General features: G+C 40.7%; 2 protein-coding genes across 4 annotated transcripts in view; one reads left to right on the forward strand and one right to left on the reverse strand.

Moving 5' to 3' along the window:
* Window positions 1-210: 210 nt before the first annotated feature.
* LOC126336917 (fatty-acid amide hydrolase 2) lies at window positions 211-144,605 on the reverse strand. 3 transcript variants are annotated; one of them, XM_050001056.1, is made up of 11 exons: window positions 144,083-144,605; window positions 118,556-118,741; window positions 104,433-104,652; window positions 102,755-102,972; window positions 81,624-81,735; window positions 69,662-69,816; window positions 62,619-62,762; window positions 44,882-44,980; window positions 22,899-23,066; window positions 22,631-22,813; window positions 211-3,523 (listed from the first exon to the last, which is right to left on the reverse strand). In XM_050001056.1, the coding sequence occupies exons 1-11, from the start codon at window positions 144,104-144,106 to the stop codon at window positions 3,425-3,427; spliced, it is 1,608 nt and encodes a 535-aa protein (XP_049857013.1). In that variant the 5' UTR covers window positions 144,107-144,605; the 3' UTR covers window positions 211-3,424. The 3 variants fall into 3 exon arrangements, with proteins under 3 accessions (XP_049857013.1, XP_049857015.1, XP_049857016.1); XM_050001058.1 differs by lacking the exon at window positions 144,083-144,605 and adding an exon at window positions 119,881-120,148; XM_050001059.1 differs by lacking the exon at window positions 118,556-118,741 and having other exon boundaries at window positions 144,083-144,356.
* Window positions 144,606-168,872: 24,267 nt separating this feature from the next.
* LOC126336918 (chloride intracellular channel exc-4) overlaps window positions 168,873-288,358 on the forward strand; it is a 151,344-nt gene continuing 31,858 nt past the window's right edge. The window contains exon 1 of the mRNA XM_050001060.1: window positions 168,873-169,686. Coding sequence (XP_049857017.1) covers window positions 169,618-169,686 — 69 coding nt within the window. The 5' untranslated portion in view covers window positions 168,873-169,617. The remainder of the gene's footprint in view (window positions 169,687-288,358) is intronic.

Here is a 288,358-nt window from a genome sequence, read left to right on the forward strand (position 1 = left end):
AAAAACTATTTTTCCCTTCCATGTGTTTCAACAATGCATCACTACCCAAACAAGTGCACAACAGAAAGCTATGGAGGTCAGAAAGTTTGCCTTCCCTAGTTTACACTCTGACTCACAAGCAGATAGGCAGATAAGTTTGCTAAGATAAGTGTTACAAAAATATCTCTCTTTTCTTATTGTCCTGCACAAAAATAATGCAAACTCTTCAGAAAAAGTCCAACAGTATTTTTAATGACAGTTCTAGAACAATAATTACAGTTTCTGGGTGACTTAAAAACAACATGGAGGGTGTGCACTGTCACTTAAGCACAACATTCATTTCATTCGACAAGGTATAAATAACAGACATTTATCTAATATTAAGATACTCATTGCACCTAATTTTATGTTTTTCAAAATAACATGTTCATCATATTCGACAACAATATAAAAGTTCACTGTGAACTTGCAGAGTTACAATCATATCCCATGACTTCTCATTTCAAATGAACATGGAAACAAACAGCATTTTAAAATGGAAAAGGTGGAGACAGTTGTTAAGGTCTAATTTTGGCTGAAAGAAATAGAGCAAAGATCTAAAGACCTTCGACAGACATCTTTAACTCATTTCACATAAGTTGTCAACTAGTGAATCATAATCAAAATTGTACAGTTCTCCAGATATCTTTCCCCTTAAGGTATACAATGTTGCAGTTCCACAGGACTGAAGAGTGTCATGAAACCTTAAATACAAACAGTTGTTATAGGCTTTCAAAAAATAAAAAAAACTTTCGTGTCATTTCTAAGGGCAGAGTTGTGGCATTCTCTTTAATCAGATCTGGTCACAGAATCAAAGTATCATAAAAATTATTCCATACGGCATCACAAAAGGAAAAAAAAGTATGTGAATCAAATTCATTATGCGAGTCTTACAGTTATAATTATAACTGTATCTTTCAAACAAACACTTCAACACTGGCAAAAAAAAGCATCACTGCCCAATTCTTTGAATTTCTTAACTGGAAAGGACATAGTGCTTATGGTAATTGGCATGTTCAATTTTCTTTAAATAGCACATTAGGAATTAACAAACAAGTTGAGACATCATCACAAAAAATTGCAAACTTTTTTCCAGTTTCATATTTCATGATGAAGGACATGCTTGAGCCATATTTCTTCTCACCTGTTACTGAAATACACGAGTCTTTCACATTTACACTTTTCTTAACTAGAGTGAATCAAAAAGCATATTTTTTAAAGCATTAACTTAGAACCCAACTGAATGCTCTTCAACAATGATCAGCATTTAGATCTTGGCAGAAATGGACAACCCCTCACAAACAATCTTAAGTTCAATTAACAGAAATGAGACTTCCTAGCTCAGGATCCTTACCAGTGCAATCCTAAATGTTAGGGAACTAATGCTTACATCTATAGCTAGTGGCAAATGTTTCCTGTACCTCTTCTCCAAATTTCACAAGTCAGTTGCAGATAATAACAGCATGAACCCAAATATGAACTCAAATTTAGGAACAAACTTGATCTTTGGGTAATATGAACTAGAACAAACTCTCTCAGACTTCAGAAAGTACATAGCATGTAAATATACCATAAACTGGCACACAAAGAACAGATCAGTCTAACCGTAAAACTTTTTTGTGCATACCTTTGGCACTTAAGTAACATATAGCAATACATAACCAGTACAGAAAATTGTACAACACAAAAAGAGGAAGAAACTTACACAGTGCCAGGTTTGCAGGTAGACAGTAATTTAAAAGAAATGAAGAATGAGAGGAGAAATCAGAAGAATGCTGACAATGATACACCTTTTACCAGACTGAGGAAGCGGCATTAATTAAAGGAAAATGGATTACAGATTCAACAACAGACAAGTACGGGGCAATGCAAAATCAAACAAAGGAGCAACTTACCAAGAAGCTGAGAGGCAAGCAGAAGGCACTTACATAACACAAGTCAATATCTGACATAATACTGCCACTTAAAGGCCTATGAAGTTTATAAGAGATAACATTGTAATATGATCTGGAGGCAACGCTGTTGTTCATGACAAACACACACAGCATCAGCAGCACTTGAGACCACAATGAGAGAGTCTAAATAATTCTACAGGATTTGAAGAAATATTCTATGGCAGGAATCAGGAACAACATTGGTCATGTGGCATTGTATGGAATGTAATTCACCAAGATTGTGACACTGTTTAAAAAATAGAAGTTAAGAAAAGTAACAAAATTAACTAACTGGAGAGAGGGGGAAAAAAACTTAATTAAGAACTCAAGAGAACATAAGGAATAAACACAGATAAAATAGATTGACAATCACCAGTCAGTCCCAGAATAACCTATTATAGTTGCATTTAATAGCTATTAAACTCCTTTGTACAGATTTAAAATGTGGGTACAAGCACAATGTGATAACAGAGGGAACTGTCATGAAAAATCTGTAAACCACACCAACTAATGGTCTGAGCCAAATATTGCTCAGAAACACAGTTGTGAGATGATCGACCACATGAAAATAACAAGACGACACAGAGATGTTCCAAGGGCAATATGTAAATGAAACAAAGACAAAATAAACCATAAGAGATAAACTAAAAAATTAAGTATGGATACTGTAGGAATGTAACCAGACAAACAATAATATAGGACCACATGAAAAATGACACACCAAACACACTACATTTGGTTACAAATTGGTTGTGGCAACTGCTTTGCCGTCATAAATAATGGTAATTTTGTTTACAAACAAATAACACGTTCAAAATCTGTGCTATTCAATTTCACTCCAGAATAAATCACTAGGTACACAAAATTTCATGTTTTATTTTGATTATATGTAAGCAAAGCCATCGTGAATGCACAGCACTTCATAGAGCTGCCTTTGAAGGAAACAAGTCTATGCATATACTACCTTAAAGTACTGATGGTGAAGGCGGAGCACACATGCACTCGTGGACCTGCCCATAGAGTACACTGATCCTACACAGGATATCCACCCACTTTTCCTACAGTTCAATTTCTGTAAGAGGCACCTTGGTGAAGTGGAGGTGAAATGGAGCCCCATAATGACTAAGAATGTTGGTGTCTGTGCATATGAATGAGGGAATGGATTGTGCTCCATGAGGCTGAGCAAGCCCTTGCTGAAACCGCATCCGAGGGAAGACCTTGTTGAAAAACTCCTCACAAGATGATTCACGTGCAGTTGATAGTCCACAAAAAGGGCTGTGACAGCAGTGAGCACGAGCACGGGATGCAGTTCCTCAAGTACATGCAGCATATCAACCATACAGACTATAAATATATATATTATTTTAAAGCTTAAAAATTCAGCCATGAAAAAGTACCACAAATATTCCACTCACATTAAATTATGTAATGTGTATTACCAACCACCAATGAATGAACAATTTGGCAAGTCCTTACACAGCAATTGATGGTGGAACCCAGCCACCAAATGCCTTTTCCAACTCATTTGCAACAGCTATTGTCAGGTGATCTTGATTCATTCCACCAATTACCTAATTAAACAATTAGATAAATGTTAAAGTAGTTCCATGTGAACACAAAAAAACATTAAAGTTAAATATTTAATAGCATTAGGCTACAAAACAATTATTTTCCTTCATCCGATGTAGTATACAAAAGTATTTTCTAATATTGGTAGAAAAAGAAAGCCAGCATATTTTGATACATAGAAAGGAAGGTATTACAGTTATAAATAATCAAAACAAGAAATACAACATGAAAAATTAATAACTTTCTGAATTTTCCATTTGCACAGAGAATTAAGTATGAAGGATAGGTTTTAATAGAAAGTCTGCTGACGCCTTGTGTTGTTAGGAATGCACTGTAAATGTATAGAGAATGTTTTATTCCAATAAAAGTTAAGTAAAAGGTGGTAGGACTTTTAACTTATGTTACAGAAAGGACTAGAAACGTATCCAGTGTGAATGCTGTAACTGATGGTTTCACTAAAACTGTTGCAAAAATAGACATTTAAAATTGGTAACTGTGGGCTACTAGTGGTTGTGTAATCCCTGTGTAATGGAAATATGTGAAAAAAGTATGTAAACATTATCAGAGATGAGGTTCAACAATGCAAGTGTTGCAAAATGATATTGAAGTGTTAAAAATGAAATGTGCTGCTTTAGAACACAGATGCAAAATTCTGTGGAATAGTAATAATTCAAAAGTTGACAAAAATGGTAGTACACTACTTACAGCTTTCTACACATATTGAAAATGTACCAATAAAAAGTTTGCATCTGAGAATTAAGAAGACAGCACTGCTGAGTTGAAAGTCACAGGCAAAAGTGGACACTCAAAAACAGATACAAAATCTGCAAAGAACAGTTCTGCAGCAACACTGTACCAAGTGCATCATGGAACAAAAGTCAAAAATTCAGAGACAGTGTCATGCTTTTAATGTTTCAAACTTTGTATCAAACTCTGCTACAGAAACTATGAGTGTCTCAACTATTGTTAAGCCAGGAGAGAAATTCAAAAACATGATGAGACAAAAGAATAGTTCGTCAGGTAGCCTCCGACTTCCGCTTGCTGTGAAGAATGTTGTGTAACTGGGTACTAGGATATCCCAGTGGTTATTTATCCTTATAGCAAATTCCTCATTCGTCACCACTATACAGAATGACTTCCAATAGTGATGTAACATTGAGAGAGCCCAATGCCAATCTCATAGATCACTCTCCCTTTGTAGTGTGAATTCGACTCCGACATGTAATCAGCAAGCGGAAACATATTACTGTTGCTCTCCATCAAGGGAAAGTAGAAGGCACCATAGGCAGAGTTTAATAGGTCTACACTGAAAGCAAGCCAGACAGAAATCTCAACATTCAACAGTTGGCACCTAGATCATAATGAAGACTAGCTGAGACAGTAAAAGAGGGAAATATTTGTATGAGGTATGGATATGTGAGAAGGAAGCATCAGATTCATAAAGCAAACACACTGTTTTGGAGCCTGTTTAATGACAATTCTTATAATATTAACAGTCTATCAGTGTGATTGTATATTGGCTGCTGCACATACACAAAGTGTGATGAATTGACAAAATCTCGATGAATTAATGACAGTTTTGACAATACTGCTAAAATAACATACAAGCACTTGAAAGAAAGCCATTGAGGAGCACTTTCATTTGATTTTAGCATCTGTCCCATTCATGTCCACACAGTCTCCAGAGGCCAAAGATAGGGCCTATTTAGTATAAATGATTATGAAATATATATAAAAACAAAGGTGCTGTAACTTACCAAACGAGAAAGCGTTGTTATGCTGATAGAGACAATAAAAATCACACACAAATTTCAAGCTTTTGCAACGCAAGGTTGCTTTATCAGGAAAGAGGGAATAGAGGGAAAGACGAAAGGATTTGGGTTTTAAGGGAGAGGGTAAGGAGTCATTCCAACATTCCAATCCCGGGAGCGGAAAGACTTACCTTAGGGGGGAAAAAAGGACAGGCATACACTCGTGCACGCACGCACACCCACACGCACGCACGCACGCACATGCATGCACACATCCATCCACACATGTACAGACACAGGCAGACACATGTAAATGCATGGATATATGTGTGTGTGTGTGTGTGTGTGTGTGTGTACGCGCACACACGAGAGAGTGTATGCCTGTCCTTTTTCCCCCCCCTAAGGTAAGTTTTTCCACTCCCGGAATTGGAATGACTCCTTACCCTCTCCCTTAAAACCCAAATCCTTTGGTCTTTCCCTCTTTCCTGATGAACCAACCTTGGATTGTGAAAGCTTGAAATTTGTGTGTGTATTTTTCATTGTCTCTATCAACATACCAAGGCTTTCTCGTTTGGTAAGTTACAGCATCTTTGTTTTTATATATATTTTTCCCATGTGGAATGTTTCCTTCTATTATATTCATATGATTATGGAATATAATTTATGTATCACCTTAAAAACAAGCAACAACATGTAGGCATAGCACAGATTTAAAATAAGATATTGTAATATTTTTGTTTTTCAGTGTTTTGAGTGAATTCTGCATTACTGCAAATTTAATAATCAAACAATTATAATAAACCAAATTTGGCATATGATATGCAAAAAGTAGTTCCATCAACGAAACCAGCAGACAAAACCAGTATTGATTAATGTGACTCACTTATTCATTATATTGTTACTGTACTTTTTCAGCTTTATGAGTATCAGTTGGGATTTTGTGAGGATTTTCACTGTAAAATCAAAATAAACATACCATTCTGATCAGCACATTAGCACATGTCTCACATGCTATTACCAAATTTCTACATTAATTATATTAAACAATTACTTTTGTACTAACATGAGGTAAGATGAGTTCATTAATGTGTGAAGTAGTGGGGGAGTGCTTTAGTAATAGATTATGAGAGGGCAGAACAGAACGCCCACGTGATCTGCAACATGGAGAGAGAATCATGTCTGGTGTTAGTCAAACCAAGAATATTTTACCCTACCTGTTGGAATTGGATTTATTTAAATAATGGTGATTTTTTGATAATGGTGTTGAGTATGAACAGTGACAGAGTAGGAACTAAACTAAAGCATTCTCAAGTCATCATGTGCGGATTGATTCATGCCACTTGTGACATAATTGAGCCTAATGCACCTTATGAACTCTCCAATACCAATGGGTATTGATAATTTCATTTGTAAGATAACCTCTTGAAAAACTATTTGCTTAAAAATGCCATATTTCAAATATGTTGTTTACTATTTATGTGATCAGAGTAATTTTGAAGTTACTTAACTTGAAATTATATGAATCATATTTGCACTAATTTTTTTCACTCAGATTATATACCAGTTAATCAAAATAATGTAAATGACAAACTCTTTGGCCTACAAATGTCATTGTTGTTCTCTCTCTTGCACTTGGGAGGAAAAGCAGCTATAGAAAGAAGTGTTGTGAAGTTAATTGAGAGAGATGTTTCTGGGGAGACCTATCAAGAGTTCTGTAGCTAATGGAAATGGAATGAGTGTTTGGCATCATTGGCTGGGAGGCCCCTTAAGGGGCAGGTCCGGCCACCTTGGTTCAGGTCTTATTACATTCGATGCCACATTGGGAGACCTGCAAGCCGGGGATAACATGATGATGAAGCAACATGATGATGAAGCAACACAACACCCAGTCCCTGAGCGGAGAGAATCCCCGACCCAGCCAGGAATCGAACCAAGGGCCGTAGGACGGCAATCCGTCACACTGACCACTCAGCTATGAGAGCACATAGAAACACTTATACACAACAATACAGTTGTTCTTTATACGGAGTGTCCCATTTCTCTTGACCACCCAAAAAAATGTTTGTTCAGATGCAAATTACAAAACGTTTCAAGCAAATGTTCTTTAGCCATCAGGGGACATCAATCAGCATGATTGCCTTCATTGTAGCTTTGTTTTTTTTACAAATATATGAACAGCGGTATGACCTTTTTAAATGGCACCCCGTTTTTTTTATTCGGTAATTCATTTTCTCTCCTAAAAACCTATTAAAAATGTGTCACAGTGTAGCATTCAGTGAAACACAACGTTATTAATTACACAACACAACTTTGACATTGACACTCCCAGCAGTGCAGGTACTCGGGGTAATAGAACACATCCATGTGCTGACGTTGACAGAGGACAAATGTAAACAAAAGTACAATGCACACCCATCATTCCATCAACCATCGTCAGATGAAGAGCTGTGTGAGTAAAATGTACACCAACAAAGAGAAGGTACAAATGCTGTTCATCTATGGGGAATGTAAGTTAGCAGAACAGTAACTGCAATACTGTTTTCTTATGTATGGGTACACTTAGTACAGTAGTTTAGTTCTTTTAAATACTGTTGTGTAGAGTAGGCAGACAGTAAAGGCTGTCCTTCATACAAACTGCATCGACATAATGTTTCTTTTATTGTTGTTGTTGAAGGTAGGTGAAATGCTACACAGGCAGCGCAACTGAACAGAGAGCGATATCCTGACAAGGACCCACATTCCCAATGGATGTTTTCTCGTCTTGTTGCGACGCTTCAGGAAACGGAAAGTTTCAACCCACGAAAACACAACTGTCATAGCACTCGCACAGACGAAGCTGCCGAAGTTACTGTTTTAGCTTCCATTGCTATAAATCCACATGTGAGCACACAGCACCTTGAACACAAGATTGGCATTCCTGAAACATGTGTACATCCTGAATTGGATCAGAATGATTTCCAGAATCATACAGTTCTGGGCACAGCAGCAAATCCTCACCAACCCGAACTACTTCTCCAATGTTCTATTTACCGATGAATGTTCATTCTCAAACAAAGGACAGGTAAATACAAGGAACATGCATTACTGGTCCAGCAACAACCCACGATGGCTTAGGCAGGTGGAACATCAGCATCAATGGAGAGTTAACGTCTGTTGTGGGATGCTTGGTATTACAATTATTGGCCCTTATTTCATCAATGGCAGTCTACACAGCACAGTGAATGCAAACTTCCTCAGACAAATTCTTCCCCCTATTCTGGATGAAGTGCCGCTAAGAACCAGAATACTTATGTGGTATCAACACAATTGATTTTCAATACCTAATGCCTTGAGTGTACAGCGTGTTCTGAATCGAAGGTATCCTGGCAGATGGATTGGTCGAGGAGGAATAGTTATTTGGCCTGCTAGGTCTCCTGATTTAAATAATCTAGACTTTTTTCTTTGTGGGTACATGAAAGACATTACCTATCACGATATTCCAGCAACTCCAGAGGACATGCAGGAAAGTATCGTGCTTGCTTGTAACTCTCTTCGGCAGGCAACACTGGAAGCAGTAAATAATTCTTTCTTTCAATGGTGCACCAGTGTATTAGTGTCCAGGGTCATCACTCTAAACACATTTGCATGTTCTACTCCTGGGCAATGGCACAGGAGAGTCAAAGTCAATTTTGTGTTTTTACTTGGTTTTCATTTGTTTTCTGACAACTCCGGCCCGTGGACGAGTTTGTGAGCCTGGTCTCAAAGTCAGTGTTGTGTTATGTAATTAATAACGTTGTGTTTTAGTGAATGGTGCATTGTGATACATTTTTGAATAGGTCTTTAGGAGAGGAAATGAATCACCAAATAAAGAATATCTTTGTAGAGAAACAAAGCTACAATGAAAGCAATCATGCTGATTGATGTCTCCCTGACAGCTATAGAACATATGCATGAAACATTTTGTAATTTGCATCTGGACAAACAGTTATTTAGGGTGGTCAAGATAAATGGCACACCCTGTATAGCATTTCACTACATTGCCTTTTTCAAATTGTGATAATTTTTCGATTTACAGCCACAATGTATCATTACACAGCTAATATTGATCCTCTGTTTATTTTCTTACCTGACCAATAGTGATACTCTGCTTACTTCTCCCTTCAAGTGGCTCTGCTGTATTTTGCATGTATCATCACTTTATTTACTGTGTTAGGATTTTATTGTTTTCCAATTTCTTAGCAAATTGAAATTTTGTTTCTATTTTGTTTGTTTCAACTAACTGCTGAATTATAAGCATATTTTCTGCATGTGAATTATAAAGACTGTATTTTCATTGTACATAATTAATTCATTATTCTTTTAAATATAGTCGTTGCTTTTTAGGAAAAAATGTAATGAAAGCTTTTGAAGTTGGAGAATAGTACTGACAAAAAGAGAAAAAAAAGTCTGTCATGCTGGAGACCAAATGAGAAGTTTTACTTTGCAGGGACCAGACAAGAAGTTTTATACTGCATAGAAGTTGGTAAAAAAATTGTTAACATTTGCAATTGAATGGCAGTGGTGAAGACCACTGTTCATAGTATTTGGGACAGAAAAGAAGAAACCAAAACACATTCAAATGTTTCAAAATTAACTTGCTGAAAAAGCACCATAATGACAAAAGCAGAAACGTTATTCGATACATGGACTGAAGACAATAACCACCAAAGGATACCAGTGAGACAAAGGACTAGCCAAGAAACGGCAAAGTATTTTTGAACAAATTAAAATTATTTGTAAATCAGTTGGCTGAGAATTCTAAAATACAGCATAAAGGAAAAAACAATTATTGTTTTGTAGTTGATGCAGTCAAACAAACCAGACAGTCCTGGAAAATTTCTTCGTACAGGGAAAACTTGAGACTACCACACCCAAGAAGGAGAAAATGATGATGATGCCAGTGTAAAAGCCAGCTAAGTAGAAAATTCACAATTTATCACAGTGGGAATGCCTTTCACTTTCAATCAAAAAGATGAACATCCTTGCAGTGGATAAATTATAACAGACAGATATTCAAAACTTCCAAGTGCGTGTTAAATTTGGTGGCAACATCCATGATCAAGTATCATATGAAGAAATTATTAATCATGGATGTGTATTTTTCAGATAGCCTAATACAAGAGATTTAAAACAGATGCAAAATTCAACATTGTGGAGACTGGACTGGGAACCAAACAAAATCTTGATAAATAGAAATGCACAACAAAGTGGTGTAACTGGGCCTACAAAAGCACCTTACATGATAGTTAAATATCATGTTTTCATTTTTCTACTTTAATTGTTTCATCAGCGTAGAAAACACTGACAGAAATTATCTGAGTTGCGACTCTTCTTTTGTGTGTGAAAAACAATTTTAGACTACCATAATTATTAAAATTTTGAAAACGTCATTAAAAGAGAAAGGTTGTTCAGGTCAGGGCTTATCTGAAAGGGACGATTCAGTACTTGGACTAAATCAGAGTATTGAAAACTTGATGGTTTCAATAAATAAGCTACTGTTAGAGCAATTTATGAGGGATACGGCAAAGTTGTAGTCAAAAATAGTAAGACTGCAAGACAGTTAGATGGCTAGAAACAATAATGCTTTAAAAAGTGAGTTAAAAATGATTTACAAAATCAAACTGCTGAAAACAGTGACATTCTAGGAAAGTAAAGTTATATAAAAAACAATCAATTTTCCAAAAGTAGTGATGCTCTAAACAGTGTTTTAAAAAAATTTAGAAAAACTAATTTCTGAATAAGCAATCAAATTACTGAAACAAAGAGTCAGATTCCAAAAAGCAGTCAAGTTTTAAAAATGATTTAGCACAAAACAGCTATAAGATCAAAACTGAGTTAGAGAATTGAATTTCTGAAAACTGTGATTTTATTAAACTGGAGTTAGGGAATGAGATTCTGACACTGAGCGAAGAGCTAAGTAATCAAATTCTTGCAGTAAAACAAACCAAGCCACTTACAATGCAAATGTAAACTTAAAAATTGAAACATTAGATGAAAGAGTCACCATTACAGAAATGAGAGTTACAATGGTTGAGCAAAGAGTAACTTACTAGGATGTTGACTTGTGACAAATTCCAAATGTACAACATAAGTTATGTAATAAAGTTGAATATGTTAACAATAGTTGTGAATAAAATTTATGTTATTTAAATGGAAAGGTTATTAGAGTTAGGAAGGCCATTTGTGAAATGGACAGTAAATGTAAGAATAGTGTATCAACTATTGAGAATAATTTTCTTAATGTTCAAAATCAATTACATGATTTCAATGAAGAGGTTGCTGTAAAAACCTTTTTGGTAGAGTTTGCGATGTCTTGCCCAACATGCATGTGAAAAGTTTTACTGGAACTGGTAGTTTGGAATCTTTTTATTTCAAAACAATTTCAGACCTAACATCCCTGATAATCTCAAAATTAAAATTGTGAAAATGTTTTTTGGATGGGGAAGCATTACCTTTACAAATCAGACTTGTACACATGGTTTAACATACCAAGGTTTTGATAAAATTTCCCTTAATAAAATTTGGTCAAAATCTGAACAAGCTGGAAATAAGAAGGATTTCCTCAATGGCCCAAGTTACAGGGAACACAATGTGGGCACGAAAGAATTTTATAAGAACTTACTAGTGACACTTTGTCAATTTGAACCAACCTTTTGACAAATTGACACAAACTGATGCACTGAAGTGTAGGTTACCTGAAATTTTTCACTGGGGTTGGTGTATGGGATCAGATGAATGAGTTGAACTATTTCTAAAATATGTAGACAAGTTGGACAGAGCTTTGGAGAGAAATAACAGACAGGATTTTGAACAAAGACATTTCATTTCATACAGGGACACTGGAATGGGACTTGGGGAAGTAAGAATTAGCATGGAAGAAATTAGGGGAATAATTACAGGCATCATCAAGAAAGTAACCAACAAGAGATGTAATAACAGAGGAAGACAATATAACAGGGAACGTGAAAGAGGCAATAGAAACTGGAATCTTAATCAGCATCCATTTAAGCATTTCTCACATAGCGAGAGAACTAATGAGCAGGAAAATTAATGGTCAGTTCACTGGAGTTTCACAATCCAAGAACAAGGAATAATAATTGTCATACATAAACAAATAATTGTGGCAGATATTTAAACAAGAATAGTCGCTGTGACAGCAGAAGTGTAAGCACTTAAGAGTACCAGGTTAATACAATTATAGTGCATCAAGAGCTTTGGAGAAATTTTTGGCAAAATGGGGTTAAAGAACAAAGTGAAGTAGAAACTAAAAATTCTAATTATGAACTGCAGGAAGGGTGTGTAGACAATTTTGACAATACGGATATGGGACAATTTTTTAGAGAGTGTGGTGATAACTTAAATATTTATGAGATCTTTTCTGAAAGTGAATTGGTGGTGGAGCATAAGCAGAGTGATAAAAATATGGTAGATGAGGATATAGTTGTTACTTGTCATGTAAGGGACGTTTGTAATGGGGGAAAGATTAAGATTAATGAAATAAATCAGAATGAACAAGTAGATTATTTTGTTGGAGGAGGAAGATGCTGCTTCTGAGTTTTCCATTAAGTTGTCGAAGGAAAATCAAATGTAAATGAATTTTAATTATCATTTGTAAAAGTCAAGTGATGTTCAGAATCTAGCCAATAAAGGTATATGAAACAAATTCGTTAGTAAGTTGTCTGATCAGTCTTTAATTCTAGATCCTAAAGTTAGTAATAATAGATTTGTGTACAAAGTTGTATACATGTTGGGGAAGGACCATTTAATGACTCAATTTCGAAAAAATAGCAGTTTTGTGGAAAAGTCTTTATCCAGATTGGTGGAAAGAAAATTGTAATGAAATTTATGAATCATGTATGAGAAAGGCAGGGGTGAATAAAGATTTGATATTGTTTTTTGCTGACTTGTGTAATAACCATAACAGCGTAAGTGGTAGTTTCCTTCTGGTTTAGATATTAACTGGATGAAGAAGATAAGTGACCTCAACAGAGGAAAGAAGAAAGGTATTCACATTGGTATCGATATATAATTCAGTGAAGCTATGGTTTCTAGATGAAGGCATCAATGCAGTGACAAGTGATGAAGTAAAAAACCCATTTTGCTTATGTAAAAATAGGTAACTGGGAAGAAAAAACTTAACTTTATTCAAGCAGGTGAATTTTTGAAATATCAGAAGCTCTGAGTAATGAAATTGGACAAATAAGAACTATATTGATATTCCAGTAGTAGGAATTACGATTAGAGGGGCCACTGGTAGACATAGCAAGGTAGCAAGAAAGGAAAAATTACTGACATTCAGAACTGAAGTTGTAGAAATTGAACAGTGTTGTTTGATAATACCACAACTAAGTGAGGATTTTATTTCAGGAATGGACCAGTTACATAAGTTAATGTGCATTGAAAATACAAGGAGAAAAAATTTTGTATGGCAGATAACAAGGGGAATAAAATTCCAATGAATAGCACAACAGAAGGAAAAGAAGATGCTTATAAAAAAATCAAAAGAGGGAACTCATTTAGTAGAAGATACTTCAAAGATTGGACATTGAAGAGAGTTAACAAAAACTATTGCAGAAAAACTGAAGGGCTGAATGATGATCAAAAGAATGAGCTAGAATGTTTGTTAAAGGAATATGATGATGTATGCAGTAACATACTAGGTATTGTAAACAATTTTGAATGATACTAAAACTGAAACCTCAAAAGCCATTTTTATAAAGCAATATAATGTATGAACTGCAATAAGACCAGCTGTTGAAAAGGAGTTGCAAAAGGTGGAAATGTCTGGTACAGAATGAAATAATTTTACTGTTACCCATCACTCTTTACTTATTTTCAGAAGGCATTTCAAAGATTTGAAGTTCCATCAGGTGGATTTGTGTGTATTAAATTGGTAGTATGTGTGGTGTTGCAGGACTGGGGTAACCTGTGGGATTGTCTAGTAGAGAAAAACAAAACATATTTTTAGAACATGACATAGTTTTGTGAAGGTTGTTGATTAAATACTGAAAGAAAATGTAAATTTGAAAGTAAAATAATTAATAAAATACCTCCTTTGGTTACAGACTCCTTTCTCTATGTACTAAGTTGCTCACATATTTAGATTTAACTTCTGGATTTCTTCAGTTTCCACTTGTTCCAGTGTCTAGGAAGTAAAACTCATTTTTGTACAATAGTAAATGATGTTAGTATTCTGTTGTGCCCTTTGGTTTAAATGTTTCTGTGGAAGAGTCCATCACAGTATTAGATCATGTCCTAGGTCTGGAACTATATCCTAAATTAACCATACATGCTGATTGCATTTTACTTTGCAGCCAGTGTAGCCATGAGAAGACATGAGAATTATTTATTACTACGAGAAGTGTTTAATTGGAATTTCTAGGAGTAAAATTGAAATCAGAAAAATGTAAATTTGTGGTTAACGTATTAAAATTCTGAGGGCACCCCATTACAGGAAAGGGTATATTGCCAGATTCTGACCAACTTAAAGCAAGCAGTGAGTTTCCAATACCTAATAATAAGGAACACAATAAGCCTTCCTTGGGCACAAGTAGATAACATAGAAAATACATTAGCAGTCAAATTGTGTATGCACCATGTTTGTGTAGCTTGTTGAAAAAGAACTCTGTATATGGGTCCAATAGTGTCAAGAAGCTTTTGATTCTATAAAAGATGCTGTATGCACCTGTAACATTTTGTATAGACCACACTTATCCTACCTATTTGTTTATCTTGTGATGCTAGTGTTTAAGATTTTGGTAAACATTTATTTCAAATAAAAACTGTGAATGGAGAAATAAATGATAGACAATAGCTTTAGCTAAGAGGATGCTACAAAAATGTAAGAGAATTTACACTGTAAAGAACTACGTGCTGTACATTCGGCCTTCACTAAATTTTAAAAATCATCTGTCAGGACATAAGACAATTGTGTATTCAGACCACCATAGTAGGTTACGCAGATGAGCCATGTTCCTAAACAATTTGACTATGTTATGGCATCTGAATATCTTCATGTAGATGCACTGTCTCCATTGCTTGTAGGAGTAAATTAAAGTTATATTGAGGAGAAAGACAGAAGGTCCAAGAAGTGTATTTGAAAGGGATTAAAGATGAAAAGGTAATTAGGGCCATCTGTAATGGTGTTCTAAAAACCAGTATCATGGTGATAAGTGAATATTAGTGAAGAGTTATTTTGGTAAAAAGGATTGTGACAAAGTTAATACATATTACAAAATACACAAGGGAATTTATAAGAACAAATTTAGATTCAGACCATTGGAAATTGTGCTGGCCAGAGTAGTACACCGATAATCTTATTATGTACACTCATGAATGGACATTTTGGTGCTCAAAAATGTGTAAGAAACTGTAAGAAAATAGGTTTCCATCTGTGAAAGATGTCAACAAGTACAGGTAAGTAACAGAACTTGTCAAGGATAAATGGAGAACACATTTCCACAGAAATCTATGGGTCTAGTGCCACTGTTTTGTATAGACAAGAGCAAAGGGGGAGGGAAGGAGGAGAAGGGGTAGACATACTTTCAAAATACATCAAATTATATCTTATTATAAAGGCAACACAAAGCACTGATTTTGAAAATAGAAAGAGACTATTACACGTCAGTAAACCTGAAGTGATAATGTCTCAAAATCGTGGAAGTCATTTAATGAAAGATCAGGAATAAAACACATTTAATATCTGCTTATCATACAATCACTAACCCTGTGAAGAGGTACATGAAAGAAATTGGTAGGCTGTCCAGACTTACTACAGTCCCAAACACCCATCTTGAATTGAACACTTAGCCAGTTTCGAAGATGTGATGAACAGTTTACAACATTCATCCACAGATTTTTCACTACATTAAATACTATCTTATGAATAAGCAGCTTATCTTATCAATGAACTCATTGAATTTTCAGAGTGTAACCCCTCTTCAGTACAGGAAAGAGAATATACTGTAAAAGAATGCATCAAAAAACAAGGTGACAAATGAAGAAAGACACAATGCTAGGATTAAAGTGACATAGTTGAAAGTAAGAGACATGGTTTTTGTTAAGAAAAGAAATAAAGAGAGATCTAAACTGATGACAGTCGAGTTCACACTCACATAGTTTACATAGGTCCATTTTAGATACTAGAAAATCCACAACCCAATGCATACAGGTTAACTTATCGGAAATCTAGAAAGTTGCTTGGATTAAGGAATGTTACTGAACTGAAACCATATATTCAGAGTGATTAAAGAGTTGTTTAATACATAAACTTAGGCTGCCGATTTTACTATCCATCTAAAGAAAAGTTTTCAATATTTGAGACAATTTATTAAAATCTCATTAATATCTGCTTGTTTGTACAACTGTGTTAGTAGAGTCCCACTCATAATGTTTGTATGTGAAATTCTAGAGGGGCAGTGAGAGGTAATTTAACCTAATGCATATTATGAACTTTCCAGTACCAACTGGTATCACTAATTTCATTTACAATACTACCTCATATAAACTGTGTAAAACATTTTATGTGATCAGAATAATTTTGAAGTTATTTAACATAAAAACCATGTAAATCTTTATCAAACAAATTTTGTTAAATTTACACAAACAATATGTTTCTGCTTATTTAAATAATGTCTTTGCCAGTGATGTAAATGATTTAAACTCTGGCCTACAAATGTAATTGTTGAGCTCTCTCTCAGCACTTGTAGAAAGGATTTTTATGATGATGTTCCTTGAAATGGTCAGACAAGTCTCTTTGCAAATGTAATGAACAGTTAGAATTTTGTAGCTCACGTGAGCATATGTGTATTATTAACATGGAAGTTGACTGTTATTTGAACTAGTTGTCTGAGAACTCAATAGTGTCACACCCCAAAGAAGAAGAAAATGAAACCAGCGTAAAAACTAGCTAAGTACAAAATTCACAATTTATCAAAGTGGGCATACATTTCAATTTCACTCAAAAGTGATGAACTTCCATTCAGTGGAGATGTCATAACAGTTTGATATTCATTATTGAAAGGTACACACTGCAGATTACATCTATGGGGAATTCAAATAAACATAATAAAACCAAGTTATTCACAGTACATCAATTTCATCAGAGGACTACATAATTTCAGCCATTGCAACTGTTAATACTTCAAGTTCAGAGACATAATATTACACATTTGTGTAACACAGTCCAAAGTTTTCGTGCAGATCACACATTGCCCCAACACTCAATGCACGAAAGTATAGCAGGTCACGATAAGTTAGAGAATATGGAAACTCACCAACAGTGAAATTCACATGAGTAGAAATGAGAACAAAAGAATGATTGTCTAGGGATGTCAAAATGTCTGACAAAGAGAGTTGCAGGTATTAGATGATCAGTAGTATGTTCCCTTAAATAGTGTATAAGAAACTAATGCCTAGCTTCATTTTGGTAATCTCATACATTTCATCTGCCCCCCCCCCCCCCCCCCGCCTCATCCACCCATCTTGAATATGTGCAAAACTTAAATTGTTGATGCTCTAATCTTCAGTTCCAACACTGGTTTGATGCAGCTCTCCCCACTACACTACCTACACCCCTCCGAAACTGCTTACTCATCCCTTGGTCTTCCCCTACAATTTTTACTTCCCACACTTCCACTCATTGTCAAACTGATGATTCCTTGATGCCTCAGGATGTGGCCTATCAACCACTCCCTTCTTTTTGTCAATCTGTGTTATATATTTTGGAAGCAAAGTTGCCACTCACCATATAGCAGAGATGCTGAGTACAGACATGCACAACAAAAAGACTGTCAGAAATAGGGCTTTCGGCCAGAACCCTGTCCGACTCCAATCTTAACCATTGCACTTTCACACCTTTCGACTCTTTATCACTGCAGTCTAGTTTCTGTACAAAGCTTTATTTACTTGTGACAGTCTCTATTTATTTGTGACTGTTCTTTTGTTGTGCCTATCTGTGACCCAGCATCTCCAATATATGGTGAGTGGCAAATTTCCTTTTCATAATTATTGTTACATTCTATCCTGGGTTTTCCATTGTGCTATATTTTTCTTTTTTCCCCCATTTTGACTCAGTACCTCCTTATTAGTTATTTGATGTATCCAATGGATCATCATGTTTCTTGCCTGAACTCCTTATTGTCAATGTTTCACATCCATACAAGGCTACACTCCAGACAAACACCTTCAAAAAATACTTCTGAACACAAACTGGAATTAGGTGTTAACAAATTCCTCTTTTTCAAAAATGTTTTTCCTGCTGGTGCCAATCTGCATCTTAGATATTGGCAATCACAATTACTTTGCTTTGCAAATGGCAAAACTTACCTGCTACTTTTAGTGTCTCATTTTCTAATTTAATTCCTTCAACATTACCGGATTTAATTTGACTAAATTCATTTTCTCTTGTTATACTCTTGCTGCAGTTCACTGAATAACCTATTTCCAAAACACTGTCCATCCCTTTCAACTGCTCTTACAAGTCCTTTGCTGTCTCTGACAGAATTACAAAGTCCTCAGGAAACCTCATAGTTTTCATTTCTTACCCCTAAACTTTTATTCCCTTTCCAAAATACACCTTGGTTGATTTTACAGGTTGCTCAATGTACAGACTGAATAAGTGGAGACAGGCTACAACCCTGTCCGACTCCAATCTTAACCCTTCGAATCTTATCACTGCAGTCTAGTTTCTGTACGAAGTATAAATAATATTTTATCCATGCTACCTCCAGACTTTCAAAGAGTGTATCCCAGTAAACACATCTTTAATTTATATTTAGGAAAAGTCATTGGTTCAGAATGCCTCGCATATTCCAGCATTTCTCCAAAATCCGGACTGATCTTCTGTGAGCTTGGTTTTTCTCAGCTCTGCATTCATTCTGTGAATAACCCAAGTCAGTTTTTTGCCAGCATGACATATTAAACTGGTAGTTCAATAATATTCACATCCGTCAGTACCTGTCTTCTTTGGTACTTAAATAATTACATCTTTTTGAAATCTGAAGATATTTTGCTGTCTTACGTTTGCACACCAGATGGAACAGTTTTGCATGGCTGACTCTTCCTAGGATTTCAATAATTCTGAGGGACTGCTGTCTATTCTAGTTGCCTTGTTTTGACTTAGGTCATTAAGTGCTCTGCCACATTCTTCTCATAGTATACTATCTCTCCCCTCATCTTCTGCTTTCTCTTCCCTCACCACAATATTGCCTTCAAGTTAATTTCCCTTGTATGGTCCTTCTATACATCCATTTCACCTTTCAGCTTGGCCTTCTCTGCTTAGTTCTGGATTGCAAGCTGAGCTCTTGACATTCATGGTATAATGACCCACATAGATCACACCCGAGATCCGGGTGCTAGAACGTAAGGTGTGCCATGTAAGTCGGCAGATGTAGCCAGAAGTTTGACAGGCTTCAGAGGCTGCCACTTGTTGATGCATGTACAGCCTCTTGTGTGTGCTCTCTACTGGCTTGCTGACAGCTTTCAGAGATTTGCCTGGCCAGCTCCAACTGAGTTACATTTTTACCTCTGCATGTGTGTTATTGCACAGTTACTGTGAGATATTCCATAACTAGTATACTCATTATAAGTTGTTTTCTAGATTAAATAAAGTTGTGCCAGTCATTGTGTGATGTTCTCTTGTAGGATTAGAATACACACAGCTAATTCTTTTTTTCTTCAAAGATCTATACAATTTCCCTTAAACTATGAACTATAAATTTTTAGTATACATCAATGCAAGTTTTTTTCCATATTATTATTTTTAATTAATGTTCCACCACAAACGAAAATTAGAGCTACTGTTTAAACCAGTAACATAACGCTCCCTTTGTAATATGACTCACTGTCAGATTTGTTGGAGAATTAATAACCACAAAAAGTTGGAGGAATGGTACACACTATATAGTTTCAACAAAAGTGATGCAACTGATGACCAACGAAATGCAGATAAGTTTCCTTTTTGAGATTCTTGTTGAACATATCATTAACAATGATGTCATTGGTGACAAGGAAAGGAAAGGAATGAATCTTAACATAACCATCATAGCAGGACACCTACAATTATAAAGATGTACTCTACTCGTAAGCCCACAACGAAAGATGAAAGATTTGTTCATAAGCACACAATGATAGACTATAACGTAATATACCATCATCTAAATGTGGTAAGGCAGTAAGGGCAAAACTTACATATTCCTACCTCGAGCAGGTTGTTAAACAAATAACATTACTTGCTGCTTCTAGATACATTTCTAAAACTAGGCAACACAAATAGACACACTGTTAGTGAACATAAGCAATGCTTTATGCTAAAATCAGTACCACTAGTTTTTGTATATTGAATGCAACTAAGAATGTTTTCACAGTTTGAGTCAGTTGCAAAACACTAATAATAAATCTGCTGCATATCTCCTAAACATTAGCACTGTTTACACCTTGTTTCATAGACTCATGGTATCAAGTTTCACCAAGATCAAATCTCAGAGGTCATAAATTAAATTTTAGATGACTGTGGTACTGGAAAGAGCTTTCAAAGAGGATTTCAGTGAAATAGCATTCGGAACTTGATCAAACAGTAATAAGATAACAGCACCACAAACAGTTGTCAGGTGATCATCAGAAGCAGTCCCACAAATAAATCAACTCTACTGTACTAAATTTAAACAAATATATAACCCACATACAATTTGTGCATTTATTTCATCTAAATTTATCACAGCACAGGACTCTGCACGCTGCATTTATTTCATTTGATCACAGCACAGGACTGTGATATGCAGTATCTCTCACATGTGTGTGTGTCTTTGGTGCTTCCTTGTAGACCCCCCCCCCCCCCCCCACACACACACACAGTCCAGAGGAATTTCTAGTGAACATGCAGGCAATATTGTTTATTCTACTCAACCATCAATCAGTGACCACATTTTCTGTTCAGATGGTCTCTGGGATGTTTTCAAATAACTGCAGCATTGACTCTGTCAGAAATTGTAGATACTTGCAGTCCCACCAATGAAACAGGGACTAATGATGCAATTTCTGAAAAGCCCATACCACACTTTGACAGACCAAGGTGGCTGTTTATACACCACTCTCAGCCAGCATGGATTTTCAGCTGACCATTTGTGCACAGTGTGAATATTCATTTTTCCATGGTTTTTGTTAACAATGCTTTACCTATCTAAAAAATCTTGCATAGAAACACTGCACCACTTTTCAGTTTTTGTAGACACCAACTCTGAAATTCATTGCCACAAAACTGCTGACAGAGTGAAACATGGGGAGGATAAATGCACTAGAAAGTAGTATAACACTCCTTTGGCTGATCGTATTTGCACATTCAGCATGCCTTGTAGTGGCATGTGGATTGTAGATTCCTACTAGTTAACTGTTAGCTCCATTTCCCTCACCAGTCACTGTTCTTTTTCTTTGATTCATTTTATTCTTCACATTTGTAGTTTCCTCAAACTTTTTACTTACTTTTTTATTTTTATAATGATTGCAAAGACAGATCCTAAGGATTTGTTTTGATACGAATATCCTTCAGCAAACAACACAGCTGTTCAACAAGTTTGGCAATATTTGACTTACACAAAAACCATATCCACTTTTCTGACTGTTGCATACATTGTGAAAAACTGAATAGCTTCACAAGCAAGTTGTCTGATCATTACTACAGCAGAGTACAGACTGATGGGCTTTATGCACATAGGGAAACAGCAATTTTATTCATGAACCACAATGTGGACTTCAGCAGATAAAGTGATGTGCACAACATTCTGGAATAATATGAGTGTTCCACACCTGGGTTACCTCAGACCTACAAATCATCAATTTAACTGCTACCGCACAGCCGGCAGTTTCAGTTGCCACAATTCGACCAGAGAGCATGACCACCTTTCACTTGGGACACACCAATGCTACCCACAGACACTGCAGTACACTGTGAAATTATGTTGGGCTGCTATATCCTGAGCACTCTGAGCACCAAGTTTTCTGACCTCAGTCGACTTTGCAAGAACAAAGGTGGTATCATCTTTCTTAAAACAAAAGTCATCAGCCATTGGCGAAATGTGTAGAAACTGCCATTCTGATAACAAAGTAGTTATAACACTCAGAAGGAACATTTTCTTTTAGATCAGAGAGTTGCGGCAACAATGCTGCTACTGTATGAAGTATTTGTGTTGTCCTTCTGTCCATAGCAGCTTCCATAAAATGAAAAAGGAGATACTGTTGCTAGCACAAAGTGTCCATAAATTCACACTTTTTATGATATTATTAGAAAGAAAATACATGCAACAAAATTTTAGAAGGTATATTAGATGTTCCTAAAGTTTTTCATACCTGAATTCCAATGGGTAATCCACCTTTGCTAAGACCAAGTGGACAATGTGTAGCAGGAAATCCCAGCATGTTTATTATTCCAGTGTAAGCAAAATTGAAAGGTTTGACGAGAGGTTCTAAGTGGTAGGGTGCTGGAGTAGGATGTGTTGGATAAAAAAGTACTCCATTGTTTCCCAGCATATCCTGAAAAATGTGAATTTGTATAGTTAGAAAAGACAATTAAGTTCTGTATGATGTAGTGAAAGTTATTTAGCACATTTCCTCTTACCTGGAACTCTTGGTGTAACTGATCACACAAATCACACAAATGTACATATTCTGGGGTACCCGGCTGCACCCCAAGTTTTTCAGTTAGGGCTGTTGCTAAAGCAATAAATGTGTGGTTAGAGAATCCAAGAAACCATTTAACTAACTCCCACCATAAAGTTATAGAACCCTGCAAAGAGAAATTTATAGACAAATTTGAAGTTCCTACCACTTAAAATGAACTCAAACAGTAATACAAATTAACACCATTACAGAGTCGGTTATTCTAACTCTATCCACGAGTATTGGAAAACTGTTCGTTTACCGGACACACAGTTTTTGATATAAGTGGTCACAGAACATAAAGCCAAATAAATTGCTCAGCACAGTAAAGAGAGTGGGTCTAGTACAACACATGTACAATTCTACAGTCAGTTTACCAGAGGTACAGCTTTTGATATAAGTTGTCACAGAATCGAGTGCCAACTAATATTGCTCAGCACAGTAAAGATGAGTGGATCTGATACAATAAATGTACAATTCTACACATGTCATATAAAAGAACTTACTCCCTACTAGCAAAGGTTTATCATAGATTGCTAGGGCAACAAAATATTCCAAGCAGCCTGTGACAGGATCGGAGTAGGTGGTCTGGGCAGCTGGATTGGCAGGTTGGCCCGCCACAGGAATATGATCCCTGTCATCTGGAGTTGAAAGTGGGAGTGGACCACGATGTGTAGGATCAGTGGAAAACAGACCACCACATTATGGGCTGGGGAGAGGGGGGGGGGGGGAGGTGGCAGGATCTAGGGTATGATGTCCCTCATTTCAGGACAGAATGAAAGATAAACAAAGTTTTGATGAAGGATATGATTTAGTTGTTCCAGTCCAAGGTGATACAGGACGATTCCCGTGTGAGTGAGTGTGTGTGTGTGTGTGTGTGTGTGTGGGGGGGGGGGGGGGGGGGATATTGCATGGAAAATCTGTTTGTGGACTAGGTTTGAGGTGTACTGGCTGACTGTGGAGGCCTTCGTAAAGCCTTCAGCATATTGAGCAAGGGAGCTCTGTTCACTGCAGATGTCATCCACAGATGGCTACACTGTATGGGAAGAATTTATTGCCGTGGGAAGGATGGAAGATTTCAAAAATGCAGGTGCTGTTGGTGCTCAGTGGAGTTAATGTGGACAGATATATGGATGGGGCCATCAGAGAGGAGGAGGTCAACATTGAGGAAGGTGCGAAGAGGAGGACCAGATGAAGCAGATGGGAGAAAAGATGTTGAGGTTGTTGAAATAATATAGATAGGGTGTCCAGGTCATGAAAAAATCATCAATGAAACTGAACCAGACAAGGGATGGGGAGTTTTGGGAGGTTAGGAAAGCTTCCTTTAGAAAGCCAATAAATAGCTTGGCATAGGAAGGTGTGACGCGGGTGCTCACAGCTTCATCACTGATTTGTTTGTGTACCTTCCCTTCTAAGGCAAAGTAACTGTAGGTCACGGTAAGGTACTCAGTTGCACAAGGAATGAGGTGGTGGGTTTGGAGTCTGAAGGATGCAGGGCAGGTAGTATTCGATAGTATCACGGTCATGGGCATGAAGATGTTGGTGTATAGGGAAGTGGCATTAACTGTAACTAGTAGGGATCCAGGAGATAGAGAGATCAGGATGGTGAAAAGTTAGTGAAGGAAGTGATTAGTATCTTCAGTGAGCAAGGCTAGGTTTAAGGCAGTTGGCAGGAAGTGACTGTCAACAAGAGCGGAAATTCTATCAGTGGTAGCACAACAGCCAGCTATGATGGGGCATCCAGGACGCCTGGGTTTGTAGATTTTAGGGAGCATGTAGAAGGTGGGTGTGCAACATGTTGTTGGGGTTAGGAGGGAGATGGACTCAGGGGAGAGGTTCTGGGAAGTGCCTATGGATTTCAGTGGGGATTGGAGGTTATGATGGATTTCTGAGATGAGACCACTAAGGCAAAGCTTGTAGGTGGAAGAGGCAAACAGTTGACAGAAGCCTTCCATCAGGTAGTCTCTGTGATTCATCATGAAAATGGTGAAGACCTTGTGTGCAGGCAAGACGATTAGATCAAGACCTGTTTTGTGGTTGTGTGTGTCTGTCCTTCCTTCTGCTGAAAGGTTAGTGTTATCAGGAAAGGATCTAGTGAAGGTGATGATGCCTTGGAGGTAAGGAATTCCTGGAAGGTGACCAGGGAGTGGTTAGGTGGGAGGGTTATGGCTGGATGGTGGTATAAAACGGGACTGAGGATTTTGGTGGCAAGATTAACAACAGGGTTCTGGGTTTTGGGGGTTGTTGGGAGGGAGTTTTGGAGGATTTAGTAACTTTCCGGCAGAAGAATGACAGCCATACACAACTAGAAAACAGATCTTCTCCTAATCATTCTCCCCACTGTCATGATGAGTCGCAGTAACTACCTGACAAAAGACCTCCACCAACTGCCTGATTCCGCCACCTACAAGCTTCATCAGAGCAATTTCATCCAAGAAGTCCAACATAACCTCCCTACTGATCTACATAGGCACTTCCCAGAACCTCCTTCCTGAGACCATCTCCTCCCTCACCCCAACAATATCCCACACACTCACCTCCTACATGCTCCCTAAAATCCAAAAACCCAACATCTTGGACGCTCCATTACCCTAAAACTAGCTTCGCACATCGAAGACACTAACTACTTACTTCACTAACTTTCTACCATAATCCCTCCACTTCCTGTATTCCCAATGATCACTGCTGATGTCACTTCCCTAAACACCGATATCCCTAATGCCCATGGCCTTGCTGCTATTGAACATTACATCCTTCAGAGTCCAAACCTTCCACCTCGTTACTTACACCTTACCAACTATATCCTGACCCACAACTACTACTCCTTTGAATGTAGAAAAGCAAATCTGTGGTGCAACCATGAGCACCCACATGGCACCTTCCAATGCCTATTTGTCTATGGGTCATCTAGTGGAAACCTTGATAACCTTCCAAAACTCCCACTCCCTTATCTGCTTCAGGTTCACTGACGATGTCTTCATGATCTGGAGTTTGAGATAAGATGCCCTACCCAAATTTCTTCTCAACCTCAACACTTTCTGTCCCATCCACTTCACCTGGCCCTTCTCTGCCCAAAGGGCCAACTTCCTTGACAAAGACCTCCACCTCTCAGATGGCTTCATCCCTACCTCCATCCACATTAAACCCAGTAATCACCTAGCACCTGCATTTTGGCACTAAAAAATCTCTCCCAAAGAACCTAGCCACCTGTGGAAAACGTACCTGCAGAGAGAGGAAATACCTTGTCAAGTACGCGAACGGTCTCATGGATGCCTTCACATACAGGCAATACCACCCAAACTTAGCTCACAAAAGACTTCCTGTGTCATATCCTCAAATGCCACCAGGATAACCTACAAAGGACTGCTCTGCTCATCACCCTATATCACGCTGGACTAAAACAACTGAATCATACATTTCACCAAAAGATCCTTCTCATTCCTCGTAAGGTGGTGATCCATTGCCCAACCAACACAACATCCTGGTTCATCCCTGTACCATTCCCACTCCCAACCCCAGGATACAGGGATCATATCCTGTGGTAGAGTAAGGTGTAAGACCTGCCCCGCCCAGACAACCAGCATCTCCTCCTCCTCCCGTCCTGTCACAGTCTTATATCCTACCCTTATCAGAGGCCAGACCACCTGTGGAAGAAGCCAAATCATATACCAACTCTGCTGAAAATACTGCACATCATTTTATGTCGACAACTACCACCCAACTGTTAACCAGGATGAACAGTGACCGTCAAATTGTTGCCAAGATCAGAGTTGCCCACCCGCTTAGGACTTGAGACAGGGCAAGAGAATCTCTGTAAAACAAAACTGGGATTCTACACTGACTTGCTGAATTTCACGTTATCAACTCTTTCGGTTGCATCTCAAAGTCTTGATGCCTATTTCTATGTCTTCCATATGGGAGCCTGTGCAATAGTCAAATGACGATATGTCTGTACGAGTCTTATGCTTGAATTATTCTTTAAATGCGAAATTAAAAGTTTCAGCTTTCCTTTCGCTGTCTTCTACTGCCACGCCACACTGGTAGACAACTGATTAAATACAAAATCTCTGCTTGCTTCCTGAGCATTTTATTTTTTTTAAATTTTGTTATTAAACAATGGTGGGTCCTTCCTGTCTTGAATCCCCTTACTTGGCACATTTTTCTCTACAGCATGATTTTAAATCAGTTTAAACTTTACCCATAATTCCTCTAAGTCCGTCATTCTGGAACTAAATTATGTCCACTCATTTCTACGCAAAATATCAAAAAATTATTATCTGCCCTTTCAGCATAAAAACTCTCCTAGACTTCTTGATGGTTTTATTAACTTGGCACTGTGATATCATAATGAACGTTAATCCCTGTCTCTATACTGATACTGTCAATAACCTCTTTGTAGTTTTTAACTGCATGTGGGTTGTAGAGTTAGTTGGTCAAGTCAGTTTTAGGAAGATATGTTCTGAATTACTTCACAAGATTGTCCATACCATCTGCATTGAACCTATAGATATTTCAGTTTCTACTCGGTATGCTGAAGTCACTTCAGAGTAATGTTGCATCATTGGCATGCTTTCACGCTACTGGGTGTACACTTTCTTTGAGTGATTGTACAACTGTTACGTGAAATAGGGCAGCTGGTACAAACATTCGATGATTAACTTCAGTTCACTTAGGCCAATTACTCATGTCCAGATAACTTTGCAGTCAAGACTCAATTACAAACTGGATGGATCATTGGTGGTGACATTAGCCACAATTTGAAGATGACTGCACATAGCATCCATGATAGCCGCTACCTGGATGAGGCCTCCTGGCAGACATACTGAGCAAACATTAGATTTCTTTCCAGCCCAGGACCGCTTCTTTCCCTGATGTGCCCAATACTGGAGCTCTTGGTAACTAGCAAACACTGGGGTGAAAGCGTGGGGTCAGACAGACAGTGCCCCCATTAGCTCCCCACCTGTGACACAAACAGGTTAATTGGAGGTGGCATATTCCTGAGAGTACAAAAGGAATGAACTGCATTTTTACAAAATTTGAAGCTGGCCCACTTGTGCCAAACCAGTCAGTAACTTTCACATAAACATCATTTACTATTTTCTCTGTTCATGCTTCTTTGCTTGGCTTCATAATAATGGTTGTACAATAAAGAACGGCACTGTGCTATTGTTCGAATCGTGAGACTTGAATTGTAATTCCTCGCCACAAAGATTAGTGGCATCCCTCAAAGAGCCTAGGGTGACTTCCTGAATCCTGTCTCATAAATAAAAACTAAACCAAGCATGTGCTGAACTGTGTATTCCACAAAAACTTAACTTTTCTAACCGAGTATAATGACTGACATACGTCAATAAGCCAAAGAATGGTGATATTTTGCCCTATAAATATTTTATTGTGTGTTCAATAACTGTGTAGAGAGCTGCCTCAGTAGAACGACCTTACAAAATCCAAACTGTGATTCGCTAATTATCTCATTATTACATGTGTGGGTGACAGCTGCTGAGTACATTACCTTACAAACATTTTTTGAAAATAATGTATGGAGTGACAGAATTAGGACAGTAGTTACTGATATCTATGGAGTCACCCTGTATGTAGAGAGGCCTACCCATATAATATTTACTATCTTTGTGAATCAGTCAGAATTAATTATGCATCACACAAGTGACTATGAACATTACATATTATAGGGCCACAACTATTTAAAGTCTTATTATTGGCAATATTATCTAATTTTACTTTTCAAAGTCATGACGACCTTTGTTATTTCAGATAGGAATGTGATATGAATTATTATTTCGCTAAATGTACTCTAATACACTTCTTCCGTGTACCATTTACTGCATCTTCTGAACTATTTGCACCAATTTTTTCATCTATTTTTAAAAAGTAATTAATAAAAAGTCTGATATAAATTAACTGTCTTTTGCAATGCCCTTATTCTCTTTAACAGATATAATTTGTTTCCTGTTGCTTCCTTTCTGGTATCTCTATTTTAACAATATTCCACATTGATTTGACTATATTGTTTCATCTGTCAATTGCAGACAGCATGTGTGTACCCCTGAATATTTAAGAAGAAACTTTTCTTAATGTGTTACAGTAATGTTTACAATATGAATGTATTTCTGGACCATTACTAGTTCTGCCTATTCTATGCATGTCTCCCCTTCGTTGTGAAGATACTCCGATACCTGCAGCGAGCAAAAGTTAAATTTAATGGCTTTCCAGTATTGGATTTAATTATTGTTTTATGAAAACTACTTTCAAAAAGGGATAGGGACTTACTATTTTGAAAAATGTTGAATTTAAAACTAGCACTAAGCTAATCGTAAATTTCACTCCAGTCAACATTTTGTTTGACTATCTCAAAAACCATCAGTTGTTTTGTCATTCATCAGACTCAGTCTCACTGTTTCAGTGTTTCTGAACTGTACAATGTGTAATGTGACTAACTGTCCATCGTTATCTGACAAACCATTAGCTCCAGAATACAGCATGAATATCTGTGCCCTCCTCTTGCTCTACGAATGTATTATCTATAAGAGTATTAATATCTTGAGAAACTAAGTGAGACTAATTTGTGACATAATAAATTACAAGTGTCTATCAGCACCTCTAAACCCTATTCCTGTCACAGTCTTCCAAAAATTTACGTTAAAATCACTATAAATTAATAACACCGTCCTTCTGTCTGACAGAACAAAAATTTCACCATCACTCAGTGATGGGAACCAGTACACCATAAGATGCAAGATGTCGGGATCAGCTTTCTAGAACAGGTCTCAACAGAATAGATCTACACTGCGCACAAAATGGCTACACGAGTGCAGGGGCTGTGTGAAAAATCCTGGGCAGTTTTTAAGATTAGAGGTTTACAAAGAAATAAAAAAGGTGAAATACAGAATTAAATTAGACCTAGGAAACATCAGTTTCATAGTTGTAAATAATCATAGCTGTGTTGGGAAAGAACCAGAGATCCAAGCAGACACAGAAAGCGTTGTGGCATAAACTATCATAAATACTGAAAGTTAGTTAAAGCCAGAGATAAGTTCAGGTGAAATTTTTACCAAGGGCTAACGATGTTCAGAGAGGACAGACTAAATGCAGTTAGTGGTGGCATGTTTGATGCTGTGAGAAATAGTTTATCTTGTAGTGAAATTGAAATAGGTAGTTGCTATGAGTAAATACGGGTAGAAATTATACTAAACAACTGGAATAAACTAATAACTGGTTAAACAACACAAAAGGGATGTTACTACTCACCATACTGAGTCACAGGCAGGCACAATGAAGTAGATTGCTAAATCTACTGTGAAGTTTTGAAGATAAGAGAGGAGGTTCTGGAAGAAGTCACGTTCTAAGGGCAGGTTGTGAGTCATGTTTGGCTAACTTAGTCGGTAGAGCATTTTCTTGTGAAACCCAAAGGTCTCAAGTTAAAGTCTGGTCCAGCACACAGTTTTCATCTGTGAGAAGTTTCAACATAATTCAAGCTTACTGAGTGTCACACTAGATGCAAGACAGTATTCAAGACTTTTTAGGAGACAGAATACAATGTTCTTAAACAGATTAAATTATTGCATGTAGAAGTAACTTCGGGCATACCCAAAACGAATGTTACAAGACAGTTACTGTTCATGACAATGATAAATCACGAGCGAAAGCTCAGTGGGCTATTCATGGATGATGCTGTTGTACATACAGTTGCAACACCAGAATATTTTAGCAAAATATGGAAATACATGTTGAGGTTTGACAGTAAAGGAACTGTCAGTTGACCCTAAACATAAATAAATGTAACATATTGCACATAAATTGGTGAATCACCAAAAACTGTAGATCAATCACCAAAAACTGTAACAACTATAATTTATTTAGGAGTATGTATATGGGCAAAACTAATCATTAAAACTAACAGATTTCAGACTGAGATGCACTGGACAAATCTAAAAGAAACGACATTTACTCATGAAAGAGGTTGCTGACAAAACCCGTGGCCAATTCATAAATACTGCTCATCAATCTCCTTACAAAATAAGATTAACAGAGTACATAGAGAAAATCCCAAAGAAGTATGGGACATTTTGTCAAAGGTTCACTTAGTAAACATGAGATCATCTGATTTGCTCATCATACTCCAGTGATAAGATACTACAAGAGTGTTATTGTGCATTACATTGAGGTTAACTGTTAAAATTCTTAGTGTGTACATTCCAAGAAGAGCCAGGAAACTTACTATTTCTCCCCTGCCCATCTTATGACACAGCCATGATAGGAAATCAGAGAAATTTGAGTTCTTGCAGGGGTTTGCTGCCTGTCATATTCTTCCCACACACAATTTGTGAATGGAATATGAAAAGGGGAAGATGAGAAAAGGTAATGTGGTAGTGGGGATTTGCAATGCCAAAACTCCGTCGGCAACACATGAAGATGGCTTATGAAGCACAGATATAGGTGAAATCCACTTCTCCTCAAAAGTGGAAGCAGGGAATTATTTAATGTGATGGCAGGGTTTTAGGCATTTAATATACTTTCAATGGTCAGAATATCAGAGAGTGTACTGAAAATTTGAGAAAAGCAAGAAATAGTTTTCAAGATGCAAACATCCTCCATCAGCCACAGCATAGAAAGGTATGAGGGAAAGTCAATTATTATCTGCAAAGTAGTTATAAAATGTTATTGTAATCAAATAGGAAACTTACAAGAACATCATTTTTCGACATAGTCTTCTTGCATTTCAACGCACTTGGTCGATCGTCGTTCAAGCTTCCTGATTCCCTCATAAAAGAAGGTTCTCAGTTGAGCTGCAAGCCAGGAATGCACCGCATCTTTCACTGCTTTGTCCGAAGCAAATGCCTGTTTGAGTGGACCAAATAAGTGATAGTCAGAAGGGGCAAGATCGGGACTATATGGAGGGTGATCCAGTACTTCAAATTTGACTTTCTGGAGCGTTTCAGCAGTGTAGGCAGCAGTATGTGGACGGGCATTGACATGCAACAACACAGCAATCCTCAGTGTTTGCTTTGAATTGCAGGCTTTAGCCTGGCAATAACCATCTCACTGTAACATACACTGTTATTGCTGTGCCCCTTTACCCATAGTGTTCCAGTACTGAACCTTGTGCGTCCCAAAAGCCGTAAGCATCCATTTTCCTGCGGATGAATGGGTCTTGAACTTTTTCTTGCATGGCAAATTTGTTTCCATTCTATAATCTGCCATTTACTCTCCGGCTTGTAATGATGGATCCATGTTTTGTCACCAGTAATGATCCTGTCTAAGAAGTTGTCCCCTTCATTACCATAGCGATCCAAATGTTTTGTGCAGATGTCCAAGAGCATTTGTTTATGCAACTGTGTGAGTTGTTTTGGGACTCATCTTGCACAAACTTTATGAAACCCAGGTCTGTTGTGGATGATTTCGTAGGCAGAACTGTGACTAATTTGCAGACGATGCGCCACTTTGTCAATAGTTAATAGTCTAAGAGATCATTTCACATGAACGCTCAATGGTTCCTTCATTTGTGGTGGTAAACTGTCGTCTAGCTCCTTCATCATGCGTAACACTTGTACAACCATTTTGACATTTTTCAATCCATTCGGAGACACTCTGTTGTGGCAAAACACTGTTCCTGTACTGTACTGAAAGTCTTCGATGAATTTCGGCCCCTGATACGCCTTCCAACCACAAAAAATGGATCACTGAATGTTGCTCTTCTTTGGAGCAAATAGAAAGCAGAGCAGAAATGATGAGCAGCGCAGCAGTGAAACTAACCTAGAAGCTTGAAAATTGCAAAGATATAACAACAAATAAAAAAAGCATGTGTCATCAATGTAAAATGACAATACTACCAAAATAAACAAAAATACAACTAAATTGTGGGTAATAATTGACTTACCCTCGTACAAGACATTGGGATGAAACTAAATTCTGTCCAGTGCCAAGGAAACTGGTTAAGAACATTGATAACAACGTTAGCTTCCATATTCACAGATAGGTATTTTGTATGGACTCAGCTTGGACTTTTATAGCTTACACGACAGTAGTTTGCAGTATATGTATGATATTTCATTAACACTTATTAACAATAGGGATGTAATTCTCCTCACTGCAAATTCTGGTCTATACTTTTTGCAGTGGCTGTAAGAAGGCACCTGTAACATCTCCGATCCCAAATACCGTCTTCAGAAAGTGGAATACAAAATTCCTACTAAAATCTTCCAAAGTACAATCAACACTGTGATCAAAGAGATTTACAAATTAAGAAGTGATATTCTGAATGATATATGACATTTGCCATGTGTTTGAAGAACTTTCAAATACCTTATAATCATTGATATGATAGGATCATTAACAAATGAGCAACATAGAAAAGCAGCAACACAATTTTGTGACAGCAGTTATCAAGTGATAAATTAAGGTAATACCAAAAAGTACCGAAATTCAGTTCTTTCCATATGACATCCATGCAAATCTACATCTAATGTCCTTAAGAGTTAATGGGAGGCCATAGTCCTGAAGTATGTATTCAATTTAGTGTTAAATAAGTTATGATTAAATTCTGAGTTATTTTTTGAGGTATGAATAGTCTGTTTGCAAAAACAGCCATTATTCAGCAATTTTTTTCAATTTAGTAGTAGACACTGCAAGTGCTACTGACTCGGATGGTCATACCTAACACAATGTATTAACAAAGTCTTAACTATAGTTGTTCCATACTGCACTGAAGTGGATGAAATTAGTATGCATTCTGATTTGAAAAAAAAAAAAAAAAAAAAAAAGCAAGTGAGGATCTTTATTTCCAACTAGCAAGGAAATAATACTAGTGATATTTCCAGATGGAATCATGCTAGATGATCTGACTTATTCTAAGCAGATATGGCAACATATTTTTTCCTTCCACTCCAGTGTGTATCTGTGCACCATCTCCAAAGATCAAAGATGAGTTATTCATTTTCCATTCTAATGCAGACCCGCATTTCTTTAACCTGTCGATCAAGTACAAGTCATAGATATTATCTCACTTGCCAGTTACGAGTCTAGATTCTGAACTGTTTTCAAAGTTGAATGAGTATCCGTTTGGGTGATGTGCTACCTTCCTGACAGAGGCTTCTAGAGTAGTCACCAGATACACCAAGTGATTAAACAAAAAGTCTGCAGATCTTCCAAGACGTTGGATCAAGGTTACTGAGATACAAAGGAAATGGGTTACTGAGATGCAGAGGGAAAAAATAAAGGACTTTATGGAGTAATTTATCCAAAAGCAAAAGAAACTAGCATATTAAGATTACTTTTGAAACAAAAATAAAAATCAACATTAACTAGTAATGACAAACATTCAGTTTTGAGAACATTTTCATAGTTATATGTATACTCATGGGATTTCATTTAGGATCACAAATAAGAAGCTCAATACTCATGCTTGTAGCATTAAAATGATGATTTTACTATCAATACATTAACTTGAGGTGCAGTAACAATCAACAACATGCACTGCAATGACAGCTTTGTCAAAATGATAAGCAGCCCCTATGACGATAACTACTGTAAATTAAACTGATTTAGAAAACTATATTTCCACTTGGTGCAATATCACATATTCTACATTAAGAGAAAGGAAACTAGGATGTCATCTTCCTGTTTAATTATGTGCTTCGTGGCATGACATGTGTGAACGCGCACGCCCACGCCCACGCCCACGCCCACTCGCGCACGCCCACACCCATGCGCGCACGCGCACACACGAGCACACACACACTTGCAAGCATGCACAGCTTGAAAACTTTGAGAGATTATCTGATCCTTGTACTTGCAGTTAAGCAGTAATCTATCATCTTATTGTCTAAACCATAAATTAAGATAAAGAATGGGGATTGATATCAAAAGCACTATATAAAAAATTGTCACAGTTCTGTTAGGTTTCCAGAGAGTACACAATGCAACACAAAAATAAAAGTCTCAATATTTCCATTAACATAATTTTTCAGTATATTGTCAAAATTAGTACACAGTAAACTCGGCCCATTTGACATTCAGATTTAAGTTTTTCATTGCCTCCTGTATCAGTTAAATTTAAGCACCTGTTTTCTTCTCCAGCCTTCTTCTACCTGACTTTGTGCTTCACATCTTATAACCTCATTGTTGATGGAGTGTTAAACCTTTACCTTCCTTCCAATAGCCCTGAAGTCAACAAAAACAGCAGTGTTCAAATGCCAACATATACATAGTATCCTAGCACGTCAACTCTCCGCTTTCTTACTCACCAAGATTAAGATAATTTGTTCAAAGCAAAAATTAAAATCATTGCCTGCATTTCAAAGCAGTCAGAATGTCATATACAAATTCTCAGCAGTTATTATTCCAAAGGTTAAATTAAATACAAGTACTGAGCATGTCAGTCAACCTATTACTTTGGTATATCCTCCATAACAAAATACTTCACCCTAAATCCCTAGTAACTGTTAAATTATACAGAGAAAAATATCATTGCAAGCTGAGCTTAAGAATATTCCAGCACATGAAAGCCAAGTCCACAGGTAAGCAAAAAAATAATACAAATCTGTACATACACTCTGCATTACTTCTGCTATAAACCGTAAATGTCATAAAAAAACCCTTTATTTGTAGCACCTTATCATGTGCTTGTCTCATGTGGAATTGCTACCACAGAGATATTTTGCTGCATACTGTCACTATCAATACCTTTATTATTTCCTGTAAATTAAGAGTGTAATACTAGTCAGTGTCAAGATTGTAGTCAGCGTCAAGATTGTATCTTTTTCTTTTGCTTGATAGGTTTTCTTTTGCTTATGAGCCCTGGATGTGTGTTGACATTTTCATTAAAAAAAGACAGAAAATTTTGGAGAAGAACAGCCTACTCCTGTCTACAAATCATCATTTGTAATATCGTAACATCAATCAGCTAACTAAAAGAAATAAGAAAGCCACATACAATAACATCAAGCTAAGCACACAATCACTGCATGAAAACAGTATCAACATAGTAAGGAGAAAACAGTTACAGCATCACTCTTTATGAAAGAAACAAAAATGTAAACACATTTACTGAGAGGCAAGCTGACACACAGCAAGTTAATTTACCTTTAACGTAAAATCAGCTGATAACAGAGAAAAGGAAAGTGCACAGGTGGTTTTCAAAATAATGGGAAATGAATCAATACAATATGAAAGTGTAAGGTACCCATCTCTGTTCAAGCGGCACCAGCTATGCAGAGTGTGCGTTTGTTCATTATATTGCGACCTTCTAAATATAAGTGTGTCACTTATTCAGCTTTGTGCATTTTTGCAGTATAATCCTTAATTTCTTGTGTGTTTGTATATTTACAAGCAATATGCTCAATTTATGCAATCAAGAATACAGATTTCAACCACCTGCAGGTGGTGATTGGTATCCAGGATGTGTGCCACTTTGGATCAGAAGAGATTCTCTCTGGTTTCCAGTGGCTATCCATAATGGTAAAGACAGTCAGTCTCGCTTGTAAGATGAAAGCAGAGCTCACTATCTGGAGGATTACTGACAGGACCGATTTACACCTTTTGTACAGAGCTGAGTGGAGGGTCTGAATCAGATGATCAAGCAGTTTTGAAACCGAGTACACTGTAAATTCCTTGACTTGGTTTCGTACAATGCAAGATGTCGGGATCACCTTTCTAGAACAGGTCTCAACAGAATAGATCTACACTGCGCACAAAATGGCTACATGAGTGCAGGGGCTGTGTGAAAAATCCTGGGCAGTTTTTAAGATTAGAGGTTTACAAAGAAATAAAAAAAGGTGAAATACAGAATTAAACTAGACCTAGGAAACATCAGTTTTTAATAGTTGTAAATAATCATAGCTGTGTTGGGAAAGAACCAGAGATCCAAGCAGACACAGAAAGCGTTGTGGCATAAACTATCATAAATACTGAAAGTTAGTTAAAGCCAGAGATAAGTTCAGGTGAAATTTTTACCAAGGGCTAACGATGTTCAGAGAGGACAGACTAAATGCAGTTAGTGGTGGCATGTTTGATGCTGTGAGAAATAGTTTATCTTGTAGTGAAATTGAAATAGGTAGTTGCTATGAGTAAATATGGGTAGAAATTATACTAAACAACTGGAATAAACTAATAACTGGTTAAACAACACAAAAGGGATGTTACTACTCACCACACTGAGTCACAGGCTGGCACAATGAAGTAGATTGCTAAACATTTAAGCTTTTGGACAAAAAAAGTGCTCCTCCTAATATAGAAAACACACACATTCACACAAACACTACTCTTAGTCATATGGGTACTGTCACCCAGCACTGGGTTGACTGCAGACTGTAATGGCATCTGATGTGAGCAGCAATTTATTAGGAAGTATAGTGGGGGAGAGGTGGCAGCATGGGGCAGGGAAGAGGAGGAATAGCAGGGGAGGACGGAGGATGATGTGCTGCCTGTAGAAGCATGCAGGGATGTGGTGGGGTCTGAATGGGTTGCTAGGTGCGCAGCAGGGAGGCTGTGCAAGAGGGGAGGGGGCAGGGGAGGGAGAGGGGTAATTGGAGAGGGGCGAGAAAAGAAGTAAATTAGATGTGATGGTGGGATAGAAGGCATTTATACTGCTGGAATGGGAGCAGGGAAGAGCATAGGTAGGTAGATGAAAGTAACCGGCAGAAGATGAGGCCTGAGGAGGTTAAGGGAAAAAAGAATGTGTTCTAGGGAGAGTTCACACCTGCACAATTCAATGAATCCGGATGGTGCAGGCGGTGAAACAGTGATTTATGTGAAGGACATCACGTTGGGCAGCACATTCAGCAACTGGGTGGTCCTGTGTTTTTTGGCCGCAGTCTGGTGGTGACAATTCATGGAAGCAGCCAGCTTGTTAGCTGTCATGCCCACACAAAAAGCGGCACAGTGATTGCAGCTTAGTTTGTAGATCACATGGCTGGTTTCACATGTAGCCCAGCCTTTGATGGAACAGAAGAAGTTTTTGACAGGATTGAAATAGCTGGTAGTGGGAGAATGTATGTATCTAGGCCTGCTGCAGAAATATGAGCTATAAGGCACGGGGTTGGGATCAGGGATGGAGTAGGAATGGACAAGAGATTACATTGGTTTGATGGGCAGCCACTGTAGGAGTGGTGGGGATGATAGTGGAAAGGATATTCCTCATTTCAGTGCATGACATAAGATGGCCAAATTCCTGTTGAATAATGTGATTCAGTTCCTCCAGTCCACCTCTATGTGGTGAGTAGCAATCTATTCTTATCACATTGTTTGTTATTCCATCACAGACTTTCCACTGATTAATAATTACTTCAATTTACTGTCCCCTGTGTTAAATGATATAGTTGCTAAAAGATTAAAGAAAAATTTCAAATAGGACCTAACTCATACAATTATACTTAGTGGAGACTTCAAGCTACCCTCAGTATGCTAGAAAAAAAAAAAAAAAAAAAGAAAAAAAAACCAATTATTCTGAGCAATTAGTTCAAGAGCCCATATGAAGACTAAATAATTGCTATAACATACTAGACTTCTTAGTGACAAACAATGCTGGTAAATAAAGTGTGTTACGTTCCATACTGGAATCAGTAACCACAAGGCCATTGTAGTTAAGATTGAATACTGCAACATCCAAAGCCACCAAAAAGAAAGAAAAAATATATCTATTTAAAGAGGCAGATAAAATTCGGTTGATGCCTTCTTGAAGTGCGGTATCCATTCCTTCCTCACTAACTAGGCTAAGTGTCAACTAAACTGGCTTAAATTTACAGAAATAGTGTTGATGGCAACTGAGAGTTTTATGCCACAAAAATTAATAATAGATGGAACAGATCCCCCATGGCACAGAAAACATGTCTGGATAATGTTAGAGAAACAATGAAAAAAGTATGCCTGGCTACAGTTTATAGATACTCTGAACATAATGCATACTTCAAAGTAAGGTGTGTTACATAGTTTCCACAAAAAATACCTCTGTTTGGAAATCTAGCAGAAAATCAAAAGAGATTCTTGTCATATCTAAAGTATACCAGCAGCAAGACACAGTCAATATCTTCACTGTGTGATACCAATGGAAATTTTACTGATAACAGCACCATTAAAGTGGGTTTCATGGAGTTGAGAAGGAAAAACTTTTTTTTTTAATTTTTTTAATATTGTCAACAGTGCTTGAAAATGTTAAAATTTTTTTTACTTTAAGATCTAATAAAATCAGTGCTTTTTTTATATAGAAGGCTGTAGATTGTAGTGTTATAAAGGTGAAATTACATTGTTTGTATTGGAAGCATTGTTGAAAAAAGTATCGTATCATTTCATAGTATAAACATGCATCGTATGTGGAAGTGCTAACGTTTTTTCAAGGAAAAGTGACAAATGAACAGCTACATCTCTCACAAAGTGAAGTATAACACTAAAACAATGTGTTTTTAAAAACATGGGTTTCATGATAATAGATTTTCAAAGAAAGGCAAAACATTCTGTTCAACATGTAGCATGTGAAGCCCAACTGGCCAGTAGCTAGAGAATCGTCAACTTGTGCTTCGAATATTAAAATAAAACATTGTGAAACAAGTTTTCTGAAAAAGAAAGTGACGTAAATGGTAAGTTTGTTTAGGTTCTGATAGATTTAAACATCCAAACAAGGGTGTTATGTGAAGGTGTGTGTTGTAAAGTATGCGGAGGGCCAGTTAGTTTACATGAAGGCACTGAGGTATCAAATGGACTAGCCAGAAAACTTATCACTGATTGTGCTAGTTGTAAATATACTCATTTATTCTGGAATTCTTTTAAATGCAAAGGTAAGTTTTTGAAGTAAATGATAGACAGTGTTATCGATTGAGACCTATTGGCATGGGACACACTGCAGCAGAAACGAGGTGTGCTGTAATGAATATGTCATATATCCACCTTGTAAAATTGACGAGTATACAGGATTTATTGGAGCTGCTGTGAAACCTATTGCATGTAAGTCAATGAAGCATGCTGGAAAATAAATGATGGTATGACTGCTATATCAGCAGCTTTTGGTGATAGTTGGCAGAAGTGGAGCTACAGTTCTAGGAATTCTGTTGCTTCAGTGTCTACTGTGGATACTGTGAAGATAATAGACTTCCACATTGTAACAGAACATTGATATAAATATAAGCTAAGTAATAAAGGAGGACAAATCTCAAAGAAATTATGAAGGAACAAGTGATGGTATAGAGGCCTCTGCAGCTACTGAAATTTCTAGTCAATCTGTGAATGAAAGGGGTGTCTGTTACACTAAGATCTTAGGTGATGGGGACTCAAAAACACATAACATTTTGGTAGCCATTCAGCCTTACGGTGACAAGGTTATCACAAAACTAGAGTGTGTTGGTCATGTCCAGAAGAGGACAGGCATCAGGTGGAGAAAGTTGAAAAAAGTTTGAGAGACAAGAAACTTTCTAACGGTAAAACCAAAAGAGTCATGGTGACAAGACAAAATTACTGATGAACTACAGCAGTATTATGGGATAGTCATTAGAAATAATACAGTGATTTGTTGAAAATGAAGCAGGCAATATCAGCTACTTCCTTCCACAGACTGTCAAGAGATGAAAAACCAATACACCAACTTCGCCCTACCAGACCAGATTCATGGTTCTATTATCACAAAGCCCATTACTCAAACAGTTCATACATCCATAAACATTCCATCCCAGCAGCAGTCTTGAATGTCATAAAACCTATTTACAGACACCAGGCAAATCCTGATTTCCTGAAGAAGTGTCTTCATGGTCAGACTCAAAATCCAAATGAGTCTTCCAATAATCTCATATGGGCTCATTCACAAAAAAATGTTTTTGTTGGAGTGAAGGCACTGAATTGGGGATTGGGAGGGGAGTCAGTGATGCTGTTATTGCTTTTAATGATGGCAACATTGGTAGGGCGAAAGTGCTACACATACTGAGATTAATTTTGGAGCAAACTACATCAGAGAACTTTAACAGATGGACAAGGTTTGCATCGATAAAGCGGAGTATGCAGCACAATTAGCCACTAAAGAGTCCAGAAAGAAGAAAAGAATAAGAACCTTGAAAAAAGATCAAGAGAATGATACACAGTATGGTGCAGAGTGCTTCTCAGAGAATAAGAATAAAAAATAAAGCATATATTAAGTTTCAGTCTTTTTAAGCTTTAGAAGCTGTTCCTGAAAATTTACATTTCTGCTGCATTTTTCCCTAAATCTCAGAAACCACTTCAAGGTAGAATATCAAATTTTCAAGGTTTAGCAATGCACAAATCCTGAGTCTATTGAACTAAAAGAAAAACATAATATTAAATATAATTAAAATTATTTAGTAGAAAGTACAAAAAATTACACAAAATTTGAAAAATGTAATTAAAAAATCGTATTTCCAAAAGCAGTGGCTGAAATGCAATGATTGTAATTCAGTAAACTCAGAATATAATATGTAATATCCCGTGAAAGTTTTATGTCAGTTGCTTCAGTGGTTTCTGAAATACAAGGCAGACAAATGACAAAATTTAAAATTGTTGAGATAGGGCTTTCCAACTCCTCTTAACAAACATATTTTTCCAAAATTTCCTCACCAAAGAAGATGCAGTAAATGTTCCAGAGTTCAAAACAAAAAGAGCTGCCAACAAGCATAATTTGGAAGTAGATACTGTCAGTGTAGTGAAGCAGCTGAAGACACTTCATGAAAACAAGTCTTCCAACCAATCAGAACAGTAAACCAATTAGGTTCATTTAGGTGGAACAGGTCCAGTTATTAGCAATCATGTACAACACTCACTTTCAAAAGGTCCATATCTAAAGAATGGACTTGAACAGGTCACACCAATGCAAAGAAAGGAAACAGGAGTAATCTGCTGAGTTACAGATCTATGTCACTGACTTGGATTTGCAGTTGGGGGTTTGGACCAAATATTGTATTCCAACATCAGGAAATATTTCTAAGAAAATGACCTCCGAACACAATCAGTACAGATTCAAAAAACTGGGTCTTTATTCACATTATGTAATGATTGCCTTTGATGGTTCTAGTTTCTAGTTTTCCAGAAAGCCTTTGAAATCATTCGTCACAACAACTTCTATTCAAACTGCATGCCTACTGAATGTTGTATCTGTTGTGCAACAGGATTCATGATTTCATGTCAGGGAGGTCACCGTTTGTAGCAACTGATAAGAAGTGATCTGAAACTGAAGTCATATCTGGTATCCTCAAGGATGTGTCATAGCCCTTTGCTATTCCTAATTTATATGAACAATTTAAGGGACAATCTGAACAGTCGCCATATAATGCTTGCAGATGATACTGTCATTTATGGTCTAGTAAAGCCATCGGTAGATCAAAACAAATTGCATAACAATTTGGAAGAGATACCTGACTGTTGAAAAAGTGGCAACTGAGCTTAATCAAAAAATGTGAGAGATACTCAACATGAGTATGAATTAAATTGTTAAATTTCAGTTACATGATAAATCTCACAAATTTATGGTTACTGGTTTAACTAAATACCTATGGATTACAACTTGAGTAACAACAATCACACAGAAAATGTTTTGGTGAAGGTGAACAAAAGACTGTGTTTCACTGACAGAACAGTTTGGCTAAAGAGACCAGCTACACTTCATTCGTCCGTCTTCTTCTGGAGTGTTGCTGTGTGGTATGGCATCTTGACTAGAGAGGACTGACCGAGGACATTGAAAAAAATTCAAAGAAGGGCTGGCCATTTTGTATCATCTAGAAATAGGGGAGACACAGTAAGTGGACTACGTTGCCAGTCACTAAAACGAAGATTTTTTTTTTTTTTTTTTTTTTGTTGACACATGACCATTTCACAGAATTTCAGTCAACAATTTTCTTTTCTAAATGGAAAAAAATATTTTGTTGGCTCCCTCTTACATAGAGATAAATGTATACTGTAACAAAATAAGCAAAATCAGAGCTCACATGGAAAGTTTTAGATGTTTATTTTTTCCATATAATATTCAAGAGTGCAATCGTCAATAAATAGTCTGAAAGTGGTTGTCTGAACCCTTTGCCAAACACTTAAGTGTGGGTTGGAGAGTAATGGTATAGATGCAGATTTTTATCCTGTACAATAGCTGTGATTTATCTGGTAGTATGTAGTGTATGGTATGTCTGCAAAGGAATTTTGCACCATTTACCTTTCAGTTCAGTACTCAATTCAGTGAGGAAATGTCTCCGCGAAAACTGGATAGAAATGATCCGTAAACTTTCAGTAGAGTGACTGAATAAACAAGGAAAACATTGAACTTTATCAATTTGTTCATCAAACCATGGGGACATGGACAGGGACACCATTATATTCACCTGTAAACAAATCAATACTACACTAGCAGGGTAGTCAATTATATATGTGCAATAATCTCTGGCCACAACTGGTGTAATGAGAGTTATAATGAGGCCAATGCAATAACATCAGCTTATGCTACACATCATCAAGTCACCATGATGCTTCATAGTAAGTAGATGGCCGGGTGGAGGGGGATGCTTGCTTGCATGCTGTTCATAAACCTAGCAATCACTGAAAACAACGTGTTGAATGAAGCATTGATAGGAATGAATTTTTTTGGGGAGATTGGAAGCAGTCTAAACACTACAAGCATTTTTCCTTTAACAACCGAAGCCTAAAGATATCTAGAAGAACAGGACAGATTGCTAATTTGATCTTTGCTACATAACCTGCCAGTGAAAAAGCAGATGGAAAGAAAGAAAACATCAAAAGTAAGAATATGTGATGAGATGAGATGAGAGAGCTCTCCTGGGCTGAAGCATCCCCTCCCTGCTCCTATAGGTCTGGCCTGCGGTAGGAGGTCAACTTCCGCATCAGACTATCAGTCCCCCAGTCACTGTACAATACAGGCTTAATGCTCACATCAGGTGAGGCAAGTAAAATTATACGAAAATGAAAATAGATGGTGAAATGTAACAAAATGCAGTGGGGTGGGTGTGTGCACTGGCATGGGGTGGCTGAGCGCACTGGCCAGAAGCAGCCGGAGATCCCTCACACACACCTTCTACCCTGCCAGTCATTTCCCTTCTCTACTTCTCTCCACTCCCCTTTTTGCCCCTCCCCCTCCTCCCTAAGCACAGTCAACTGATGCTGAACCTAGCAGCCCACTACCCCACACTCACCACATCCATGCAAGCACCCACATGCACCACTAGCACCTTCCCCACCTCTACACTGCTATGGCTCCCCATCGCACCCCTCTTCTATACATCCACTACCCAACCCAGCAATGATGACTGCTCATCTCAGATGCAGTCACAGTATGGCTTTAGTGCCTGTACATAACAGCAACCATGTGTGCATGGGTCATGAATGTGCAAATGTGTGCATGTGTTTTGTTTAGTCTATGTCTGATGAAGGGCTTAAGTCTGCTAAGTTACAAGTATCTAGCAGTCTTTTCAATGTGCCTGTCTGCTACTCATCGCCTTCTTTATGTAATGCAATTCTGAATATAAAGACAACAAGAAAAATGTACCTCATTGCCCTTAGAATGCAGGGTCATATGATAAAAGTGGAACATGAAAAGCAAAGAAAGAGGGAAAGAGAGAAGGAAACACAATACAATCAAAATAAAAAATGATATGAAAGCAAGAATGTGCACATGCAAAATAGCATGCCATAGAATAGAGGGGGGACCTAAAAACAATGACATACCAGAAACAACAGTAAGGAATGCTTATGCACACAGTAGTCTTGTACAGCAGTGAAAGAAGGAGGCAGAAGTCACACACACGACAAGCAGGCTCCAAAGTTTGTTGCAAACAACCAGTTCAGGCGGAACACCTCGAATCCACGTAACTGTAACAAATGTACTTGTGCCTACATACAGGTTCACAGCTGAGGGAGAAGCATGCGGCAGACTATTCACAACAACTCCGAGATTGTTACAAAATCTTCTCAACTGCAAAAACGCGACAAGATTTTTACCTCTCTATTTGCCAGTTCCTCGCAAAAAGTAGGTCCATTTTTAACTTTCATTTTTGCAAGCCATATATCAATAGACATTTTCATCTTCTCCAGTCTAATCTGTAACAAATAAAATTATTGCTTGTATAATAGGAAATGCATTAAAGATTTTTTGCAGTGCACTTTTAACCATAACAATAATAAGACATGTAATATATCTACTATGCAGAACTGAAACAGAAACAATGAAGACAGGGTTGACTGGAACAAGAAAATTTGAAATCAGTGGTTCCATATATCACACAAAATGTAAGATACATCAAGCACAAAATGTAAGATACATCAAGCACAAAATGTAAGATAAAAAAGGTAATATTTACAAACAGGCAAGAAGAAAAAAAAGTTATTCAAAAACTTAAGACAAAATAAATAACTAAGATAGAGTACTAATATTAAGAAACAGCTGAGGTTTGTCTTCTGAAATGGACACAAAGTTTTACCATAAATTAGCAGCCACATTATCACTGCTCAATAAAAATAATTCTTTTGCACACAGGTGGTCCAAAGAGCAGCATTGTCACAAGTGGTATTGGTCGGGTCATGGGTGACAAGAGCTACACACTGTGTCTGCACCATCCATAACAAAATCCCAACGTCCTCAACCCATCATTCTGTTGAGTGAATATCACACATAAAGAGAATCTATCCACCCATGGTCAGATTTCTGTCAAAAGATGTTAGACTTCCTCAGTTCCATCCTCCACTTTCTTTAACATGTCTCTCCATGGACTCTTTCTGTGATGGGGTTACATTCATCTTAGCACTTCCTGCATTAGCAACAATTTTCCAACAAATGTGGCAAGAGGCTGTGTCAATGAACGAGTTTAACTTGTAATATATAGCTAATGTCTGATGCATCAAAGTAAGAACAAAAAGTTGTCAACAGAAAGAAGATGACTTAAATTAATTACATGGTGCATATACAGTAAGAGTGGCAGAGGAGTAAAGGGGGGAGGGAGAATAAACAGAGGGTGGGAGAGGGGGGATTGACAGGGGGGAGGGAGGAGCAGTTTTATAAATGACAGTTACCACACAGTATTAGCACCGTTTACTCAAAACAAGAGATATGGATACACGATACTATTCATAAACAGTGTAATCTACCTGGAGTCTGTAACCCACGCAAAGTTCAGTCCAAGCCGTATCAGGGTTTCATCTACCACAACTAGAGTCTACCAGAATAACACTGTAGGCAATACAACAGCACTCGCAATGTGCACTCCACTGTTCACATTCACACTAGCTTACACTGACCCTGGGCTGCGTAGCACCTTACATCACTCCTGTCTAGAGTCTGTGTATCGGGAGAATGACTCATGCGTACACAGTGACAGATGGTCTGAAGCGGATTCAGTCGAGTATGTAGTTCTAATTTTCACCTGCTAGAGGACAGTAGTGGACAGAGACATTCAAGAAGCAGGTCACGAGAATGTTTTTGTGAATTGTTCTGCTTACAGCAGTCTAAGTAGTCGGAATCCAGCCTTTCAAGGGTACGGTCATGTGTAGTATGAGCTACGAAGGAAGTTATAATTTGTCAGTTTTAGTTGTGCTGCATGTTTCAAAAGTGTTTTAAAAAAGCATATTTATTCCGGTGTGCTTTTTAGAAAGTACGGACTTATCAAGTAATTCTGTGTATGAGAAAAGAGAGTAATTCTGCGAGGCATATCGAGCAGATCGGTGACTAAAATCTTGAATGCATTAGACACCAATAAATTTAATAGTATGGCGAGCATTTTCATTTAAGAACAATCCATGCTTAGTAGCTGTTCAGATTTTGGGAAATACGTTACCATAAACTTGCTAACATGAATGGAAGGGTTCGTGCATGACTATGTTAAGATTAGCACAGGCTTGGCAGTGAAGGTGTACATCGTCAAGGTTCAGAATATACCAAAGTTTTGCGGCTATTTCCACCTTTCATTCAAAATTAAGACCAATTCTTGGAATATATACGTTGTACACAGCCTGGTGCAAGTTGCAGTACGGTCGGTTTCCATTCGGCTTTCCTACCAGCAAACTGCTGCAACGAGTTCACAGGTAGGCACAGGTAATAGACAAAAGGAACTGCACCACTGCACATGCTTCAGCCAGGAAAACAGTTAAAAAGCCGCAGTACATTGAATCCGTGGTTGAGAGAAATTTCGTGAAAGACCGTATACTGAATGATAATGAAAAGCTAAGTAAATTGGTACATACGGAATTTTGAACAGAACCTGTTTCGAGTCGCTGGAGAGACCTACAAGAAAGAAGATGATGTTAAACAATCACAATAACAATATGGGCTCACCAAAGCAGCAGACAGAAGTCATAGTTGTATCAAAGAGCAGCAGTATGGTGGGGCAGGGCTGCCAACTTACACAAAGAGCAGGTTCCCTGAAACTGGTACAGCAGACAAAGTAAATCGGACTCCCAGTTTCAGCCTGCTGCCGCTGCACCACTGAACAAAAGATAAGTCAAGTTTGTTACATTTGTTTTGTGTGTGTGTGTGTGTGTGTGTGTGTGTGTGTGTGTGTGTGTGTGTGTGTACACGTGCGTGCTGAAAGACTGAGTAACATGGAAAGTGATAAAGATATTTATAAATATGTTAAAAGAGGAAGTAATTCCATTCAGTGTTAGCGCTTCACAAACTAGCATGCCTGAACAGAGTGACGGAGTAGATGTTAAAATAAAAGAGGTGGTTTTTTGCAATATTTCTGTGTTACTTATGGACAGTGGAGTAGAAACTGCTTCAAGGATATCAGTTAATATAACTAGTGGGTATAATGTAAATCATGAAAGTGACTAAGTATGAAATCAGTAACAACCTATTGTGTGATGACAGTGTTGTTAGTGTTACTGAATCAAATGTGTCAATTGCGGATACCAAATGTGGTATAGTACCGCTGGAACAACGTAAACAGGAACAGTAATGCAGAGAATAGAAACTGGAAGTATGCAAGAAATATCTGCAACATTAATGGGTTCTATAAAAGACAGGGACAAACAACATACTAATTTGGCTGAAACGATTGGTCAGAACATTAGTAAACTTGCTGAAAAACTTGAAAAGCAGACTGCTGTTTTAAAAGAAATGTGGAAAAATGATTTGACGTCATTAGAAAGTAAAGTGGATGGCAAAATTTTTCAAGTTGAGAATAACTGCCAACAATCCATTAAAACTGTAAAAAGTGAATTAACAGATGCCTTGAAAATAGTTGCTATTGGAAACAAACAAAGGGTACATCTGATAAAAGAAAGTGTGAAGAGAGTAAAGGTCAAAATAGTTGCGGTAGAGTCTATATGTGCAAATGATCACAAATTGTTAGCGTGAAATCAGTTCTGAATGTGCCAAATGTATGAATGAAGAAGAAAATGTTCTTCAACTCACTAACCAGGTAGAAGAGGTTAAAAATAAGTTGGATGAGCATAGCAGTAGATTATGCAAAGTTGAAACTATCTTCAACCATGGAGCTAGCAGCAGTGGGTGTAGTTTTGTAGCAGAATTGCCTGAAATATCATATCATTAACTGGCAGTTTTTACATTTTGATCCAACAGGAAATATAAATCCAATAGAATTTTGGAATGACTTTTAAGGTATTCAACCTAGTTTGTGGTCAGACAGAAAAAAATAACGTTTATTACGTCTAAATTCTTGGGAGAGGCTAGAACTTGGGGGTTATCACTACTGAACAGTATGACATTCTACATAAATTTAAAGAGGCGTTTTTTAAAGAATATTGGAGGAAGCAAAAATAAATGGAGTTTGCTAAATAGTTTTTGGGCTGGGGAAAACTCTAATCTCAGAAAGGAAAGCGTAAGAAAGCTCGTGTTAAAGTGGACGACAAATTTGTCATATTTAAACAATAAAGTTGAGCCAGAACAAATAGTTCTGGACCTGGAAGGTAAACTGCCCATGAACTGGCGAAACAAAATTAGTGCAGCTCCAAGGGATGACATTCATAAATTCATTAGATATTTGGAGAGAGCTGAGAAGTTGCTGCATGAGGAGGAGCATGTAAATCGTAATGTCGAACCACCAAATAATGCAGAACCATGGCAGAATGTAAACATTGACAGAAAAAGCACGTACCGTGGAAATAGCAGGAGCAGAGATACCAGGAGGTGGCACTATACAGCAAATGATAGGCAAAATAATGGGGAGCAAGTGCACAATTATCAATCGTATTCTCCAGTGTGAGTGGATAATGTTGTGCCAAGGTCACGGGCAAATGGGGTTAAATATAAGTTATGGTACAGAATCCCAGAATCCATCAAACTAAATGCCATCTGTGAAAGGACTAGCATTTACAAGAGGGAAAGTAGTAATTTGAACCCACTAGCAAAACCCTTTGTATGCGCTAGCACTGAACAGACAGGGATTATAAGTGAGGAGCAGAAGAAGGTAGTAACAACAGATGAAACAAGCTACATAAAAATCTGTACATTTAACAGAGGTTTGGGGGATTTTTTGTACAGAAAAAAGCAATATTAGCACTATATTGCAGATGAAATGGGTGATGTACTAGCAGAAAATGCGACAGAACCTGATTGCCAGAAACTCTTCAGCAACCACGTTGAAGATGAATTATGTTCTGGGGAAGGAGAAAGTACTGACGCTGCAGAACATCAGTGATGTCAGTGCAGAAGAAATACTAGCATCTATAAATGATGACATCTGTGAGGCCATAAGGCAGAGACAGGAAAATGGTGACCAAAATGGGAGTCAGTCAATTAATAGTGGAAAAAAGGGAGGGAGAGGTGAAAGGGAGAATGGCGAAATGCTGGAAATTTTTTTTTTTCGAGCCATCATTAGTGGACAGAATAGTTAGTATGGGTAAGAAAAGTGAGGAGGGTACTTCCCCAAAAATGGAAACAGAGAAGGTTCCAATAGAAGGGAGGTTGTGAACGATTTGTTGGAGGAGGGTTCTGACATCAGCAATGAAAGGAAGGTGTTGATTCATCCAATAATTAGTCTGTGAGAGTGTAACGAAGAAGTACAGTGTTTAGCAGATAATGGCTGTGATTTATCAGGGTGTATACGTGGCCAAGGGAAAAAAATTCCCGGATTTCCCGGTTAAAAACATACTTTCACCCAAGTGAAAACACACTTTTTCCATGTTAAGTGACAGTATATTTTCCCTCGTAACTGCAAAACTTATCAATCCTTTGAATGATTATTGTTTTATACAATGGCATAGAGTTTCCCAGCACTTTATAAAATGAAACTCAGGGAAAAAGACACGTTTTGGAAATATCTTTGATGTGCAGCAAAATCTATGCTACGTATTTTCATATTATGAAAGTATATATTGGGATTCCACCAAACACCACATGTTACTTTCCAAATAATTGAAATCAAGATTGTGATGTGCTTTTGTAAGCCAGTCATAGCTCACGTCACTTGATCTCGCCAGCCGATAACAGAGGATATTCAGAGCATAGGACACATGATGTAGTCAGTCAACAGCAACGTCACTGTTAAGTAGCATGAACACACAATCACGAAAAGTTAATAGTTTAAATTAATATACATAAGTGTTGCTACAAGAAAAGCAAACCTTCCACATATAATATTGGTCTCTAATGTTAATAAGCTGCAAGAGAAGCTAAGCTTTCGCATATAATGTTGATCTTTCTTGTGCATGTTACACTTTAATATTTATCAAACAAATGCGCCAGCAAAATTTTTAATAATGTCATAAATGTCTGATCTTCAGGGTTCATCACCAAAGAGTTGATTTTTAAATGAGAGTCAAACGCTCTGTGGTTTAATAAATTCATGGTACATTCTTGCACTTAGTTCAACTTATGTAAAAGGTTATTTACTTTGTAAGTAACACTTTTCAAACCACCATTCGCAATATTTACCAGCAACCTGATAGAAATAGGTTCATTTCAGCCGTTGCCAGAGAGGGCAGATAACAGGCGACACCGCGCTTGAGCAGTTATCATGAAGTAGGAAGCCCGTATGTACGTATGTGTAAAACATTGAAAGATCATACATTATGTCATAAAAAAAACAAGACATCACAGAATACTCCAAGAGCATCGGAATTTCGTGAACCATATTAAAATGTGCACATTTAAAGTGCATACTTAAAAGTGCACATTCTTATGTCCAGATTCCCAATGAAGTAGACCTCGAACTGACATTAAGCTTTTCAGTGTGGTTTTCAGGATGAAAGTTTTCTTGGAGCACCAGTACTGTATTATATTTTGTTCTTTATTATAGCACAATGCCATACATTTTCGAAAATAAAATGTGCACTTGAAATGTAGCGAACAGTTGATACTAGCCAGTACTGTGGAATTAAACATTTGTTTCAAATACATTGACTGCTTCTGTGGAAAAGGTTAATAAAACTCAAATTTCATTAGCAAACAGACAAAAATAACTTCATTGTTCCACAAGGCGATTAATGCTTGATTGTTGGAAAGGTGGAAACTAATGACATATTTTAACCTTCCGTAATTATGTGAATGTATTTTAATTCACTTGATAGCTTCTTAATTCACTTGATAGCTCCCAGCCACAGATATCCATTTTGTTTTCATTTGACATGAGAGTAAACAAAGGAGGCAACAGCAAAATCACTAAATGTAAACACTGGTCACGTCAAGACTACCCACTATAACTCAGACTGCTCTGCGCATCACATTTATGAAGCAGGTCAATACTAAAAAAAATCTAATTTTCAAAAATATGTTCATCTTGTAGCACACCTCTTTCTGAAAAGTCTGAAACATAAAACATATGTGTTGAAGGTAATGTAAGACATATCATTTGGTCTTAAGTATGCCAAAGTGCAGTGCCACATCTCTTCATATAGCTTTCTTCTACCGCACGTCACTGTATTTTGCTCTGTGCACTTGAAACATATATGTATTGTAATGGATGCCATCAAACTACAATCAGGACAGTGGAAATTGAAATGTCCTGTGGTGCCTCTCCTGTTCCCAGTCGGCCGGTTTGACAGCCTGCCCCTCTTAAACAAAAATCTCGCAAATTAATAGCGGATGGGATTATCTGTAATCGGGAGAACAAGAACTCTTCAGAGGATTTGCACTCTTTATTGCCTATTAGCTAATAACTTCCTGTTTTATGTGACATAAAATTAAGTATAGGATACATAAAACCAATAAAGACAAGAGATAAGCAAGAAGTTAGACGTTTCTTCAGTCCTTAGTTCCTAGCATTTTTTTCTCTCTAATCTTGCTACAACTTTACATGGCGTGTTTTCCTTTCTGCGAAAGGATCTATTACTTCATCAAAGTTCGTCAAACATTTTGCTACATGAAAAATCAAAATGTCCTTATCTAATACTGAAAAAGCTGTCAACACAAATAATACCCCAGGACTGGTGTGGTTTCTCGATCTGATTATGTATATTTTGTCACTGTCTGCTAGACAAAACAAAATAGGCCTTTCTAATATGGCAGCAATTTTGTAACACACCAAATAAACAAGACTGTTTTGGCACAAATGGCCATTTTTATAACACGACAGAATATAATTCATGAAGTACCAATATCAAATGACTATTAGGCCCACTACAAGCAAAAAGCTTTATGTTAGGAAATAGTTTCACATTTCATTCGCATGCACCAGTTTCTCAAGCATGAGATCGAATAGTAGTATTACGAAATCTTTATATAAATTTGGAATCCTTTTCTTCATCGATAATTTGTGTGATGTCCCTGTTTCTTCTCCTTCCTGGATCTAACAAACAATCTTGTCATCATCAATTCTGCAGCTGTTCCTACCATTGTCAAAATTTGTTCGCCGATTAACTTCACTAACCCTGCCAGAATTACAGGATTAGTTATCCTGTGATTATTTTCCGGTTAGGCGTTATTATGTGTTCGTACAACACATTTTCTGCATTACTTCCAGAATAGAAATTAACCGGCTGCTAGCCGGGGACTGTACAACTGGTCCTTACTAGTGTCGCGATCTGGCCAAAAATTTTCAGTCATAATTTCATTTTCTTGGATACACCAAGAAGATAATACATAATCTTCCTAACCTGTTATTCGTGTCAGCCGTATATTTCCATTCTGGCAGTCTGAATCTATGGATTTCGCTAGTGATTATAACAACGCTGATCATTCGCAAACCCAATCTGACAGTGATTGGCATTCATCCGTTCGGCTTTACTCCGCTCAGCTCATATAGCCCCATCCCTTTTTGTCTGCAGAAAGTTTATTTCTAGATGTGATAAGGATTCTCCTGACAGAGAAATCACATACACTATGCATGCATTCAAAAATCAACTTATGGTTCATTCAGAAATGAACTTAAAATGTGTTCAAAAATGTTCAAAAACCAACAGGGAAGTGTTTCAAAATTATATGAATAATTGATAGACAAACGTGCGCCGGATGCTAGGCGCTTTGTGAAACAAGTTTTTTTTCTCAAGAATATGAATTTGGAGGCCCCTTTTCCCAGTAGCATCAAGCTGCTTGCTGCGACTGCTTGCACAACCAACAGCCGCATTCCTCTAGACAGAAGCGGGAGAATCTACTACTGAAACGCAACAACTGTGCATGTGCATGAGCCCGCTCTTAACTGCTAAACGAATCTAATGTAAACTAGTAAACAGTTGTGACATCACGCTCATTGGAGGCAATTTGTTGCTATGAAGCATTGCATTGTCATCCTAAAGCCTTTGACACAATTTGCTGTTGGCAGATGCTTGCATGAGCACTGTGTGTCGTTGTTGTATATGGAACATTTCCTTTGCAAATTTAAATTGTTTTTTTTTTCCTCTCTTTTATGTTTTATTGTTGAAGTATTATTCTGCAGTAGCGATGTACAGAAATATCCCTTGTTGGAGTATTGGTTCTTACCAGTCAAAATTACAAAAATTTAACAGAATACTAAAACAATGAAAAATTCCTGGAATTCTAAAATAATCCTGGGATTTTCCCAGTTTCCTACCAGATGAAAAAATTCCCATGTTTTTCCCAGATCTCCCGGTTGTCCCGGGTTGTATACACCCTGCTTATGTGCTATGAATAAAAGTTGGTTAGAATTGTTTCCAAATAGAAATGACCTTGTAATAATTCCAGTAATGGGGGTGCAGATAATTGTAGCTACAGCAAAAGTTTTAAAAAAAAATCTGTTAAATATGAAGTTCAGTTGCCAGTAAAAATAAATGGTGTGTAAGTACTCCATAACTTCCATATAATCCCTGATCTATGTATAAAAATGCTAACTGGCATAGATTTCTGTAACTAGTACAAAGGGAGGTTACATTTTAATGAAAATGTAGTAATTTTTTAAATAAACGGGAAGGATGTGGTTGTATAATTTTTTAAAAAAATAATTTAACCAAAGAAGAAGTAGCCAGTATACCAATAAGGTATTGTATAAGAATGGAAGATTTGGAGGGCTACAATGAGTATGGGGATGATGAGCGGGTGGACTCTGAGGAAATGAAGGCGGTACAAGAAAAAATAGAGCAAAAAGAAAGAGAGATGCCAGAGTTAGACGTGAGCTAAAATCAGAGGCCTCAGACGGCACTGCAACCTATGCAATGCTAGGTGTCTGACAAACACCAGGTGCTCATGTTATTGACAATGCTACTCACCATATAGCAGAGATGCTGAGTTTGAGATAGGCATAACAAGAACACTGTCAGCGGTGAGTTTTCAGCCAATGAGGCCTATGTTGAAAATAGACAAAACACACACACACACACACACACCCCACCACCACCGTCTCTGTCAACTGAAGCAAGACTGCGAGCAGCACCACATGTTACGAGAGGCAACCAGGTGGTGTGGGGAAGGAGGAAGCCGGGACAGGGAGGGGGAGAAATAATAGAGTAGAAATGGGGGACAATAAAGTGTAGCTAGCGGGAGCGAACAGGGACGAGGCGGAGAAATGACAGGGTAGCTAGGTGCAGTTGGGAGATTAGACGGAGGGCAGGGGAGAGGGAAAGGGGAAAAGGAGACGTAAAAAAACTTGTGTGGTGGAATAGAGGGCTGTGTAGTGACACAATATGAGCAGAGAAGGGGCTAGTTGAGTAAGGACAATGACTAACTAAAGTTCAGGCCAGGAGGGTTACGGAAACATAGGATATATTACAGGATGAGCTCATTGGTTGTCATGCTCAGATAGAATGCAGCACAGTGGTTGCAGCTTAACTTGTACATCACATGACAGGTTTCACAGGTAGCCCTGCATTTGAAGGGATAGGTGATGTTTGTGACCAGACTGGAGTAGCTGATGGTGGGCGAACGTATGGGACAGGTCTTGCATCTGCATCTAATTGAGGGATATGAACCGTGAGGCAATGGTTAAGAAGCAGGGTTTGTGTAGGGATGGACAAGGGTATTGTGTAGGTTTGGTGGGTAGCGGAATACAAATGTGGGAGAGGTGAGAAGGTTAGTGGGTAGGACATTTCTCATTTCAGGACATGATGATAGGTACTCTAAACACTGCCAGAGAATGTAATTCAATTGCTCCAGTCCCAGGTGGTACTGAGTCACAAGGTGAAAGCATATCTGTGGCCAGACGGTGAGACTTTGGAAGGTGATAGGTGACTGGAAAAATAAGGCACGGAACATGTGTTTTTGTAAAAGGGTGGGTGGTTAATTATAGTTTGTGAAGGGCTCTGTGAGACCCTCTGTATATTTCCAAATGGAACACTCATCACTACAGGTGCAACAGCCATTAGTGGCTTGGCTGTATGAAAGGAATTTCTTGGTATGGAATGGATGGCAGCTGTCGAAGTGGAGGTACTGCGGGTGGTAGGTAGATATGATATGGACAGAGGTACTGATGTGGCCATCTTGAAGGTGGAGGTCATCATTGATCATGGTGGCTTGGGTTGAGCAGGACCAGGTGAAGCAAATGGATAGATGGTGTTGAGATACTGGAGGAATGTGGATAGGGTGTCCTCACTGCCAATCCAGATTACAAAAATGTTACTAGTGAATCTGAAGCAGGTGAGCAGGTTGGGATTCCAAGTGTTTAGGAAGGACTTGTCTAGGTGGCCCACAAATAGGTTGGCATAGAACGGTGCTTGCAGGTGCTGATAGCCTTATCCCAGATGTGTTTGTAGAGAATGCCTTCAAAATTGTGGGCAAGGGTATAGTTGCTCATGGGGACTAGGAAGGAGGTGGTTGGTTTGAAATCCATCAGGCACTGGAACAGGTAGTATTCAATAAATACAGGTAAGGCTATTGTCATTAGGAATTTTAGTGTAAAGGGAGGTGGCATCAACACTGACAAGCAGCACATTGTGTAGTAAAGGAAAAGAAACTGTAGAGAGTCAGTGGAGGAAATGGTCCTGGATTCTGTGTGGTGATGGGAAGGAGTTTTGGAGGGTCGGGTAAATATATTAGGGTCTGCGAGACAGGGTTGTCAGCTACGAGGTGACCCCTCACATTCCTACCTTCCACATGGTTCCTAAAATCCATAAACACAATCACCCAGGATCCTCCATGTAACCAATTACTGTGTCCTCACTGAGAGAATCTCTGCTCTCGTAGATCAACACCTTCAGCCTATTATCTGCAACCTATCCTCCAGTATAAAAGATACCAACCGACTCTCCACAATTTCTTTTCCTTTACCACAAGGTGCTCTGTTCATCACTACTGACTCAACCTCCCTTTACATTAACATCCCTTATGAAACTTCCTGGCAGATTAAAACTGTGTGCCAGACAAACACTCGAACTCGGGAGTGCTAGTTCTCATGGTTCGCAGAGGAGATTCTGTGAATTTTGGAATTTAGGAGATGAGGAACTGAAGGTGTGAGGACAGTTCGTGAGTCGTGCTTGGATAGCTCAGATGGTAGAGCACTTGCCCGCGAAAAGCAAAGGTCCCGAGTTCGAGTCTCGGTCCGGCACAGTTTTAATCTGCCAGGAAGTTTCATTTCAGCGCACACTCCGCTGCAGAGTGAAAATCTCATTCTGGTAACATCCCTAATGCCCATGGCCTTACTGCTACAGGGTGTATACGCGGACAAGGAGAAAAAATTCCCAGATTTTTCCCGGATCTCCCAGATAAAAATACATTTTCTCCTGGGTGAAAATACACTATTGCCATGATAAGTGACAGTATACTTTCCCTCAGAACTGTAAAACTAATCCTTTGATAGGATATTGTTTTATACAGCAGTGTAGAATTTCCCAGCAATTTAAAAAACGATACTCGGGGGGAAAAGATCTTTAATGTGCAGGAACATGTACGCTGCATATTTTCATGTTACGAAAGTATAAATTCAAATACCACCAACAGGAAAAGTTAATGGTTTAAATTAATATACATAGTGTTGCTACAAGAAAAGCAGAGCTTTCGCATATAATATTTGTCTCTAAGATTAATAAGATACAAGAGAAGCTAAGCTTTCACTTATAATGTAGATCTGTTTAGTGCATGTTACACTTTAATATACATCACACAAATATGCCAGCAAAATTTTTAATACCGACATAAATCTCCCATCTTCTGGGCTCGAAATTCTTCTAAATAGCTCGTCATCAAAGATTTGATTTTTAAAAGAGACGAAACACACTGTGGTTTAAGAAATCCATCGTACATTCTCGCACATAGTTCACCTTGCGTAAAAGGAAATTTACTTTGAAAATAACACTTTCCTAACAACAATTCGCAATATTTTCCCATGACCTGTTAGAAATAGATTCATTTCAGCAGTTGTCAGAGAGTGCCAGATAAGAGACGTCATCGCACTTGCGCAGCTACGGTGATGTAGGAAACCCATATGTTCGTACGTGTAAAACATTAAAAGAGCTTACATTATGTCATAAAAGAAACAAGATATCAGAGGATACTCCGAGAGCGTCAGAATTTCATGAACCATACTAAAATGCATAGTTCGCACTACAGTGCACATTGGTATGTACAGATTCTCAATGACGTAGGCCTCGACCAGATGTGAAGCTTTTCAGTGTGGTTTTTGGGACATAAATTTTCTTGGAGTACCAATACTGTATTATCTCATGTTTGATTCTTTATTATGGCATAATGTCATACGTGCTAGAAGATGAAAATGTGCACCTGAAATGTAACGAACAGTTGAAACTAGCCAATAGTGTGTAATAAATTGACTGCCCCAGCAGGAAAGCTTAATAAAATCCAAATTTGTTTATCAAACCGACAAAAATAACTTCATTGTTCTGTAAGGCAATTAATGCTTGACTGTCAGGAAGGTGGAAATAAAATAAAATCTGAAACTAGTAGCATAGTTTACCCTTCAGTAATTATGTGAATGTATTTTAATCCACTTAATAGCTCCCAGCCACAGAAATCCCTCTTGTTTCCATTTGACGTGAGAACAGTAAACAAAAAGGAAACAGAACTATCACTAAATGCAAAAACAGGTCATGTGGAGACTACCCCCGCCTCAACTATAACTCGGACTCCTCTGCACATCAGAACGTCAAAAATTAATAAAAAATACTTTTCAAAAATAAGTTCATTTTGTAGCGCACATCTTTCTGAAGAGTCTGATACATAAAAGATATATCTTTGAAGATATGTAAGACACGTTATTTGGTCTTAAGTGTGCAGTGGGGAGCCAGGCATCTTCAAACAACATTGTTATACCGCACGTCACTATATTTCGCTCTGTGGAACTCAAACGTGTGTATTTTGTAATGGATGCCATCAAACCATTTCAGGACAGTGGAAATTAAAATATCCTGTAGAGCGCCTCTCCTGCTCCCAGTCGGCTGGTTTGATATCCTGCCCCCCCCCCCCCCCTTTTTTGTAAACAAAAACCCTCACATGAATGGTCACCAACAAACTGTGGACAAAAAACAGTTGAACCACCATGTTGCTGATTACACCCCCAATACAATGTTCTTCATTTCAATGACTGCTTCACAGACTGTGCCATTTGGATCCTTCCCACCAACACCAGCTTTTCTGAATTGGGCAGGTAAGAACTCTCCGTGCAATATATACTACATTCCCACAAACCTCCTGGCCTCAACCTTCATTAGTCATTGTCCCTACCCATCTAGCTCCTTACCTGTTCCCATTCTAGCATTAAATGTGCCTCTGTTCCACCAACGCACCCAGTATTTTTTACTTCTCTCCTTTTCTGCTAGCCCTCCCTCTCCCCGCCCTCTGTCTAATCTCCTGACTGCACCTAACCGTCCTAACCTCTCTCCACCTCATCGCTGCTCACTCTCACAAGCAGCACTTTACTGTCTCCCATTCTTACCGTGCTATCCCTCTGCCTCCCCACCTCCTCCTTATCTCCACCAATCAGCTGTCTTTCCCATCATGTGCTGTTGTTCATAATCAGACTTCAGCCACCATAGACTGTGGTCATGTGTGTGTGTTTTGCCTATTTTTGACAAAGCTCAATTTCCAACAGTATTTTTGTTGTGTCTATCTGTGACTCAGCATCACCCTATATAGTGAGTAGAAACTATCCTTTTCATAATACTGTTACATTCCATCCTGGATTTTCCATTGTTTGAACACCAGTGCGACACATCCTTGAATGCTGTTCAAATGTTTGGAATCCCCTACAGGTTGGATTACAGAAAGACATCAAAGCAACTCTGACGTGGTCCACTACATTTGTTACTGGTAGGTTCAATCAAAATTCTATTATTATGGAGATGCTTCATGATCTTAAATGGAGTAGGTGTTAAAATTCATGGAGAAGAAGTAAAAACTTTGAGGTTCGCCTATGACATTGTAATTCTGTCAGAGACGGCAAAGGACTTGGAAGAGCAGTTGAACGGAATGGACAGTGTCTTGAAAGGAGGATATAAGATGAACATCAACAAAAGCAAAACGAGGATAATGGAATGCAGTCAAATTAAGTCAGGTGATGCTGAGGGAATTAGATTAGGAAATGAGACACTTAAAGTAGTAAAGGAGTTTTGCTATTTAGGAAGTAAAATAACTGATGATGGTCGAAGTAGAGAGGATATAAAATGTAGACTGGCAATGGCAAGGAAAGAGTTTGTGAAGAAGAGAAATTTGTTAACATCGAATATAGATTTATGTATCAGGAAGTCGTTTCTGAAAGTATTTGTGTGGAGAGTAGCCATGTATGGAAGTGAAACATGGACGATAACTAGTTTGGACAAGAAGAGAATAGAAGCTTTCGAAATGTGGTGCTACAGAAGAATGCTGAAGATTATATGGGTAGATCACTGAACTAATGAGGAGGTATTGAATAGGATTGGGGAGAAGAGAAGTTTTTGGCACAACTTGACTAGAAGAAGGGATCGGTCGGTAGGACATGTTTTGAGGCATCAAGGGATCACAAATTTAACATTGGAGGGCAGCGTGGAGGGTAAAAATCGTAGAGGGAGACCAAGAGATGAATACACTAAGCAGATTCAGAAGGATGTAGGTTGCAGTAGGTACTGGGAGATGAAGAAGCTTGCACAGGATAGAGTAGCATGGAGAACTGCATCAAACCAGTCTCAGGACTGAAGACAACAACAACAACAAATATTCTGTAAAGGTTTGCACCCATCCTGATTGTCGAAAGTGCAGCGGCCCCAAGAAATCAGCACAATTTCCTGTGAACAGAGTGACAACTAAGAAAAACAAGATATATGTGGTGACGGGTAAAGCTACAGTATTCTTGATGCATTTGGCCACATTAAATTGCAGGTTAGTGAAGTTGCAGATAATGACTTTCAGAAATTTGATAGAATTCTGTAATGAAAGTATAGACCACACCCAGATCCCGGGAGGAATCTCCTCAGATATGTCTACGACAGCACCCTATTTGGCCACATTTACCTTCTCAGTACCATTCCACGATGAATGACACACTAAGAAGCACAATGAATCACAAACAATTCTCCAAAGCACTCTCCTCCTCTGGCTTTTCAACAAACGTATCTCTCACTTCCAAATATTCCAAAAGTGCTGCTTCATCACCCTGTACCTCAAAGGCGTTGAATGGATCAATACATTACTCTTAGAGAGCTATTATTTTCTGAAGACTCATTCTGAAATCAGATCATCCCTCATTGATATTCTCAAACTATCCCACCCATCATTGACCTCCTTTCTCCTGCAACAAACTTATCAAATCATATGATATTCCCAGACCATTATCGTCCTCCAAGAATCCTACTCTTGCCATCTGTCCCATGCATCCACTCACAACCACAACTCCAGCTCCATCACTGGTGAATTTTACAATGTCAAAGGATGGAACAAACATATAAAGCCACTCTCCAATTTACATGTGCCCACTACGTGTCCTTTTATACAGGAATTTCCACCACTAAATTGGCTGAAAGCATGGATGAACATGAAAGAGTGTCTGCCTTGAAGCCTACCAATACCCTGTTGCTAACCATGCTCTGCAGCATGATTCAAGATACCCTACACCATATGGACCACTTGGATCCTTACTTCTTGTACTGGTTTCCCTAAAACTCTGTAGAAATGCACATCCTCTTGTCTCACGTTCCTCTTCCACTCAGTCTATGTTAACAACATTCCTCACCTCTTTTCAGATTTAGTAGAATTTAATTACTAGTTAATATTTACTTTCATTTACCCTCCTCCCCCTCCTCTCTTCCTATTTTTTAACTGCATTATTCTGTCTACCTTTCATTTCACTTCCTCTTTTAATACATCCATTTTTAACAACCTACTTTCTCAGACACTTTCACATCCTCACAACAGGTGGTTCCATCTTTCCTCGAGTATGTTAAGACATGCCCCACTTTTCACACATAACCAACTGATGCCACATTCCTCCCTGAGGAAGGAACATTGAGTACCACAAGCAAGCATTACTGTTTTATATGTTATATATTTCTGCCTAAGTGCAAGGAATTTTGCCTCCTGGAGATCTAGAAATCGCCAGTCTGTCTCCTTGTAATTTTCCATTTTCTTATGTAAATTTTCCCTTTGACATTAATTATTAACTCTACTAAATGAATATCATAGTGGTATTGGCACTTATTCAAGTACCCAGAAAGGAAGTCTCTTATTTCCTATGTTTATGGCCTCAACCTTCATTAGTCATTGTCTCACCATTCCAGCCCCTTCCCTTTTCCCATTATAGCACTACAAAGCCCTCATTCCACCAACGCAACCAGTCTTGTTTCTCCTCTCCTTTTCTGCTACCCCCCCCCCCTTTCCCATATCTCCCCTCCATCTGTCTAACCTCCCAACTGCACACAGCTGCCCTACCCTCTCTCCACCTCATCCCTGTGTGCTCCCCAGCAATACTGCACTGTCCTCCACCCCTACTCTACTATCCCTCCCTCTCTCCTCCCCAGCCTGCTCCTTAACACCCACCCAGTCCCCACTCTCATCATGCACTGGTGTTGCTGCTCACAGTGTCGCTTCAGTTGCCTGAGACTGTAATCGTGTGTATGAGTTGCGTGCGTGGGAGGGGGGGGGGGGGGGGGGGGCACGTGTGTGTGTGTGTGTGTGTGTGTGTGTGTGTGTGTGTGTGTGTGTGTGTCCTTTCTCCACGAACTTTACATTTGTTGGCAGCTAATAAATTAATATTATCATTCTTAAATATTTAACTCTGTCAGCGAACCAAACCTATAAGTAACGAAATGTTTCAATATAATATGAAAATCTTTCCCCACTCCTTTTTCTGTTGTGTTATAGATCATAAATCTCTTCAGCTGCAACCCATCAACTTACAGAGTTTACATTTAGAGCAACTGCCACAACTAAAAGAGAAAAGTAGCCTTAGTAAATAAAGTAAGCTCTGTTAGATATTACCTTTTGTGCTTTTATGTTATACGCTCTTTCAAAATGACTCACAGCTTTTAGTAAAACATCTTTTATTTCTGGATGTACAGGAGAAACTACAGGTGAACCACCATCACTTTCCATGTAATAGAATTTCATTTTATCATAATTGACCTGAAACAAATGAGATTAAATTATAAATTGTTAAAACAATACAACAAAACATCAATAATGATAAAACTTTTGAAGTAAAAATGTGGGAAAAACTAATTAACAAACTGTGCCTGGTATGTAGTAGTAAACAAAGCGGCTTAAACATTGCACTCGATGGTGACTCCAGTTCCTATATTTAATTTTATGGCATGAAGAAATAAAGCTTATTATGAAAAAGTATAGAAAAAAGATAACTAAAGATAAAATGAAAAGTAAACATATCATCATCACAAATCACAATGAGAGGTAAACCATATCTACAAATGATAAAAACAGCAGCAATAACAGTGGTTCAGAATTGCTTCAGTAGGTTGTGATATGATATGAGATCTAATAAAAAGTCTCTATCAAATCGTATTCAGAATCATCTTTAACAAATTGTCCCACAACAGTATTATATATGAAGAGTAGATATGGGGGCACATTTTGTTTTGTATTTGAAAGTAGCAAAGTGTTTGTGTAACACCTGTGGCTATACAATGGAGGAAAAAAATGCTAACACAAAAAAAGAGTTGTGCAAGATAAACGAAAATTGGTAGGCACATTTCTATAACTGAAATATGACGTCTATTAAAATTTTGCACTGGTAGTGCCAACTATGATGATGCAAATCAGGTTTTCTTTAAACACACTCTGGAACAGTCATGAGCATTAGTTACCTTTTACATTGGACATGATACTTCAAAAAGCCTTGGCAGTACTGTAGCAACTGTACATGACTTCTGGCATCAGTGTCCAAGGAGACTGTCACTTGGCACTACCGAGAGAGAAGACCATCGTGATCAGTGTATAGCTGTGGTGCATTGTACTGCATTTGCAGCAACAATTCGAGCAGCAGTTGGCACCACAGTGACACAGGGAACTGTTATAAATAAATTACTTCAAGGAATGATCCAAGCCCGATGTCCTGTAGCATCCATTCCACTGACCCCAAGCCACTACCATTTGTGACTTCAGTAGTGTCAAGTGAGAGCTCATTTGAGGGTGGAGTGAAGGCCTGTTGTATTTTCTGATGAAAGCTGGAAAGCATCAGTGCCAGTTGTTTTGTTCTTTTTGGAGTGGACGGGCACTAAATGGTGAGGTTAACGGTGCTCAGTGCCAGTGATGACCGTATGTTGGTTAGGAGGAGGCCAGGTGAGAGCTGGCAACCACCCTGTCTGGGGCCTAGACACACTGGACCTACACCTGCAGTTATGGTCTGGAGTGCAATATCATATGACAGCAGGAGCACTCTAGTGGTTATTCCAAACACAATGACTGCAAATATGTATGTCAGTCAGGTGATTCGACCTGTTGTGGTGTCATTAACAACTAGCATTACAGGGGGTGTTGCAAAGTGTGTCACAAGTTGTTCTGAGAGCACCAAAGGATCAGTGCGCAGAGCACCCTGGAGGTTAACACCCTCGGCAGTTGACTGTCGCTGGTGGCCCAAAAGGCTATGGAGCTCGGACCAAACCTGCGCTGAAGAGGCATACATCCCCAGGGAGGAACATATTGCTCCCAGCATTCCTTTTTACTCTCTTTAATAAAGTAACGAGCCTTAGCACGGAGACACTTAAAAGCGAGGAGGCTGATCTGTGAAGCGTGTCACTTAAATCTCTGCAGCACACATAGGCGGTCCTGGACAGCAAATGCGACATTCTTGGTCCACCACGGTTCCAGTTGACAATGAAGGGGACCTGTGGATAGGGGGACACCAGTGCCAGCAGCATGAAGAATAGAGGCAGAGACGCCCTGCACACCTACATCAATGGAATTCGAGAGGGAGGTAACGAAGTGCAGAGCACACATATATAAAACCAACTGGCTCTGTGGAATGCCCAGTGTGGGGTCCTGTCTAACTGGCAGCAGCGAGGTAATGACAGAATCACCGAAAAGTGGTCACTGTCATGAAAGTTATCATGGGATGACAAATGTAGAGAAGCCACAAGGGCAGGGCAGGAGATTGTGAAATCAATAGCAATAAGGTGCCAAAGCGACACTGAAGTGGGCAGGGGAATCATCACTGAGGAGACACAAATTGAGGCCAGGAATAACACCACTGTGCTCCTCAAAAACATTGGAAGAATAGGGCCTCTCCCCAGGACACTAGTAGGGGACCACTACCCATTGAAGTGACACTACCCTACAATGAGTGGTGGGCATTGAAGTCCCTGAGGAGGAGAAATGCGGGCAGGAGTTGCTGGATTAAGGTATACAGTGCAATGTAAGGAAGTGGTCTGCCTGGAGAGAGGTAGACATTGCAAATGGTGATTGCCAGAGTCGTTTGCACTCTAACCACTATTGCTTCCAGGTTGGTATTTAGGGGGATCCAGTCACTAATGACTATCCTGGGGCTGGCAAGGTTCCTACGAAATGCCAAATAACCACGAAATGTTGGAAAGTGGTCACGGGAACTGCAGGGGAGGGGGAGAGGAGGAGGGGGAGTGGGAGGGGGAGGGGGAGGTGGAGGGCAAGGGCGAGGGGGAGGGGGAGCGGGAGGAGGAGAGGGAGGGGGGGAGAAGGGGACAGGGCCGGGGTAAGGAAGAGGTAGGAGGAGACAATAAAGTAACAGAGGCAAAAGTTGAGTATAGTAACATTGTATGGAGTCTCTCATACTTTTGGCGAGCCTCTGCATAAGACAGGCGATCCAGGGACTTGTATTCTTGGATCTTCTATTCTCTCTTGTACGCTGGGAAATCTGGTGAGCGAGGGGACTAGTGATCAGTACGAGTGACACACACAGGTGGCAGAACACAGGGCTTCCCTCATGGAATGGATGCCCACAGTCACCAAACAGAGGGTCTGCCGTACAGCAGGAAGACGTATGGCCAAAATGCAAGCACCAAAGGCACTGCATAGGTGGAGGAAAGTACGGCTTCACGTCACATCTGTAACACATAGCCTTGACCTTCTCCAGGAGGGCATCCCCCTCAAAAGCCAGATTGAAGGCACCGGTATCGATGTGGTTGTCTTTGCGACCCTTCTGCACACGTCGAACAAAATGAATGCCACGCCGCTCCAGATTAACCCGGAATTCCTCATCAGTTTGCAGGGTGAGATCCCTCCGAAAAATCACTCCCTGGGCCATATTCAGAGATTGGTTAGGAATAATAGGCACTGGGACGTTGCCAAGACAATCACAAGCATAAAGAGGCGTGGGTCGGGTGGAAGAAGCAGCTTAGATCAACATGGAGCCCCACTGAAGCTTACTAAGAGACTCCACTTCACCAAACTAGTCCTCAATATTTTCCACAAAAAAAACAACGGCTTTGTGGCAGTGAATGTGTCCCCATCCGTCCTAGTACAGATGAGGTAGCGGGGAAAGGGTTTCATCCCAAGACAGTAAGCTAGCAGACCTCCCATGGTGTAGCCAGGTAAGGGAAGGTTGCCAGGTCATATGAAGCAGCATTCAATGAGCCTTCACCATTTGAACAGACAGCTATTTGAGAACGGTCTGATTTTTGCAGTTTGATACACTTCATGCACTGAGCATCCGCCCTGATACCACTCACTTTGACCAGGGGCTCTCCCCATGAGTGCCACAACAAGATCTGTCTGGCACAGCGGCCATTGCCGGGGGTTCCGACGATCCAAGAAGACAAGCAACCACTCTTTGGCATATATGGGGAGGGAACAGCTCAGGTATAAGTAGTGTGATACCTGTGTTGTCAGTGTGCTCAGTCATATGGGCACATAACAGCCCCACCACATCGGCTGGCTACATGTGCTGGTGACCTAGCAGGGTGGGAGAGGGCTACAGTGGGGAAAGGAGAGGAGAAGGAAGGGGGCAGAGGAATTCACACCATAGATGCAAGGGAGGGAGTTCTTTCCCAAATGGCTCACACTGAAATAGGAAATTTTAAAGTGGAGGTCAAACCTCAAGCAGAGACCTAAACACCAAAAAGCATGAACGAACAGGCAGAAGGAACAAAATTGCAAGCAATACAGGAAACCAGGTGCATACCCATTTCGATATAAATCAGAGCACCGAGAGAGAGGAAGGAGGGGGCAACAGGGAAGGAGGGAGGATAGGGAGGGAGGGCAGGGTGAAGGAAATGCAGCCAGGAAGGAAGAATTGGCTGCAATAAGTCGGGGCCCCATGTGCGCCATGCACCAACTCAGGAAAAACCGTGAGGGGGCAGAAGGGGGGGGGGGGGGGACAGCCAGCTTGTTTGTTGTCATGCCTATGAAGAAAGCTGCACACTTGTTGTAGCTTAGTTCGCTGATTACATTGGTACCTTCAAAAGTAGCCCTGCCCTTTATGGGACAGGTCTTGCATCTACATCTACTACAAGAGCATGAGCCATGAACAAGGGTGGAGAACAGATGGACAAGAATATTGTGTGGGTTTGGTGGGTGGTGGTATTCCTAAATCTGGCAGAGAGAATTAACACAATTGCTCCAGTACTGGGTGTTACCGAGGCATGATATTTAATACACAATTTAGAGAAGTGCTGCAGAAGTTTTATGAATATTGCAAGCAACTTCATCAGTTGTACACTGATTGTAAACAAACATATGACAGTCTACACAGGAATAAGATTTTCCAAAGTAAGAAAGATTTGAGAGTCCCGCTAAAGTTAGAAAGGCTGACAGAAATGACAATGAAAGCAACAGTCTGCAAGGCCAGAACAGAACAAGAGGTGTAAGGAGATTTCTACGTAGGGAAGAGGTGCCAAGGGGGGGATATGAATTCTGTGCTGGCTACAGAAGGTAATTCGGCAAATGCCAACAAATCCAGGAAGGACTAGGTTGTGGCATATGCTGATGGCAGCATTAACTGCAAGAAATATCAGAACTTTGAAGGATAATTTTGTTTCATTGGAAGTAGTGGCTCAGAATAGGAATGGAGGCAAAACAAACCGTATGATGTGAGATCGTGGTTGTTATGGAAAAGAGACTTCATTAAAAATAACTGGAAAAGAACATCAAAAAGTGGAAGTGTTTAAGTATCTAGGTTTGAGAATAAAATGAGGCAATAGGACAGCAGTAGAAATTCACGAAAGGATAGCACTTGGAAACCGCTGCTATTAGTTCTTGCAGAATATATTCAGATCCAGAAAGGTTAGTTGGAATATAAAAATCAAAGTGTATTTAACTATATTAAGATCTTTATTAAGATATGGATCAGAGGGTGAGTGATGACTATTCATGAAGAAGGCTGTTACTTAGATAGGAAATGAAGATTTTGAAAGATATGTGTGGAGCCCCGAGTGGAAAATAGCTGGAGAATGATCAACACAAAACTACAGATTTTTTGGAAAGATGAATATTGTAGTGAAAATCAAGCAAGGAAGAATAAGATGGGCTAGTCACATACAGAAAACACCAGAAAATCAGTGTTAAAAAAGTATTTATAGGAAAGCTCAAGGGGAGGAGGAAAAGAGGAAGACTCACGAAAATGTGGACTGAAAATATGGAAGATGACCTCAAAGCAAAGGGAATCAGAAACTGAAAAAGGAAAGCAATGGACAGAGACAAATGAAGGCATCTGAAAAAGGATGCCGAGGTTCTACGACTGTAGCACTGACCAGTAGGTACTTAAGTACGTACATAATTAAGTAATTAAGTAAGCAAGCAAGCATGTCTGACATACAACTGAGCCGAGTTCCCTCAAGCACTATTAGCCATGATGTAAAGCAATACCCGATGTCTCTCTATGCCTTGATGCCAGGAATAACACCGCTGTACCCATCAAAAACATTGGAAGAATAGGACCTCTCCCCAGCACGCTACCATACTTGTTGACAATGGTCATACAGGATAATGCAAAACCATGATTCATCACAACACAATGTGATGCCATCCACCAGAAACCCTTGCTTCCTGGCCACAGCATCATTCTAAGTGCACTCATTTGTGTTGTGGTGTCAGTGGCAGCCTACATATATGACGGCAATTCCCTTGTTCAGCTGTTGCTCATCTCTGATCAATGGGGCAAGATGATGCAGAATCTTGCTGGAAGCTCATTACTTGTTCTCAGATGGCAGCTGCAGATTTGAAGTAGTTCCGAAGTGCTTGTTGCACAATATGGCAGTTCTCCCTCATGGTGGTCCGACGTGGCCGACTGGAACCTCGATGACAAGTATTCTGCCGTCACATTCCCATGAAGTACAACATTGCATCTCTGTGTCCTTCTTAGTGACCTCTCAACATCTGACACTTGTGAGGCCCCTTATATACCGTACTAGGTCTTATAACGCCACTAAACACAAACTACACTAACATACTCAGCAGCAGTTCTGTCTCCTAGAATGGAAACTCTAATCTTCAACATATCTTCCAATGGTGCGTATGTGTATGAAGTTATGTTGTCATCATACCATATTTTCTAGACACTTCACTTTCTTGTCAGGCAGTGTATCTACATGCTAGGCACATGTTTATATATGAAAAACAACAAATTGTTACAAATCATGTCTTTAGTACACAATCTGACAGTGTAACATCCAGGATGATATAATAATAATAATAATAATAATATGAAAAGGGTAAACCGCTCCTCATCATATAGAGAAGATGTTGATTCTCTCTCTCTCTCTCTCTCTCTCTCTCTCTCTCTCTCTCTCTCTCTCTCTCTCTCACACACACACACACACACACACACACACACACGACCATTATTTCTGGCCACTGTGGTCAGAGTCCACACAGACAATCCCACAAGCACAACTCACTCACACATAATCACTGTGTCTGGTTGCTGTGGCTGGCATCCAGCCATAGCAGCCAGGTACAAAGGCCGCGACACTTGTGCTTGTGGGAATGTGTATTTTCTACTTCAGAGGAAGGCCTTTAGGCTGAAAACTAAAATCTATACCAGTCTTTTCATTGTCTGTGGCTTTAAGTACCAGAATGTTTTTTAACTAAGTATTTACTTTTTCCTCCAACTTCAAGTGAATTGCATTTTTCCCAGCTATTACTTTCAAGGTAGGCAGCAAGTCTACTGCATAACGACACATAGGACCAGTTCCCAGGAAGGTATTTTGTTCTTCAGAAGGCACAGGGTATTCTCCTTGATTAGATACAATACCTAAAATAAAAAAAGTTATATGGATACAAGGCATTTTTACAGAAGCAAGTGCAGTATTAAAAGAAAATGTAACTATATTTAATCATAAGAATGATTACATAAAGAACCTGTGCTATTTTCTTTCTGAGTTAAAATTCTTACATCTGCAGCTGTATTCTGCAAACAACTGAGAAGTGCACAGAAGAAAAAGATTTACATATGGGCAGTGGGATGAATAATTGCTTAAATGCCTTTCTGCTTAAATGCCTATGTGTATGTAGTAAATAGTTTAACCTTATCTCGTGTTCCCTGCAGGGAGTTGTAGCATATTCTGAGGTTCCTCACTTAATGCTGCTTCTTGAAACTTTGTAAGTAGCTTTTTTTATGTACAGTGTGTCTTCCTTCAAGCATGTGCTAGTTCAATGTTTTTCAGTGTTCCCATGACACAATCTCATGAGTCAAACTAACCTGTGATTATTCGTGCTGTCCTTTCTTATACATAATTAATATTCCCCATTACTCCTATGGGCACAACACAGCTGAGAAATATCCTAGGATGAAAAAAAAACAAGTGTTTATAGGTAACCTCCTTTGTAGACTAATAGTATTTTCCCAGTATAGAATTAATGAACTGATGTCCACCACATATTTTATGTACAACTGAGCATATGTGGATCATTTTACTCACATCCCTGCAAACTGTTCCACACAAGGTATTCATATGAACTGACTTATTCGAACTGTAATTCATTGATATTGCATTCAGATATTACTTTTTTTCTTTTCACTAAGTGCAAAATTTTACATTTGTAAACATTTAATGCACGCCGCCAATCCTTTCACCACATGAAATCTTATCACAAGCTTAAAGAATATTTCTGCAGCTTGATTGAAACAGTACATCATTACAGATAATTGCATTATCTAAAAAACATTAGCAGTTACTACTAATATTATCTGCCAGGTCATTAATACACAATATGAAAAACAAGGATACCAACAATCTTCCCTGGGTCAAACTGAAGTAACTTCTGCATCTGTTGTTGATTCCCCATACAAGATGACATACTGTGATGTCCCTAACAGGAAATTCTCATTCCAGTTACAAATTTCATTTCATACCCTGTATGACTCTTCTTTTTTTTTTTTTTTTAAATAAGTGTTGCTATGGATGTCCTGAGCCATGGAATTCAGGACATTATGTGAGAACAGCGCTTGTTGGATTTCACATGACTAATGCTTTTTGAAGCTATGCTGGTTGGAATGGAAATCATTCTGTTCAAAATACTTCATTATATTTGAGCTCAGACTCTGTTCTAAGATGCTATAGCAAATGGATGTCAAAGGTATTAGACAGTAGTTTGTGGGTCATTTCCACTACCCTTTTTGTAGGTGGGGTGACTTGTGCTTTCCCCAAATTACAGGACACAGTTTTTTGTTCAAGGGATCTATGGTGTATTATGGTTGAAAAGAAACTGACTCAGCCACAAGTGCTGTATAGAATGTGACAAGGATGCCATCGAGGTCTGGAGCTTTGGTCAAGTTTAGTAATTTCACCTCTGTCTCAACACTACTGACAATAATATATGTATTATATATACTTACCAAGCGGGAAAGTGCCGGTAGATAGGCACAATAAATAAAACACACAAACACACACACAGAATTTCTAGCTTTCGCAACCGATGGTTGCTTCTTCAGGAAATATTTTTCCCATGTGGAAGTTTCTTTCTATTATATATAGGGAAACATTCCACGTGGGAAAAATATATCTAAAAACAAAGATGATGAGACCTACCAAACAAAAGCACCGGCAGGTCGATAGACACACTAACAAACTCAAACACATCTCTGTTTATATATGTGTATGTGCGGATGGATATGTGTGTGTGTGTGTGTGTGTGTGTGTGTGTGTGTGTGTGTGTGTGTGCGCGCGCGCGCGAGTGTACATCTGTCCTTTTTTTCCCCTAAGGGAAGTCTTTTCGCTCCCGGGATTGGAATGACTCCTTACCCTCTCCCTTAAAACCTACATCCTTTCGTCTTTCCCTCTCCTTCCTGAAGAAGCAACCATCGGTTGCGAAAGCTAGCAATTCTGTGTGTGTGTTTTGTTCATGTGCCTGTCTGCCGGCGCTTTCCCGCTTGGTAAATCTTGGAATCTTTGTTTGTAACCATTGATGCCACTTCCCTATACACGAATATCCCGCACGTCCAGGGCCTCGCTGCAATGGAGCACTTCCTTTCACGCCGATAACCTGCCACCCTACCTAAAACCTCTTTGCTCGTCACCTTGGCCAGCTTCATCCTGACCCACAACTTCTTCATTTCTGAAGGCCAGACATACCAACAATTAAAGGCAACAGCCATGGGTACCAGGATGGCCCCTTCATATGCCAACCTATTTATGGGTCGCTTAGAGGAAGCCTTCTTGGTTACCCAAGCTTGCCAACCCAAAGTTTGGTACAGATTTATTGATGACATCTTCATGATCTGGACTCACAGTGAAGAACAACTCCAGAATTTCCTCTCCAACCTCAACTCCTTTGGTTCCATCAGATTCACCTGGTCCTACTCCAAATCCCATGCCACTTTCCTAGATGTTGACCTCCATCTGTCCAATGGCCAGCTTCACACATCCGTCCACATCAAACCCACCAACAAGCAACAGTACCTCCATTATGACAGCTGCCACCCATTCCATATCAAACGGTCCCTTCCCTACAGCCTAGGCCTTCGTGGCAAACGAATCTGCTCCAGTCCTGAATCCCTCGACCATTACACCAACAACCTGAAAACAGCTTTCGCATCCCGCAACTACCCTCCCGACCTGGTACAGAAGCAGATAACCAGAGCCACTTCCTCATCCCCTCAAACCAAGAACCTCTCACAGAAGAACCCCAAAAGTGCCCCACTTGTGACAGAATACTTCCCGGGACTGGATCAGACCTTGAATGTGGCTCTCCAGCAGGGATACGACTTCCTAAAATCCTGCCCCGAAATGAGATCCATCCTTCATGAAATCCTCCCCACTCCACCAAGAGTGTCTTTCCGCCGTCCACCTAACCTTCGTAACCTCTTGGTTCATCCCCATGAAATCCCCAAACCACCTTCCCTACCCTCTGGCTCCTACCCTTGCAACTGCCCCCGGTGTAAAACCTGTCCTATGCACCCTCCCACCACCAACTACTCCAGTCCTGTAACCCGGAAGGTGTACACGATCAAAGGAAGAGCCACGTGTGAAAGCACTCACGTGATTTACCAACTGAACTGCCTACACTGTGACGCTTTCTATGTGGGAATGACCAGCAACAAACGGTCCATTCGCATGAATGGACACAGGCAGACAGTGTTTGTTGGTAATGGGGATCACCCTGTGGCTAAACATGCCTTGGTGCACGGCCAGCACATCTTGGCACAGTGTTACGCCATCCGAGTTATCTGGATACTTCCCACCAACACCAACCTATCCGAACTCTGGAGATGAGAACTCGCCCTTCAGTATATCCTCTCTTCTCGATATCCGCCAGGCCTCAACCTCCGCTAATTTCAAGTTGCCGCCGCTCATACTTCACCTGTCTTTCAACAACTTCTTTGCCTCTGTACTTCCGCCTCGACTGACATCTCTGCCCAAACTCTTTGCCTTTAAATATGTTTGTTTGTGTCTGTATATGTATGAATGGGTGTGTGTGTGCGCGCGCGCGTGCGAGTGTATACCTATCCGTTTTTCCCCCTAAGGTAAGTCTTTCCGCTCCCGGGATTGGAATGACTCCTTACCCTCTCCCTTAAAACCCACATCCTTTCGTCTTTCCCTCTCCTTCCCTCTTTCCTGAAGAAGCAACCATTGGTTGCGAAAGCTATAAATTTTGTGTGTGTGTTTGTGTGTTATTTTATTGTGCCTGTCTACCGGCACTTTCCCGCAAGGTAAGTCTTGGAATCTTTGTTTTTAATATATTTTTCCCATGTGGAAGTTTCTTTCTATTTATATATATATCATCTTTGTAGTGATGCAAGAAATTGGTGTAATACGACTAGTTTTTCTTTTGTAAAGGAAAATTTGAAAATAGATTCCAGCATTTTGGCTTTTGCTTCACCTGGAGCAATTTCAGTTCCAGTGTCAACCTTGAGTTTCTGGATATTAACTTTTGTGCAGTTATATAAGACCTTTTTTTTGGGGGATCCATGAACTGCCCTAATGATGGAGAAATGTGTTTAATTTGACACAGCTCTATCTGTCATATATTCAGTTTTACTCCAGTTGTGTAAAAGCTGGTGTTTCTCCATAAGTTTCTTCACAACAACTGTGGACAATGAAGGATTCCCCCCATCACAAACTGTTCTACTAGATACATATGCATCCTGTGTGAAAACTGAATGAAATGTGGGAGACAACAGAAGGTAATTTTTCCAAGCCTAACTAACCAGCTAACTCAACGTACTTTCTTGTGCCACTAGGCTAGAAACACATACAAAAATCTTTTATTACCACACTTGTTGGGTAATTTATAAGTAAAATCAAAACTTAAGTGATTTCACAGACTGACCCAATGATTACACTCTTGAGGAGTCAAATTAGAGACAACCAGGGGTGTTTGGCAGCACCTTAAAACCTTGTTACAACACAAACAGAATGCGGCATTGCGTCCATGAGATACTGAACCATTCTGATCAATGAGTGCTGAACCATCATCCACAATTTGTGAAGATTTGTCAGAGCTGGGTTCAAAGCATACACATCTCCACACAAAACTCGCTCGATGGCATCTCAGATAGCTGGATTCAATGCATACACATCTCCACACAAAACTCACTCCATGACATCTCGGATGTGCTCAATTGGATGAAGATCATCTATATCTAAATTTACATATTTACTCTGTAAGCTACTGTGCAGTGTGTGGCTGGAGGGTGCATCATATTAAAATTACTGATTATCTGTCACCGAGCAAGGGGAAAATGACTTGTATGCCTCTGTAGGTGCCTAAGCTCTCTTATCTTACTCTCATGATGCCCATACAAGATAAGGCTATAGGCAGCACAATGGTCAAGAGGTCTTTTTAGACTAAAGGTCCTTCAAATTTACCGAACAGGGTTTTGTGAGAATTACATAACCTTTGTTAGAAGGTTTCCCATGTAAGTTCTCCAAGCATTTCTATTACTTTCGCATGGGTTATTCTGAATATTATGATCCTAGTGGCATTCTGCATTTGTTTGATGTCTGATGGTCTGCCTATTCGATATGGACTCTGAAAACATTACCCAAGAATTGTATGCACTCTCCTTCAAATACACTGCATTTTCCGGAAACCGCTCCACCAAACCTAAGTCTTTCTCTCATACTCATACTCATTTTACATGATCATTCAATTTCATATCACTTCCAAATATTACCCTAAATACTCATATGAAGTGACATGGTCATGATGCTCAACCACTAATCCTGAAATCAGATACAGCCTGGTTCCTTATTCTGTTACAGCCATTATTATGGGCATTATCTTACAGCTATCCACACTTACAAAGAACTTCATTACACCAAGTCCTTCAGAATTTCTGTAGGCAACGACATCACTAGTGAATAAACTTACAGTGTGCTTCTGATCCAATCTGATAATTCATTTCATATGTTGAGAACATTAAGAGATCCTGTTACATTTCCTTGGGGCACACCTGAAATTATTTTCATTTTTGAGGAACATATGCCATTCAGTATAACATATTTGATTTTATTAGTCAAACAGTTATCTGAAGATGCACCACTTCAGCATATCTATGTTAGCAGTTGATGAGCATCTTTTGGAAACCCATGAAGATAGAATCTACCTGTTCACCTGCATCTACTGCTAGCAAGATTTCATGTACGAACAGCAACTTGTGTTTCCTACAAGCAGTTTTTCCTCAGTCAATACCCATTTCCCCCAGAAATTTTGTGATGTTAAGAGCTTAGACTATGCTCTACAATCCTGCAACAGGTGGTCATAGATGAAAGCCACCTGTAGCTCTGAATACTTGATCTTAAATGTAAACTGAAATGGGATCACTGCTGTCAGTTGCAGTGAGACATTACGCAGACTCAACGGCGATGAATGAAAACGAGTACTGGATCAGGATTCAAACCTAGGATCTCTTGCTTACTAGGCAGGTGCATTAACCACTGCACCAGCTATGACACAGCATTATCGCAACTGCACGGACTATCTCAGCACGCCTCATGGCTGATCCACATTCCCACTGAGTGCCACCTGGACGCAGTCCCTGCCCATTGACTCCGTGTTCACTACTCTGAGATTTCCACAGGAGATTGAAAGTATTTGTACATCTGCACTGAAGAAGGTGGATCTGTTGCCCAGTTAGGCATACCAATTATACAAATGCATGGCGTCTGTGCTTTTGGACACGTCCGAAAATGTCCGAAAGAACAGACATCATGCAGAATCCACAGCTGTGAAACATTATATCTAAATTCAAAGGGAATCACTGATGTCAGCTGCAGCAGGGCATTTACATATAATGCTTCACAGCTGCAGATTGCGTGTGGTGTCTGTTTTCTTGATCATGTCCAAAAGAACAGACACCATGCATTCATATATTTGATCTTTTACTCTTTCCAGTCACATAGAACTATCCATTGCACAAGAGGTTCTCAATAAATACGATGGAGGAAGGGAGTTATTTCATCAACAGTATATTCAATGAAAAGTCTAGCTATGATTCTGTCAGAATCTATTGCCTTTTTTGCTTTATGTAGTCTTCGCTGTTTTTAATACTGGAAGTGCTAATAAAATCTATAATTTGTGAGTGTGTGAGGCAATTCAACAGTGTTACAGTAGTGCCCTCCTGTGCAATAAAATTTTAAATGCAGAATTTAATATTTCAGTTATCTGTTTACTGTTTTCAGTTAGAACACCAGACAGATCCATGAAAGATTTAACAGTAGGTTTGGACCTGTTCTTTGAATTTACACATGACCAGAACTTCCTATGATTTTCTGACAGATTTGTGGCCAGAACATCACTGTGAAAAATTATTGTAGGCCTCACACGCAGCCCTCCCTACAAATGCTTGAGTTGCTATTCTCTATTAGCTTCCCTGCAGTCTCTTTTTTAATGAGATTGTAGTAGTCTGTTTTTGCAACATTCCTATGAATGGTATCATTAAACTGCCATGGGTTTTTAGCATATTTCATAAATTTATTTGAAATGTACTTATTTAGACTGCAGTTTATAACATCTTTAGCTTCAACCATAATTTTTCTGCATTTGGTGGACCTGTAATAAGTGTTCTCATTCAACATTTAAGTAAGTTGACTTTCTATTAGTTCAACCAAACAAAAATACTCTCCTAGCTTTCTTGATGATCTTTTCGCCTTTATGACCACTGTTCCAATATTGACTTCATGCTCTGTCATTGGTGTCACTCTTCAAAATAAATAATTTAAAAAAATCACGTCTGTTTGTAGCCAGAATGTCTAAAATATTTCTTTCCTGAGTAGGCAGTGAGAAAACTTCCACACAATGTATTAAGTATCACTGTTTGTTCTCACCACCAACAATGTATGTGAAGCTTTCTCAGGAGACAGTGGGCAGATTAAAGTCACCACTATCTACTACCACATACTTGGGGTATTTCTCTACTGTCAGGCTTAGGCTATCTATGAGTCCCTATGATCAATGGATCTGAATTTAATAGCTGGCAGAATATTTGATTATCAATTAAGTCCATCAATCCTGCTTAATCTCGCCAATATCAGTTCGTAGTTCGATTCATTTTGCACCTCACTAAATGTAATGCTTCTTTTTATCACTGCAAACACTCCTCCTCATGGGTGAGTTAAATCTATCTTAGGATATTTATTCCATGTGTTGTCAAAACATGAGATTTTAAACACTTCTTAGTTCCTATGGTTGAGTTGGTATAAGTTGATCTGTTGACAGCTGCAGTGGTATGGACGCAGAAGCTTCACACGTCTACCTCAACCAATAATATGACATGATTTTATAAACATCTCCATCATACGGCCTCAGTGTTGTCACAGTTTTATAGATAGCAATTTTTTTTTTCGCTTTCAGCCATTTTCCATTCAAAGTTGAAAGCTGGCAACAGTACTATAAGCTGTCACAGATCATCTTACAGCTACTTGAGTCCAGAACTAAGTGAGGATTGACAGCTTGCTATAAGAGGTAGGAGCTCTAGGACTTTGCTGTGAATGTCTGACAGTGGTTTCTCAGCTGGAGGCCTCAGAGTTTTATCCAATTTAGAGGGGGGAATACTAAGTTAGTGCCCATTTACGGTGTCTGATGTATACCTGTCTGATCCTGAAAAACTTTACAAAAATCCATTATTTGTGTAGGTCTATGAAACTACAGCCGGTCTTGTCACAGCATCAGAAAGCTTCTAGCTTAGACCCTCCTCTCATCTCCACAACAGAGGGCCCTTTCAATCCTCAGGACAATGCTGCTAATCAACATTTGTGCAGAGACCTCACAAGTGAATATAGCTGTCTTCACCAAGTCTATCAGTCTCCAGAGAGAACTGATAATATAGTCTCAAAATCCAAGTGACAGACATAGATGGTGCCAACATGAGTAAGCTGCAGATGTGCACCTGACTGAAACATGTGGTATCAACAGCTCCCATGAAGGCTTTTTCCACCTGGTAGGCAGTTCATCTTGGGGTACATCAAGCACACATTTGGTTTGTTTCCCCTCTCAAGATGACATTTTCCAAAGAGGGGCCATCCGTCATCTAACACTGGAACCGCCTACCACTAAAAGGATTTTTTCCCCCTCTACGAATGCCCTGATCACATTAAAAGGTGAGATCAATGCACAAGTCCCCTAGCTGTCCCATTATTAGAGCAGGCAATGTCTCAAAGCTATTTGTCTCTTCATCAGAGATAAGTGGCTAGCCTTTTGACAATTAGCCATATACTACCCTTCTCAAGGAACAACTCCAGATCTGGGCACATCTTATTGGCCATCATCAGATGCCTGCCTGGTGCCAGCCTGGGGTTCTCTACAGAAAACTCAATATATATGGTGGCTGGCAAGCTCCACAATGGTTTCACAATGGGACATTGCCCAACCACTCACCACCAGGGCAATTAACAATGGCCATATGAAGCCAGTTAACAGCAGCTAACACAAACAATGAACTCCTTCATAATGATCTGGCAATAGCCACAAAACCTAGTCACATCTATTGGTGTACTTTAATGACAAAAAGAAATAGGGGAATAAGGTGCAATGCTAGGATGTGTTTATATAAAGAATAAACCAGGGGCAATACACACACTTAAGGGTACAGCTGCTGCAAGACTTGCTCTACCTAGTATCAATACCATGGGATCTGAGAGACTACTGAATGTTAATAATGGTAACTGGTTTCAAAGTGCATCCTTCACTCCCATTATTCTACTGGTCTCATTATCCACTAGCCCCCTGCCGCAGTGGGTTGGCAGAGACTGAGGCCAGGAGAGGAATCAAGAATGTTCCAACATACTGTCAGAGAGCTTCTACTCTTTTTGATGCCTTCCCTTTCATCTTTGTTTCCCCTCATCCCCACAACAGGTGAGTCCTTCTAATCCTGGGGTCTGAGTGAACTGCTCCTCCTTTCTAAACCCAACCTATGTAAACTCACCTATGTAATTCAGAAAAGTTTGTGCTGGAGGAAAGATCCATATGGCACAGTCTGTGAAGCAGCCTCTGAACCTGAGCATGTTGTACACAGCAGTATATTGCACCAGTGGGAGTTTAACTCTGCCCTTGGTCACAGTTTGGCAATCTCCATTCATTCTGGTGCACAGCTGGTAGGTGGTCATACCCACATACAATACTAAGCAGAAATAACAGTAAAGCTGACATGTGACACAGCTGCTTTCACAGATAGTCCTGGCTCTGATGGCATAGAATAACCCTATGATAGAACGTGAGTAGGATGTGCTGGATGAGTGAATTTGACACATCTTGCCTCAGGGTCTTCCACAGGGACAGTCCAGGTTGTATGTTGGGTGGGCAGTGGAATACCGCTTTAAAGGGATGAAAACATTGATGGGTAACATGTCCCTCATTTCTTGACATGATGATAAATCATAAAAAGATAATAAAAAGCATAGAGACAGATATGGTTCCATTGCTCCAGTCTAAGATGATAATGGGAGAAGGTTACCCCTTTGCAGCTTGTTCTTAAGGACAATGGGAGAGACAGGTGCAAGACCTGTCCAACTCACCCACACAGAATGTCCTACTCTAGCCCTGGCACAGGTTTATCCCATCCCATCAGTCAGGGCCACCAGCAAAAGCAGCCATGTCATATACTAGCTCCACTGCAATTTCTGCAAAGCATTTTTTATGGGAATGAAACCAGCTGCCCTCCAGAATGAATGTCCACCTCCAAATCGTGGCCAAGAGCAGAAGTGACCACCCAGTGGGTAATAAACTGTACACGGCTGAGCACAACATGCACAAGTTCAATGGCTGTTTCACAACCCATACCCTCTGGACCTTTCCCTCAAACATTAACCTTTCTCAACAATGAAGATAGAGTTATCCTTGCAAAACATCCTTTATTCTTATAATTCTCCTGGCCTCAATCCTTGCCAAGCCACCGTACCCACAACCTCTACCCATTCCCTGTCTATCAAGTACTCCCAGTCCACTGCTCCATATTATCGTCATTGAGCACCGCACAAACAAACCTGATCTGGTGCCTGTCCCCATACCTGCTGCCTCCCTCAGAGTTGTCAGTCACCCAACCACAGCTAGTTCTACCTATTTTCCCTCTCTACCCACATCACTCAAAACAATCCCTCACTCCAGTCTACTTGTTGAACTGCAGTCCACCCACCCATCAGGAACTGCTATACGCCTTGGACGCTTTAGAACATTTTGCTGCAACATCTGAGAAGACCGTTAGTTTTATGGAAACCATGAGATGAATACAGTTGGTCATGAAGTTACCATGCAGTTTATTCCAGTCTGCGACAGTGCAATAAACAGGATTTTTTCCATAGAAAGTGCTCTGTAAATACATTTTTTACAGTTAGGGTACAGTAATTAATGTAAACCTTTTTCCTTCTCTCGTTCATTTTCAGAGTTATTATTGCAAACTGATGTTGTTAATACGGTTGATGTACCTGATAACACTATAAAGTTTCTTTTTAATCTTCTGAGATAATAGATAGTAGGTACTGTATGGTTTTCTATGATGAGATAGATAATATACTGTAGTATGGATGTATGTACATATATACTGTAAATTGTTAATGTACAGAAAAAACTGCAGTCCCTGGTTAACAAAAATTTATTTAAGAATAACTTCAGATTTCTCAGCTCCTTGAGATTCGTGTTAGTGAGTATAGTATTTTATGACCCTTTCATAAATCTTCTATTTACACTTTATCAACATCCATCCTGGACTACTCATTCAATTTAAATTTTGATAAAACCTCAGTGTGCAGCAGCAGCAGCAGCTAATGTAGAAAGGATAAGAAACCACATGCAGTCATAAATTTATCAGCACGTATATTTCAACCATAGGTAGGCACAAAAGTCTGCAAGAGTAATGTGACACGAACAATACATTTACAAATTATTAGTGTTTCTAATTTACAAGGGATTTGTGTGTGTGTGTGTGTGTGTGTGTGTGAGTTTTGCAGCATCTATTCTCCTAAGCACACAATGTTCTCTGGGCAACAACAGTTTGTCAAAATTTGAGCTCCACTTACATAATTACAATAATGAAATATGACAAAATAAACAAATAGAAACACTAACAACTTCCATTTATCGGCCATCACAATCATTATTAAATATACAGACAGATTTTGCACTTACATCGAGAAGGCTTGTGGCCAAATATGCCATTGAAAAAGCATGGCATTCTTATTGAACCTCCAATATCTGACCCTATTCCAAAGGGAGAAGCTGCTGCAGCTTGAATGCAGGCCTATGTGATAAAGAAAAACACAAAAAAAATACTGGTAAACAACAAACTATTATATGATATTTTATATTTAAGAGGTATAAAGTGGACATACATAATACACGAATAGCCAACATGAATATTAAAACTATTTCAGTACAGAAGTTGGAATGTTACGTTATTCACATCTTACCACACAGTGCAACAGAATTAGGGGATCACTTTTTTTTTTAACCCTGCAATGGTTAAGTTTGAAATTTTGCTCAAAGGTTGTGTTTCGAGAATTTCTGCATAAATTCTAGAAACAACTCGGCCTCCTACCATCTTGAACACACGATATTTTAGAAGTGAGAGTGGCATGCTAGAAACCTACCTACTGCGCGTCACATGTTTGTGTGTGCAGGTGTGAAATCAGTCGCAAGCAAAGGTAGCCGTGGCGGACAAACGGCACCGACAAGTGCTTGTCTAGACATTCATGGAAGTTCTAGTAAAAGTATACAAAAGAACCATGGAACGTCTAGGTTATTCTGTGCTAATCATATCAGTGACCATCGTTACAAATGACAAGAACAATCGAGATTCAGAAGCCCAAAAAAAAATCTAAACACAGGCTTTCTAGAGACAAGACATGTTTATGATTTCTGTGGTTGTTAAACCAACTCCATTGTAATCTTAATTGTGTCTAATGTGAGACGATACAGGTGATTTACAAGAAGTCTAATATTTACATGAGAAATGATAATTTTATCCTTTACGAAGCTCCAATATACCGATAACTGTTAAAAAGTATTCTTCAAATACCTAATTATTTCACAAGCAGAGAGAGAGTCTTTAAGGTTCCTGTAACTAGCATTATTCTTTGAAGAAGTAGTTTATAGATTCCAGAAGCTGGCTATCCAGAGAAGATTGGCTGTGCACACCAAGTAAGGGGACTTGTATAAGAGAAGTGGGACGTTTGCAACTTCACACTCTTAGTCATCAAATCGTTAGAACTTGGCAACCTGTGTGAAAGGACAGAAGAAAACAGGAATTTTGAGACAAAAATTAGATAAGAAGATGATATGTGTTGCCATAGCAACCAAGCATTATGAGATGAAAGAATCATTGCAAGAAATTGAATTAAGCCCAAAGGATCAGATAGAGAAAATTTGTGACTGTAAAAAAGGAGAAGACATAAGAAAGTCACTACATTAAAAACCGCAGAGAAGATCTCGATGTATTAGACTAACAAGGGGAGGCCGTGATAAGCAGTAGTGTGTATTTCTCAAGCTTTATTGAGAAAATCGCAAGATAATTTTGATCGTCAAATATATACACCTACGTGTGGCCGTTTTTACCAGGAAGCAGCAGCAGCTATTTATATTACAGTTGTTATAATGGGAAAAATATGTGTAATCAGATGAGCTTTTATTTAATTTACAATGTTATTTGGCAGTCTACAAATTTTTATTATCACAAATAATATAATATTCATAACTACCGACTAATAAATGGAAAAACTGAAAATGTATGCTTGTCCGTGATTTGAGAAATCCCTTATACCTGGAAGGAGCCCAAAACGACTTGTTACCTCCAAGTTTTGACCAGCACAGACGGCTTTCGAAAGATTTACAGTTAATCGTTGTTTTCAACGATTACAAGTTGCGGGTTGGTATTTTTCATAAAAACATGAAAAACAAAGTTAAATGGCACCAGCTGCATTGAATAAATGCTATCTTTACGCACACGCAAGGTGTTTTGAGGAAAAACAAACCTCGTTAACATTTTCAAAAACCTCTCTTTCAGCCAATAATTTGGAAGCAAAACATACGTAACGCAGCATTTCCTTAAATATCGGTGCTGATCATTGGTCATGCAGTATCGGGTGTATTTTAATAGCGTCTTCACGAGAAGCAATTTCTCGTTCTCTTTCGATTAAATACGAACAATTTTGAAGACACGGCAAGCATACATTTTCAGTATCACTTTATGTGTTTGGTCATTTACTAGTCAGCAGTTATGAATATTACATTATTTGTGATGATAAAAATTTGTAGACTGCCAAATAACATTGTAAATTTAATAAAAGTTCATCCGATTACACGTATTTTTCCCGTTACAGCAATTGTAATATAAATAGTAAAGAAAATGACTGTTAGAAATTAAAAAAAAAAAAGACTGACTAGTGGGACTCGATCCAGCGATTACGGGACTTGAACGCTAACCACTCGGCTGCCGGTGCTTCCTGGTAAAAATGGTCATGCACAGGTGTATATATTTGACGACTTTTGAAGGTCAAAATTATCTTGCGATTCTCTCAATAACGCTTGAGAAGTAAGCGCTACTGCTTACACATTTGGTTGTCCTAATGGAGTACTACAAATGTACAAAGTTTGCGGTAAATCCGCGTTCCAAACGTCATGGCCTCCCCTTGTAAGAAGAGATACGACTAGAACGATACGACTAAGATCTGCTGTAGGGAGGACACAACTCTCACACGCATCGCGGGGACGCAGACATGGAAACCAGCCTACATCTGATGTTGTCGGCACCAGCTGCTGTTCACCGGTGTTGACCTGCTGTCACATCCGCCGAGTGAGCGCAAAACAAAATTTTAGTACCTTAGCAAGAAGTGATACAAACTATTGAGTGAACTTTATTAGTGTAGTTATTATACTTAAAGTTAATTTTTAAATACTCACAAGGTCTAAAGCTGGTAAAAATATGGATAACGGACAGCAAGTTGGGAAAACTTCAGAACCACTCATGGCTATGAAAATTAGTAAAGAAGGGCCACACTGGTCTGAGTTGGTAAACGTCATCAAAACTCAATTAAATGAAGCCTTAAATGCTCAGAGTCTGCAGTTAAATGCTAAATTAGACACACATAATACAGCTTGAAATCCTAAATTAGATGCTCAGAGTGGAATTTCAAATGCTTAATTAGATGTTCAGAATGAAACTTTAGGATTGTTAAGTGCCAAGATAGATTCATAAAGTAAAGAATTTAATACTCTATGTGAAAGCATGGGAGATTTGAAGACTGAATTCGACACTTTAAATACTAAACTAGAGAATTTTAAGATAGATTTAAAGAATGAATTGACTAGTTCCCTGCACACTCAAGTAAATCAAATGTTCACTGACCTTATTAGTAAACAGAATGATAATTTCTAGAAGCTATCAATAAAGGTAAAATTTGAGATTGAGGAAAGATGTATTAATGTAGAATCAGAAATCAATGAAAAATTAGGATCTTTCAAAAATATGTGTAACGTTAAATTTAGTGCTGTAAAGGAGGGACTGGGTACTTTAAAAGAAAGTGTAGATAAGCAGAGCAAGTTAATACCTGTAATTTAATCACAACTTACAGGTGTAAATACACAAGTGGATAATGTAGAAAGAAGCTTTAAAGAGAAAAGACAAAACTCTGATATCGCAAATGTAAGTAGTTTGGAAGAACAAGTTAAAGAAATTGTAGAAAGAGAGTTACTAAGAGAATAACATCCGAGAATGTGTCACCTATGGCTTCTTTTGAACTTACTGATACCAGGAATGGCATAGACAAACTCTGGAGAGAATTCAAACTTATCCAGAAACAAGTAGAAAAATGAGTAACTTCACCTAATGTGGTGTTAACCAGTGAAGTAGTTACTGATTTGCAATGGGAAACTCATTCGGGGTTATCGAGACAATTTCCTAAATTTAAGTCCGATGGAGAGGTACATCCGACACATTTTTTGAAAAGGTTTAACCAAGCTTTAGCAAACAATTGGGAAGATTCTAAAAAGATTGAATTTGCTGTGGGTTACCTTCTAGGAGAAGCCTCCGAAAGGGGAAAGTAAATATTGAGAACTTTTCCTCTTGGGAAGATTTTGAAAAGAAATTTAAAGAGAAGTATTGGTCTACAAGTGCCCAGGAGAAGTTAATATCAGATTTGTGGGACCCAACATATTACAATAATACTTGGGGTACAATGAGGAAGTATTTCGATTGGCATCTAACGCGTGCAAAGAACTTAGATAAGCCGATGGAGGAAGAAGGATTAGTGCATATTTTAATTAGGTGATATATATGCGAGGAAAGATATCTTATGTAGTGGGTGAAAGACGGTAGAAGAGTTGTTGTCCTTTGTAGATGCACTTGATGCCTTAAATAAGGACCGCAATGAAAACATGCACCAATGCGAAAATCCGAACTACAAATGGAATAGTGGGAATAATGTCAAAAAACATGAGGCAAAACCTAGCAAGAGTACACCAATGCAACTGGAAAAATGGAACAATTATCAGAAGAAGCATCCACCTTCAAATTTAGGTCCAGTAACTTCTCAGGAATTTGTACAGAGTAACAATACAGCACAAAATGGATGTGTGATATCTTGTTTCGGTAACCAGCCTGTAATTAGTAATAATGAGGAGAACTCAACACGATCTGGATACAGGGCTGAGGCCCAGGTCATGGAGATACATTAGGAGGCCTTGTTCCATATGAGTATGTTAACTTCACCCACAAAGGAATAGATACTACTTGAAGAACCGAGTTTACATACCAATAATCCACAACATATAATAGTACGGACAGTGGAAACTGCGGAGATTAACAAATTTATAGATTCAGGGAGTGAGGTATCACTCATCCCCAATGCACTCTTTAATACATTACAGACTAAACAGCACTTACCGCTATTCCCAGTAACGGGAGTTTACATAGTCGAGATAAAAGGAACAAAGAGTAAAATCGTGAGCTATGAAACTCAAGTGAGTTGTTGTATTGGAGATATATTATTTCGGCAAACACTATTAACAGTATAAAATATTAATAGGGATGTATTATTTGGTTTAGAATGGTTATTAGAATTTAAAGTCATCTTAAACTTTGAAGAGTGTCTTCGTTTTGGTAAAGGGGACAGTAGATATTGGACACCATTTGTGACAGATAACTGCATTAGAAAACAAACAACTGAGTGTAAGTGTCTGCGATTAACAGCTACAGCAAAATTGTCACCAAAGGTCCATAATGTCAATCAAGTATCACTTCAAACTGACATAAAGACAAAGTTAACGAGTCCCTAATATTAACCGATCAACAAAAGCGAGGTTTATATAAAATTTTAATGGAGTATGAAGTAGTATTTTTCGATCGTCCGGGTAATATCAGCAACAATATTTGTAAATTTGAAATCAAAGATGACTCTCCATTCTTCTGTAAGTCGTATCCAGTAGCAGTAAGTTTGAAGGAAGCAGGGTAGAGATGAAGTCAATAAAATGATTGATAATAATATTATAGAATGAAGTTCTAGCATCGTGGTCGTAGTAAAGAAAACTACAGGCAGAGTACGATTAGTATTAGACGCTCATACACTGAATCGGTATATTAAAAACAAAGATTCCAAGACTTACCAAGCGGGAAAGCGCCGGCAGACAGGCACATGAACAAAACACACAAACACACACACAGAATTACTAGCTTCCGCAACCGATGGTTGCTTCTTCAGGAAGGAGAGGGAAAGACGAAAGGATGTGTGTGAAGAAGCAACCATCGGTTGCGAAAGCTAGTAATTCTGTGTGTGTGTTTGTGTGTTTTGTTCATGTACCTGTCTGCCGGCGCTTTCCCGCTCGGTAAGTCTTGGAATCTTTGTTTTTAATATATTTTTCCCATGTGGAAGTTTCTTTCTATTTTATTTACATCATCATCATATATATATATATATATATATATATAGAGAGAGAGAGAGAGAGAGAGAGAGAGAGAGAGAGAGAGAGAGAGAGAGACCGACCAATTAATATTGATGAACTGCTATCCAAATTTGAAAAGGCAAGATTCTATAGCACTATAGACCTGACTGCGGGATACTGGCAAATAAAATTACACCCAAAATCCAAAAAGTATAAAGCATTTTTGTTTGATGGTAAATCATATGATTTCAATGTATTGCCATTTGGACTTAATATCTCTATGCCCGTATTCATATGTGCATTAGATGAGGCACTAGGGAGAGAGTTATTAAAGGACTTGATAATATATGTAGATGATATCCTGATAATATCGGCTTCTTGGGAAGAACATTGTTTAACTTTGTGCAAAACTTTGAAAAAATTTAAAGAAAATGGTATTACGGTGAAACTGTCTAAACCATACTTTGGGTGCCAAGAATTTAAGTTCTTAGGTCATATTATAGGGGTACAAGGAATTAGACCAGATCCTGAATGCATCAAAGCTATCTAAGAATGAACATAGCCCAGAAATTTAAGACAGTTAAAAGGATTTATGGGGATGGCCAGGTAATATCGTCGGTACATACGAGGGCAGAAACTAAATGACCCGAGAATTTTACATTTATTAAAGAAGGGAGTGCCATGGACTTGCGATCAAGGAGCCAATGATGCATTTGAAAACGTCAAAAGTGCGCTTCATGAATCACCAACTGTAAATCATCCAGTTATGGGCGAACCATATAAAATATCAACAGATGCATCTGATTACAGAATTGCTGCAGAACTTTTCCAAGGAAACTGGAATCTGAATAATGTAGAACACCGAACCATAGCTTTTGCTAGCTGTAGTCTAAATAAGCATGAATTAAGTTACATGGCTACTGAAATAGAACTATTAGCAATTGTGTGGAGTATTCAAAAATTTCAAACACTAGTATGGGGATCAGAAATACGAATTTATAAAGACCAATTTTTCCCGAGGGCATGCAGCTTTACTGTATGATTAAATGATGATGGCGTCCTCTTGGGTAAAATATTCCGGAGGTAACATAGTCCCCCATTCGAATCTCCGGGCGGGGACTACTCAGGAGGACGTCGTTACCAGGAGAAAGAAAACTGGCGTTCTACGGATCGGAGCGTGGAATGTCAGATCCCTTAATCGGGCAGGTAGGTTAGAAAATTTAAAAAGGGAAATGGATAGGTTAAAGTTAGATATAGTGGGAATTAGTGAAGTTCGGTGGCAGGAGGAACAAGACTTTTGGTCAGGTGAATACAGGATTATAAACACAAAATCAAATAGGGGTAATGCAGGAGTAGGGTTAATAATGAATAGGAAAATAGGAATGCGGGTAAGCTACTACAAACAGCATAGTGATCGCATTATTGTGGCCAAGATATATACTAAGCCCACACCTACTACAGTAGTACACGTTTATATGCCAACTAACTCTTCAGATGATGAAGAAATTGAAGAAATGTATGATGAAATAAAAGAAATTATTCAGGTAGTGAAGGGAGACGAAAATTTAATAGTCATGGGCGACTGGAATTCGAGTGTAGGAAAAGGGAGAGAAGGAAACGTAGTAAGTGAATATGGATTGGGGCTAAGAAATGAAAGAGGAAGCTGCCTGGTAGAATTTTGCACAGAGCACAACTTAGTCATAGCTAACACTTGATTTAAGAACCATGAAAGAAGGTTGCATACATGGAAGAATCCTGGAGATACTAAAAGGTATCAGATAGATTATATAATGGTAAGACAGATATTTAGGAACCAGGTTTTAAATTGTAAGACATTTCCAGGGCCAGATGTGGACTCTGACCACAATCTATTGGTTATGACCTGTAGATTAAAACTAAAGAAACTGCAAAAAGGTGGGAACTTAAGGAGATGGGACCTGGATAAACTGAAAGAACCAGAGGTTGTACAGAGTTTCAGGGAGAGCATAAGGGAACAATTGTCAAGAATGGGGGAAAGAAATACAGTAGAAGAAGAATGGGTAGCTCTGAGGGATGAAGTAGTGAAGGCAGCAGAGGATCAAGTAGGTAAAAAGACGAGGGCTAGTAGAAATCCTTGGGTAACAGAAGAAATATTGAATTTAATTGATGAAAGGAGAAAATATAAAAATGCAGTAAATGAAGCAGGCAAAAAGGAATACAAACGTCTCAAAAACGAGATCGACAGGAAATGCAAAATGGCTAAGCAGGGATGGCTAGAGGACAAATGTAAGGATGTAGAGGCTTATCTCACTAGGGGTAAGATAGATACTGCCTACAGGAAAATTAAAGAGACCTTTGGAGATAAGAGAACCACTTGTATGAACATCAAGAGCTCAGATGGAAACCCAGTTCTAAGCAAAGAAGGGAAAGCAGAAAGGTGGAAGGAGTATATAGAGGGTCTATACAAGGGTGATGTACTTGAGGACAATATTATGGAAATGGAAGATGATGTAGATGAAGATGAAATGGGAGATACGATATTGCGTGAAGAGTTTGACAGAGCACTGAAAGACGTAAGTCGAAACAAGGCCCCAGGAGTAGACAACATTCCATTAGAACTACTGACGGCCTTGGAAGAGCCAGTCCTGACAAAACTCTACCCTCAGACTTAAAGAAGAATATAATAATTCCAATCCCAAAGAAAGCAGGTGTTGACAGATGTGAAAATTACCGAACTATCAGTTTAATAAGTCACAGCAGCACAATACTAACACGAATTCTTTACAGACGAATGGAAAAACTAGTAGAAGCCGACCTCGGGGAATATCAGTTTGGATTCCGTAGAAATGCTGGAACACGTGAGGCAATACTGACCTTACGACTTATCTTAGAGGAAATATTAAGGAAAGGCAAACCTACGTTCCTAGCATTTGTAGACTTAGAGAAAGCTTTTGACAATGTTGACTGGAATACTCTCTTTCAAATTCTAAAGGTGGCAGGGGTAAAACGCAGGGAACGAATAGCTATTTACAATTTGTATAGGAACCAGATGGCAGTTATACGAATCGAGGGACATGAAAGGGAAGCAGTGGTTGGGAAAGGAGTGAGACAGGGTTGTAGCCTCTCCCCGATGTTATTCAATCTGTATATTGAGCAAGCAGTAAAGGAAACAAAAGAAAAATTTGGAGTAGGCATTAAAATCCATGGAGAAGAAATAAAAACTTTGAGGTTCACCAATGACATTGTAATTCTGTCAGAGACAGCAAAGGACTTGGAAGAACAGTTGATGGAATGGACAGTGACTTGAAAGGAGGATATAAGATGAACATCAACAAAAGCAGAACGAGGATAATGGAATGTAGTCGAATTAAGTCTGGTGATGCTGAGGGAATTACATTAGGAAATGAGACACTTAAAGTAGTGAGGGAGTTTTGCTATTTGGGGAGCAAAATAACTGATGATGGTCGAAGCCGAGAGGATGTAAAATGTAGACTGGCAATGGCAAGGAAAGCGTTTCTGAAGAAGAGAATTTTGTTAACATCGAGTATAGATTTAAGTGTCAGGAAGTCATTTCTGAAAGTATTTGTATGGAGTGTAGCCATGTATGAAAGTGAAACGTGGATGATAAATAGTTTGGACAAGAAGAGAATAGAAGCTTTCGAAATGTGGTGCTACAGAAGAATGCTGAAGATTAGATGGGTAGATCACATAACTAATGAGGAAGTGTTGAACAGGGTTAGGGAGAAGAGAAGTTTGTGGCACAACTTGACCAGAAGAAGGGATCGGTTGGAAGAACATGTTCTGAGGCATCAAGGGATCACCAATTTAGTATTGGAGGGCAGTGTGGAGGGCAAAAATCATAGAGGGATACCAAGAGATGAATACACTAAGCCTCCACTCCACATCCTTACTTTTGTCCTCTAGCCATGCCTGCTTAGCCATTTTGCACTTCCTGTCGATCTCATTTTTGAGACGTTTGTACTCCTTTTTGCCTTCTTCATTTACTGCATTTTTACATTTTCTCCTTTCATCAATTAAATTCAATATTTCTTCCGTTACCCAAGGATTTCTACTAGCCCTCATCTTTTTACCTACTTGATCCTCTGCTGCCTTCACTACTTCATCCCTCAAAGCTACCCATTCTTCTTCTGCTGTATTTCTTTCCCACATTCCTGTCAATTGTTCCCTTATGCTCTCCCTGAAACTCTGTACAACCACTGGTTCTTTCAGTTTATCCAGGTCCCATCTCCTTAAATTCCCACCTTTTTGCAGTTTCTTCAGTTTTAATCTACAGGTCATAACCAATAGATTGTGGTCAGAGTCCACATCTGCCTCTGGAAATGTCTTAAAATTTAAAACCTGGTTCCCAAATCTCTGCCTTACCATTATATAATCTATCTGATACCTTTTAGTATCTCCAGGGTTCTTCCATGTATACAACCTTCTTTCATGATTCTTAAAACAAGTGTTAGCTATGATTAAGTTGTGCTCTGCGCAAAATTCCACCAGGCGGCTTTCTCTTTCACATCTTAGTCCCAATCCATATCCACCGACTACGTTTCCTTCTCTCCTTTTTCCTATACTCGAATTCCAGTCACCCATGACTATTAAATTTTCATCTCCCTTCACTATCTGAATAATTTCTTTTATTTCATCATACATTTCTTTAATTTCTTCGTCATCTGCGGCGCTAGTTGGCATATAAACTTGTACTACTGTAGTAGGTGTGGGCTTCGTACCTATCTTGGCCACAATAATGTGATCACTATGCTGTTTGTAGTAGCTTACCCGCATTCCTATTTTCCTGTTCATTATTTAACCTACTCCTGCATTACCCCTATTTGATTTTGTGTTTATAACCCTGTAGTCACCTGACCAGAAGTCTTGTTCCTCCTGCCACCGAACTTCACTAATTCCCACTATATCTAGCTTTAACCTATCCGTTTCCTTTTTTAAATTTTCTAACTTACCTGCCCGATTAAGGGATCTGACATTCCACGCTCCAATCCGTAGAACACCAGTTTTCTTTCTCCTGGTAACGACATCCTCTTGAGTAGTCCCCGCCAGGAGATCCGAATGGGGGACTATTTAACCTCCGGAATATTTTACCCAAGAGGACGCCATCATCATTTAATCATACAGTAAAGCTGCATGCCCTCGCGAAAAATTACGGCCGTAGTTTCCCCTTGCTTTCAGCCGTTCGCAGTACCAGCACAGCAAGGCCGTTTTGGTTATTGTTACAAGGCCAGATCAGTCAATCATCCAGACTGTTGCCCTTGCAACTACTGAAAAGGCTGCTGCCCCTCTTCAGGAACCACACGTTTGTCTGGCCTCTCAACAGATACCCCTCCGTTGTGGTTGTACCTACGGTACGGCTATCTGTATCGCTGAGGCACGCATGCCTCCCCACCAACGGCAAGGTCCATCGTTCATTGTACCTGATGCTTTGTCAAGGTTACCCACAGGAATGGAAGGATTGAAACGCGTGGAAGGACTTGGCGTTATTTTTGCCATTAATTTTATATCGGCAGAATCCGAACATCCGAGTAAACGAAATGGCGCAAAAAATAACTGAAAATATCCATCATGATCCTTACTTTACAGAGACATTTTCTCTGTGTATCCAGACCTCATTGCCTCCTAATCAAATAGGAAAATGGAAAATTACACGTCATAACTTGTTTTGGAGAGATAGCTTAACATCATAGCGTTGGTGTTTATGCATTCTGAAGGTAGTGGAAGACAAAGTGGAGTGGTGGTATATTCATACAGGATATAGATACCTCGGAATCAAAAAGTGTATAACTCATATGAATAAATCTTATTATTTTAAGAAGCTAGGACATAAAATAGCATCTTTAATTAGAAGCTGTGAAATCTGTCACAAAGGGAAAGCGAATAATACTCATGTGAAGTACAAAAGGTAGCATTATTATTCCCAGGTCATTACACGACCCCACAGCGGCATATTTTTTTGGACCAATTCCACAAGGAAAAGGAGGGGTATCATACATTTTGCTCATCATAGAGTGATGGTCAAAATATGTTGAACTATATCCTACTTAAAAAAAGCAAATACGCACACAGTTATACAATGTTTACAACAATATTTCCTAGAAGTAGGTAAACTGAAACGGTTTCTTACAGATAATGGACCATAGTTTGTAAGTAATGAATTTAAAGAATTCCTGGCATGGGAAGGTATTCGTATTCATTAGGTGTTAATATCCAATTATAACCCGTCATCAAACCTGTGTGAAAGAGTAATGAAGGAAATTAGGAAGTTACGAGATGGAATCTAAAATTTTTGGGACTGGTGCTGCCATCTGGAAAGTAGTAGTAGATCTTTGCACCACTAGGTGGCAAGAGCTGCATATCTGATGAGGCAGTGTGCAGAGTGGCATTCAACTGGGAGGACGTGTTGCATGTCCACAATGATTTCCGCGACACTCTGTGTGGCTACTTACACAAACAGAACAGTGCGTGTGTATCAAATTCTGTCTTCTTGTCACGGGATATTAACAGCAACGAGACCTGGATTTACGGTTATGACCCAGAGACAAAGCAACAATCGTCCCAGTGGAAGAGCCCGGGCTCTCCAAGACTCAAAAAGCGAGACAGGTGAAGAGCAAAGTGAAGAGCATGATCATCGTTTTCTTTGATACCAATGGAATTGTGCACAAAGAATTCATCCAACCCAACCAAACAGCAAATTCCTCGTTCTACTGTGACTTCTGTGACGGCTCCATGAAAACATGTGGCGATGACTGCCCGAACTTTGACGTCAAGGGAACTGGCCACTGCATCACTAAAATGCGCAATACGCCCTGTCACACGCTCTTGCTCACCAGGACCTTTTTGGCAAAAAACAACATGGTGGTTGTGCCCCACCCACCATACTCGCCAGATTTGGCACCTTGCGACTTCATGCTATTCCCAAAACAGAAACCCAAGTTGAAAGGCTGTCAGTTCGACACTCTAGAGAGGATTCAAGAAGCATCGCTGGTGGTGATAAACAACCTCATAGAACTGGACTTCCAGAAAACGTTTGACTAGTGGCAGAAGCGCTGGGACCGGTGTGTACGTGCGGAAGCAAACTACTTCGAGGCTGATGGTGACCTGACCAAAAGTAAGGTTTTCGACAGATGACAGTACCAGTCCCAAAAATTTTGGATAGCACCTTGTATGCTGTACTTACTGTCATGAGAAACACACTTTGAGGGCAACAAAAGTTAAAGACTTTGAACTTATTCTGAATGAATCACCACATCTATCAACTGAGTTAACACCTTTAGAAGTTATAGGTAAACCTTTCATAGGAGAACCTCAAATTAAATGTTTTAATTGGGCTGAACAACAGAGTGTCGATTATGAAAAGAATCAGGAAATAGTTTTAAAAAAATTAATTGAAAAAGCACAACGAAGATTAAGTAAGCATAATGAAAAGGCTATGGAACCTCAATACCATGTGAATGACCTGGTTCTCATAAAACAATCTTCAAAGCTCGAACGCTAAAGGAGGAGACTTAATTTTTTCCAGAAATATGAAAGACCATACCAGTCTCAGGACTGAAGACCACAACAACAACTGGGTGCAAACAGTGATCCTTCCTAAGACATTTTTAGTAGATCCTACAACTGGATCAGAGAAAGGGAAGTACAATGTAAAAGGCATAAAGTTGTTTATCCCCCAGGGACATTAACGATCTGAGTTAACGGGAGGAGCGATGACCGTCAGATCCCGAGTTGTTTTCTTTGTTTCTTCCGTAATAGTCTTTCTGCACCGAATTCCTATCAAACTATTCTGTTATCTAACTCCCAGGGATGTTAACATTCTGAGTTAACAGGCAGAGTGATGACTGTCGGATCCCGAGGTGTTTTCGGTGTTTCTTCCACAATAGTTTTCCTGCACAGAATTCTGTTAAAATCTTGAACTATTCTGTCATCTATTTCAAAAATCTTAAACTATCCCATAATCTTATTACACAGAAAACTGGATATGACTACAACTCAGGAGAATCACAGAATAAGAAAGACAGTGATACGGCATAAAATAAAATGAACGGAGTATTTTACATGTGGATGAAGTATAATATGAAGAGCTAAACAAGTGTGATACTGTAGTATATAGATTTTCTACTTTTTACAGACTATTTTATACTTTTATGAGATGTGATGTACATGGGAGGGTTTGAATCATTTTTGAAAGGGGGTGGGTATTGTGAATAAAAGCATGCTTTATGAGAACACATAAATCATAACTAACACAAAACACACACCACACCTTTCGAACAACCCTTACAAACAAGTGTGCCTGATTCTTCATCATTTGCCGTTTCCATAGGGTTGCTAATATTTCCTTCGGGGGCCTCAGGGGTGAAGGTGGAAAAGTCTGTTCTGTAGGAGACGATTTAACAACAAACATCCTCCGGCGACGTAGAGATCCTGGGGAAGAGGGCTTGGGAAGGGTTTCCTGTCTTTGGAGCTATCTTCTTTCTCTTCTTCGATCTTAGCAACCATTGCTATGTATTTCCTTTCTTACTACTCATTTGAGAACCTGTTTAATTTTTCTCTCTTTCCATATGCACATACTTCTATCGCAGAAGTCCTACCTAGTTTAGGTAGTTTCTAATAACCTAAATCTTATCTTCAGATAAGAAGGCAGAAGAATCAGACAACACGAACACACATCACATACATGCAAAATTACATTTAAACACAAACAATGAGATTGCTGATTAGAAACCTGTCACCGTGTGAGAACTGCCAGGAGTTGTAAATTATAGGTAGACACAATATCTACTAAGATTATAGAAGTTGAGAAGTAGAGGACTGTAGGGATTAAATGATATATTAAGAAGTGAATGCGAAGTGTAGAGTAGATTTGTAGCTTTAGCAGAAAATACTTAATTATAGTATACATAGAAACGTGTACTAGGGGAATGAACCATGAGGCCTACTCCAAAAGGATAAGAGGAGTGTACCTGGCATTTACTAAATATAAAGGACAGTCGTACCTACATGGAGATAGGACAACCTGTGGCCTAAAAAATAGGAATGTTTTATAAAGGGGTGTACCTACAAGAATGGAAAGAGGAAGTGCTCTCATAAGGTCAATCCACAAGCATGGTAAAAGTACTAATCATTGGGAAAAGGGACAGTATCGCGACAAAAGTCACAAAATTTTGTAGGAATTATTCTGGAAAGTTTGAATTCTATGCACAACAAGCATTAATATGTTTCATGGAAGTTTACAAGTTTCTAGAGAACACTTTCATTTTGCCCAGAGTTCCTCCAAACTATGAAGAATAGTAAAAATAGTACATACTAAGGAAAGATAGTACAGTAGATGAGAACAGAAAGTAGAGTACTCATGTGTCATAAACAGCTTGAGTTTACGATTGGAGACAAAGAGTCCTCATAATTTCTAAATATTAGAAAAGTTTAGTAAAACCTCACACAAATGTTCTTGTCTCAACAAAGAAGAGTAAGAAAACTGCAAGACTAAGCAGAAGCCTGTTTAAGAGAGTACAAAGAATTTTAGTTGGAAAAAAATAAGTATATAAACATATAGAAGAAAAGTACATGGTTATGATATGTACTTTTTGTTCTGGGGGATGTTATTTACATAATGGTTATGTAAAAAATATTGTGTGTTCAACTGGGGGGGGGAGGGGGGGGGGGGATATATAGTGTTTTGAGAATTTCTGCGTAAATTCTAGAACCAATCTGCCTTCTACCATCTCGAACACACAATATTTTACATGTGAGAGTGGGATGCTAGAATCCTACCTACTGCATGTCACATGTTTGTTTGTGTGTGTGTGCAGGTGTGAAATCAGTCGCGAGCAGAGGGTAGATGCAGTTAACAAACGGCACCAACAAGAACTTGACGAGCAATCCATGGAAGTTCTAGTGAAAGCATACGGAAGAACCATGGAACTTCTAGGTTATTCTGTGTTAATCGTATCAGTGACCATTGTTATAAATAACAAGAACAATTGAAATTCGCAAGTCCAAAAAAGAAACTCTTAACACAGACTTGTTAGAGGCAAGACATGTTTATGATGGTTGTTAAACCAGCTCTGTTTTAAATGTATCTTAATTGTTTCTAATGTGAGACGACACGAGTGACTTACAATAAGTCGAATATTTATGTGAGAAATGATAATTTTGTTCTTTATGAAGTTCAAATATACTAATAGTTGTTGAAAAGTATTCTTCAAGTACTTAATTATTTCTCAAGTAGAGAGAGAGACTAATGTTCCTGTAACTAGCATCATTCTTCTGAGAAGAAGTCTATAGAGATACCAGAAGCTGGCTATCCAGAGAAGAAGATTGGCTGTGTACACCAAGTACGTCGACTCGTATAAGAGAATTGGGAAGTTTGCACATACACTTCACACACTCTCAGTCATCAAAACATTAGAAGGTGCATACAACTTCCTATATAATGGTGCAAAAGCATGATGCCATGTTACATCACCCTCAGGCTCAACAACGCTTCAGATAACAAAGTGTCAATGTTTGTGAAAAGAAGGCCACAACTCAGAAGCTAATGTGACATCTAAGGTGGGTTAATGATCTCACATTGGCACCAAATTTCACCACAATTCTGTCTAGTGCCACTGCATATGTGTCATTTGATTGGAATGTTGTCACTCACCCTCTTACCCACATTTCAACCACTTCATTCGATGCTCTGTAATTGAGGTCACATCTGTGATGCCCAGCATTGAAATCATACTGTTTTCTTATGAGTGGCCGAGGAAAACATCGCTACTCAGAATCGCCACGGAAAGGCCGCAGAGCATGGCATAAAGAACGTTAATGAAACCACCCCTTTCCCTGGGGTGTTGATTCTGAAGCATTTCGGAGCTGAAAAAGACAGTTCACAGTGCTGAAAAAGACAGTTCACAGTGTGAAGTGCAACAAGGAGACATTATCCACAACTTTGACACTGCTGACAGCCTCAGCTGTTTCATCCCTTCTCTGTCCTCCTGTGATCATGTCACAGGAGAACACAAAAAAGGAGAACTGAAAAAGTCCTGGTACATTTAGTTGCTTTGGATCAAGTTAAAATTTTGGTGAGTGGTGTTGAATAATCCCCAGTGGTTCCAACCTGTAGATGAGAACAAAAATTGCAGTCGTGTTGTGCTCCAAACAGGTTAGATCACGTCTGATGGGGGTGCAGTCCCACAATGTCCTTAGAGAAGGGTAGAAACACTCAAGGGTGTCAGCAGTGTCAAAGGTTGTGAAGAACATCTTCCTGTTGCCCCATCGCACTGTAACTGTCATTTTCAACCACGGAATGTGTGGGAAGCAACGCCCCAGGGAAAAGGGTGGTTTGATTGACACACTTTATGATACCTGCTGCAACCCTTTCATACTGATTCTGAATGGTGGTGTCTGTGGAATGTTTTCCTCAGCCACTCATAAGAAAACTGCACGATTTCAATGCTGAGTGTCACAGTTATGACCTCCATCACAGAGGCATCAAAAGAAGGGGTAAAATGTGGGTAAGAGGGGTGTTATCACAATGTTCCGATTGTGTGACATGTCCAAAGTGGCATTGGGAAGAACTGTGGTAAATATTTTGGTGCCAATGTGAGATCATTAATCCACCTTATACGTGACAAACTTCTTAACTGTGGCCTGCTTTTCACAAGTGACGACACCTTGCTGTCTGAAGCATCATCAAACCTGAGGGTGATGTCGCAGGACACCGTGCTTCTGCTACACTACAGAGGAGGTCTGTATGTGCCTTTGAGCCAAATTCCAAACAGAAGCACAGCAGTGGATGGGAATTAAGAGGGGTTTGAAGAAGTTGTCTTTTAATTCTGTTGCACAGTGTATTCAATAATAAACAGTTCACTTAACAGATACTTGCATTAGCATGTAGCAAACATAACTAACAATCAAGTTTTTACATAATGTTTATTGTGTGGGGTTCAATCAGGGCAATACTAGAGCAGGATAAGATAGTCCCCATGTGCAAGCATAGAGGGGGGTCACAAAAACAGACCAGAAAAAACCCAGAGAGAGTCAATTTAAGAATTAACCAGGAGAGGTACACGAGTTGTTCTACTCCTCGTGTTCCTACCTTCTGGATAAAAGAAGAAACCTTGCCCTCGGCCCAAGACTGTAGACATACACTGTTGTATTAGTATCAACTCATTCAAGTAACATAATAAAGAAATAACTACTACCGTACTTCTACCACTAACACGTAATGTACTATGTGGTAACAGTGTGTTCAGTTCATACAACTGTCGCCTACACAGCTCACTCATGTTCAACGATGAAGTTCTTGCTACTATGGTATATGCATCAATGAGTTCAAATTATGATAAAGCACCTGAGGACTTTGCAAAGAGAAAGTTGACAAATGACAGTTAATCACACAACAATTTGATAATGGAGAATTTTAATATGAAAACTACAGAATAATTCATCCATGGGAAACTGGATGTAATACAAGAAATGGCACAGGTTATTCATTATCAGAATATGCTGAGAAGAACAAAATTCGCTTTTCTTTTTTCAGACGAAGACCACCAGGAAATAGGCTTGGCAAAGACCAAATTCAACTACAAAATTAAGTTACTATATTTAAGCAAACAATAAATAAACTGTTCAAAATATGAGACAATTCAGAAAAAAAGTATACACACCCTCTACTCTCATCAGCATTCAGCTTCTTCTGTTTTGAATACAACTTTTGAGTTTTTTTAGGGTCTCGCAACATAATTGTGCATGGATAGTCTCCTCCTGAGGCAGAAATTCGCCAAAATGATGCCTTTTCAAGCCAAAACACTGAGGCCACGACCTTTTTTTTTTGCCCAAAATTGTGGTTCTCCATTTTTTGGCAGATGTAGAATTGGTGGGATGCCACTGTGACAACTGTCTTTTTGTCTGAGGCATGTAACAAGCCACCTGCATTTCATCCCCAGACACTATACATCTCAGAAAATCCTCATCTTCCTATTCAAGTTGCCCCAGGAACTCGCATGTGCTAATGACGCAGTTTTTCACGTGCTGCAAAGTCAGTTGTTTTGGGCCCCATCTCGCACACAGTTTCCAGTATCTCAGTGTTTCTGCAAGTGTCTTTTGTAAGACATTTGTGGAGAGTTGTGGAAACATCATAGAAATTTCATCCCCTGTCTATCAGTGGTTTTCACAAACAGTTTCCTCGATACTTTGCACCAACCCTTTGGTCAAAATGAAAGGTCTTCCACTACTGCAATCATCATGAACATTTGTTCTACATCCACTAAATGCCCTACATCACTTGAACATTCTTGTTCTGTCCATAGCACCTTCGCTGTAAATCATTTTGATTCGTGAAAAAAATTCAGTAGGTGTTATACCTTCCACGAGTAGGAAACAGATCACAGTATGTGGCTTGCACTTTTCAGTCTGAAGACATGTTTGATGCAGCTGTCCACATTAGTCTATCCTACTTAAGCCTCTTCATCTCTGCGTAACTACAGCAATCTTCTTACTGTAATTAAGCCTTGGTCTCTCCATACAAATATTACCACCACACTTCCCTCCTTTACATTTCCCTTATCTTGATGCCTCAGCATATGTTCTGTCAATTGGTCCCCTTCTTTAGCCAAATTTTGTCATAATTTTATTTTCTCCCCATATGAATTCAGTACCTTCTTATAAGTTATCCAACCTACCCATCTAATCTACAGCATTCTCTTTTAGCACTACACACTGAAGACTTCTAGTCTCTTCTTATAAGAACTGCAATCATCGAAGTTTCACTTCTGTATGAGCCTGCATTCCATACCTTCAGAAACAACTTCCTTGCACTTAAATTTATTTTAAATGGTTCAACAGTGGGTTCTTTGTGAAATATGATGTGAACAAACTAAACACCATTTTGTCTTGGTTCACAAAACTATATTTTAGTAATTAGATTTATATTCAATGTTAATAAATTTCTCTTTCTCTCTAATGTTTTTCTCGCTATTGCCAGTATGCATTTTATATACTCACTGCTGCAGCCATCATCACTAAGTTTTTACCAAAATTCACCTGCTACTTTTGGAGTAATTTTCTAATATAATTTCCTCAGTTTTGGCTTATTGAGTTTGACTACATTCCATCAGTTACTATTGTGTAACTTTTGTTGATGTTCGTATTACGATTCATTTTCAAAAAACAATCCACTTCATTCAACTGATCTTCCAAGTCCTCTGCTTTCCATGACAGAATTACAATGTCATTTATAAACCTCACAGTTTGTGTATCTTCTCCCTGAACATTAACTCCCTTTCCAAATTTCTTCTTGGTTTCCCTTACTGCTTGCTAAGTGTACAGACTGAATAACATTGAGGGCAATCCTGCCTTTCTCCTTTCTCAACTGCTGCAATCCTTTTATGTCCTTCAACTCTTATTGCTGATATTCACACCTGTCAGCACCTGCCTGCTTTGCAACTGGGATTAGAAGGTTGGTTGGTTGGTTGGTTGGGGGAAGAGACCAAACAGTGAGGTTATCGGTCTCATAGGATTAGGTAAGGATAGGGAAGGAAGTCGGCCGTGCCCTTTCTAAGGAACCATCCCAGCATTTGCCTGGAGCGATTTAGGGAAATCACAGAAAACCTAAATCAGGATGGCCGGACGCGGGATTGAACCGTCGTCCTTCCGAATGCAAGTCCAGTGTGCTACCCACTGCGCCACCTCGCTCAGCCAACTGGGATTAGAAATCTGCACACCAAAAACTTTTAGTTATAATATCTTCATAGTGTGTGGTACACTGTGAGAAGTAACCACTCTTCTACTCGGCAGCCTTGAAGGATATCTAATCCCCAGCACTGTTTGCCACTGTCTTGCAAGACCGAATACGAAGTGTGCCTCTGGAATAAAATGATAGTCATCTGTGAAAGGGTGAAGTAACATTAGCGTTTAACATCACGACAGCCATGATGTGATTAGACACTGAGAATAAGTTATTTGGACGATAAAGGAGAAATAATTGACTGATTCCTTTTCAAAGGGATCGTGCAAACATTTACATTAAATGCTTCCAGGGAAATGCTAAATAGTCTACTGAGTTTTGAAGCTAGTTCCTCCTGAATGTGCATTGATCACTTGTGCCACTTTGCTTTGTATACTCACTCAGAAAATAAAATCACAATGATTTACACTATAATTTTATTGTCCTCATCTATAAAATAAAAACCAAAAGTATTGTATTATTCCCAGTGCAATGACATTAGTGGATGATGTACTTCATAATTAGTATTCATCCTATTTATTTTGGAAATTTCTTATTATTTGCAATTCACTAATAAAAATAATTAAGTATAGTGTAAAAACCACTGTTTAAAGAATAAACAAAAAATAAACATAATACTTTGAGATTTACGATAGTAAACTATCAAAATACTTACCTCTCCACCTGAAGAGCCACCAACTATATGGTTTGTATTGTAAGGATTGTTTGTCCTCCCATAGACTGTGTTTGAGCTTTCCCACCACATACACAATTCCGAAATATTTGTAACAGCTAACGGAATTCCGCCAGCTTTTCGCATAAGGGCAATGACTTCGGCATCTTCAAGAGCTTTTATATCTTTTCTTTTGTACAATCCAGCAGTGTTTGACAGGCCTACAGTATGGAAAGAAAAATCACTCTTTTAGGTGAGTAAACAAATATTTTCTTGTATAATCACCCTTAGAAGCAGTAGAAGGAAAGAATAAAAGTGAAAAAAGAATTTCAGGAAAAGTTCCACTTATCCAATCACTACTCAGAGAATCAAACAACAGTACTTTTATCCCGGAAGTTGCAGTTTAAATCAAATTAAAATTCTGTTTCTAAAGTGTAGACTCGCTACAGCAATAAACATTGATCTAATGTTGACTGGCTCCATAGTACGAGCACAATCATTAATAATATAAGTTTTCTGTAATTTACAATTTATCAGCTTAAGTAGATGAATAAAGCCAACCTAAAGCTCATTAGGATTGCCTACCAGGTTCCAAACTACATTTAATGGGAGTATAATACCCATTTACATGATTTCTTAAGATGTTCTAATATGGGCGAAGAACTGACCAAAAGTCTTCTTGATATCTTTCAGAATAATCTCGTGTTGCACAATACACAATCAACTATAGCAGTACCATACAGCCCATAACTAGAATGGATATACACCACTATTTCTGCTTTATTATCAGGCAGTATTCTTATTCATATCAGTGGTGACCATTTTTCAACTTTCATCAGTTCTGAAATAGCTTGTGGAGAGTAGAGCAAAACTCATTTTCCTGTCATGTTGGCAAGAGGACACAGGTGCAAAATCGTCACTGAAAAGGAGAGAAAGAAAAAAATCTGCCTTCAGCATATAACAACATAGCTGGAAGCCTTCCCCCCAGATTAAACACAATATGTTTATCAGATGGGGGTTGCCATGCTATTATATATTGTTACTATATAGTTGAAGTCTTTGAAGACAACAGCTATGGGAGTCTAGATACTAGTACATCAATTACACACAGTTTCATTTTATGGCAAAGAAAGATAATAATGAGTAAACCAAATTTATCATTTCTACTGAAAAAATTGGATGCATGACGAATGGGAAATTGAAAGATGGAATGATAATACATTAAAGAAGACTGGACTGGATGGAGCTACAACTAGATTAATGTCTCTCAAAACCTTCACACTAACAGTTTGGACAGGAATGTGAAATGCAAACAGTCCAGCAAAGCAAAATTATGATTCCCCCCCCCCCCCAATAAATAAATTTAATTAATAAATAAATTTAATAAATAAATTTAATTAATTAAAAGTGAATCTGTACCATCAACCAACATGTTGGCAATGAGTCTCTTAACAACCCCACATTTCCACACCTCAGGCAACTACCCATTTTTAGTAAAATCTCATTCTCCTTTACCTAAAATTTGTAGGGAAAATATTCAACACAATTTTATTGAAACAGTATGAGAAACATTGCCATTTCTAGAATTACAAATAGTAACTTTTGTGTTGTTTTTAAACTAATGGGTTTAACAGCACTGAAAAGATAGAACTGCTTCAAAGCAAGATAATGTGTCAGTTACCTTTCACTTGTATGCAGTCTTTTGTTGTAAACGGGACACCAAGAAAAGGTGTATCTCTTGCAATTTCATCAGTACTCTTTGTTTCTGATGCAATAAAACTGTCTATTTCCCTTGCTTCTTTCAGGGCATCAGAAAATCTCTCATCTACCATGCAATTTAAGATAGGATTTATTTCTTTTATACGAGCTATGTAAGCTTCTATCACCTGGACACTTGAAACCTACAATTAAAATAATAGTGTTAGAAATTACAATGTATGAATTTATATAATAGAGGGAAACATTCTACGTGGGAAAAATATATCTAAAAACAAAGATGATGTAACTTACCAAACAAAAGTGTCGGTATGTTGATAGGGACACAAACACACACACAAAATTCAAGCTTTCGCAACCCACGGCTGCTTCATCAGGAAAGAGGGAAAAACAGAGAAAGACGAAAGGATGAGGATTTTAAGGGAGAGGGTAAGGAGTCATTCCAATCCTGGGAGTGGAAAGACTTACCTTAGAGGGGAAAAAAGGACAGGTATATGCTCACACACATACACACACACACACACACACACACACACACACACACACACACATATATATATATCCATCCGCACATATACAAACACAAGCAGACATGTGTAAAGGCAAAGAGTTTTGGCAGAGATGTCAGTCGAGGCGAAAGTACATATGTCTGCTTGTGTCTGTACATGTGCAGATGGATATATATATATGTGTGTGTGTGTGTGTGTGTGTGTGTGTGTGTGTGTGTGTGTGTGTGCGCGCGCGAGCGTTACCTGTCCTTTTTTTCCCCCTAAGGTAAGTCTTTCCGCTCCCAGGATTGGAATGACTCCTTACCCTCTTCCTTAAAACCCACATCCTTTCATATTTCCCTCTCTTTCCCCCTTTCCTGATGAACAAACCGTGGGTTGCTAAAGCTTGAATTTTGTGTGTGTGTTTGTGTTTGTTTGTGTGTCTATCAACATACCAACGCTTTCGTTTGGTAAGTTACATCATCTTTGTTTTTAGATAAATGTATGAATTTACAAATACGTATACATTGAGGAAAGAGCCAGGATGGAATATAACATATATATGAGGATACAAGCCTAGATATCAAACAAGAGAGACAGTGAGCAACAGACAGGGTCTAGAATGAACAAAAGGACTGCTTCCATCCTTTTTTTACACAGCAAACTACAGTGCAGCAGCCAGTAACAGAATGGTGTTGCAGTCAATCTTTGGATTAGTTAACTGTTTTGCTTACTTACGTATATTATCTATATGTACAGCCAAAATAGAAGGAAGGGCAGCATTAGAAGTAAATTTTCAATCTGTTTGTTGCAGATCAACTTCACCTATTGTGTAGCTGTCTTCAGTGCATTATATCAAAGTCATGATGACTCATCATAAATGCAACAACACTTGGTACCACTTCATATGACAGATTACAGCTAGCTAAAACTGATCTGCAATAAACATATTAAAAATATGACTGATGCTGCCATTCCTACTATCTTGGATCTCATTAACATGGTCGTGGAGCATGCTGTCCCTGATGAAAACAAACTTGATTTGCATATAGTGTTGGCTTAAGCTGCCAAGTCAGCAAAAGTAGCCGCAACACAGTTTAATTGTACCAAAAGTAAAATTCACAAGAGAAAAGTAAAATATTACAAAGAGGCAGAATGACTAGCCAGTACTTACCTTTAGTGGGGGAAATTTGTGTACTGCCAATAAACACTTTAAAGTGGAAAGAAACTATTTCTAAATTTTATAACTATTGGTTCCTTCCTCAGTGAGGAAAGAGGGATACACAGGAGGAAGAGCACGTCATATCGACCCCAGTGTGAGAGAGGCTTACCTACTGTGAAGGTGAGGGAAACAAAGATGAAAATGCGGAGCAGGGGGCGGGGGTGTTAATCAGAATAGTTTTTTCACTGTGAAATGTCTGTATCAGCAGTATTTGAATTTTGTCTCCTGGCAGTAAATATTCATCAGCCATTCTGTCTCTCTCTTATTTTATATTAAGGAACACAGATTTTCAATAACTTGCCATCAGCCATAAAAAAATTAACTATTGGTAACGTTCAATTTAAGAGGAGCCTAAACGATTAACTGGTGGCCAACTCCCACACCACTGACAAATTTCTTAATAAAACCACATGCTGTGCATATATTATTAATAATGTCAAATAATGTGAGTATTATGAAAAATGACATTTCAATTACATAAGCACATCAGTGTATTGTACATTTACATGTTTTGTAACAAGTTTGTTATTACCTTCTAAACTGAAGATTTCTTTGACTTATTCCACATCTACTAGGCTCATTTCACTTGGGATCTGTGGAAAGTACATTAGCACATAGTTTTTTCTTTGTGAATGCAAATTGTGTATCCTTGTTTCCAGACACGTTCTACATCCTTGAGGATCTCCTCATTATGGATACAAGAATGAAAAGTTCATCTAGTCTAATAGTACCTTTTACATCAGATTCAGTCACTGCAAACATATGGAAAACATTATACCTCTATGTTAAATTTGCTACAACTGAATGCATTGCCTCTGTTTCCTCAAAGGATTGGATGTTCCAATTCCTACCCCCTTTACTTATTTTCATCTTTTCCACTGCACTAAAATATTATGCTTTGAAATTGCACACTAGTGCACTGCATTACAGAACAAATCAGAAAACAGTGGATATACTGTGTTAAACTACTTTTCATGTCCCTACTTCCACTCAATTAATAACAAATTACAGAATTTAAGTAGCATCAAAGACTCGAAAAAAGTAAAGTTCTCCAAATAATGCAACACATCAGAATATATAATGAATGTGGCAGGGCTTATATTAAAAATTATATAAATACAGCTAGAATAATGTGCTCTGTAAGAAAGGAATCTCCATGAAGAGTATTCATTTCACACAAATAAGTGAACAATTGAAATTTTCATGAGAAAGAATACATGGCTCAGTAGAACCAAGAGGCCCTGTTTACCATCTAAAAATATTACGAATTTCACAATATCATGTATTGTATAGAAGCAGAAATAAGAAAACAGGCAATCTACAACCAAAGCAAACAGCTGGCTGGTAAAAAAACTACCATCCTACGGCCACATTTTATCTTTCAGCTACAATAAAATCACTTTAGCTTCATGGTGATGGTGAAGGTAGTAGTGATTACTGGTTTGCGACAATAGAGTGGATCCAGAATGAGATTTTCACTCTGCAGCGTAGTGTGCGCTGATATGAAACTTCCTGGCAGATTAAAACTGTGTGCCCGACCGAGACTCGAACAGGTATTGGCAGTAGTAAAGCTGTGAGGACCGGGGGTTAGTCATGCCTCGGTAGCTCAGATGGTAGAGCACTTGCCCGCAAAAGGCAAAGGTCCCGATTTCGAGTCTCGGTCGGGCACACAGTTTTAATCTGCCAGGAAGTTTCAATAGAGTGGATATTCGTGCACATTTTCTATTCTATTTGTGGAAGAAATAACACAGTTACACAGTCTCATTCTTCATGACAGTAAATATCACTAATGGAAATTCCTGGATGGAAACAACAAAGAAAAATGAGATGCAATTTGTAGTGAAGACAAGGAATCATCGTAAAATAAATGAAAGTGTGTCGACTGCTATATGGTTTAAAGGAGGTGGAGTCTGCAGCAAAATTAAAGTCTTTTTATTATAGAAGCTCAAATATAGTACCTCTTTTTTCTTTATACCCTATCAGATTTTTTAAAAAATTAAAAAATTAAAAAATATCTTATCAGTCTACACATTGGTACCCTGGGATGCTCTCTGTGTATGTGTGCAACTTCTGGACATCTCTGTGAGCGGCAATGCAGTACTGCACTGACATCATATAAGGCATGGCTTGGGCCACATGGTCTCTAGGACAAATGACTTAGTTTTAGTAAAAGATGTCCATGATAGTTCCAGCTTAAGGAAAGAGAGAAGTGAGTTCTTTCCATGGTATTGTGGACCTTTTAAGTTGATAGGAATACCACATCCTAAAGCACTGCTCCTGGTTGATACAGCTAAAGGCCAGGAAAAGGGACTATACAATGTTGATAAGGTTAAGAAATGTACATCCCCAGGAGATTGCACACTTTCCCATCAGAAGTCTGAGTTAATGGCTTCGGTATTTCTTCTTTCGTTTTCTCCTTAAGTCATTCCTTGCCCTTAAGCTATTCTGTATTCTGTACCTCTTACTACTATATCTTTTTTAATAACTACATTGTAAAAACAAAAATATAACTGGAATTATCATTTTTTTAGGTATTAATAAATACATAGTTTGTTTCTTACAGAAAAACATATACATGCATATGTATATTGTTCTGTATAATTATATGTAAAAAAACAAAGATGCTGTAACTTACCAAACGAGAAAGTGCTGGTATGTTGATAGACACAATAACACACACACACACACACACACACACACACACACACACAAATATTCAAGCTTTCACAACCAAAGGTTGCTTCATGAGGAAAGAGGGAAAGGCGAAAGGACGTGGGTTTTAAGGGGGAGGGTAAGGAGTCATTCCAATCCCGGGAGCGGAAACACTTACCTTAGCGGGAAAAAGGACAGGTAGGCCTACACACACACACACACACACACACACACACACACACACACACACACACACACACACACAGGCAGAGATGTCAGTCGAGGCGGAAGTACAGAGGCAAAGGTGTTGTTGACTGGCAGGTGAGGTACGAGGGGCGGTAACTTGAAATAAGCGGAGGTTGAGGCCTGGTGGGTAACGGGAAGAGAGAATATAGTGAAGGGCAAGTTCGCATCTCCGGAATTCTGATATGTTGGTGTCAGTGGAAAGTATCCAGATAACCTGGATGATGTAACACTGTGCCAAGATGTGCTGGCCGTGCAACAAGGCATGTTTAGCCACAGAGTGATCCTCTTTACCAACAAACACTGTCTGCCTGTGTCCGTTCTTGCGAACAGACGGTTTGTTGCTGGTCATTCCCACAGTGTAGGCGTGTCAGTTGGTAAATCATGTGGGTGCTTTCACACATGGCTCTGCCTTCGATCGTGTACACCTTCAGGGTTACAGGACTGGAGTAGGTGGTGGTGGTGGTGGTGGTGGTGGGAGGGTGCATGGGACATGTTTTACACCAGGGACGGTTACATGGGTAGAAGCCAGAGGGTAGGGAAGGTGGTCTGGGGATTTCATAGGGATGAATCAAGAGGTTACGAAGGTTAGGTGGACGGCGGAAAGACACTCTTGGTGGAGTGGGGAAGATTTCATGAAGGCTGGTTCTCATTTCAGGCCAGGATTTGAGGAAGTCGTATCCCTGCTGGAGAGCCACATTCAGAGTCTGATCCAGTCCCGGGAAGTATCCCGTCACAAGTGGGGCACTTTTGGGGTTCTTCTGTGAGAGGCTCTCGACTTGAGGGGATGAGGAAGTGGCTCTGGTTATTTGCTTCTGTACCAGGTCGGGAGGGTAGTTGCGGGATGCGAAAGCTGTTTTCAGGTTTTTGGTGTAATGGTTCAGGGATTCAGGACTGGAGCACATTCGTTTGCCACAAAGACCTAGCTGTCATAATGGAGGTACTGTTGCTTGTTGGTGGGTTTGATGTGGACGGATGTGTGAAGCTGGCCATTGGACAGAAGGAGGTCAACGTCGAGGAAAGTGGCATGGGATTTGGAATAGGACCAGGTGAATCTGATGGAACCAAAGGAGTTGAGGTTGGAGAGGAAATTCTGGAGTTGTTGTTCACTGTGAGTCGAGATCATGAAGATGTCATCAATAAATCTGTACCAAACTATGGGTTGACATGCTTCGGTGACCAAGAAAGCTTCCTCTGAGCGACCCATAAATAGGCTGGCGTACGAGGGTGCCATCTTCGTACACATGGCTGTTCCCTTTAATTGTTGGTATGTCTGGCCTTCAAAAGTGAATTAGTAGTGGGTCAGGATGCAGCTGGCTAAGGTAATGAGGAAAGGGGTTTTAGGTAGGGTGGCAGGTGATCGGCATGAAAGGAAGTGCTCCATCGCAGCGAGGCCCTGGATGTGCGGGATATTTGTGTATAAGGAAATGGCATCAATGGTTACAAGGATGGTTTCCAGAGGTAACAGATTGGTTAAGGATTCCAGGCCTTCGAGAAAGTGGTTGGTGTCTTTGATGAAGGATGAGAGACTGCATGTAATGGGTTGAAGGTGTTGATCTATGTAGGCAGAGATACGTTCTGTGGGGGGTTGGTAACTAGTTACAATGGGGCAGCCAGGACTTTTGGGTTTGTGAATTTTAGGAAGTAGATAGAAGGTAGGAGTGCGAGGTGTCGGTGGGGTCAGTAGTTTGATGGAGTCAGGTGAAAGGTTTTGTAGGGGGCCTAAGGTTCTGAGGATTCCTTGAAGCTCCGCCTGGACATCAGGAATGGGATTACCTTGGCAAACTTTGTATGTAGAGCTGTCTGAAAGCTGATGCAGTCCCTCAGCCACATACTCCCGACGATCAGGTACCACGGTCATGGAACCCTTGTCAGCCGGAAGAATGACGATGGATCGGTCAGCCTTCAGATCACGGATAGCCTGGGCTTCGGCTGTGGTGATGTTGGGAGTAGGACTAAGGTTTTTCAAGAAAGATTGAGAGGCAAGGCTGGAGGTGAGAAATTCCTGAAAGGTTTGGAGAGGGTGATTTTGAGGAAGAGGAGGTGGGTCCGCTGTGACGGGGGAAGGAACTGTTCCAGGCAGGGTTCAAGTTGGATAGAGTCTTGGGAAGTTGGATCATTAGGAGTAGGATTAGGATTACTTTCCTTCATGGCAAAGTGATATTTCCAGCAGAGACTACAAGTGTAGGACAGTAAATCTTTGACGAGGGCTGTTTGGTTGAATCTGTGAGTAGGGCTGAAGGTGAGGCCTTTGGATAAGACAGAGGTTTCAGATGGGGAGAGAGGTTTGGAGGAAAGGTTAACTACTGAATTGGGGTGTTGTGGTTCCAGATTGTGTTAGCTAGAATTTTGAGGTGTTGGGGGGAGTGGAGCTGGAAGTGGGAGATTGAGTAGTGGGAGAGACTGGGTCTGTGTGCAATGAGAGGAGGTTGAGGTTTGTTGGAAAGGTTGTGGAGGGTGAGTGAGTTGCCTTTCCGGAGGTGGGAAACCAGGAGATTAGACAGTTTTTTGAGGTGAAGGGTGGCATGCTGTTCTAATTTGTGGTTGGCCTGTAGGAGGATGCTCCGAACAGCCAGTGTGGATGTGGGAGAGGATAGATTGAGGACTTCGATTAGGGATAGGAGTTGACAGGTGGGTTCATTGGCTGAGTTGATGTGTAGGTGAAGGATTAGGTGGGTGAGGGCTATGGATTGTTCGGTTTGGAACTGGTATAGGGACTGATGGAAAGAAGGGTTACAGCCAGAGATGGGAACTTTAAGTGTGTGGCCTTTGGGGGTAATGCCAAATGTCAGACAAGCCTGAGTAAATAAAATATGGGAGCGTAATCTGGCTAGGGCAAAGGCATGTTTGCAGAGGGAATGTAAATAAAACTTAATGGTGGTGTTGTGGGGATGTTATGAGGGTGACATGGTACTTAGAAGGTGGAAAGTGTAACATGAGGCTAAAATGAAAATAAAAATAACAGTATATGGGGAGAGATAAAGGTGAACTAGAAAGCAACTGGAGTTCTGGTGTGATAAAAGTCGAAAAAGTGTTGGTTAAAGTTGAACTATGTTGATCCTGTGGTGAACTTAGGTTGGTAAACAATGATGTGCACAAAGGTTAGGGAGTTATATTGCCTCCAAAACACATTAAAGGGTGGAGAAATTCGGGAAAATTTAGAAAAAAAACTGCGGTTAAATGTATTAAAAGGGTTGGTTATGTGGTGGCAGATTATGAGAATGAGGCTAACAATTGTCTGACGAAGAAATAATCATGTTAAAACCTGTGGGAAGCTGCTAAAAAATGATTGGTGATGTGGGAAAAACGGGAATGAAAATAAAGCAAAAGTTGTTAGAACTAGCCGAAATGGTTGTTTAATAGGTGAAAGGAACTGAAGCTGTGAAATAGTATTCACGAGATTACATGAGAATTGTTTGTATAGTGGGAATGGTGGATCTTATAGCAGCGGTAGTGTTGAAAGCAGTAAAAAAAATTTTTTTTGACTTGGTTTGGAAGTAAGTTACGTATTATTGAGTATAATAGGCAGGATAAAATTGTATGGTAGATTACAGTAAAAAGGGAAGGTGAATACAAAGTGAAACTACTTGCACAAACAAAAAGAGAAAGTAAGATGACAGAAAAGATTTCAAAATGCAACAGTGACAATAACAAACATAATTGTTGGGTTCAAATTAATGATATGAATATAATAGAGGGAAACATTCCACATGGGAAAAATATATATAAAACAAAAATGCTGTAACTTACCAAACGAGAAAGCGCTGGTATGTTGATAGACACAATAAAAAACACACAAACAAACACACACAAACAAACACACACACAAACACACACACAAACACACACACAAACACACACACACAAATATTCAAGCTTTCACAACCCAAGGTTGCTTCATCAGGAAAGAGGGAAGGAAAGGGAAAGACAAATGGATGTGGGTTTTAAGGGAGAGGGTAAGGAGTCATTCCAATCCCGGGAGTGGAAAGACTTCTGTACAATTACAATTTTATATTTTTTTTAAGAGGAGCAATATAAAATGATATCGTTTCTATTGGTTTCATACGGGAGGTTCTTTACAGGTAGATGGTGGAGATGACAACAGAAAGACCGGCTTTTGTGGCAACTGATGATTAATTAAGTTCCCACTACCCCCCTTCCTCCCATGTTGTTGTTATTTCTCTCCACACTTGCAATCGAGATTTGCTAAGGTCAGTTTCGGGGGTCTGTGACAGCAAAGTTGTGACAAGTCCATTCTGCATGAAATGCTGAACAATTTCACGACGACTGACTTTAGCATAAGCAGGAATTTCTTAGGGTATGCGGTGGTAAGAGATTCTGTCTTTCAAGGCTACCTTATTTCCTTCTTTGAACTTAATATATCTATTCATTACTTCCCTTTCTTCCTTCTCTGCCAGATGTACCAGTTCTGTTTCCCTCTATACATATGAAAGTTTCTATCAGTGAAACCCTTCTCTTTTCCACATATTTCTATCACAACCTGTTGTCACAGGATGGCTGAGCAGAGCAATACATGTGTGACAATATGACATGGAGAAGTGGATGGAATTATCACGCCATACACACACTGTGGATGACATCAGTACACTGCATGTTAGGCATGTCACACAGTAAAGGGGGAAAGCTCTTGCATACAGCACAACAGTATGAAATATGACGTGCAAATGTGAGTGTATTGAGAAGAAGATAACAATGTCATCTAGTGATAAATGAATTAATGGTTAGCACAGTTGCATGATAAGTAAAACAAGATCATTTTAGCAGCAGACACGAAAATTAGGCTACATTTAAGTAACATAACATTCAAACAGTGTCAGAAGACAATATTTAATCGCACAGATATATATTATAATGTAAATGTTTTACAAAATAAGCAACAACAGAGAAAATAAAATATAATTATCTCTACTACCCTAGCAGGTTTGGTCATCAAATATACAATCCAGATGAAAATGGCAATTTCAGTCCTTACTTAGGATGCCTTGTGGAATTTTTAATAATGAAGTGAGCTATATATGTTGGCTTGGAATAATTTTAAGTACAAACATAACAATAGATCTAAATGATCCTAAGAAAAAAAATACTCTTGGAAATATCTTTACCTAAAGCTGTACACTAATGCAGATGTGTTTTCGTTTAGTGCAAAAATATGTTGGTAAAAGCAATTTTGTATAGGAAGTATGGTGCAGTATGCTTTAAAACTGAGATAAAGGCAAGCCAGAAGTGAAGGACCCCCTTTCTGTCAGGATGTGAGATATGAAACTAAGGTATTGAGCAGACAGATTTTATATATGAAGTATATCCAGCATTAGGTAAACTGAGGGAGCTGAAATGGGTAGGCATCTATAGCACCTATAGAGAAGCTATCCAACACCTAAGGTCAGGTACATTCAAGAAGGAATGGCCTGTACCATATTTTCTGCAGAGGAGTCTGGTGATGGTATACCAAACAGAGGTGCCTAGTCCTTTGGTTAGATGAATCCACAGAGGGATAACCTGCGAAGGGGGTATCCAAACTAGTTAGTGGCAAACAAATTTACTCAGGAACCAATGTGTGGTAATATTCATTCCATGTATGTTGACATTTTCAAATCTGAGATTTGGATGGTTAAGGATGAAGCTAAGTATACCATATCACTAATGTAAAACCACTGCTGTAGCCTAACAATGTATTTCAGTTTAAATGAAGAAAACACATCACACGCTCTTATAACCTAAAAGCACAATTATTGATTCAGAGTGTGTAACAAACAAGCCTGAACACAATGGTGTAGTCCACTACTGGAGAAATAATTCATGCTAACTCTTTGAGACCAAATAAATAATCAGGCAAGAACATTTAAAGAAAATATTCACTATATTTATCAAGGAACACTGAAATGGATAACAAATTGTAATTAATCAAATATGTGAATTTAATTGTAAAGAGTGTGTTAGAGGAGTTTTACATAAAATCTTTCTCTCAGTGGGGGAATCTGTAATGTAACACGAGTTATTCATGAGAATGATACATGTTCCACAGAGAACCCTCATGCTGAGGGAAGGTGGTTGTGTCTTTCATAAATGTTTTATGTAGCATGTAAAATATACTGTGTGTGTTCTGAACTGTAATCTGTGCAGATGGTGCAACTGCAGTGACGTGACAAGAGGGATAAGGTGCAGCATGTGAGTGCGGTAACGCTTGCTGAACATGCTTTTATTCTTTGACAATTTCCCTTGAAGATCTCATGAACACCTCAGAGAAAACGACCATATTACAATGTAAAAACTCAAGCCACATGAAGACTGTAATTCTTAGACCTGACGCTGAGTTTGGTGTGGTCAGATGTACTGAATAATGTATCTGAAGTTATGAGTCATTGGTAATTAGATCTTTCTTCACAATTAATGTACACAGCTGAAACAATACAGGTGTTTACACAGGCCGACGAAAAAAATTATTTCAAAAACTTTTTTTACTTTGATAGTTGATATTGATAGACTTATGAGCTGAATCCAAATCTAGCCTTATGTTTTTTGTATAACCCATTGTTTTCAAACAACATGCTTTTTATTATATAGTATAAAAATCCTATGCTACATGGTAAATTGGGAAATTAATGAAACGCTTTGTTACAACATAAGCATGATTTGTATTTACAGTAAGCTACTTAAAACAATGATGTGCGTTAATACAGGTTTCACTTGTCAGCTGGAATTGGTTTGTATTTTCTTTCTTTTTGAAAAAAAGCTTCTTGTGTAGCTTTTTCTATGATGAGTTGCTTGCTGAACTTCTCAGTGAAGTGACCAACAGTAGTCCCCCATCATTTGGTGTTCCAGCAGTTGATCTAAATCAGATTGTACATCAGAAATTACTTCTGTTGGAATAGAATTTAAATCATCTGGTGGTTCAGGAACCGGCAAATCTACAACATGTCCTACAGATCGGATGGCGGAGGGAAGGTTAGGGTAGCTTATTATCTTCTTGTTTTTCGAATTATGACCACTAATATCAACACTACAAAAGTAGCAATCATCAGAATGCTTTTTTTCTCCTTTTTGGACCCTTTTCTCTGATCTTCAACACACACATCACATACCTTATGCAGCACCCAAGATTTATATTGATCACCAAGTTTAGATCCAAAGTATGACAAATACACCTTTTTCACAAAGTCTGTAATGTTTCTTTGGTGTTTTTAATCACAAATTCACCACAAATATAAAAAACCTGTCAGCAGAGTTTTTATAACCATGATTAGACATGGTACTGAGCACATGTACAGGGAAAGGGAAAGTGAGGTTAAGTTAACAGTAAACAAAACACCATCTGCTAACACAAAAATAGAAGTAACCCTTTTTGGCCAGCAAATGCACGGCCATAGTACAAGCTAACAAAACCACGAGAACAAAACAAAAAGTTGACAGTATTTGAAAAAGGACAGTTAAAGGCAACTTAGATAACATCAAACTGGCAGATCTGTCATGCAGTGTTCCCTGCTCGTGGTGAGACAGACAGGTCACCATACACAAACTTAGAGGGGAAACACCGCGAGTTATTTTGCTACTTAGGTAGCAGAATTCCTCAACTTCATATACTTCTTGATCCCCCATTCTGATTTTAAGTTTCTCCCTATTCTCTTATCTGCTACTTCTCATTAATTTTTTCTTTCTTCTGTTTACTCTCATTTCACAGCCTATACTCACTAGACTGCTCATTCCACTCGATAGATCCTGTAATTCTTCTTCACTTTCACTGATGATAGCAATGTCAGTGCTTTGTACAAATTCAATTTTTTCTAACTTGCTATGACAATTTGTGCAAAAAAAAAATACTAGCAAAACCAAAACAAAGTTCATATTTCTTAAGCATGTACTAGAGATGAAATTTTTTCCAAGCTGTTGACATGTAAAACTGACAGTGGCAACATGACTTTTATGGGAAGCAATATAAAACCAAAGGTTATATTTTTTACTAACACTTGTTTTGAACAGCAGTGCTGCTGACAAGATGATTATTGTGTTTACTATGATTTATATATGTTTGACAATGCCACTATGGCTCTAGTATATTAGAACATGTTTTTATAAAAAATATATGAGTCATCATATTTAAAACACACAAATTCACAAGTATGTCAGTAATACTTTTCATGACCGTCTATTTTCTTGTTTTAAGATGTATCTGCTAGTTGTATGTGTATATTTTACTGCAGATCTGAAGCTGGTCATTATGGACAGAAACCAGTAGACTGACGACATAAAAATTTATGACGATAAATGTGAAGTGAAGGAAACTTGGTTTACTAGTTTACAAAAGTTATTAGTTCACACCTTCCCCTACTATCCCCTACAATACTGACTTCTAAATAATATGCAAACTGTGTGACACTTGTATTTGCCAATAACTGAAAGCATAAAATTTGCCAATAGTTGAAATCATCAAGTTGTTGTTGTTGTTGTTGTTGTCTTCAGTCCTGAGACTGGTTTGATGCAGCTCTCCATGCTACTCTATCCTGTGCAAGCTTCTTCATCTCCCAGTACCTACTGCAGCCTACATCCTTCTGAATCTGCTTAGTGTATTCATCTCTTGGTCTCCCTCTACGATTTTTACCCCCCACACTGCCCTCCAATACTAAATTGATGATCCCTCGATGCCTCAGAACATGTCCTACCAACCGATCCCTTCTTCTAGTCAAGTTGTGCCACAAAGTCCTCTTCTCTCCAATTCTATTCAATACCTCCTCATTAGTTATGTGATCTACGCACCTAATCTTCAGCATTCTTCAGCATCATCAAAGGGTATGCATAAAGAAACAGACATGTTTTTAGAAAGAGGGCAATGGTGGGTTAGGGGCAGAAGTTATAGAGCCTGTACTTAATGAAGGCCGTGTGCCCATTCTTTTGCGACCATTGTATATCTCATGTAGAGATCAAAGGAGGAGGAGGAAGAGAGACATTAGATTATGTACAGAGGCATACATATAGTCATTTTTCCCTTGTTCAGTACACAAAATGGAACAGAAGAGAAAAATGCTAACATTAGTATGCATTACCTTTGTCAGTGCTCTGTACAATGGCTTGCCTTAATGCAGATGTAGGTATAGATAGGTGTAGATGTATTGATGCAGATGTAGATGTTAATCACAGGTAAACCTGGGTTGCAGGAAGTATAACACAAACGCAAAAAAGGAGTAGGTAAAATTTTGTTTTATGGTACCTTACTCACCTCCTTTCTCTTGCCAGTCGTTCATCAACAAATGAAGCCTTTGATTTAACAGTCCAGCTATTGAATATTAGATCTAGTTGAAACTTCATTTTTATTTCTAAACAAACAGTGTCACCAACTTAAGTTTCATCTATGGATAATCATATCAAAGAACCAAATTTCTTTATAGTGTAAAATAAAAGTACTTCCCAATTTATTACTCTCAAATAGCAATTAATGGGAATTTTTATAAGGAATACAGACTGTCAAAATACCTTTCTAGTTCTTATTTTCAGTGCAAGTGTGGATGCAGGCTCTAAAAGCAACAGGTTGTTAATGGGAGGAACTACTTCACCTTTCCCATGATAAACCAACTGCAAAAATCCTGATACAATTAATTCCAACACCCTAAACACAAGGCGAATAGCTGCTCTTTGTAATCTTCTTGCGACTTCAGACATCTGAAACAAATAAAAAAATAACTTTCCACTTACTAATCAATAAAAAGTTAAGTATATACTGCCCCATCTTGCCCTGCTGCACCCCACTTCACAAAAAGTTAACACGCGCACCCACGCACACATTTTCAATAGATCACACAGGGTATGAAACACTGCAGGCTATGAAATGAATTGGATACAAAAAAAATGTAGTAACACATCTTGTCCGACAATTGATTCAAACATAATGCTGGTGCTCTCTCTTAGGTTTTCTCGGAGTGACTGATTGATAGTGAACTTCCAAGTGTTCAGCTGAGTTGTTGTGCCATTTCCTGCACAATATTTCGATGACCAACCCAGCCATCTTCTTCATGTGCTTAAAGCTTTGCTGCTATTTGTACTAGCTGCATGGCTTGAGTCAAGGCAGTGAGTAAACATAATAGCAAAACTTGCAACACCTAAAGAAGATGGCTGGTTCAGTTGTCAAAATATTGAGCAGAAAATGGAAAAACTCAGCTGAACACCTGGAAGCTCACTATTAACAAAGTTGGTGCCTTCAGAATAGGTGAGATGATTATAATTTAGCTGTTCTTGTATAATTTTCTTTGCAAGTATGAGGATGAATAGCAGCTTTATGTGCTGTGTTACACTTCCCACAAATGCCAAAAATGTTACTTTCAGAAAAACTTTTATATCAAGTTGCCCAGAATTCTTTAATATAGTAAGCTCCTTCTCATGTATTTACCAACTTAAGCTGTGACTATCTGTATAAGTGTTCCTGTAGGTATTGCATAATATTCTGTATAAAATAGCCTGGCCTAAAAGACAACAGTGAACAAGAAACTTACACAACGCTTTTATAGTCTGGACTCTGTCTTCCTTAAACATATCATACTGCACTTATAATATCTGATCAGGACTGGAAAAAACATCATGCACGTACAAGCAAAATGGATAAGAAGGTGCACACAAGCTGATCTGTGTATAAACATTACAAAATTATTACTCAGAGCTACTTTAGAACACTGCAAACAAACAGCAGTGAATGTCAAAACATTTATCTCATTTGCAGCAATGAACACACAATGCATTGTAAGCTTACTATAAAATACTTCCGTTAACACAGATTTTTGACACACAAGTCTTACATTTCTTATTACCTTACTTTCTGTAAATGTTTTTTGCTCCCACAAGAATATTCCCTTTAATAATTATGTACCTCCTCAACATATGTGAGTTTCATTGATGAAACTGTACTTCAGTTTAAATCACATCACAAAAACAACAAAGCCCACAGGTGTAACAACTTTCATGAATGTGTATTCCGGTTTCCTTTTTAATGGTACAGGATATTACATGCACAGATTCCACTGATCAGAGTCCATTCATTAGATAACAGAGAGAATAAGTTGAAACTGGGTGTAATCTGAAGCAAAGGTTACAGAAGCTAATCTTAAAGTGCTTGTATAAGAATGACAGCTGATTGTATTTGACCTTGACTACTATCAGTAGCAGGTGATATGACAGTTATTCATTGCAAAAGAAGCATTCCTATTTTACTTTTAAATTATGTACACAAGTTGGATGGCAGCATTCCACTGTCCATCATTACACATGAAAACTGACTCCTACTCAAATTTCACAACACGTGGGTATAAACTGTAGCAGATGAAATAATTATCCATAAATATCATAAGCTACATCACTTTTATTTTCACTGGCACACCACAGAACTGAAATTATACAAATTTATGTTGCTACTTTTGATCTTTCCAGATCCCTAAAAAAATGTAAATAATTCAAAGCACACACACAGCTGGAAGGACACAAAAACAAAAAGGTTGAGGCTATGGGGGGGGGGGGGGGAGGTCAGGGGGGCAAGGGAGGGGGGAGGGGAGTTGGAAATGAATGTGCAAATTCCTTCCTATTTTCTACAGCTGCCACATCTACCATTAAATTCAAGAGATAACAGACAAATGGTCCAAGGTAGAAGCATTAAGTTTGTTAGTGCACAGGCTATTTGACACTATGGCAAAACGAGGCTGTTTGTTTTGTTATATACACTGTATTGTCAATCATGTCTATGCATCACAGTGTATTCCCTCTGTGCGAAATCATGCTAATCAACACTGGATAATAAGTGCAGGCACTAAACTTCACTGTGATAAATGAACGTTCCGTCAGATGTGTCAAGGACATAACTGGGAGTTCAAATGAAACACAATTTTAGGGGGTCCATAATCCACACATTCTATTAGAGAAATTTCAGAACAATTACACATGCCTAAGCCAATGTTAACAATGTCCCTGTGAATGGTACATGTCAGGAAAGTATTACACTTAATTGTTGTTGTTGTCTTCAGTCCTGACACTGGTTAGATGAAGCTCTCCATGCTACTGTATCCTGTGCAATCTTCTACATCTCCCAATACCTACTGCAGCCTACACCCTTCTGAATCTGCTTGGTGTATTCATCTCTTTGTCTCCCTCTACAATTTTTGCCCTCCACACTGCCCTCCAATACTAAATTGGTGATCCCTTGATGCCTCAGAACATGTCCTACCAACCGATCCTTTCTTCTGGCCAAGTTGTGCCACAAACTTCTCTTCTCCCCAATCCTATTCAATACTTCCTCATTAGTTATGTGATCTACCCATCTAATCTTCAGCATTCCTCTGTAGCACCACATTTCGAAAGCTTCCATTCTCTTCTTGTCCAAACTATTTATCATCCATGTTTCACTTCCATACATGGCTACACTCCATACAAATACTTTCAGTAACGACTTCCTGACACTCAAATCCATACTCGATGTTAACAAATTTCTCTTCTTCAGAAACGCTTTCCTTGCCATTGACAGTCTGCATTTTATATCCTCTCTACTTCGACCATCATCAATTATTTAGCTCCCCAAACAGCAAAACTCCTTTACTACTTTAAGTGTCTCATTTCCTAACCTAATTCCCTCAGCATCACCCGCCTGAATTCAACTACATGCAATTAACCTTGTGTTGCTTTTGTTGATGTTCATCTTATATCCTCCTTTCAAGTCACTATCCATTCCATTCAACTGCTCTTCCAAGTCCTTTGCTGTCTCTTCCAATATTACAACGTCATCGGCGAACCTCAAAGTTTTTATTTCTTCTCCATGGATTTTTATACCTACACCGAATTTTTCTTTTGTTTCCTTCACTGCTTGCTCAATATACAGATTGAATAACATTGGGGAGAGGCTACAACCCTGTCTCACTGCCTTCCCAACCACTGCTTCCCTTTCATGCCCCTCGACTCGTATAACTGCCATCTGGTTCCTATACAAATTGTAAATAGCTATTCGTTCCCTGCGTTTTACCACTGACACCTTCAGAATTTGAAAGAGAGTATTCCAGTCAACATTGTCAAAAGCTTTCTCTAAGTCTACAAAATGCTAGAAACGTAGGTTTGCCTTTCCTTAATCTTTCTTCTAAGATAAGTCGTAAGGTCAGTATTACCTCACGTATTCCAGTATTTCTACGTAATCCAAACTGAAGTACATCAACCTTGAATAGACCTCCTTCCATCTTTCTGCTTTCCCTTCTCTGCTTAGAATTGAGTTTCCATCTGAGCTCTTAATATTCATACAAGTGTTTCTCTTTTCTCCAAAGGTCTATTAAATTCAATATATCTTCTGTTACCCAAGGATTTCTACTAGCCCTTGTCTTTTTACCTACTTGATACTCTGCTTCCTTCGCTACTTCATCCCTCAAAGCTACCCATTCTTTTTCTACTCTACTTCTTTCCCCCATTCCTGTCAATTGTTCCCTTTTGTTCTCCCTGAAACTCCCTACAACCTCTGGTTCTTTCAGTTTATCCAGGTCCCATCTCCTTAAATTCCCACCTTTTTGCAGTTTCTTCAGGTTTAATCTACAGTTCCTAACCAATAGATTGTGGTGTGCCCCTGGTTCCTAAATCTCTCTCTTACCATTATATAATCTATCTGAAACCTGTCAATATCTCCAGGCTTCTTCCATGTATACAACATTCTTGTACCAAGTGTTAGCTATGATTAAGTTGTGCTCTGTGCAAAATTCTACCAGGCGGCTTTCTCTTTCATTTCTTCCCCCAATCCAAATTCACCTACTACGTTTCCTTCTCTCCCTTTTTCCTACTACCAAATTCCAGACACCCATGAACATTAAATTTTTGTCTCCCTTCACTATCTGAATAATTTCTTTTATTTCATCATACATTTCTTCAATTTCTTCGTCATCTGCGGAGCTAGTTGGCATATAAACTTGTACTACTGTAGTAGGCGCGGGCTTTGTATCTATCTTGGCCACAATAATGCGTTCACTATGCTGTTTGTAGTAGCTTACCCACACTCCTATTTTTTTTATTCATTATTAAACCTACTCCTGCATTACCCCTATTTGATTTTGTATTTATAACCCTGTATTCGCCTGACCAAAAGTCTTGTTCCTCCTGCTACTGAGCTTCACTAATTTCCACTATATCCAACTTTAACCTATCCATTTCCCTTTTTAATTTTTCTAACCTACCTGCCCAATTAAGGGATCTGACATTCCACGCTCCGATCCGTAGAACACCAGTTTTTTTTCTCCTGATAACAACGTCCTCTCGAGTAGTCCCCATCCGGAGATCCAAATGGGGGACTATTTCACCTCCGGAACATTTTACCCAAGAGGACATCATCATTTAACCATACAGTAAAGCTGCATGCCCTTGGGAAAAATTACGGCTGTAGTTTCTCCTTGCTTTCAGCCGTTTGCAGAATCAGCACATCAATGCTGTTTTGGTTGGTGTTGCAAGGCCAGATCAGTCAATCATCCTGACTGTTGCCCTTGCAACTACTAAAAAGGCTGCTGCCCCTCTTCAGGAACCACACGCTTGTCTGGCCTCTCAATAGATACCCCTCCATTGTGGCTGCACCTACAGTATGGCTATCTGTATCTCTGAGGCACACAAGGCTCCTCACCAATGGCAAGGTCCAAGGTTCATGGTCCATAGGGGGTTGGGGGTACACTTAATTACTCCTCTGTTAAGTCCAAGAAATTAAATGGTAATGAGTGCTGGACTTTTAAATGTACTACATCAGCCAACCATAAAAATTCTTTGCAATTACTAAAGAGGACAACTGGTGTACTTCATGTGCAAAGGTCAAGAACAGAATGAACTGTTGAGGTGACATTACTCAAGTTTTCACTGTCCACTAAGGGACACCATCAAGTTTTCACTGTCCACTAAGGGACACCATCAAGTTTTCACTGTCCACTAAGGGACACCATCAAGTTTTCATTTTCCACTAAGGGACACCATCAAGTTTTCATTTTCCACTAAGGGACACCACCTTATCAAAGGCATCTTCAGTGTTGAGCAACAAAGCTTGTGTGTTATGCAGAAGCTGGGTGTAGTTGACAATAGTATGGCTACTGGTAGGGTCACCCTTGCTAGGGTGGCCTCAACTGGAGAGCCACATGAAGTGTATCCTACAACACAGGACAAGGGAAGGCTTTATACACTTTGTTATCAACACTTTATGGGAAGCTATCCCAGAAGTGAAAGCCTGGTCATTCATTTTGAGTTCGAGCACAGGGTTCATATACCTTTCTCGTAAAATGTCCACCGTTGTGAATACTTTAACGAGGAAAGTCAGACTGTCCTTACATAGACTATCCGTGGCAAGGAAGAGAAATATGAACTTAACTATGCTTAAATTTGGTATATGGAATGATTGTACCTCATTGCAGACAAAAGCTACGGACAATATTGGTACAATGCTGCTGAACAAGAGTTATTGTAGCTCAGGAAATGAAGAGATACATAAGCAGAAATTCTACCTACATTACTCATGAAAGGAGAGGAGAGAAGGAAGCATAGGTTAAGGTTTAAAGAGCCCAAAGCATGCTTCGACCTGTTATTGCTTTTACTTCAAATAACGAAAGCATATGAACTTTATGTATCAAAAGGAAACTGATATGACATTCATAAACATACATTATCTGATCAAAAATATCAGGGTACTTATTAGTGGACCTTAACATGGGGTCTGAATGTATGTGGAGGAATGATAGCCTGTTCTTCCTCAAGAGTCAAAACCACAAAAATCGGGACACCACAGTCTGGAGTGAAGCCGATGTTATAAACTTATTCCAAAGGTTTTCCACTGAGTTCAGCTTGGAACTTCGGGCAGGCCAGCCCCTTTTAGGAACGTTACTGTCCACAAACCATTGACTCTCAACTGCTGCTTTATGACAGGATGAATTTTCCTGCAAATATAATGAACTGTTTGTCTACAACATGCAGTACACAATGCTGTAATATACGTTCATATCCTGCAGCATTCAGTGCAATAAGGGGACCATACACTAACCACGAAAATACCCCATGGCATAGCACCATCTCCTACATACTTCATACATCATTGTTGGCACTACACATTATGGCAGGTAATGTTCTACACACATTTGTCACACCCAAACCCTTTCATTGGACTGCCACAAGATATAACGTGATTCATCACTCAAAATTGCTTGTTTCCAGTCGTCCACTTTCCAGTGGCATCACTCTTTACACCACCTCAAGAGTCATTTAACAATGAACACAGATATGTACCCATTTTTTAGCTCCCCATGCATAGTCATTGTGGTAGCAGGACAACTGGCAGCACTTTGGAACTCATGAAACATTCCTCCTGCTGATTTAATGTGATTTTTTTCCAAACCCCCCTCTGGAATATATAATTGCCCCTGTCCCTCAGTATATGAAGTCTGCCTGGTCTTTGTTTAGCTGTGATTGTTATTTCCACTTCATAATTACATCACCAACAGTTAACTTTGCCAGCTTTAGAAGCGATGAAATGTCCATCATCAATTTGCTAATTAGGTGACATCCAATCACTAGTTCATGTCATCTAACCTATCCATTCTGCTGTTCCTGCTTCTCTACTGGCAACACAATACTCCCCTCCTCCTTTTATACTGGTAGGTCCTTCTCTTGTACTTCTAACGGTCAATTTCACATTACATAGGGATCCTCAGATACTTTCTGATCAAATAGTGTATATTCTCCAATAGAAGAATCACGTGATGTGGCAGATTGTTTTTATGATCATCTGCAGATGGCAGGTGGTCTGTGATAAAGAAACTAGACATGACCTCAAACAGTCCTTTGTCATTATAATGCCAACTGAGCAAGAAAGAGGCTTTCAACAGTGTGTGTGGTAAGGTAAATGTGCATGATGAAACTAACAGTTATGGTCTGAGAATTACACAGTTCACTGCCAGAAACATTTCAAGGCGAAAAGTACCAGTTTCCAAAAGGACGAATGTCTGCAAAAAGACCTGTAACAATCTGGAGTGGATAAAGTAAGACAAATAGATCATGTACAGGTATCAAAAAGATGGATGTCTTATACGGGAATTGTGTGCACTGTCTTGGGAGTTAATCATTAGAAACTTATCGTGGTTGCAAAGGGAAACAGCACAAAAATAAAGGCATGGAAAATACAACAGCTGAAAGACAAGTCTATAGTTCAAGAGTATCTTTTACAGAGGACTGTAGAGACAATACCAAGAGAGAATGGAACTCTGTTAAAAATGCTGTTCTGGTAATGGTATATGAAATACTGGGCTTATCAAGGAGAGTTACAAATGAAGACTTGTATGTTGCTGGGTGTGGAACAGAAAAACATAGGAAAATTGAAATGCTTATGACAAAATACAAGATCTAATCAGGTAGTATACAAAGAAAGAGAAGATAGGCAACATAAGTATGTACATAGGGAAAATAGAAAAGCCACAGGGAGAAAGAGAGAGAGGGAAAAACATTTAGCCTACCATAGGAACAAAAGAAGAAAATTTTCTAAGAAAATTAAAGGAAGAACCCAAAAATACAGACACAAAATAATAGTATTTAATCACAAAAAGGAAAATTTGATTAAAAATAAACAAAATAGTCTGAACAGATGGCTGAAGTATTTTACTAGAGTTTTGAAAGCAATTACACTGCAAGTGAGTAGCTACCCTATTACCACACAAGCCTAAAGATGGAGGAGGCGTAACCACTGCCCGAAGGTGTATCCATAAAATTAGCACAGAAGAAACCCAGAAGAGTGAACTTTAGGTATGATTCAACCAACACTTAAGAATGCTGCAAGACAAGTTAGTGTGTTGTTGTTGTTGATGATGATGATGATGATGATGATGATGATGATGATGGTCTCAGAGCACTCAAAAGCATGGTTCTCAGCACTCTTGCAGAATATTGACAAAACATTAGTGAGAATGCTTTTCCTTGTAAGCAATCTTGTTGGGACACCGGCCCATGGACACACATGAGATGCTTGAAAGATTGTCTGGCAATGGTTGCTTAACAACATACAGCAATGGAAAATGAAAATCATCCATGAGGGTGTTTATGCTTAATGCATGTTAGCGGCCCTTCCCTCATACTTAAACAAAACTATAATATAGCCATGACATAAAATACTAAATAAATTGAGAACTAGCCACAGAACCTACTCAACATTTTTCCCTAGAAAAATAAAAAAACAGCACAAGAACCAGCTACTGTTTTCAAAGAACGAAAAAATTCATGTACGACAATACTTGTTTTGTCTCTTCTGTCTGTATCTTATTTTCATGGCTGCACTGTGGTTTTAATTGTTATTGTAATATGTAATAAATTAATGTTACTTATCTAAATGCTGGGTAATTTCTAGCATTAACAACAGGTTATGGACACAAGTTCCAGGTTTTACAGTACAACAAATAAAGGTGGAAAAAGGTTGGTTGGTTTAAAGGCAGGAGAAGGGACCAAACTACAAGGTCATCGGTCCCTTGTTCCTAATAAAATAATGCCACAAGTGTGAGAACAAAACGGACGAAACATATAACACAAAATGGAAAGAAAGAAAAAGCCACAAGAACGAAGGGAAGGCAACGAACACTAAAAGGAACGAAAGAGAACAAGAAAACAACAGAGACACACTAGAAACAGAAGAGAGTAAAACATGAAAGCAGATTACAGTGGCTGGCCAACCACGATAATAAAAAGGAAAAGCCAGGCCACTCTGCAACACATTAAAACCTCCACCCTAAAAGCACTAGGGTGGAGGACACATAGGAACAAAGAACATGCGCTAAAACCTACATGGAAGTATAAAACCCTCTCTCACAGGTAAAACGTAAAACTACAGCTGCTGTGGAGGCATTTTCGCCTTACATTAAAGGCAGGGTGCTGAGAAAGTTAAAAGTTTGCCGCAGAGCAGCTAAAAGTGGGCAGACCAGCAAGAGGAGTGACACTGACGTGGGTCCTCGTGACGGAATAGGTAACCATGTGTTAGCAACATATGTCCAATGCGGATCCGGCAGAGGACAACTGATTTCCTGCGAGTGGCCTGCTGCATGGAAGACTTCCACACATTCATAGTCTCCTTAATGAGATGCAGCTTTTTGTGCATGCTGTTATGCCATTCCGTCTGCCAAAGCTGGAAAACCATGCGGTGTAAGACCGAACACAGGTCAGCTTCGGAGATGCCTATCTCCAGAAGCGGTTTCAGCGTCGCCTGTTTGGCCAGCCCATTTGCAATTTTGTTGCCGAGGATTTTGACCTGTCCTGGGGTCCACACAAACACCACAGAACAGTGGTACTGTTCCAGGGCATAGATAGACTCCTGAATGGACGCTACCAGAGGGTGGTGAGGGTAGCACTTGTTGATAGCTTGTAGGCTGCTCAATGAGTCAGTACTCAGGAGAAATGACTTGCCAGAGCGTGAGCGGATATACTCAAGAGCATGAGATATAGCCGCCAGCTCCGCAGTGAAAACACTGCAGCCATCTGGCAAAGAGTGCTGTTCAGTACGTCCTCCACGAACATATGCGAAGCCTACGTGTCCATCAGCCACTGAGCCATCGGTGTAAACCGCTTCACAGCCCTGAACATGTCAAGAATCAAGAGGAAGTGACAGCAGAGAGTGGTGGGGTTAACGGATTCCTTAGGGCCATGAAAAAGGTCCAGACGGAGCTGCAGCCAAGGTGTACACCATGGACGCATAAATGAATGGCCTGCAAGCAGAGTTGGTAAAGGGAACGACTCCAGTTCGGAGAGAAGGGACCGCATGCGAACTGCAATAGTTAGCCCCGATCTGGGCCACCGATGCGGGAGATGAACTGCCGCAGGCGGAAAAAGGAGGCGGTAATTTGGATGCTCAGAGGAACTACAAATGTGTGCTGTATAACTGGCGAGCAGTTTCGCATGTCTCATCTGCACTGGAGGGACACAGCCTCCACCAGTACGCTGGTTACTGGACTCGTGCTAAAAGCTCCTGTCGCTAATCGAACCCCACAGTGGTGCACAGGGTCAAGTAAATGCAATGCTGAAGGCACTGCCGAACCATAAACCACAATCTCTTAGTCAATTCGGAATTGGACAAGGGCTCTGTAGAGCTGCTGCAGCGTACAGCGATCTGCACCCCAATTGGTGTTGCTCAGGCAATGGAGGGCATTGAGGTGCTGTCAGAACTTCTGCTTAAGCTGACGAAGATAAGGGAGCCAAGTCAATCGAGCATCGAAAACCAGTCCTAGGAACTGATATGTCTCCACTACAGTGAGTGGATCATCATTAAGGTAAAGTGCGAGTTCTGGATGAGCGGTACAACACCGACAGAAGTGCATGACACACGACTTTGTGGCTGAAAACGGGAAGCCATGGGCTAGAGCCTATGACTGTGCCTTGTGGATAGCTCCCTGGAGGCGCCGCTCAGCAACTACAGTACTGGTGCAGCAGTACAAAATGTAGAAGTCATCTGCATACAGAGAAGGTGAGACGGAGGGCCCCGACAGCTCCTGCTAGACCGTTAATGGCCACTAAAAATAGAGAGACAGTCAATAAAGAGCCCTGCGGGACTCCATTCTCCTGGATATGGATGGAGCTATAGGAGTCACCAACTTGGACACGGAAAGCATGGAGCGACAGGTACTTTTGGATAAAAATCGGCAGTGTTCCCCAGAGACCCCACTCATACAATGTGGCAAGGATATAATGTCACCAAGTCGTGTAGTATGCTTTACGTAAGTCAAAAAAGACGGCAATCAGGTGTTGCCGTCTGGAAAAGGCTGTCTGGATGGCAGACTCGATGGACAAGATTATCAGTGGTAGAGTGACCCTAGCAGAAGCAGCCCTGACATGGAGCCAACAAGCCACGTGACTCCAGGACCCAACCCAACTGCTGACATACCATACGTTCCAGCAGCTTACAAAGAACGTTGGTGAGACTGATGGGATAATAGTTATCCACATCAAGCGGGTTTTTAGCGGGTCTGAGCACCGGAATAATGGTGCTCTCCAGTCATTGCGATGGAAAGACGCCATCGCATCAGAGCTGGTTGAAAATGACAAGAAGATGTCGCTTGTAGTCAGATGATAGATGTTTAATCATCTGGCTGTGGATGCAATCAGGACCACGAGGCAATGTGCAAGGGCACTGAGGAGCTGCCACTCTGTAAATGGGGCGCTATAGGATTCACTGCAGTGTGTAGTGAATGAGAGGACGTTCCCTTCCAGCCACCGTTTGAGTGTGCAAAGGGTTGGGGGGTAATTCTCCAACTCAGAGGCTCGAGCAAAGTGCTGAGCAATCGCGTTTGCATCGGTACATAATTTGCTATTTATGGTAACATCGGGGTCAGCTGTTGAGGCCTGGTACCTGAAAAGACCTTTGATCTTTGCCCAGACTTGGGAAGGCAACATGTGGCACCCAATGGTGGAGATGTATCTCTCCCAACACTCTTACTTCCATTGTTTCACAAGGTAGCAAACACGGGCACGGAGCAGTTTAAAGGCTATGAGGTGCTCTAGGGAAGGGTGCCACTTATACCACTCTAGAGCTCGCCAAGCTCCTTAATTGCTTCAGCTACTTCTGGCGACCACCAAGGGGCTGCCTTATGTCTCAGGCACCATAAAGAGCAAGGGGTCACATTTTCTGTCGCAGAAACAATTGTCCTAGTCACCTGCTCAACCATCACAACGATGTTACTGTGTGGGGGAGATTCAGTGGTGGAAGCAGAGGTGAAAGTTCCCCAGTCCACCTTGTTCAAAGCCCATCTGGGCAGGCATCCATGTGCTTGACACTGGGGCAGTGACAGGAAGATGGGGAAGTGGTCACTACCACACAGGTCGTCATGTGCTCTCCAGTGGATAGATGGGAGAAGTCCTGGGCTGCAAAATGACAAATCAATGGGCAAGTAATTACCACTGAAACGTGTGGCAGCCCCAGTATTTAAGAGGCAAAGGTCGAATTGCGACAGTAAAGTTTCAAAATCTCTGCCTCGGGCAGTAAGCCGGGTACCACCTCACAAGGGGTTAGGGGCATTAAAATCTCCCAGAAGTAGGAAAGGTTTAGGAAGTTGATCAATAAGTGCAGCTAATACATTCAGGGTACTGCACGATCTGGAGGAAGATATACATTGCACACAGTTATTTCCTGCGTCGTCCTTACTCTGACAGCCACAAGTTCAAGAGGGGTTTGAAGTGTCACACGTTCACTACAGACCGAGACCTGACATTCTATTATAGTCGCTACAGTTCCTGTAATATCCCTTATAGCCGCAGAGGGCAGGGGTCCGCATTGCTGGGAACCAGGTTTCCTGGAGGGCAATGCAGATAGTAGGTGTAAAGCTTAACAGTTGTCATAACTCAGCCAGGCGATGGAAAAAACCACCGCAATTCCACTGGAGGATGACATCGTGAGACTAGGAAGGCATGGAACACTCAATGAGGCAGTTTACGCCTCAGAGTCACCTGCTGCCACCAATTAATGCTTGAGCAGTCTAAATCCATTGTGTCAGAGTCTGGTGAGACCTAGGTCCCCAGCAGATGCCAAAATCTCCACCCCATCCTCAGCCGCAGAGCTTTTAGGTAGTGGTGGTGCGGATGCCATCGCAATTTCCTTGGTCTTAGGGGTTTTCTTTTTGGATTTTTCTCGCTGCTCCTTGGTTTTCCCTGGCTGGGAGGACTTCACTGGCTTAGTTTCTGGGACTTTTATCAAGAAAGACTGACTATAAAGTTTACTCCAAATGACAATATTTTTGAAAGTAACTATTTTAAGTATGATAAGTTAATATATTATTTGTAAGCAATGAGTGCTAATACTGAAGAAACTGATATAGTGTGCAATTAGTTACAAACAATGCCTCCCGAATACAAAGTTGTTGGTACTGTTCTGGAAAACTTGTCAAGTGACCAATTGAAACTGAGCTTGATAAAGGGTAGTCTAGCACACTAGTTCATTGGTTCGTTCATTGGTGGAAGGGCAAGGGGGGTGGAGAGAGGGGGGGAAGGGGTAAGGGACCAAATAACAAGGTCATCAGTCCCTCGATCCAAGAGTGGTGCATCGGAGGTAGTGACATCCACTGAGAATGTTTTCTGATCTAGTCGGGGGATTCATAACAGTAAAAGCGAAAAGGTTCAAACTGTAATGGACATCTTTTGCACCATCAATAATAAGAGCTAGATGAAGGAACCAGGGATGTCAGCAGGTGGGCAGCCTCGGGGCTCTGCATGCAACAAGAAACATTCCACCCACAGCTGTCCCACTCCTGATCCATTATACTCAAGACAGCCGACTGCGCAACAAAGTGCAACACTCCGAATAGAAAATTGGATGAACCAGAAAGCACGCAAATCGATTCTAAAAGTGATTACAACAGAGTAAAAGAGGGATGACAGAGTATCCTGGTCGAGGAGATAGGGCCGGGGATCCCCCAGACATAGCACATAGTGGGAGACGTGATGTACTGTCCCGCCCCGCCCCGCCCCGCCCCGTCCCATCCCATCCCCAGCTATCGTGCTCTGCTCCAGAGGTAAATTAAAACCTAATAACTGAGAATAAAAACCACTTTCAAAGAGAACTGAGCACCTGTTCAACCACCTATGAATCATCCGCCAACATCAGAGGCAATGAGTCTGGAACTCCATACTTAGCATGGAGGTCCAAAAGGAGCAGGCATTCCACCAAGATATGGCCTATTGTCTGTAAGGCTTCACAACCATGATGTGAGGGGGTGGCTCATTACACAAAAGACAACTACATGTTAAACTTGGTATGACTGTTGTGGAGATGACAGAGGACTGTGGATTCCTTCGAGGAGCAGTGGAATGAAGAGTGCCACACTTGCAGTAGCTCATCAGATGTTATTCAATTCCAAGCGAGCAGAGATCTCATGTGAACCCACAAATTGACACATGGGCTTGGCACAGCAAACAGGGAGCAAGTAAGTGCTCCTCTAGCCAAACGGTACACCAGTTCATTGCCCGGGATACCCACATGACTTGGGACCCACAGAGACAAATGAACAGGGAGCGCGACGAAGGTTAGCAAGGAGGTGATCAATAGGAAAGACCACAGGGTGGCAACAATAGCATAGGTCAATAGTCTGGAGACTGCTCACTGAGTCAGTACACAAAAACATTGTCAATGGAGGTACATTTAATAAAATGTGCTGTCAGCTCTGTCATAAGCACACTACACGTTCCCGGCAATGCTCCATACCACCTGAAGATGTAAAAGCATATCCTATCTGATCCACAGTTTTAGAGCCCTCAGTGTAAAAGATGGTAGCACCCTGCAACTCTTGAAGAAAAGGATATAATGGACACTGAAAGGTCATTGGGATGACTTTGGAAGAGATCAGTCCTAATCTGTGGCCTGGGTATCCTCCAAAAGATGGAGATCTTACACAGAGAAGCGAGGCACATTCCAATTCATAGTACCACCAGAGGGCGGGAATCAGAAGGCTAACACTCCTCAAATGTAAAAAGGAGTGGGATAGGTGGGATGGTCACAGTATTGTTGAACAGTGATTGCACAAAGAACAAGAGCTGGTACAGTCAAATTTGCAGAGGGACGATTCCCACTTTGGTGAGGTGACTGTCTACGGGACTAATCTGAAAGCAACCAGTGCCCAGGTGCACGCCACGACAGTGGACTGGGTCTAACAGTTTCAAAGCTGAGTGAACTGCCGAGCCACAAACCTGACAACCATGGTCCAGTCGGGATTAAACTATGCTCCATAAATATGGATAACAGTAGCATGCTCTGCATTCCAAGATGTGTTGGCAAGGAAGAGAGAGCTTTAAGCTTCTGCGTTCAGCTTGTCTTCAGGTGGCAAATATGAGGCAGCCAACTCAGCCTTTTATAATAACGGGCCCCAAGAAACGTCTAGGTATTGTGTACCTCAGCAGGGTTCTGGATAAGGATGGACCATAGTATGACAGCAGAAATACAAGACCTGCATTTTTGTATGAGAGAATTAGAAACAATGGGGAAAAGCCCATGCAGAGGCCACCACTTGACACCTTGGAAGATGGCATTCAGCAGAGGCGACTGAGCTGGAGCTGTACCAAATGCAAAATTTGATGACATACAATGCAAGGGTGCCCGATGGCCCATCATAGGTCACTAGCCCATTGATGGTGATGAGGAGGAGAGTGATACTCAACACAGAGCCCTACAGATGCCATTCTCTTGGACCTGTGGGGAGCTGAGTAAACTGCCAACTCTAACCTGCAACAAGCAGTGGGATAAAAACTTACAAATAAAAAATCAGCAGAGGGCCACAAAAGCCACAGTCATGGGAGAATGAGTAAAATATAATGGTGCCAAGCGGTGTCATACACCTTCTGCATGTCAAAAAAGATTCCTGTTTCTAATGTAAGCAGATGGTTGGTAGTGGATTGTCCCTCCCAGGAACCTCACTGATAGGGGGAAAAGGCCCCAAGATTCGAGAATCCAGCACAACCTTTGGGCAACCATACTTTCAAGTAACTTACAGAGTATGTTGGTTGGGCTAATCGGCCAGTAAATGTCCAGAGATATTGGGTTCTTGCCTGGCTTCAGGACTGGAACAACTATGCTATCCTGCCTTTGCAAGGGGAAGATGTCTTGGAGCCAAAGACAGTTGAAGACCCTGAGGAGATGTTGCCTTTGGGGAACATTCAGATATTGGATCATCTGATTATGAACTGAATCAAGGCCTGGAGTTGTCTCATGGGATGAGGCAAGAGCCTGAAGTAGTCAGTGAAGGATTCATTATAGGACTCAGCTTGGCGGGGAGTAAAGACCAAGAGGGTATCTTCAACTTCTTGTTTCTGCAGTAGAAAGGTAGCAGGATACGAAGAGGATGCTGATGCTGTCGCAAGAAGTTCTGCAAGAATTGATGAGTCCATACACAGAGCACTCTTTAGGACAGGCTCTGGAACAGCTGTTTATCATTGGAGGCCCATAATACTACGGAGCTTAGCCCACACATGAGATGAAAGTGCATAATCCCCAGGGAAGAGACATAGTGCTCTTACCATTGCTTCTTACACTGTATTTGATTAGATAGTGAGACTTAGCAAGAAGTTGCTTAAAAGTGATCAGGTTGGTCTGCAAGGGATGTCACAGCTACTGTTGATTTTGGTCCATCACAGAACTAGTCAATGATGGGGTGGGAGTGGGGGCAGGGATGGAACCTGTAGAAAGACGAATAGCAATTCCAGATGTGTGGATGATTGTATCTGAGGTGCCTTGTACAATCTCATTAATAAAATCTGACAGAGAGACAGTGAATATAACAGCATAGGCATACAAAGGCCAGTTGGCTCTGTGAAGTGTGCAGTGTGGTAGCTGATCTGTCCAGCGGTGGCAAGTAAATGACAGCATCACCAGAAAGTTGTCACTGTCACTAAGGTCATCATGTACTGACCAACCTAGCGAAGCCACAAGGTTAGGGGGAGACATTCATTTGATAGCTGAAATAGCCTTGGGCAGCACTGAAGTGGATAGGAGAACCATCATTGAGGATGCATTGGTCTGTGAGAAGCTAGTCAATTAGAAGGTTAGAAGGCTCCTACCACATGAATTGGTGTGCACACTGAAGTCTGCAAGCAGGAGAAAAGGGGGAGGGGGGGTTGTTTGATTAAAGTGGTCACTTCAACAGAAGTAAAAGGTCTGCCTGGAGCCACATAAACATTGCAAATGGTGACTCTGAAGTCATTTGCACCTGTATCATTACTGCTTCAAACAAGTTCAAAATGGGGATGCCATCTGTACGTACCAATGTAAAGAACCCCCCCCCCCCCCCAGATGCCCTCTCAGGACCAGCACTGTTCTGACAGAACGCACAATAACTATGGAGTGTTGGAGAAGTGAAGTGCATTTCTGGAGAGCAATGAAAACTGTGGAAGAAGAGGAAATAAGATGCTGCAGTTCCAACAGTTGACAGAAGTACTCATTACAGTTCCACTGAATTATCACGTGACTGATGGCCAGGTTAGTCATTAAGGAGCTAGGAGGACTGACCATGCCACAGGATGACTGCCTGTCACCAGAGGGGATGGAACCACATCCGCAAACACTGGCTCAGATTCCAACTAAATGGGGTGTGTGACGCCTCCAGGGACATCAGAGGAGCCTTGTCGCGAATCTTCTTCTTCTTTTCTTCTTTTGTAACTTTTGTTGGGCAAGATGTGTTCAAGGCGTTATCCATATAGAGGGAGGGACACATGAAGAGCAGACAGCCCAGGGAACCAGCGGCCGTAGCTCCTTCAGCCACTCTTTGGCGTCATTAGTAGGCAGCAAAGAACAACACATTCCAGCAAGGTACAGGAAGTGGTTCCCAGAGAAGGTACCACAGGAACCACAGTAGAGGGAGTAGTTCGGGGAAGTCTGGGGGTAGGGAGGGGGGGGGGGGAGGGGTGTGGTCATAATATTAGTATTACTGATTCTCAAATCTTCTGGGTTTAGGCTTCATATCAATCTAAATTATTTGTTTCAGATGTGGGAAACTGGGTCATATTAGGGAACAATACAAAGTTAAATTGTGACAAAGCATAAAAGTATAATTTCTGCAAAACTAGTGAAAAATGTGCAAGAAATAGATGGCAGTTAAAATAATTTTTCTTTCTCAGTTGCTACTGGAAAGTTCCACATGGCAAGGTCGATTAGTTACTAGACACAGGGGGAGGAGGTAGCAACAGAACATTTAATTAATGAATCTGTTCCTTTGGAGAATGTGAGGGAACTAGAAAATCCAAAAATAATAAGGGGCGCCAAACGGATACATTTTTCTTTACCAGAAATGCTGTAGAAGTTGATGGTGAAAGCATTTTTTGAGGAAAGAAATAAATAAAAGATGTGCATGTAGTATAAGATTTACTAAGTAATAATAATGTTTATATATTCCACCCATGAACCATGGACCTTGCCGTACCGCAGGTTCAACCACAAAGGAGGGGTATCTGTTGAGAAGCCAGACAAACGTGTGGTTCCTGAAGAGTGGCAGCAGCCTTTTCAGTAGTTGCAGGGGCAACAGCCTGGATGATTGACTGATCTGGCTTGTAACATTAACCAAAATGGCCTTGCTGTTCTGGTACTGCGAACGGCTGAAAGCAAGGGGAAACTAAGCCGTAATTTTCCCGAGGGCATGCAGCTTTACTGTATGATTAAATGATGATGGCGTCCTCTTGGGTAAAATATTCTGGAGGTAAAATAGTCCCCCATTCGGATCTCCGGGCAAGGAACTACTCGAGAGGACGTTGTTATCAGGAGAAAGAAAACTGGCGTTCTGCGGATCGGAGTGTGGAATGTCAGATCCCTTAATCGGGCAAGTAGGTTAGAAAATTTAAAAACTGAAATGGAAAGCTTAAAATTACATATAGTGGAAATTAGTGAAGTTCAGTGGCAGGAGGAACAAGACTTCTGGTCAGGTGAATACAGGGTCATAATACAAAATCAAATAGGGGTAAAGCAGGAGTGGGTTTCATAATGAATAAAAAAAATAGGTGTACAGGTAAGCTACTACAAACAGCATAGTGAACGCATTATTGTGGCCAAGATAGACACGAAGCCCACACCTACTACAGTAGTACACATTTATATGCCAACTAACTCTGCAGATGTCGAAGAAATTGATGAAATGTATGATGAGATAAAAGAAATTATTCAGATAGTGAAGGGAGATGAAAATTTAATAGTCATGGGTGACTGGAATAAGAGTGTAGGAAAAAGGAGAGAAGGAAACATAGTAGGTGAATATGGATTGGGCCTAAGAAATGAAAGAGGAAGCCGCCTGGTAGAATTTTGTGCAGAGCATAACTTAATCATAGTTAATACTTGGTTTAAGAATCATAAAGGAAGGTTGTATACATGGAAGAACCCTGGAGATACTAAAAGGTATCAGATAGATTATATAATGGTAAGACAAAGATTTAGGAACCAGGTTTTAAATTTTAAGACATTTCCAGGGGCAGATGTGGACTCTGACCACAATCTATTGGTTATGACCTGTAGATTAAAATTGAAGAAACTGCAAAAAGGTGGGAATTTAAGGAGATGGGACCTGGATAAACTGAAAGAACCGGAGATTGTACAGAGTTTCAGGGAGAGCATAAGGGAACAATTGAGAGGAATGGGGGAACGAAATACAGCAGAAGAAGAATGGGTAGCTTTGAGGGAAAATAGTGAAGGCAGCAGAGGATCATATATGTAAAAAGACGAGGGCTAGTAGAATCCCTTGGGTAACAGAAGAAATATTAAATTTAACTGATGAAAGAATAAGATATAAAAATGCAGTAAATGAAGCAGGCAAAAAGGAATACAAACATCTCAAAAATTAGATCGACAGGAAGTGCAAAATGGCTAAGCAGGGATGGGTAGATGACAAATGTAAGTATGCCTACAGGAAAATTAAAGAGACCTTTGGAGATAAGAGAACCACTTGTATGAATATCAAGAGCTCACATGGAAACCCAGTTCTAAGCAAAGAAGGGAAAGCAGAAAGGAGGAAGGAGTAGGCTATATAGAGGGCCTATACAAGGGCAATGTACTTGAGGACAATATTATGGAAATGGAAGAGGATGTAGATGAAGATGAAATGGGAGGTATGATATTGCATGAAGAGTTTGACAGAGCACTGAAAAACCTTAGTCAAAACAAGGTTACTGTCTGCCTTGGTCAGCAAGATGTATGAAACAGGCGACCCTCAGACTTCAAGAAGAATATAATAATTCCAATCCCAAAGAAAGCAAGTGTTGACAGCTGCAAAATACTAACGCAAATTCTTTACAGACGAATGGAAAAACTGGTAGAAGCCGACCACGGAGAAGATCAGTTTGGATTCCGTAAAAATGTTGGAACACGTGAGGCAATACTGACCCTATGACTTATCTTAGAAGAAAGATTAAGGAAAGGCAAACCTACGTTTCTAGCATTTGTAGACTTGGAGTAAGCTTTTGCCAATGTGGATTGGAATACTCTCTTTCAAATTCTGAAGGTGGCAGGGGTAAAATACAGAGAGCAAAAGGCTATTTACAATTTGTACAGAAACCAGATGGCAGTTGTAAGAGTCGAGGGGCATGAAAGGGAAGCAGTGGTTGGGAAGGGAGTGAGACAGGGTTGTAGCCTCTCCCCGATGTTATTCAATCTGTATACTGAGTAAGCAGTAAAGGAAACAAAAGGAAAGTTCGGAGTAGGTATTAAATTCCATGGAGAAGAAATAAAAACTTTGAGGTTCGCTGACGACATTGTAATTCTGTCAGAGACAGCGAAGGACCTGGAAGAGCAGCTGAACGGAATGAACAGTGTCTTGAAAGGAGGATATAAGATGAACACCAACAAAAGTAAAACGAGGATAATGGAATGTAGTCGAATTAAATCGGGTGATGCTGAGGGAATTAGGTTAGGAAATGAGACACTTAAAGTAGTAAAGGAGCTTTTCTATTTGGGGAGCAAAATAACTGATGATGGTCGAAGTAGAGAGGATGTAAAATGTAGACTGGCAATGGCAAGGGAGGCGTTTCTTGATAAGAGAAATTTGTTAACATCGAGCATGGATTTAAGTGTCAGGAAGTCGTTTCTGTAAGTATTTGTACGGAGTGTAGCCATGAATGGAAGTGAAACGTGGACGATAAATAGCTCAGACAAGAAGAGAATAGAAGCTTTCGAAATGTGGTGCTACAGAAGAATGCTGAAGATTAGATGGGTAGATCACATAACTAATGAGGAGGTATTGAATAGGATTGAGGAGAAGAGGAGTTTGTGGCACAACTTGACTGGAAGAAGGGAATGGTTGGTAGGATATGTTCTGAGGCATCAAGGGATCACCAGTTTAGTGTTGGAAGGCAGTGTGGAGGGTAAAAACCGTAGAGGGAGACCAAGAGATGAATACACTAAACAGATTCAGAAGGATGTAGGCTGCAGTAGGTACTGGGAGATGAAGAAGCTTGCACAGAATAGGGTAGCATGGAGAGCTGCATCAAACCAGTCTCAGGACTGAAGAAAACAACAACAACAACAACAACAACAACAACAACAACAACAACAACAACAACAAGTAACATATTGTCAGTGTTTAATCTAGAAATGACTGGATACTGCATCACTTCTGAAAATTCTGTATGTTCAAGCTGAAAGGGTAACACAGTTATCACTGTAGCTCACGCAGAAAAGATTCAGGCATGTATATCCTCTCGTTCAAATGTACTAAGAGTTCTATCACACACAAAAGATCCAGGTGTGCATACCCTTTCATTCATATGTATTACGAGTTCTATATGTAGTGTCTGTGTTTCAAACAGTGATGTAGATTTGGGGCATAAACTTTTAAGATATTTGAACCTTGAAAATATGAAGAAGCTTCATTATCTAGCCAAGGTATTGGACAAAATAAACTTTTCTGAACTTGTAAATAAATATTTGACATTCACAGAGGGTAAAGCAGTATGATTATGTCATATACAGTCTCATGCTTGAGCCAAACAACTACTTGAACTGAAATGTAGAGATGTACTTGGTCCTATAAATGCCTGTCTTTTGATGGAAAGAAATATACAGTGACTTTCACTGATGATCATACTCACTTTATAGCAGCTTATACTCTTCAGCCGAAGACTGAAGTGTTTGTTTATTTCACAGTATACTATGGAATCGCAACTGCTCATTTTAACATGAAAATCAGAAGATCGATAGTGCCCATGGCCGTGAGTACATTTCTTTGATGAAATGGGAGTACAGTTCAAGTTTATAGCAAGGTACACACCTCAGCAAAATTGATTGGTAAAACTACTAAAACACTGAAAAGGTTCATGATTCTTGGATGCAAACTTGGGAACAAGTTTTGGTCATAATTGTTATTGGCAGCTATTTTTATCATTAACTGTAGTCATACTTCAGTTTTAGACAGAGAAATCTCAGCAATGCAATGGTCTGGAAGAAAGCCAAATTTGAAGAAAATACATATATTCAGATGTGTTGCATACTTGAACATTCCAAAGGAACTACTGTCAATTAAGTTTTACTGCAGGTCATTAAAATGGTTCACAACTGGATATTGGCCCAATGGTTACAGATTATGATGCCCCAAACAACACAAGATTGTGTTTGGAAGAGTTGTAATTTTTTGAGAAGACGAGTTTCTGTTCAAAAGTGAAAGTAGCAGTGATAGGATCTTGAAGGCAACTGTTCAAATGGACAATATAACGCAGAACATAACAGAAGATCAAGGGCATCATCAGAATGAAATTGACTCAGAGGAAACTGAACAAACTGTTGAAGATAAATCAAAGCCTGTGCCTTCAGAAAAAAACTATGGAAGCAGAGCGTCTATGGAAAAACAATACCATAACAAGAAAACCTAGATCCCTGGAGGATTAGCTTTGAATGCACAAGCTGAGAATAGTTGGCATGACAAAGAAGAAAGGACAAAAGCAATATAGGGAGAATTGAATTCTCTGTCATCTAACGGAACTTAGACTTATTCATCACTTACAACAAATAAAACAATCATTGACAATAAGTGCATACTCAAAGTAAAATGAGAAGCATCTGGAAAAACTGAAAGGCATAAGGTACATTTAGTTATTGAAGGCGGTTTTAAGTAAAATGATATGATTATGAGGAGACACATGCTCCTGTCGCTGAACTCTCAACACTGAGGACTTTTCTTAGCGTGGTGAATGGGCATGACTTGTTTTTGAAACAAACTGACGCACAGAATGAATTCTTGCATGGAGAACTAACTGAAAAAAAAAAAAATGTGTGTAAGTTCCTCAAGGTGTAAAGATTAAGGTATGCAAACTCAGTAAAGCTTTATGTGGTTTGAAGCAGGCACCAAGGACTTTGAGCTCTACATCTGATACTTTTATGAAGGAAATCATGTTTCAATAAACTGAAATCCATGGATGTCTCCAGCCTGAATACACTGATGATTATAAAACTTTTTTTTGCTACTTTTCATGGATGATATTCTAATTGTTTTGAATTGTAAAAGCAAAATCACACATGTTAAGAAGAAGTCGAAATTAGAACTTCAATTGTGAAAACTTTGAGAACTAGAACTATTCCTTGGAATAAATATACAGAAGACCAATGGCAAAATGTTTCTTATGCAATGCATTTACCTTGAAAACATATTGAAAAGATTCAACAAGGAAGACTTTAAACCCTTTAAAACGCCAATGGAACTCAGTGAGAGTGCTTGTGGTGAAATGGTTGAAACTAGACCATACAGAGAATTAATAGGTTGCTTAATGTATGAAATGACAACTACAAGACCAGACACAAGTGCATCAGTTAAATATTTTAGTACATATCAAAATAAACCAACATAATTATACTGGAAAGGTTTGAAATGAATTCTTCGGTATATTAAAGGATCACTTTATGTTGGTCTGTGTTAAAAAAGACGAAATTCAAATGCTCTTCTCTGTTATGCTGATTCTGACTGGCAAAATGAAGATCTACAAGAGGATATGTGGTCCAGGTTTTTGGAAATGCTGTTTGTTGAACTGAAAACACACGGACATGTTTCCAAAATGAGATTTTCACTTTGCAGTGCAGTGTGCGCTGATATGAAACTTCCTGGCAGATTAAAACTGTGTGCCGGGCCGAGGCTAGAACTCGGGACCTTTGCCTATCATGGACAAGTGCTCTACCATCTGAGCTACCCAAGCACGACTCACACCCCATCCTCACAGCTTCACTTCTGCCAGTACCTCGTCCCCTACCTTCCAAACTTTACATAAGCTCTCCTGCTTTTTTTAGGACTAAAGGCTGGTCTTACTTTTTTCCAAATAGGCTACATATCGTTTTCCATCAACGAGCCTTAAAAATGGAAGACCTACAAGTTTCTTGCACTGTTATTCAACATGTTCACACTGTACGACATTCTTAGGATGGCACGAGAGGTTTGCTGATGAATTCAGATTTTTTTTTTTTTTTTTTTTTTTTTCTGAATAGCTTACTCAACTTGACCTATACCTACCTCAGATACCCTGTTACAGCAGGAGTCTCATGTCAGTACAGTGAACTCCTCAACTGGTATGGGCCTACATCTGAATTGAGACATGGTGACAAAGCATGTAGATATATTTTCATATATATGTTGGCTTCCCACATTCAGGGTTATCAACAACATTGTCAGTACAGAGGGGGTGTCCAAGCTGGACAAGAAGTCATCTATTCGTAAATGAAAACTGCAGAAGACTTTTACTTGGACACAGCTCTCATAAAACCAATAGCTCACTATTACTACATCTTTGACAGGCTAGTTGTCTCACAGATGGAAACTGTATACTTCCTAGATAATCGTTATATGGTACAATATTTACAATAAGGAACTAAAATTCAGATTTGCAATGAAAGTAATTAACTATACCTTTGATTCAATGAGTAAATTAACAATGTGGAAGCAATCCACTGGTAAACTTCTAACATTGGGAAAATTCTAGTAGACTGCTATCCCTGCAACCATCATCAAATATTGCAAAAGTGCAGCAAGACATCAAGTTCCAATACTAAAACGTATATTAACATCAAATAATACTCTACTTTGGCAACAGATAAAAGTCCAAATCAAACATTGACAAAAATCAGTGCTAACCAGATAATGTGTTTAGCAGAAAAGTGTTCTTTTGGTACACATGAATGCTTATGTACAAGCACAGTAGCAATGAGGGTATCACCGATTGTAATGCTGTCGATGTATATCCAAGGTGTGAAATAAAATGAGGCAACTAACGTGTAATTAATTACGCGATACGCGCTATATGACTTGTGCGCTCTATTTTATTCCGGGGAAATGTTATGACGAATTCACACTGCCAAAAATATATTTCTGTTCTTGGAAACTGGCTGCTTTTTCCCCACTCTATGATACGCTCTCCGTAGGTTTCGCAGGTGACAAACTGAATGGCGAGATATCCTAGTAGCATGAATGATCAATGGAATATCTTGTGTTGTTATTCAACATTTCTGATCAAACCTGAACTCCTAGACAGTTAAATGACAGCCGTAAAAAACGGTTTGTAATACATAAAAAATGACAATACCTCTGTCCGTTGTCTGCGGGGCATGTTCAAGGAGATAGCTTGGTCTTCGAATAATTTCCTGTCACATCTATTTCCTACCTATCTACGGACAATACAGTTTTTACGTTTAATTTGTTTCCATTCACAAAATTTCCATTAGTACAACAAACAACTACTTATGCATCCCAAACATAAATTACATAAATCACACATTCCAGACCACTTTCTACTTCCAATAACCCGCACGTCACTCTCAGAATATTGTTGCCGGCAGCGCTCTTACAAATTCATACATGACAACATTGTAATCTTTGGCTGTGTTTTGACGTTTTGTGTCGTAGTTTGTATCAATACAGGAAAGATTAGATTAGTTTGGTAAGACAAAGACGGAAAACTAGACAAATTTCTTATGCACAGCGACGTAGAATTCGTAATAAAATAGTAACGGTAATTAAATGCCAAAACTGTTAATATAATTGTTTTGAAGTATATTACGCTTCACAGTATATAGTCACAGCAGCCTGTTAAACTCAAAAAATAAAGTGGGTATGACAACTTAAATACAAATGGTTGTATAATGCTCTACACAGCATTGCAGTCACCATAAGCATATCAAACAGTATTTTGTGGAACATATATTACTGTTTCCCCTTGTTTCCTTCAGATACTGTGCTCTCCGTAAGTGCTCTCAATATTCTACTTTATCATAATCTCTGCCGGAGGGTGCAGGATGCGATCTTAACCCTTTAAATATAACACTTATTAGAAGATACACAAATATAACCTAGGGGTCTCGTGGACCCCAATGTATTTCTTCTTGTATTTGCCACATTTTTTTTTTGAAATTTTTTAATATGTTTTGTTTACATATTTCTCATGTACATTTAATCGTGCTGAAACAATTTTTGGTTGGAAAACTTGTCTTATCGAATTTTAGTAACAATTTTCAAAGATGTTACATTCTTATTTAGTAAAACGTATTAATTTCCAAACAAAATTAAATTTGAAATTTTAGAAACTGGATTGAGTATACTTATATTTTCAGAAAGTACACAAAAAGTAGAATAATTTAGTGTTTTTGGTAAAGTGAAAGCATTTAAAGGTTTTCTTATAATACCACACAATAAAGATACTTTTTACTACAAACATTACACCAATCCTCTTACATCATAGTTATAGGCTCTTATAAAATAGGTATAAATTGAAAACTAATTAAATCTGTCGCCAGGACTTTTATTTACACGCTATAAACTACATTTATTCCACATAATGTTAAATAAATTTTGGATCATTGAATTCTAACACAATTAATTAACCATTAAGTGGAAATGTAAGAAAGATTAATTATTTTCCTTGAAGTGGTTTATGTCCTTTTTCTCCTCCGTACAATCTCTACAAACCATTGCACGATGTCCGTCGCACATAGTAGATCGGCATGATGAACAGAGGAATTTTGTTTTCCAATCTCTTGCTCGAGGGCAGAATGAGCAGCGTTGTTTCTAAGTGACTCAACATCATTTGCCACATGACGTTCTGCTGGAATATGCAATATTTGTCGAATAGCAAGTTTGATTCCTCTCTGAATCGTTGGAATTTCCAGTCTTTCATAGACCCATGGTTTTATCAAGTACTTTGCCAATATCTGCAAATACTTCCTTAGGGTGAGTTTCGGATTTTTTTGCATTCAAAAGGTTCAAAACCATAGAGTTGACGCCACATTGATCCAACATCCTGAAAAAGAATCTTACCGGCCAACGTTTCGTTCTCCAGCTGACACTGTAACCATGGCACAATTTGTCAAAAGTGTCAGTCCCTCCTTTTTTCAGTTATAGATAAGAACTATTTCGGGTTTCTTGGTCTCCTCACCTACATTTGCACTGTGATGCATTGTCGACAGCAAAATAACATTTTTCTTCTCCTTTGGGCTGTAGGAAACAGGTCTTGTTATGGTCGAAAGCAAATAACGATCCTCCTGCAGGTTTAGATCTCAGTTTTGTTAGCCCTCATTGTTCCAACCATTGTCATTTTCTGGTCGACAAGCATTTTGTTGAACAACGGGACGAACCTGAACCAGTTGTCTGTCGTAATATTACGATTTGTTCCATATAGTGGCTCAGACAGCTTTCTCACTTAATATGTGGGTACAGGTTCACTGTTCAGGGTTTTTACTTTTTCAATGTAAGGAATTGCGTTTAACATGTAACTGGTCTTACAATCGTTCAGCATAACTATTTTCAAACCATACCAGTCTGGTTTTGAATTCATGTATGCCCTGAATTCGCATCGATCACGAAAGCCTATAAATTGTTCATCACTGGTGCACTGCTGAAATGGTGCATAATAAGCACGAAAGTGTTCCACAAAAGTGTCCCAGAAATATCGTATCGCAACCAAACGATCATCTCTTATTCTCTCTTGTCTACTGGCTTTGTCATCAAAGCGCAAGAAAGTAGTTATAAAGCGAAATCGAGGTAAGGACATAGTAGCTCTGTAAATAGAAAACCCTACATCAGTTGACCAAAGTTCTTCTAAATTCCTTTTTGAATCTTTATGCACACCAGCCAAGTACAAAAGCCCTAAGTATGCAATCATTTCGTTTTTACGTGTATTCCATTGATACAACTGCCTTACAATGTTACATACTTGTCTGTCTATTTCTTCATTAGTTCGCATGGTTATCTCTTCTTGCATCGCATCATTAATTAGAAGCTTCCAAGCATTTTCAGGTGTTCCTACCTCTTTAGTAGCTCCCTTAGAACCAGGTAAATGCGTTACCAGGTTTCTTTCTGCAACTCTTCCACGGAATACTGGCACTTTGGTGGACCAAACATATGGCGTCTTTTTGTTCCTCCCCTGAATCAGATGTCTATGTCGTTGGTGTTCCTTATTTTCACTGCTATCATCTTCTTCACCATCTTCTTGACTATCTTCATTTTCTATTTCACGAGGCTCACCACTATTCAATGCATCATTAGGTTCACTAGCAACCAGTTCATCATCTAAATCCTCATCTTCAAGAACGACATCTGGATCAGAATCAGTGTCATCACCAAATAGGCTTTCTGAATATTCTTCCTCGCTTGTTTCTAACAAAGTTAGAATTAAGTGTGGCCTATCACGTAAATTTTCTGTCATTTTGTTATTACAAACTTATGAAAAACTTACAACTTAAAAAACGCAGACGTTAAGATAACACTGGGGTCCAGCACACCCCACAGCACGTTGTTTGCTCTGCAGGCAGCAGGAGCAGACTGACAGCTGGCAGGCAATAGTGCAAAATCATCACATGGATGCCAACGGAATTTACATAGGAATGAAATATCACTATCTTCTGTTTCCAAATAGAAATCACTTAAAAAGGAAAGGGTGGGGTCCGCTGGACCCCAGGGTTATACTTTAAGGTTGAAACATGTGTTAAGTCAGCAGGGAATAGCTTCCATGGGAGTAAGAAGAACTATAGAAGGTAAAAATAGTAGCGAAAGATATAGGTTAGAATATACCCAAAAAATAATCGTAAACGTTTGGTATAAAGATGCTACTCCATGGTGAAGAGGTGGTCACAGAGAAGGAACTTATGGTGGGTATCACAAAACCAACCAGAATATTGATGACCAAAAAAGAGTGAGAGTTTCCAATCAGGACGATGGTTAGTAGCAGAAACGTCCTCTGAATCTGATGGATGAGCTTTGCACACACAGACCATACATTTCCAAAAAAATCCATACACGTACTCCCACCATTCGAGACGCTCGTTTACAGCACACTGGGTGGCTGAGCGAACACATATCAAGTTTCTGAACGTTGATTCCTAAAACTGAGTACATTATGTGATATTTTCGTTGCTTGATATTTCGTTTTTGGGTAGCCCCAAATGCAAAGTGTTTGACAGACCAGTAACACTGGAACAATTTGAGTACTGAATATTATAATTATCTATGCAGAATTCTTACTTATTTCATACCATCCAAGCCTGAAAGCGTCACTTTTACGCCTTTAAAACGGGTATTTTCGTACATTATCAATATGTTGAACTCATCATTGGAGATATGCCCCTAACCACACGTTTACTACCACTCCACTTGGATTTATGACACAAAGAATAACATCATACAGATAGACAAGGTGTGCCAGGGTAAGATTTCTTGTATGTCCTGTCCAAATATATCGTATGCCACTGCTGCTGCTGCTGCTGTAGTGATGGTAAGTGTCGCACTTATGCATGATACAGTAGTAGATTTTGTGCTATTGTGCTGTTATCTCTTCTCAACCTATATTTTATCATCATGTTTTGTTTTCGTGGCAAATTACAAACATTCCTTGATGAACTGGATATTTTTCTATTGAATGTTTAGAGATTTGAAAGCGAAAGTTGATTAGATTTTACAATAACAGAACTTAGCTGATGCCCACACTGAAGTAAATAAGAACCAACATCGGTGAAGCAATCGTCATTGAATAATGTTTTAGGTAAAAGTCAGCTCTAATGATGTAGAAAAATATATTTGTTACTGATGTTATTATTTACATAAGGGAGAAAACATGATGGGTCACCTTAACAGTTTCTGTTTATCTTCATACAAATATTGATTGAAATGCTATTATGTAAACAAGTTCACTAGCAAATAAATATCGCTGTTTTCACAAGTTGTTTCATTTCTCTGCACTTTACCACACAAACCCGATCAAGATCATACTTTATGAAGATTACTTTAGCTGTTAAAAAATCGTTGTTAGTTCCTCAATTCAATACTATCCTCAGACTTTCTGCTTCACAGATGGTAACTCATAACCTCACTTTCAACCTTCATCACTGGGCTAAGCTAATTATGGACAGTGAAGAAACTGTATAGCAGTTTCAACAACTTGTTACTGAAATAATACACAATATAGTTCAGACAAATTTAATGTTACATACAATCCCATGCAGATACAGCAGTCCAAACAAAGACAAATATATTTGCAGATAACATGCATTAATACTGTATCATAGATCATGAATATGACATTTCGCATGATGTGAATGTGTCACTTTAACACAAGTTTTCTGTATTCAAAATTATATATATTTTTTTACAGTTACTACTTCATATCTAGAAATTCATCTACCGAGTAGATGGAGTTGTCATTCAGAAATTCTCTTAATTTATTTTCAAATATTGGTTGGCTATCTGTCAGACTTATATCGTATTTGGAAAATGACCAATGATCTTTAAGGCAGCATAATTTACTCCTTTCTGTGCTAAAGTCGGATTTAATGCAGAATAGTGAAGATCATCCTTCCTTCTAGTATTATAACCATGCACTTCACTGCTATTTTTGAATTGGGATGGGTTATTAATAACAAATTTCATAAGTGAATACACTCCTGGAAATTGAAATAAGAACACCGTGAATTCATTGTCCCAGGAAGGGGAAACTTTATTGACACATTCCTGAGGTCAGATACATCACATGATCACACTGACAGAACCACAGGCACATAGACACAGGCAACAGAGCATGCACAATGTCGGCACTAGTACACTGTATATCCACCTTTCACAGCAATGCAGGCTGCTATTCTCCCATGGAGACGATCATAGAGATGCTGGATGTAGTCCTGTGGAACGGCTTGCCATGCCATTTCCACCTGGCGCCTCAGTTGGACCAGCGTTCGTGCTGGACGTGCAGACCGCGTGAGACGACGCTTCATCCAGTCCCAAACATGCTCAATGGGAGACAGATCCGGAGATCTTGCTGGCCAGGGTAGTCGACTTACACCTTCTAGAGCACGTTGGGTGGCACGGGATACATGCGGACGTGCATTGTCCTGCTGGAACAGCAAGTTCCATTGCCGGTCTAGGAATGGTAGAACGATGGGTTCGATGACGGTTTGGATGTACCGTGCACTATTCAGTGTCTCCTCGACGATCACCAGAGGTGTACGGCCAGTGTAGGAGATCGCTCCCCACACCATGATGCCGGGTGTTGGCCCTGTGTGCCTCGGTCGTATGCTGTCCTGATTGTGGTGCTCACCTGCACGGCGCCAAACACACATACGACCATCATTGGCACCAAGGCAGAAGCGACTCTCATCGCTGAAGACGACACGTCTCCATTCGTCCGTCCATTCACGCCTGTCGCGACACCACTGGAGGCGGGCTGCACAATGTTGGGGCGTGAGCGGAAGACGGTCTAACGGTGTGCGGGACCGTAGCCCAGCTTCATGGAGACGGTTGCGGATGGTCCTCGCCGATATCCCAGGAGCAACAGTGTCCCTAATTTGCTGGGAAGTGGCGGTGCGGTCCCCTACGGCACTGCGTAGGATCCTACGGTCTTGGCGTGCAACCGTGCGTCGCTGCGGTCCGGTCCCAGGTCGACGGGCACGTGCACCTTCCGCCGACCACTGGCGACAACATCGATGTACTGTGGAGACCTCAAGCCCTATGTGTTGAGCAATTCGGCGGTACGTCCACCCGGCCTCCCCCATGCCCACTATACGCCCTCGCTCAAAGTCCGTCAACTGCACATACGGTTCACGTCTATGCTGTCGCGACATGCTACCAGTGTTAAAGACTGCGATGGAGCTCCGTATGCCACGGCAAACTGGCTGACACTGACCGCGGCGGTGCACAAATGCTGCGCAGATAGCGCCATTCGACGGCCAACACCGCGGTTCCGCTGTGCCGTGCGTGTGATCATTGCTTGTACAGCCCTCTCGCAGTGTCCGGAGCAAGTATGGTGGGTCTGACACACCGGTGTCAATGTGTTCTTTTTTCCATTTCCAGGAGTGTATATGCATTGCGAAGGTACTATGAATATTCGGAGATCCTTTGAGTGGCAACCACATGCCTTGATCATACTGTGGCATCAAGCAGTCAGGCCTGCAAGATGAGTTGTCTGCCAAGCGAGTGGATTCATTTTTTATTTATCTAGTAACATGAGCTCTAGTACTCACAATTAAGTTACAAATTATTCTCCTGTCTGAATATTATCCTACAGAAACGGATAACGCACATCTGACTATTAAAAATTTACACAACTCTGATTGTTCACTACAAACTGGCAATACCACATTTTTGTTCTTATTCAATGGCTTTGATCAACACATGGCCATCGCACTGAATATGAATGGCACACACATTATAAATTCTGGGTATCATGGCAACGTACTATTCGAAGAAAAAGGCCACCAGTCTTTTTCTTTTCACTATCTTATTTATTCCGATAAACTCTATAACCTAAACACACAAATTCTATAACCTACAACAATAACACATGAGAAATTCCGCCCAGTGGGCATGGCTTTACATTGGTGCTTCTCTATCTTATGGTCTCGTAATTATTTAACGCTACAGTGCACTTTCTGGATAGGATGGTGGCTCTTTTGCTATATCTCACACTTCGACTCTCACACCCATCATCACGGAAATTTCCTCCAGACCGAGTGGTACAAAAAAGGAGCATGCATAACCTACTGCCTCTGAAACTATCTTGTTACTCTCCCATGCCAACCACACATACTTAAATTTCATGAAATACATCACACTGGCAACATACAATACAAAGAATAGTCACAACGTTATAATCACATTACTTTCAGCTTTCCCACTTCAATTAGTATTCATCCCAGTTTCACATGACACTGCCCCACTTCGTAACTTTTCTTTCCTACTATGGACCCTGGAGGATATATGCACGTCTTCCTGTGCAATGCAAGCCAAGTGGCGTTGCTGGATAGACGGCTGACTCACCTTGCTTCACTCTCAGAGTATTATAGTTTGAATCAAGCTTCACATGGAAACATAACACACAAAGTAATATTAAGAACATATTCATCACACACGCGAGTCCTCAACTGATACCATGGACGAGTACTTCTCTTTATCCTTTGTCTCACACACAGATTGAGACTCACACAGTACTCACAATGTGGAAGTACTCGTCTCTAATTTCAAGTTCTGCACACACCGTTTCTTAAATATTTGCAACTTACAGTACACACGCCAGTAATTCAGCATAACTTATGCACTCGGTAGTATTTCAACTTATTGCTACATGTGGTTTAATTGTGACCGTTGGTCACTTCCGAAGATTACTACGATCCCCTTAATATTACCTGCCTGACATTTAATTCTCCCCACAAAAGTTCCTGAAATAGAGAAATTATTATTCCAAACTACTCTTAAGTATTTCACATGCATACCATGCCTCCACTCTTTTGTTTTTATGGAGCACACCTAAGACAGGTCTTACCAACACTAGATCCAGCGGCAGAGTGCTGAAACACGGCCGATCTCGCACCTCCGCCAAGGTGGGGGAGCACCATGCTACCGTATTGGTCAGCCACATTTCAGGCGCTCAAAGCTCGGGTAAATTTCATCTCTTTCGTTCCACCTTAGGAGACCAAAAGACCGTCTCAAAGATGATCATATATTGCACATTCACTATCTGCAGTTAGCAGTCGACCATACATTCATTCATTTCACAGATCTCACCAAATTGGATGTAGGGATTTATTTTGTGGGATTGCAGATGTAATCAATTAAATAAATAAATTGTCATTCTTTCTTACACTGGTATCCGGCTTTGCTGTATTAATTGAAATTGAGTTATTGTTAGAAAAAAATATGTTGTTCTGACAAAAATAACGAAGAATGTTGTACCTATTTTCAATGTCCGGTACTACTGTACCCTTTCATCAATGGCTACCCATGAAAAAATAGCACGGTACTATCCTTGCAATGTGAGGGTAGTTCCGAACATTTTTTAAGAAAGCTGTATTAGAACAAATGTAGCAAGTCATCATAATAACCAGGAGGAGACCTTAGCCCCTGGTGACCTCAAATAGAAGACCAAATGTTGTTACTTTACCAAATTATTGACACAGTTGTTGCATTATTGTACTCTCCACAATTCGGAGTAACATACATATACAAATTTACAACAATCCAAATCACAAATAAAACATTACATCATATAAATAAAAAATAATGGTGAGATAAAAATTTGCTTAGTTATCGAGATCTCCGTTATTTTTGGGAGTAATCCAAACTTCACTAATTCTATAGCAAAATAAAAAAATACTAATTGTACTCATAAAATTTTAAGTAGCTCACCTTCCAAACACAGAGTAAGTAATCTGACATTCATAAATTGCGTTGTAATAATCTGTACACAGCAATGTCTAAATACAAAACAAAATCAACAAAAGAAAAAAAATTGCATACACTAGTTATATGTAGAATGTCAGGCTCCATACCATTACTCTAAAATGTACGTCAAACCTACAGAGAAATTAAACTGAGAAAAAAAAACAATGAAATATACCACAAGTTACATATTGGTTACGTGATATAGTCAATCTAAGACATCGTGTCATACCTCATTAACAATCATCACTTAAGCAATTGACACCACTACTTGACTGTGAGTTTAACCTTGTCATTGTCTACCAGTACAAATACCTGCTGCTGAGCTAGTCAGTCCATCAACTTTGATCAATACACACAGTAAATAGTTTAGCAATAAGTGCTTGAATCCACCAATAGCTCTCATATCTTACTCTACTGCTCATTACTCTGTTGTCACATATTTAGACAACAAGAACGTGCATTTCGACTAGCCTCTGTTACACTTCAATATGAAATATCACCGCTTTGATAAGGAAAATAAGTGGCTTCAGTCAACACTCCAACAAGATTATTACTGTCCACGACATCAAAATGCGTCAGTTAATTCCGATATTTGTTGTGCAATGCAAACTCTTGTCCTCTGTGACAACCTTACTGACCAATGCAACAAGAGCAGCTATGTTAGTATTACGCCACTGGCTAATAATTAAAGCATCCTTGTACCAAATATTCAAATAAACATGCTGCGTGAACTTGATAACCCAGAACAAACAAAAAATACACGCTAACTATTCTAAAAACATATGTTAATGAAAAGCAATTACACTTGCCTTCCCTTCAGGAATAAAACATATTTTAAAAATTTACACATTAACAAATACAAATACATTATTCCCTATCTTGCGAGTTACACGGAAACATTTCATTCTGTGATTTTCTTGGGGTCAAAAAGTTGATGATAGTTTTTCTAGAAACACTCTCTCTGGGTCAAAGCTCTCCCATGGTTACCTGGACGAAAGTCTTTAGAACACTCAAATCGGCATTTTGAACACTCACTGAACAGTAAACTGTATCTCACATTAAACACAAATGTCATAGTCACTCTCAGATTACCATCCACACCAATCTGGTTGTCCAGAAATGGCCCTAAAACTATTATTACCCACGGTTCTGTCCTTTCAGTCCATGGTGTAATTAAAAGTCGTTAGTTCCAACAAACAGCACTTATTCCCACACCAATTAAAGAAGTGTCTCCTACTACAAATGCAAATGTCAATGTCCCACTCTAGTTTCTTGCATTCAGACAATAATTTGTCACCAAACGACAACTGTCCTCTTTAAGTATACCAAGCGTCCCACATGCAATTTACAAAGCACACTTAACAAGTCACTGAAAAAAGTTTATAAATCCCACCGCTCAGTGGTCAAGACAAAACAAAACAATCGTCCTGTCTGCTAAAGACAAAATCATTTCCACCACTCACACTGTGGAAACACCAGTGCTTCACTTTCCAACTTATTGAGACACACGAGCAGTCATCTTGTTTCACGGCTCCACAGTCCGATACTAGTTAATAGTTGCTGTTAAAAAATGCCAAGCAGACTCTGGCGCGCGTCGTTCATTCTCCCGTCGCGCCACCGCCGCGCGAGTTGTTGAGTAGAAAAAACCACCCGCTGTTGTTCCCGCGGGATACTGTCTCCAGTCGTAAGGGTGGCGGAACTTATGAATGGCCAGTGGTACGTGCGTGTCGCCCCAGGCCGTTGAACTGCTGTAGTGGGCGCGTGGACTGTACGTCGACCGGCAGTGGAGTGGAGAGCGCAGCGGCTCTGTTGCCTCTCCCATGGCGACTTCAGCTTAGCTTACGTGGTACGGGCGTTCTGTGTAGCCCCTCAGCGCTACAACACCCAATCAGTCAGACCCTTCTGTGCATCTCGCAACATTACAGACATAATTATATTCTTACAGTATTTAAATACTCATTGATTACATGTATGATCTATTAGATACATTGGTATTAAAAGAATCTTTGTTCTAAAAAACATAAAATCATACACCCTAGTTTTCTACACATACAACACCAACATTTATCCCCTTTTCTATATGCAGCCCACACTTGTGCTATTGATTGGACCTGTCGTCCCTCAAACAAAACATGAAAGTGTTCACAAAAAAAGGAATAAGAAACAATCTATACACCTCATAATTACAATACCAAATAGTAGACTAGTTTGACATACTATCACAGTGAACATATTAGAAACTGTTGAGTCTAAAACTACAATATACAATGCACCTTTGTGCTTGTGACAGACTGCAATTAATACCCCTTGAAAGTGTTCTAACAAAAAATAAGAAACAATCTATACAGCTCACGATTCCTACCACATAATGTTAAATAGTAAACTACTTTAACATCCTAACACAATAAACATTTTAGAAACTGAAGACTCTAAATCTACAACATACAATGCGCCTTTGTGGTTGTAACAGACAGTAATTAACATCTCTTTATATATTTTACCTTTTATTATATATTTCAACATTTCTAGGACATGACGTCATATCCTGACCTGCCATCGAGGTTCATCCAAATCAAACAATAAAGCTCAATAATGTTTTAGTTATGGATCGGTAGCATCCCCTTTACAGGAGTGTGCGCATTGATCACACTACTCTATGACTCTCACTCAACAGACATCACATTTTCCTTCTCATTCAATCCATTAATACACCAACAGAATAGGTCTAGAAGTCAGCTAACCTTAACACCACCACACTCACGACAACATACCATACCTTTGTTCCCTTCTACTCAACCACATAACACATGACGTTGTTTCGGAGATAGCATTCCAGTCTTCGAATTCGTCCTTTCACTCTGGCACCTCTCTCCATCGGCTTACCTCTGCATTCACTTTACCAATTATTCATCCTGCTAAATATCAATTTAGAATTGCGACATTTCATCTAAGAACATAAAATACACAAATTATTCAACATGTAAAATGACTGTAGGCGTTCTTGGCACCATATTGATTAGTTATACTGGTACCAGGCTTCAACAACAACAATAAACATTATTTTTGTCATATTGCAAATGTTATGGTAAGAATTAGATTTACAGTTATATTACAGCTTACTTCAGTATTCCACAACACTCACCATTTGGATCTCATACTCCCTCTATGTCCCTTCAAGTTGTGCAGTTTTCCTCATCTCTTCATTCATATTTCGGCTCTCCGTCTGTCCATTACTCCATCATTTCCTGGTCTTCCTTCGCCATTCGCATCAATCTCCATTGCAGCATACACAGGCCTCTCTGTAACATACATCTAAGACATCTCCACATTATTAATTCTACTCACCTTCATTTACCACTGTTTCATCACGTCGAATCTCTCTTTATTAATCATACTGCTTCACATCGCTTCTCTCCTTAAATATCACCTTTATCAACTACTATTTATCACGTCGCTTCTCTCTCTATCCACCATCTTTATCCACTCATTACTCATCACGTCGTTTCTGCTTGATCCTTATTCATGTGACAAAAAATACGTACATACACCACTCTGTCAACTCCTGTTCATGACTCATTCGACCAGTCTGTTCCGTCATACTTCCTGACATCCGCCTGAAAATTCTTATGTTCGATTTTACCTTGCACAACGTTACACACCACAAATAAATACACTGACTATCTACCATAACTTTCCTACTTTTGATCTATCCTTAAGTCTTCATAATATGATGTTAGAAACGTGATGACGCCCACGCGGCGGTTGTTTCCCCTTGATCGTCTCAATCAGTACAGCATTTTGATGGACCATCCGCCTCAGTCTGAATGGTCCACTGTACACAGTACAGAATTTGCTAGTTAGTAATCTGTGCTTCTTTGATAATCGATGAGTTTTAATTAGAACCTTCGCTCTCCACATCTCCTACCTCCTCTAACAGATCTCCCTTAGTTTTCCTTAATCGATATACCTAATATTTACATCATTAATAATCCTGGCTTGTACCCCTCTATCATGTAGTCACCATCTTGTTCTTCCGTCATTGCGACAGTGCTCGTCCTGTCGTGAACCCAATGACTGCCTATCCTCCCTTTGCCCATCATTTTCATTTTCCCTTCTTCTTCCATCTCTCTCCCATTTTCTATTTTCCCAGTTTGACGGTCGATATCCCCATGAATTCTGCCCCCTATTTCCTCGCCATCTTCCACTTCCATCATTCTTCTGATTCCATGCTCTCCTTCATCTGTCTGACCGATGAGTCGTATCTTCGTTGATGATGTTGCTCTCATTACCCAGTTCCTGTAACAAGTGCTAAAATGACGCAAAATCGTCTCAGCCTCTGCCTGCTATCACTATATCTCCGCGCAATTTCACTGGCCACTTCTTTATACAGATCCTAATGAGCTCCCCAGGTTCGTATGGCACATCCAAATACCTATTTCGTCTCAGCATTTCCTGATAGCACGCCACTGGATCTCTTATACCACTTTCGTTACAATTTGGCATCATCAATATGCTTTGCTTAACCTGGTACTTTTCGACCAGAATTCTTTTAAAAACTTGTCACAAAATTTCTTGTAGCTACTACAGTCTTTAATAACTTCCTGCGTTTTTGCTCTAGCCTCGTCTCTCAAATGGTTACACACAAACTTCATTTTGAGGAGCGGTCCCAACGATGAAGGTAATGAATCTTCAAATTGAGACAGCCACAGGCATGGATGTAGGTAGTTATCAGGATGCGGAAAACAAGTGTACGTTTGTACATTCTTCTTCCGCATTTATGTTTCCCGACCTTGGTCTATACCCAGTTGGGTTTGCCACTTGTTTTATCCGACACAACCGCTCTTCTAACTCTCTAAGTTCGTCTTCCTCTTTCTGCATTTTTTTTTTTTTTTTGTGAATTTATCTCACTCTCCCTCTGCAATCTATCTGGTGGCGTGTCACCTTCACTACTGCACACTAATTGCAACTGTGCTAGTTCTTCCCTATGTTTCCTATTTATTTGTAATTGTGCCTCTTTAAACTGTAACAATGATTGTATCTCCTCCTGGTCGGCATAAACCTCTCGCTGTGTACTGTCAGAGCCTGTTTCGCTTCTTATACTGATCTTTTCTACATCTGCGCTTATCGTATTCATTCCGACCACTACCTCTGCAGCTTCATCCCTGTGTTTATTTAGCGCCACTTCCTGCCGGGTGACTTGAGCTTCCACGCTGTCTAATGACCCTTGTTTATCTGTAGGTAAGTTCTCCACTATCTCTTTGATTCACTCATCCGGCAACACGTCCCTACGTTCTGTAATATCACTTTCTATTGCAATTATTCGTACCTCCAAAATCTGGCTTTTTCTTTCACGGCGTCACATACTTGCTTCAACGCACCCACATTCTTCTCCCCCTCATCTAACCGATTGTTAACTGTGTACAGACGCTCATCGATAACTGTGTGTAACTGCCTCATTGCCTCTTTGTTTCCCTTACCCATTGCCTCCAATCTTTCCTTACTAGCTTTATCCATCGCTTCCAATCTTTCCTATTCGCTTCCAATCTTTCCTTATACTCCCTATCTCTTTCCTTATTATCTCTATCCATCCTCTGTAAAAACTACAGTAGCACAATGTCGTTTGCTACTTTCGGTGCACTCACCTCGTTCGTCTGAGAAACCGAAGCTTCGCTAAGGGTAGGTACCCTTTCACTTTGTGCCCGACCTAGTCCCGGCTCGCCCGCGTCGTCGGAAAAAGCCCCCGTTTGTGGACAATGCCCGCCGCCTAAAGGATCACCTAGCCGCGGTCCGCTGACCGAGTGTTTGATGTTCTCGCTCATTAACCCAAGGTTAACACCTACTTCCTGCTGCACTATGCCGCCTGCTACGTTCACCCCAGAATCACTCTCCTCCATGGGGACTACACTTTTCGACTGCGACCTAGTTACTATGGACATTATGCAAAAAAAATTTGTACAACGATCGTCCAACCTTGGACGACGTAGCAATGAATTACATAAAAAAATAAAAGATCCTCACCAATCCAGAAAGAAATTGCAAACAAAAAATTTTACTTCTTAGCACTTTCACAATATACGTAAAATATTAACAAATCCCATAAAAAAATCGTAACAGCAAACCCTATCAGCATATATCCTGGCAGGGTCGAAATTATGAGAGGCACCCACATGACTTGCTCATACTCTGGCACCAAGCAGTGAGGCCTGCAAGATGAGTTGTCTGCCAAGCGAGTGGATTCATTTTTTATTTATCTAGTAACATGAGCTCTAGTACTCACAATTAAGTTACAAATTATTCTCCTGTCTGAATATTATCCTACAGAAACGGATAACGCACATCTGACTATTAAAAATTTACACAACTCTGATTGTTCACTACTAACGGGCAATACCACATTTTTGTTCTTATTCAATGGCTTTGATCAACACATGGCCATCGCACTGAATATGAATGGCACACACATTATAAATTCTGGGTATCATGGCAACGTACTATTCGAAGAAAAAGGGTACCAGTCTTTTTCATTTCACTATCTTATTTATTCCGATAAACTCTATAACCTAAACACACAAATTCTATAACCTACAACAATAACACATGAGAAATTCCGCCCAGTGGGCATGGCTTTACATTGGTGCTTCTCTATCTTATGGTCTCGTAATTATTTAACGCTACAGTGCACTTTATGGATAGGATGGTGGCTCTTTTGCTATATCTCACACTTTGACTCTCACACCCATCATCACGAAAATTTCCTCCAGACCGAGTGGTACAAAAAAGGAACATGCATAACCCACTGCCTCTGAAACTATCTTGTTACTCTCCCATGCCAACCACACATTACTTTTTCTCTTAATGATGAATTATCACAAAATATGATACCATATGAAAGCAGTGAATGAAAATAGGCACAGTATGCTAATTTACTGATATGTTTTTCACGAAAAGTAGCAATAACCCTAATATCATAAGAGCATTACCTAACCGTTTCAGCACATCATTAATTTATTTCTTCCAGTTCAATTTCTCATCAATGCAAACACCCAGATATATTGAATATTCCGCCTTAGCGACACGTTTCTGTTCAAAGTCTGTCTTTACCAATGGTATTTTGCCATTTACTGTACAGAATTGTACATCTTGTTTTTTCTCAAAATCGAGTGAGAGTCCATTTGTAGAAAACCACCAAATAATTTTCTGTAAGACTTTATTTTCAATTTTCTTAGTTGATTCTTGTTTGTTGTGTGTAATTACTATACTTGTATCAGCAGTAAAAAGAACTAACTCTGCATCATCATGTTACAGAGTGGCAAATCATAAATGTATATTAAAAACAAGGGATCCATGACTGAATCATGTAGGACACCATTCTTGATACCTCCCAGTTAGAGGACTCTGCTGATTTTTGCAGACTATCTGTACTGTTAATTTGAACCTTCTGCATTCTTTCATTTAAGTATGATTCAAACAATTTGTGTACTCTCCAACTCACACCACAATGCTTAAGTGTATCTAGAAGAATTTCATGATTAACACATTCAAAACCCTTTGAGAGATCACTAAATATCCCAATCGGTGGTGTTTGGTTATTCAGTGTATTCAATATTTGATCAGTGAAAGCATGTATAGCATTTTCTCTTCAAAAGTCTTTCTGAAAACCAAACTGACATTTTGTTAGTAGTTCAGTTTTACAAGTATGTAATACTAGTATTGAATTTTGGATAGAGCTGTCAGAAGTGAGACTGGGTGGTAGTTGTTAGCATCAAAACTATCCCCTTTTTATTCAATGGTTTAACAATAGATTTAAGAATAGAGTATTTCAGTCTGGAAAAATACCCTGTTTCAGTGAGCTACTACATATGTGGCTGAGAATCCTACTTATTTGTTGATAACAAACTTTTAGTACTCTGTTGGAAATGCTGTCAATTCCATGTGAGCTTTTACTTTTGGGAAAATTTATTATTTTCCTAATTTCAGTTGGAATGGTGGGTTGACTTTCAGTTTTATTAAACTCCATAGGTATTGCCTCTTCCATATACTACCTAGCATTTCCTAGTGAATAGGTGGAGCGTATTTTCTATACAACACTTAAAAACGCTTATTAAATATATTTTCTACTTATGAATTCCTGTCAACAAACTTATCATTGGGTCTGATTGAAATAGAGTCTCCCTGTGCTCTCAGTTGCCCTGTTTCCTTTTTAACAATATTCCAAACTGTTTTACTTTTATTATCAGATGTGCTAATCTTAAATGTAATGCACATATTGTACTTCTGGACTTTTTAATAACTTTTCTTAATACAGTGAAGTAGTTTTTATAATGTTTCACTGTCTTGGGATCATTACTCCTATTAACTATATGATACATTTCTCTTTTCCACTTGCAAGGTATTTTTATCCCTTTAGTAATCCATGGCTTTTTACATGGTTTCTTAAAATTATATTTTACTGTTTTCTTAGGGAAACTGTTTTCAAATATACTCACAAAGGTTTCATGAAACAAATTAAATTTCAAATGAGCGTCAAGTTCCCTGTACACCTCATCCTAGTATAACTCTTGCAAGCTTACCCTAAATTTTTGATTTGTTAAATCGTTTATTCAATGCACTATTTTAGAGACTACATTGTAATCCCCACAAATAATAATTTGCTTCCCTCTATCTGGCAGATACGACAACAAAGTATGCAAGTTTTTTTAAAAATAATTGAAAATTTCGCAATGGGGACCTATAAATGGCCATAATTGTAAAAGTACTATAATTTAGTTTAAGCCCACATGCACATGCCTCTATATGTTGCTCTACACAACATTTTTTAGTTTCCAAATATCTTGCACTATGTCATATTTTAGCATATATGGCAACTCCTCATCTCTCCATAGTGTCTCTACTTTTGTGTGCTGAAATTTTATATCTACCTACATTTACCTTTTCCATACCTGTGACTATATGATGTTCAGACAGCAATAGTAGATCTGTTCCGCTCTCAGTTTCTGAATCTTGTAAACAAAAAAGAAGTTCATCTACTTTGTTTTTTTTTAATTCCAAGATATTCTGATGCAATATGCTAACATTATTTTTCAATGGGCTTTTATGAGAATCTTGTGGTGTGCTAACATTACTTTTCACTGTACTGTTTATATACTGTGCGATTTTAACATCTCTAGTGTCTCTATTTCTGGGCTTCTCATTAAGCTTAATTTCAATCAATGCTGGATGATTGGTCACTGATCTTAGCCTAAAAAAGAAGTACTCCTAAGAGGTTCAGTGCCCCCCTTTAAAGCTTTTGCTATCATCCTAGCCAACTCACCTGTCCCTTTCCTATTAAGAACCAAGTCATGTCTTGTGAAGTCCCACCTATCAATACCATCTACAGGAACCAAACGTGTGCCTGACAAAGTAGCCACCTGAAGCAGCTGATCTAGCTCCAGAGCTGTTCAATTATGGCTGATCATACCACATGAAAGCAGGATCCAAGCCAACATTTGAATGTTTTGTGGCAGAAGCTATTTTTAGCAGGTCACACTCAATATTGTAGCACTGATACCTATAAATACTGTTTCCCACTCCACCCACTACCACATGATTCTGCTTTGTAAAACCCATGCACAATCATCCTACACACTTAGCTAAGACATGCGCTGGGCTTGAAAATACTCGTGACCTGGTTCCTGTCACCTTATTTTTCCTGCAGGATCTGGCCCACACCTCTCACATGGATACTACCTGACAATAAAACTTTTCTCCTACTTTCTACCTTTTTAAACTGTTTCCTACTAAAATTCTGTTGAGTGTTGATTACACTTACATCCACTTGAGCCTCTTCCTTAGTTGATGAGGTAGCAAGGCAAATCTATTTTTTGTGCCAATGATGATACTATAATACTATTTCTGTGGCCCCTCTTCCTTGCTACCACTTCCCACCTGTCTTCACCCTCACCCATCTTAGCCTTATCACTTCTAATCAGAAGCGATTATAAAAAGCAAGGGCCACATCTGATGTATGACAGAAAAATAGGGTTTTGTAATAGACAGAAAATAGAGCTGATCTACATAACAGAGAAAAATTCTTAAAGATCAGCAAACATATCTCTGGAAACCAAACATTTACCCAAAATATAGTTCAGAAAAATAAGGTGAACTGTGCAATCTCTGTAGCAGAAATGTCGTAAACAAACAAAAATCGAAACCTGCTGCAGCAAAATAGCGCTTAAGGAAGGCAATTAATTCATCTCAAATCAAGAAGAATTCAAGAGAAGCAACTGAACAAATAGGGAAGCCACTCAAAGAAGAATTTGAAGAAGAAGTTCAATAGGGGAAAGGGAAACAGTACCTCCTGCATTCTTGAACTGCTTTTCTTAGACCACAGGAAAAGCGAAAACTACAGGCTTAACGTCACCTTCAGAGGAAAAAAAGGTTCCTTCGAATGGTCATCAGCTTAGAAAGAGAAAGAATTAGTGCCATCCCATTTTATCGATTTTTTTAGTCTCAAACCATAGGAAAACAACACTAAAATAAATACAAAGGAAATAAAAGCCTCGCCAGATGTGCTTGTAATAATATGTCGAAATATGTAGTCCATATAAAATGAACTTTTGAACGCATAGGCAGCCATAAATAACACTGACACCGAATTAAGATTCACAGATCTATGTGTAACAGATCACTGAGTCGTTGAAAATGAAATTAAATATATAAATCTAGAAAACTTCAAATTAATGTCACACTTTTGTGGAAAACAGATCAGTAATGAAAGCAGTTGCACATTGGTAAAATTGACAAATATTATGTAGAAAAGCATTCCAAATTCAATGGAGTAAAACAAGGACAGTGAAAGAAAAAGGGAGGGCACGCGCCATGACTGATGAAGGGTTTACTTGTATACTGTAAAAATAAAACAGCTTTATACAGTTAGCAAAAATAAGCACACATTAGATCATTTTGATGACTATAACAAACCTTACAAAAGTATTTACAATAAGATGCTTAAAGGTGCAATAATTTTTTGTAAGAAACATGACTGCTCAATTATTGAACACCCAGGATGCATGGAAGCTAATTAACAAACAAACAGGAAAACTGTCAGACCATAACAGAAAGCGCCCAAAGTTGATATTAGACAATAGAAAAATAGAATATCCCTTTGCTGCTAGTAGCACTTACAATTAATATTTTAGCAGCATATGACAAGGGCCTACACAAAATGACAAAAATGATCTTCAGCAAGTTCTACAGCTGCTTACAAATAAGGAAGATTCCACCATTAACTCTTATTATTTGTTTCCTAAAACATAGCAACGATAAAGAAATTCGTTAATAAAACCTCCACTGACTTGGATGGGCTTTCAAATAAAATTTTAAGGATAATGACATATGAAGTGGCCAAACTGCTCTAGCACTTAGTTAATTCATGTCTAACAGAAGGTAGATTCCAGGTAGAATAAAAATAGCTAAAGTTTTACCACAATGAAAAAATGGAGATCCACTGCACTCTGAGAACTACAGAACAATTAGCCTACTGCCCATTTTCACAAAAGTTATTGAAGAAATAATATACACTAGATTTACAACAAATTTTAAAACAAAGGCATCGTAAATGGTAGACAGTTTTGATTCCAGAAAGAAAAAACAACAGTTTCAGCATCATTTGAAGGTTTAAATATAACCTCAGAGGAATTAAATCAAAGCTAAGAGGATCTTGATTTATTCTGTGTTTTATCGAAAGCTTTTGACCTGGTTGGCCATAATAGTTTAGTAAGGAAACTTGATCACTAAGGAATTAGAGGTACAGCTTTAATATCATTACATTATACCTGCAAAATAGGAAACAAGTAGCAGAAATAAAATTTGAACAAAAGAAATTTTTATCAGAATTTCAACAAATAAGTCATGGTGTACCACAAGGCACCATATTAGGACCACTGTTGTTTTTGAAATGTGAATGACTTACCTATTGACGCTGAAAACAAAATTATTGTTTTTACAGATGGTAGAACTGGCATAATCATTGGCGCAAATTTATATGACATCATAACAAAAAGCAAGTTGATCCTTAGGGCCTCTAAACCAATTGGCTGATTCTGAATCAAAAGAAAACTAAAGCAATACTATTTAGGAATGATAATATAAGCAGTATAGAGTAATTACACAACTGCAAGAACTGGATATGAATGCAGTTCAAGTCAAAAAATTCGTAGGGCTCTCCAATGGCAACTGGAAAGACCTCATTGTTACTGTAACAAGCAAACTCAGTCCAGGTATATTTATTCTCAAAGACATTAAACCATTAGTAACAGAAGGTGCTGTGCAAATGGTATATTTCTCATATTTTAATGGCTTTGTGCAGTATGGAATAGAAATATAGTCACTTGAGTTAAAAAAAACTCAAACTGCAAAAAGCAACCATCAGAATAATGGTAATGCAAGAAGAAGAAATGGCTGTAGTCCACTATTCAAACAACTTAAAATTTTAAATTATTACAATATATATGTATTTACAATAGTACAGCTGGTGTGGAAACATGAAAACAAGTTCAATAAAAATGAAGAAATACATTATAATGTGACCAGAAGCTCTATGTACTTAAGATTTTCACAACACAATACAGCTAAACTAGAAATAAGTGGCAATAAAACCATATAATTGTTTACCATCTCATATTTACAAAATTAGCTTGAAAGAGAAGAGCAAACAATAAAACTATTGCCTATAGAAAGTTCTTTCTGTACAGTCAATGAATACATACTAATCGCAAAAACGAAATAAGCATACTCTGTAATGGAATTGAAATATGCATAGATAGATATGTAATAAATTAGAGATGCATTCTTATGTAAAATCAGTGTAGGTGGAATGCAAAGAATACACAAACTGTATAATTATGTCTGACGCTACTGTATTTAAAAATTATATACCTTTTTAATTAATTAGTGTATGTGATCGTTACTCTCGATAAACTTACATTGCAAATATGTACTTTGATCTGACCCATATATGTACATCCAAATCCTTTGAATAAACAAAAAAATAAATAAACTTTGAAATCACCCTGACATGATGGTCAGTGGAAACTGAAGCCCCTTCCAAACGCAAATATCTTTCTATGCAGATATCCATGTAAATGTCTGTGCATGGAATAAATGAGTGCAAATGTGATGTATTCACACTACACAAGTTCCAATCTACTACTCGCCTGACATTTGTCAGTCTAGAAAAGAAATTTCAGCAGCAGTCAACAAGGCTGCCACAACATAAAGCTTATTTCATTTATTTATAAATTATTAACAGAGAATGTTCTGTTATAGTCTGTGTTCGCAACTTCTGTCACATAATGAAAAACGTACAAGAAACAGAAAGAGCGATTAACATATTCTAGACATTGACAACTTAAGCGAAGGCAATTTTTTCACATAAATATATTTCATGATTTGCAAGGCAAACTTGATGACTGGTGTAATTATTTGAAGATAGGTTTGTAAATATTTATTTGTCTTTTGATGCATATAATTTCTCATATACAGTAACCATATAGTAAAGCTGCATGCCCTCGGGAAAAATTATGGCTTTAATTTCGTCTTGCTTTCAGCTATTCGCAGTAACAGCACAGCAAGGCCGTTTTGGTTAGTGTTACAAGAAGGAAAGGGAACCTACGTTTCTAGCATTTGTAGACTCAGAGAAAGCTTTTGACAATGTTGACTGGAACAGTCTCTTTCAAAATCGGAAGGTGGCAGGGGTAAAATACAGGGAGCAAAAGGCTATATACTTTTTGTACAGAAACCAAACAGCAGTTATAAGAGTCAAGGGACATGAAAGGGAAGCAGTGGTTGGGAAGGGAATGAGACAGAGTTGTAGCCTGTCCCCAATGTTATTCAATCTGTATATTGAACAAGCAGTAAAGGAAACAAAAGAAAAATTTGGAGTAGGTATTAAAATCCATGGAGAAAAAATAAAAACTTTGAGGTTCGCCGATGACATTGTAATTCTGTCAGAGACAGCAAAGGACTTGGAAGAGCAGTTGAACGGAATGGACAGTGTCTTGAAAGGAGGATATAAGGTGAAAATCAACAAAAGCAAAACGAGAATAATAGAATGTAGTCGAATTAAATGGGGTGATGCTGAAGGAATTAGATTAGGAAATGAGACACTTAAGTAGTAAAGGAGTTTTACTATTTGGGGAGGAAAATAAACGATGAAATGTGGTGTTGCAGAAGATGGGTAGATCACATAACTAATGAGGAGGTATTGAGTAGAATTGGAGAGAAGAGGAGTTTGTGGCACAATTTGACTAGAGGAAGGGACCAGTTGGTAGGGCGTATTCTGAGGTATCAAGGGATGACAAATTTAGTTTTGGAGGGCAACTTGGATGGTAAAAATCGTAGAGGGAGACCAAGAGATGAATGCACTAAACAAATTCAGAAGGATATAGGTTACAGTAGGTACTGGGAGATGAAGAACCTTGCACAGGATAGAGTAGCATGGAGATCTGCATCAAACCAGTCTCTGGACTGAAGGCCACAACAATCTCTCATATAATATGGAAAAGTACTTTTTAGAGGATATGAATTATTCCGTAGTAGTGGCTGACGCTGACAAAATTCCTGGCAAGAGGAAGAGCTATAAGGAGGTAGAATTCTCTGCTGCAATCTCGAAACAAGCATTAAATGAAATCATACACAACACATGTGACGCTATTTATTACTTACCTGGATGGAGATTACATGAGGGCAAGTAAAGTAGTTCAATTATGTAAGATACTTGTTCTGACAATTTACAGATAATATTTTTTACAGTTTTAGAGGTGTTTCAAACTTAACATATTCTTAGAAAGCGTAGATGTGGGCAATAAGCTATAGTTCAGTTGGCTTCTGAGTCGTGATTTTCAGTTCGCTGTTCAAGACTTTTTACCAGAACATAAAACTCCATTTTGAAATCTAGACAGAGATTCATAGTCAACCTGGAAAGTCTTTTCTTCTAGTATTGTGGTACTGAACTCTACAGTTCAACTATAATTCACTCTTGTTATGAAACACATAGTGTTTTATGAAGTACAACAAATGTAAGTTTCCCTATGGTCCTGAAGACACTGCTGTAAGCTAATTCATTATCAATTTAAAACAACGTTGTGATTGCACTTTTATGTATAATAAATAGGGACCCACTTGTTTTGCCATACTGTCACCCTAAGATCATGACAAAGGACTGTAGGGCCTACTGAATGAAAATATGGTAGGAATCCTTCTTGCAAGTCAATATCTTGAGAGAGCTATCTAAGTGCAAAATAAGCAGAACTCAGACTTTCGTTAAAGTTAACCACATGCCAGTGCCACCTGAGTATGTCCAAATTATTTTTGCTAGTAGCATCTAAAAGAGGAATTGAATAAAGCTCTATGTTAATATTTGCAGTTATTTCCCTCAGTCGTTACTTGTATGCTTTTTGTCTTAAAGATCAGTGAATAGAACTGCAAAAGGAAGATAGTAATTACTGTTATCTACAAGATAACCTTAAACTGTATTTCATATGATACATCTTTATTGGGATCGCTCAGGAAGTAGAGGACGACAAAATCCCAGGAACTGGCTTATAAATTTCGTCATGTCAGGAGCCAGATCGAACAGATTTTGTCACTTTGCGTAACTCTATGTGCTAAATAGTCGGCTCGAGTTTCTTTGTTTTATTACCATTTCCCTGTTTCTCAGTGATCAACCACTCGTAATTTCTCTGTTAAAGAAGTTTACTCAACTACCCTCTTTTCTCGATCATTGTATGTCTTTATCTTAATTTTCCACAGACATATCTGACTGTGATATATTTCAATGTGTTCAGCAATGAACACTCTACAGCACTGACGAGTATGTGTCATTTTACAATTCACTGTGCACGCATATACGATAAACAATAGACAGATCAAACAGCTGACTCCAAGATGCTTCGGTCGGCAGATTTGTTGCGATTGTGTGATCACACGCCACGATTTATCTGTGCAGAGGTAACTGCAGCCCTCAGATTTGAGCAATTTTGCTCAAACTATACACTCCAACTTCCACTTTTGTGCACATCTCATACTTCCACATATCTTCCGTCTGTGGAGATGTGATGTGTATGGGCATTTGTGCAGACAGATGGTTGTGTGTGAAAGGGCTTTAAAATATTAGATCCACTAGCAGAAAGTTGATGCAGACAGATGGTTGTGTGTGAAAGGGCTTTAAAATATTAGATCCACTAGCAGAAAGTTGATATAAGTTTATCTTTACCGTTGGTTTCTCTCACGCGGGAGGTGGAGTATCTTTAAGGATATGGCGAGTGCGTGCTGATCTTTGGACTCGTGGGAAGTTAACGTCTTTGACACATTGCGGCAAAGTGAGTTTAGTCGTGTTGTGAGGAGTAGGTGTCATCTTAAAAGTGTCATTCACGGGTTGCTACGATGGCTGATGAATATACCAACGGGGCTCCAGAGAACGGGAATGTACCGGAGATTGAACTGATCATCAAGGTAATACTTTAACTTAAGCTTCAGTTGAAATTATGTCATGTAGTTCATAACTGCCAGAGATGAAAATGGCTGATAGAGAATTTGAAATATTGAAATTTCCATACTGAATGTGCGGAATAAGACGTCTTCAATGCAGCTTTCCTGTTAAGCGTGAGTGAACATATATAAAAATCTAATCAGGATGTAGTCTTCAATTCACTGTACATTACTTCCTCACGTTTTTCGTGTTTGTTCAGTAGTAGCGTATTTTGTAGTACTTCATACGCAAATGCTAAGAGTCGTTCTTTGTTCGCGCATACTGTAATCAGCTTTTTTTGTTGCTCGTTGAGAATTTCACGTTAGTAGGCCGCATATTAACCGTGATGTAAAACTCATTTCAAATGTTGACACTCGATTTATTTCTTAAAAAAAAAAAAATAAGGCGACTCTTAAACATTCAATGAAAGCTTGTGACGAAATATTGAGGAAACGACACAGATGACGAAAACCTGTGTCCGGTATCGGTTTTCCTGGTTATTTAGTAAGATGCCTCGCAAACTGGTCAGAACCGGAGTTAAATTATCGTTATCTGGTTGAAATACTATTTGTTAACGGGGAACGTGTTCGGCCTACGTATGAACTATCGTTGCGTTTTCTGCCACTGCTGATATGTAACATAGTTCAGTAATAGTAACCGAAGATTTTTAGTCACTGCGCAGGTTAACATCGGTTGGATTGATATCGTTGCCTGCTTTTATTTTCATTGTATTTAATTCTTTGCCATGAACCACTAAATGTGTAGGTCCTTTGTTTTAATGTATTAAGACCCCCCCCTTTTTTCAGAAAATTCCCTCCGCTCTGTCAGATGAATTTCTAATGTGGCTTTTTAAATACCTGTAATTGCTCTTTTGAAAAAGTATTGTTTTTTTTTCTAGGATATTAACTCAGGCGAATGCTTTCACTTCAAAATTAGCAACTGAAATAACTGGCTGTTGTTTAATTTTGCAGGCTGGAAGTAGTGCTATGTTGACTTGAAATAAGAACTTGTATTTTGCACACTTCCTTTGTACAGTAGGGTAGGTTGGTGTTATGTGGAACATGAAGATAATTTTGTCAATGCTACAGCACATGCAGTTTGTCATTTTTCTGACCAACTAGATATAGAAGCAGAACATTCACTCTGTGACCAGTGTGGAACTGGGACAAATGTTTTGAGGTTAGGCATATTGCCTTTTCTGGTTGCATTGCACAAGTTACTTCTGGAACAGCCAGTTTCAGCTCACTATATCTGACGAGTTATTCGTGTTTAGCTACATGGTTTTTAATTTTGTGACTCAAAATTAAATGGTGCACTTTTTAGTACAGTTACTCCAGAAAAAATTAAATGTTTAAAAGTTCAACTGAGCTGATAGTCCTGTTGGTGTATGAAAACATTTTTTGGTGTTTTGGATATGCTTGTCAATGCAGAAAACTTTGGGCCATCAGTGAAAGAGGGAGAGGACTAAGTTTTTTGACAGCATTAACACTTGGCATAAATGATGCACACTCTAAAGTTTGATATACTGGAATTGCCTCATTTACGGGGTTATAGAAAAATTATGCTTATGATAAGCTGGTTGTGATATTACTAAACTAAAATTTGCCCCATCAGTGGATACAACTATTCTTTTGGCATTGTCACTGTCCTTTCAGTGTGGAGTATGTGTATTTTTACTCTGGCAATTTTGGGTTTGAAGTTGAAGTATTCAGCGGTAGACATTTGTTGCATAAGTTGTTTTTCTAAGTCACTGGTTAGCACTTCTTTGCTGAAATCAGTTTACTATAGAGAAACAGTTTCACATTTGTAACAAAGTACAAGTTAGTGCAGTGCTAGTCACGGTGTGGATTGGGAAGTGATAGTTTCACACAGGATTTTTCATTCTGCTCTGATTTAACAATATTTTGAATGTGGCTACAGATGAATGTAAGAATGCACTGTATAGAAGGTGGATAGTATTACTTGTTTCAGAAATGGCTTTGTTGTTGCTGTTATCAGCTGACACATGCAGTCACTCAGGTCTAACAATCTTGCCTCTGTTTAGGTAGGCTTTGTTGACATTTTATATGGTTCACTGGTTAAGACACTATTAATATTCAGTAGGAGCAGTTGGTCTAGGTTTATATTTTCTTTGGTCTCCATAAGTGCCAGGATGACTCTGTGATGGGGTTATGAAATTACAATCTTCTTAGTTTGTTGTAACTTTGTTAGTGCAATATTAGGCTGTAGTCTGAATGCAGACCTAGTTGCAAATGAATCACCCCATTAATGAAGTTTCTGCTGTACTTGTCTTCAAATGAAATTATCTTGGTGGCATTTTCAATATTCAAGAAGCTAGTTTGCTTCTCAATGGAGTGAAATGTCATTCCTATAAATGTATGTTTGTAGACCTACCTTGACTCAGTGGCATTCTCCTTAAGCTTATTCCGTGATAACTTAATATGTCGGTGAGGGAACTTACTCTTGTGGAGTAGGTGTGCCTTTTCTTTTTGTCAGTGAGTGAAAGCTTGAATCTTTATACCTGCATGTCATTTGTGGTAAGTTGGTGAAAATGTAAGCTTCAATATGTTTCACTTATTTGCTGTTTAAGTTAATAATCTTGAAATGTGATTTAAAAACTTCATAGCAGATAAAATTGCTCTATGGCCTTAGTCAATGCGTGGCTTTCCTCAACCTGAAGTTAGGTCAGAACATTGCAGTGCTTTACTATACTTTGTCCTGTGATCTGTAAAAAGACCACCAATTTAATGTAGACTGATACATTGTGCAACTTTTGTCAGGAAATCATTACCATAGGTGAAATATTGTCTTCAGTCTGGAGACTGGTTTTTTATGGTGCTCCACTAGGCTGCCTAGCACAACTCTTTTCATTTCTGTGTAATTACTGCAACATGTATTGACTTGAACTTGTCATATGTTGGACTCCCTGTACAAATGTTACAAACCTGTCCATTCCCTTCCCCCTTTCACCAAATTAATAAATCTTTCAGCACTCAGGCTGGCTTCCCAAATCAATTCAGTGTGCACCTGTTAGTTGTCTTATCTGCACATTTTTCACTCTTTCATGGCACCACATTTCTTGTTTGCAAGTATACTCCAAAAGCTTTTAGTTGACTTGAAATTGGTATATATCTTTAAAATATTTTCTTGTTAATTCCACCTTCCATTTCATATCTTAATTCTCTCATGTTACTTTGTTGCCACAACAGCAATAGACTTACCCATTACCCTTCTCTTATTGGTATTAATCATATACCTTATTTTAGAGATGTGATCCATTCTGTTCAGTTGCTCTTCAAAGTCCTTTACTGTCTGACAGAATTAAAATGTCACTGGTGACTGTTTTTCTCCTAACTTCAACTGGCCCACTCTGATACTTCTCATCTTACTCATAGCACTGAGTCTGATTTGTTCATAAGTTGCAGATAACCTTTCGTTCTGTTTGATGCCTGATAGTTCAGCGTTTCAAAGTGTATGTGTGTGCGCGCGCGCCGGAAAGACAAACGGTAGGCAACAGGAAATTAATGAATTTGTGATCAGGGACTCTGGACAGGCGTAGTGTCCAGTGGCAGGCGATATACATTTGCCCTCGCCTTCAATTGCAGCTCAAATGCAGTGCATCTAAGGGCGTGTGTAGTGCCGTCATGTACAATGAGGCGCGGCTTCCGGCCGCTCCGGCAACGCTGCGCCTGTCTTGACCCAGTAAACCCGGTGCACTCATAGCCCAAGGCGGTGCCGCCCGGCCCGCCGTTTTGCTCAAGTCGCCGCGGCACCTAGACCACGAATGACCACACCAGAAACGCGGGTCGTATAGCTCTGGATTTACAATTTGATGTGGTTTTGCGTAATTATCATTTGAAAATGTGTGGCTCGGTGGATCAGTGCAGGACTAACAGTAGAAATGTCTTGAGTTTGGTTTCCTGTCAGACCTAAAAACTTCTGTATTTTAACAGGTCACTTCAGTGTGCTAAAAGTTCCAGCATTTTCCTTTAGTGGATACTCTTCACTTGCTGTTAAAATTTGCACAAGGCAGAAGCTACTCTTCTCCTTCAGACTCTCATTTCCGTCAGACCTAAAATTCGCAGACCATTTCGAAATCAATTACTGCCACTATCACAAGGTTTCACACCTATGATCAGATAGGATGTACGGCAAGTCACTTGTCCGTTAGCTGATGGTTTGCTCATTTGGTGTTAGAGAGGGCACCTCGCTTATCGGGTTTCAATACTTTGGGATTTTTTCACGAGAGAAAGCAAAACCACCTGATCGTGCGAGACTACTCATCAATAATATATTCTCCTTCACTATTTACAACAGCCTGCCAACGCTGGGGCAACTTATAGATTCCATGACTGTAGAAATAACTTAGTTTTGAGGCGAACAACTCATGTTCGCCAAAGGATGTTCCTTGAAGATTGTTTTGGGGAGTAAGATAAGTGTCCTATTTGTCACTCTAGCAAAATGGAGTGGGTGGGGGCGGCGATGGAATTATCGTGGAGAAGCATCGCGTCATGCTGTCTTCCTGGTCGTTGATCTTAGATTGCGTCTGCAACACTGTCGCTGTTCCACCAGATGCATAATATCCTATGTGGATGCGCGCAGGTCTTCGTAGGGGAGTAGCTGCTTTTTGCCTCAACCATTCCTTTCTTTCTTATGTTAGCATAAAGACGCCATTTCTCGTCACCAATAACCGTACAGGACATGAATGGCCGGTGTTTACGAGTTAGTTGACAAGCAAGCAGAGATGCACGTGACCACACGCTGATTTTTATGATTTTGGCTTACAGCATACGGTACTCATCCACCCGATTTTTGCACCTACATTGCATGGAAATGTTACACCCCCGTGAAATGTTCAATTTTATCACATTTGCCAATTCTCGAGTACTGACGGATCATTGCGGATTAACATTTAAACGGTCATCAAACCCTGAAAGTCTTCCTGAACTTGGAATCACTGTCAAAACGGCCCTCCTCAGAAAGAGAAAAGCTTTCTTGCCGTTCCGTGTCCATTGGCATTATCCCCATACGCGGCTGCTTTAGCTGCTGTCACCTCTGTTGATCGCAAACAGATCTTTCCACATGTCAGCCCGTGTTCTAGCGTCCATCTCTCTACTCACTATCTCCAAATGATTGTCAACAATGATAGGAACAGTAAAATAAGACAATCGATAAATAAACCCGGAGCTGCTGGAATACCAATACACAAAACAAAAACTCCTAACTCGTGCACCAACCTAATAGTTACAAATCGGTTGAATCAGTCGCTGTCTGTTTGCGTAACAACTGATGTAGTTGAAGGTGTAAGGAATTTAAAGCCAACAAGTAGTGTAAAATTGCATTTTCCGCAAGAGACAATAGTTAGGAGCTAACCTCTTTCTTGGTTGAGTGCTGGGTACTGTTGAGAGGTACTAGATACTGTGTACTGGCAGTGTTGTCCGTAACCTCCCTTCGTCTCTCCAGAAACGTTAAACTTAGCATTAGATCTAGAAAAACTGCGCGTCAGCGATAAGACTCCATATGCACGGCAGTGTCTTAATATGCAAGCCTATATTTTGTATGTTACGTCGCACCACATGGATCCTAAATGTTTGTAGGTTCCAATCAGGCCAATCAACCACTAGGGAGTAACGTTTCTTTTCGCCTTGAATAGCTATGTTTCTGTTGGCGGCGCGTTAGAGGTTTTGCGGAGAGTGCAACCGATGAAACGCGGCCGAAGGCGCTTCTTCTGTAAATAGCGGTGACCGAACGTGGTGCTTACTCTTAGTCAACACGGAGGCAGGCACTCGTGATTGCGCAAGCCTTTCTGCCTTTGCCTTGGGTGCGCTGGCGTCACACTCGCCTTCTGAAAAGCAGGCATGTTGAAGCAGAGCCACCAGCTTCCAATAGAGCTGAGGCTAGTAATAGTTTCATAAATATTGAGGTTAGTGGTTAACCATTACTTCGCGATTCGTTATCCACTAATTACTCATTTGTATCTTTCACGGAGCTGGTCTTCAGCACATAGACTTACTTCTCTAGGTTAAGTCCAACCATTGTAGTTTGTCTTGCAAAATTTTCACTTGTGGTTGGTGAATGCTGCGGTTTTCCTTCAAAACAAAAAGTAATTACCTTGTGGGACCACTTGAACTCCTTTCTATAAGGATCGATAATTTGCGGGACTAATCCATTACGTATCACTTAATCAGTGGCCCACATCTGAATCTAGGATTTCCAAGCCATAAGGGATATAGTGCATTATTACTTCACAACAAAGTAGATTGACAAACCATAGCGAATGGTTGGTCTCTGCCGGGCCATCCAAATTTGAGTCTTTAGTGTTATTTTCTAAATAGCTTTAAGGTAACTACGGGGGGGGGGGGGGGGGGGGATTCCTTGGAAAAGTCGCTTCCTTCCACAATCCCACCATTTGCTCCGTCTCAGGCCTCGTCGCCGACGGAACGTGAACTCTGTTCTTCCTTTCTCATTTTTTCCCCGTAATATTCACTAAAATTAACTCCAACTGCGTACTAAAGCCACTCGAAAGAAGAATCTGGCTTCAGAAATCGACCGTTTCAAGTCGTAAAGTTATAAGCTCTGTGGGAGTCAGATTGAAAGCTTTTTACTGAGTCTCAACGAAATCTTAACAGTCGAAGGAAGTTCGTTTTTGTATACTACAGCTTCCACTGAAGGTAATCGGGAGTGAGATACTCATAATTAAGATGAATCCGTCACGAAAAATATTAGTAACTCTTGAAGTTAACTGTTGAAGCCGGAAGTCAAAAATGGAATGCTGTTAAGGAAAATACTTGGGACATTACTGTTTTGCTGTTGACATTTTTGTTTTGCTCTAGTGGAAATTAACTTCAATAATAAAGTTTGAAACTTGGCGTGAGCATAAGAAACTTACGGCAGTTGGATAACAGAAGGAACAAACAGCCTACAAATTGCCTCCTTTGCGGATACTTAATATACTGTCTGACAAAAGAAGTTAACCACTGACAATACATGGCCGTATGTTAATGTAACTTCGTGCATGTACACATCGGCGAGTATTTACTGATTTGAGTCGCAATTACATGCGATCGGTAGAACAGCCACTGGAGTGTATTAGTGTTAGTGTCAATGTTGTTACCACCTGGTAGAGTACATGAGGCTCGTGAAGAGCGTCAGACGTTGGTGACTACCCGAAGAGCAGAGCGATGCCGCATTATCGCACGAGACAGCTTCATAAGCACGTAACGTATGTTGAAAGGGACTACATTGTTGATCTCCATTTGGCCGGCTGGTCGAATCGTGCCTTACCCAGATCCGGTTGTGACAATGACCTGATGTTGAGCTGCATGGCAGGATGGTTTTGAAGTTTGCAATAAACCACGTTTGACCACACAATCGAATATCGCCGTTTTGTGCACCAGGCACATTGTAACCACTTCACATCAGGCGCCTGCCGTCAGACCAAATAATGGACTCCCTGCAGTATTTTGTCGCCGCACACCATTGGTCGGAACCTAGCTGCAGCCAGACTAGGGAGCCGTAACACAGGACGAACGGCTACGTTTGGAGTAGTACCGCAACTGGGAAACAGGGACTGCTAATGGCGTCCCATTGTGTTCAGCGATGAATTGCGATTCTGCACTAATCTGTGACAACCATCGTCTACGAACATGGCAGCGACCAGGGGAGGTGTGCCAGCCTCGCAATGTTTTTGAGAGCCACAGCGGTGTTACGCCTGGTCTTGTCGGAGGCCAACGTTTGTCACGTCATGGTTGGTAGTGATTGAGGTCACTGATGGCACAGCGGCACGCCACAGACGTCTTGCATCCTCATATGGTATCTCCTCTGTGCGACAATATCGTGTTGCCATTTTCCAACAGGGCAGTGCCCGTCCACATATAGCATCTCTCTCTGAACTGTCTGCATAACAACATTGTACTCAAGTGACCAGCATCCTAAAACTTCCAGATTTCTATGCAATATAACGTATAGGATCAGCTCGGATATAAACTGTTAGTGACAGTATCCAGAATATCGGGGATATTCCCAATCGTATCAGTGCAAGTCTCCAGACCATTGGGAATTTGGGGGGAGGGGGGCGGCTGATGTGCGTCATACAGCCATGTTCTGTGTATATTTGACGCGCCACTGTAATCACATACTCTCTAAATTCATGAAGTTTGTTTCGTAGGCCTGTTCAGAATGCTTTACTTTTCTGTTCAGTGTGTGTAGATAAAAGTTTAGAATTTGTCCGAAAGAGGTTTATTCACGGAATGTTATAAATTTTGACGTACGGCAATACGTACTTTTAAAAGCGGAATCTATTTATAAAACGTAAATAGTGGAATGATGCACGTTGGGAAATGGGGAGACAAATTTAAGCAAATAGATCCGGGAACAGATTGGAATGAAAAGACGTAATTATAACCGTAACGGTCCTGAAATTCAGGTGGGCGGCGTGTGCAGACAGGTAGATGGTAGGTGGGACATAAATCTTGGATTCCACGGATAAGAAACAGAAAAACTAATGGAAGCTGAGTAAATTGAAAAACATGAAAGGGAGCATGAATATGTATAGTTGTAGACAGTCAATGAACTCTGGAGTAGTTTTATTCAGCATTGCAATTGCAAGTCCTTGATTACCAGTTCAGCGTAAATTTCATCGCAGTCCAGGAACTCGTTCTGGTCTGCAGATGTTATACCGTTGACTACTTCCGTATTGTGAAAGGTTTGTACCCATATTGGCAAATGGCTTTCACAGCGATTTAAGCCTTTGTACGTCGTTTGGACATAAAATTTCACGAAAGTCTCTTTTGGAATTGAAATACGTCTGCCACTGATTTCTAGGTAGCCTGAATGTCTTCCAGCGATAACTGAGAAAGTGGTAGAAAGAATCGGCGAAAGCGTAGTAGCGCGGGAAGGTGAAAGAAGGAACAAGAAAAGTGAAAGTGAAGGCGTGGCCGCCGAATTTCCAGTTAAACCGAAACAAAATTGATGATGAATCTCCTTCAAAACTGCGTAATTTCCAATCTGTGTAGATTGGAGGCATTAAAGTAGCAACACTCTAAATTAAAATCTTAAAGATAACTACTTGAAGTATAAAAGAATCTTGAAAGCGTGCATAAATACGACTCCAACAGTATTTTAAAAGCAAAGATAATTTCATGTTTCATCAGGCTGTTAGTAAGATATTTTCGCCCATCAGTCAGTTGACTTTGACGGGTCAGCTGCTGCAAGTTTATGGTACTAAATTTTTTAAATGTGAAATGAATATTCGGTTTTCATTTCGCCTGTTTCCTCTTGTGGTTACTCCCTTCTCTTGGATCGTCGTTGCAATGTGTTGAAAACTACTTTAATAGAAATCGGCAGTTCGCAAAGTGTACAGATTTCTCGTTGTGTGCCTACAGGCGTAAGTCCATGACGCTATGTTTTTCCAGGCTCTTTCCTCGCGGGGATTAGAGCACTATGTGGCTACATATTTGTCATCCCAGGGACACTCTGGCACTTTATGCCGGTTGGTCTGTACCTTTAGTTTTTTATATCTCCATATTTTATGTTGCCTCTCGACTACGCTATTTACGTGAAATAAAATGTATCACGCGAGCTATAGGTGCTTTATCATTATAGCAACGTGTCTGTTGGTTTTCTTGTAAAAGGGCAGGTATACGATTATGTATTCCTAATCTATTGTTTACATTCAGTTTAATTTAGTGTAAATTCTCTTTATTAGTTTTATGGTTTGTAGATTGTGAAAAGTGACGCAGAATATAGAAAATCTTTTTTCTGTCGCTACGTGGAATCCGTTGCAAATGGCAGCATTTTGCCTGACGAAATCTTGTTTCTGGGCTGTGAATTGATACTTTTTCCTGAACACGTCTGTAAACGTCGTGCATAGGCAGGATCGAAAAAATGCGCTTTTGAAGAGAAGTGAACATTTTACAATCTTGATTTTAATCTCATTGTGTGTGTAAAACTTAAGTTCACTGGAGATTGTTAGTGGGCGACACCACATTCGGTAAGAAAAGTTCTTGCAGGTGGCAGCGACGTGAAAGGCTACCGGAATTGCAGTTAACGTAGAAACAAAAAAAAAAAAACGCGAGGCTGGTCGCGGTACTCCTCTTTGACTTGGAACAGAATAAAATGTGATGACAGCTAGCGTACTGGAGAGCTACCATAATAGACACCATTCGAAGAATGCTACGTACGTCGCCGATTACAGTATTTTGCGTATTATAGTTGTAATTGGTGACGTTATTATGCATTTAAATTCGTATGGTGTTCCTCTTAAACGTATTTTACACAATGTATCTGGCCCACAGCAAAAGCATCTAGAGAAGTAATTAAGCAACTAAGATTCTGGAGAGCGAACCGAATACTATGACTTAACAGAGGGCGTGTTTGGGTATTTAATATGGAACAGGACAACTGTTGCTGCCGCGGCAAAACTGGGCGCGCGGGAAACGGCAGACATTTCCCCATTCCCTGCTGTCAATTAAATGCTCATCCCCGTACAGTAAGGAGATCGGACAGGAAAGCAGCTAGTTTCAAGCCCGTGTTCGGAGGGCAGCTTCGCGTGCGCAGGGCTGGCGCGTCCGCCAGATGGCAGGTCGGCGGGTGTCGTGACCTTGGCGCTTTAGTGGCACGCGGCGGCGACTGCGGCTTTCCCCCGCCCAGCCTGCTCCGTCTAAACAGCTCTCACTGGCGCGGCCCATTGCGGCCTCATTGGCTCATTAAGTCGTAAACTCGCATCTTGACCCCGGGGTTGAGGCATGTCGCAGGCTTGTGCTGCTGCGTGCCACTGCCTTAAATGCGCCCACCGGTCTCCCCAAGTTGGCCCAGCACCTTCCAGTCCTCGAGCAGACCAGCTGTTCATAGTAACGAAGCGAAACGCGGCCAGCAGAAGTGTGTCGATCGTTCGTAACGTACTAGACGCATGTGATAAATTATCAATTACATAACTCCGCTCGGAAATAAACACTTTAAAAAAATCCTAGAGCGAGATATCGTTGAACGTAATACAGGCACAAGAGTTGGTACTGCATTTGGGCCCAATAGTTGGTGCAACGCTTGACTTTGACCATGATTTCTTTTGTTTAAGGATATGTTCATTAAATAACTCGCAGGCGTTCATTGTGCTATACGTTGTCACCTTACGCGCGATTCTAAAATTCTGACGTCAGACTGCAGCAGCAGTTAAGAGTATGTTTGTATTAGTTTTGTCTTCAGCGACGTACACTGAGCTGACAAGTCATGGGATACCTCCTAATATCGTGTCGGCCCCCCTCTTGCCGGGCATAGTGTAGCAAGTCAACGTGGCATGGACTTCATTGCAGGTATAGAGCCAAGCTCCCTCTGTAGCCGTCCATAATGGCGAAAGTCGCCGGTGCAGCATTTTGTGCACGAACTGACCTCTATTATGTCCCATATATGTTCGGTGGGATTAATGTCGCACGAACTAGGTGGCCCAATCATTCGCTCGACTTATCCGGAATGTTCAATTCGCGCGAACAATTGTGGCCTGGTGACATGGAGCATTGTCATCAATAAAAATTCCATGCTTGTTCGGTAACATGAAGTCCATGATTGGATGAAATGCTCAGTGATTCAGTTACACCAGAGGACCCAGTCCATTCCATTATGGAGCCACCACCAGCTTGCGCATTGACAACTTTATGTCCATGGCTTACTGGAGTGCGCGCCACACTTGAACCCTACCAGCAGCTCTTGCCAGCTGAAATTGGGGCTCTTCTGACCAGGATACGGTTTTCCCGTCGTAGAGTCCACCCGATATGATCACGACGCAGGAGAGGCACTGCAGGCGATGTACTGTTAGCAAAGGCACTGGCGTCGGTCGTCTGTTGCCATAGCCCATTAATACCAAATTTCGTCGCATTGTGCTAAAGATACGTTGGTCATTCACTTACGGGGTATTTCAAGCAGATTTGTTTAACGCTGACAACTCGACACAAATGTCGCCACTTCGTTATCCGTGGTAAGCAGTAATGCCTGAAATGTATTCTCGACACTATCTCGGATTACTGTATCCCCTAAAGACTTCCGAAATGGAATGTCCCTTGCTTCTAGTTGCAGCTACCATTCCGCGTTCAGTTTGCTAATTTCTGTCGTGTGGCCATAATCACGTGGGAAACCTTCCACTGAATCACCTTAATATAAATGAAAACGTACTGTCCTTTACCTTGCGTAATGTAAAGTGCATCTTCGTTGGTTTCAGGATATTAACCAGTTGCGAACATAGTCGTGCTTTGTGTAACTTGATAGTGGGAATCTATTTTTTGAGCATTTAAGCGTGTCTACTTTGGAATTTGTAAAATTTCACGCTATCAATTATGTATTACGGGACCGTAAAACTTGTTGGTAGCAGATTCTCGTTACGAATCCTTACACTTCCTTAGCAATCTTACGTTTATTCTGTCGCTGAACGTCAACACCACTTGCATACCGAGCATTACTGATGGCTCTGAAATAACAACAAAATCCTGTAGTTGGACTCATTGACCTGTTCAGCACTTTTTCCCTCGTTACCTGGCCACACCGCTTCAATGGTTGACCTCGTTCAAACGTTGAGCGTTTTTGTCGTACCGCACCGCTTAATAGCCGGCTCGTCTTGGATTAACCTAGTTTCGCTTAGTCAGTACCGGGCTACTGGACAGGTAAACTAGCGCGAACTCCCCTGCACTTAGAGGACTAAATGTGTACTTGTTTACTGTAAAATTCCTTTTTTTTAATTCGTCTATTCATGCGTAGAACTGTTGAATACATGTACTGTAATAATCACTTAGCATGAACTGTTAACAGTATATTTTCGTTCCATTCAGGCACGGAAAAGGGTGTAAAGTATTACGAAATTGTTCACTGGATGCGTTTTGCAATGCACGCGTCTGACAGCTTTTACACATCTTAATTGATTGGAAGAACCTAGCAGTGGCCACATTTCCGTAACGTATGTTTCGTAGCCCGTAATACCAACATTACTTGGATAGCAAACAGTCAAGTACTGTTGGAGTGGGATCGAGTAAACGTTTTATAACCAGCTGCTGTATACAGTATTCGTGTTAGTAAATAACTGTGTTCCTCTTCGCTTCACTCAATACAGAAAGCTATTTTTTTTTCACGTCTGCCTCTACTTGGAGAGCACATTCATCACTTTGAACAGTAAATTACCCAAAAACTAAAGATAGCACAAGGATAAAGAGTAAATAGTAATTAAAATCATATTTTCAAATGGCCGTTAGAAAGATTGAGGTAGACGAACTGCGCTGGATTGAATTGCACAAAGTGTTCGCCAACAAACTATCATATCTAAAACTTCTTAAATTTTCGAAATGTGTGGTTATTGGACTGTTCATTAATTGGAGATCGCTCAATGCTTCATGATGTCGCATAAAACGATCCTTCTAGTCTGGTTGGGCCGTAAATTCTTTCAGAGATATTAAACCACCTTTTAATTCTCGAATGTACCCATCAAAGCAACATTCTTCTGTAGCAGCACACTTCAAAAGCTTCTACCTTTTCTGAACGATTTATTGCCGAAGATTTACTTTCGCACAAAACTATGCTTGGATCTTCATATTAATTTTAAATCTTTGCAACTTTGCATATTCATTGATAGACGATCCGTCTAACCATTATGAAGACATCGCCTGAGTCATACATTTGGTGAGAAATGTCTGGTAATTATCTCATAACACCAGGTGATGTCGATAAAACTTCCATGCGCAGACGAGATGTATTGGGTGTCGAATGTCCATCCTTGATAGTCCAGACATAAACTGTTCTAATATACAGAAATCTTCTGATTGACCAGGGCTGTGCGCTCGGCTTATCGTATGTGCCATTTCTGATAGCGTTAGCGGAACGTTAGTGTTTCATAGCCCTTTACAAATAGGAGATTGAAGACGGTCGCCACGGTAATATACGAACGATGTGGATGAATGGATTTCCCGTCATTTTATAATTGCCTTCCCTAGCGACGTCGGCTCATGTCATTGTGGGCTTCCAGGATACCGTGACGCAGACACCAGCTTCCTCCCGTACTTGCAGGAATATCTAAGCTTGGCGCTACTGTAATGTCTGTGATTATGGTCAATCTACAAACAGAAATTAACATGTGGGGACAAAACAAAGCCACGAAAAAGAGTATCGCAGATTCTTAAAGAAAACTACATTGGAAAAAAACCTTAAACAGGTGTAAGTTAGAGCGGTAGCACTGAAACTGTTTGTTCGTTGATGCCTCAAAATTGTGACAGCTGCCTGTTTACAGCAGTCAGGTACTGCTACAACATGGCGCCTACACTGTTTCCCCGCGTGGCCGGGAGGCTGGCTATCGCGGAAAAACGTGTGGACTTCATGGAGATAGACAAATTGAAACAACTCGTCATGGGTACTGTTGAGAAATTCCGTTCCCAAAGAAAAGTCGACCCAAAAGGGTCAGTGTTCTTTATGGCCAATCTAACCATTTCGTTTTGCTGCAGTTGAACCAAAGATTTCAAAGCAAGACACAGTATCGACGATCCATATCAGAAGAGGAGCCTAGCACTAACGCTGCGATTCTTAGCTCCACGCGACAGGTACGCTAGCCTCAAATATCTTTTACGTATATCAACCACATATATTCCCAAACAATTCGTGAAATTGTAGTGCCATATGCAAAACAATGGTGAATTTTGTAAAGATAAATTGAGGGAGATAGTTATTAAAATGATCGACTGAGGACGACACGGCGTTCGGATGGTCCCGGTGGCCCACTTGTGGCCTGAAGACGGAGTGCTTTAGTGTAAAAATATACGAAAAAGAAGCCATATTATCGGAAGGGAAATAGGTTTCACCTACTCCTGTATTTAAATTTCGTCAGATTGTAGCCAAAATATGCCATTGAGACAGATACCTTGGATGTAAGCCACGAGAATCTTTCACATATTTTTAATTTAGATAACTGTTTATTTTGATAGTATGAAACAAAGAATTAACGGAAAAACAGAAAATGAATGATATCGTAAAGTTTGTGCACCACATTGTTTTACTTTATCTGTAGACGTGAAAGGGGAAGAAGATTAGGGATATACCGTATCACAGCGCTTTGGAGGCAAACCACTTGAAATTACATTTTTCGGCTGCATCCATGCCCGATGTTGTACGTTGTTTAGCCCCTTCGTTTCTAAAAGATAGTAATACATTTTCTTTGCCTTCCGTGTCAGCCCTGTCAACGGTTTGAATTTACCACCAAGCATATCTTTTTTGTTGAGCATTTTGTGCCCTCTATCTTTGAGGATCCCGCAAGCACCTGTGGGATCTGCACTCTTCTATTAACCAACCACTCCATCACCACAAAAACAAAACCAACAATAATTCGCACGCGTGAAAGACAGCAAGCACACCGATACAAAGCAATTGCAGTCTACCATCGAAGCTAGCGCCGAAACGGAGTAGACGCGAACTTCCTCTGACACTTCGCTGTAAAACCTACACCCAGCGAATCACAAGCGAGTACTAGTGAATGCGACCCGAGCACGACCGAATACCATGCGCCAAGAGTTTGCTAGATCGAATTCTCGTTCGATGTTGCGCGTTGGCTAGTATTCGTTTCGGTGTGAAAGGTGCTTTAGCCTTAATCTGTTTGATGTGAAGGTATGCCAGGAACGTGGTTCGAATTTCGTGTTAAACTTAAGGTACCATTTTCTCTGTAGGGTAATTGGAGAAAGCAAGGGGCATGAAAGTTGCTAAGTTGTGTCCAATTGACAGCTGCACCAGATGGCTGAACATCTGTTGGACTCCCAGCCAGTCATACCGTACAAATTTTGATCTCCTGGATGAAGTCTTTTGCTGCTCGGCATTGAAATACTCAGCTCACGAATCGAAGTTGGCAGCAAACGTAGCACAACGTGACTTGAGCGTGGCGACTGGGAGTGGTGGGCCCCGTGTGTAACGGACTGCAGCCCGCGCTGGTCAAGGCCCTGAGGCGCCGCCAACTGGGCCACCCCCACCATTGGCGTGGCCAGGTGACGGCGTCTGCTGCAGGTGCAACGCACCTCACCGGCCGCTGGCGCGCTGCAGCTGGAATTCCCTCCCATCTCCATGTTAAAGGAGAAACCTATAAGGCTGTCGGCACCGATACCGTACGTAACTTTTGGGCAGGTCTATTCTGAGGGCATTTCATGTACGCTAAAGTCTTCCAAATAGAGGAAACGCAACTGCTTAATATGGGTTATCAATGCAGAGTAGAGTTTTTAAAGTAGGAAAAGTTCTTCTTACTTACCAAGGAAGCACACATAATGGTCACTGCCAGGAACCTTACTGTGTAACATCCATTCTGACACTGATAATGTCCTCAATTTGTGTAATACACAGGTCCTGTAGAGCCAGAAAATTGAGTTACTGGCTTTTCACCTGCTGTTTCTAATAGAACTTTTCTATGGGATAAAAATAGCACTATTCAGTGCACAAGTATAGTTGAGAAAGTTGCTGGAGTATTTGTGAAACCAGAAACGTATGGGAGAAGTGTTGTGGACACTGCTTTTACCTTGTTGGAAGGTGGGAGTGTCCAAAGCATAGACATGTAGATGACTGGCCATCACGTGGTATATGATGCTCAAACATCCTGGCTTATGGTCATGGAAAAAGTTGACACACCTAATGTCACTGATAGCAACAAATCCTGACATATTTGTCAATGACACCCACTGGCACTTGTCTCCAGTACCTGACAGTTGGGGTCTTTTAATGATTACTGTTTCTACAGTGTCAGCTGCAAGTGGTACACATGTTGGACTGTCTGTGTTGACACACCGGCTAATCTGAGAGCATCGTACACTAAGATTATCCCCAAACTCAATAACCCCCTTAAGAAATTGTCATGTGTCCACATTGACTCATCTTATTGTGAGATTCCATAGAACAAGTGACTGGCAGGTTCATACCATGGTACTGTCATGACTTAAGTCATGTGGCCTCCTAGTACTGGTTCTACAGCATTCCAAATCAACCAGTGTGGTCTTAAGTGGTGACTAATATTGTCTGGTGATCTTATATCTTCTATGTAGAATGTGTTGGAACTTTCATTGCTGTCACCTTGTGAAATGAGTTTCACAACACTTTTTACAGATCTGAAGATGAGCCATTTAGTAGATCAATATTCTTAATATAAGAAATACACTAATCCAGACTGTTTCATATGAACAGATCTATTTCTTCAGTGAATTTTTTGTTCTTAATGTTGGTTTATCATGTCACAGATCAGCCCCAGGGGAGCCCTTATCTGCTCGTGACCTGGCCTGACAGATATACCTATACCTCTACCACTGTTCAAATTATTTTTAGTCTGTCACATCAGTATTGCTTTCACTATCTCTATTTTCATACTGCTACAACACATTAGATTCTGGCTGACTTCACTCCCCAAGGGACAACCTACTGAACAAGGGTGTCAAGACCTCACTGTTTAGTCCCTTAATGCCTGCAACCAGGCCAGAGATAGCAGTTGACCAATTAGTCACACAGGTGACCTCTGTGTTATTGGTGTAACATTTTATAGCTCTAGGAATAACATTAGTCAAAATTCTCACTTACTGAAGTAATAATAAAAATGGCAGTAGAATTCTCCTTGAGTTTCATCTGATGAAACATTTGTCAAAACAATTAAAAAGTAGAGAAATTTATCATTCATATTTGGATGATTTCATAATCACGAAATTACCGTAATCGAGAGGCTGCAGCTTTAAATGATATGAATTGTTAATGTCGGACATGAGTTTGTGTCAAACTTCATGTTGTATTAATTTAATAAAGATTGACACACTACCAAAATCTTTTGAGTATATCAACCCCCAAAGCCTTTGACGTGTTGCACTGACAGTTGGTGCAACTGTGTTCAAACTTGAATTTCTGTCAATAGTGACAGCTGCTGGATGCTGTTACAAACTTCCATTGTAGAGCTTTTTTCGCTGTGTAATAGTTAAATCAGCAATAAACTGTTGCCACTGAAGGCGAATTCCACACTTGGTGGTTAGTAACTGATGAAGTTAACCCCACTTCAAAATCAGAAACAAACTATTGCACAAAAATAAGCCAACAGTGACCCTGCTAAGAAACATTTGTTTCTGTCGTAGCTTTTATGTCTTAGTACTATCTGTATTCTGGGTAAGTTTTGTAATATTCAGTATATCAGTTTAGGGAGACAGATCTGATCAATAGATAGAAACTAGTGACATAACAGGGAAAATTGCGATCAATGGCTTTTGTATTCTAAGATTTAAAAATTGTCACTGTGTATTTCACTGTAATTTCATCAAAAAAATCCCATTTTGTCTTTACAACTCATGTGTTGAAACTCAGAACAGCAGCTATTATCATTGACCTCTTGGGTGTTGAATGGTCAAATGAAGCAACCCAATCCCCAGAATATCGTACATAAGTGCAGTGACTCAACACCACTAAAACAACCTATTGCTTGCAAACAGGTAATCTTGACATGTGCAATTCTGCTTGTAAATTTTCCTCTTTATCTCACAAAAACACAGATAAGATTCGGCTATTTCATTGTAAATTGTCATCTGTATTTTTATCTGCAGGAGATAAGACACTTCGTAAATGAACTGTTCTGGCCAGGTGAATGTATTGTAACCATTAAACTTACTGTATAGTTAATTTAGATTTCTCATGCTAGTTTGGTTCTCTGATTACTTAATTACATTATTGTTGGTAATGGTCATAACACGGAGCAACATTAAGTTGTCAGAATGTAGGACACACACTTTCTCACTTCCCAATTACAGGTTATTGGTGAGTGGTTGTTTGGCAACCATCTGTTATCTAATTTCACACAGTGACACATTGGTGAACTCATCACTTTCAGAAACTTGACGATAAATGCTAACAATAACAACTGTTGTCATTAAATGGTAATTTTACAGTGGAGTAGTACAATGTACCAAGCTGTCAATGGCCCAGAGGAATCACTTCACACACTTTTAAATCTAGTTATTGACCTAGATGGCCTCTTTCATAGCAATGTCCCCTCATTGAATGGCAGTGATTTGTTTGAAGTGATAGTGGAAGAGGTGAGAAAGTTCCATGATCAGTTTTTATTTACAGACATTCTTGAAAACTCTTTTGTGCTCATTTCTAATGTAACACATTTTTATAGATGGATAATCTCTATATTATTTCCAGAGATTTGCTCCATAATCTTTTAATACTGTGGCACCTGAATGAAAGACATTCTTACTCTTGATGGAGGTACTGCTTTCACATATCATTCGCTTTAAGTGCACGGTCTCGGATATTTCTAGTTGTAACAGTGTTCGTGGCCATTGTAGTTACATTAAATCAATAAATATGTAGAATGAGATTATGGTTGAACGAAATTTACACTGATATTCGACGACATTGCACAGTCCATGTTCTGTCATTGTCTTCAGTTCAAAGACTGCTTCCATGCAGCTGTCCACACTAAGCTGACCTTTGGAAGGCTCATCTGTGTCAACCATTGCTACCTACAGCCATTTGAACCTGCTTAATGTATTTGGCACTGTTGCGCATTAGAATTTCTACCCCCCTCTCCTCACCTCTCTGCCCGTTCCTCGATTACTGAATTGACTAGCCCTTGATGGGTCAGGATATGGCCTATAAGCTGTTCTCTAAAGTTCTCTTCTCCCCAGTACAGTTCCATACAAGCTCATTAGTTAGGAGATGTAGCCATTTAATCTTCTGCAGCATCACATTTCAGTCTTCCATTATCTTTATCAACAACATTACAGTTGTGGACAAGGCTGCACTCCATACAGATATTTTCTGAAACACTTTCATTGCTGTTGCCAGTGCACATTTTATATCCTATCTACACTCACCACCAACAGTTATTTTCTTGCCCAAAAGCTAAACTAATTTTGGTGTTATTTTTAAACTAATTCCTTCAGCACATCCTGATCTAATTTGACTACATTCTGTTACCCTGGTTTTAGCTTCATTGATTCTCATATCACTACTTTTCAAGATACTATGCATTCTGTTCAAATCCTGTGAAATCCTTTGCTAACTGACACAACAGTATCATTGGCAAATTTTGTTTTTATTCTCATCAACTTCAATTCCCTTTCCCAGTTTTCTGTTAAAGTTGTAAATGTTTTGTTGTATGTATTTTGTCCCTTTCGCTTTTAAAATTTGTCTATCCCAATCAATATAGTTGTCAGCTTTCTGTAAATCTACAAATACTGTAAATGTGGGGGTGTCTTTCTTCAATCTTGTGAACAGGTGGTAGTGTGGCTGTTGCCTTGATGTTCCTTCATTTCTACAGAAGCCAAATTGATCTTCAAAATGTCCACTTCTACTAGTTTTTCCATTCATCTATAAAGGTCAGTATTTTGCAATTACGATTTGACCATTAATATTCACACTACCAGCTCCTTCATTCTTTATACATGGAATGATTACATGCTTCTTAAACTCTGAGGGTCTCATATGTGTCTCATAACTTGTGCACCAGGTGGAATAGTTTTGTAATAGCTGACCTTCCCAAGGGTATCAATAATTCTTAAGGAATGTCTGCTACTCCAGGGGCCTCACTTCTCTTGAGAGTACGTGCCTGGTGACATGGAGACTCTGTGCTGCTTCCCTTTATGTGCTGTGGGTCCATCCTTCTACTGTCTTCCCCCACCACCTTCCACTGGATAGTCTTTTTGGTGCTTAGTGTTCTTGAATTTGGTTTATAATTGTGGACATTGTATTTTTCTCTTCCAGCAGTTCATAAAACTTTTTGTTCCTCTTAGTTGGGTTTGACTGATCATTCTTAATCCAAATTTTTGCAGAAATGGAGATGAGTTGGGAATGTTGCCCAATGTGGTATACATTCAAACTTCTGTGCCATTCTGTCTTTACACCCTTCCTTTCTAGCAAAAGAAATATAGCCAAAAAGATAGCATCTTGTTATACATCCAGTATATATGAGGGGGCGGGTCATAAAGGGCCTGCATGGCCACTGTACCCTGACCATGCCCCTGGGGGTTAGAATAGGTCAAAGTTGTTCCTGCAACAGTTGCTGTAGCTCAGCCACAGTCTCTCACGTTTTGGCCTTTATGTAATGGTCCCCTGTAGGGTTAGACCTTCCATTTTTCAAAATTTTCCTGAAGAGTGAGCCACTTTGGAAAGGGTGCATCGTGTCCATCATGCATTGAGATCTATCGCATCCTTTGTCGACATGGATCTGCACTTCTGCTCATTCTCAAACTGTCGGGTGAGGTCACCCTCCTGGGTGTGTGTTTTTCCATCAACTGTGCAGTATAGTTTTCTGCACTGACTTCTTTGCTCGTTTGCACCTGATATCCTGTGTGGTAGCCAGTCTGTTGTGGTGGGGCCACCATGTCCCAATACTCTGTGCCATGTGTCCTATCTGTTTGAACTGTGGAGAGCATGATTTGCCTTGCTCACCTGACTGCAGGATTCTCTAGAAAGAAATGAAAATCATGGAGTAAAAGACACTGGACTGACTGACATACTCTGAGGCTAAGAGGAAATTTGAACGCCCACATCCTGTATGTATGACATTCTTATGCTGCCACAACAGCAGCTCTAACCCAGTCAGCTCCCCCAACCTGTCATCTCTGAGCTGTCAGACTCCACCCTCCCCCTCTTGATGGTGGGAGGCACCTCCCTCCCTGCCTGTTGCTCTTGCACCACCTACTTTGGGAGCAACACACCCTTCCTCCCCCCAACCATCAGGGATATCAGTCCCCACTTCTGTGCCGAGTAAGTGTAAGTCCTCTTTGGCTCCTGTCCGTAGGAGGGGTTCCCTTGGGTCACTTCCTTCCCAGGTTTCTGCTGGTGGGATAGGTGACACCTGTCAGTGGCTGAAGACCCCAAAAACAGCTGGTTGTAGGGCTTCACGCACCCTCAGTCCTGGAGACTGAATCAGTGAAGTCAGGGAAACACAAGGAGCAGTGAGATAAATCCAAAAAGATCAAAGACTAAGGGAATTGTGGTGGCACCCAGACCAACACTACTTACAAGCTCTGCGTCTGCGGATGAGATTCTGGAGTCTGCTGAGGACCTAGATCATGCCGAACCCTCAGACACCAAGGATACAGACTGCTCAGGCAATAAGTTGGTAGCAGGTGACCCTGAGGTGCAAACTGCCTCATTCAATGTTCCATGCCTTCCCAGTCTGTCATCCTCCAGTGGAATTGCAGCAGTTTTTTCAGCCACTTGGCTGAGCTACAGCAACTGTAAGCTTTACACCTGCTGTCTGCATTGCCCTCCAGGAACCCTGGTTCCTAGCAATAAGGACCCCTGCCCTCCACAGCTATAAGGAATATTAAAAGAACTATAACATCTGTAATAGTGTCAGGTGGAGTTCGCATTTATGCCCTAAACTCAGTAGTGAAACTGTGCCCCTTAAAACCCCTCTTGACACTATGATGCAGGAAATAACTGTCTGCAATGTATATCTTCTTCCAGATGGTGCAGTGCCCCTGATTGTATTAGCTGCACTGATTGATCAACTCCCAGAACCTTTCTTACTTCCTTGAGATTTTAATGCCGATAGCCCCTTGGGGGGGTTGCTTATTGGCTGAAGCAGAGATGTCGAAACTGTACTTTGTTTGACCTCTGCCTCTTAAATACTGGGGCCACCACACATTTCAGTGTGGCTCATGGTAGTTACTTGGCCATAGATTTATCAATTTGCAGCCCATGACTTCTCCAGTCTATCCACTGAATGATGACCCTTGTGGTAGTGACCACCTCCCCATCTTCCTGTCACTGCCCTGATGTCAGGCCCACGGACACCTGCCCAGATGGGCTTTAAACAAGTTGGACTGGGAAACTTTCACCTCTGCTGTCACTATTGAATTTTCCCCACATGGGAACATCGTTCTGTTCATTGAGCAGGTGACCACAACAATCCTTTCTGCAGCATAAAATGCACTCTCTCACTTTTAGGGTGCCCCCGGTGAAAGGCAGTCCCTTGGTGCTCACCGGAAGTCATTGAAGCAATTAAGGAGTTTCAGCGAGCTCTACAGCAGCATAAGCGACATCCTTCCCCGGAGCACCTTATAGCCTTTAAACGGCTTCATGCCCACATTCGCCAACATACGAAACAACTGAAGCAGGAGTGGTCGTAGAGATGTCTTGACCTTCCCCTAGTCTGGGCAAGTCAGACATGTTTTAAGGTACCAGACCCAACAGGTGTTCCCAGTGTTAACATAAATGGAGTGTTATCTGCTGACGCAATCCCGATTTGCCGAGCTCTTTGCTGAGCTCTTTGCTGAGCGCTATGTTAGAGCCTAAACATCAGAGAATTAGCCTCCAGCTTTACGCACTCAAACAGTGGCCTGAAGGAAGTCCTCTTGTTCCCTACACACCACAATGAATCCTATAATGCTCCATTTACAAATTGGGAGCTCCTCAGTGCCCTTGCACATTGGCTTGATACTGCTCCTGGGCCAGATAGGAGCCACTGTCAGATGATTAAACCTCTCTCATCTGACTAAAAGTGACATCTCCTTGTCATTTTCAACCAGCTCTGCAATGGCGTCTTTTTCCATCGCAATGGCTGGAGAGGATTATTCCGGTGCTCAGACCTGCTAAAAACCCGGTTGATGTGGATCTGGTGTGATGGCATCCTTCCAGTGCAATGGTTGGAGAGCATCATTCCTGCGCTCAAACCTGGTAAAACCTGCTTGATATGAAAAGCTATTGGCCCATCAGCCTCTCAAACATTCTTTGTAAGCTGCTGGAACATATGGTGTATCGGTGGTGGGGTTGGGTCCTGGAGTCATGTGGCCTACTGGCTTCATATTGAGAAGTTTCTGCCAGGGTCGTTCTACCACTGGCAATCTTGTCCCTTGAGTCTATCTGAACAGCCTTTTCCAGATGCCAACACCTGGTTGCTGTCTTTCATTTACGAATAGCTTATGACACAACCTGGAGATGACATATCCTTGTGACACTATATGAGTGGGGTCTGAGCCCAGGCCCAGTTTTTATCCAGGGTTTTCTGTCACTCTGTACTTTGTGTCAAAGTTGGTGCATCCCATAGTTCCCTTCATATCCAGGAGAATGGGGTCCTGCACGGCTCTGTATTGAGTTTCTCTATTTTTAGTAACCATTAATGGTCTAGCAACAGCAGCTCTGCAGCTGTCCGTATCACCTTCTGTGTGCAGACGACTTCTGAATTTAGTACTGCTCCACCAGTACTGGTGTTGCTGAGTGGTGCCTACAAGGAGCCATCCACAAGGAAGTCATTGCCCTCCACTGCCTGATCAACACCAAATGGGGTGCAGATTGCTCTATGCTGCTGCAACTCTACAGAGCCCTTGTTCAATCCCACCTTAACTATGGGAGTTTGGTTTATGTTTTGGTTTTGCCCTCTGCTTTGCGTTCACTTGACATAGTGCACCACTGTGGTGTTTGCCTAGCAACAGCTTTTAGGAAGTCTGGTAGGCATATGGTGGAGGTCGGAGGTGGAGGTTCATTGCAGGTTACGTGTGCACAACTGCTGGCCAGTTACTTTGCACACATTCATAGTTCTCCTGCATATCTGAATTACCATCTCCTTTTCCCACCCATGGTGGTTCATCTCCTGCATCAGTGGCCCAGGTGTAAGACCTTCCAACTGCAGTTCGTGTCCGACCCCTTCGTTCCGAAATAGTCCTTGCCTTTACCACCCCTCCTTGAGGTCCATTCACGTAGACTGCATCGGTGTACACCTAGGCTGCAGCATCATCTGGGCCTTTCACATGGCCCTAAGGATGCAGTTAACCCCGTGGCTTTGTTGCCACTTCCTCTGGATTCGTGACATTTACCGAGGCCATGAAGTTGTTCACACTGATGGCTTGATGGCTGATCATCACATTATATCCATGGAGGACATACTGAACAGCATTCCTTGCCTGATGGCTGCAGTTTTTCCACTGCCAAGCTGGTGGCTATATCTTGTGGTCTTGAGCACATCCATTCATGCGCAGGGGAGTCATTTCTTCAGTGTACTGACTCCTTGATCAGCCTACAAGCTATTGACCAGTGCTACCCTAGTCATCCTTTGGTAGTGACCATCAAGGAGTCCATCTATGCCCTGGAATGGTCCAGTCATCCAGTGGTGGCTGTCTGGACCCCAGCTCACTTTGGAACACCAGGCAATGAACTAGCGAACAGGCTGGACAAACAGGCTATGCGGAAACTGCTTATGGAGATAAGCTTCTCTGCAACTGATCTGTGTTCAGTACTATGCTGCAAGGTTTTGTGGCTTTGGGGGACAGAATGGCATAACCTCAGTACATACAACAAACTGTGTGCCATTAAGGAGATTGCAAATGTGTGGAAGACCTGCACGTAGGCCTCTTGGAGGGTCACAGTGGTTCTGTCGGCTTTGCATTGGCCCTGTTTGCATGACACACGGCTACCTTCTGTGCCATGGACCCACCTCAGTGTCGGTGTGGCACCCGGCTAACAGTGGTCCTTATCTTGGTGAGCTGTCCTTTGTCTGCCCTGAGACGGACTCTACAGTATCGGGACTCGTTGCCATTAATCTTAGCTAATAATGTTTCACTGGCTAATTCCGTTTCAAGTTTTATACATGATAGCTGGTTTTATCATTCTATGTTTTCACACATGTCCTTTGTACCTTTGTTCTCTCTAATGCTTTTAGGCTGGATGTTTTACTGTCACAGAGTGCCTGGCTTTTCCTTTTTATTCTCGTGATCGGCCATCCAGTCATCTGCTCTTATTTTTATCCCTTCCATCTGTTTCTTGCTTTTCTCTGCGGTTTGCTTTTCCTGTTTTGTCCATAGTAGTGTTGGTTGTCTTTGTCATTCTTCTGGTTCTTCCAGTCTCCTGTTATTGTCTTGTGAGTCTCCTTTCTTTTCTTCTTTCCCTTGTGCAATTCTTTTTACTGGGAACAAGGGACTATAGACCTCACAGTTTGGTCCCTTCCCCCTCCCCCCACCCTCCCTCCCTTAAACCAACAGTCTCCTATGAATGGAAGAATTCCTAGAGTGTTGCAAGATGTGACCCCTGCAATGTTTCCTTCTCTGACTATGCTGTGGGAGGGATGTTGGGCTGAGAGATAAGGGGAGACATTCCCCACAACTTGTAGTTTGCTCTAGGACCAGTGGAATTCCAATTTGGTGCAAATCTTACTCTTTGTTGAATACCTTTAGGACAGCTTTGGGGAAGTAGCAACAATTTTGAAAATGAAAAGTTTTCAGTTGTGGCTACCTACCCTCCATTCTCCATGTCTGCTCTGGAGGTGAATTTGCTGCTGTACATCAAATCCCTTTTTGCTCAATTGTGACTCGAGTCTTAAAAGGATACCCCTCTCCCTACTAATAAACCTCATGCAATCAAGGAGATTACCACCCTACGCATTCTGCCCTGTGCATTTCCTAGTGGGAATCTGCCATCTTCTGCGGTCTTCCTGTTGGCAATAGTAAGCTGAGCCATTGTTTCTTACTCTGCAGAGAGTTGCCCTCCTGTTTTGTAGTTGGTGGGGCCCCACTCATGGTAATCCATATTTTTCTGGACTGCCCCTGCCTTTCGGCCCTTCACGCTAAATGTGCCCTCCTGTCTACCTTGTCTCGGGTGTAGGGGACGACCCTTGCATGGTTAAGTTCCATTGGTTTTCTTCATGAATGTGGTTTGTCCTCTGTTTTAAATCCTTGAATTTTCTCCCAGAATTTGAATCCCTAAGTTAGCATAGCATTTGCTTATGGAAGCCTTGACCTTGCCTTAATGTCTTGTTTTCCCTACATTTTGTGTGGTATTTTGTGCTGTTTTGTATCCGCTTTTCCCCTATTGTCCCTATTGTATCATAACGGTATTGTGTGTGTGTGTGTGTGTGTGTGTGTGTGTGTGTGTGTGTGTGTGTGTGTGTGTGTGTGTGTGTGTGTGTGTGTCGGGACGGGTCATGGCAGTGCTGGTGCCCACCCACGTGTAGTGTTTCTGGGGCACCCCTGCTCTCCCCATTTCCACCCACCCCTCCTTGTCTTTCCTCTTTCTGCTCCCCTTACATCCCTCTTTGTTTGCTTGTTCTCTTCCCATTGACTGGACTGTGGTGTTTGTGCTGTTTGTCCTTTCATTTCTCCTATCTTAGATCAAGGGACAGATAACTTAGCTGTTTGCTCTTCTACCTCCCCTCCCCCCCCCCCCCTCCCCTCCACATGCACACACCAAATCAACCAACCAACCATTCAATCCCATGTGCCTCAGGAGCTGCAGCCCCACCCCACCCCTGCCCTTTTGTTGGAAGACTGTCTTGGTGGGTGCTAAAGTATGATCATCCCAGTACTGGTAAACACCCCTTGTGAGATGCAACTATTACAGTCAGTCCCACTAATGTTCTCTGCAAGTTGGTCCAGTGTTTGGCATGCTGGTGGCTGTGTTAGTACCTTGAGTCTTGGGGTCTTTTGGTTCCACCTCACAGTGGCCTTTGCCAAAGCCATTCTGCTGCCAACAATTTGATTTGTCTGGTGTCAGCTGTTCACATGATGCCCAGCATCTACACCTTATTGCTGTATTCAGTGATTTGTAAATATCGTATGACTGCACTTCGTTTTGGCACATCCTAATCAGCCTACATGTTAGGGCCTCTGGGGCAAACTCCTGATTTTGTCCAGAAAATTTTCACACCATATTTTCCCAGTTTAGTGATTCCCACAGTAACCCCTCCCCCATACACCAGAAACTGTCCTGCAGAGTTCAGTATTGAGTTTGGCCTGTTTTTCTAGTGGCTATATGTGTTGTAGCTGCAGCTGTGGGATCTGTAGTGCCCCTGTATGCTGATCATTTTTATATTAACTGACAATTGTCCATTGTAGGTGTTGTGGAACAGACTGCAAGGTGCCATACAAACAGTGCAGTTGTGAGCTGTCACTTTTCGTTTTCAGCCAACAAGACATGTACAATGAACATGCTGTCATTGTACTGTCCAGCCACAACCAGAACTCGACAGCCAGTTGAGTAGTATGGTGGAGTCTTATCACTTTCTAGGACTGATTATGAAGCCCACTTGCAGTGTTGCCAACTTAAGTGTATGTGCTGAAGTGTGTGTGCTGGTCACACCTTAACTCTTTATTGCATCACTAACACCAGCTGAGATGCAGACCCTCTACATATTACAAACACCTGATCCTGTCACATATTATGGGAGTCTGACTTCAGACTCTGCATTGCCTTCAGCATTGCGGAAGCTGGACCTAATGCACTATTGTGGGGCCCAACTAGCCACAGGTGCCTTTTGGACCAGCACAGTGAAAAACCTACTTGCAGAGGCTGTGCAATCTCCGCTACAGATCGGGTGTCAGCAATTGATACTCTACTATAAAATACAAACTTGCTGCTCTCTTGAGCATCTGAACAACCATATCCTTTATCGTGGTAGGGATCCACTACAGATCAACTATAAAATAAATACTTGATGCTCTTCTGAGTGTCTGTATGACCATATCCTTTATCCTGGTAGGGAGATTAACTTCCCACAACAGCAGATCAGAAATGGAGTGATCAGTTAACATAATGTTTCTGCTCTGAATTCCAACTTACCCCACTGTTGCCTCCTGTCGGGTAGCAGTTACACATGCCCCTATGGTGTGCACCCCATATTCGGACATCTCGGCCTATCCTTTGGACCGCAGCCATTGACCTCATGGTTTTCTGCCATCTGTTTCTGGTCATCGTTGATGTGGTTTCAGTTTTGGAACTGATACATACTAATGGCTCTGCACTCAGTGGACGAACTGGTTTTACCTACACACAAGTAAGGTGCAGTGAACTAAGTTTGCTGCCAAATGGATGCAGTGTATTCACTGCAGAATTGGTGGCCATCACTCGAACCTTCACTTTTCTTGCACGGGTGATACATACTTATCAGACTCCCTGTTTTGATTTCAGGCTACTGACCAGTAGTGCCCTAGACACCCATTGGTCGTGATTATACAGGACATGCTTGTGGATCTGTTTCTTTGTCTGGACCCTGTGCCATGTTGGCATCCTGGGGAATGAACATGCTGACTAGTTGGTAAAATTGGTTACCAGGATGCTATCTCTGGAAATGGGAGTACTAGAAACGGAGCTTCGGTTGACTATGCCATCGTTGGAGGCTTGGGACATGGGTTGGTGTGCCCTGGTTTCTCCAAACAAACTGCAAGCAGCAGTCTTCCCTTAGTGCTTCTCAAGGAAATCTGTTCTGTAGGATTCACAATGGCCACGACTCAGGGTCACATCTTGTGATGTGAGGATCCATCCCACTGTCATTGTGGTGCCTGCCTGGCAGTGGCATACATCCTAGCAGACTGCCCTAATTTGTCCACCTTACGGAGAAACCTTAAATTCACTGAAACTCTTCCTCTAGTGCTAGAAGACACCAAAGTGGTTGATATGTGGTGGTGGTGGTGGTGGTGGTGGTGGTGGTGGTGGTGGTGGTGGTGGTGGTGGTTTCTACTACTGAGAGCACATTGGCCTTATTGGGTGCTTGAATGATTGGAGGGGTGCCCCCTTCTGCTCTGACCCAGGGGGCTCATGGTTGCCCTTTTGTGGTGGTCTGGCCTGGCTCTTGCCATTCTCACCTTTTTAATTCTTCTTATTCTTTTCTATCTGTTGTTCGTCTCTTGAGTCGTTATTGTTCTCTTATCTGAGACTTTGGCGACTCGCCTGTGTTGCTAGTTTTCTAGTGGTAATGGGGGTTATAAAAAACCGGTCACATGTGGAGGAAGTCTCGTATTGCATAAAATGTCCCTGGGGCCTTCAGCTGGTGTCTGGGCAGAGCAGTTCACCTACTTTCATCCTCTTTCCTCTCTCTTTCTACTCGCTTCTGTCTTGGTTTTATTGATTTTCGTGACAGATTCATCAGGGTGTCTTCTGTGTCCTTCCTCTCTCAGGGTTCTCCTGGCTTGACACATGTATAATGGAGAGACTGATGACCTTATAGTTCGGTCCTATTAACCCCATCAATACAATGAAACCATAAACAGTGTATTATGGTTGATCCATATTTGCCCTTAAAATGCCTTACACTTAAAAATCAGTTTGTCTAACCAAACCAGTGTGAAACGTTTGTGTCGCCATCTCTCTTCCACATATACAGTCTTATTTCATGATTTTTAAACCAAGGGATGGTGATGATTAATTTATGCTCTTTTCAAAAATCTATCAGTTGGCTTCCTCTTTCAATCCATTCCTCCAGTCCACGTTTTCCTACTTTCTTTTCATACTGTCAAATTGCAGTCCCCCAACCGCCAATTACATTGTTTGCTCTTTTCAAAAATCTCTGTTGGCTTCCTCTTTCAATCCATTCCTCCAGTCCACGTTTTCCTACTTTCTTTTCATACTGTCAAATTGCAGTCCCCCAACCGCCAATTACATTGTTTGCTCCCTTATCTTTCCGAATAATTTCCTTCATCACACGTTCCTTAAGGGTCATCTGCGGAGATAGATGGTGCGTAAATTGTACTGTCCTGGCAGGTGTTGATTTCGTGTCTCTTGGCTCCAATAATGCGTGCATTGTTGTTGTTGTTCGATTAGCTTACCCACATTAGTATTTTCTTTGTTTTTAGAGCTATTCCTGCATTCCCGTATTTGATTTTGTATTTATAACTATCTACTCCCCTGATGAAGTCTTATTCTTCCTGACAATGTACATAAGTAATTCTCACTATATCTAATTTGAACCTATTGATTTCCCTAGTAAAATTCTTTAACACTCGATTAAGGGATTAAACATTTGATGCTCAAAGCCATAAAATTCTAGTTTTGTTTCTCTGGTTGATACATCCTGACTCTCCCCGCATAGATTGGAGAACTATTTTTATCTCTGGAATATTTTACACAGGACGATGCCATTGTAGTTAAGTCATACAGATCATGCTCTCTGGAAGAAATTACCTCTATCGTGACCGTTTCTATTTTGAGCGTTATTGACAAGTCGGAGCTCTTCAGTCAGTTGTATCGTCACAGTCGCTGGGGACAATGTATTGGGAAAGTTGGTTTTTAGAATTTGTATCTGTAAACAAAGCTTTGAAGTTAATTTCTGATTTACTGTTGGCCAAACAAAGTGGATAAGGCGTTTTCGACTTCAGATTCCGAAGGAGACATTTCTATTCACTTCGTGTTTTATCGCCTTCAGAAAGTACCGACAGTATTTGTCAAACTTCGCTGTTGCCCAACATTGTGGATAACATAGATGTGCTTAACCGTTGGTTGGACTCATTCGAATGTGTATGTAGATGCATATCGCCCATTGCTTTTATACAGTTCCTAATTGAATATAACTCTAAGATACAAACAATGTACGTAGTCGTTTGAAGGCCCAGACGAAAAGCTGCCGCTTGGGACCCCAATCAGGGGGGTCCAGGGACACCCAAGTGGTAGATTTGTGAGAGAATTAGTAGATAAAACTTAACCGGGTGAAAGTGTAAGAGCGAAAAGGTGGCGATGGCGGTGGCATGTACGAGGCAGTTACATTGCAAAGAAATCTAGCACATTGCCGCTAATCACTACATCCTAGCTGTGTACACTGCACCTTTCGTGGTTGACAAACATGTACTTATGATGTCAATAGGTGACTGTAGAATATTAGCTCAAATTCGAAGATGTGGAGACTCGGGCATAACACTGCCAAATTTAACAGGACATAAACGTGTACAGGACAGTTTTGGGGTACGTACAATGTCCCCGTGTCATTTCAGTTCATACTTTGCCCATGTCATGACATTACAGCTCAGCTTATGGCGATCGCACAGTTCGTTTCACAACTCGTGTGTCTGCTTAAGCCAGAAGCGCAGATCAGCTTGGGAAGGGGAAAAAAACCTGTGGGCAGGTGCACAGACCGGCTTGCTCGCCGTGGAACGTGACGTTAAATGTCACAACCTTTCCCGGCGCCACTTTCACCGCTTTGTTACCCGTCCTGTCCCGCTTCCCCGTCTTCCCCGTTCCGCGCGCGGCCTTGGCCGGAACTTCCTGTCGGCTGCCCAAAGCTCCTGTACCTCAGCCACGGGGCGTGTGGTGTCGCCGAGGAAGAGTTTCCTAGCTGCTTACCGGACGCTGTAGTCTGGTTGTGACTAGTCGACTAAGTCTTTATGTACATCTTACTGCCATATGGAAGGCAGTGTGATTGTGCCATCACGAACAGTTAACCTGTGTAAATGGGGTACTGAAGTAATCAACCACATGAGAATGACTCAGATAACGGTTTGAAAATAAATACGTTCGAAAATGTTCATCATTAACTGAAATGCGAGCGCAACTGATAAAAATCGTATAAGTAGTAAGTTTAAAGAAAGATTCTGGACCTTCTGCCAATGCAGTTTCGGAATGCTATCAATAGGAACTCAGGCGCGTAGTTAAATGGTATATGGTAGCCTAAATCTAGTGGTTTGCACAGCTGGGAATTGCTGGGCGGCTAATTCTGTTAATTTTGGAGCTGGACAAGTTACTAATGAAAACATAATAAATTTTGCTATTTCGTTACTAGAATAAAGATGAATGGCAGAAGAAAGTTATAGTGATTGCACAAGACAAAAGGTTCGTTGAGTAGTATTGTAGCACGTCCACATCCATCGAGGACCATCCAGCAGTTTTCAACTGCGTTGGAGAAGGAATGGGACTGGTGATCTCAACCATATTAAGAACCATGTCTTGCATTTTTAAATGTCCAGGGGACCGTGATGAATTGCTGTGGCTTCAATGTTATCTTCGAACAAATGTAATTTCATTTCGTCTTGCATAGTTCTTTCAGTTCCCTTCTTCCTGTACCAGTTCTATGAATGGTCAATGTTTCAACGAGCTGTTACTTGGCAGTGACATTATTTGAAAGGAATAGAGTGACGGCTTTCAGGACCGGATGACATAGCTGCTAGTAAACCTTTCGGGATGTGAGGCCGTGGTCCAAGAAATTCTTCTGTTGCTGACGTTTCTCTAGGACTGCGCCGGACGAAACGTCAGCAACAGTATAGTTTCTTGGACCACGATCTCTCACCCCGAAAAGTTTACTAGCAGTATTCGAAAGTAACTTTCGTCCTTCAGTTACGCGCATCAGTGTGTAAGGGGTTATTTTACTGGATATTAAATTTGTCTTACTGGTGTGGTAACTAGCTTGTGTGCGAAATCCGCCACCTAGTCTGTTTACTGTTCGGCCTTTTCGATTTCAGTTTCATATGATTGAGTGAGGCTGATAGCAAAGCCTTGTTGGGTATCTTTAATAGTATGTAGAAAAGGAATGGAAGAAAAGATTTAAATTGTAAGAGGTAAAAATAATCGTAGGCAGTCAGATCCACACTCAGAATTCGTGATTAGCTGGCACATTTCGATTACGGTGCTTCAAATTACCTATCGTACAATAATGTGGAATAATCGTCGCTCGTCCTACAAACAGTAATATATCTTTTTATGTAATCCGTTTGCAAATACTTCCATCGTAATCGTAAAGACGAGATATTCTGTTGCACTTGCAAAATATTACCTACTGAAAGCTGTAGATATTTTTTGTGAAAACATGATTACGTGTTTATTGCTTTTCTTCGTGTTAACATGTGCCTCTTCGGAGGTCTTTGAGAGAAGAATACCAGCGAGACAAGTTTTCGTGGCTATTATTCGCTGTAACATTATATACGTGGACTACTATTTGTAGAGGTACGACATCGGACGAGGGCGGTAGTACAAACCGGGTGAAATGTCGCACTGCTGACCTGCATTCCCGTCACTCGCCGTGACCAGAATTAGCGTCGTTTCACTTCAAGGTGGACTGCGATGTACCGCAAACCAAGCCGCGCTTCATTACCGCCACGGCTTTAATATTAGACAGGGCTCAGTGTCTGCGCACGACCTGCTGTTTGTTTCGAAGTTCGCACGCAGGCAAATCATTATTTTCACGCCAAAATCCCTTAAACGCAACTGCTTCGTATACCTTGTGGAGACACGTTGCTAAAGACTCTGTAGTCGATAATAGGCTGTCGCCCTTGACTCGTGATTCATCTAACAATCCTTTCCACGGTTTTATACGGAACGTTTTATCTACGTACTAAAGTCGGTGTACTTAGATCGATGATACCGTAGCCGGTGCGCACCATATTCTGAATTAGATAGCTATTCTGACAACACAAATGCCTAAGTTGACTTAGTGCGATTGATCTATCAGGTAGTTGATTTCCTTTGGAATGGATTTTGTGGCAAGTTCTTTGAGACCAAACTTCTGAAATCATCAGTCCTTAGGCTTACACGCTATTGAACCAAAACTTACGCTAAAGCGAAAAAACACGCACGCACGCGAGGGAGGACTCTAACCTTCGAAGGTGGAGCCGCGCGAAAGGCGGCAAGGCGTCCTACATCGTACGGCTACCCCACGCGCAAATTTTCTTCATAATCACCTGGTAAATTGGAATTTTCGACTTCTGCTGCAGCAGATAGTAACTCCGCTTGGGCAATAACGAAATGATCAGTATTCTTCGTTATAGGTTATAGGTCAGTCGAGTCCATGAAATTTGTTCATCTACCATTTTGAGCTTTCATATTTTCCATTTACTATCACAGTGATGTCGAAATACTCAGAGCCGGAATTTATGATATATGAAACTTTCCTAGAAAGGTTCCTCTACACTTGAAAGAAGAATGATACCTAGAGCAGATGTTGGAGACCGTATCGGTCGTTCTCTGCGCTTAATGTCAGCCGACATAAGATACAGATGCCGTATGTTTATCACTTTTAAAAACCCCGCTTATGAACTAGGTGTTATCTTATTATAATATGGGGTAGTACTGATACGGCTTACTTATTTCTTTCGGTTACAGCATCTGAGTGTATCTGCAGTAATTAATCGTCTCAAGCAGTAGCTTGCCTCGAGTGACGATGACTCGGAAAGCACCTCAAAATGAACTGCCCAGAATCTACTTCTGTGCGAACATAAACTTTTTGTCCCTTCCATGGATGCATAAAAATGCGCGCTCGAAGAATTTTTGTGCTTATTCTGCGACGATTGTCTGTAGAGAGGAAAGTTTATGAAGTGGTTCTACTTGGTGCTGATCTGTTGCGTGCAGACTAAATTGCTAGATTGCAAAGAGATTAGCAGCGTGATAAGTCCACTTAATCATCCTGCCTTTTATCTCGCTGCGAGGCACGATCTTTAAATAGGGCACATACTTTTTTGTTCTGAATTTATCGTTCTCGAAATACAGGGCCCTTCAGTTCGCAAAAAGCATTGACTGGAATATTCTTAAAGCTTTGCTTTGGTCAGTCTAGATTGTATCTAACTTGCAGATGAATGTTTTTTAGAGAAATTCTGTTTAAATTACCGTAAACTGAAGAAACGTCTTTCTTCAGTTGCGTGCATGGTTTGCCACGCCACATCACGAGGCTTTCCTTTTGCTCTTCTACCGGTCAGTTTCCGAAAGTGTATCTGGTAATGTGCAAAGATCATATGGTAATGGATCAGACAGTTTCCGTACTACTCATCAACTCACAAAAATCAAAACTTAACACGGTCGTTTTGGAGTGAATTTTGCCTGAGACTTAAGACATCTGCTAGACGATACATACATACATCTGCTAGAAGATACAAACAGTGCGTCGTATCATTCGTTACACTACGAGGAAGACACGCTACCGCACTGCCTCTGGCACCGCACAGTTTGTAGTCTCTATACATCCGTTGCATAGTACCTGCAAAAGTGAAATCTCTTCAGATGGCGTGACTTGATAGAGTTCTCCAGGTGACGAAGAGGCTAGAGGCGATTATGAAGTGGTTCAGACAGGTGACTGTTCTAATGGTGGAATACAAATGTTCGTAACTAGGCTCACGTGTTAGAGATAGAGGAAAATATCTACAAGTATACATGTTCTCAGACAGTTACTGCAGTGACAAAGTATTTCATATCACTCGTAACTATTTTTTATGCTATTAATGGAGCGACGGGTAAGTGATTTCCCATACGCCTTGCTACATGCCGTAATCTCTTATTTGTCGTGCTTGGCTTTAAGTATTTCTAGTTTTCCTCGAATACCAGTCACCGAAATTAACACAATAGGTACACACGAGAAGAGTGTTTCCTTCCTTCCACTGTCGTTGCAGATTGGGAGCATCTGTTAAATTTTAATGTGGACTGGCTATCATACCTGCTGCAGCAGTACTCGGTAAGTGGGCGTACTAGTTTTATACGCGGTTTAAAGATAACCGCATGTTCCCGTCCCTTCGAATTGTTTTCCATTTACCTTGGTGTCAGGTGTGCAGCGTATTTCACATCGCTTCATACTATTTACTACCGTTGGATGCTTTAAAAATCTGACGGGCTTAAATTATAACAAATCTTGGTGATTAATAGCCTGTTGTCTGTGCCGGGTTCTTTAGCTGAGGTTTGATTTTTCTGGCGTTTCACTCGGCACGAGTGGCCGGCATTGTCAAAATATCTCTCTCCCCATTGCTGGTGGTGGTGGACAGTGGAGGCTGAAGCTTAGACAATGCCAACCATTCGTGCTGGTGGATCGTCAGGGGGAAATAAAACATCGATTGAAGAACACGAGACAGGTGATTTGTGAAAGTGGTCACGAAAGCCTTAACAGATCAGTATTAATCTTATCTGATATTACCGGATCCTCTGTTTCCTTATCAAAAAGTGTATTGTGAACATACATATTTAATAACATACTCGTTTGAAATGATTTCTGCGTCTTGTATCTTGACTTTCCATATGACAGTTAAACTTCATAGTCCCAAGAATTAGTAATTTCTCAAGATAAGGCCCCACAGTCAGATAAGGTCTTCTAGGCATTAAAATTTCGTTGTACTAAGATAACCATTGTTGACTTTCACTCAGTTCTTTCAAATGTGCAGTTGAGACGTTTACTTGCTGTGCCCTCATAGAGGTGAATATGACTACCATTGGTTTCCTGCTTGGTTGCAAAATCCAGGTGAACAGGTACACAGTCTTGTTACATTGTCAAAAAGCGTTCGATGCGTCATATCTTCGAACAATATACGATCATTGGGGAAAATTTCGTAATTGTGTGACGGGATCGAGGAACATTTCTCTAATAAAATCAATAGTAGGCTATGTGCTCAAAGTAATCATAATAATGCTTGTCTCCAATGATGTGAATACTGCAGTCGTTTGCCAAGAAAAGTTGCTATACTTGACAGAAAATCGCCGAATGTTAGTGTAGGGGAATGGAGAAAGACTTGGACAGTATTTCTACGTGCAGTGTGTTAAAGGTCCCGTTAAATATGGACAAAAGATAACTACTAGAAGAGAAACTCGATAGTACCTGTTTACAAGATTAGTGATATTCTGTGAGTAAAAGTCGTGTGAGTATTTAGCGATGATACTAAGTAGCTATATGAAATGAGACAATCGCCTAACATTGTCAGAAGGCGTTGTTCCAGCGTTTGTAGTCCTTAAAATTTGGCACGACAGCAAGATACAAACAAAATGAAGGGTACTGGTAGAATTGTAGCAGGAGAGTATAGCCGTTACGAAAGTGCGATGGAAATGCTCGGCGAAAGATAAGAGGAACCCTTGGGAGGAAGACATGGTTTTTGTTGACCTTTTGCGGTAAATTTAGAGAACCTGTATTAGAGGAAGACAGCGTCCGTGTCGCTGACACCATCGTGCATATCGTATAGGGATCGTGGGAATGATACAAAGGGTACTGGGAATGTTTTGCAGTGCGACGCAACAGTAAGTCGAAGAAAACTGGCTATTGCTGTGCTCTGAGAATACCAATTTGCATTTAGCCGCTGTGTCAAGTCTGTGGGCGCAGTCGCTCGGTAACAGGGTCAGTTTGAAATGCATGCTATGGCATCGTGATCACGAAATGAGATTCGGGCAGTTTTGCGGTAAAACCTCGCGCTTTGTTTAAACATAAACCAGTGCTTTGAAGAAATGACCCTTGCATTCGTTGTGTGTCCACATCGTAAGACGACGTTCAGATGGTAGAGAATTCCAAAGACAAAATTTCACTCTCGAGGACGCTGAGAGGAGGGAAACGGCACGAAGCCACTATCATCAGTTACGGAAGAAAACATTGATGCTGTGAGAAAAATGCTGGACGAAGACGCGAGTGACTTAAAAGTAGATAGCGGATACCTTAAGGCTAAATGTACGTGATTAACATCGTTTCAGGTGATGACTTTGCTGTACTATTACGACGTGCCGACTAAGGCTCCAAACAGTTTTGGTCTGTAAAGATGACACACCCGTAGCTGTTTGAAACTCCCGATTCTTAAAGAAGAATGTTTCTTCAGATCTAATGGAATTATGAAGCGTGTTGTTTCGGACAGTGTCACCGCCAAGTGGTACACTAAAAGAGCAGTGCCTGTCCAACGCCATCCAGTATTCGAAGAGTATCTGACCGAAGTCAAGAATGGACATTTGGTTCCTCCATCCCGGCTATTCCTGCTCACCGCGCCGAAGCATGCACCAAATATGTGCGGGATACAGGACCGAAACTTCTTGACCACCCTTCTTGCAGCCCAGACCTTGCTTCTTACGGCCTTGGACCGTTCCCACATGTGAAAATGATGCTGAGAGGAGTAAAATTTTCAAGTGATGAGGACCACCTAAGTGCTTGGGAAGACGATCATGCCTTACTCCCAACATAAACATGAATGAACCGGTTTAGGGATTGGCTTCGAAGGATGGAGGGGTATATTCAATGTTGCGGAAATTAATTTAAAAAAATTGAATAAAGCTGTTTTGCAAAACTTTCCTAGCACCGTTTGTAGATTAGGGCACGTACAGAGGTCGTGTGCAAATGCAATGCGATAGAAAATATGTAATACTGGTACAATACACCATACGCCATGCAGTGGACAGTGGCTTGCAGATTGCATGTATATCATGCTTGCCTGCCCCGGATCTAAGATATTTCCGAATCGGGGCAACAACTTGATGGTACCCCCACACCCTCGATCATTTGAGATAAGACATCAAAAATTTAAAAATTAAGTTTTCAAAAATGTCCATATTACAGCAGCGCACATCTTTCTGAAGACTTATAAAAAATATGTTCGAAGAAATGTAAGACGTTGTTTGATCTTAAGTGTGACAGTGCTGGGCCACACTTCACGCAGCATTGTTCTATCGTACGTCACTGTATTTTGTTGTGTGGAACTCAAACGTAAATGTTTTTTAATGGAAGCCATCAACCCTATATTAAAGACGGTGGAAATTAAAATGTTCTGTAGTGCCTCTCCTGCTCCAGTCGGACATCTTATCCCACTCTAAAAAAAAGCCACAATTAATACTGGGTGGGATTGTGACCGGGAGAATAAGAACTCCTCAGAAAATTGGCACTCTTTATTGCCTATTAACTAATAACGGTTTCTTTTGACAGACTCTTCGATTCTTACGTCCCAGCATTTCTCTTACTACACCTTTACACGGTGCACTTCTGCGAAAGTCTTACCTCAAAGTTCGTCCAACGTTTTGTTACATTAAATATAAAAATGTCATTGACTAATACTGATAATACGAATAGTAGCGAAGAGCGGCATGGTTCTGGTTCCTCGATTTAAGTCTGTCACTGCCTGCTAAATGTAACGAAATAGGCCTTTCTAATATTGCAACAGTTGTAACACACGCCCAATAAGCGAGACCATTGTGGCACCAATAGTCATTTATGTATATCATTTACATAACATGACAGTATAATTCACAAGTACCAATATTAAATGCCTTTTAGACATACTAAAAGCAAAATGTTTTATGTTGGAAATAGTTTCACATTTCGTGTATACGCTCCCACTTTATCAAGCATGAGAACGAAAAGCAGTAGTAGAAACTTGTATATAAATTTTGAATCGTCATATTCTTTCATATAATTCGTGTGATATCCGCGTTTCTTCTCCTTCCCACAATCAATCTTGTCATTACTAATTCTGTAACCATTCCTGTTATTTTCAAAGTTTATTCTCAGGTTAACTTCACTAATCCTGCTTGAATCGCTGGTTCAGTTATTTTGCGTTTATTCTCCGGTTAGGCGTTATTACATCTTCATACAACGCGTTTTCCGTGCTGTTCCGAGAAATGAATTTAAGCACCTGCTAATCGGGCACTGTACACTTGTCTATTAGTAGTGTAGCGTTCTGGCAAAAATTTTGTCAATTTCATTTTCTTGGATACGCCGAAAAGATACGTAACCTTTCTTACCTGTTATTCCTTACTTCCACTGGTAGCCCGAATCTATGGATATCGCTAATAATTATAACGTCACACACACACACACACACACACACACACACACACACACACACACACACACACACACACACACAAACGATTGACTTTAACCCGTTCGGGTTTAATCGGCTCAGCTCGTATAGGCCAGTTCCCTTTTGCCTACGGGAAAGTTTGTTTCTAGACGCAACGGGCATTCACCAGGCAGACACGTCACGTACACCACGTAAGCATTCGAAAATCAACTTAAGACTCGTTCAGAAATCAACTTGTGTTCAAAAATGTTCAAAAATCAATAGGGATGCGTTTGTCATGTGAACAATCGATAGACCAACGTGGCTGGTTGATAGACACTTCATGAAACAAGTTTTTTTCTTCTAAGATTATGAATTTCACGTCCTCTGAAATTGCCGCCCGGGGGCAAATATCCTGGCCTGATGCTGTCGTGTTGTGCACTTCTTGGTTGCTGTGTGTTAAGGTGAGAGTATCGCAGTAACCCAAAAGCTGGTGGGCACGGAAGAAGCGACGGTAGCGAGAGTTACGAAAGGCGCCATAAAAGCGAAGCGGCGCGTAACCTCCGTGTGGGAGCGCCTGGCCTGTTGTGTGCCGTGTGGGACCGTTTCTGTTCCCGCGCGCGCGCGCGGCACGGCACGGCGTGACGCAACCGCCGCTGGGAGCCGCTGACTCAGGCGGCGTGCAAGGATGGCAGTTGCTGCAGCGTGGCGTGTGCGCCCACCAGTCAGCGGCTCTGTACCACCTGGGCATACACCTCTGCTCTCAAAGCATACTTACACTAGGTGATCAAAAGTATCCGGACACCTGGCTGAACATGACTTAAAAGTTCGTGACTCCCTCCATCGGTAACGCTGGAATTCAGTATGGTCTTGGCCCACCTTAGCCTTGCTGACAGCTTTCACTCTCGCAGCAGGCATACGTTGAATCAGGTGCTGGAAGGTTTCTTGGGAATGGCAGCCCATTTTTCACGGAGTGCTGCACTGAGAGGTATCGATGTCGGTCGGTGAGGCCTGGCACGAAGTCGGCCTTCAAATACATCCCAAAGGTGTTCTATAGGATTCAGGTCAGGACTGTATGCAGGCCAATCCATTAGTGATGTTTTTGTCGTGTAACCACTCCGCCACAGGCCGTGCATTATGAAAAGGTGCTCGATCGTGTTGAAAGATAGTTCCCATCCTCGAATTGCTCTTCAACAGTGGGAAGCAAGAAGGTGCTTAAACATAAATGTTGGCATGTGTTGTGGTAGTGTCACGCAACACAAGGGGTGCAAGCCCCCTCCATGAAAAACACGACCACACCATAATACCACCGCCTCCGAATTTTACCGTTTCCATTACACACGCTGGCAGATAACGTTCACCGGGCATTCGCCCCACCCACATCCTGCCGTCGGATCCCCACATTGTGTACAGTGATTCGTCACTTCACACAACACTTTTCCGCTGTTCAATCGTTCAATGTTTACACTCCTTACACCAAGCGAGGCGTCGTCTCACATTTACCGGCGTGATGTGTGGACTGAGCAGCCGCTCCACCATGAAATCAGTTTTCTCACCTCCCGCCTGACTTATAGTACTTGCAGTAGATCGTGATGCAGTTTGGAATTCTGTATGATGGTCTGGATAGCTGTCTGTGTATTACACATTACGACCTCCTTCAACGGTCGGCGTTCTGTCAGTCAACAGACGAGGTCGGTCTGTACGCTTTTGTGCTGTACGTGTCTCTTAAAATTTCCACTTCACTATCACATCGGAAACAGTGGACCTAGGGATGTTTAGGAGTGTGAAAATCTCGCGTACAGACGTATGACACAAGTGACACCCCATCACCTGACAACGTTCGAAGTCCGTGAGTTCCGCGGAGCACTCCATTCCGCTCTCACGATGCCTAATGACTACTGAGGTCGCTGACATGGAGTACCTGGCAGTAGGTGGCTGGACAATGGACCTAATATGAAAAACGTATGTTTGGGGGGGGGGGGGGGTGTCTGGATACTTTTGAATAGTGTTACTTGTAGGGAAGTATTGCTGAAGCACAATCTTCTTATACTTTATTCTATGACCTTCAGACGACCAGAATAGTTCGTTCTCTGCATACTCTTAAGAATTTCGTTTCTACAAATGGTAGCTAAAATTGGGACTACTGTATTAAAATCACGAAAGCACGTTTGAGTATGTACAGCAGTACCCTGTGACTAAAATATCGAGTCGCATCTTGAATCGGTCAGCTCCTACAAAAACCTTAGTCTGTCAATTTGTTGTTGGGATACGAAATCGGAAAGTCACATACACTCAGTGGTAGGTGAAGCTGGTGGTAGGTTTCGGTTCATTGGTAGAAAGCTAGGGAAAATCAACCATTCCACAAAGGAAGATTAACACAGGTGTGATAATGGGGGTATTGAACGTATAGAGAGCATCGTGGTCAGATTTGTTTGGTCCATGAGAGAGAGAGAGAGAGAGAGAGAGAGAGAGAGAGAGAGAGAGAGAGAGAGAGAGAGAGAGAGAGAGAGAGAGAGAGAGAGAGGGAGGGGGGGGGGTAAAGAAACTGAATTGGTAGACGCTTGAAGGTGGACGTAAACTGTACCGACAAAACCTACTTGCAGTCACATTATACAATTTCTCAACTTGCACATGTAGTTCTGGGAAACTCTAGTGTACTAAGAGGCTAGAATTTTCGGTGCATATCTGAAGTGCCGACGATGGTAGGCAGTAGGCAGTGAATCCTAAGACACAAAAAGTATGGTACGTAAGATAGCATATTTTGTAGTTCATTAGAAATTATCATTAGCAGTGGCATGTCTAAGAAAACGGTGGCAATTTTTCAGTAGTCTGCATTGTTTGTGTTTCCCCATTTCACGAAATATAGCTTTCTTTAAGTGGCATATCATTCGATTTCAACATCTCATGGTAATGCTTTCCACGACAGTGGAACGATTGTCTAAAAAAATAAGTGAAAATAAAAGAAATATTCTGATCAGCTTGTTAATATCGACACCATACTGGACTTGAAGCAGCAAAACTGCCACCGTATTTTTGTTTCCCAGAAATGTGGAACCTTTGCAGTATCATATTAACGTGTGTTCGGAAGCTGAAAGTATTTGCGTTCTATTAACATTCCATGAACACCATATTTGTTGGACGTGATCGGGTGCGTTCGATGTCCATGTGCTTCTTTACATCGCAAAGATCGTTGAGGTATGGCACGTTGTGATGAGTTTAATATTAATAGTGAGTGACGTGAAGACACGCAGCCACTCTTGAAGCTCGCTAATCTTTTGTTCTGTTGGAAAATGCATTGAGGTGACAGCTTAGTAGCTCGTGCGCGATTTGATTCTGACATTGAGAAGAAAAATTCATTCTTACGCTACTAAAACAGTATTCGTTAAAAAGCTTTTCGAGGGCATTCCTACGATAGGAGGGAAAAGGTCTATATAAAGATTTGCCTTACAGCAATTATTCCGCGCATTTTTCTGCGAAATTAGGACAAATAAATGAACAGTGGCTAATCAGCTAGTTTTTTCTTCACCTGATCCTAGGAACATCCTATCGAAGATCAAACCATTACATTATACACGATGTCACATGACTGACTTTGTGGTCACAAGTTCATTCAACGACAAATGTTAAATATTCGTAAACAGATTTTGCTCCGACAAAAAGATACTTCGCTATAAAGTTATTCCTTTGCTCTGTGTCCCAGATCTCCATTGTATCTCTGATTCATAAAAATGCAGATGAACAGATTTATTTTCCGGCATGTCTGGAAGTTTCAGTAACGGAATTCTATTTAGATCATGAGTTCTATCCCGAATTTATTCGAATGGCAAAATGCGCGATCGCGTAGGGGTCAGCCATAGACATTGTGCTCGGGAACCGTGTTAACAACTGATGCTCCGGTTCGCCGACCAGTCATCTGTACCTTTCAAGTGGCTTCCTCTTCCATTTGACGGGGGCTGGGCCCTCCATTTCCGCCCAGATAACAGTACGACGACAATACAGCACACGAGCTGTACCAATCGTACAGGCTATTCTTAAAATTCCAGCTTGTAGGGGGCGGGGTGACAGGTCCGAGAATTAGGTAATGCCAAGGCCGTCAGGTCTCACGGTCGGCAGTGTTAGTAGAATTGCCAGGCCAATCGAATCATGAGGGGTATCTTATAGAACTTGAGCGTCAGAATTCTTCACTTAGTTGGTTTGAAGTGTTTTTAAATTCGTTAATAGGTACACCAATTTAGATACTAGACTGATTCGGTCTCCTCTATTTAACATTGTGGTGTTCCTTTGCAGTGTTAACATCTATATCATATATATATATACCTGTTTCATTCGGGAAATAAAACTTGCATGCTTTAGCTGACTTGTAATCAGTACTGTAGAAGACACTAGTTATAAAGCTACTTTTGTTGATTAAAATTACTGTTGCATCACTAGACAATCGTAGTATGTCTGTAAATTATGTGGATCCTCAAATGTGCTTTTCAGAACCCGTTCTTGAATGTTAAATGCGAAAAGGCAGTGAATCAAAAAGGCATATGACACATTGATCCAGCTAATAGTGAGTATCCCAGTTTGAAATTCTGCCCTCGTTCTCTACGTGGATCAGTGATTAGACTGTCGTTCCTGTATCGGTACTACTAAGCGCTAATGCTCGTTATACAGGCTGTGTTAACTACTCTGGGATGGTTGTCGCCGGTTTGATTCGCCTTTGATGTTACATTGTAAAAAAGTGTTCTTAACCTGTAGGTTGATTTGAATACTGAATTTATTAAGTAGAGGCATGACAAAACGTGTAGAATCATTCTCCGATCTGAAAACGGAACCTAGCACAGCTACAAGATAGTACGTATCCGAGGCAAAAATAAAAAATTACTCATATTTCGTGTGCATGAATGGGATTGCTTCAGTTGAACCAAAAACTGAAAAAGTACTAGATCTTGAATTCAGTGTAGGCTTCAAAAGACAGACATGACTAAACTAAAACTGTGGAAAACACTAAAAACAAAGGGTTTTATGCAAAAGTACATTAAATCAAAACCAATGTAACTGTCAGATGACAAGTTCGCAGTCACGAAACTTCAGTAGTTACAGAAATCACTATACCAGATGGTAGTGGAAAAGGACTGAATCCTTAATATTAAGTCCCAAATAGAAGCTATTCTGGGCCAGGCTATGGATTCTATAGTAGTGTAAATAACTAAAAACGTAAACCAAGGCTTTTGTGATTGTAGTATTGTGAATTTAGCCAGTGATGTAATTTTCTGGTTTGTAAGCAAGCTAGTTGGAGATGGTGTTATGCGCTCTCTCTTCATGAAACTTAGTTAAGTATGTTACCATTAGGCTTACATCGCGCTGTAGGGATTTGACGTAAAGGTGACGCCCACGTACCGGATTTATTTCTACGTCTTTTCTTTACGTAATATTTGCGCATACAAACCACCCCAAAACACCATATTCATATCCATTTGCTTCGGCGGAGATTTATTTTCACGTAAGATTTTCTGCACACACAACCTTGCAGCATAACTGCCCAGGCTTGCAGTGTCCATTGTCACTAGTACTGTTTGATAATAGTGAGTATAAGCAGTGTCATGTGCCGGTAATTTGTTCCCGTGTACCACGAGGAGGCATCAGGACTCTCAGCTTCGAAGAAACCTCAGCCTTCTCCAGGGGTACTTCGAATTGACAAGAAGCTTACGTCCTCAGCATTAGAATTAACCGTATCAGCTCCCTAGTGTCTGGCTGTCGCTCTTCGTTCAGTAGTCCTACGAACCGTTGGTGCGCTAAGACAGGCCGGATGTGCGGCGCTGGATTAAGTAAATTTGGAACGGCGCGGCGTGACGTGTCGGTGGGCGTGACCGACCGCAGGCGGGCGTGCCGCGGGTGTTGACGGCAGCGACCGTTGCGTCGCCTTTGTCTCCGGTGGCAGCGGTGAATCACAGGAATTCGGCAAGAAAGTTGCCCTTCCCTTATTACGATTCCTCTTGCTCGTCACGCTCAAAGGAACGGAGGGTTGATTCGCTTCGTTATAGATAAGTTAAAAATGTAATAGTGAAAACTATATAAAGTGAGGCATTTCAGCTGGATCTTAGCGTGCGTAAGAATTACTGAGATTTTATTGAAAACAGTTGCGTTCTTGCTGTGGTGTGGGCGGAAAATGCGACGTGTTCCCCAAAATCAAATGTTCACTCCACGAACCAAGGATAAAGACATTGACATGTGCTCTAAATTTGGTGCAGTGCTAGTGGTTCCAAAATTAAGTTGATCATCTAGCATTATACAAGAGAAATAAACGTGAGACAGTATTTTGTAGTATGAGGAAGTAGCTCAAAATAATGGGCTGTAAGAATGACAGGACACTGAAAGAAATTCAGAACACTGAAAGACAAATTGAAAGAAGTTGCTTGTAATACACAACATTCTCCGTAATTGAGATCAAAGAACTATTCCACTCGGTATCGCACATCTGTGAGACAAGAGAAACACTCTTCAAGATTGTACTGTAATCCTAGTGCCAAATAATGGAAGCGTTGACAGATGAGAACATTAGCGAACAATCAATTTAATCACACATTGTTTCAGAATACTGACACTTATTATTTACGGGAAAATGAAAAGTCCGTTAGAAGCCCGCGGTGTAGAAGATCAGTTTGGGGTATGAAAAAATGTTCGCAATAGAATGTATGGAGGCAGTATTGACATTACGACGTAACTTACAGATTTAGTTGAAGAAATGCAAACTTGCATTTATATCTTATGCAGATTTACAGAAAGCATTTGACAATGTTCACTAGAATACAGTAATTTGAAATATTGAAGGTTGGTCAAAATACAGGGAGTAAAGACAATAACTTTCACAGAAACTAGACGGCAGTGAGTACGGGTCGAAGCGTGTGAAAAGAAACCAGCCGCATAGTATGGAATGAGGCAGAGCTATAGCCTATATCTGTACATGGATTGAGCAGTTAAGGAAGCTAACCAAAATTTGGAAAAGGAATTACTGTTCAAAGAGAAGACACTTCGAGGCTACCCGATTTGACTAATTCTGAGAGGGCAAAAGATTTTGAAGAGCAGTGGAAAGAAACAGAAGTTACAGTATATGTAAAGTTGGGTCGTGGAATGTAGTCATAATAAATCAGACTATGCTGAGGGAATTAGACGCGGAAATGACATTAAAAATAGACAAGTTTTGCTATTTTGGTAGCAAAATAACTGGTTATGCCTGAAGTAAAGATGTTAAATGAACACTAGCGATACCAATTAAAGTATTTTTGGCAGCTACTGGAAAACTGCAGTCAATCCACTAAAGAAATTTCTTATAAGCTCGTGACAAGTTTACTTTGAAATACTACCATAGTGGAGGGGAACCTACAGGAATGTTGTACGCGTAGAAAGAACAGCAAGCAAGACATGCATCACAGAAGCTTCCATGGAATATTCAAAGCTTAATATTTTCAGTGCAGCTCACATGCTATGAATTATTACGCCTGTTAGGGAGTTCAGTCCTCTGACAGCTTTGTTTTTTCACAGACTGTTTGACAACTCTGCTTCGAACGCACAATTCAGAATTTATCTTAATAAAGAATATGCATTCGCTTTTAATCTTTAGACCCGTTTCAGGTGGTACACATTGATACAATGAATTGGACGGAAATGAATTCTCATTGTGAGTTGAACAAATTATCACTGAACAATAAAGCTAAAGTGTTAACTAAAGATCAGGTGTAGAGATACTTAGCTGCCCACTGAAGGGGCATAATTACAGATGTAAATCAATCTTTCAGGTTGACGGTTATTGGAAAAGGTATGGCAGCTTGAAAGAATGTCACAGTACTACCTAATGGCGCTGGGTTTTCAGGTATTTTTCCACTGCTTTTGTGGTGTCAAGTTTCATTACGTTTCGGTTTATTTCAATATTATTGGGCGAGACTGCGCAGTCATGCTGCAGACCATCCTACAATAAAGCGTTTCCTTTTCTGGATCGTTGATGCCAGTGCAGAACAAGGAATAATGTACTACCCGTCATCCCTGTAGTGTCACCAGAAAATGCGTGTAAGTAGTTGGTTGCGTACGTTAGTGTCGGCAGTACAGAGGGTAGACAGTTAATTGCGTCTTGAATCTGAAGATAGCTGATGAATGAATTAGCCGATACTCGTACTGGATCAAGAACGTTGAATTGACACTGCTGCCGCTCTCTTTAGGGTTTCTCTGAGGCAAATGTAGAGTTCGCTCCGTAAAGATGACTGAGTGTGCCTTATTTATCCAGTCGAGGTAGTGCACTCAGCACTTGAAACACAGTGAGTATAGCATCACTGTTAGCATGTTTAACAGTCATTCCGATGTTGTAGTGCTCTAACCGGTCTTCGACTCGGTCACACGTGCCTAACGTCCACAGCGGCAGAGAAACGCTGGTATAGGATAAACGTATGAAGTCCGTCTGTTGAAAGTAGACGCAGTGAAAGTGTTGAATGGCCTCGCGCGTTCTTGTTGCCAGTGAAGTGTGGTATTAACTCTGCGTGTACGCGTCATGCGGTAATGCGTTCGACCGCGTTGCTCGCAGCAGCGCCGGTGGTCGAGTGACGGTCAGAGAAACGCGCCAGTGGTCCCGCGAGTGGGCGGGAGGCAGTGGGAGAAAGCCACTTTCATCTCGCCCGCCGTATTTCGTGTCGTCCTACCTTTTTCGGATCTCTAGTGAAATTTTCGCTTCAAAGTTTTTGTAGGAATTGTCTGCTGAGGTGTGTGCAATCGCTCTGTATGTTTTTCTTTCTTGTACAGACAAGTTCATCCAGTACTGTAAAGATTTATTGGGATGGATGCGTGAGGGAGCCTGGTGAGTTTCATTTGTTTCTTCTTTCCATCAGTATTGGGAACAATAAGGCATAGGAGTATGCACTAGCTCTCTACGTTCAGTCACATTCATGAAACCCAAATAAGATAGGTCTATGTTCTTGTCCGAGAATGTTCTAATACAAAGTAACCTTTCGTTCTCAGTTTACCATTTGGGCTCTGGGCCACTCCAATCGGGAAGTACGTGGCTAGTCTTAAATGCAAATTTAGAAAAACCAGACGGAAATGTGCTCCACAACATGTGCCAAAGTGTCTCAAGAGCTACGGCTTCACCACAAAATATGGACCATCCTCAACAGGATAAGAACAAACCATGACATCTACATGACTACTCTGCAATTCACATTAAAGTGCTTGGCAGAGGGTTCATCGAACCAGAACCATAATCATACTATCTCTACCATTCCACTCCCGAACAGCGCGGGGGAAAAACGAACACCTAACCCTTTCTGTTCGAGCTCTGATTTCTCTTATTTTATTTCGATGATCATTCCTACCTATGTAGGTTGGGCTCAATAAAATATTTTCGCATCCGGAAGAGAAAAGTAGTGACTGAAATTTCGTAAAAAGATCTCGCCGCGAAGAAAAACGTCTTTGCTTTAATTACTTCCATCCCAACTCGCGTATATCTGTCACACTCTCTCCCCTATTACATGATAATACAAAACGAGCTGCCTTTTTTTTTCACCCTTTCGATGTCCTCCGTCAATCCCACACCGCGCAGCAATATTATAACAGAGGACGAACGAGTGTAGTGTAAGCTGTCTCTTTAGTGGACTTGTTGCATCTTCTAAGTGTCTTGCCAATGAAACGCAACCTTTGGCTCGCCTTCCCCACAATATTATCTATGTGGTCTTTCCAACTGAAGTTGTTCGTAATTTTAACACCCAGCTACTTAGTTGAATTGACAGTCTTTAGAATTGTACTATTTATCGAGTAATCGAATTCCAAGGGATTTCTTTTGGAACTCATGTGGATCACCTCACACGTTTCGTTATTTAGCGTCAACTGCCACCTTCCACACCATACAGAAATCTCTTCTAAATCGCTTTGCAAGTGATAATGGTCTTCGGATGACCTTACTAGACGGTAAATTACAGCATCATCTGCGAACAACCTAAGAGAACTGCTCATATTGTCACCCAGGTCATTTATATAGATCAGGAATAGCAGAGGCCCCAGGACGCTTCCCTGGGAAACACCTGATATTACTTCAGTTTTACTCGATGATTTTCCGTCTATTACTACGAACTGCGACCTTCCTGACAGGAAATCACGAATCCAGTCGTACAACTGAGACGATACCCCATTAGAAATCGTTTGTGAGGAACGGTGTCAAAAGCTTTCCGGAAATGTAGTACGGAATCAACTTGAGTTCCCCTATCGATAGTGGCCATTACTTCGTGCGAATAAAGCGCAGATGTGCGGATTCGTAACGATGGGGAAAGGCTGCTTCAGTGTGACCAAGTAGCAAAGGAGCATAACTCTCAAATATTTATAAATGAGAAGCCCATGGTCTTGATTTTTCTTAATTTGTTTTATGTGAACATAGAGACTTCGCCCTAACCGTTCTTCGTACCTCACGTATATGGTCGTAGGTGATGCGCTATGCCATAAAATATAGTTCAGTGATCACTAAGTATCTCACAGTAAGTTACAGGGATCAGAATGGAATGCCTAAGGTCCGTGAAGGGTGCACGGGAAAGATTGAAAATGAAGAAATGCGGGGCGAGCTTTATATTTTAAAAATAAGATAGAATCAATTAAAATATCGATCTTTCAGGTGAACAGAATGCATGAAGGAAGAATACCAAAATAAGGTTCGTAACGTAGATCGAATGCTAAGACACATCGGTAGACGAAGGAAATGTTGGCAACAGCACGCTCTGTGACAGGAACAGGCGAGTAGCCTACTTCTTGGATGACTAGGAGCAAAAAGAAAAGAACAAAATACATATTGCAAAAAGTATATGAAATAGATCTAATAAATGATTCGGGATGTAAGAAAACCAATAGAAATTCTTTCGTCCCCCCTGCGGGTTTGGGGGTTAGAATAGGCCCGCGGTATTCCTGCCTGTCGTAAGAGGCGACTAAAAGGAGTCTCAACCTTTTCGGCCTTATATGATGGTCCCTGGTGGGTTTGACCTCCATCTCTCAAAATTTTCCGAAGAGCGAGCCGATTGGGGAAGGGCGCCTTACTTAGTGCATTGTGTCCATCTTGCGATCAGACCTTTCGCCAGCTTATACACCGTTGAACTGCAGTCATGTCCGCTCTCCATCTCTTGGGTATGACTCTGTTTCTGCGTGCAGATTACACCTTGCACTGTGCAGTGCCTCTTTCTGCACCGACGGCGACCATGGACCACATGTTACCTAACATCCAGCACGGTAGCCAGTCCGTTGTGGTGGGGCCGCCATTTACCCTGTTGGTTGTAGGCCCCTGACAACACAGGGATCGCTCTACTGACGTCTGCGCCGTTAACTCCCCACGTATGCCAAGGAGTAGATGTCTATCCTCCTGGGGTATCGGGACTCCGGGCAACGGCCATCCTGCCAGGTGGCTCTTGCCGTGGCTGGGTGGCGCCTGTGGGGAGGGCCCTTGGTCGGAGTAGGTGGCATCAGGGCGGATGACCCGCAATGAAGCGTGGTACATCGTCTCTCGCTGGTGGCCAGCCGCCAGCAGTCTCTAAGCGTTCTCGGGCTCAGAAGTATGATCCGAAAACGTTCCCCTCCCTGGCCACACCGTGGGCTCTACCCATCGGGTTGCTCCTGCGCCACCTACCTCAGGAGCAACACCATTCCACCCATCGGGGACGTCCGTCCCCACTTCTAAGCCGGATAAGTGTCCAACTTCTTCGGCTTCTTACGCTCGCAAGGGGTCCCTTGGGTCCCTCCCTTCCCAGGCTTCCAACAGCGAGAAGGCTGACGACCGACAGTGGCGTAAGTGCCCGCCATCAGCTGGTCGTAGGGCTTCACGATCCTCCTCCGTCCCGGAGACTGAATCGGTGAAGCCCTCCCAGTCGGTGCGACCCAAGGAACGGCGTGAGAAACCCAAGAAGAGCTCTCAGCCCAAGGAACTCGCGGTGGCAGCCATCCCACCGCAATCTTCCGGCTCTGCGTCTGAGGATGCGGTGGAGATTCTGGCGTCCGCTGAGGACCTCGATCTCGCCTGTCCTTCAGACGCCATGGAAAGCACTATCTCAGTTGCTAAATCGGAGGCAGCAGGTGACCCAGCGGCGTAATCTCCCTTCCCAGTCCCGTCACGCCTTTCTCAGCCATGGACACCACCATCCTCCAGTGGAACTGTAGCTGTTTCTTCCACCATCTAGCTGAGCTCCGCCAACTTATCAGCCTTCACCCTTTCTTCTGCATTGCTCTGCAGGAAACTTGGTTTCCGGCAATGCGAACCCCCGCCCCTCCGTGGCTACCGGGGTTATTATAAGAACCGGGCAGCTTATGAAAGGGTGTCCGGTGGCGTCTGCATCTATGTCCTGAACTCTCTTCACAGCGAGTCTGTCCCTCTCCAAACACCTTTAGAGGCTGTCGCTGTTCGGGTGTGGACGCCACAGGCTGTTACCGTCTGCAGTCTTTATCTTCCACCGGACGGTGATATCGCGCAGCATGTCCTGGCTACTCCGATAGCCCAGTTGCCGCCACCTTTCTTGTTACTGGGCGACTTTAACGCCCATAACCATCTGTGGAGTGGGTCGGTGGCAACAGGTCGAGGCGCCATCGTTGAGGATTTATTGGCGCAGTTCGATCTCTCGATATTAAATGATGGTGCCTTCACACACTTCAGTGTGGCGCATGGCACATACTTCGCCATTGACCTTTCGATCTGTAGCCCTAGCCTCTTACCGTCTGTCCAATGGGGAGTGCATGGCGACCTGTGTGGTAGTGACCACTTTCCGATCTTTCTGGAATTGCCACAGCGACAGTATTCTGGGCGCCCTAGCAGATGGGCTCTGAATAAGGCTGACTGGGACTTGTTCTCCTCCACCGCCGCTATTGAGCCTCTCTACCGATGACATTGATGCAGTGGTTCAATCGGTCACCACCGGCATCGTTACTGCTGCCGAATCTGCCATTCCCCGTTCTTCTGGGTCCCCTCGGCGGCGGACTGTGCCTTGGTGGTCGCCTGAGATCGCTGAAGCGATTAAAGTTCGCCGGCGGGCGCTCCAGCGTTACAAGCGACATCCCTCAATCGAACACCTTATCGCCTTCAAACGGCTGCGTGCTCAAGCCCACCGCATTATCCGCCAACGCAAGCAGGAGTGCTGGGAGCGGTATGTGTCCACCATTGGCCTCCATGTCACTCCATCGCAGGTCTGGGCCAAGATTCGCCGCCTCTGACTATCGGACCCCTGTCAGCGTCCCTGCGCTCTCACTGAATGGAGCGGTTTGTACTGACTCCGACGTCATTGCAAACCGCTTGGCAGAGCACTTTGCTCTGAGTTCCACTTTTGCCAACTACCCCTTGGGCTTCCGCTCCATTAAAGATCAGATAGAACGTCGGAGTCTTTCTTTTCGCACCCACCATCCTGAATTGTACAATGTTCCATTCAGTGAGTGGGAATTTCGCAGTGCCCTCGCCGCTTGTCCTGATACCGCTCCTGGCCCAGATAGAATCCACTCTCAGATGCTGAAACACCTTTCAGTGGACTGCCAGCGACGCCTCCTGGACCTTTACAACCGCATTTGGGTCGAGGGTGAGTTTCCGTCGCAATGGCGGGAAAGTCTTGTTGTCCCCATTCTGAAACCGGGGAAGAACCCTTTGGAGGTGGAGAGCTACCGTCCCATTAGCCTCACCAACGTTCTTCTGGCTCCATCTCAGGGTGGATTCCGTAAAGGCCGCTCCGGCGCCGACAATCTGGTGAGCCTGGAGTCGGCCATCCGTACTGCCTTTGCCCGCCGTCAGCATCTGGTCGCTGTCTTTTTCGACATGCGGAAGGCGTATGATACGACATGGCGTCATCACATCCTTTCTACGCTTCATGGATGGGGCCTTCGGGGCCCTCTGCCGATCTATATCCGCAATTTTCTGTCTTATCGTACCTTCCGCGTGCACGTCGCGGCCTCATATAGTTCCTCCCAAGTCCAGGAGAATGGTGTGCCACAGGGTTCTGTTTTAAGTGTCTGCCTGTTTTTAATAGCCATTAACGGGCTCTCTGCCGGCCGTGGGAAATTCTGTCTCCGCTTCCCTGTATGCTGACGACTTCTGCCTTTACTACAGCTCTATTGGCATTGCAGCTGCTGAACGTCAGCTACAGGGCGCAATCCGCAAGGCGCAGTCTTGGGCTTTAGCGCATGGTTTTCAGTTTTCGGCAGCCAAGACCTGCGTTATGCATTTCTGCCGGCGACGCACTGTTCACCCGGAGCCGCGGCTTTATCTTGACGGCGAGCATGTTACAGTGGTGGAGTTACATAGGTTTTTGGGGGTGGTTTTTGATGCCCGGTTGACTTGGCTGCCTCATATTCGGCAGCTTAAACAGGCGTGTTGGCATCTAAATGCTCTGCGATGCCTGAGCCACACCAGGTGGGGCGCCGACCGATCTACTCTCCTACGGCTTTACCAGGCGTTGATCCAGTTCCGTCTGGACTATGGGAGTCTGGCTTATGGCTCAGCGTCCCCATCTGCTTTGCAGCTGCTGGACCCAATCCTCCACAGCGGGATACGCCTTGCCACTGGTGCCTTCCGTACCAGCCCTGTGGACAGCATACTTGTGGAGGCAGGTGTCCCTCCACTGCGGTTGCGACGCCAACTACTACTGGCTTCTTATTCTGCCCATGTTTTTAGCTTGCCCGAGCATCCAAATTATCGTGTTCTGTTCCCGCAGTCAGTCGTCCGTCTGCTAGAACGTCGGCCCCGGTCGGGTTGTCCGATCGCCGTACGCGTCAAACAGCTTCTCTGCGGGCTTGGGTGTTTCCCTGTACCACCTCCTTTCCGGGCCCCTCTGTGTACACCCTCATGGTGTGTGCCTCGCCCTTGCCTTCGACTGGACTTGGTACAGGGCCCGAAGGACTCAGTCCCTCCGGTGGCCTTCCGACGCCGCTTTTATTCCATCCTGGCCACGTATCAGGGCTCTGGCGTTGTCTATACCGACGGTTTGATGGTTGCTGGTCGTGTCGGTAATGCACTAACTCTAGGGGACCATTCTGAACAACGTTCGTTGCCGGCTGGCTGCAGTGTTTACACTGCTGAGCTGGTCGCCATCTTTCGTGCCCTAGAGTATATCCGCTCCTGCGCAGGTGAGTCCTTCGTTATCTGTAGCGATTCCCTGAGCGGTTTACGAGCTCTCGACCAGTGCTTCCCTCGTTCTCGTCTGGTGATGGCTATCCAGGAGTCCCTACATACTCTTGCCCGTTGTGGCAGATCCGTGGTCGTTGTTTGGACCCCGGGCCATGTTGGGATACCCGGAAATGAAACTGTTGACCGCCTGGCGAAAGAGGCCACTGGTGCACCATCTCTGGAGATTGGCCTCCCGGCGACTGATTTGCGGCCACTATTACGCCGCAAAGTTTTCGCTTTATGGGACACTGATTGGCGCAACCTGCCTGTGCCAAACTAACTCCGCCGTATCAAGGAGTTGACTACTGTGTGGCAGTCACCCATGCGAGCCAACCGCAGGGAATCAGTCGTCCTTTGTCGGCTCCGCATTGGCCACACCCTACTCACGCACAGGTATTTACTGTGGCGTGAGGATCCCCCTCTTTGTCGTTGTGGGGCGTCCTTGACGGTGGTCCATATTCTGTTGGAATGCGCCCTTTTAACTGTTCTCAGGCAGACTTATGCGCTGCCTGATACGCTCTCTGCGCTTTTATCTGACGACTCTTCCATAGCGGACATAGTTCTGCGTTTTATTCGGGCAGGGGGATTTTATCGCTTAATGTAAGTGTGTATGTTTTTGTGTTGATTCTGGCCTCTGGCCTACGATTTGTCTGATTTTTAATGTGTTTCTCGGTGGTTGGCTTTTCCCTTTTTGTTTGTATGGTCGGCCAACCACCGTCACACTGTGTGATTTTAGTTCGTCTTGTCTGGTCTTTGTCTACGTTTCTCTTGTTCTGTGTCGTCTGTCTTATCGTCTGTTGATAGTTTTTATTCTCTGTGGGTGTTCTTAGTATTTGGAAAAAGGGACCGATGACCGTAGCAGTCGGGTCCCTTTAACCCCCACAAACCAACCAACCAAATTCTTTCGTTAGGCGGGAAAGACCTTTGAGAAAAAACGGCATCAGAGTGCGATTTATTCGACAGTATGGCTAATAAGCTGCGCCCTCGGTGAGGACTGTAGTCTGTTGTGTTCGTGTTGTCCTTCATTGGTTTGCTTTAAATTTTTAACACCGATCAGAGCAGCATATTTGCGCCTTCACTTTTCCTTATAGTTCCTGTAGTGTAGGATTTTCAATTATATGTGTATCTGAGCATGGAAGAGTAAACCTAGAGTTCTATTCATAGTTTTTAAGTAGTTTCAAATGCAACGCGAGGCTTCCTATCGAATTATTGTGGAAGAATGTTTCGCTAAACGGTTGTCTCGGCCACTCATATACACACCGCGAACAAGGCAACAAAAGGATGAGCCGACTGTTCTGTCGAGACGGTGTCGGCGTAATCTGTTGTACGTCCGGCTGCTGAATCTGCGGTTCTCCCTCCTGATTTCTCTGTTGGATAGAGAAAGCGAAAGTATTAAACTGCGATCCACGAGGTATGGTGCAGTGGCATGCCCAGTCTATCACATATGTGATGGGCCACACGGTGGACTCCGAACCTGCCAAGAAGCTTCACATTATAGTTTGTATGAGACAGGATATTTTTTGCCTTTAGCGTATTTCATCCCAGGCGGCCCACATGGAAGACAAAAGCGACGCTCCCATTCCAGCCGGCAACGCCCACTGCCACAGAACATGGCAGTGGACATATTCGTACCGTGGAATTTAATGTGGAACTTTTCACTTTCCACAAATGATACTCAGACATGCAGTAAGTTGGTTGTTGTCATTGTCTGCTTTTCCTTTAAATTAATCGCAAGGATAGTCCTTAGCTGTAGATGTATTCTTCATCGTAGCTCATTAACATAAGTGTAGACCCGGTTTTTGTTTGTCAGCTTCCGAGCTAGTCTTAAATGAAGCAGTTTCTGCAGTGTTAAGTGTGACGATACTACCTTTGCCTGTTCGAGCCGTGTCAAGCTTTTTGGTACATTGTACAAGAGATAATCAAACCAAACACGTTAATGTTGAAACTATCAACTGATTCACTGAAAAAACTTCGCTTTATACTATATTGCAAGCGCATGGAAAATATAACGACGCAGTTCACCGATCTTGAATTCAGTTGTGCATATCACTATTTTAATTTATCGACTTACAACCTTCCACTTCTAGAGTGACTTTCACAATGTAAATTAATGAATTCACAGATGTAGTGTGTTCAGTCATATTTCTGGAGATGCCATCGAATGGTTAGAGCGCCGTCGACAATTTTAACAACGTAGCCATTTGAGAGTTGATGGTAGTATTTCCTATCAACAAGCATAACAAAGGATTTCATCACATTGATACGGGATTGTTCATTATTTAAAAGATGCACGGAAAAGTGTCAGACTTTCCGTCTGACAGATTGTATTGAGAACAAAAAGTAACCGAAAAAATACTTCATCCTGAAATTACAAAGAAATCAGTTTCTCAACCATCTGACACAGTTTAAAAATATCCTTTAAGGTCTCCTAGCAATTGTGCAATGCTCCTGTACGCAGCAGACAACTTATCTGGTCTTGCCGTTGCAACTGCGTGGTCAGCAACATGCTAAAATAGTTCAAAAAGCAACATTGCGATTCATGCAGAATGCAATGCATGGAATAACTGCAACAATTACTACCATACTTCTATACATAGAAAGGGTAAGATCAAGAGGGAAATTCGGAACTTTGTCAGAGGCAGGCTCAACTTCAGTACCTTCCTGGTTTTTATTAAATTCAGTTACCGTCGTTCGGACACGGAAATGCGAAAAAACTATCAATTTTTTCGTACTTCAATGGCAATATTTGTTAAAGGGATATTTTTGTACTGTCTATTTCGGACTGGTAGTTCAAAAAAACTGCGTTGGTGAAAGTTAGGGCCCCACTGGAAATGAGATGCTGGACGCAGAGGTTGGTGCCCCTCGCAACCGAACGGCTAATCTGGAGTGGCAGCGCGCTGCTATTCTGAGCGCGCGGCTTTGGTTCCGCCGCGTGCCGGCACAGCGCCTGCGTGCTTTATCGGTGTGTGTGTGTGTGTGTGTGTGTGTGTGTGTGTGTGTGTGTCCACCTCAGGCAAAGCGTGTCTGCGCTTGGTGGTGTTACGAAAGACTGTCGAAAGTGATTCACCCTGCGATACTGGTAGCCCGTGAGCAGGACATTGTGAAGAGACAAAAAGCATGGAAATGTGGCTTTGAAGGAGGTTGACGTAGCTAGTTGGACGAATAAGTCAGTGGAGAGGCATTGAAAAGGACGAATAGTCATTCTGCAAATAGGAAAGTTTTTAACATGCATATAATAAGTAAGTTTTGGAAAAAGCCTAGGTGGAGGGAAACAAAGCGCCACAAGTTCTCGTTTTTCCAGACAGGTGTAATAGTTTTCCGACGTTGTCGGTTTTCCGACGTTGTCGGTTTTGACACTCATATTTCATTAAGAAGAGTGGTGGTCTGAATTTCACTCTGTAACATTTCTTCTGGCACAATTGTAATTATAAAGGAAGTCCATTTATCATACGAGGTTTGCGGGTGTTGACTTAAATTTCCAAAGGGCACACAGACGGAAGTGGGATTTACCTGACAAGCATATCAGCTCACAACATCACATGACTTTAGATGGACGTTACATATACTATGAATACATGGTGGACATCTTGCATTGAAGTGTGCCCTATGGCTCAGTGTTCTGGGTACAACATTCCTTTAATTCGGCTTGCATGAAGTTTCGTGTCAAAGATTTGTAGCACTTACTAAAACCCTCAAGATTAAGTATTACCATAGATCCATTATTAATAAAGTTGTGAAAGGGCGAAGATCTACATGACAAACGGCGCACGGGGATGCCCACTACAGCGTTGTGTGACGCCGTTATTGCAGGTCGCAGTATTGTGGAGGAAGATCGTCGCATCACCATTCACATCTTGCGGCTACCTTGTGGGGATGCAATTGGATGCACATCCATCTCAAAGCTCCAGACAGAATATCTTCACTGCAGCAAAGTCTGTGCAAGATGGGTACCACGTTTGCTGAGCGTCTGCAACCAACAACGGATGAATTCTGCCAGAAAGTTTTTAGAAATGCAGCAGAGGAAGATACGCTTAAATGGCATGTCACTGAGGGTGAGACCTTGGTCAGTTATTAGACTATTGGGACCGTCAGGACATAGTATGGAAGAAACCTGGCGAAAGTCCCAAAAAAAAGTAATTTGGCAGAGAATATTTTGGCTACCATCTTTTGGGGATTAAGTGGTGTTGCTCGTTCACTAAGTGCCTCGCAACACCAGTCAATGCAGAGAGGTGCTGTCAAAAGAAAACTTTCTGGACGTGCATCTCGCGAAGATCAGTGGTTTTGAGAAATAATGTAAGCAGACGGAAATAGTTAAATTTCTGTGAGATGTTAACACGTCAAGTTTTAGATTACATGCACCAACATGGTGGGGTTAGATCGACAGCAACCGTCTTTCAAATTATTATGCACGGCACACACTTTACTTTTGCACCGCCGTATATATGATCCATCTGCAGTCTGAGACTCATGGAAGAAGTCACTCAGAACAAAATCGCGCATTGCGCATTATGCTCTTTCGTCGTGCGACTCAGTTCGTAGTTTGTACCCATTCCCCACCCATTTTTTACCACAAGTCACCATGCACTCCGCGTGAGATAGCCTACCGTGGCGTTTTGTAGCAGCAGTGCTCATACACCCTGTTTCTAATGTCCATGAACCACTCCAAACGATTGTTGCGCTAGTTACTTCGATAATGAGACCGGAAGCGATTGTCCTTCCCATACTAGTCATGCTTGGGCTTACTTCAGTGATCCCGTGGTAGGGTGGACGTTGAACACCTAAATTCTGCCCCTCCTTCCGGAAATTGACTTGATAATGAGGTGATTTGTTTTGCACGTTGTCATTTATCATTAGAATGGATACTTTGAGGTCACTAAGTTTACTACCAAACAATTTTTGATAGCCTGCCTTTAAATATCGTTTGTCGCAGTATTAGTACAGCAGTCAATAGGTTCTTTGGTTGGAACACACCAGCAATACAACGTATTAGCTATGGTCCTATTGCCCCGCCTTTCTACGACCTACGGGTAAGAACATAAAGCCGGTTGCCTGCATGCCGACTCACCGCGCTGTCCAGCGCAGTGACACGATTTTACAGAAACCGATCTGTTAAAATTGATTTTTACGTTACGTATAGCTTTATACACTGGAGCGCCAAAGAAACTGGTACAAGCATGCGTATTCAAATACTGAGATATGTACACAGGCAGAATGTGCTGCGGTCGGCAACGCCTATGTAAGACAAGTGTCTGGCGCAGTTACTGCCGGTACAATGGCAGGCCATAAAGATTTAAGTGGGCTTGAACGTGGTGTTATAGTCGGCGCACGAGCGATGGGACACAACATCTCCGAGGTAGCGATGGAGTGGGGATTTTCCCGTACGACCATTTCACAAGTATAATGTGAATATGAGGAATCCGGTAAAACATAAAATGTCAGACATCGTTGCGTCCGGAAAACGACCCTGAAAGAACGGGACAAACGAAGACTGAAGAGAATCGTTCTACGTGACAGAAGTGAAACTCTTCCACAAATTGTTGCAGATTTCAGTGCTGGACCATCAAGTGTCGGCGTGCGAACCATTCAACGAAACATCGATACGGGCTTTCGGAGCCGAAGGCCCACTCGTGTACCGTTGATGGCTGCACGACATAAAGCTTTACGCGTTGCTTGTGCCCGTCAAAACCGACATTGGACTGTTGATGCTTGGAAGCATGTTGCCTGGTCGGACGAGTCTCGCTTTAAATTGTATCGAGCAGATGGACGTGTACTGGTATGGAGACAATCTCATGAATCCATGGACGCTGCATGTCAGCAGGGGACTGTTCTAGGTGGTGGACGCTCTGTAATGGTGTGGGGCGTGTAAAGTTAGTGATACAGGCTCCGTGATACGTCTAGATAAGATTCTGTATGAGATCTCCGCGCCTTCGTACTCATACGGATTTGACAGACCTGCAGATTCATCGTCAGTTCCCTCCAGCACTACTTCAGACATTAGTAGAGTTCATTAGCCGAGTGTTGCGGCACTTGTGCGGGCTTGCGGGGGCCCTATACGATGTTAGGCAGGTGTACCAGTTTCTTTGGCTCTTCAGTTTACACCAGTTACATGAAGTCAGTCATCTCGCTAATAGCCATACTTCTGATGTTCGTATTTACTTAAGCTGCTGTGCGAAATTCGAAAAGTTTGAAGTGAAAAATATGGGTCGGTATTATGCGTTTGGTGCATTTTACACCATACGTTTGCTGCGGATGTAGTTAACCGAAGATATTGAATTTTTCTTTAGACGTGGGAGGTGGTCTGTCTCAAACCTCAAGCAAATGAAATTTATGTACCACATTCACTGTCGACCGCACACGCGCGAGAATGAAGTATTTACATTGTATCCTACCCATATGCAAAAATAGATTCCTTAACTTATTTGTTAACTAATAGTATTGCTTTTAGCTATATTTGTAATACATAGTCTTAATGAAACTGATTTCCAGGATTCCTTTCAGTTCTAATGTAGTAAGCTCGGTTATGGCCACTTCCCTGCGCTACAGGTAAAACAAGGTGATCAAGGCGTGTGTATTGTTTGTTCCATGTTTTCTCATTTTAAGGATCTGAAATCTTCTGGGGCTGTAAAGAATAGTTATGGTGATGCACGATATCTGGCGACTCATCTGGCAATTCTAAATTCCTCACTAATCGTCTAATGGACGATATAACACTGTGTATAATATTCAGTGTTCTAACAAGGGTTGAGTAACTGCCTTGTCTCTCAGGGGGCGTTACTTCAGATTTTGTTGAAACTAAGCAGGAAGTTCATTCAAAAGTATTGATCCCAGACAAAAGAGCCATTCTTGGTCATTGCACAGTTCTGAATTTTCGTTCACATCTTGTAAACCCTGTACATTGTTTTCCAAGTACCGGTATCATACCTGAATTACGCAATCACTACGGAAATATTGTGCAATTATCGGTCCCTGTTTAACCAGCGGTGGCTTGTCCTGCTGTGCTGACCGTTTCCAATTCGCTGGTGCCCATTGCCGAACACTAGATGAACTGACTCTGCATTGAACAGTTCTTTGCCCTATCGGCGACCCCCTCCTATTCCACTGTTCACATTTGCTATTCTGCAAATATAATTCCCTTAACCAACAGTTCCATTTGATCCCACAACGGTGGACACTGACTTTGTGGGGTCTAAAAATTATAAATTAACTACTCTTACACGAATTCCCAACGAAAATAGCATTTTTTTGATTGGGGTTTGTAAAAATTGAATATACCTCAGTCAATATACATAAAGAACATTCAGGTGTCTTGCAAACTAATGTGCTTCTAACCCGACCACTTGTTTTATAGGAAAAGTGGAGTTATTTCGACTCAAGAATTGCTGTTCATGTTACCATTTCAAAGCAGCGCGAACAAACCCATCTGCTCGGCAGTGTTCAGGATGTCTTGTTGCGTAGTAGTTGTAGTAGTTTCGATATTTTAATATATCTGGACTGTAGTAATCACAGCAACTTAATTGATTTGTTTCCTTGTTTCAGGTGAGATGCCAATCCATGCTGGTCCATTTAAAGGCGTCTGGTATGAAGTATCAATTTCTGATACAAGAACGACTTACGTAAACTTCTTGCACAATTCTGTCTTAATGGATTTTCATACTTTCGTGGAAAACATTAAAATTATAACCTGTCACTTGGATGTTCAAACATAGCCTAACAGTGAGCCTTAAAATGGCGAAACCTTGTTGAACCTCTTACAAACATTGATGTGTGTGTGGCGATGAGACTTTCACCTGTAAAGACGACGAAGTTAAACTTAGGAACTAATCATAAATTTTCCTTACTCTGAGTGTGCGGCAGAACCAACTATAAATCTTTGGACTACGGTAGCCTTTGGCTACAGTATTTTCATCATAGAGTTCCATTGTTGGAACTGTTTAGAGGAACCTTGAAACAAAGCTGTAAATAGCACACGATGTTGCAGATACTGCAATACTGCAGGTGCAATAGTGTGTGTTCCGTAGAAAACAACCCTTTATGCGTGTGTCCCAGGAGAAATGATCAATATTCAAGAATAAGACAGGAACGATCATTCGAAGCAAGTGTCTAGTAAATACGGGATCCAAAATGTTCACATCAAGAGCAAGGCGCGCTATCTCTTCGATACTTTGAGACGACTTTCTTATATTCCAAAATCTTTGCTTTCTGTATTTTGAGTGGGACTAAAACAAAAAATGTCTAGAAGTATAGGTTCTAAAATGGGTACATTTACAGCTATGAACACTTGTGTAAAAGAGATTGGTAGTGATCGTCGTCGTTTACAGTAATTTTACTTACATAACTCCAGAGAGTTTAACCCAGTAATACTATATCACCGGTACAGATTGTGCTGTGACTACCAAAACGACTGCCCTCAAATACAGTTACCAACATGCTAAGGCCAGTCAGTCTTGTAGATAATCCTTGCATTTCATATGGAGTCGCTGCCAGGGCCCGTCTTCCCTAGTTAATAATCGTTCTTTCGTTCCCAGTCCTCTACGATTATTCATTAACACTGCATCATTGCTATGCTGAATAGAACCGGCGTATGAAGATAGGAGCTGGATTATCCTAAGAGTCCTCTTAAGTAAATTGAAAATTTAATATTATGAAGCAATTTACCGGGTGATCAAAAAGTCAGTATAAAATTGAAAACATAATAAACTACGGAATAATGTAGATAGAGAAGTAAAAATTGACACGCATGCTTGGAAGGCATGGGGTTTTATTAGAACCACCCCATATTGCTAGACACGTGGAAGAGCTCTTGCGCGCGTCGTTTGGTGGTGGTCGTGTGCTCAGCCGCCACTTTCGTCATGCTTGGCCTTCCAGGTCCCCAGACCTCAGTCTGTGCGATTATTGGCTTTGGGGTTACCTGAAGTCGCAAGTGTATCGTGATCGACCGACATCTCTAGGGATGCTGAAAGAACATCCGACGCCAATGCCTCACCATAGCTCCGGACATGCTTTGCAGTGCTGTTCACAACATTATTCCTCGACTACAGCTATTGTTGAGGAATGATGGACATATTGAGCATTTCCTGTAAAGAACATAATCTCTGCTTTCTTACTTTGTTACGCTAATTGTCTATTCTGATCAGATGAAGCGCCATCTCTCGGACGTTTTTTGAACGTTTGTATTTTTTTGGTTCTAATAAACCCCATGTCATTCCAAGCATGTGTAAATTTGTACCTCTATCCACATTATTATTCCGTGATTTCAGTTTTCAAATTTATACTGACTTCTTGATCACCCAGTATTATCAGCACAATATAAGGCATTAGTTGGTCTTCTGTTGAAGTCCTCCCAGCTGTTGGAAAGAGCACATTTATAACCATGTACCCGTGTACTGTACGGTACGTCATCGAGTAAAGATCAGCCGGAAATGACTGTCTATGGAGAAAACGTAATGAAATTGCTAAAAGAAATTAAAAAGCGATGGACATTTACATTAGATAGAGAAAAAAAATTGCACACCCAATTCAACAAGTCAGCTTCATAATACACATCTTAGAACCAGAAATCCTGAATGAAAAGAGGTTGGCACAGAGCATATGTATGTGTTAAGGGATTGGTACATAAAGTTGACTGTGGTGGTGTATCACCTTAACGGCCAAGTGAGTGTGTCAGAAGGCTTCGACGGTTGCTGGGCGTCTCCTTCCCTTTGTGTGAGGATGTCGGCAGGGCGTCAGGCGAGGCGTGCAGTGCAAATTAATCTGTGTGTGGGTGCCTCGCCCTGCTGTGACTCACAGGACAACGTGAGGTCGCCGCCCTTATTAATCGCGGTGTACTCTTTTCGGAGCCAGCCTCTGGAATGGGGAGTGTAGGAAAGACATGCCTTTCCATATTCTGCTAAACGACACGCTGGGTTAGCTCATTCGTTCGCGAAGGAGCTGCTAGCGGCGCTACAACTACGGACTGCCTGCCCCTAGCATACTCGCAGTCAGACCACTTGATTGGACACACAGCGAGCCCTGCGTTAATTAACGTAATGACCGTTGTCGAGCGAGATTCAGGTATCTCATTCCGCTATACGACGGGGTACACAAAAGAAACTGAACTTATTTTTATTCACAAGTACCAACCTTCAGTCCCCATAGAAGTACTCTCGACGTGCACCGACCGAGCGAGGTGGCGCAGTGGTTAGCACACTGGACTCGCATTCGGGAGGACGACGGTTCAATCCCGTCTCCAGCCATCCTGATTTAGGTTTTCCGTGATTTCCCTAAATCGTTTCAGGCAAATGCCGGGATAGTTCCTTTGAAAGGGCACGACCGATTTCCTTCCCTAACCCGAGCATGCCCTCCGTCTCTAATGACCTCGTTGTCAACGGGACGTTAAACACTAACCACCACCATCGACGTGCACCGATAAACTTGTCTAATCTTTTATTCCGTGTTTCAAAACGCTGCTTAAATTCATCTGTCGTGATGCTTGACGGAGGCTCCGTCATTTTTTCTTCACCTCAGCAACGTCAGCAAAACGCTTTCAAGTCTCTCTTCATTGTAGGAAATAACAAAAATGTCGCACGGGACGAGATCGGGTGAGGAACAGGAATCTTACCTGTTTTTGTTGTGAATTTTTCAGACAGGACTGTGAGCAGGGGCATTGTTATGATGGGGGAAAACCAGTCACCCGATTCCTATAAAGGCCGCTTCCGCCGCACACTGTTGCGCAATCTTTCCAAAACGTCACAGTAGAAAGTCTGATAACGTATGTTCCTGCGGAACAAACTCTGGATGGACGCCGCCCCCCCCCCCCCCCACACACACACACACACATCAGAAAAACAAAGTAGCATCGTTTTAATTTTTGATTTCACCTGACGAGGTTTCTTGGGGCGAGGCGAACATGTTCTTCCACTGGTTTGATTGTTGCTCTTTCAGGATCGTAAGCATAGCACAGTGTTCCGCCACCTGTGATAATTTTTGAAAAAAGCTTGCATCGTTTATTCTTAAAGCACAGCACGCTTCCACGCGACTTTTTTTGTTCAGTAGTCAGCTGTCGTGGCACTAATTTGGCAGCTACTTTTTACATTCCCAAATGTTGTCACAATTCACTCCACTGAAATCAGTGACTCCCGACAGTTCAGTAGTCTGTCGTCGATCTTCGTTGATGATTCCATCAATGTTTCAAGATTTTCATGTATTTCGGGACATGGAAGGACGGCTAGAGCGAGGTTTGTAATCAACTGACATTTCATTTTCTGTACGGAAAAACCACTCACATTTAAATTTTCCTTAGAGCATCGTTCTCATAGCAGAATTTATCGCTGTGTGCTCTTTACGAAAATCAGCTACTCCAAAAACAATCACACGAAACAGTTGTCACTATAAACTCTGCCGAAACGCGTCCTGACCTCCGTCACCCACGGCATTCCGCTGACACTGGCATGTTCGCTTTATGCGCCCCCTAGCGGCAAAACGCGGAACTACGAAAGCTCTACCCACCAAAAAGTTTGTTCGGTTTCGTTTTGGTACTACCTCGTACGTTGAAGGCTATCCTTCGAATAATTCGGAGCGAAACTGTAATTTTATGGGTTAGCCCATGTTATTCGGCATTGCGGAAGTCGAGATTATATTTGTCAGAACTGCGGTGCAGTTTTAATTACGTCGCTGTTGCCTTAGTTTTGTCGTGAGTTCAACAGTACGTTCGGTCTCAGAAGTATTACTTCTCGCTCTATAATGTTAAGGTTCAAATGATAAACAGGGAATGCGAAATTTGCGAAAGCATACAAAAAATAGAACTAGAATCGTATGGCCTGTATGGTTTCCTCATCAATTTTTTGGAGTAGCACACATTTTCAGAAACCTTAGTGTAAAAACTGAACAGGATGTACTAAGCCCATTATAAACCAAAATAACTTGGTAGTTACACAACGAAAAGCGGCCATTTTCTCTTTATATTAAAGTACATATTTAGCAAGCCACTACATCTGTGATTAGCACCTTTGCTGATACCATTACGCAAGCACAAGAGCACATGTCAGCCCGTATCCCAAGAAAGTTTATACATAGCTAAACGCTATTAGTTTTTAACATGTCATTTTTTAAAATGAAAGATTAGCAAAAATTGTTTTTAAAGAAGTCCCAAATGTTTCATGCCAGTTACTTCTTCACATATCTTAATTATATTAGGCTTTCTCTCACCTGACGCAACCCCAGTTGCCCCTCGAGGTTTTTTCAGTTCACTTCTGAAATAAACAGATTTCAATCATTTATTGCTTCCAAACTAAAAGAGATGGACACACAATTCTTAAGTTCCTGGAAAGAGAAAAGTTCAATTTTTTATGCATTCAATAGTATCTGAATGACGAAATTCCAGGATGTTGGATTAGAAAGAGAAGCAGCAGAAGATGAACTTCATCGCTGGTGGCCTCAAAGGTCTCAAGACCCCACACCTTAGGACTTTTATCTGTGAGGTTACGTAAAAGACAGTGTCTGACACTTGAAAGTCTGCGACATGGCATTGTTGAAGCTCTGAATTGCATAACGAGGTACCAGCTGCTTCGTGTGTGGCAGGAAATGAGCCACCGTTTTGATATTAGTCGTGTGTTCATTCACTGCAAAAAAATTTGAACGTTTTCTTCCAGGATCGTTGGAATTGTTTTTATCTTCTCTTTGGAAGCAAAACATGTTTGAAATCTGTTCCTTCTTTTTGAATAGCCCAGTTTTATGTTACTCTGAATGGAACCATTGTGTTCCTCATAACAATGCCAATATCGATTGGCAATTCTATTTTCATTGAGTTGCCTTCATGTAGTTAAAGAAATTAAACGGTTGCTCGAATATCACTGTAAACACACTTTCATTCAATGAAATGTTTTTCCTGTTTCTTCTAGATAAGGAAAGTAAAAGAATTTAAAAGTGCAGACTTAATCTGTGAATGAGTGTTTCTCAATGCATTGCTGTCAGTACTGAGAGTATCCAGACGCCCTTAGCTTTTGTCCTGTATTGGCTAAAAGCCCAGTTCGTAAAGAAAACGGGCAATTGTATTTTATGCTGCCCCCAAGTATTAGTCTTCCGCGTAGGCCGACGTTAAACGTATTCTCCAAAGAATTTTCTAAGCAGACAACTGAGCTTGCAGTCGGATGCTCTTGGCTTACCCTTGTGGCATACAACATAGCCACCCATAAAGGTTATAGTTAGGAGTCTGATTTTTGTCCTCACGACTGCTTATATCAGACGCAAGGAGTGTGCTGATTGCCGAACCTGACGGAGCAACTAGCGTTTCGCCTCCATAGAGATTTCCCAAAGCGAGATAGCAGAGCCGATACGATTTGAATAATGTCCATATCTTAATCGGTAACTTCGTTGACTTTTCTGACAAAGTGGGCTAATATAAAGCTCTCAAATTTCAGCAGAATTTGCTGAATTGGGTAGATTATTAGCTACTTACAAACTTGGCTCGTACACTTGTTTTGCCGCTTCCATATCTCGGCTGGCAAAAGTTCCTTGCCGCCCCGCCCTCTTTCTGAAAGAGTAGTTACGCAATACGCCCGTCCATGCACTGAAACAGTGTTACTGACGGTGAAAGAGTAGTGTTGGCAGTTTCTCAGATAATGTTTTGGGGTTACTTATTAATGCACCATTAGATAATGTTCTGCCAGGCCAGCTCGCTTAAAGGCTATGTTTCCGAAGCGTTGGCGTATAAATCTGCTTCCTGCAAAATATTTTTCTCCGCTAATCGATCGCACAGACAGATTTATCACTGAAGCAGAATGAAATGGTGTAACAATGAAATGTTTAAAATTCCTGCGCTTTAACTAAACAGTTTTGCCTGACCCTGGTTTCCAGGACTCCGGAAAATAGACGTTGACAGGATATTTTATCACCAGCACAGTCCCTTTGACTGCTCAGAGATGTCACCAAACCCGCCCAAAGATTTAAACAACCATGCGTGAGCGGCGCCTATTAGATGGAGGGGTCCGACAGCTGATCAGTTCGTCATTCCACCACGATAAAGGTACACGGGTTTTGTTGTCCGTAGTTAAACCGTGCCTAGACGTCGTTATCGCGGTTTGATCGCGTCGGCGTTGTTACTTGGTGCCAGGAAAGGCTCTCAACAAGGGAAGTGTCCAGGCATCTGGGAGTGAACCAATGTGATGTTAAGACATGGAGGAGATACAGAGAGACAGGAACTGTCGATGGCATGTCTCGCTCAGGACATCCAAGGATGACCCCTACCTACTTATTATGGCTCGGAGGAACCCTGACAGCAACGCCATCGTGTTCAATAATGCTTTCGTGCAGCCACAGGACGTAGTGTTTAGACCCAAACTGTGCGCAGTAGGCTATATGGTGCGCAACTTCTCCCGACGTTCGTCTTTGCAACCACACCACCATGCAGCACGATACAGATAAGCCCAACAACATGCAGAATGGATTGCTCAGGATTGGCATCACGTTCTATTCACCGATGAGTGTCGCTTATGCCTTAAACCAGACAATCGTCGGAGACCTTTTGGGAGACAACCCGGTCATGCTGATCTCTTTGGAGACACTGTCCAACGAGTGGAGCAAGGTGGTGGTTTCCTGCTGTTTTAGGGTGGCATTACATGGGGCCAACGTTTGCAGCTGATGGTCACGGAAGGTGCCGTAACGGCTGTATGATACGTGAATGCTATCCTCCGACCTATAGTGCAACCGTAGCGGCAGCATATTGGCGAGGTATTCGTCTTTATGGACAATTCGTGTCCCCATCGTGCACATCTTGTGAATGACTTTCTTCATGATAACGACATCGCTCCGCTAGAGTGGCCATCATGTTCGCCATACATAACCATATCGAACATGCCTGGGATTGCTTGAAAAGGGCTGTTTATGGATGACGTGACCCACCAACCACTCTGCGGGATCTACGCCGAATCTCTGCTGAGGAGTGGGGTAATCTGGACCAACAGTGACTTGATGAACTTCTGGATAATACATTTGTCACTAATGTTGCAAGATCACTAGTTAATGTAAGCGCGAGATAAACCATTGCTAATGTTAAATGCTGTTACATCATAACAGGTGTAACCGCGAGAATGTTGACAAGTATGCAAATATAGATTTTGTTGTACAGGTGCTTGGTGTCATTTTATGGAACGGGGATCCATGCCTGCTGCACTTGGTCGGTCAATACAGGGACGTTAATGCTGTTCGGGGCTGACGCTCTAGTTGTCATTCGATTATGTCCCATATGTGCTACATTTGAGACAGATCTGGTGATCGAGCAGGCCAAGGCAACGTGAGGACACTCGGTAGAGCATGTTAGGTTATAACAGCGGTATGTGGATGAGCGTTATCCTGTTGGAAAACACCCTCTGGAATGCTGTTCATAAATGGCGGCACAGTAGGTCGAATCACCAGATTGATACACCAATTTCCAGCCAGGGAGCTGTCATACGAATTCCATGAGAAACCTCACCAGATCTCCAAAGTCGCAAATGGCACTGGTTAGGTAGGGGTCACTGGCCCGGAGCTGCCCTTGAAGTAACGAATTTGTAACAATTTGTTGTCACCGTGGTGTCAACTACTGCTTAAATTTCTGGATATATGTAGTACGATGCGCGAGAGCCATACGCCGAACAAGTCTTTCCTCTCTCTAGCGCCATTTTACCATCCGGAGGCCGGTCTTCTGGCCACTGTACATTCTCGTTATCGCTGCCAGCATTCATGTACAGAGGCTGCATTCCGGCCAAGTCTTCCTGGAATACCGCAGAAGGAACATCCCGCTTCTCGTAGCCGTTATACACGTCCTGGTTCGAACTCGGCGAGGTGTTAATGGCGTCTTCGTCGCCTTAAATGCATTATTCAGTAACATAAACTCATAACGTTCTGTCTGAGGTAACATACTCGCTACCCGTTACAGCCTCTATTTACAGCAAACTTTATTTGCATCCTCTTGTGCTATTGGCACGAAATCTGAGGGAGAATCATCCAGATGTAGAAACACGCCTACCAACTTTCACTTGTCACAACTCCTCTTTGGTGACGAGGATTTTTCAGTCATTGTAATATTTCACGTGAGCTGCGTTCAACCTGCGTGTTTTTTAGTCAGTTCACTCGACATAATTTGAAGCCTGCTGCTCAGTCGTGTTACACTACATTACGCAACGCTACACAAAAGTGTGAGGAGGAGGAGGGGGGGGGGGCTGTGATCTGCCCTTAACATACCAAGCAATCAGAAATGAGTTCCATCAGGGGTGCTGCAATTGATACAGTAATATTCACTTTTCCAGCACAGTATTCGCTCTGAAATGGTCTTCGGTCGAACAGTGGCAAGCAGTTCGATGTTGTGATTGTTAGTAACATTAAAGCTCACGGTAGGTGTATACAATACTAATTTTGTTGCAGCTATGTTGTTAGGCTGAATATTAAGTCATCAAATTGTTAGATGTATCAGACTTGTGCTTTGATAGTTACTTTGCGTGTTTGTATCCCCCATCAGTATTATTCACATGACTCGAAGTTCTCTCCACGACACCTTAAGACAGACGTAAAGAGCTTAAGTAACGTATTTTCATTTTATTGGTTTCTCTACCAGCTCCCAACATTTTTCTGAGAACATCTACGTATTATACGTGAGGAATGTGTGCGTATCTTGGGCGTAAAGTGTACTGAACGGAAAGATGGCAAATCCATCATGCTGTTACTTGAATGCAGACAGAAAGCGGAACAACGCTTGCTTGAGTTTGTATGTGTGGTAGTGGTGTTTACATTTTCCTTAGTGTCTTGTTTCACCTGTCAGGCTATGCGTTTCCTTATCGGGTCCTGATATTTCCATACTATTAATACTTTAATGGAATTGCGTTGTAGTTATTCGTTGTTACAAGTGACCACCTGATATCAGCTGCGCTTCTTCCATGTTACATGGGCACATAGAAAGTTCTTGAAGCTATCAATCAGTTCCACGCTTTAAGTGGCAGTGGTAGCTGACCAGTAGCTGATATTTTACAGCGTCTATAAATGCGGAAACACTGCAGTAGGCCTCTGTAAGCTGCTTTAGAGTGAAAAATGTGGATGTTAAAGATCATGGAAACAAGTGAGGGTTTCTTATGTTTTCAGCTCCATTGTCGCGCGTTCAGTTCCTTTCAGAAGAGATTGCAGCTGTGAACTTAATGTCTTGTACTGTCTTCCGGTACAAGTAGAAGCAACTATCTGCTGAGCGATAAAGACAGTGTTCATCTGACATCTCGCACCATTAGTCAAAACAAGAATAATAGCTAGTGAGGAATATCTGTTCATAACGCTCACATTCTTGGATGGCTCAACCTTGCTACCTTTTTGAATAAGAACAATAATTATGGCGAAGAACTGAAGTTAAATAACCCTATTTTTGTTCCCATACCTATGTTAAACAGGATGTTAGATTCTGTCAGAAATCGTTCCACACCAACATGTCATGTGGCGCCTCTCTTCATATTAGTTACCTATTTTGGCACTTGCCTGGTATGTTATCCAGTGACAAAGTAAAGCGCGGAGAGATAAGTTGTCCAAAGAGCATTTTCAAAAATCTTGGTTCACGGCGTCTGTTTCGGAAGTATGTAATACTTTCCTGACATACTTGTTTAGTAGAGCAAGTGCCTCTAGTGTCTCAAATGACAAAAATTATGTTGAATATGCATAAACGGATGCGCTAGTACGGCACAAATATAGTTTTGCGTTGTCCCGTTAAAATGTGCATGTACAGTTTTATGGGAAGATCATATATTATAATCACCTTGAACATACTACCCGTGAAGTTGCAGACATTGGTAAATTTCCTGCAGTCCACTTCAAGCGTTAATGATTTAATTTCTGATAAACATCTGTAACACGTGTACGCTTCTCGTGATCAGTACGGTCTTAAAGACGTCAGCAACGTGGATACCAACAGCTGCCGGTGTTCAAGCTTACTTCCTCTTGGCTCGTGTGACGTAGACTGGGAACTGTGTGTGTGTGTGTGTGTGTGTGTGTGTGTGTGTGTGTGTGTGTGTGTGTGTGTGCGCCCGCCCGCCCGCCTTGTTTTCGTGTTAGTAACGCTGAAGCAACCACGCCCAGGTTATCAGTTGTGGATATAATAAGACTTTCGTAACACCACAATCGGTTGACAGGGATTATTGGGCCGTTGCTAGTTCGATCCGTGTACGGTCACTGGGAAGCTCCTGTGGGTATTAGCACTTCATATACCGCAGCTAGCATATTGCTTTCAGCACAGGTTCGGTCACATACACCCGTAAATTCCTTGTGAATAGCCCTACCAAGATTATACAAGTAGATACCAGTGGAAAACGCTCCTCCTCGACCACGGAAGGCGGAAATACTCCTGTTTAAAAGAATGACAGAATAGCGGGATATCAGCTGCCTAATCCTACCATCCTCAGCACCTCCAAAACAAAATTTCCAAAAATGTCGGCTTGCGAATGTATTTGCGCATGTTTAACATGCTGTTCACTTCACTCACAGGCACCCCTAACTGTAATCAGTTCACACCCACCAGCCCATCGCTACAAGTCGTTCACGCTCATCCATACCCACTTCTCTCCCACTTGCCCATTCTCTAACTCCTTCAGCTCAACTCGTTGTCATTACTTACCTCTTTGTGCCTGTCACAGACTCCTGTCTCACTGCCAGTGTTACAGTCCCTTCGCTCTGCCCTACTACTACTACTGGCGTCTCCTCTGTCACTACCTCCTGCTCTCTCTCTCTCTCTCTCTCTCTCTCTCTCTCTCTCTCTCTCTCCCCGCAGCCACTATGTCTTTTACCCTTGCTAGCACTGTTCTGTGTCTTTCTCCCACTGCTACTGTGTCCCTCTCTTTGTTACATTGCCATGTTACATTTCCGTCACTTTCTCTGCCATTGTCTCCTTCTCTCAGAATAAAAAAGCGCAAACATGTTCGGATGCCCAAACTTTTAAACGTGTTGAAGATAGAATGAGGCAGCTGCTACCCCACCTCTCTGCCAATCTTTTAAACAGGAGCATATGCGCCTTTCTGTGCTCATATGAGCCATTTGCTGCGCATAGACGTCTTGGGATCCATGGTTCGCTTTCGGTACCCAAAAACCATGTTTCTGGTGTGTTTCTCCATAACGGATAAAGGTTTTTGAAGACAGGAAGATGACACTTCCAGATAAATGCCTAGAGAATATACTTTTCAAAAATCGAGCAGTTTGCTGCGGTTAGAAATATTAGCTACTGACGTCAAAAAAGATAAAGCTTTTTGTTTTTCTCAGGAAACGTCCATGGCTTAAATGGTGTCTCCATAAGCCCTGTAAGGCCCATTGTAAACCACATCTAATGCAAAAAGAACCAACCTGTTTTCTCCACTTCTCTAAACTGGAGGAAGCATGTAATATTCAAATTAACCCTACTCTATAGGCTGGCTAAAGTAATACTATCCTTCTATTGGGTATACAAATCGTCCTAGCGCAAGGACTATCCAAAACACTTAAACTTACTTTTCTATCACCTTTAGACTCCGAGGTATGCGACACGGAAAACCCGTTTTTAGGGCGCGGCGTTTTGGAACATTTTGGTAGAACGACACCACTGATAAACTAAATACATAACTGCAAATAAAATTTTGTCGAGCATGAAGCATATATGGCATTAATTTTAAATTTTATATAACTATGTATTTAGTTAATGTAATGTTCATTTGTCTGCTGTTTATTCTGTTAAGTCTCTTGATAAGGACTAGGCAGCCGTTTGCCATATAGGAATTTACGTGAGTGTTTGACGGAATAAACGTTGTTAGTGGAGGAAATAGCTTCTTTGGCGCTGCTTGTTATCTCTACTCTTTCGCCATCAGTAATTCTGTCAGGCTTCCACGTTTTAAATCCTTTCACAACTTGATCTCGTCATTGCTGATACGCTTTACTGTGGAACTGATGTCACAAGATGCATGACGCAATACAATGACGACAGAAGGCGTATTGCCAATACAGTAATGGCATGTAGCAAGCATACAAAGAGGAAAGATAATTTGCTTCCTCGTGTAATTTCAGAAGTCTGTTAGTCACCGTGCTCTGCCGAAAAGAGGAGGAAATGGAAAAATATTGACGTATGTGTCTACCGCATGTCGTGTATTGGCTAACAGACCATTAACCATCGTCATACATCGCAGAGCCGTTCGGTTGAATTACCTTAAGCATTTGGAGCTTGCTCAACTGCGCTGCTGTAGTATTTGGAGAGAACGAGAGTTTAACTACGTTTGCCATTGACTTCGGAGATACTGAGCTGTTTATGCTGTTTTCATTGCACAGACAAGGACTTTTTGTCTTGAGTGTTAGTTACTTCTGTAATTTCCATCCGGCAATGTTCATTGAAAAGCGGCAAACAAATGTCGCAGACTAAGGAGGGATTTCGTCACGACTTCTGGGAAAATAACTCTCGTACTTGGCAACGCCTGTTCAACCTCAACGTAATGAGCTCAGCTCTCGGGGAGCAAAGATGCTAAAAAGTGCTGGCTGCAGCACTCCGGTAGAGCACACACGTGTGCAGCTCATACTCTACGCTCCCTCCTATTCGTTCTAATTCCATTTTTCGGGTTCCAAATATCGTATAATCTCCCAGGAAGTAATGAAACTAAAGAATACTTAAACAGCAAGCCAACTGACCTGGTATCAATTTGGGGAGAGCTTCTCATCATGTAAATTAAAATGTTAATCGTATCATTCGTCCCAGCAGAAGATTCCACATGGCCTAATCCCTTAAATTATCGAACCAGTGTAATGTGTACATTCTTATTTCCAAGCCCTTTTATAAATAAGGAGAAAATCACAGTAATATAATTATAATAATTATATCTCCATAGTGTTCAGAAATATTTCATTGAAGTGTAACACAACTGGAGTTAGCATTCCATTCCGCTGAAGGCGAAGATGAGGTAAGCGGAAGCAGGCTTCCGAAGGAAACCGACGTATCCGTTTTTGAAACTTTTCGCATCGTGACGTAAAGCGTGAACTTTCTAACATAGTGATATTTGGCAATTTCCATTGATAATATTGTAACTGCGAAGTTGATTTCTAGCGCGGGCACTTCATTTCTTGTAAATTTAATTTTTTTAGCAACGTTGTAGCTGTCGATACAGGTGAAATTACTGTGCTGCGCATTTATTTGTTTTGGATTGTTTTGTTCATGTTGTGTGGTTCACCTCGAGAATTACGAGGTAGTCGTGTTGAAGTTACGCCAGCTTGTGGAAACGCCGACTGAATATACAGAAAGCTTAAGCTCGCGTCATTAAGTTCCCCATTTACATAACAATCGCTCTTAATATGTGCATGCAAACATCATCTAACTCAAAGGCGAAATAGCGTCTGTTACACGTCGATGAGGTAACGTATTAACACGATTACATTCTCACGGAATAAGAATAGTTTCCGTTAAGTTACGCAAATTCGTTGGTAGTTCCCTAGTGTTGGTATTTAGTTTACCCTACTAATCTGGAATTTTCAGAATGTAAGATAGTAGTATTACAGATAGCACAGTAGAACGTTCTTTAGAATGCTGATGTAATAGCTTGCTTTGAGAATACCTGTTTTTATTTCTTCTGCATCTTCTTTTGTACGAAAAGTTTTCTTGGTACCTTTGTCGCGAAGAATTTCAGCTCTTGAACGTAATGGCACAAGTAGTATTAACAAGTACTATTAAATAGTTTGGTTCCGTATGAAGAAAACCACACAAAGAAGAATCACGTAGTATCACACCGAATCGTGAGTTTTCACACACTACGCTGCAAAATCTAATTTTCGAAAAAAATTAAGCGAAAATGAAGTAATGAAAAGCACAAATAGTAGATATTCTACAGTACTTACTTATTTCGGTAACTTGCTTTCGTCTTAAGACAGACTTTAACCATTGTCGTCAAAAGGATCTCAGCATAGGGCTAAAACAATTTTCAAAGAAATAAATACACGTTGTGAAGTATGCACAATATTAGGCTTCTCATTTACAATTACTAAGTTCCAGCAAGGAGCAACGGAAAAAAAGCTAACCTGAAAGTTGAAATTTATCTGATCTTGTTTTTATATGTGATTTCCTAAGAATAACTTCCCCGTTATTAACGAAAAAGTACGTGGAATACATCTTGTCCTAGTGTTCTTGCACCAAGCAGGATCTGCTTCCTAATGGATTCATTTACATTTCGTTGGAATCCCAGCCGTATTTTTCTGTCTGCTTGAAGGCTGACCTCAGGAAGTGCCTTTACGGATTTTGATAGTTTCCACAGATCAACTAATTCACGAGGAAGAATTTTATTTATATATATAATTACTACAAATTATAAACATGTCGTCCGACGGTACACACACTAGCCGCGCGATGCCAGGGCGGGTCACAAGCACAATTTAATTTCCATTCCATACGCTTTGTGATACAATAATATGCATAGTATATGTGCACATACTATTGTAGCATTTATGTTCAACTTACAATTGGAGATAATACACAAAATGAAAGAGCAACTCAGTTTTGTTTGTATACCTGTGCGCAATGGGAAGAGTATGGAATAACAGTGACAGAATAACGCGTTGATCGAGCTCGAATATTTCACGCTTAGTCCCCAAGAAATGTCCCGCGGAAAGTTTATGGGCATTCCTTTTTCGGTGAATCAACTGTAACTGATGTTTATCTTGATGTGCTAGAGCTATAACCCGTGTCACTATGGGAAGAAGCTGAAGAACACACATCTTTATTTTCGGAACAAGAAGGTGCGCCGCCTCACTGACATAACTCAGTACGCGACTGGTTAAACGACGTTGATCACAGGTGGATTGGGCGCAAGAAGCCGGTTGACACAGCATTTTATGCATTACCTCCACTTTCACGCAAGATCTGACGCGATCCCGTGTACGTGCCTCCGATACCAGCTGATGTATCCGACTTTAGAATCAGTGTTATTGCAACAGTTACTTCTGACACATTGATCAAGGTTTCGGAACAACTCTATCGACTCGCTGTGTGGTTGTTCACACTAAATAATTGTAAGAAAAACTGTTTTATTTGGTGTATTATTTATAATTGTAAGGTGAATGTAATACGTGCTACAAAGCCGTAAAACCCATATATTCATTGACGTGATTTGCAGTAATTGCTGATTCTTTTTCCTTTTCTGAAATTGTATTCAGTTTTGTTATTGCTTTCTCCTCGAATGTTGGTAATGACACACAACAGAAATACGAGGACTATCCACAAAGTACATAACGTTTTAAAATTAAGAATAAAGTATTGGAAATATTTATTATATACAGATGAAAGCCACACTTAAATACTACTTTTCTACATAGTTGCCATTTAAATTAAGGCACTTATCGTAGCGATGGACGCGCTTGGAAATTCCTTCGTCGTAAAATTCGGCCGCCTGCGCCTTCAACCACGTGGTTACCTCTTTTGGGACAGAAAAGGTGTGATTTTTGTGGATTTCCTGGAAAGAGGCACTACAATAAACTCTCAAAGGTATTACCAAACTCTGCACAACCTCAGAAGATCAATACAAAAAAAGCACGGGGGAAAGTTGGGCTCAAAGATCTTGCTGATTCACAACGCCGGGGCCCACACGGCAAATGCCACTCGTGAAATTTTCGAATCTTTTAAGTGGGAGTCGTTTCCTCATCCTACGTACAGTCCCGATCTGGCACAGAGCGACTTCCGCTTATTCCTAGCAATGAAGAAGTGGTTGGCTATGCAGCGTTTTGATGACGACGCACAGCTTCAAGAGGAGGTAACCACGTGGTTGAAGGAGCAGGCGGCCGAATTTTACGACGAAGGAATTTCCAAGCTCGTCCATCGCTACGATAAGTGCCTTAATTTAAATGGCAACTATGTAGAAAAGTAGTGTTTAAGTGTGACTTTCATCTCTATATAATTAAAAAAAATCCATACTTCATTTTTAATTCCAAAACGTAATGTACTTTGTGGATAGCCCTCGTATATGGCAGCAGTACAAAAATCAGATGTAGAGAACTTCTCACAGAAGTGCGAAAACTAATAGGTTACATGTATTAGATGATGCGGAAGGAAAACAGAAATGCGTAGCTATGAGAATCGCATGGATAGTGTTAGTGATTCGACTGATATCACTGTTAAAGGAAATCGTTGGGGTATGCAGAGGGAAGCCACGACGATGGCAGATAAAGCTTGAATCATTCTCTTACATGCACAAGTAGCACTTTCCAGAATGGTACTACTTAAATGTAGAGAGATTGTGTTTCGCAGAGGTGCAACAGATTCTGGGCGTATGCGATCTCACATTGAAGGTATGGAATGAGGAATACATCAAGAAAACAGCGTTTGAACATCGGTTCGCCTACCCATTCGCATCCACTGTAATCGAACGCAGGAAGGACTGGCTTGATCAAACAATGTTACACACATCTTTCGAAAGCCTTCATGGGCAATTCTGTTGTGTGGAGTTAACTATATCCGCCGTGTCGGAAGTACATAGAAGTAAACTTTTCAGGACTGTGACTGCATTAATTTTCGTTGTATTTTAGGCAGAAATAGTTTCCTAAACGTTTGAACTGCGTGTAGTTAAAGAAAACTTCCTGTCTGCTGCTATATTCTTTCGAGCTTAGATGCTTATGCAGGATTATGCAGAGTTCTTTTACTGTATTTTGTGATAAGATTATTTGAGAACATCAAGGAATGTAGAACCCGTTTCACGAAAATGTCCTGTTATTTTTCAGGGTACTGAGGAATTGATGTTAAGTCCTACACGCCTCGTAGGGACATAGTCATAAAATGTATTGTGCTCCAGAAATAAAGTAGCTCCAGTACACCTGAACAGACTCGTGTTTTCAGAGGTATACCATTGTTGTAAAGAAGTCGGCACTGGAAATCCTCTCTCAAATATTTTCAGTTGGAAACTACTTCCAGTGAAAGCTAGTTTGGAGGTCTGCTGGATAGAACTGGACTCCGCAGTCATTCGGATGTTGAACAGCACACTGTGTCTAAAAAGTATTAAAAATGAGTTTTGCAGTGCGTGCTGCGCCGTCGATGGTGGAGCAAATTACCGTGCCGTGTGGCAGCGTTGAGATGCCCGGACCGCGGGCGGTTAACGGCGTCGGCGCCAGCACAGACCGATAAGGTGCTGTCCTTGTAGCCGGCCACGCCCCCGCGCTATGCCATCGCCGCCTACTTTCAGTACGCGTTTACGCAGGGAAGAGCAGCTCACCCGTGCAGGAAATGCCTGGTCGGCGTGTCGCATTTTTGCAATTCTTCTTCGCTGAACATGTACAGTGTGTTCGGGAAGTACTCGTATCCCTCTTGATACCGTCGTTCATTCATTTGAGCAGTCCCCAGTAAAATCAAAAAGTGAAAAAGCAGCTGAGTGTGGTCTGCAATGTTAGATTATTTTTAAAATACTTAAAAATGATTGATACTGATGCTTGTAAATGAATTCTGTCATGGATCAGCTAGTTGCAGCCTGTTGCTGCAGTTTCCTAAGGCGTTGTCTCGCTCAGTAGCGTTATTTTCTGATTGTTGGGTTGTATTTTGCAGGTCGTACAAAAGGGATGTGGATTTCTGGTGCGTATTATTGGGAACGGAACCTGCTTCTCAGCCGGCTGTAATCGTGATGCCTGTTCGGAAAGTTTCTCCTTTTTTTAACGCTGCCTGAATAGAAAGTACTTGGACATGGTCCTAACGTGGTTAATATCTCATTTCGAAATAAAAGGCAATTGCGGATCATGTGTGGGAATTGCGGATCATGTGTGGGAATTGCGGATCATGTGTGGGAATTGCGGATCATGTGTGGGAATTGCGGGACAGAGTTCCTGCACACTACGCAATTCAGGTGCGTGAATTCCTTGATACTCAATATAGAGTACGCCGGATTGGGCGTGGTTTAGCATCTTCACCTCCCCCCCCCCCCCTTGAAATTACCACCAAGGAGCACTGACCGCCCCCACACCAAAATCATTGTGGACATAATTAGGTCGCGAGTCACTCTACGTCGATGGAAGACTAAATAGTTGCTGAACAGTACTGAAGCATAACCCCTGAGATGCTCCGCAAGACATAAAGCACGATACGGAGACTCATAATTCGGTGTAAGACACGATGGCGTACAAGCAGATTCACTGCATACATACTTATAGGTACGCACTAAAAATACGATTTACTTTCCGGACCAACGGACATTGGAAATTCTCGGGCACACTGTACAAAACTAATTGCAAAATACAGGCTCCTGCCAGAACCAAGAAATAACCACAAAATGCACTAGTTGTATAAACTCATTGGTACTGATAATGTTAAGTTGTATACCTCTTGTTGACTTCCATTGGTCAAACTGAAGTTCCAATAGGAGAGTACTTTTTCCGGAAAACTTAATAGTTACTGCATCTTTCGAGACTACAATCGTGATAAAGCGAAGAGTCAGTCGCCACAAACAGCTATCCGCATTTGAACTCAAAATGCAAATGTGGATTAGCGGAGAAACGATTTTGTAAGTGGAGTGGTAGCAATTTGTTTTACGTTGTAATGTATTTAGTTATATGCACTTCTTACGTCTTTTCGGGCAAGACTGTGCCGTCAGCTTGGTTTGCCGTAGGAACATTGCGACGCTTTGAAATTGTGGCATTCCGTATGTTCTTGTTGCCATAAAAATCGCTGCGACTTGCTTTTCAGAGGACGTAACACGTGAAACGTACGGAACCACCTTTTTATATACGCGACTCCAGCCGGCATTGCAGGAGATCGGGAATGGCAAGAAGAAACGGACTTTGCGAATGCAGACCGTTTTTAACGTTTTGAGAAAGTCTAATCCAGCCAGTATTGCAGATACCTCGGTGTCATTCGTCCAGACGAACTATAAAGTGTGGGAATTTTGCTGAACAACAGGGCGGTCCTTCAGCATGCGGTAAATATCGTACCGTGTAGGAACACTGGCAATAATAAACAAGTCAGTGATGGGAAAATGTTGCCGCCACATGTAAGGAACACATTCCGCAGCCGCAACATTTGCGTAGTTCTGTCTGGAAACAAATGTCGAAAGCAAGGAACTTTGTTACTGCACCGAGCCATGGTAGTTGTGACATCAAAAATACTTATCCAGTTATGTATCAACCCCCATTACAGCTATAATACACTGGTGCTCGAGAATTACTTAAGGAAACACTGTTCCGCGGACACTTGGTTCATAAAAGCAATGAGAGTGATAGATTTGTCCGTTGAAAAATAGTCATGTGTAACGTCAGCTTTTCTTACTATCCGCCATAAACGGAATCTGGAATGCACGATTCTTTCCTTTAGCACTATAAATTGCAAGTCTGAGTGGATAAAATGGTATGAAAATTCGGTGTAGCTTACTCGACGAGCACAGCTGGGTGTCGAGCGAAATAACGCAGAAGACGGACATACATTCGGATGGAGCGGACTTCAAAACCTCGTTCAACTATCAAGATATAATTTCTGCTTGGTTTTCCTAAATCACGTGTAACAAATGTCGGAATGACCTTTCGAAACGTACACGGTAGATTTTTTCTTTGACCAACACGAACACGCACACCTGCGCGCACGCGCCATATGAAGTATACTGTCAGTTCTTCAGGCATCCTTAGGCATCCTAAGAAGCGCGCCATCGGTGCAATGTCGTCATGGAGTTGGCGTTGTCAGGCCACCAGTAGAAGTGTGTGTGTGTGTGTGTGTGTGTGTGTGTGTGTGTGTGTGTGTGTGTGTGTTTACACGACAGCATCCGGCTGCTGCTGGCGTCACCAGCTCGCGTTTTCTTTGACCAACACGAACACGCACACCTGCGCGCACGCGCCATATGAAGTATACTGTCAGTTCTTCAGGCATCCTTAGGCATCCTAAGAAGCGCGCCATCGGTGCAATGTCGTCATGGAGTTGGCGTTGTCAGGCCACCAGTAGAAGTGTGTGTGTGTGTGTGTGTGTGTGTGTGTGTGTGTGTGTGTGTGTTTACACGACAGCATCCGGCTGCTGCTGGCGTCACCAGCTCGCGTTACTCGTCGGCCACATTTGGCGGCTAGTGACTCAGACGTCTGGTTTCTGTCATAGCAATTGCTCACAGCATGGAAATCTCACCAAGGTTGCAGATGGTGTCTTACGTGGCCCTCTGTAGCCTTCCAATTCTACGTATTGAAAAACTACTGTATTGTAAAACACTTTTCCACAGTACCTTGTTAGGTTCTCGACTACCATACGTAGTAAGAGCTGGAAGGGCGAATCCTATATGTAACGTCAAAATATTAGAGGCGACCATTTGGCAAACACCTTAGCACGAGATTTGTATCTAGCCAGTGGCTCATGAAATTATTCGCTCTTGCAACTGGTTTATCTTAGGACCATATTTTCGCATGCGTTCTACTGAATTTCGCAACATTAAAGACTCGCATCTCTTTATAAAGTCAGGGGACCGAGTATGTTTGCTGGATGCCAAGTCATGTGCACATAAAGATAACAGCTAAGAATGTCTGCTGACACGTGGCAATATAGCACAGCAGGGAAGACAATTATCAAAGAAAATGAGATTTCCCGCTACCGAAAGACATTTGTTCATCACATCCACAAATGATTGAAGAATCTAGCTGTTGCAGCAGTAGGGAAAAAAAAACTTGTTGCTAAAGCTAATTTCAAGAAATTAGTTTCGATGTTGGTAAATTGGCAAGTAAAAGTTCAAAAGCTGTAAGGTTACTTGCCTCATCCCAATTGGGCCTGATACTTACTACAAATGAGTTATGCTCGTAAATGGCAGTTAGTGTCAAGTATTTGTCAATCTAGAGTTGCAAAATATCCGTAAAAAGTCTGTATTGAGCATTTTAACATGTTGATTCCCATTGTACTATAAACTCGTAGGCAGTGCATCGCATTCGTGAGGGGCATTGTGCGACGTAAGATATAAATTTACTCCGTGAGACGCGCTGAAACCAGGGCGTTACCTCGTTTCGGTCTCTTCGAAAGCAGCGTGTTGCCTACTGACGCAAGTCATCTTCCTCGCAGGCCACCGCCGGCAAATAGTGCCGTAGGCTCACGAATCTCATTACACATGCAAATTTATATTATACAGCTGATACTTCAGTTACCATCACCACCCCCTTTCCTCGTTCATCCGCGACTATATCTGGAAGGATTATTTGTAGGTTTCATATTGATTTTATCAGCATGATCATTTCAAGAAATACATACAGATGGAAGTAACTAGTTAAAACGTGTACTTTCTGAATTGTAATTGTCTGTTCCGAATCCACACACCTATTCCGTAGCGTCAGCTGCTGGAGTTGGACGTCGCCATGATGGTCTCGTGCTTACTGAAGGAGTTTGTGGCGAGAAGCGCTGCTCTTCTATAGATTTTCTATCCTTTCTGGCCATGGTTCGACGGATGAGTTTTCTTAAGGAACAAAAAGTATTCGCTAATCAGATTTATGTAGGTACCAAGTTGCAGCAGTATGTGTTAGACCATCAGTGTAAGTAATGATAGATAACAGCAATTTGTAAGTTGGAATTGGTTAAGGACTTTGTGTTTCGGGACCTGTGTGTGTGTGTGTGTGTGTGTGTGTGTGTGTGTGTGTGTGTGTGTGTGTGTGTGTGTGTGTGTGTGTGTGTTTTTAGCCTTTTCAGGGTCGCGGTGATAACATGGGATTATCTGTTGCTGATAACGAGTGTTAATCCACTTAGGCTGATAACCATTGTTGATTAGCTGCTATATCAGTTCGTATGTCACCGTATGTTTCCAGAGAAACTCGTTGATCCTGTTCCAGGAGAATATTGCGTATGTTAACTGCCGCACCAGTCGCTATCAATGTTGAGATGCAGGGAAAGTGCTAACAAGTCTTAATGTACTTATTAAGAGTTTGTGGCGGAGGCCAGTCTTGACTGCTTTCATCGCCCTGTTTTGTCTTTACCTTTATATTGCACTGCAAGCAAAACTAGAAGATTTAAAAAGGATTGTTCGAATCCCTAGCTCCGTTATTGATAGTGTCTGATATATACTGCACTATTCTGCATCGTTGCAGACAATTCTTGCCATTGCTAAATTAACATTATCCCCATGTCAAAGCGTATATCGGAATGAGACGTGCTTGAAAGGCAGTAGCTTGAAAGAATTTCATTTCGACAAATGATAAATTTAATGTTGTAACAAAAGATGTTTGTGCACTGAAATTCCTCGGTGATGTGGACAATGGATCAGTGTTTCCGCTTCTCAGAACGAAATTAAACACTCTGAAGTCAATGTGTTACGTGATGTTGCTTCACACTACCTTCAACCTTACTACATTGGAGCAGAGTTAAAATACCCATGCGTGGCGTGTCCGGAAATGTTAAGTATGTAACGTTCATATTGGTCTACTTAAAGGTTGCCTTCTTACTTAATGTGCTCGGAGAGACGTCCAGCTGGGCCTTCTCAGGTACGGAATTGTCCAGACATTAATAACCCCATTCTGGTGGTTTATACTCCTCCCTTAAGCTTATTTACTAGCATAGGACAGGGTGATTCCGTGATGATACAGACCTTACAGGTATTATGGAGACTGATAAATCTTATCAGTTCGGGGGAATGTGCCCTGGTCCGAAAACTACAGACTTGAAAGTTGAACGAAGATGGTTCTGATACCTCTAACAGTGGATCTCTCTTACTACAAACTCTTTACATTCCATAATTTGGAAGGAGGTAGTAGGGCCAAAGCAAAAATAATTCTCTAGTAGACGTGGGCCCTAAAAAGTAAACCTTAAGAGCTATGGGCGCTTCTTTAGTATGAGGTCTTTCACAGTAGCAAAGACAAAAACGTGCTCATAGCTCGTACTGTGTGCACTTTAGATCCCATGTTCACTGGATTATTCACTTGTTTTGGTCCATACTACCTCGTTCCAAAATTCTGAAAGCATATTTTGTAGTAGAATTGGTTCGTTGTCAGGTTCGTTGTTGTGGTCTTCAGTCCTGAGACTGGTTTGATGCAGCTCTCCATCTTACTCTATCCTGTGCAAGCTTCATCTCCCAGTACCTAGTGCAACCTACATCCTTCTGAATCTGCTTAGTGTATTCATCTCTTGGTCTCCCTCTACGGTTTTTACCCTCCACACTGCCTTCCAACACTAAACTGGTGATCCCTTGATAATACTTTCAGCAATTACTTCCTGACACTTAAATCTATACTCGATGTTAACAAATTTCTCTTCTTCACAAACTCTTTCCTTGGCATTGCCAGTCTGCATTTTATATCCTCTCTACTTCGACCATCATCAGTTATTTTGCTCCCCAAATAGCAAAACTCCTTTACTACTTTAAGTGTCTCATTTCCTAATCTAATTCCCTCGGCAGCACCCGACTTAATTCGACTACATTCCATTATCCTCGTTTTGCTTTTGTTGATGTTCATGTTCTATCCTCCTTTCAAGTCACTGTCCATTCCATCAACTGTTCTTCCAAGTCCTTTGCTGTCTCTGACAGAATTACAATGTCATTGGCGAACCTCAAAGTTTTTATTTCTTCTCCATGGATTTTAATGCCTACCCCGAATTTTTCTTTTGTTTCCTTTACCGCTTGCTCAATATACAGATTGAATAACATCGGGGAGGGGCTACAACCCTGTCTCACTCCTTTCCCAACCACTGCTTCCCTTTCATGTCCCTCGACTCTTATGACTGCCATCTGGTTTCTGTACAAATTGTAAATAGCCTTTCGCTCCCTGTATTTTACCCCTGCCACGTTTAGAATTTGGAAGAGAGTATTCCAGTCAACTTTGTCAAAAGCTTTCTCTAAGTCTACGAATGCTAGAAACGTAGGTTTGCCTTTCCTTAATCTAGCTTCTAAGATAAGTCGTAAGGTCAGTATTGCCTCAAGTGTTCCAACATTTCTACGGAATCCAAACTGATCTTCCCCGAGGTCGGCTTCTACTAGTTTTTCCATTCGTCTGTAAAGAATTCGCGTTAGTATTTTGCAGCTGTGACTTATTAAACTGATAGCTCGGTAATTTTCAGATCTGTCATCACCTGATTTCTTTGAGATTGGAATTATTATATTCTCCTTGAAGTCTGCGGGTATTTCGCCTGTTTCATACATCTTGTTCACCAGATGGTAGTTTTGTCAGGACTGGCTCTCCCAAGGTCGTCAGTAGTTCCAATGGAATGTTGTCTACTCCGAGGGCCTTGTTTCGGTTCAGGTCTTTCAGTGCTCTGTCAAACTCTTCACGCAGTATCTCCCATTTCATCTTCATCTACATCCTCTTCCATTTCGATAATATTGTCCTCAAGTACGTCACCCTTGTATGGACCCTCTATATACTCCTTCCACCTTTCTGCTTTCCCTTCTTTGCTTAGAACTGGGTTTCCATCTGAGCTCTTGATATTCATACAAGTGGTTCTCTTTTCTCCAAAGGTCTCTTTAATTTTCCTGTAGGCAGTATCTATCTTACCCCTAGTGAGATAAGCCTTTACATCCTTGTCCTCTAGCCATCCCTGCTTAGCCATTTTGCACTTCCTGTCGCTCCCATTTTTGAGACGTTTGTATTCCTTTTTGCCTGCTTCATTTACTGCATTTTTATATTTTCTCATTTCATCAATTAAATTAATCTTCTGTTACCCAAGGATTTCTACTAGCCCTCGTCTTTTTGCCCACTTGATTATCTGCTGCCTTCACTACTTCGTCCCTCAAAGCTACTCATTCTTCTTCTACTGTATTTGTTTCCCCCATTCCTGTCAATTGTTCCCTTACGCTCTCCCTGAAACTCTGTACAACCTTTGGTTCTTTGTTTATCCAGGTCCCATCTCCTTAAATTCCCACCTTTTTTGCAGTTCCTTCAGTTTTAATCTACAGGTCATAACCAATAGATTATGGCCAGAGTCCACATCTGCCCCTGGAAATGTCTTACAATTTAAAACCTGGTTCCTAAATCTCTGTATTACCATTATATAATCTATCTGATACCTTTTGTCAGGTATCAGGACTATTTTCGCTCATAACTCGGACGCTTTGGTTCAACTCCCGTACCTCGAATTGATATATTGATGTATTTACCTCTCTCCATTATCCCTAAAAGCCTTGAGTTATTAACCCGTTGAGCATAATGGATAGGGTGGGTCTGATGGCCAGTCGGTAAAGTTCCTTGACACAGTGTAATCAGTTTGTCAAGTGTTGTATACTAAGAACACACTTAATGTGAAGGAATTCTTGCAAATGTAAAAAAAACTACACTCCGTATGGCCAAATAGCCTGGTTATGGATTATGTACTTACTAGTTATGGCTTAAATATTTCCCAAGGCAAGTAATGTACGAAGTAATAAAGGCAGCCTGATTTGCTTAAGTAGTTGGCTCTCTTGGCTGCCTAGATGATCGTGGCGTTTCATGTGTGCGTGTTGCCACACAAATAGCGACTTGCTCGTAGAGGCATACATCGCGTGTAATTTAATGACGGGTTGTTTGAGATTAACAACTCTAAAGTGTTACACCGCTTCGGATGATTCCAACAGTAAACGGGCATTGCTACTGCAGAGTGCTGTTTGCTTTGAATGATATTTTAAATCAATGTTTCATCCAGTAACATTCCTTGATGCCATCCGTTGGAACGAGCGCGAAAACTTCGAGCCTTGCCATTAAATAGGGACGGCCCTTCAGCGTGAGGTGCGTGTCCTACTGTGTTCTAGAGAGATTGCGCTCTCATATGAAATTTACAACTCTCTGTAGAAAGCTTCGCGTTCCTGTTCCTTGTTGCGTATGCTTATATTGTGTGCGGAGTTCAGTTACTTACTAGTACGTGGGTGAGGGCAGCGAAGTGTGGCATCGCTGGAAATGACGCATACATAACGTGGCAGTCAGCGAAGGCGGTTGCGGAGTCTTGCTTGGACAACCGTGTTACATTTTTACGGCACTAAGTTATATATAGACGTGCCAAGACCCGGCCGAGATGAGGAAACAGCTGTAACCTGTAGAAAAATGAAGTTACAGGAGTGTATGCCTGTGCGTTTTCAAAGTATTAATTTCACATCTGCTTAAATATAAAGGTGCGTGTTTCGTGTGACTTAAATTTGCAATGAATTACGTGTCAGAGCAATTTTCAGACAGAAAATTTAGCATACTACACGTTAGCTGCGTAGTAAGATAGTAATTACGTTGTTTACCTTGTGTAGCCAATTTTTACCCTCTATTTTGTCCCTTTACTCGTTTTCCCGTTCGTTCCTGAAGTAATTATCTAACACTGTGTACCATGTCTTGGCTACTATTAAAACGGTTTATTTCCTGGGGATGTCTAATGCAATGAAGACTCTGTGTGTTCCCATTCTTCCTGAAACAAGGAAAGTTGCCTGGTTTTTTTGCAGGAACTCACTATTTCGTTACTAACATGTTTAGATACAAACTCTGAACAGGTTAATTCAGCAAATCCACGCAATTTCTTGGAATCATGTTGCAATGATCTTCAGGTTGTGGTCAGGAGCATTATCTCACACACACAGAACAACGATTACAAACTGCCACAATGGGTTACCGACTTTTATTTTTCACACGCGCCAGCGTTAATCCAAAACTAAGCATTTGAAATTAAAGAAGGAAAGATAGCCTCAGAACTTAAATGCATTTGTGTCGAATAAAATGAGGTAAACCTAGTTTACACAGACATTCCGACAGGTCTAAACACGCCCACTTGAAAGCAGCTTTGCGTTCATTGCTAAGAGTACGTAAAATCCCATTCACTTTTTAATTCAAGGGAAGGACGCCAGTTCTTCTCTACGGATTGGGACTAATGTAAAAACAGATGTTAATCATTGGAAAAGAAAAACTACACTTGATTCCGCTTTTTACTCAAATCTCCGTGGTTTTTAAGAAAATAAACATAGTTTGAGTGGCCCTTGTTCTGATGACAATCGAATAAATTGGTGAGGCAGTGGTTGTTGTGCTCAGACGTTGCTGACTCCTGTTAAAATCCGCATATCGATACTGAAGTTTTGAGAATAAAATAGCGTTTTTGCTATTGAAACAGCATTTCAGTATTGTAATGACTTAATTCGTTTGGTGCTAAATAACTACCAATGCGGCTTAGTCATTTGCACCATCTTTGTCTGTTTCCTTCCTAACGTGTATTAAATACAAGAGCCTGTAGACAAGTTTCTACATAAACATCTGTACCCTGTTCTATGAGAGGCGTTCCATAATTATTGTAACACTTTTTTTCCGAAACCAGGTTGGTTTGATTCAGCATTCCAATACACCATAATATTCCCCTCTTTTGGCTAAAAAACCCTTTTTTCATCGTAGTCTCCGTTCAGTGCAGCGGTCTTAAGCCACCTTGCAGGGAGTACCTACATGCCCGAATGGTATCACTCTACTGGTAGACGTTGGAGCCGACGCCTTGATGTGTCAGTAATGTTTGTCATCCATTTACTGCTTCCTGCGGAGTGATGAACCAATGTTTCATCGCCTATGACTGTGTTGGACAAAAATTGTCACGGTCAGCGTCGTAACGCGCAAGCAATTCCGCACAGGTTGTCGTTGTTGCTCTTTATGGTCTTCTGTAAGGCGGCGAGGAACCCAGTGGCCAAACACACTTGAGTACAACTACTGTTTGATGAGTGGTAAGCAATACCAACAGAATCTTCCAGTTGAGCAGCGAGGCTTTAATCGTCCGGCGATCATCTCAATAAGAGGTAATTTTGTTCACCGCCAAGTCTCCGTAGACATTCTGCAAGCGTCTATAATTATCTGCATGCTCTCGTCTTTCGGCAAAAGAAACTGTGATAGCATTGTCCCTGGAAAGCACTCCCGGTAGACAGCGCACTCGACCAGATATAGCGCTGCCACCTGTCGGAACTTCACAAAAGTAGAGGGGCCGTAGAGGAAGTATTCAGGTTTCCCACAACAAATACAGCATTTTTTCAACTGAAACTGGCAGAGAAGAAATTAACATTAAGTGTTGTCATGTTACATTCGCAAATGACGTCAGGAAAGAATGTCAGTAAACCCCTTAAGAGCTCTAATTTCTGTGATTCTGAATTGAGTAAAAATATCAGTGATGCATAGCGCATCTCTTGTAGCTTCTGCCGCTTGAGCTTGTTGAGCTCCTTGTGAGACTTTCCTAAAGAAGAAACTTGGGTATTGCTCACCAGTGTAGGGCGGTTAAAAGGTTGGACATCCGTGTTTTGAGCGATACTGAAGAATCGTTCGAAGAAGTATTTTGTAATTCGTTTCTGTCATCTATAATTACTTCAGATTTTTCCAGTGAATCTCAGCCTGGCATCTGCTTTTTCCTACAGTTTACTTTGTTGTCACATCGCTTCAGATCGTTCCTGCATATTTTACAGTAGTTACTGTTACAGGTGATTGTAGCCAATAATGTAATTAAATAGTAGTATGTATCTTAGCCTATTTATGCACAGTAGGTTACAGCTATTTCAGGAGCAACTACCAGTCCCTGAATCAATGATTCATCTGCAGGTCTTCCTGCATTTGCTATAGTCTCCTGGCGTTACTGACCTCCCATAGGCAAGGACTTCGAGCTGCGCTATGGAATTTCCGACCTCATGTAGTTTCTGGCGTTACATATGTTACGTTGTAAACAGTAACGGAGATACAGCGGTCTGGCTAAAAGTACATCAAAAATATTTCTTTCAATGGTAACTGGTTTCGGTCAGAGTTAGACCATCCTCACTCTCACACGATAGGTGGTGGCGATGGAATGGAATGGGGTGGGTGTCGTAACTCAACGAGCAGTTAATACACGTAGAGTTAAAACACCCGCACGATTCCATCGCCATAGCCTACCATCATGGTGTGAGAGTTTGAGGATGGTCAAACAATGACCGAAACCGGTTACCACCGAAATGTTTCTGCAGTTGACTGTTTTTGATTCACATCAGTTGCTTAAGTTGACTGTCGCGAGACTCCAGCCGACTGGTGCGCTGCCGGCGGCGTCACGGCAGTCAACGTATTAAGTAGCTCACCAGAGCGGTAATTGAATTTAGTGGTTCTCAGACTTTCCAAGTTAAGTGTAATAGAAGTTTTAGGCGTGTATGACGCGTGAAACCACTAATGGAATGCCCGTGTTGATGCCCTTTGCAGTAATGTCAATTCGAACCTGGTCATTTAATTTGATAGAATTCGATAAAGTTCTCTTGCACTTAAGTACTCAGATTGCATAGCCTGAGATCACAAAGAGCATTCAGTGCGATTTTCGTACACATTTGCCCACTTAGTGTATATTCAGTTAAACACTTCCACCTGAACAAATAGATCAAAGTCGATTTTTTGACAGGATATTTGTCATTTTCAAAGACACCAATATATTAACACTTTCCCACCCGCACGTCTCGTACAAATTTATTCACTTGGCGCCGGCAGCGCGGATTACTTGGCTTGTCGCCGGCCGCTTGTCACCTTTCCGTTGATGCAAGTTCTGCACTGTTACAATAATTATCCATGTAGAGGTGATGCAACTTTCCATAAGGTGTCAGTAGTTCCATTACTGTTTTTGCTAAAGGTTGTCCAGCGCCGAAATATATGTTGACCCGCACTCGAATCACAGAGCATCCGAATGAGTGTGCCATATTTCGTAATTTTCGGTGGATTGTGAACTTTAAAATGTAACTGTCCACTCCACTGTATCATTCCTTCATCAATTGATATTTCAACTTAGATTAAACGTTTCTTTAAACTTTTTGGAAAATAATCAATTACGAATTGCACATTGAAAAGCCGGTCGGCATTATCCGAATTAATGGTGTTGTCGGAAAAATGTAAGAATATTTGCCTGCATCGGTTGCGGGACATCTTTTTGCGAAATATCGGGTGTGTCTATCAACGGATTCGTTGAATAGTAACCATCGATCCTTGCTTTTTTTACAGTTCCCATAAGGATAGCAAGCCCAAGCCATTTTCTAAGTTCGGGTCCCGTACCGTCGACAAATTTGGCATTTTTTATCCAGTTTCCTTCAATGGAAATTTTGACTGTAATACTAGTTAGTTTCATTGCTTAATATAAATAGCTCGTTCCCATTATATGTCTACGATATCCACGACTCTGTGTATCTTTGGGAAATTTGTGTGGACCCGGAGATCCTTCAAATTTATTATTGATCCTAGGTAGATCAGTCTGACCACTGTGCGCTGACTTCTTCGTCCAATTCACCCGACTAAGTTGGCAACCCTAGCGTTTGCCGAATACTTCTTCCCAATCGGCCTGTCGTCCGGAACGTCAGACAAGACGTGCGCGCATTCATCGTAAATAATCGTATAGTCTCTCTCATCTGCCATGATGAACATGCACAAGTACTTATTAAAACAAACTTGTTGACGTGAGTAACTTAGTGCTACGTAAACAAAACACCAACGGAATGAAAAAGATACTAAAGTGCTGTCACCGGCCACTGCGCGATACTATGCTCACGACACTACTGTGATGTCGCCGGACGGCAAAGTGTTAATTCCCACGGTTCACTATTTTGCATTGTTTTCAACACCGAATAACCGGTATTTATTTTGCTACTGGCACAATGTGGTTAGAGTTCCTGATCGCATTTCGTTTGTCGTGTCAAGTATATTTGACTCTAAGGCGACGAAAGTATAAGGTTCACGGATTTATAAACATGAGTACATTTTGATACTCATTTTGAAGAAAAACTGCTTATCAGAATCGCTTTCCACTTGTTTGACTTGCCATTTGTGAAACAGCGTACATATGGACTGCCAGAATTAGATTTATATGTGCATGCTGTTTCACAAATGGTAAATCACACAAATGGATATGATGATAAAGTAGTCTTCTTCAGAATGAGAAATTCAAATATATTCATTACAAACCTTTCAGGCTTCTATTGTGCTTAAGAGTAAGTACTTGACAAACGAAGTGTCACCAGGAACATGAACCACATTATTGAGCTTGTAGCAAAAAATATACCGGTTATTCGGTGTTGAAAACATTGCAAGAAAGATGGCCACGCGAAATAATATATTGGTATCTTTAAAATAAAAAGTTACATATAAAGCAGAGCCATTGATACGATCTATAACAACCTAATTCTTAGAAAGATGTTAAACAGAATGTTGTTGCAATCCATTTAAATCCTGACCGGATTACCATCATTGATGTCTGACGTTTTTGTTCTTAATACTGACTTTAATCCCTCCCCCCAACCCCCCTCCCCCACGTCAGACATTTACTTAAATTAAAGCACTACCTGTACGCACGCGCGTCCCGTAAGTATATCCAGTTGCGAGTGCGTATCTTGCAAATAAGAAATCGTTCTTCTGCCACGACTGATAAGAGCAGCAGCCGACGGCCTTCGCAACACTTGCAGCTGTTTTAACTGTTGGCGCCAGCAGCGCTCGTATTATGCCTGTCCTCATTCACAGCTAGGTCGCTAAGGCCTTACTTTTCAAAGCCATGTATGTAGTTGGTTTCTCATTTGTGCGAATCACGCATGTACACATATTTGATATGGTGCTACAGTGATGCGCGGAAAATTTCTGAACGTGTTTATCTCTAGCCTTACGTCAACGTATTGTTGCCCGCTTATTAAAACGAGCATTGTTATTGTTCGGAATATATTTTAACACTACAATGAAGTCTAGTTTCATTAAGCGTAGTCATAGGTAGACGTTCATTGGGAATTATTCGTTGCTGCACAGACCACTCGATGTCATTTAATTACAGCCGAAATACTTGGGCCTCTTTCAAATTGGACAGACAGTGTTAACAGTTGAAGGAAATCTTGGCATAGAGCTTAAAGCTCTCCATTTCGTAGGCCGATACTGACGGATAAAGGGAGGTAGACCGTTGCACAAGATATCCAATAAGTGCATCGTAACTTCACTCTGTGTGCGGAGGATGCTGGGGTCGGAGGAACACTGTTCACAAGTGGAATCCCTCGGTCGCTCCCAGCAAAACTCGTGCAGGGCTTCAAAGGTACAACCAGAAAAGCGCTGTAGGTCTATCTCAATCACTCGTTCGCTCATGCACAATGAGATACAAAAAGATTGGCTGGCCCGAATAATTTAGTCCAAGAACACAGCACTGCGCGTGTCAAAATTCAGAAGTGCCTGTGTTCATAACGATAGCAGTGTGTGGAGCGCCAGCTTGGTGTTGACATCGTCAAATAGAACCAGTATAATAGGATTCAGCTTATGTTGAGGTCGTTCCATTTCTTTTGAAATTTCTTTGAAATAAAAGAACTCCACTTCGGTAGAGTTGGGGGGGGGGGGGAGGAGGAATGATACGATGAGTTAAATTCCAATGAATCTCTACATACACTGCATCCTAAGTATTATATAAACTTCTATTTGACGATGTAAACACGAAGCTGGTTCTCCACAGACCGCTACAGTTGCGAAGACTGGCACTTCTTGAGCATGCGCAATGCTCTGTTCTTGGACTCTAAAATTATTCGGGCCGGGAAATCTTCTTGCTTCTCATTGTTCGAACGCTGTTACGGAGGAATGCAGTGTTGAAAGTGGCCTCTCGACGGGGAAGTCCTGCTACCTGGAATATATGCAGACATACATACAACAAAAAAGTTTTGCATCATCCCGGTTCCCAGAACTCCTGAAGATAGACTTTGACTGTGGATATTGTATCACAGAGACAGCCCCTTTGACTGTTCAGAGATACCACTAAACCCACCCAAAAATGTAAAAAACTACGCATGAGCAGCGCCTATTAGACGGAAGGGGTATGACACCCGGTCAATCCGTCATTCCACCAGGAATGAGGTTCACGGTTAGTGTTGACTGCAGTTACACCATGCGTAGACAGTCACTACCGCGGTTCGATACCGTCCCCATTGTTACTTTGTGCCAGGAAGGACTTTCAACAAGGAAGTGTCCAGGCATCCCGAAGTGAACCAAAGCGATTTTTTGTTCGAACATGGAGGAGATACAGAGAGACAGGAACTGTAGATTACATGCCTCGCTCAAGCCGCTGAAGGGCTAAAACTGCAGTAAATGACCACTACCTACGGATTATGGCTCAGAGGAACCCTGATAGCAACGCTACCATGTTGAATAATGCTTTTCGTGCAGAGATTTGATAAAGTTCCCCATGAAATCATCTAATTTCTTTGACAAACGAATACGGTAGTGGAATACCGGCCTAAGGGGTATTTCAGTGAAGTGAGTCCGGTAAAATTGATCGGAAACACAGTACAAGCATCGTTTAAATTACATTTTGTTCCATGGAACAGATGATTTCCTTCGAAAGTGTTGCAGGTGAGGTACAACACGGTTGCTAAGAGGTCACGGTGGGACGGAGAGAAACGAGTGATTCACTGTGGTCGCCTTCGCGCCCAGGGTTGCGCAGGTCAAGGCCGGTGACGGAAGCGTGGCGGCTGGCCAGCTACGGGGGACGCAGCTGCTGACACACTTGCTGCCCGCTCCGGCCTTGCAACTGCCGCAGAGCGCAGGCAAGCGGCAAGTCGCCAACGGCTGGCCCACTGGAGCACCGCGTCTCAGCTTCCCATCCGCATATAGGTGTAAACGTGGCGAAGCGAAAGTTTAAGCGGTCGAGATGTTTCCTCACTCACGGAGCTTTCTCACTAACAGATCGACTGTAGTGGCTTCTATGTATCTCTTATCGGTTTTACTTAAACCAGGACTCGCAGCAACGGCTATCATTAAGGGACGCTGAAGAAAAAGTACAAACATAAGGAGTGGATGAGGAATTAACAGATAATGCATTACCTAAAAAGTAATCACGTGTTAAAAATTACTATCACTCGTACTTTCATATTCCTATGCAGATCCGTAGTAAAAGTACTTTCATTTTTTAAATACACCAAGTAAAGGACACACTACTCTCACTAATAGTGTTGGACTAATTCGTCGGAGTGTTCCTGTTACGTACCAGAAAACGCGCATTGCATTGCATATTTAGGGGTATACACAGATGACAAAAGACGTGGGTACCTTTCGCCCGGTGTAGTGCAACATCTCACGTGGCATGGGCTCAACAACTAGTTGGAAGTCACTTATAGAAATACTGAGCCATGCTGCCTCTTTATCCGTTCGTAATTGCGAAAGTGTTACCGGTGCAGAATTTTGTGTGCGAACTGACCTCTCGATTATTTCCCATAAATGTTCGATGGGAATCGTGCCGGACAATCTGGGTGGCCAAACCATTCGCTCGAATTGTTAAGAATGTTCTTCACGCAAGTCGTGAACAGTTGTTACCCAGCGACATGGCGCATTGCATCCATAATTATACCATCGTCGTTTGAGAACATTACGTCCGTGAATGGCTGCAAATGTTGTCTAAGTAGCCTAACATCCAGAGGATCTGTTCCATTCCATTTAAACACAGCCCAGACCATTATGGAGCCACAATCAGCTTGCGCAGTACCTTATTGACCACCGCGGTTCATGGCTTCTAGGGGTCTGCGACAAACTTTAACCCTACCAGCACCTCCTAGCAACTAAAATCGGAACTAATCTGGCCAGGCCACGATTTCCGGTCGTTTAGGGTCCAACGGATGTGGCCACGAGCCCAGAAGGGGCGCTGCAGGCGACGTCGCGTTAAGCCAAAGCACTCGCGTCGGTATTCTACCACCATAGCCCATTAACGCCAAATTTCGCTGCACTGTCCTAATAGGTAAGTTCGTTGTACGTCCCACATTGATTTCTGCGGCTATTTCACGCATTGTTGCCTGTCTTTCAGCACTGACAAACTCAACGCAAACGCCGCTGCTCTCGTTCGTTGTGTGAAGGCCGTAGGCCACTCCGTTGTCCATGGTAAGCGTAATTCCTAAAATCTTGTATTCTCGGCACACTCTTGATTCCGTGGATCTCATAATATTGAATTCCCTAGAGATTTCCGAAATGGATATCACGTGCGCCTAACTCCAACTACCTTGCCGCATTCGATGTAATTACAGTCTTGCGGCGGTAATCACGTTGGAAACCTTTCCACACGAATCACCAGTGACAGCTCCACCAATGCATTGCTCTTTCGTACTTGGTGTACACGATAGCACCACCATCAATACGTGAGCATATAGCTATCCTATGACTCACCTCAGTGCAAAATACAACATGAAATTTACAGACACTTACAATTCTCAAACCAGGAAGCGTAACTTACCAAATTGGTTTTTATGAATGTGGGACTGGTTTCTATGAATATGGGACCTATGGAAGATAGTGATTTTCCGCTGGTTCAGTTAAGTTACCCAAGTTCCAGCGTAAAAGCTCTATATGAATTGTTCTTCCTAAAACAGCCTCGACGTCGTTCGGACTTTTCGCTGTAATCTTTCTCCCGGGGAAAAGTCACATGTTTACGCAATAGGGAAAATGGGGTGCAGTGGGCATTTGTAAAATGCCAACCCCAAATTACGTTGTCAACTTTGTGGGGTGAAATTATGTTGGAGACTATACGTTTTGATCATTTGAAATCCGATGGCCTGTGTTCGGAGCATGTATAGGAAAGGTAGTATGGTATAAAAAGCTTGACAGTGTCGCAACAACATAGTGTTACAGAATGTATAGCATTTAGCCACTTATTACACATGTGTAAGCTTTCGGCGGCAGCCCCCTACCGTCGCGCCCAGCGTGGCGTATAGTGGTTCAGCGGCTGCACACTTAATAGGGAGGAGGGGGTTTAAACTCATCTTCCATCTGCGGAGTTGGTTCCGTTGAAAATTCCGCGGTTGATTTCCATTTTGAACTTGTGCACAATCTTCAGTGACCTCTAAAAATGGTTGCCGCATGTCAACATAAATCTTAATTTGACGCATCTTTGTGTCTGAAATAGTAATACTGTGAACAAGTAATAAAATCTCACCAGTGAAATCAATTACAATTTTGTAATTTACCAGGCATCAAAGAGTAAAAAATAGTTAACTGCTATTTTTTACTCCCACTGCAACCTGCATTTATCACTCCGTATGTCCATGTTCAGGTGTGTTTCGTTTTACATAAATATTTGTACATAACTATTTGGTTTCAAGTTCGAGGAACTTCTGGTGCGCACTTATTTTACTTTGAAAACTGAAGAAAAATATAATAACGAGGTAAACATGGAAATCATTCGAGACTTTCCAGAAAATACAGGGGATTTTGTCTGTGTCTAAAGTTTGAGATCCCAAAATACGTACTACTTTAGATGAAAGTCATACACATGGTACATCAAGAACTATACATCAAATGAACTAGTCGTTTGTTGTGTGTAATGTCATTTGCCTTTACATGAATTGTCAGATTCATTTAACTGTGTTCGGAGTTAAGTGCCACAGAGAACCTTCGGTTCATGTCTCTTGTTTCGATGTATCTGTCCGCATACACTAGAATGTTTCAAAGTTCATAGAGGATATTGTCCATTAAAATGGTTGTCAAAGTTAGTGTACATTAACCTTGGAAATGCAATTTTTTGTAGTTGCAAAGGTCTACTGCTTAGTGTCTGTGAACCGAAATCAAGGTCTCTTCCCCCCTACATCCTAAGATAGCATTGCTGACAAATTTTCTTCGGTGTCTTCTGCTTGCTTTGTTCCTATTAGTGGAAATAGTCATTTACTTGATTGGGCAATAAACGTCTGAAGTAGTTGTTAATCCATCAGATTACACGAATTAGTTTTGAAAACTGCAGTTCATTTAATGCATTACCCAGGAATTACCAGAGCAAGGAGTAATTGGACAGTGCCGCTGCAGAAGTGGACGATAAGATAGCACTGCGGAGTTGCGCGTGCTGTAGATAGAGATCGTGTGACAGTGCAGACAACTTGTCAAATTTAGATGTCAGCGTAGGTCGTCAGACTCCCCGTGTCGATACGCGCGTATCTCATCCGCTACATGTGGAAGATGTGAACAGGGAAGCAGAGTAGACACGGCGATAATGCAGCTATTCAGGTCTGCAGAGTGAATTATATTAGCATAAAGAGCGCAGAAGTTATTCACATTGCTTGGCTAGAAACCGCGGACAGTTACAGCAGCAATTTGTTAATCCACTCTAATTAAAACGCCAGAAATGATGGGCATCGCTCGTTGCCCATTTTCTGACAGATCAAATGACGCTTGACCGTGAGAATGGATTCTGATATTTGCGACTCAGTTTTAATGAACAGCAACCACTTACGTAAATGTTCTATATTCACCAATTTTTAAGTTTCATTGAAATTAGTCTCTTCTATTCATTGAAATAAGATAGCATTTCCTTTAAGCGTTTATTGTTCTTCTCACCAACAAAACAATGTAGAAATTCGGTCAGACAGTTCGGTTAGCATGCTTTTTACTTCGTGACTTACCATAATGGAAAATTGTCCCTTAATGTTGTCCGAGCAGAAGCATAGTTAAGTGCTAGAAAATTTATGCATGCCTAAGTAAATCTTTCACAGAAAAGACAGTTACAGAAAACTGCTGACACAGGTCGAAACTCTTTGTTATAAAGACTAGGAAGTGAATTCAAAAAATCTTAGTGTCAATTCGAAATTATTTTTCGTGGTTTACTGGAGTAGACATTTTCGCCCTCATGGCTCTTGAAGACCAGTATGTGCGTGTTTGCTTTAGTGCCGTTAAGCGGCCCGAGTTACCTAACGAAACAAGAATTTCTGTATGAAATATTTAGTAAAATTGTTTTATAAAAATGTTAATGTATGAAGCATTTAGAAAAGTCTTATGTAGAGGAAAGCATAAGTAATACGGAAAAATAATGCATGACGCAATGAGAAATGTTTAAAACTTTTTTAACAGTTTTACTCTATTGGAGTATTGTGGTCAAACCGTAGTGCTTATACAAGTTAATGTCTGCGGTAGTTTTAGAGAACTACAGATATTGGGAAGAATTAAGTGAAATATTGGGACAACTAGAAATAACTTTGCTGAACACTGAGAACTGATACAGAAATATCAGTCTAGAAAATATAACAATGAATAGAGATCAGGCCGATATTTGGTCAATTTGCTGGACTACGTAAACCATCGGGGTCGATAAGACGTATGGAGCAGTCAGCAAGCTGTAAGCAAAGGACAAGTGCTACGTAGAAAGAAACACCAGAAAGGAAGAAAACAACTTTCAAAGAAAATGGTGCTAGTAGACGTTTAAAAGGATCGGAGGAGAAAGTCTGTTCGCAGTCTGCTGGGGCCGTAAAACGAAACTGGATGAAAGGATGAAGGCATACTGGATGCAAAGGAAGATAAATGTCAGTACTTGAAATTAGCACTTTGTGTTCAGGAGGCATCAACGAGGGACTATCAGGAAAAAAAGATGGAACATAATGTCCGCCTTCCTCTGGTCATGAGCCGGCCTACGCAACCATATATCAGGTGACAGATATTGTAAGGTCGATCTGAACACTGTGGAACTATCTTTTCACACCCACATATCGTTGCCAAAAGTGGATCACCTTACTTGTCTAGAGCCGACAGGAGCTGGATCTATTGGGCACTGAGCCGCCAAACAGCACAGACGTGGAACTCAATCAAAGAATTACTTTCAGTAGTAGTTACTATGACGTACCTGGACTACTCGGCAATTCGATAGGCCTTATTTAATCAGTTACTGATAGTCGCAGGATAGATCCACGAACCCATTGAGCAGCAATGTTAAGAAAAGTGCCAACTGTGGACAAACAACTAGAGAACAGTTGGAGTAGGCTGACTTGGAAGCAGGCCACTGGCTATAGAGTCGCACGTCCGTACTTTGGATTGGTAGCACATGAGGTACTGGTATGTTCCAAGCAGGTTAGTGGAAGCTACAGTAACACGTAGAAAATATTTTTACACATGACATTTAAGAAAGTCAGTTCAATGGTTACGCGTTATTCATGCAAGGAGAGTGACAAGACATCCACACGAACAAAATTGATCACTGGAATAATACTGGACAGCCAAACGGAAACTCTGTGGTTAATATTCTGGACCACGGGTAGTCAACCTTCCCACCCACCGCCCAATTTTTGTATCTGTTAGTAGTAAACTTAAATAGCCCAACACTTGTACAGTAATGAAGACTTATGAAGTAACTAACTTTGTTATAAAAGGTATAAAGCAGAGTTGTAGAAAATTAAAGTATGTAATAATAATTACTTACCAAACACTTCATAAAAATTTTATGAAGATCTAATGAAAATATCTTTAACCCAACAGCCTACCTCCCACCATGAAAAGTGGAGCGCCCACTAGTGGACTGCAGGGACAATGTTGACTACCGCTGTTCTGGACCGAAATTTAAGAACAAATGAATAATGGCCGCTACTGTAGTTAGAAGATCGAGGGGAATCTCACTATAGAAGACAGCATACAAAAATGGTTTGAAGCTGTCATCAGTGCTAAACCCACGAGATTTTTTCAGAATGTGACTTAACTTACTGAATATAGTAACACATAATTTACTATTCCTTGATACTCAAGAATGTATTCTATCAACTTACGCCTTTTTTAAATCAAGTTCATAAATTTGTTCTCCGCGGATCGGTTATTCGGTGCCGACGCCCATGCTGCATTGGAAACAGCAGTTAAGCAACGTCGGGCCGTTGGCTGAGGGACACGCAAGTCGCCGAAGTGGCGTTCGGTTGCGACACTTCAACCTGGCCAATGGGTCGTTCGTCATTATTGTTAGTTACTCGATTAACCCATCTGATATTCAGTAAACTTTTGTAGCCTCCGTTCTCTTCTTGTCCAGGCGATTCATCGTCCACCATTTACTTCCGTACAAAGCTACACTTACGACTAATATCTTCAGAAATCATTTCGAACGCTAAATTTATATTAAGAGTTAACATTCGTTGTTGCTGCCAATTTGCATTTTCTATCGTCAACTGCTCTCAGTCGCGTTTTCTAATATTTCTTTGAGCATCTACTGATTTGACTGCATTCAATTACCTAAGTTTCACTTACGTTGAACATTTTAAACTTGTTTCCGACACGTTACCTGTTGTGTTAAACTCTTATTCCAAAACCTGTCTTTGTCCAAATTAAAAAGTTATCGGCAATCCTGTTTTTATTTCTTCTCAATGATCTTCAGGTCCCACTCAGAAATTCTTTGATTTCCTGTACTCGCTGCTCAGTGCACAGATGGAATAGTGGGGGGATAGACTATAACCTTGCCTCGCTCCCTTCTCAAATAGTGCGTTCCTTATAACTGTAGAGGTCCTTTTCCGAATAGTTCTAGCCGCAGAAATTGCTGAATCACATTCACGAGACAATGGCTTCCAGGTAAACTAATTAACAGTAGCAACTTTATCTTGTGGTCTCGACTTTGATAGTCTTATTTGTCCGGCAGTATCATCGATGCCAATTGGCAGCTGCCAGTGATAAGTTTCGTGTGTCGAAATGAATTGTTAGACCTTCCAAATTTTGCATAAGTGACGTTTTTTAGAGAGGCATAACATTTTTCTGGGGTATTTTGCTTTCCCGAACAAAGTATTTACTACAGTTTAACAACGCTTCCATTATTTTGATAAATTCTTTAACTGCTTTAATAGGTATTCTAATGGCGCAAATATCCGGCCGTGGAGTTCACTGAAGAAGCATATATTCCGTAAGCCCCATACCGCACCGGAATCTTGATTGTCACGTTCACGCTAAACTTTGCTCTGTAATATTCCTACAACAATGACATATCAAAGGGATACTAAAGATGTTGCGTATGTGGTGACCACTATAATTACAGAATGGCGGTAGTTGAGCATTACAGAAGGGCGGCGTGCTGTGTGGTGCGTGTCCCCCGTGTTTGCATACTGGAAGAGCGCGTGCGTCAGGCGCGCCCACCCAGGGGCTCCGCTAAGGTGCGCTGCTCAGCCTCAGCTCCCAGCTCTGACGTCATCACTGTCTTCATGCGCGCCACCGCTCTTGCTGACGCCCGTGGGGTCGTCGGTGGTAACAAGTTTTTCCTACGTGACTTGGCAGCAGCTTCATGTTGCAGCTGCCTGAAAGATCTGCCACGACGATAGCGCGGTGGCCATAGCCGAAGAAATTTTCACTCGACCGTAAACGGAATATGTAATTGACAAAAAAGGCCTTCTGCTTTGTATTGTTTTTAAATATGTAATAATGTAATTGTCCGGCAACTTTTATTGGAACAGAAACTGCAATTCTTGAGATTTCAAAACTTTTGACCGTTGTTGTCGAGATACACAGTACGTTATTATTAACGCGAATCTACTAACATGGGAGTGTTAGCGAGACTGTTGACTGCTGATGCTGTTGTCTACAGGTAGGTCGGACGCCAGAAAGTTGCGAAATGCGGAAGACCTGGAAAGAGGAATCGCGCTTGGTTCCGGTGCTTGCAGTTGACCTTCGGTGAGCTTGCAAAAATAAGACTAACCATTGTTATATTACGCGATTGGTGACCAATCACTGCAAACAGAGATATTTTACATTTTTTAAGAGTCCATGTCTGGAGTGACTCGAGATGGGATGATCAAATAAAAGTAGTTGAAGGAAAGGCATATGTAAGAGTGAGACAGTGGAAAAACCTCCGGAATTGCAATTCATTCTGCAAGTCGCGCAACAACTCGTTCGATGTATCCTTCAGTGTTGCTCGTCAGTCTAGGATTATTTCCATGGAGGAGTATGAGAAGAGATAAATACGAACTATACGTTGCGTCGCAAATTCGTGTAGCCAACAGGAGAACGTCACAGAAGTGTTCGTCAAACTTTGTAAGAAATGCATTGTCAAACGATGAAACGTCTGCTGGTAAAATTCAGAGGGCGAACGGTCCAAGAAGAGTTACATAATGCGCAGAAGATGCTGCTATGGTCACGGAGACGAATGACTATCTAGATATGGTCCTTAGTACACTGGAAACGATTTTGTGTAATCAGTGTGGTATGAAAATAAACAAGCGACAGACTAAAGTGACTGTCTCTAGTACAGAAGAATAGTATCCTCCTCGAAAGACAATATGAAGATGAATTGGAAGAGAGGAACTAGAAGTTTTAGAGGAATTTATATGGGAAGTAAGATCACAAGGGATGGTAGAAGTTGGAAAGAAATTGTTAGCAGAATGCAACAGGCCAAAACTGCATTTAGTTTGAAAAAGAACTTACCAGGAGGAACATCAATCTGGAAATAAGGAAACTGGTCGCGAAAACATTTGGTTGGAGTGTCGCCGTGTGAAACTGGGACAATAAGAAAACCAGAGAAAAGACTGCTAAAAGCCGTGTACATCAGATGCTACAGTAGGGTGATCAGCTGGAAAGACGGTTACCAATAAAGAGGTGTTGAGCTTCCAAACAAGAAGAGAAACTCGTTGGACATGCATGAAGGCACATCACATCATTGGATCTATAGTAGGAAGAGATACTGAGGAAAAGAATCGCTGGGGACTAAGATAAGGTGCGATACATGCAGCAGAATATGTATGATGTGGGATGCACTGCCTACGTGGAAACGGAGGAAGGCACACGCAATGGCGATCTTCTGCAAACCATTCTCAAGGTTGAAGACTAAACAGAGAGAAGGCAAATTTCTATCGCTTTACTCTCAATCTGGAACTCGGCCTGGTAATTAGCTGAAAAAATCCGCGAACCTGTGCAAAGGACCTTGCCTCTAACAGCTCGCTCTGCTTGTTGAAGGCGCAGACTGTGTGAATAGAAAAGAGAAACGTGGGGAAATGAAAATGATTTGGCCAAGTTTGTCAACCGACTTAAATGCCATTGAACTGTAGTGGGCTGTGAACGTGAAAGGGAGGTCAGAAAACTTTGAAGACCTATGGAATAATTTTGACATTTGGGCTGCAATATTTGCAAAAATATTGCAGAATCTCTTAGTGTGCCAAGAGGTTGTGCAGCTGTTCTGAGGGCAAAGGGTGGATACTTTTAGAGGCTAAAATCTAAAATGTTTGTACATTTGAATAAAGTATGTAGTTTATCTCCTGAATGATAGAAAACTTTTTACCAGTAGTGTACATTTCGAAAAGAGCGTTTGAATGTGATTAAATAAAAATTTACTAGCAGCGCTTGAGAAACATTATTATAGTCATCCGATGTTAGTATATAGAAGACTGTGATAATGCTGCAGCTATCATTGGATTTGATCATTATAGTGAAGAACCCGTAACTTAGTGAGGCAAAACCATTACATGATTTAAACTATTTTCAGCAGTCACAAAAGAGATTTCCACATTCTTAAAGTGGAAAAATAAAGGAATACATGTTAATTGAACGCGTCCAAAACTTTCGTTTTACTCTTCACGATTGACTCTTAGAGCAGATAAACTTAAGTTAAATGAAAAACTTAACAGAAAAAGTTTGAAAGCAGGCTTGAAAATAAGCTATAAAAAAACTAAGATAATGTGCAATGAACACATCGAAACGAAAGTTGTAAAGGGTAACAATGAAGTCATAGTAATAGTTGAACCATTCTTGTGTTTAGCGAAGTTGAAGACAACTGTATGGACTGAAACAGAAATAACAGGAAAGTAAAGAGACTTCGTTTTTCTTTGTCTAATAGTCTCTGTCTGAAGACTATTAAACTAAGGATGGCTCGCCAGGTGTTGGAAAAATGCATATGGAACTACTTGGAGAGACAAGAAAACAAACGGATGGATTACTGACCAGGTTGGCGTGGAACATGACATGACCGTAATGAAAATGAAATGGCAGCGGACTGGTATATAGCCATGTAAATGGATGGTGAATGCTGTAAGGAAGTTATTTGCTCGATTCCACAGTAGGAAAAGTGCTGAGATTACGTAATGTAAGGTGAACAGATGAAATTAGAAAACCTGCAGGAACAACTGGGATGTCTATAACTGAAGACAGTAGTGCGCGTAAGAAAGTGAGAGCCCTTCATCCAGTACTGCCAGGTGGTTAGGTGACAGATTTGATGTAGTACTGTGTGCGAAAGATAACATACAGGTGGAACGTCTGCGATGCGACCAAGCACACTGTTACTACTCAACTCGTGTTACTGCAACATGTGTGGTATGCATGTCGACATGTACGTCGATCAGATGGATATCAGTAAAGAACTGGCTCTTCACAGATGCGTTCCGGTTAAGCTTGCATAGTGGCAGTACACGTGCATTGATTTGGCGTGAAGCTGGAATTAGTTACGAATAATCATAAAACGGTTGTCTTTGAACTGTGTGTGTGTGTGTGTGTGTGTGTGTGTGTGTGTGTGTGTGTTTCATTGGCTATCCTGTGGAGCAGTCTATTCAGATCTACAGAGATGTCGGTCGTGCTTGTCTACTGGACATGCCTTAGCAATAAGGCCTAATTTTACCGTAGACCCTGGATCACACAGGGCTTGTTTTATGGTCGTATACTGGCATCTTAATTTTGCAGCACATGGATGCGATCTCTCAACTTAAATCTGATGGGCGTCTTTTCGATGCACTGAGACGGCAGTCCAGCAGCGCGCTACTGCCTTCCAGGAATGTCATTTAAAGAGCACTGCATTTCTTTACTCTCTTCTACTTAAAATGCTGACCTTCAGGCAACAGCGTCAGCGGAGAATCTTTGCTGCCAACCCTATCTACATCATCAGTCATTTTTATGCCGCTTAGGGGCACATTCGATATTACTTAGGTTTCTGTTGAACGTTCGCGCTTCTATTACAATGTGCTCAGTTCTGTTGTTAGTCATTTTACGACCCAGTCCGAAATTTGTGACGATATTCCGTATGATCCTATCTTCGTTGAGTCAACAATGTGGGACCGTGTCGAATGCCTTACAGAAGCACAAAGGGATTTTATCAGTCCACTTCCATTATTTGCAAGATATAGTGTGTAAAGAAAACAAGCTGATTCACGATAGGTTTTCCTAGATCTGTGCTAAATATTTGCGAGAAGCATCTTCTTTAATGTGAATGTTTTTATTTAATTGGTGTGATTTAAGTCCATTAAATTTTACATTCGATTTTAAACTATCACTATTGCAGTTTTTCTTGATCTGTGAAAATAGGCATTACGCAAAAGTAGGCTGAAATAAATTTGGTCATGTTTCTTTCATATGAATTTGAATCGTGACATCCTTAGATTGTACAGTCCACAAATTTTCTGATGATGCAGTCTAAAAGAATGGAGTGTAATAAATGACACTTCATTGGAATATAAGCTCACAGTGTACAGTATTAAGTCGTCTTCTGTTAATGTTCAACCCTGAGGTTGGTTTGCACCAGAGCGCCATTCCTCTCTTCTGCCTGCCTTCCTCTTCATTTCCACGTATGTGTTACATCGAGCGCCATTCATGACTGTTGCATTTGATATCGTTGGTCGGCCCCACAGATTCATTCCCTCAGAAGCTCCTTCGGCTGCAGTTCCAGTGACGTGCTGTAGGATGTGCCTCCACAGCTATGTGGTTTCCTGAACTCTTCTAAACATCTCTTCATTTGTTACTTTGTCTCTCCAACTGATACTAATCATCCTTCTATAGCACCACATCTCCTCCAGTGCCTCTAGCTTTCTTATCTCTTCTCTTTCCACTGTTTCACATCCGTGTGGGGCCACATTCCAAACGTAAGCTTTCATGATACGTTTCCTTATTTTCAGACTGATGTTCTTGTTGGTAAGTTCCTCATATTAAATGCAATTTTGGCCTGTTGTATTCTGCTCGCAATTTATTTCCGGCTTTTACCATCCCTTGTGATTTTGCTTCTCAGGTAGGTAAATGCCTTTCACTTCAAATCCCCATTCTCAGAGGTTCATATTCTGTTCTGCATTGCATACCATCACTAGTCCTTTATTCTCATTCCATACTAATTGCATGGATCCTTTCCATTGTTGCGAGGGCTTGCTCTAGATCTTCTTTTGTCTCCGTGACTATAGCAATATCATTTGCATAGGGTAGCATGTCATCTTTTGCCCATTAATTTTGATCCACACGTCAGTAGTTTCTCGAACTTGGTCTGTAGCTTCCTGGATGCAAGCGTTGATTATGAGAGAGAGAGAGAGAGAGAGAGAGAGAGAGAGAGAGAGAGAGAGAGAGCACATCCATGTCTCACCCATTTTCTAACATTTCCGTGCGAACACTGCGAAGGGATCTGCATGCAATCGAAAACGGGAGTCGTGTATGTTAAAACACACAGTTGTTCAGAGCGACACACCAAGCTCAGTGTTAAGTGGGCCATACACTACACGCTCCAGCCACTTGTCTTGGTGGCATGTAGTGTTGTCCAGAGGGTCATGATTGTGCTCTTATCAAATGATAGGCGTCAAGTGCACCGATGTCTCAATGATGCATTTAATCCGCTATGTGTAGAGAGCATAGTTAACGCCGAATGTGGTTTGTGATGTGTTGGGGTAGTTTCTCGTATCTGTCTTGGAGCCTCCTTATTCAGTTTACCGTGAAAGATGTATACTTCATCATTACCGATGTGCAAGTGTTGACGTTTTTTCTGCACATTTCACGTATTTTGTAGACACTCTTGTCTTCGAAAAATGACGGCAGTTGCTTTCACTCTGGGCTGAACACATACGTCCCTGCTTTCACTAACACTCCGGACCTCTTACCGACCCTCGACTGTCCCGCAAAATAACCGATCTGAATCCTGTAGAAAATGTCTAAGATTTATTGGGACAGCACTGTAGCAGTTAGCATCCCGAAATTTTAATTTTACTAGATCTTATCAGCGAATGGCTTCTGGTGGACACGGAATACCTAAAGAAACTGTGATCCTTGCTGAATTGAGGCTATAGTGTAGCCAGTAAGCGGTGTTACATGTACAGTGAGTCTAAAAAGTGTTCGTCTACATGTAATTTTTTAAAAAACTAAGTATGTCACGTGAAAGGAAGGTAACATAGAATGTAAACAGTCATGTGCAGTGAACCTTGGTAAGTCATTTTTATTGATCGAGAAGAAAATAAATACATCCATAGCGATAACAAATTTGACAAAATGGAGAATTTATTGAAGGGCTACTTCAAAAAGTATTCGTCCACTCATATTTTATTTAAAATCTGAAAATGATTTCAATTAGATAAATTAATATTTAGTGGGGGTTTCCCTTTGCAGTTATTACTGCTTGTAGTCGACTGGGCTTCGTCAGAGGGGCTGGAATTTTGATACCCATTCCTCTTGAAGTGCTTTCTTTGGGTCTCTTGTTAGAAATGCGTCTTCTCCTGATGCTATCTTGCAGTATTTTCCAAAGGTGTTCAATAGGATTGTCTGGGCTCTGAGGAATCACGTGCAGCTGTTTTGGAGTATTGTATAGGAGCCACAGCCTTGTATTCAGTCGTATACTTTGGGTCGTTATCTTGTTGGAAAATGGAATTTCCTTGCAGACCTAATTTTACGGCGCTAGGATTCAGATTGTCCTTTAAAATGTTGTTTACTCTCACCAGAAAATATTACTCTATTCCAGAAGTCTTCTCTTTTGAATCTGTTCCATCGCAAAATGAAGACGTTTCTTCCGATTCTGTTCACTGACCCAAAATTTCTGGCGCGCAACTCTGTCGTGATACCCATATGTTTTGAAAGTATTTCTGACTGTTGGCACGTACCGTCTTTCCCCTAGACTCTTAACTCCCCAGTCAACTTTAGGAGCGCTGATTTTAGGTTTCTTCTTCATTCCTCTCATTATAAAACAGGTTTGCACCAGTCAGGGTGAGGGCTTCCAGTACGTGGTTGGTTTCTTAATGATTTTGTTGCGCAAAATCGATCTATTATCGACTGAACCATCGATCTAGGTCTACAGACTACTTTAGCAATCTCGTAAGATGATTTGCACTCATTATGTATGTGCAGAATAAGTTTCCATCAGCGTCGTCTCACTACCTTACGACCCATGGCGCTAATTGCACTGTATCGGCGTCGTTCAGAACCACAACAGGCGATAGAGTGGAGAGTTATTCTAGGGGAAAGACGATACGGGCCAACACAATCGGAAATACTTTCATAACGTATGGGTATCACGGCCGGGTTGCGAACGCCAGAAATTTTGGGTCAGTGAACAGAATCGAAAGAAGCGTCTTCACTTGCGATGGAACAGATTCAAAAGAGAAGACTTCTGGAATAGAGTAACTTTTTCTGTTGAGCTGGCAGGCGAATGGTGTGGCGTTAAGAAGAATGTGGAGATGTTGCCACGCAATGTCGTGCCATCGGTTAAACGCAGTGGTGGCTCCCTGATGGGGTGGGGGCTATACGAATGCTGCAGGTGTTGGAAAATTAAATTTCATAAGAGATACAATGGGTCACCATATGTATATCAAAATTTTAAAGGACAATCTGAATCCTAGTGCCGAAAAAATTAGATCTACAAGGAAATTACTTTTCAACAAGATAACGACCCAAAGCGTACGACTGTAAATACAAGGCTGTGGCTCCTGTACAATACCCCAAAACAACTGCACACGATTCCTCGGAGCCCAGACATTAATCCTATTGAACACCTTTAGAAAGCACTGGAAGATAGCATCAGGACGACACACTTCTAACAAGAGATCTAAAGGAAGCACTTAAAGACGAATGGGACAAAATTCCAGCTTCTCTGACGACAAACTTGAAGTAGATGCCCAGACGACTACAAGCAGTAATAGCTGCAAAGGGAAAAACCCACTAAATATTAATTTTGTAATTGAAATATTTTCAGATTGTAAATAAAAATGAGTGGACGAATACTTTTTGACATAGCCCTTCAATAAATTCTCCATTTTGTCAAATTTGTTATCGCTGTGGTTGTATTAATTTCCTTGTCCATCAATAAAAATGACTTACCAAGGTTCGTTGCATATGACTGGATGTTTACAGTTTATGTCCCCTTCCTTTCACGTGACACAGTTTCTTAAAGTTAAAACTAGACGAATACTTTTTGGACTCACTGTACATTTCGTCCGCAGTGCTTGTTCACTTGGCGTGCCTGCCAGACAGCCACTAGACGTTACGGTCGGCAGTAGGAGCACTTTGTGCGTGGGAGAGATAAGAGGCGGAGTGCGCCCGTAGGATAGGATAGGCGTGGCCACGAGCTGCAAACGGCGCGCCCTGCTGCGTAGCTCGCGTGCACGCAGCGTGACCGCAAGCCAGCCCACCACTGTTAGCGCCGCTCTTCACTGCGAAGCATTGTCCTCCACTCCCCCTCAGATACGTACAGCCGCTTGCGTAGTAAGTTTTTGCCTGAGGCAGCACAGGACTTGAAAGAACAGTTGAACGGAATGGGAAGTCTCGAAAGGATGATAGAAGATGAAAATAAAAACAAGGGTAATGGAAAGTAGGCTAGTTATTTGCTGAGACTTAAGTAGACCGGCGAGGTTGTCGTAAAATGTAGACTACCTATAGTTCGAGAAAACATATCCGAAATACAGGAATTCATTAACATCAAATATAAATTTAGGCGATGAGAAATCTTTTCGGAAGTAATTTGTGTGGAATATTGCCTTACACTGTAGTTAAATGTGGACGACAAGCATTTCAGGCAAGAAAAGAATAGCTTTTGAAATGTCACATCATAAGAAAGCTGAAGACCACATGAGTAGATAGCATAACTGATAAGGTACTGTGTAGAATTAAGAAGAAATTTGTGGTGCAACTAGACTGAAAAGAAGGCACGGTTGATAGAAGACTCCCTCAGACATCACAGGGTCATCAATTTTGTGTGTGTGTGTGTGTGTGTGTGTGTGTGTGTGTGTGTGTGTGTGTAAGTAAACAATTTAAAATGTAGTTCGCAGTAGATAAAGAGCGTCTCGTGTGGGATAGACTAGGGTGGAAAAGTTCTATCAAACCAGTCTTCAGACTGAACAACAGTAATCCAGTAACGCAATCTGTCGAAATGAGTAAACTTCTGAACGAAAATCAAACAATTTCAGGTCATTTATAGTTACATTCATCTCGTGATGAAGAGGGCAAACGCATCTACAACACTGCACTATCTACTATTTCTTGTACTCTGGCGCCAGTCGTACTGTGTAGATGATACATTCACTGAATCTGCCCTTTTGCCTTACGGTATTCACAATGGGCCGTCGCTGGACGTCCATTCGAACGACGTGCCATGAAATAATTTCAAACATAGTCAATGTACCCGAAAAAGTTGTGAATTCTATCAAATTCATGAAAGATTTTGCTTTATGCATGTTAATGCAAGCGTGCGATGTGAAACCCAGCGGCAAATTGCTGTAACGTTCTATTCACACATTCATACTTGTCATTCGGAAAGTGACACTGACATTCCAGCGAATAAATAATTTTCTCTCCAGTCGTGTGACACCCGAACAGCCAGACAATGATCTCATCTCTGACATTAATCAGACAGACAATGTTTAAAAATGTCGATTCGAAAATTATAAACGTGAAAATTGTCAACAATTGTTAAATTAACCATAGTCTGAAACACATAGGCAGACGCTGCTAAATTTGTATAACATAATTTAGTCTTCTGTGGGTAACTGTAAGTAATGCCTTAAGTTTGGTTCCTCTTTAGAATTCACTTCTCCATTTCTCCAATACCAGCACTCATTGTGAAATAGTTTTGATAGATTGTGAATCTGTTGGGAACAAAAAAATTTTTCTTAAATGACATTACATGTTTGAAATGAATTATTTTCATCCTCGAAACTGGAAAATGAACATCCGCAAATCCTTGCTACTTAAGGGAGACTGTGTTAGTAGGGTTAATTATAACGCCTCAGAATGTGAGACTGCCAAAGTTTGACTGCCAAAGCTTAGCCCTAATATCTTTGCTATTCTAGATGTCCTGAACAAGCCCTTAAAAGTAGTTCGTGGAATGTGGTTTTCCCATGTTTCTTTCTTTAAATACAAATAACGGATGAAAGTTGAAATACATAAGTGCTCACCTCTGAGGTATCTGTAATCTCTCTTTTATCCTTAAGACTCCCTGTTGAAAACTTCACCATTTATCTTATGCATTGGCACTTTACTATTTTGTAATAAAACTGCTTGTTACAGTATCTCTGCTTATTCAAACCGTAAGTCAGTACAGTATGGAATCTACACCCTTCCAGTGAAAGCAGGGAACTGGAAGAGAATTTTTTGTTATGTTTTGATGCTGGGGACGACCACGTTTCCTAGATTGTTGCCAGTGACAAAAACTACGTGAAAGGTGGCACGAAAATAGTCATCCAGAAAAACTGCTGCGGGAGAAGCCAAAATGATGCATCTAACATTCTGTTCAAGGTGCTAAGATTTGGTTGCGTGGTACCGAAAGTATACAGCAGGGGCTAAAAAAACTTCACAGAATTGCGTGACACAGTTCAACTCAAATATAGTTCCCTCACAAAAGTTTGCGAACCCAAAAATCAACCACATGGTGTAAAAGAAATGCAGATCCTTCTATACTAGTTTGTCTGGCAACGTTAGAACGCTTTGTCTTGGAACAGAACTCACTATGGAAGTAATCTTTCCTTAAGCGGAGGAAGTTATTTGAGCAGGTTGCCTTTGTTAGAGAACAGAGAAATTATTTAGGGAAACAGTCGCGTTACAAAATCGAAAAGATTTAGAATATATGCGTTTAGTGAAAAAGGCAATTGGAATGGCGTTTGCGGAACAGTCTTATCTAGTGATGGCGTGCACGTTCACTTGAAAGCTACATCGGCGTTTACCCCATTCCAGTTTTCGAAGAACCACTGTCGACAAGCACACATTTCTTCTGTATGGATTATAGCTTTTCTTCGCACTCTGCCAGCTGTTAGCCATTAACTTGGCAGTTATAAGCCTCTGCCATGATGTCTTGCTTCATGCCTCCTGTACCCACTTTTTCAATACAAATATATTTGAAATTTTTAGCCACCAAATTAGAAGTGTGTACCGGGTATTCCCTTGGATCTTTAAATTTTCTTGTAACGTATATATGTCAGGTACCGCTGGCAATTTTGTGCTTAGCAAACTTGAGAAATTTCACTGCACGTTGAACTTAACGAAACACATCCAGAATCGTCTAGTGTCGCGTTTACCCTCATCTCCCGTTCCCCATCACCACAACCCCTTATTCCTTAAGAGCGAAACATTAATTTGATGCCGAAGACTCTAACGTTCTTATCTGTAGAAGCAAGCTGTTCAGTCCGTTGACCCATCTCGTGATTACTGAAATAAATTAGTAGCACAAACACACGTTAACTTTTCGTTTTACGACCTTTTGGCCCCTTTTATTTCCATGGCCAATGTTTTATTATTTTCATCACTGCCCTAGCACCATAATTTCGAAAATTATCTATAGACGAAAGATCCATAGTTCATAAGTTCTTCGGTTAGCACCAGGTGTAAACTGTAGCGCTCTATACAGTGAATTAGCGCTGTGCGAAAGATACGTTGATTTGCAAAATGGGGAACATTTTGTTGGTGTGTACTCCATACTTTACTAGGATATATTTTAGAAAAAGATGTGTGAAGTGTATAAAGTGACATTGACCCAGAGTGGCTGCTCGAAGTAAATCCGACTCAAATAGGAATGACTGTGGTAGCCAATCGCTACTTGGAAGACACAGACGCGAGCTTCATAAGTTGAACGACTGTTATGGATTGTGATGCACATACCACTTGGCTTCCATAATTTTGATCTACTTCTAAAGGTAGTAAATGTACTAAAGTCATTGGTGCCCAGTGATGGGTCATTCTCGTAGTTGCTGACTAAATAGAATTGTGCTAGACCTTTTCTACAACGAAAGGTGAAGATTAATCCATAATTAGGTGGCTTTCTATTGTTTCTACTACCGCGTAGCGATGGAAAACATGATAAATGGTCCGGAGGGCTAGTATGCCTGACGCAAATGGCGGTACGCAATGCGTGTTGACGCGCTGCCCATAGTTAGTGCACTGTTTGTTTGTCAACATGAAAAAACACTGTCGCCTCAGCTGTGGACAGCCGCAGCCTGTAGTTGGCCTACCGTTTTTTAATTTTAGTCAAGCCGTAAACAGATTAGCGATAACTTCATTGGACTGGATGAAGAGTGAGCTATTTCATAAACTGCACGGATCGTCACTCACTCCTCAGTTGGCATTTTCGCAAATAAAATCTTTGATCAGATCTGTTGGTGTGATGAGCATCAGTTTACCGTAGGGCGTACACACATGTTCTAAAACTGTTTGTCAAACTTTGTCCAAAAGACAGCCAATACTGACATTGTGGGGCCGCATATGTATCGATCTGATTAATAATGACATAAATTAGGTTACTGAAGCTTGCAACGAACTATCTGTAGTAACGACCCCCAAGTACTGGTCGTTAAGTCGGCACCATTCGCTACACTGTCGACTGTTTCTTGATAGCGGCCACACTCGACGACCCCAAAGTTGTGACGATGTAATTGCTGAAGAAGTGTTGTCTGTGTGAGTGTATGATTGATCAGTAATGTAAGTTGCAATGATATTTAAAGGCATAAATTAGAAGAGCCAATGACAAATGTTTACTAAATGTTTTGAAGGTCTAATTTCTTGTGGTAATTCCATTGTATTAAGTCATAATTTCATGTTGTTACAAACCAAGTATAACATTTGACATTTGAAGGTAATCTTATCTGTAATGAGATTCTGGAATCCATATTACTTCTGTTTCAAAATTTATTCCACAGCAGAGTACGCATGCCCGTGATTTGCCTCTTCTGGAAGACAGAAAAAAAAAGTTCTCCCACTCATATCCTCCAACCCCGCAGTGTCTGCGCTACTTAATCACGTGCCCGTGATGTAAGCGTCGAACGTTACTAAACTCACAGCCGAATTCAGAAACATCATTTAAAATTGAGCAATTCTTAAAATATTGCTGCTCTGTATATTTGTTTGTTAATGATAGGAGACTACACATTCAAGAAGCTTTTAACATGAGTTGACGTTTTTGGATTTGCCATGTTATCTGCTAGATGCATATTATAAAATACTGCTCAGCAGCACCACAAATAGACTTGAACCGGTCCACTGTTTGACGATCAGGTATGGCAATAGACAGGTGCAGTGAGTTCATCAAGGAATGTTAGAGATTTTCACTAAACAGGGATAATATCCTTCATGGATAATATCTTTCATGGCAGCGCACATCCATCGCGTGTGTCCTATGCTGTAGTAGCACAGTGTTGGTTCCATCGCCCCCTCCAAATTCTGCAGATATCTAGCCAGTTCGGCGCTTGTGGTATATCTTATAACGGCATTTCAAGTCACTTAATAAATGCCTCTTCTCCCACGTCGACACTGAGCATGATCGACTGTGTGGAACTAGATCGCTGCTGCACTTAAACCTTCTGGTTGGTAAGTCATTCGTTCTAATGTAGTTAAATAGCTCAGCAGAATATTGAGTCCATGGCCGAAACAATTTAGCTCTCCTCAGCTGCAGAAAATTATCAATACAAAACACCGGAGTGTCTTTGTTCTCGTGTATTCAGCCGGTTTTCGGCCTCAAGCACGAGGCTATTCAGTTTATATAACATTTCACAAAACAACGTTACTAAACAAAAACGTAGGACGTATTAATAATCATCTGCAGTCCACGGCATGCTTAACGCCACTTAACCATCTTGTATGGTCTTGGTGTAAACTTATTGACAAGAACGGCATTAAATGACATACTGTGGCGTAAGCCCCTTCTCGTATTTTCATTTCGGAAAGCGGTTATATAGAGAAAGTAAAAATCAGTGAATTAGTAAAATAATTCCGACTACCTTTTAAAACTTATTTTCAGAGAAAAAGTGTATGGATGAAAGTTGAGCAGCTGTAAGGCCTTGGAGGAAGTTGCAACTTCTTTGCTGCTAGCGCCGATCGAGGCATGCAACGTAGCACCCTGCAGCGGATAAGTTTTTTGCGTGGGCGTCTGTAATGAGCAGCCAGGTCAATAGCCTTCACAGCCGGAGCTGACGCCGAGGGCTGGTGTTCGAAACTAGGGATGAAATCAAAGTCGGACGCTGCACAGTTTTCGTCTTTCGTGGAGGCGTTATTCAGAAATAACATAAATACCAAAAGTATTTTGTAAAATGGTCAGTTTATAAAACGCAGTATTAATGTGTTTTTTCTTGTGGCGTAATGTTCGGCGTAAAGGTTGATGTACCTGTTCCTTAGTTTCTTACATCGCGGTCGGAATGGAGAGTGGTAAAGTAACGCATCTTTCTTGTGGTTTCCTGCATTCTTGATATTCAGGAATGTGGTGAGATTTTAAATGTCCCGTAAGTTTTCGTTCTCCCCCTTTTCTTGAAAAACTTTGCTCGAAAATTTTCTACATTGTTTATATAATTTAAATGTAGTGATTCCAACTTACTCTCTTAGCTTCATTAATTTACTTCTCAGGCTCAGGATCAGCTGACATACGCACCCAGAGCACAGTGTAAATTTGCACTGTTATTAAAGTGTGTTCGTATCCCTAACTGTCCCCTGAGAGCAGTTTTTGAGGTGATCACGGTTTGCACATCCGTGTTACGCTTGGCGGTTGCACAGATTCATAGGGAATATCAAGTGGAACTGATGACCTTGAGTAGAAGCGAAGCTGCGTCGCATCCCTCTTCGAAATGTTTGGCCCGTACCGGGGGCACCTTGGTGGAGACAGCGAAAGGGGAATGCCAGGGTGTCATCGTCTTCCCTGGGCAAAGCTCGGAGCTGTATCGATCGTCGCTGCTGCTGCTGCTGCTGCTGCTGCTGCTGCTG

Source organism: Schistocerca gregaria, chromosome 2 (genome assembly GCF_023897955.1).
Source record: "Schistocerca gregaria isolate iqSchGreg1 chromosome 2, iqSchGreg1.2, whole genome shotgun sequence".
Lineage (NCBI taxonomy): Eukaryota > Metazoa > Arthropoda > Insecta > Orthoptera > Acrididae > Schistocerca > Schistocerca gregaria.

Excerpts from the sequence above, each read along its gene's own strand:
- LOC126336917 (XM_050001056.1), bottom strand. The coding sequence starts at position 144,106 with ATGCCCCGCAGACAACGGACAGAG. Across the intron at positions 102,973-104,432 it reads AGACTGCATACAAGTGAAAG|GCCTGTCAAACACTGCTGGA; the intron begins GTAACTGACACA and ends TCCATACTGTAG. Across the intron at positions 3,524-22,630 it reads GATTACCCATTGGAATTCAG|GTAATTGGTGGAATGAATCA; the intron begins GTATGAAAAACT and ends TTGTTTAATTAG.